This window comes from Lissotriton vulgaris, chromosome 9 (assembly GCF_964263255.1).
Source record: "Lissotriton vulgaris chromosome 9, aLisVul1.2, whole genome shotgun sequence".
In the NCBI taxonomy this organism is placed as follows: domain Eukaryota; kingdom Metazoa; phylum Chordata; class Amphibia; order Caudata; family Salamandridae; genus Lissotriton; species Lissotriton vulgaris.
In genome coordinates, this window is record NC_141697.1 from 487,586,945 (window position 1) to 487,875,302 (window position 288,358).

Sequence of the window (288,358 nt, forward strand, 5' to 3'; positions counted from 1 at the left end):
ATTGCCTGAAAATAAAACAGACTTGAATAATAATAAGACTCAGTGACTGTATGAGTCACTGTATCGCAAACTGTATACTTGTAATAGTGATTTTATAACACACTAAGTAGGAGTTACTATTTATTTATTTATTTATAATTACATTTGTTAAGCGCGCAGCTACCCGGAGGTTTCCCGGCGCTAAGGCAGACTAAATGGTAAGAGAAAATGGGAGAAATAATAGACGATAGAGTTAAGTGTTGAAAAGCCAGGTTTTAATTCCCTTACGGAAAGTGAGGAAGCAGAATTCGGAGCGCAACAGTTGAGGTAGGGCGTTCCATAAGGAAGGGGCCAGCAGGGAAAACGAGCGTCCACCCATTTTGGCTCTGTTGATGCGTGGAATCATGAACTTATTCTGCGTGGAAGACCTGAGTGTCCGGGGGGGAATATATTGCTGCACTAGGGCAGACAGATAGTGAGGGGCCTTACCAGTCATGATTTTATGCATATAGCAGAGTGCTTTAAACTTAACTCTGTTCTCAATGCGCAACCAGTGCAATTTCCGCATATGGGGAGTAACCGAGGATCTAGCAGGAAGGTGACAGATCAGGCGAACTGCCATATTCTGCATCACCTGGTACTTCCTGGTAACCTCCTTGGCGGCGCCCAAGAGAAGGATGTTCCCATAGTCCAGGCGGGAGATGACAAGAGCCTGGACTACGGTCCTCAAGGTGTCCGCAGGCAGCATCCACGTGATTTTTCTCAGCCACCTGATGATGGTGGTACAGGTGGCGGAGACTTTCACAGCGTGTTGCTTGAAGGTTAGCTGGTTATCGAAAAGAACCCCAAGATTGCGAGCAGACTCTGATGGAGTGGGTAGAGGACCCATCTCCGATGGCCAATGGTGTGGGCCCCAGAGTGAAGTGTCTGGGCCAAACAGGAGAAGTTCTGTCTTGTCCCCATTTAATTTTAGCTTGTGCTTCAGCATCCAATCCGATATTTGTTTCAGCCCGGTTTGAAGAGAGGACGAGGGGAGATTTTTATTGGTGGAGAGGGAGTAGATGACTTGAGTGTCATCAGCGTACGAGTAAATTGTGAGGCCCGCCTGTTCCGCTAAAAAAGCAAGCGGCCTCACATACAGGTTAAAGAAAAGGGGACTAAGAATGGACCCTTGGGGAACACCGTGAGTGGAGGGAAGAATAGAAGAGACAGAAGTAGAGGAAAAGACTTGGAACGTGCGGTCAGAAAGAAAATTAGCAATCCAGGCCAGGGCGGGACCACCGACACCAACCACCTCCAACGTGGATAATAAGATGGAATGGGAGACGGTGTCGAAGGCGGCACTCAAGTCAAGCAGAATGAGTGCCACAGTCTCCCCATTATCCACTTGGCGTCTGATGGTCTCTGACACGCCAAGGAGGGTGGTTTCCGTGGAAAAACCCGCCCGGAACCCGGATTGTGAGCCATGAAGAAAATTGGAAGATTCAACAAAGGAGTTGAGCAAAGAATTAACATGTTTCTCCAAAATCTTGGAAAAGCATGAGAGCAAAGAAATAGGGCGAAAATTGGAGGGGTTGTTTGGGTCTGCGTTCGCCTTTTTTAATAGTGGGACCACCATTGCGTGTTTCCATTCGTTTGGAACAATCGCTTCTGTCAGAGAAGCGTTCAAGACATCTAGAATAACGTGGAGGGATGCTGGGTCCAGAGAGCGCAGAACTTGCGGGGGCATGGGGTCCAGGGGGGAGCCAGATTTGATGTCTTGAAGATACTTATTTAGAAGCGCAGGGGAAATAGGATCCCAAGCAAGAAGTGGGGAGAAAGTGGGCAGTGGGCCGGGAATGATATCAGGCGGAAAGTTACATAGGTCTTGAACGGAGTGAGTGGGGGAGGCAGGAGTAGAATTAAAAATGGCATAAATCTTATCAATTTTTGCAAGAAAAAAATTGGCTAAGGCATTACACTGAGCAGTGTCTAGACAGGGATCCTTAGGAACCGAGGAAGCCCCCGAGAGCTCCTTGACTATTTTGAACAGGGCTTTAGGTCTATTTTGCGCTGTGAGAATGGTGCTGTTCGCAAAGTCAGCTCTGGCGGTATCACAGGCCGCATGATAAGTTTTGAGGGCAGACTTGTATTCAATTTTATGGGAAGGGTCATAGTTGGAACGCCATATGCGCTCCAATTTTTTACAGTTGGATTTTTCAGCCCGGAGGGAGTCGTTAAACCAGGGAGCAGGGGGATGATGAATTTGAGATTTGTTATTTTGGGTCGGAAGACAGGAATCCAGGGCGGTGGTTAACCATGATGTAACAGCAGCGAGCTCTTTGATAGTAATCTTGGGGACCGTAGGTTTGGAGTTGACGAGAAGAGAGTTTAATTTATTTAAATCAAGACGTTTCCAGTTTCTACTGGCTTTGTGAGGAAGGTCGGGCCTAGAGGAGTCAGCCACAGACGTTTTGATAGCAAAATTAACAATAAAATGATCAGACCAGAGGACAGGAGTAGAAGAGAGATAGGAAATGCCAGTTAGGTTAGAAAAGATGGGATCTAAAAGATTGCCGGCCTTATGAGTAGGGTCGGAGTTGTGAAGATGTAAGTCTAGTGCTTCAAGATCCTGTCGGAGACGTTTAGCAGTAGCACAAGAGGACGAGTTGAAGTGAATATTTAGATCACCAAGAATCGTGAAGTTGGTAGACTGTACTAAGAATGGGGCAACAAGATCAGGGAATGCAGCAGCCCAGCTGCTAGCAGAGCCTGGCGGACGGTAAATCAGGGTGCCCGTTAATGTGAATTGAGGAGAGAGAGTGAGTTTGAACAGACCGGCTTCGCAATTGGGAAAGTCAAGGTCTTCCCACTTGCAGGAGAATTCTCTCTTGAAGATGATAGCAATTCCCCCACCATCTTTGAGTACTCGATTTCGCCCAACATAGGTGTAATTATTGGGGAGAGCCATGGCTATATCAGGGCCAGAGCTATCATTTAACCAAGTTTCGGTGATAAACATGGCAGCGGGGCTAGCATTCTCCAAGAGGTCAAAGATGTCTCTCTTATGTTTTGAGAGAGACCGGCAGTTGATACTGATGAAGCTCAAGGCAGGGGAGGAATTGTGGAGGGGGGGAGTGGGGGTACACCTAGGGACCGAAAAATTCCAAAACGTGGATGACCTGCTATCTGTGCATGATTTGAGGGAGTCCAAAGTGAGAGAACAGTGAGGGCAGGAAATGGGCGCATTTTGGCAGTTCAGGACAGAGTGCGAGGGGCAAAATGACCCCCGCAACTGCAGTAGAGCAGTACGTGAATAGGACGTAGGAGTGTAGACAGGGGGGTTGGGCCCTGGGCCCGTGCTGGCGCGGACGGGCACAGACGGGCAGGACTTTGGCACGACTTCGGCGCGAAGTCGGCGCTCCCGCTGCGCTCGTCCGCTGCGCTTCCGCCATTGTGTCATTAAATACACTGGGGGAGAAATCCACTAGACCGCTGACCTGCCAATTGGACAGCAGGGCGGAAGTGGGGATGGAGGGCGGAAGTGAGTGCGCTCGTGAGGCCACCGCCGCTGCAAACGGCACAAGCCGTGGCGGATCGGTGCCGGGAGCGAGGAGCAGAAGAATTAACAGGAACAGTAAAAAAACGTTGCGCCAAAGGTGGCGATTAAAACACACACGAAGCGCCAAAGGTGGCGATCAATTAGACACGTTGCGCCGAGAGCGGCGATCAGGTAAGGCAAATGTGCAAGTTTAAAATATCACCAGAAGCAAGGAGGGCAAAGCGCTGAAAAGCGCTACTACAAATGTAGGAATAGCGTTTAAAAACAAGGTCTAGATTCTCCAGTCGCACACGAGGCTATTACAGCCTCTTCTTACCAGCAGTAAGCCCCGAGTTGCCGAGTGTGCTGGGTTTAAGTACAGCCTTCCTATTCCAGCCACTAGACCGCTGACCTGCCAATTGGACAGCAGGGCGGAAGTGGGGATGGAGGGCGGAAGTGAGTGCGCTCGTGAGGCCACCGCCGCTGCAAACGGCACAAGCCGTGGCGGATCGGTGCCGGGAGCGAGGAGCAGAAGAATTAACAGGAACAGTAAAAAAACGTTGCGCCAAAGGTGGCGATTAAAACACACACGAAGCGCCAAAGGTGGCGATCAATTAGACACGTTGCGCCGAGAGCGGCGATCAGGTAAGGCAAATGTGCAAGTTTAAAATATCACCAGAAGCAAGGAGGGCAAAGCGCTGAAAAGCGCTACTACAAATGTAGGAATAGCGTTTAAAAACAAGGTCTAGATTCTCCAGTCGCACACGAGGCTATTACAGCCTCTTCTTACCAGCAGTAAGTACTATCTATATGAATAAATAGAGTGGTGTTTGTATAAGTGTGTAGCTTAGTAAATGTAAGTATGATCAAGTGTTTGCATGAGTAGGATGACTACATACGTGAATAGGATGTGTGCTGGTGTGTAATGTCGATGTAGGTGTATAAGTATATTTAATAGTGTTCTATTGATCTTTGTTAGCATGTATGAGTGAATCTATATGTAAGTTTTAAGATGTGTGTGTAGATGTAGGATTCACTGAGTGGGTTTTTAGAAACTTGTATTGGTGTGTCAATGGTTTCAAATATGGTATTCCATATTTTATAATGAGTGTTGAAAGGTGTATGATGAGATGTATCAGATTGTCACGTGGATGATGTAATCAGTGATGTAATTTGCGATGTCCTCAGTGATGTCACTGACCATGTCATGAATAATGTATTATGTGACATCAGCAGTGGATTGCGGGCGTGCGAGTTATACTATTACAACTAACTATAACGGAGGAATTTCAATGGTTTTGTACGAGTGAAATGTCTAGCTAACTATAACACCCCTAACACCTATGGTTTTTTCAGTGAATTTCTAAGGTTTTTTAAATGCTTATTCCTAACTATAACATGTCTGAAACCTATGTTTTTTCAGTGAATTTCAAAGGATTTTTAAATGCTAATTCCTAACTAGAACATGTCTGAAGCCTATGGTTTTTTCGGTGAATTTCAAAGGATTTTTAAATGACAACTTTTAAATGTATAAATTGTTATTTTTATTTTTTTGATGCTGATTCACTACATTTTTTAAACTATTTTTTAATATATTTTTTTAAATTACATAATTACATTCTACATTACATTACAAAATATACTTTCTCAGAAGGAATTACTTTAGTTTAAATACTTTGGAAATAGGCAATTGACTTTTAAGTACAGTAGTTACAGTTGTTGCAATGGGCAACACTATTTCAAACACAATGCAACATTGAGCTCAATAGGAATTTCTAGTTAAATGCAATTAGTTACTTTATGGATTACTTTTCTAACCACAGTACTGGATCCTAGATTCAGTCCTGGGACATCTCCTGTAAACAGTTGAGTAAAAGCGTTTTGGTTACAGTAGTGATTTTTATGGAATATTACTGTATTTTAAAAGTTGACACTTAGAAACTTTTTCACATATAATCACCAATGTTATCCTATGGGAGTAAATTCACTTAGCAGGTAAGTAGTGTTATAGTTACTTTTTCTAACTCAATGGGGGATCCCGGATCCAGCACTGGTGAATCTCCTGTAAACAGTTGGAAGAATGCTTTTAAGTCACACAGACTATGTTTAAGGAATATTTGTAGTTTGTGAAAATAGACACTTGGAAACTTTTCTGGTGAAAACCATACAATGGATTCCTATGGAAGGAAATACAAGTTACTTTTCAGGGTCAGTGCTGGGCTAAAAGATGCAGCACTGAGTTCTCTCCTGATAACAGTTGAGTAAATCGGAATTCGTTGTTCAGATGATTTTAGGTGAATATTTTAAAGTTCCAAAAATCCACACTTGGAAGAATTTCCAAGTGAAACCAGTCAATGTTAGCCTATGGAAGGAAATTCAAGTTACTGGTAAGTACAGTTAGAATTATTTTTCAGGATCAGTACTGGGCTCAAAGATGCAGCAGTGAGGTCTCTCCTGATAACAGGTGAGTAAATTTGAATCCGTAGTTCGGCTGATTTTACTTCGGTCCAGTATATATAGAGCCACTTTCTTGCACCATCCTCTCCCTTCACCACTGTGCAAGCACGCCCTGTGGCATGTTTTAAGTTGGGGAAATAATTCCCCTTCAATCCTGAGGGTCCCTAGGGTCCAACTAGCCCACTAGGTACATCCAGTAAGCGCCACAGAGCTGCGTAGCAGAGAGATGTAAAAAGCGGCACAGCCTACACCACCTCTCTGCAACGTAGCGCAGTGGCGCTTACTGGAAGCACTTGGTGGGCTATTTGGCCCCCAGTGTCCCTCAGGATTGAAGGGGAATGTTTTCCCCAACTTAAAACGCACCGCAGGGCGTGTTTGCACACGTCACCTCAGGCCCGTCCCCTCCCTTCTCCACTGTGTAAACGCACCCTGTGGCCGTTCTAAGTTGGGAGATTAAGTCCCCTTGAATCCTGAGAGTCCCTAGGCTCCAACTAGCCCACCAGGTGTAAAAAAAAGGGGGTGGCCTCAGAACACCTCTCTGTAACACAGCCCTCTGGTGCATACTGGAGGTTCCTGGTGGGCTAGTTGGCCCCCAGGAACCCCCAGTATTCAAGGGGACTTTGTTCCCCATCTGCAAACACGCTAGGGGTGCATTTGCAGAGTGGTGCAAGGAGGGGGCCTGGCCTCCTGTGCAAACCCGTTTATTTATTTATTTTTTTAATTTAAGAAGGGGGGCTGTGTGGCCCCCCTTCTTTTTTGAATTTATTGGCCCCAGGGCATGCCCCCAATTTTTTTTTAAGTAGAAATCGGGAAGAGGGCCGCGTGTCCCCCTCCCGAGGCCATAATTTGCCCCGGGGACCCCATCCCCCAGGATATGGCCCTTTCTTTTTATTATTATCTTTTGGAGGGGGCTGCCTTGCCCCCATCCTGTGGCCACTTTTGGCCCCGGGGCCGGCCTTTTTTTTTTTTAATTTGTGGAGGGGGGCCGCATGGCCCCCTACCCGGGCCACTAATAGGCCGTGGTGGGGGGTCCCCAATCCCCCCATGGTCCCAGCGGGAGCCGACATTGCTTTTCCACATGGGGAGCAGCTAACATGCTGCTCCCCCTGTGGAAAAGCAATCTGCTTTGCTATTTGGAAGAGAGAGCAGGCTTCCGCCCTGTCATTGCAAACTACAGTGTCCCGGGGTGGGCACTGCAGGAGCCGGCCCTGGGGGGTGGCGGTCAACAGGGGCCCGAGGGCTCCAAGAGAGGGGTCCCGGGGCCCCCTTCCACCTTTTTCAAAGTCCTGGGGGGTGGTGGTTCCCGGGGCTGGAAAGTCAGTCACAGACCCCCCCCCCCAATTTACATATTTAGAACCTGGGTGAGGTGGCGGTCCCCGGGGCGTGTGGAGGGGCTTCAGCCCCCCCACACTGGGTATTTTATTTTTTAAAAAGCCGCGGGGTGGCGGTCCACGAGGCTGAGGGGGGCCTGAGAGCCCCCCCACAACAAACTAGAAAAAGCGCAGGGGGTGGCGGTCCCCGGGGCTGGGGGGGGCTGAGAGCCCCCCACCTAATTTCAATTTGCCCCGGGGGTAGCGGACCCCCACCTAATTTCAAGAAGCCCCCGGGGTGGTGATCCCCGGGGCTGGGGGGGCCTGAGAGCCCCCCACACAACTGAAAGATGCCCCGGGAGGTGGCGGTCCCCGGGGCTGGGGGCCTGAGAGGCCCCACAAACATAATTAAAAAAAGCCCCAGGGGTGGCAGTCTCCAGGGCTGGGGGGCCCCTCTGTGCCCCCTTTACATAAATATTGTCCCCAAGATTTGGCCCCCCAGGGGCCAATTACCAAAGAAGTGGGGGAGACGGCGCTTTGTTTTTTTTTTTTAAATCGTCAGGATCCGCGCATCCTGTGTGGATTTTGCAGATTTAAAAATAAATAATTGTTTTGTGCCTTGGGGGTCCTTTTGGGACCCCCTGAACAGGCCTAGGGGTCAGGGTGTTTCTACCCTGCCCCCTTTTCGCGTTTTGCGTGTTTTTTATTTAGGTTTCTTGTGCCTCGGTTCTACCGAGGAACAAGATGGCTGCCAACAATTCCTGGTTTGAAGTGTTGACAGCCAATTAGAATACAGCTTGTGCACGGCAGGGTCCGCGGATCCTCAGAGGCCATAGATATACATGTACTTTTAATTGTAATTTTCTCAGGAACTACTGAACGGATTTACACGATTTAAGCAAAAGGCACGAGTCTGAACTGAGGACTACCTCTTTGCCAAATTTGGTGTAATTCCGTTCAGCAGTTCGGGCTGTAACCGCGATGAACGAGGTTCCTATGGAAAATTGCATGGGGAAAACACGTTTTGGGACCTCCCTTTTTTCTCGCGCCTGCTTCACAAATCACCCAGAGACTTTCAGGATAGGAGCGGACCGGAGCGCCCCATTAGTTTTGAAAGTTTCGCGAAGATTCGTCAACCGGCACCAAAGTTATTCCAAATAGAATGTTGCGGATTTCCTATGGAAAATAGGTCCTAACTATAACTACCTACTGGCGACCGCCAGTAAGATATATATATATATATATATATATATATAGTGATGTCACTGACCATGTCATAAATGATGCAATATGTGACATTATCAGCAGTGGATTGCGGGTGCGCGAAATATAGTTAGTACAACTTACTATATAGGAGCAATTTCAATGGTTTTGTATGAGTGAAATGTCCAGCTAACTATAACACCCCTAAAACTTATAGTTTTTTGAGTGAATTTTAAAGGTTTATTAAATGCTAATTCCTAACTATATAAGGCCTGAAACCTATGGTTTTTTCAGTGAATTTCAAAGGTTTTTTAAATGCTAATTCCTAACTATATAAGGCCTGAAACCTATGGTTTTTTCAGTGAATTTGCAAGGTTTTTTAAATGCTAATTCCTAACTATATAAGGCCTGAAACCTATGTTTTGTTCAGTGAATTTCAAAGGTTTTTATAATGCTAATTCCTAACTATATAAGACCTGAAAGCCCACCAGGAATCTCCAGTATGCGCCAGGGGACTGCATTGCAGAGAGGTGTAATGAAGCCACGCCCCTTTTTACACCTCTCTGCAACGCAGCCCCCGTGCATGTTTGAAGAGGGGGAACTAATTCCCCTTGCATACTGGGGGCCAACTAGCCCACCTGGAACCTCCAGTATGCGTGAGGAGGCTGCATTGCAGAGGTGTAATGAGGCTATGCCCCTTGTTACACCTCTCTGCAACGCAGCCCCCTGCCGCGTTTGCAGAGGGGAAATAAATTCCCCTTACATACTGGGGGTCCCGGGGGGCCAACTAGCCCACCTGGAGCCTCCAGTATGCGCCAGGGGGCTGCATTGCAGAGTGGTGTAATGAGGCCACACCCTTTTTTACACCTCTGTGCAACGCAGCCCCCGTGCATGTTTGAAGAGGGGGAACCAATTCCCCTTGCATACTAGGGGTCCCTGGGGGCCAACTAGCCGACCTGGAACCTCCAGTATGCGCCAGGGGGCTGCATTGCCCAGAGGTGTAATGAGGCTATGCCCCTTTTTACGCCTCTTTGGAACGCAGGCCACTGGTGCGTTTGCAGAGGGGGGACTAATTCCCCTTGCATACAGGGGGTCCCTGGGTCATATCTGCCCAAACGCCGATATTCCGAACGATTGAAAATGACTTTTCTTGAGAAACATTTGAAAATGACTTTTCTTGAGAAACATTTGGATTTGGATTATCGTGTCCTATTCTTTGGAAGTTTTGAAAGACTGACTTTAAGGATGCTATAAATTACTCAAGTCTGCCCGAATTGTGTGGGTAAAATTGATACCTAGTCACTTTGAATAAGAATGTACTTACGTCTCGTCTAACATTTGGAAGAAATATCTAGTTATATGACAACAGGATACCGACATAACTTGAAGGAAATAAGAACACCCTGAAGAAGTTCTGTTGTACAGAAGGAAACGTGTCGGCTGGCTGTGGTACATAAACTTAAGGAAAATAAAAGCATTTGAATATACACCAAGATTCAGCGCTTCAATAAGGGCTCTAAGTGATATGATTTGATTGGACTTTTTGTGCAAGTGGTGCTGTGCCAAACTTTGGAATATTCTCCACTATTCTCTACTACTTAATCTCTACTACTCCACTACTCTCTAATACTCACTCTACTACTCATTCTCTACTACTCTCTCTCTACTACTCACTCTCTACTACTCACTCCCTACTACTCACTCTCTACTACTCACTCTCTACTACTCACTCTTTACTACTCACTCTCTACTTCTCATTCTCTACTACTCACTCTCTACTACTCACTATACTACTCACTCTATTCTCTCTCTCTGCTACTCACTCTCTACTACTCACTCTCTACTGCTCTCTACTACTCACTCTACTACTTACTCTCTACCACTCACTCTACTATTCACTCTACTACTCTCTACTACTCCCTCTCTGCTACTCTCTCTACTGTTCTCTACTACTCTCTACTACTCACTTTCTACTCTCTATTACTCACTCTCTACTCTCTACCTCTCTCTACTTCTCTCTCTACTAGTCTCTACCTTTCTACCTCTCTACCTCTACCTCTCTCTACACGCACAGATATACATATATGCATATATATGCATATGCATATATATATATATATATACATATACAAACATATATAATCTGCATATCTATATAAATGCATGCATACATATACATATATGCATACATATGCATGTTATTTACATGAAAGTTTTAAAAACCGTAATAAAAGCAAAGCTAAAAAGCCACCTCATTACAAACCGAATGGCTTTAACTTAAACGAGGGCGAGATCTATTGCATTATCAGTGCTTGTTTACTTTGGTTCCATCAAGAAGGCATTCAGATGTGTCACACATTTGCCATAAATTCTGAATGTTAGCACTCTAGTTGATCATTAGATCACTGTAGTAAAGCTACTGCTCACCAGGGAAGTCTGCTGCTGGTATTCAAAGTGCATGTCAGAATTGTTTTAATGAAATAGAAGAGGATTTGAGAAGTCACTCAAAATGTGCCCTAATTTTTCTTTTTGAAGCACTAATCATACTTTCTATGGCAAAATGAACCCCCTCATTTTGTTCCTTTTTAAATGAAATGTTTTCAGACCTACCACTTCATTCCAATCAAGATGGCTTCTGGTGTGCCATACTTTTGTCATAAATAAGACTGTTAGCGCTCTAGTTGTTCTTTAGAACACTCTGGGACATTCTGTCATTGGGCTACACTTGGGCTACATCTGGGTGATATTTGGGCTACATTTGGGATCTTTTGCCTCTGGTGGCCATCTTGGGAGACTGCATGTTAGAATGAAATTGAAGAGGATTTGAGAAGTCACTCAAAATGTGCCCTAATTTTTCTTTCTGCAGAACTAATCATACTTTCTATGGCAAATATATACCCCCTCATTTTGTTCCTTTTTAAATTAAATGGTTTAAGAGTTACCACTTTATTCCAATAAAGATGGCTTCAGGTGTGCCATACCTTTGTAATAAGTAGGACTGTTAGTGCTCTAGTTGTTCTTTAGAACACTCTAGGAGGCTGCAGTAGAACACAAAGGAATCAACTGACAGTCTCTGTCCTTGTTGGATGTACATGTTTTACTGAGAATGTCAGACTGCATTCTCACATGACTGAGAAAGATAATGTGAATTTACAGAAAATATGCTTTCAGTTTAGCTTAGATCCCCTTCCAAACCACTGTGGGAAAAGCATGAGATAATAGCTTTCTTTTTTCACATGGTAAAATCACCTTAGAACACACCACAATTCCTAAAATGAGTATGGTACCATCAACAAATGATTTATAATGTAACTAAATTCCTAAAACCCTCTATTAACTACAATGTTTTTTAATGAGGTGATATTATGTATATTGGTCCCAAGATGGCTGCCAACACTTCTTGGATGAAGTGCTGACAGCCAATCAGATTTCACCATGAGATGTGTGGTTAGGCTCCGCCCAGATATATATGTGTTTTTGAAGTTAATTTTCATAAAAACTACTGGAGCAATTTTCACCAAATATAGCAAAGGCACTTCTGCGTACCAGTCCCTACAATTTTGCCAAGTTTGGTGTAATTCCGTTCAGCGGTTCGGGCTGTAGACTTGTCGGAACGTCCTATGGAAATTAACATGGGAAAAACATGTTTTGGGACCCTCCTCCTTTCTCAGCCCCCACTTCACGAATCCCCCCGAAACTTTCAGGGAAGGAGCGCAGCGGAGCTGGCCAAAATGTTGGAAAATTACAAGCAAATTCCTCAACCGGCGCCAAAGTTATTCCCAATAGAATGTTGCGGATTTCCTATGGTAGCCAATCCTAACTATATATACCTACTGGCTACCGCCAGTAGGTAATATATTATATATATAGGAAGTAATAAATATAATCCGAACTCTATGTAAACTTATTTGCTCAATTCTAAGCAGCTCATCATTGGTGACTATGGTTGATGGTGGAGCCAAACTTACATAAGAGGTCCTGCTACAAGGAGACACCTAAAACATGTGATCGAGAATGTGCAATCTCACTCGCAACAATGAGGAGTATATAGGAGACCAGTGATGAAGACTAGCAGTCCAACTATACAAGAGAGATCTGGAGGGAAACCCCAGTTTAAAAGAATCTAACTATTGCAAGTGGCAAGGATACTGCCAAAGTGTATTAACACAGTCAACAGGAAAGAGGCAATAATGGAGTAAATGTGAACACAAGGGATGCTATTAAGTCAGGCTGTAAAGAGTAGTGGTAAAAAATGACCAAAATACGTGCAGCTAACCCGGTGTATTCAAGGTACAGTCTAATCAGGTACTTGACTATTGTTGGACAGTCTATACCCAATACAGAAAGTGTGCGACAAGAAGGGACAATATTTGAGTGATAGGTGCAATTTGATTGCCATGCTTGAGCAACAAGAACTGCCCTTCTCCTCCTTCAATAGCTCCGTCAGCTGGATGCTAAAAAAGGGGATCAGATTTTTTCTTATGAAGCAGAGATGAAGGCTTTTCTGAGGCTCGGTGATACATTGTTGACCAAATCAAAAGTACCCAATTCACTTTGTCTTTCCATAATAGTCATCTTGCACATTAGCACGATCACAGAAAGCTCTATGATTCGGTAAGCTTACAGGAGTTCCATAAATCTTGTGGTCTTGTGAGTGATCCAATGATAACACTGAATGCCATGGGTCCTCTAAGTAAGGGCCTCAAAGTTACTCACGAAGCTTGGTGGTGTCCCACATCCATATCCGTATGATTACTGCCCTTGACTACACGCTTCAGTGGAGAAGTCTTTTGAGTTAAATGGTCCAAATGCTCTTATCAAGGATAATTATCTTCGCACTCTCCTTCAAGACAAGTTTGGATTGTGTCGCACAGCTTTTAAGGTTATCAAAAAAATAAATAAAATAACAAGTAGAAAAGCATGTGTTGTACTGTGATATCCAAGGATTCACATGAAAATGTTTGGGTTATAGTCCGATCAGGTCTCCCACAAAATAAGCAGGATCCAGTCTGGAATGATCATCAACATAGGTTTTGTAGCACTGCCTACCAACTTTCAGCTTCAGTTTTGCTTTTGCTAGGAGGTTTTGGTGCTTTGCTATGGGCTGAAACTATGGTTATTTTATGGATGCCCACACTGGTCATTTTTGGAGTAAAAAGTGTTGTAGTGAGAAAACCAATAATCAGTCAAAAAAGGAACGGGTAGCTTTAATTACAAGCAAGCTCTGACAGCACATCATGGTCATCAAGCTGTAAGAGCTGTTGGATCAAACAATTTCAACTTTCCCATGGGCAATAACTAGTTGAAAGTCTTGCATATAAGTCCATGAGTGAACAGAAAACAGCACAAAATAAACAAAATGGCGATATGGTTGTGTTATTATTGGTCCACATGGCAAAGCTGTCAGTGGTAAAAAGTAAATCAATGCACTTAGATTTTAGCTGGGAGGTGTGTCCCTATGTGAATTGTTCTGAAGCCCTTGCATTTGGATAGTTACACAAAAGATTCATATGACATGGACGCGGAAGAACTGGTAAGGTTGCAAATTTATTTTTTACTTTCGCCAGGGTAGCGCCCAAGCTTGGGTGGATATAATTACTTCATTATCTTACTCTTGTAAGTTAGAAGTTTGAGGAACATGTTTCTTCATGATATAATAATCTATCTTTAATCTGGAACATGAAATCAGTTTTATCGAGAACTGCTACAAATCGAAGTGATGGCAAGTTCAAAGGCTGGTTTGGGAAAGCATTTGGTTTTTCTATTCCTGTACTTTCCTACTTCCGCCGTTACTTTGGATTAAACAAGGAGCTCAAATCCACTTGAACTGCCAAGCAATAACACTCTTCTAGATTTTAGGATTTTTCAGTTCATGTGGCTGGTGACTCTCCTAACAGTTTGATTAGCATCCAGAAGATACTGCCACCATTTGCAAGTAGACTCCTATCATAAGTCGAGTAAATCCCCTTTGCTAATGACCATTTGTTGGGCAAGAAGAGAAGTGGATGGCTGGACAACTGCAAACGTTACGTTGGGATAGATAGTCCCCTCTTCCCCCAATAAAGATTTGGAAGTCTGATCAAACTTTGTTTCCTATTCACTATTTTTTGGGATGGTCATTTTAAAATTGCTTATTAATGTATGCCACATCTGTTTTGTTATCCATCTCCAGTCAGGAAGGGGTAAGGGTTCTAAATCCCAGGAATTCCTTGCTTCAAGTATAGAAGAGGCATTTCCCAATTGTGCGATACAAAATGTGTCTGCTCGGTTGGTTTAGGCAGGTTACTCTTATTTCTCCTCAGTGTCTGAAAATCAGGCTGTCATTTATTTTTACCATGCAAGAATGTCAGAGCAGGTTTGTAAGAAAATGAAATACTGTGTGGGATTTGCAGAGTTCTAATGGCATGACTGTATTCATGCAAACCACATTTGGTTTGAAAACCAGTGTGATACCAGTCACCCTTCTAATTTGCTAAAGTTAAACTCTATGCAGATGCAACTTAGAATAAATGGCTGTGTTCTTTATCTAATTAATTGGGAGAAAATTCGGGTTAAAGAATACAGACTATTATGATAACTATTTTTACTCGTAAAAATCGATACATTGAGGCATAGCGGCTGACTCCGGAGCGCGGGAATCACAGCTCAATCCCCGGCGGCAGCTTAGCATCATGTAACTCTGGGCAATAGCTCACCTAATCTCCCCAGCACCTTGAAACCTTGATGGGTGATAGGTTTGAACTTTACAAATATGGATTACATTACACATTTGCTAATTCACAGAAAGGAACACAGCAACTTTATAAACCAAAGTTGCTGCTCTGCATTGCATTGCATGAAATGAAGACAGTGTCACATCTACAAAGATATGGTGATGCTGCTGTTATCCCCTGTACTGGCACACTTTAGGCTACCTTGTGCCACGCACAGACCATTGCCCCATATAATGCAATACTATGCTTAGACATAATGTAAAAATGATATAATGTTATATACGTGCGCTGTACATTACAACACAAATGCAAACTTCGAAACGTTGTGAGAAAAAAAAACATTACACCTGCCTCAAGAACAAGTACATTTTGGTGGAAAGCGTGTCCACCTTTTTTGTAGACTAGGCTTTGTGTGAAAAACAGTGGGTGTTGGCATGGGAACACTCAATTGGGAGCCCATGGACACCCACTTAATGCAAAGTAGCGTAAATTTGCACTGCAAACTAAATCCCAATTCCAGACTAAGTTGGTTTGCTTCACTTTTTGTGACACAGCACGTGCTCAAATCCTGAATGTATCTACCCCACAGCCTTAGTTTCATGGCATTGTGAAAAGAAGGAGAAGCAGGTATGATGGTATGGAGACTAACAGATGATAAAGCAATTGAACATGTTTTGCCTAAAGTACTTTAAAAAAAAAAGTTACTTTTCCTTTCAACTAGGGCATAAATGTAGAATGATGGAACCCCAGAATCTGGCTGAAAATCTATCCAGCAGATAAAAATGTGATGTAGTAGGATATTGAGTAGTGTTCGACCCAGCTGTTTCTGGCTGGCTGAGACGCACAAAACCATACAAAATCCACCGTACTAGATAGGAGGAGTACGATACACTTGTCCGATAACCTGTTCTCACCCTTGAGTAGGTTGGCACAGAGCAGTCAGGCTTATCGTCAGGGTCAAAGTGTAAAGAATTGGCACAACACCACCCTCGCAACACACAGAGTACACTAAAAGTAGACTCCACACCGTGAATATAAAACACCGGTCTTTGTATTACACACACATTGAAATCAAAGCGACATACACATTAGATATATACTTTACAGTTATATGCAACTACTCCAGCACAACGATACACGTTGCACTCACTGGCAACACTTTGATTAGATTGTCGGGCCACCTAAAGCGTAAGGAAACAGTTTCTTGGTTTTGTCCCTTGAAATTAGGCGTTCAGGTACCCAGCGTCACCATCACAAGTGTGGGATCACTATCCCCCCCGTAGGCAAAAGACTGCGACACTGGAAGTAGGCATGCTGCCCAAATGGAGAAATGTTTCCCCTCGGACGGCAGAGGAGTGTGCTGCAGTTGCACGAGGCAGCCAGCTGTGAGTGCACACAAGGCACAGCGACACCCCTCGGGTCCAGTCATGATATTCTTAACAACAGAGTACCCTGTGGCGTGGGTCCAGGGGGAAGGAGGGAGGGGGACATACGGCCAGCGACCTTGGACAGAGGCCGCAATGTCGGGCACTTTCGTTCTCCCGATCTGGAGGTTGGAGACAATCTAGGCTTCCAGCTCCGGTCCCACGGACTTGGCAAATGTCTTCCAACACCCCTTGGACACCACACGCTACAGATTGCGAGCTAGCACAGGCTTGTGGTTGCAAGCACGGGTTCCTCAGACTCAGCAACTTCCCCAGCACTCCTCAAAATTCCCACACTCCCGCACCTCCGGTGGGCCGCTGGTCTTTACGAGCACACTCCTCTGCACAGTGTGATTACTGCATACGTCTGGACAGTCATTGTCCCAACTGACGATCACTTATACCCGTTTCTGCCATACTGAGCACGGTCCTTACAATCTTGTGGAAACAATATCCTTTCTATCCCTGGGGTCTCGTGGATAGGAGGCCAGCCAACCAGCCCTTGGTAAGAGGTTAGGGACCTGGGCCATGACAGCTGGCAATCCGCTGAAGGCCAGCAACATCTAGGCAAAAACCATCAAGTGATCGTCCCCTTCCTAGAGCATGACAAGCCCCAGGCCACCACAAGTCTGTGTATAATCCAGTTGCAGTTCCTCCTGCCCCAATAGGTGCTCTTGTCAATGTCCCAGCATTGAACTAGCGTAGTATAGTTCCAATCCAAAAAACGTCTCTAACTGCTGAGGGCAGAGCCCCAGTAGTTACAACCACAATGACCTTTGAAGATGAGATCAGTTCAAAAGGCCACATTTGAAATGCACAGGCCCCCTCTAAATTGTGTCCTGTCTGGCATCCCAACTTGGGAGGCTTGATCAATAACTTTAGTGGGGCCAAGATGCAGTCCCCTGGAATGCCGGTGTCAATTCCGGCCCCTCATGTACGTCCCAGGAAGGCTCCTCAGTCAGATGTCTGCAGTTTTCCTTGAGCCCCTAGTTTATGGCCTTCTATTACGAACACACAGATGTAGTTGTCCCCTCCAGTACTTAGATGTGGATTGAAGACAGGCACACAGAGCCATGAGCACAGAAATGCCTACTTTCCCAAAGCAGCATTTCCACATTAGTAATGTCGAATCCACTCGCACGGCCAGAGAGGATTTGCCATTTTTAACTCATCGATATCACGCACTATACTACTACACTTCTGCATGTAGGAAATATTGCTCAATATACTTTCCTCCATGTCAATAAATGCGAGAAGCAGGCCATGTAGCGCACCCATGCCCTGACTTTCTGGCACTGCACCTTGCCCCCAGGGAGTACCCAGAGGTAGCAAGAGACATGTAGAACCCTGGCAAGTAGCTTTTTAAATGCCAAGCCAAGTAACAGTAACCTGCACACAAAGGCCCCGCCAGGGCAAACCTGTGGTACGTTTTAAGTGCTACCTCAGTGGGTGGCACAACCTGTGCTGCAAGCCCACGGGGCAGCATTTGAGTTACATTCCCTAGGCATATGTCTTACCCCTACACACGGGACTAACAGCTAACTCAAATAAGTCAATCATTTATACACCAATCACCAGTATGTATATAACAAGAACAGCGCTTTGGCACCGAAAGGTAGAGACAAAGCGCTCAAAGTCCTACAGCTGGCACGTAGATCTGCAGAAAACCAGGAGGGACAAAAAGCATAAAGTCGAGAAAAAGCACCCTAGAAAGGGCCATTTCTGAGGCAGAAACTTCAGTTGAACAATATCAGTTTTTAAGAAGTCAGTCATGCAAACATGAAAAGAGTAAGGTGGCTTTTACTCTATTATCAGTACAGTAACATTTAGAGGGACGATAATTAATAATGAAACATCAACAACATTGTCCTCCTCTAGTCCCAGTTAATACGTTGTTTTTTTTTTTTAGAGTGTCTGTGAAACCTGGACCACCTCTAGCACTGAATAACAAGTTACACCAGAAGTCGTACAGGATGAAGCAGGCAAAATGACTATCCGCAGACTGATGAATTGATGCAGTAGAGCCTGGTTAAAGTATGGACAGGTGCCTACGTGGGTGCAGATGTCCGAAACCAGACACCCAGGCTAGATCAGCAGGCTTGGCCTTCGTTCTGGTGGAATGAGCCCGAAGGCCCTCTGGAGGATCTTATTTGGCCAGGGCATAAGATAGTTTGATGTAGATGACAATTCACTAGGACACTGTCCGTTTCTGGACCACTTGTCCTTTATTTGGACCAGAGAAGACAGCAATTTATCATCCACCCAGTACTCATTAGAACTATCAATGTAGAAACTAAGGGCACGCTGTGGCAAAAAAAAAACGGTGAAGCCTCTCTGCCTTATTTGATGGATGCCCCACATGGAAAGGCGACACCATGTGCAGCAAAAAGATGCATATATCCTAAGCAGCAGTTTGGCAGGTACAAGTAGTTTATGGAGGCTCAACAGACAAGACATGTAGCTTGCTGACATGCAGAAGTTGTGCGCATGCTTCACAGTTAAGAGTCTACAGTTAGAATTGTGTAAATGCTCAAAAAGAGCACATGCTGACATTAGAACTACATGGAGTTCCTACTGTGGCTTATAGTAGGTGGCCGGGAAACGTGAAAACCCTTTGAGAAAAAGGCATCACAGTCAATGATTTGAATCATGAGGCCTGATAAAGCCAAAGATAGGAGGCAGAAAGGTCCGAGAAGTAACCCTTAGCAGTGCCGGCACAAGGCAAAGAGAACACAAAGTCTATCTGACATTATAGCCTGTAGAGAGTCAACCTACATCTCCTCACACAAAGCAACAATCTTGAACAAGTGAATCTAATAAACTGATTTTGTAGAAGGGCAGTGATGCACCAAAATGACATCAACCACATCAGAGGAGATGAGCTGGTTCTTAATCTCCTCACATGCAGGTGTATATTGTAGAAGTTCAGATATGGTAGTCTGCCTTGCTGCTGGGACAGTGGTTCCTACTGAAACGAATGCTAAAGAGCGCAGATGCTCAGGGTCAGCTGTTTGGAGCATCAGACCATTCTGGTCCAATTCGTTGCCATCAAAATCAGCTGTTCTCTGTTCCACCTTTCTTTATGACCCGGGAGATCCACAGCAGAGAGGGAAGCATGTATATGAAGCCAGAGTCCGTCAAAGACAGAAAGCATCTGTCTGAGGCGGAAAGTCCAAAGTGCAAAAGGCTGGAGAATGAGAATGTTGTTAGGTAGCAAATAGGTCTACACATACCGTATGCATCACTGCCCAAAGTTGGGAAAGTGCTATGAAGTGGCAGCCGAAACTCCATACAGGGTGCACAAGAATGGCTTGTCGTATGCACGTTTGGTGTCCATCATCCACCGCCGGAGGCCCTTAGCTGCTTCATTGGAGATGTGGATCCCATCCAAAAGGTATCGCTAGTGCTAAGCTATCGCACATGTAATAAAAAGTTACCATTGGCTTACTGTGAAAAAACAGAATAAAGTTCAAGGCTTTGTGCATTGCTTATAAAGCAACCCGCAACCAAGGACCTCGCTTTCTTTTAAATGCCCTATCATTTCATGTCCCCAATAGACCACTACGGTCTGCCAATGCCTTCTTGATGTCCGTGCCTAGAACTAGAACGGCTTCCTGGGGTGACAGATGTTTCGTGGTGTCTACCACAAAACTAAGGAACTCATTGGACCTGGAGATGCGATCCTCCGAATCCTTGATGATTTTTCGTAGAAAAATAAAAACATGGTTATTCAATCAATAACTCCCCGCTGCTCGCCTTCTAGAGTCTTAGTATACTGTTACTAGCGCCGAAACGCCCTTCGGCATTTGTGCGCTTTATAAGTTTCATAAACAAATAAATAAATAAGCCAACTACAGGCACAGATCCAATTAGAGGGCCCACATATTCGGACAGGTGGGAAGCACCAGCAGGATGCACATTTCTAAGAGCTAAGTAGTTTACAAAATTTACAACTTTACTTGAACACACTATTCTGCACAAAAAATTTATATTTGTTAGCAACAAGACAACCAGAGCATTTGTAAACAATGTTTGACTGATACTGCAAAACACAAATTGTAGAAGTGGAGGAAAAGTTAGAAACACAAGTGGAATCCAATGCCTAGGCAGAGTTGAGTAATAGGTTTGTCCGAGGAGGTACAAGAACACTAGGAGCCATTATTTTAAACAAAATCGCTTATATCTCAATAGAAGGGCAATCACCGCGATCCTCATCACTGAAGAATATGTGAACGTTCAAGAATGCTTTTTTATAGCTAGTACAAGGGAATTCATGGGGTTTCAGATTCCAGGATTTAGACAGTGAAATATTAGAATAGAAGGTCTTGTGAAAAAAGAATGAACACAAAAAAATACAGATTAGAACAACTGTTGTATATATACAGAATATTAGAAATACAACTACATTTAAGAAATTATTATGAAAAAGAGCAGCATTTGAACTTAGCATAGACTGGGGCATTTACTACAGCATGCTGAACGTACTCAAGTGTAAATTAACTGTTTTGATTATTACATGGTGGCTGATGTTTCTCACTCTAAATCTTTCTAAATCATTTGTAACATTCTGGTAAAAGAAAACATATGCCTCGTTTCTAGTAGCATTGGAACCTCGGCTGCCCCTTTCCTTAGGCATGCTACCACAAAGCATTCAACAATGTTTCCATAGTTAAGCCTGGAAACCTGAAACAATGACATTTTCCACGGATAATCCCAGCAAATCGTTGTACATTCTATTTTCACATATGCATACATACGTCTGCATCAGGTCATGGAAAATCTACTAAGCAAGGTGTAATGCACTTGCTACCTTTAACTTCCTTTTTGTCTCTGTGGGGAAAATATTTTTTCCTATGGAGAACTCTCTTCTTCTGCACCCCTCCCATATACAGAGGTGTTATGAATACCCATAAATATGCAAGGTTCTGAGTGCCTACAAAATCAAATACTATTCATGGCATGGAATACCAACTTCCTGAAGTGTGCTTGCTCACATGAAACTATATGTGACTAAATCCCTTTTAAACTGCAAAGCCTTGTGCAAATGTGAGCCAAGCGTCACATGAAAGGAATCAGATACGTAACATTCGACAGCTCCTTGCAGAGTTCATCTCGTTGTGAAATGTAATTACGCAGCTAAGTGAGGCACAGTGTGGTGAAGCGATGTCTCCAAGATACACACTGTGGGTGGCCAGACTGTGGGCAATTTCCTTGTTACTCAAATGCACCCTGCCCAAGACTATCCAGTGACACAACAGGAAAGCTTACCTGCATCCCTTGAATAAAACAAATGATTGAATGTCTTGCACTACTGACCAAATTTACAAAAAAGACCAAATCCAAATAACATTGTTTACTCACAGCAACCGATTACTCAACAGTGATTGCTTCTTTTCAAATCTTGAAGTATTTGATCAACAATATGGCAGAATAGTTTATTGCAATCTATAGATGCTCATCAATATAATAAATTAGAGTTGCCATTGTAAAAGAAAACGGTCAAAGCAAAAGTCTTCTCTGCCTTAAGCGAGGTTTATGTGCTCATATCGGTTGCAGTTTGTGTGATACTGCATCAGCAATAAATTATCTTTACGCTCAGGGCATATTAGTTTGTCTGCCACACAATATTTCAAATCATTGGTGCTGCACATGTTTCTAATAAACCCTTCCTTGTCTGGCTGTATTTTATCATCTTTAACGATAATGTGTTCCAGCAGGGTGGCACTTCTGTGTAGTGTACATCACTGTCTCTGCTGATTGAAGAGCAAGAATGACGGTGTAGCTGGTGCCGAGAGGAACCATCTAACTCCTTCTGTAGCACGTCGCATCATTTCGGATTGAAAGCAGACATCTGGAATTTGTTGAAGGCTTAGTTCTTAATCTGAACTCCATATTCAGCACCTGGCATAGGAGGACATCCTAGAAGTCTATGCTCTGTTAACGTTTTTTCAGTGCCTTCCCCTGGCGCTTTTTCTTCTTCACACATGGAGCTTCTGAAAACAAAGTGTTTTAAAGTGAAATTTTCTAATTTTTAAACATATCACACAACCCATTTTGCTTTCAAGAGACAACAAATAAGAACACAAGTACAGATTCACTCTACATCTTAGTTCGAACAAAACTAGAGTAATATTAACCAAATAAACCTATTTTTTCTCACCTATGTGCCAAACGCCAATCATGCTTTTAACATCGAATTAGGAGTGATGTTCTGAACCAGGATTTATTTCTGTATACAGACTTATTACGTTTAAAGTGTAAATACGAATCGAGCATCTGTTTCCTGTACCAACTTATCTTCAAGACGAGAGTCACTTGTAAACTAGCTAATTTACCTTCTAGGCCCTCATTATGAGGAACCCACTAATTCTGGTATCGAAAAATACGTCCATGTGGCCTATAAGCATGCTCTTGTAATCACTACTGAATTGCAGACTTCTATCAACATGCATTTAACGGTTCTAGTATTATATAGATTTTTTAAATATTTTTTAAAAACTTTATTGAAATTTTCATAAATGAAACACGCAAAAAGAAACAAAAAAGAAATAAATCAGAGACAATGCGCAGGTGAGATCTTAATTAAAAGAAAAGGAGGTACCCTAATACTCAGAAAAGGGACGGGGTGGCACTAGAGAGAACAAAAAAAGCCCCTAATCAGTAAAATAGTACATATATGGATTATGTGCTGAAAAACGGACTACAAGGTAAAATAAACATATTTAGTTGCAATCCATTTTCAATAAATTTTCAGAGTGCAGAAGGTATCAATAAAGTTCTAAACATGAGAAGAATAAAGTACAGGAAAGCAATATTCAGACGAATATATCAAAATAATATTTATTTAAAAATCACTACAATATGTAATATATAGGTTTAAAAACATCTCATTATATAAGTACAATAATGTTGGTTCTTATGGATACATTTATACATCACAAGAAAACTACAAAACAGTGGACGTGTTGTTTCGGTGAGATGTAACTCCTTCACCTTCTTCAGAACAGAGTTTTCAAAACACAATTTAAATAGCAGAAGACAATTCATTAAAATAGAGTAAAAAAGAAATCTGCTTAATTTAAAAAGGAGCTATATTTGTGAACAGGTTTACAAAACATTGCTTCATGTACACTGATACACACAGACCATGTTTGGAATAAGCCGGTTAGATCAATACAATCAACTTAAAATTATAACAACACACTCTGCTCCAATTTAAACAACACATGATCCATAGAATGTATAAGGGGAAGAGAGGATATTGCTGAAACCTACCTAATTCAAAATTAACTATAACAAGGCTTTTAAGTCACTCGAATATAACGGAAGGAAGACTCATCCGTAAAGTTTAAAAAGGAATGACCTAAAAAAAACAAAGTTTGTCTTTAAAAAAAGTTTTTTTTTTTTTTAAAGTATTTACAGATGACTTCCTTCAATGCATACTGGGGCATACCTTTGTGTTTTAGTAAATAATCCTTCAATTTTCGTTAGTTAGAGCCCCCGATGAATGTGACATAAATGTCGTTTTAAAATAAAAGACCTTTGAAATTTAAAAAGAAAATACAGGGTCAGTTTATTAATTTTAATAACCTCTTTTATTCCCCAAGGGGCACGTCCAAGAGTGAGTTTGCTTACCATTCAAAAGCTGGACAATACACAGCATAACCAGTGTGCCATGTGGTTGGCTACATTTGTTAGGGATCGCCATTTCCAATAATTGACGATACTATGATGGATAAACAAGACAGATGTGTTTTGTTATCAAAATTACTAATCAATAGTACAGCAACTGTTGGTATTGTTAGAATTCGTCTGAACATTCAATTACCTGGTCATTCTGCTTGATGATGATGAAGCAGTAAGGGTTTAAAACCTGCAATCTCAAGATAGAGGCGCCATGGTTTCACTCCATAAAATAATGTGATCTATCTGAACACTCGCCCTACTTATTGCCATCTCTTCAGAATGTGTTCCTGTTCTTATACCCTATAGTATTATTCCTATGGAAACTATCAGTACATAAAAAATATCATATAGGTTTGGGCCCGCTATTAAGATTTATGGTCTGATAGAAAGGTTATTGTGACTGATTACATTCAATTAAATTCCAAAATTTAACGGTACTGTTTTACCAATTTCGTAAAAACGCGACTTTAAGCATCATAAAGGAGTGCCGCATCAGGAAATTAACACTCCTTTAAATATGGGCATTTGAACCCAACATGCCCATATTTAAAGGAGTGTTATAATCCTTTTTTATTTTCAAACGTCTTTTTATTTTAAAACGACAATTATGTCACATTCATGGTGGCTCTAACGAACGAAAAGCTAAGGATTATTTACCAACACAAAGGTATGCCCCAGTATGCATTGACTTCAAGCATAGAAGGAAGTCATCTGTAAGGAAAATGCTACTTACCAGTGTGCATCTGTTCTTGGCATGTAGAGCTGCAGAGTTGCACACTGTGTATAGATCGCCATCTGGTGTTGGGCCTGGATGTTTGCACTTTGTTATTGTCCTGGAAAAGTCTTTGGAAGTCTTGAGATAGGGGACTCCTCCTGTGGACCATAGTGCGCATGGGCATCGGCTCCATCTTCAGATAGTTTTTTCGCCAGTAAGGGAAATGATGGAGTTTGTGAGAAACAGAAAAGGTGCCCATGTATGCTGTATCTAAATAAGATAATACTGGAACAGATAGAGGTAGCCGGGGAGGCGGGTGGGCGTGTGTAACTCTGCAGCTCTACATGCCAAGAACAGATGCATACTGGTAAGTAGCATTTTCCGTTCAAGGCATATGAGCTGCAGATTACACACTGTGCATAGATTGTATAGCAGCACACCACCTTAGCGGCGACCACCAGTATCTGTTGCAGTTGTTTGAACTAATGTTTTGAGTACAGCCTGGCCCACAGTAGCTTGTTGCTTTGCTTGCACATCTACACAATAATATTTTGTGAAGAATGTGTGTGCTGTAGACCATGTAGCTGCTATGCAGATGTCATCTAAGGGAATGTTCCCCCAGAAAGCAATTGAAGCCCCTATTTTTCTTGTGGAGTGGGCTTTCGGTGGAATAGTAAAGGTACATTTTGCTTTTTGATAGCAAATTTGAATGCATTTTACAATCCTCCTTGCAATTCCAGATTTTGATATAGGATTGCCTTTATGTGATGGAGAGAAGGATACAAAAAGGTGTTTAGTTTTACAAAAAGGTTTTGTCCTGTCAATATAATACACAAGTGCTCTTTTAACATCTAGGGTGTGAAGAGCCCTTTCTGCGACTGTTTGTGGTTGCAATAAAAAAAATTGGCAACTCTACAGACTGGTTGAGATGAAAAGGAGAAATGACTTTTGGTAGGAATTTTGGGTTTGTCCTAAGAACCACTTTATTATGATGTATTTGTAAAAATGGTTCTTGAATGGTAAGTGGTTGAAGCTCACTGACTCTTAAGAGAAGTAATGGCAACTATGAAAGCGACTTTCCATGTAAGGAATTGTAATTCACACTTGTGCATAATTTCGAAAGGGAGGACCCATGAGTCCTGTGAGGACAATATTTAAGTTCCACACAGGTGAGGGTGGTACTCTAGGTGGAATGAATCTTTTAAGTCCCTCCCTGAAGGCTTTGATGGTTGGTACTCTAAATAATGGCACATGGTGTCTATTTTGCAAGTAAGCTGCTATAACAGCAAGGTGCAACCTAATAGATGTGTATGCTAGGTTAGACCTTTGGAGATATAGCAGGTAACATAAGATGTGCTGGATTGACACATCTAAGGGATTGATGTTGTTATTGTTACAGTATATAACAAATCTTTTCCACTTGGCTGCATAGCAAGCTCTAGTGGTTGGGCATCTAGCTTCTTTGATAATATTCATGCAATCAGGAGGAAGGTTAAAGTAACTAAACTCTAAGATTTCAGGAGCCAGATCGCTAGGTTGAGTTGTGCTGGATCTGGATGTTTGATCTCTCCATGGCTCTGGGTTAAGAGGTGTGGAGAGAGGTGTCGTTTTTGGTGGGGGACACCTGAGAGTTCCAGTAATGTGGTGTACCATGGTTGTCTGGCCCATGTTGGAGCAACAAGGATGAGCGTCAGTGAGTGTTGCTGTAGTTTGCGCACCACCAGTGAAATGAGTGGGAGAGGCGGAAAAGCGTACGCAAATCTGCCTGACCAATTTGTCTATATTGCATTGCCTTTGGACAATGGGTGTGGATACCTGGCGACGAAGTTTGGGCATTTTGCGTTTTCGTGGGTTGCAAAGAGATCTATCTCTGGGAGCCCCCACAGCTGGAAGAATCGTTGAAGAACTTGCTGATGCAGTTCCCATTCGCGAATCTGTTGTATTTGACGACTCAGCAGGTCTGCTATGCAGTTTTGGACTCCTTGAACATATTGGGCTAGGAGAAAAATGTTTTGAGCGATCGCCCATCTCCATATGTTCTGTGCTAGGTGGGAGAGTTGGAGAGAGTGTGTCCCGCCTTGTTTTCGTATATAGTACACTGCTGTCATATTGTCTGTGCGGACTAGGACAGCTTTGCCCAGAATGTGTTTCTGGAAGGATTTTAATGCTAGGAATATGGCTAGCAATTCCAGATGATTGATGTGGAGCAACCTTTGTTGGGGTGTCCACGTGCCCTGTATGGTGTGATGCAACAGATGATCTCCCCAGCCGGAGAGTGATGCATCTGCTGTTAGCACTATCTGTGGAACTGGCTCGATGAACGTTTGCCCTTTGGAAAGGTTTTTGGTGTTCCACCACTGCAGAGAGCAATGAGTGCGACCGTCCACCAACACCAGATCTGTCAGCTGACCTTGAGCACGGTTCCACTGGCGTGCTAGACATTCTTGTAGGGGACGCATCTGGGACATTCTTGTAGGGGACGCATCTGGAATCTTGCGTGAAGGACTATGAAAATGCAAGATGCCATCAACCCTATAAGCTGCATGAACACTCGAGCTGGGAAAGAGTGTTGAGGTTGAAACTTTGTGAGAAGGCTTTGTATGCTTGATATCCTGGCTGGATTGGGATATGCAAGTGCCTTTAAGGTATTTAATGTTGCCCCTAGGCATTGCTGTATGTGGGATGGTTGCAAGTGAGATTTTAGATGGTTTATGGTAAACCCCAAGTTGTGAAGCAGCTGGATTGTGGCGTGAGTGTGTTGTACGCACTGGTTGTATAACTTGGCTTTTATGAGCCAGTCGTCTAGGTAGGGGTACACATGAATATGTTGCCACCTTAGATGAGCTGCAACTACTGCTAGACACTTGGTGAAAACTCTGAGTGCTGTTGTGACTCCGAATGTGAGTACCTTGAACTGGTAATGCGGACCGTCCACTACAAACCTGAGATACTTTCTGTGAGAGGTGTGAATGGGAATATGAAAGTAGGCATCCTTGATATCTAGAGTAGCAAGGAAATCACCTTATGCCAGTAGAGGGAGAACCTGTTGAAGCGTGACCATGTGAAAGTGGTCTGATTGTATGTATAGGTTTAGGGTTCTGAGGTCTAGGATGGGTCTTAGAGAGCCGTCCTTTTTAGGAATGAGGAAGTACAGGGAGTAAAGCCCTGTGTTTTGTTGATGCAGTGGTACGTTTACTATTGCATGTTTTTGCAGAAGGGAGATGACCTCTTGTTTGAGCCGTGATAAATGATCTAGTGACATTTGACGCTGCCTGGGTGGTATGTTTGGGGGAGTAGAGGTGAGTTCTAGACAGTAGCCGGATTGAACAATTTGCCTTACCCACCTGTCAGAGGTGATGTTGTTTCAGACACGAAGGAACCTTTGTTTTCTACCCCCGACAGGATTTGAATGTTCCGAGGGAAGTCATTGGGTAGGGTTGGAGGCCGACCTGGTGTTTTTGGTTTTGTCTCTTCCCTTATTGTTATTGCCTCTGTAACCACCTCTTTGGTAACCTCTGGTAAAGGTAGACTGGGGTGGGAGCTTTGTAAGAAGTGGTAGGGTTGTCAGAGGAGTAGCCTCTGGAGGTGCCTTTATAAAATGAGCGACAAAAAGAACGTCTGGGAGCTTGTGATTGAAAGGCTCCCATAGATTTGGCTGTGTCTGACTTTTTTATTTTTTCTAATGAGGAATCTACATTAGGGCCAAATAAATGCTCTTGGTCAAAAGGCTGATTTAAAATAGCAGTTTGTACCTCTGGCTTACAACCTGAAATGCGTAGCCACGCATGTCTACGCAAAAGTACACTTGTATTGACTGCTCTAGAGGCGGTATCAGCAACATCGAGAGTGCAACAAATGGAGGTGTTAGTAATTATTTTACCCTCTTGTATAAGATAATTTGCCCTGTTTTTATATTTATCTGGTAGGTGTTGCAGTAGGGTCTCTAGTTCATCATAATGTGCCCTATCATACCTGGCTAACAGAGCTTGAGTGTTGGCGATACGCCAAATATTAGCTGCCTGTGACGCTGTTCTTTTCCCTGAGGCGTCTAAGAGCTTGGATTCTTTATCAGGGGGTGGAGCATCTCCTGATGTTTGGGAGTTGGCCCTTTTTCTGGCAGTAGAGACTACTAGTGAGTCCAATGGTACGGGGCCTTTAATGTAGGGAGGGTCCCCAGGAGCAGCTTTATACTTTTTGTCGATCCTGGGGTTAATAACTCTAGCCCGCAAAGGATCTTTGAATACTTCCGGTGCATGCGTAATTACCCCTTTTAGTATTGGTAAAATAGCGATGGACCTTTGTGAGGTGTCAAGTGTCCATAAGGAAATCCTCTTCTATAGGGTCTGTATGTAAGCTAACCCCGTGGTACTGAGCAGCTCTTTGAAGTAGCTGGTTAAAGCCTGTTGTGTCCTCGGGAGGGGAAGGCCTAGAAGGGTATATGTCCTCCTGTGGAACATTAGGAACATCAGGAGTATTATAATCACCCCAGGGATCAGGGGAAGAAGGTGGACTATGATCCCTTAATGGTTCCTCATGTGCCCAGTATCCTTCCTCAGAAGTATCATCAGCATTCCCTGGTGGAGATGGTGTAGGAGAATGATGTGGTGGGGGAGGTGGAGGAGAAGGTGGAGGAGGAGGTGAAGGAGGTGGTGGAGGAGGTGGTGGAGAAGGGACCCTGAGGGGAGATGTAGCAATATCCCTCTTTTTAGGTGGTGGGGCTGGTGCAGGTGTATCCAAAGGTCTCTTCCTCGAGCTGAGGGTGAGTTGACCAGTTTTGGGGTCCTTGAGAAGAGTCTTTTGTTTTGGATCCGGTATAAAAAGCTCTTGTGGTGAAGGCTGCTCTCTCTGCACCGTCTTTTTTGGTTCAGTAGACTTATGAGGCACCGATTCCGGAACGGTTTTGTGATGCTTTACCGGCTCTATGGTTGTTTTTGGAGCTGGTTGCTTCTTCGGTACCGAGGGTTTTTCGGCTCCGAAGGATGTGGATCCGTAGTTTTATGGGTTGGCTTTTTACTCGCCTCAGGGCTTTTCAGAGTAGATGGTACTGTGCCTGTGGGTTTTGGTACTGAATGCTTGGATGGTTCAGTGCTGGTTGATTTCGATGCCGAGTGCTTAGATGATGAAGCAGTGATCGGCATGGAGGATGAAAACGGTTTCTTTTTCAGTGCCAGTGTTTCGGTACAGACAGCAGGCTAACTCGAGCCTGAGTTGCCTGATAGGCTTCTTTGCATGGGAAGCTGTGTCGTGTGTACCAGAGTCCGAAGGAGAAGGTGTGACCAAAGCCTTTTTTGATGTTTTACGGAGGGGGTCGGGCTCGACGATCTTACTTACGACCCGCTGCGTAGGAGTGATTTCTTCGATGTCGAATTCCTCTGCTTCGGATTCGCTGCGAGGATTTGTTCAACTCTCTCCTGTTCCGGTACATAGACGCCCTCCTGTAAGATGTCGTTGGGGATTGGAGTCGAGGAGCAAGCCATTTTCCTTTGAGCTCGACGATCTCGAATGGTCTTCTTGGAGCGGAAGGAGGCACAAGCTTCACAGTCTCTGGCCTCGTACTCCGTTGAAAGGCAGAGGTTACACACCTCATGCAGATCGGTGTGGGGAAACTTCGACCCACATTGAGGACACTTCTTAAATGGAGTCCTTTCCATGAGCCAGATAACGAGGCCCAAGTAGGCCCAAGTAGGCCCAAAGGCCCTCGTCGACGATTGGAATCGAGGACTTCAAATTTGTTGAGATGCGCGTCGACTAGAATCGCGATCGGGACAATACCGTCAAAAGGGTGAAGGATTGCGCGCCAAAAGTAGAATCGGTAACGGTTCCGAACTGGAGCGATACAAGTACATCCGAACCCGATGGTGGAAAAAACAATCTGAAGATGGAGCCGATGCCCATGCGCACTATGGTCCACAGGAGGAGACACCTATCTCATGACTTCCAAAGACTTTTCCAGGACAATAACAAAGTGCAAACATCCGAGCCCAACACCAGATGGCGAATGAGAGTCTTTCTTCCGCTATATTCGAGTGACTTAAAAACCTCGTTATAGTTAATTTTGAATTAGGTAGGTTGCAGCAATATCCTCTCTTCCTCTTATACATTCTATGGATCATGTGTTGTATTAATTTTAAGTTGATTGTATTAATCTAACAGGCTTATTCCAAACAAGCTGTGTGTATTAGTGTACTTGAAGCATAGTTTTGTAAAACTGTTTACAAATATAGCTCCTTTTTAAATTAAGCAGATTTCTATTCTACTCTATTTTAATGAACGGTCTTCTGCTATTTAGATTGTGTTTTGAAAACTCTGTCCTTAAGAAGGTGAAGGAGTTACATCTCACTGAAACGCCGCTTCAACCATTTTGTAGTTTACTTGTGATGTATAAATATGTATCCATAAGAACCAGCAATATTATACTACTGTTTTTAAACCAATAAATAAAGTATTATCATAATTTTTAAATACATTTTCTTTTAATATATTAGTCTGAATATTGCTTTCATATACTTTATTCTTCTCATGTTTTGAACTTTATTGATACCTTCTGCACACTGAAAAATTATTGGAAATTGATTGCAACTAAATGTGTTTGTTGTACCTTGTAGTCTGTTACTCAACACATGATCCATATATTTACTATTTTACTGATTAGGGACTTTTTGTTCTCTTAGGTGAGATCTTAAGCATATCTGACATTATGACAGTTCATGAAAGGATCTTGTCACTCCTTTACGTTACAGTACATACTTGCTGTGGTTCTCGTTCAGCCTTGTTATCCTTAGACATCATATCAGTAACTAGCAACACAGAAAGACATTTCCTAGTACACTTAACATTGCATCATGGTACCACTGCAGTTCAAGCAGTTGCGCCTAGGATAAGTCCCTGGAGCGCCTACTGGGCCTGTTACAGCCACTGCAGCCATTTATTCTGTCCCACCATGACCTACTCATGAGCTGGGTCTTCTTCGCTCCTGGCATCATTTTCCTTAGCTACCAAATAAATTCTGTACAGTTCCCAAACGTTCTTCGGGCAACTGCGCGGAGGAAGGAGTTCACTATAGTTTTCAGTCTGCGTGCTGCAGTATAACATGTCGCTAGACCAGGAGGTGACAGTAGGGGCCGGGCCACCGGACCAGCACATCGATATCCTTCGTTTAGCTATAAGCAGCCCCATATCGACCAGTCTTCTAATAGATTTTGGCAAGTGTAGGGAATAACCCAGTAGGGCCAGCATGGGGTCCGGCATCAGTATTACCTCAGTGCAAATCCAGACTCAAAAGTCTGCTATTTCCGGACACAGCGATGAGAGGTGGAAAAAATCCGCCAGGCTAGCGCCACATCGCTCGCAGTCAAAGGCGTCTCGCAACCCTTACCTATGCAATCTCTCGGGGTGTAGTACAGTCTGTTGAGGAATTTGAAGTGAATTAACCTTTGGCGGCCATTTAGGGAGATATGTTTCGTGCTCTCACAGCAGTACTTTCATTTTGCATCATCTATTTCTTTCCCTCAATCGGTCTGCCACGCCAGTCGGGCCTTAGTGTAATGGTTAGCTCCATAGCCCTAAGCCAGTTTATACAATTTGGAGACAATATGTACCAGCAATTACGTTTTAATCAGAAATGTGAGAGCAGCCACATCTGGCAGCCCGGCCAAGTCGTTGCCCAGTATTTCCTTTAGTGATTGCCTCATCCTATGGAATTGGAATCTGTGCAGCTGCAAGTCCTGCTGGTTTTGCACTTCCACTTTGTCTCAAGTTTTCGCTGTACCCTCTGCAAACATGTCACCAATCTTGATGATGTTCATGTGGTTTAATGCCCGGGTCACACCCTTGTCTGTACATGCTGATAGCCAATGACACCACTCTAGAGGAGCAAGCGGAGAGTATAATATTGCTCCAGCTTGTAGCTTCAGGAGGTGGTGCCAAGCGTGTACTGTTGAATTGATTGAATCCAAGATCCCGGTTCTACGGTCCGATGGAGCAAATAGTATTGCAGGCAGGGGAAGTGGCTCTGTCCCCACCCTCTCGATGTGTATGTGTGGTGCGTCTGCGGGCCCATGCATTCATTAGTGGGCGTGTGCACTTTGCGCAACCACACGGTATAGATTAAGGTCTGGGGCGCCTAAACCCACCCTAGGATATGGAAGCGTGAGAGCTTCTCACCTGACAGGGCGTGTACACCAGCCCATGTGAGTCTGAGTAGGAGAGATGTAAGCGTTCTGAAGAGGGAGCTAGGGAGTACCATCGGGATATTAGTGAACTGAAACAGGAATCTGGGTAGTACAATCATCTTCATGATTAAAACCCTGCCCGCCAGCGATTATGCCAATCGGATCCAGCGCTCTATGTCAGTTTCCAGTTTGCTGATGGCGCCCCCCATAGTTTTCCCTAATGACCACCTCCGAGTCTGTATGGACCTGTATCCCGAGATCTCACCGAGTTCGTCGTCCACTGTAGAGGGAAATCAGGGGCAAATCTTTCCGTGCTGGTGTAAGCGGGAACATAATCGATTTGGTCCAATTTACTTTAAAGCCAGACACTGCACCAAACTTAACTTTGTGCAATACTGGGGACAGATTTTGTTCCGGGTCCCTAATGTAGAGCAGCAAACGTGGATAGGACTAGATCATATCCCCGGAAGCGAATACCCCTCTGGCTGTGGTATTCCCGCATCGGGCAGGCCAGTGGCTCCGCTACGAGCGTGTAGAATGTGGGGTAAAGCGGACACCCCTGCCTTGTGCTTCTACCGATACGTATCATTTCCGTGACCATGTCACAGATTTTGATTCGGGCTGTTGGGCTATGGTAAAGTACTCCAAGCATTTGCAAAGAGACGTGGTTCATAATTGTCCATTTGACAGAGTCGAATGCCTTTTCCATATCCAGGAAAACTGCGATTGCCCACACATCTTGCCTAATATGCTGGATCGCGCCAAACACTGTGCGCAGGTTATAGGTCATATTTCTGCTAGGCATGAACTCAGCTTGCTTCGGTGCTACCAGCAGCGGAACAAGTGGGGTCAAGCGATTCGCAAGTATTTTAACATATAGCTTTGTGTCGACATTTAGCAATGACAAAGGGCGGTGCGATGCACATTCCGCCGGTGGTTTCTATGGCTTCAGTACGGCAAGGATTAGGGCCTCCCTCATGGTAGGTGGCCTCTGGAATAGCGTGCTCAGGTGTGGAATAAGTATGACTTTGAATTCCTTTTAAATGGATACCATTAATCAGTCAGGACTCGGAGCGCTGCCAGCCCTCATTTCCGCCAATGCAGCTATAATCTCCTCTTTCTCCAGTGGACGCATGAGGTATTCCTAGTGCGTGTTCGACAGACAGGGAAGTTTTATGTGTGCAAGGTAATCTAGTATCTCTTCGTCAAGTCCCTTAGTTCTGGAGGCGTACAGTGTGGCAGAATACTGTTTCAACCGGTCTACTATTAATGTTGGGTCACTGACTGGTTTTCCCTGCTCATCATTGATCTCTACCACCACTGTTTCCCTGCGTTTTTTTATTGGAGAAGCCAGAACAGAGCCTGGCCTCTCACCCTCTCCCTAAGTGCGGGCCGGTGCGTATTTGCCTACATGCTTCAGTTCGGAGTCTGCCATTTTGTGGTATTCTTTCAGCAATTTCAGCCTTTGTTCAAGCGCCTTCAGCTTACCCTGTAGGTCCGATAATCGTTGTCTTAGTGTCCGAAGTACGCCAGAATGCTTGGCCATAGCCATCCCTCGAATAGACTTTAAAAGTTTCCCATGCAACCGAGAAAGTATCCACCGACCATTTATTGTGTTTGAAGAAAGTTTCAATCGGTTCTGCGAGTTCCGATTCAAAAACGGGGTCTAATAATGAGTATGAGGGGAATCTCCAAGTGAAGGGTGGAATATGCTTACATGGGCTCTCCAAGGTCAACAGTACTGGAGAATGGTCTGAGAAGGTGCGCGGTAGCACCACACAGTCTTGAATCTGAGTGTACATGTTGCCAGTGGCCATTCAGTAGTCAATTCTAGTATGTAAGTTGTGATACGCAGAGTAGTGTGTGTATCCCCCTTTACCAGGAGTGCTCTTTCTCCAGACATCGTGTAGATCTAACTGCGTCAACGCAATTGCGATTACTCAGGCCGCTGCTTTGGGGCGCCTTTCCGGGCCTTCCAACCTGTCTAGTTGTGGGTCTAATACGCAGTTGAAGTCCCCACCCCATAACCCCACGCCATAACGGAGGACCGGCCCCGTAATTCTGCATCTCTCCGATTAGCACTGCGTAGAATTTGGGGTGATCGTAATTCGGGTAGTATATATTGATTATAAGCAGACCTAACCCCTTCCCTCTGCATCTTGAGATGACATATCTCCCCTCTGAGTCTGTTTCAAGTGGTTCCAGTTGCAGCTCTGCCTTCGGGTTAACCCAACTGATCACGCCTCCGGCATGAGACGTGAACCTGACCACATGTACGTTGCCCTGCAATCCCCTGCAGTGGAGCATGCAATTGTTGAGTGCGAAGTGTGATTCCTGCATGAGGGCTATATCAATGATGTGCCTGGTGAGATAGGCTATTACGTTCCTCAACTTTCTGTAATCATTCAGGCCCCGGACATTCCAGGTCAAAGCATTAAAATTACCAATTGACGACTGCGCCATACATAGTGGAGGAGTACCATGTTTCGGACCTTCCCAGTGCTTGGATGTTTCTACGTGTTATGTAGCAAAGTAGTCGCTGTAAATACTGTACTGTGTTCATTGCTTCATGAATATAGCCTGTATTATGTCTCTGACCCCGCCTCCCCCCCACGCCATGCAAACCCCAAACCGCTGGCGTTACTCCCCTAACAAACTATTAACATCTGCAACATTATCAAAATAATCTGCATCTTTCAATAAACAAAAAAAAAGAAAATAATCCAGGTTGTGTGTTACAGGCGTGGGCAGATGTTGCCCGAGGCCTGGCTCTTCTCATGCGCTCTAGGTATTTCACCTGGTCCTGCCGCCATCTAGCGTTTTTTGTGCATCATGCTAACATTTCAGCACTAGCGTATCAGAGCATGAAACCGTATTTGCAGTCTAAGCTCAGCTAGGTGCGCCTTACCAACATTTAAACATTGTTGCAATTCGGCTCAGTGCCCCCTGGGGTGCTGTGCATACTATCTCGCCTCTCTACATTAGCGGCAGTTCCTGCTTGAAATCAAGTCATTAAGACATTTCCCTCCTCCCCATCAATAAAGCTCTTATCGGTCCAAAATGTTGTTTCCTTGGTCATTCTTGGTCTTCTAAGTCGCTTCCAGCAGCCTCTCCGTGGATCAGCAGGGAGGTTTGTTGAGGTCTGTCCATTGCCCAGTCCTTCAGAGCTTTGTGCAAGGTTTTTGGGTCTGTGAAAATGCCAGAGCGCCTTAGTCTATTCACTCGTAGTCTTGCTGGATACAACATGGCGTAGTCCAAATGTTGTTCCCGCAGTAGCTTCTTTAGTGGTGCAAATTGCTGTCGCGCCTCTTGTAACTGAACTGTAAAGTCTGGATAGAGCGATATAGCGGAGCCCTTATACTGCAATGATTTTTTCTCTCGCGACGCTTTTAGTGCCGCATCTCTGTAATTTAATAGTTTGGCGATAATATGCCTCGGCGGCGCCCCAGGGGGAGGCTTCGGGCCCAAAGTGCAATGCGTATGTTCTACTATGAACATCGGTGAGAATGTACTGCGACCCAGCAGTGTTTCCAATAACTTCTCTATGGATAGTTCCATGTTGCCCACATATGTTGACTTCGAAAGGCCCGTAATTCTAATGTTGCTTCTGCGACAGCGAGCTTCAAGGTCTTCTGCTTTATCTTGTGGAGTTAATAACAGTTTTATCATCTGCTTTTGTTCAGAGTTTAACTGTGTTTGAGCTTCTTCGACCTCCGAGACCCTTCGCTCCGCCATATCTTGCCTCTCCGCCTGCTTGTCCATCCGTTCAGTCAAGCAGTCCATTCATAGTGCCAACGAGTCAAGTTTGCCATTGATGGTTGACAAGCTCTGTTGTAGGCTTTTTTGCATTGCAGCCAGTATGGTGCGGATATCACCTTCCGCAGGCTCTGGTTCTCCGGATTGCATGTTCATGACTTCTTCGGGGTTATGCTCTCGTAGCCTGGAAATCTGCTGCTCAAAGTGGACTTTAGGTTGTGGCTTGTCCACCTTTCCCATGGCCGCTGTGATCCTCTGTTTGCTTCCTATCTTATCTTGAGTCAATATACTAGGATGGGCCAGCGCGTCCTATTTGCGTGTCTTCCCACAAGCTGTATTTGATGATTCCTCAAGAGGCAGGGCCCGGGCCCATCAATGGTGGCCAGGCGAACCAGTTTCTCCTGTTGGTGGGGGTGGAGGGGGGGGGGGGGGCACCGCAGTCCTCCTCCCTATTCTGCCCAATGGTGTAGTTATCCGGGTTGTCCCAGACCTCGCCAGGGGCCAGGGTACCCCTGCTCCGAGATGGGTTCCTCCAAATGTCTACTTGGTCGGGGGTCAGCTTTTGCAGCAGGGACGCTGCACTACTACAAGCAGTTATCCAATGCAGTCCCAGACAATTATGGCAATGGTCACCAGCCACCTGCCGCTCCACTCATAGGTCCCAGCAATAGGGATGCTCCAGTTAGGTCCACAAGCCGCTGCTCCTATTTATTGGTGTTTCGGGGAAGGGCCTTGTGTGACCGGTCCGCACATCGGACCGGGGTTGCCTCATGCGCTCACCTTCCTGCTGCCATCCCCGAACTCAGCCCCTACCCGATCCCAGGTGATTTTCTGCCGTGGTGGCCTGCTCTGCCTGGTCGCCTGAATGTTCAGGTTCTGTGGGGTGTAAGTGCAGCGCTTAGGGGTGGATGAGTGTCCCGGGGGCGGAAAGCTGTGGACCCCGTCGGCCGCCCGGCAGGCGAGCAGAGGCGCGAAACGTCCTTATCTGCGTCTGGGTACTCCGTTCTAGGGCAGCACGGCTGCCGTCTGGTCACAGCTGCCAACATATAGGCCTCCTCACCTCAGCCCCGCTGTGGGGATCCCTCCAGAGTTTGCAGTCGTGAAGGCTTCCAAAGTGGCCACGCTCGGCCTCTATGCACTACGATGGGCCTTATTGCAGCCGCTGGGCAGGCCAAATGATAAAGGGGGGGCGGGGGGTTCAGTCACGAGGGGCCATCAGCAGGCAAACTCTTCTCTGCGCTCCATTCACCTGCCCTTGTGGTCTCTCCTAGTACCGGCGCCGTCCCACCACCGCCAGATCCTCAGGTCGGCTGTGAGCTTCTCACGTCTCTCCCTAGCAAGGGCCTCTAGGACCGGTTAGGCCAGGCTGGAGTGTGGCAGCGTCTCCGCAGTCCTCCCAGTCTTCCCGCGACTCACTGCGTCACTGGGTATGTGCTGTATTGTTTTTAGGTGGGGGAAGGCGCCATCCCCGCAGGAAATCGGCATGTGTCTTCTACGCTGGTGCTCTTGAAGGGAAGGGAGTGCCTCGGTATCCCCGGGCGATCCTCCGCCCACAACCCGGATCAGGCGCCTGCGATCTCTCGCTGGGGCTGCACGCCTACTGTCCACTACGGCCCTTGCAGTTGGTCGCGGCGAGATCTGCTCAGTTCTTTGTGGTCCCGGCGCTCTCCGATGTTGTTGCTGATTCAATCTTGGACTATTATTCTGCACAAATGCACAATAAGTGAAGGATTGTTAAATGGCTTGGCGGAGCTCTCAGTCTATGCGGCCATATTGGTCTCGAGCAAGCTCCGCCCCCTCTAGTATTGTATAGAACTAAGTAATGCTCCCTTTCACTATACTAGGCAAAGACCAAATAAAGTATACCACACTAGGCGAGAATAGTATCATGTATGCTAATTGTTTTACCTCCAATATGGAAAACAGAATTTAGGCAGGGTCCTGAGGCTAGGGATCACTACCATTTCCTCTTTGTGTCCTGATAAAAGCCATAAACCCGCAGTGTCTGGGATTTAGGGCTGAAACATAATTATATTAAAAATCACTAATACATGAATGTAAAGAAATACAATTTCCAGACCATCCGCTACTCAAGTTTAATCTTGTCAGCATCATCCCAAATAGATTATTAGGGTCTGGGGTAGACACAACCTTAATTATGCAAGCATGGCAGTAGATCTGATCCCACCAAAAGATTTCAAGAGCTCCCAGTAATAAATGTTCTGGGATGAGATAAATCATCCTATGATGAAGGGGGCGTGGCTTAGGAGCCGATGGGACAGGCTGCGTGAGCACTGAGCTCCACGCCCGATCCCCCAAATTCTCCTGCTAACGGCGTCTCCCGGACCTCCGGGTGGACCCACTCGAGCAGGGTGAGGTCGGTGACGGCGGCGGCCGAGATTTGACCCGGGACCAGACCTGGAGGGATGACGGAGGCGGCTGGCCTGTGAAGGGTTGCGGACCGCCGGAATACCTAAGATGGCGCCAGACCCCGCGGCCGTTCCCGGGATCCTAAGATGGCGCTGGCGGCTGGAGGAGAGGCCAGGCATCAGCGGCAGAAGACGCGCTAGACATCGGAGCGCGAGGCCCCGGGGACGATCGCAGAGGCGCTGCTGGGTGGCATTGCGCTCCGGACCGCGGAGAGTAGAGGCTGAGCTCGCCGAGGCCGCAGAACGACCAGGACCAATGGCTGGGCCCTCCGAGGTTGCGGAGAGCCCCGAGCAGAGTCGGAGCTGTGTGGGGGGTGCGCCCCACTTGGAGATCGGACGGCGCCCTTCTGACCTGACTGGAGAGGTCAGGGCGTGACTGGACCCTGACTGGGGAACTGCAGCAGGGGGGCCACCACTCTGAGTGGGAGATTAGAGGAGGCTGGGGTTTGCTTCTTCCCTTAAGAGCCGCCCATTTGCCACGAGGACTGCGGACTGGGGGCAGGGTCGCCCAGGAGGACCTGGAGACTGGCGGAGGGGCTGATGAAGAAGGCTGAGAGAGGTCCTGGGGCTGCGCTGCTTGAACAGTGCTGACTGGATTGGAGGCGCCCCTCCCACCCCCCCAGCGCGGAGCCAAAGAGTGAGAGTGCAGGCGGGGCCCTGGCAGCAAACCACTGGGTACTGGACGCACTGGAGTTGGGCTGCACAGAAACTGCGACAGGGTGGCTGACCGGACTCGGAGTTGCGGCCTGAGTGCAGCAAGGCGGTGCTGAGGGGCGATTCTGGGCCTGCTTGCTAGTGTGGGGCCGCGAGGAATCGGGCCGCCTTGGCCTGGAAAAGCACTGGGGAGAACCCTATGGGACCAGAGGTGAGCTGCATAATCTGACGCCCAACACGACGGGAGCGGAAAGTCGACGCATTGCCCTTATTGGATTATACCTTAAGATAGCGGCCTCTCCCGGTGTTGCTGCTCAAGCAGGGAATAGGAGCACCGTAGCGCAGGATTAGAGCGCATCAATAGACGCAGTCATGGGCAAGCCTCGGGGACGGAAGGAGGGGGACCCGGCGCCATCGGATGCCGAATCCCCGTCGCAGGAGAATAGGAGTGAGCAGGAACTGCTGCAAGATTCAGGGATTCAACTACAACTCAATAGAATATTGACGGCTATAGCGGATACCCGAGCAGGACATTGCGCAGGTTGCAACGGGATTGGGCCTACTGCGAGCGGACCACTCGAAACTTGCTGACCGAGTGAAGCAGACCGAAGCTACACTTCAAGAGATTGTCCCTGCACAGACTGCACTAACTGCGTCAATGGCGGGCGTCCTGGATCGCATCACGATACTGGAAAGGCGGGCTGAGGATGCGGAAGGCAGGAATAGACGCAATAACATCCGCGTGGTGGGCCTGCCAGAGACAATTGAGGGATCAGACATGGTGGCCTACTTGGAGACTTGGCTCCGGACTGTTGTGGCCCCTGAGGGACTGTCTAATTTCTATACCATTGAGCGGGCGCATCGAGTCCCGGCTAGGCCGCCGTTTCAAGGGTGCCCTCCGCGACCGGTGGTGGCGCGGTTGCTGCCGGCCCCCTGCGGAAGCCATCGACCTCGCAGACGGCCATAGAGCGCAAGGGAGCCCTGGATGCGGTGTCGGCGATCTCTGGAGAGCTGCTGAAGACCACACCAGATGCATCTGAACTTGGCAGCGATAAGGGCCAATCGGAGGGGGAGTCCTCGGCGACGGATGATCAGGGACTGCCAGCAGACACCCCTAGAACGGCAGATGGACTACTAGATGAGTAGATATTGGGCTGTCTGCGGGGATGGGGGGGTCTGCTCTGGAATGCAGTGTAGCAGTGACTGCCTTGCTATGATTGGAGGTAGTAGTGGTGACCTGGAAACGAGGGTCGTTGAGAGCAGGAGTCGAGAGTGACTGGGGTTGGGGTGGTGGCAGGAGTCTGCCGGGAGGATTCCGGGGGGACCTGGGAAGCATTGCATCTTGGGAGATCTGGGGGGCGGCCACCGGGTGTGTTATTGGAACTACTGCAGGTCGTATCCTAGGCTCTATCCAACCCCCACCGGATGGTACTATTTAGTTTGCCTTAACCTTGCATGGGGAGGGCAGTTGGGGTAGTTTGGATGGTATTCACTATGTCGGTGCCTGTTCTTGGGGGGGTGGGAGATGCATTGGGTGGGGTGGGTGAGTTTGGGGTTAGATCTGGTTTGTTGGGGGGGGGAAATGCCTGCTGATGAGCTTAACTGAAGACATGGTATCACTGAGTGTTGTGTATTTGTATAATGGTGGACTTCCTGGCAGCCGGAGGGAGGGGGGCTGCCTGGGGCGCTTTTGCATTACAGTTACGGGCTAGTCTCCTGATGTGAAATGTATAACCTGGAACGTTCGGGGATTGCACTCCATGCAGCGTAGATATAGGGTACACTCCTATTTGGCCCGCAGGGGCGCGCAGGTGGCCTTCTTGCAAGAGACACATCTGACTAAATCTGAAGGGCTTGCTTTGCAGCGTAGGTGGCACTGTCAGCTTTATCACACCACTTACTCGGCCTTCGCACGGGGGCACTGATCTGGATTAGGGCGGGGTCCCATTTCAACTGTTAGATCAACTGATAGATCCTGATGGCCGCTTTGTTGCGGTTATGGGCCGACTATATGGCCGTGAGGTGACCCTCTGCAGTGTTTATGCTCCGAATGTAGAACAGGCATCTTTCTTCAAGACTTTGTCTTCGGTCCTCGACGATTATTTCACGGTGCCGGTATTGATGGGGGGAGACTTCAACTCAGTGACTGATGTATCAATAGATCGGTCCCACCCTCCGCTACCCACAGCCCTGAAATAATAAGTTGGCTGGGGCTCGAGCCCACTGGCAGGAAAGTTGGGGACTTCTTGACATATGGCGAGCGCAGCATCCAACTGATCGGGATTATTCCTATTATTCGGCCTTGCATGACCTACATGTTCGATTTGACGCCATATTGGGTAGCCCTGGCTGGCATCACTGGCGGCTAACAGTGAGTATTTGACGCGCACCATATCAGACCACAATCCGCTACTGGTGAACTTTCGTTGGACGGCGGAGCGTCCCAGGATCCCACACTGGAGGTTGTGTCCCGAGATGTTGGAGGATCAGGTCTTTCGCGCGGAGCTGGGGGATGGGGTGGAACACTACTTTGCGGAGAACGCGGGCACTGCTACGACGGTGGCCCTAGACTGGGACGCCTTCAAGGTGGTGGTACGCGGGATCTATATCGCCAAATGGGTGGGAGTTAAGAAGCTGCTTCTGCAGGAAATTGAGACGGCTGAGCTGGCCCAGCGTAATGCCGAGAGAGCTCACTCTGATGGCTTGGGGATGCGCAACTGGGTTCTGTCCCGGAAGGAGGGGCGGTAGCGGCTGGAGTATAGCGGTTGCGGTGCTTTGACCAGAAGGCTTTCATGGCACACGCGCACGCGGAGCGGGACAAGGTGGGCACGTTACTGGCCTGGCTTGCGGACCCTGCCCCTAGGTGTGTGCCCATTCTGGCGTTGGCCTCCCCCTCGGGAAGGCTGGAATATGAGCAGCATCGCATCAACGATCAATTTTGATCCTTTTATGCGACTCTCTACACCAGCCAGCTGCAGACTGGTGAGGTGGAGGCTCAAACATTTCTGGAGGGCCTGGAATTACCGGTAGTCGAGGAGGAGGAGACAGAGGCTCTTGGACTGGATATTACATTGGCTGAGATTTGCTGCGCCATTAAGCAATTAGCACGCAACAAAACACCTGGCAGTGATGGCTTGCCTATCGAATTCTATTTGACATATTGACCTCCTGGCTCCCAGATTATTGGCGATGTACCAAGAGGCTAGGAAGACTGGGATACTGCCGGCTTGTACGAGGGAGGTCATCATTATACCGCTCCTCAAGCCAGGGAAGCAGCCGACTGACCCTGCTGCGTATAGGCCTCTCTCTATGGTTACTGACTATAAAATATTGAGCCGTATACTTGCCACCACGCTTCTCCCCTTGATGACACAGCTGATGCATTCAGACCAAGCTGGCTTTATCCCAACGCACAATACCACCAGTAGCACACGTAGATTGATAGGAATTTTGGACGGGGGTTGTGGAGGAGAGGGACAAGCAATGGTGCTTTCGGTTGACATTCCCAAGGCATTTGACAGCCTGGAATGGCCCTATCTGTTCTCAGTTATGACGGCATTCGGACTTGGTGCTGGATATGTCTGTTGGACTAAAATCTTGTACTCCTCGGCAACGACTAGGGTCCGCGTGGGCAGGGCTATTTCCTCTTCCTACCCAGTGGGGCGGGGCACTAGGCAGGGCTGCCCACTTTCCCCACTGCTGTTTGCTCTTGCAATAGAGCCACTGGCAGCGCGCGCTAGAATCGGAGGGGCGTATCGGGGCCTCCGGCTCAGGGGTCGTGAGCACTATATTTCGCTCTATGCGGATGACCTCCTAATGTTTCTGGAAGACGCGGGGGAAGCCCTGAATGGGGCGCGCAATCTCCTTGACCGTTTCGGGGACATTTCGGACCTGCGGGTTAACTGGGCAAAGACTTGTTTTCCCGGTGTCTAGTACATGCAACCCGCCAGTATTACCACCCGACCTGACGTGGGAGCCGAGATGCCTCCCTTATTTAGGGACACAGGTGTATCATACACAGGAGGACCTGCTTGAAGGCAACATTGGGAGAGCGATTAGGGGCTTGAGGAGTAGCATGCGGTTTTGGGGGACCCTTCCATTGTCGGTGGCGGGTCATGTCGCGTTCCTGAAGATGGTGGCGCTTCCTAGACTGTTATATTTCTTCCGAACCCTACCGATTCAAATACCGGCAGCTTTCTTTCGACAACTCTGCTCGGCGGTGGGTAGCTTCATTTGGGGAGAGGGAAGGCGCAGAGTTGCGCTGGACACTTTGATGCGGCCGCGAGCTGAGGGAGGCCTGACTGCACCAGATTTTGAACTATACTACCTGGCTGAGCAACTCCAGGTTCTTACTCAGGCAGTAGCGCTGGAGTTTAGAGGTCCGGGGGGGGGGGGACTGTGCCAGAAGTGCCGAGGCATGTTCTGTCTTTTGTGATCCTGCAGCAGCGTCTGAGGATTGCTGAATTATCGATGGTGTAGAGTGCCCTCCGGCATTGTTGGAAACGATTCCACAGCAGAATTGGGGTGCAGCGTCCCTACGCCGCCGAGATACCGTTGGGCATGTGTACGGCATTACCACATGGTGGCGATTGGTCCGGCCTGGCGGAGTGGGAGGAGCTGGGCCTGCAGATGGTGGGTGATCTGTATGCAGACGGCACACTATTGCCCTATAGCGCATTACAGGAGATCTTCGGCCTTCCGCTGGGTCACTTTCTGATGCACGCGGCCTTGATTGCAGCCCTACAAAAACATTGGGGAGCTGGCCTCTCAGAACCTCCAACAAGCAGAGCTTGTCAATATGTGGTGATGGCTGCGGGTATGTATAAGGCGGTTACCTGTCTATATAAACGAATGTTAGGGGAAGGGCTTAACCCGTTAGAAAAACTGCTGGAGCACTGGGCGACTTCTTAAACAAGGATATCCCGGATGCGGCCTGGTCATAGATACAAAAGAGCGTGGAAGAGTACCAGGAACGCGAGGTTCCAGTTGATACAATTCTTTGTGCTGCATAGGGCATATCTCACGCCGGCAAATATTAATCAGTATTTTAGTACCGATACAGCGATATGCCGCCGGTGCCAATCTCAGGGTGCGGACCTGAGCCATATGTTGTGGGACTGCCCTCAGCTGGGAACATACTGGGAGGAAGTAGCAAGGTCGCTCTGTAGGGTAATTGCGCGGCAGGTCGATATGGATAAAGGTGCGTGCCTATTACACTGGTTCCCGCACACTAGTAAAAACAAAATAACTAGCAAGTTTAAGGACTTGGGTCTCATCCTGGCTAAAAGAGATATTACATCAAATTGGAAGGCAGTAGCTGGCCCTAGTTTTGTTAGATGGAAAGCAGCGCTACTTATGTGGGCGGGCAGAGAGAGCTCAAAATTGTCTTGTTTGTGTTTTGAAACAATAAAAAGATTTATAATAAAAGAAATCATCCTATGATGAAGCATGCCACTTAATGTAGGTGAGAATGTTTTATCTTCCTAAGAGACTCAGGAAACTTTACTTGAGAACTTCACTAAGTACACAAGATGCACCATCCATCTTTTTTTCCTTTCTCTATTTTACTGCTGCCCCTTCTATTGTGGTTGTTTATCAAAGAACTTTTGTCCTTGCTCCCAACAGGGCCAGGTTATGGCTCCTTGTGCGAGACCAAATGCCCCACCTATAAGCATCTTTTAAGTCTAATACACAAATAGTTGTTTTGATGTGGGGGAAATTAATTTCCATCCTCCCCAGTGTCATTTCCATAAGGCCGACTCTGATCAGAGTCAGTCCCAAAAAGCTGATGGAGTACCCGATACGGCTACGTAGCAAAGGTAATGTTCTATCCAAGTTAGACTGACTAGAGACCATGGGTGCCAAAGTAGAATAGCTTGGTTTGGCGTCGGACACTACCATTGGTGAAAAGTCCTCTTCTGGCAGTGGTGGTACTGGTGATGATGTAGAAGAGACTGGCACAGAACTTGGTATCAGAATGGAAGGTCAGAGCGGAACCCGAGGTAGGTTCAAGGAACACAGCCAGCGCAGAACATGGATCCGCTACGATAACCTGAATGGAGGCTCCTGCAGTTCTTCCGAAAGCACAACATGGTTTCCCTAAAGGTATGAATTTACTGCAACAACGCCGACAGCCTTCGAAATTTGAGGTGTATAAAGAGGAGCTGCAGATTCTGCTCCTTTGTGAGATATCGTGGCACATTAACTTACTCATGACTTTCCTGGAGTCCGAGAGGCGAGATGGGGTGATTTGTGCTCGACTTCATCTCAATTTTTGACTTGGATTTAGTCTTAATCAAAGACTTCCCCATGACTAGGACATGTCATGGGAATAGCTTTGGAAGTAAGCAAGAAGCCTGCACTCTTAACTTTAAGCGGGAGTGGCACTTGCACAGTTTCTTCTGGTTTTTCGCCATGAACAGCTTCTCTTTGGGACTGTGGATCGCCTTGAGGTTCATGAGGGCGCACTCCCTGCATGACTTCAAGCCCTGCCCTGCACTCAAACAACAAAGGCACAACCCTAATTTGGGTCTGTCACAAAAGTCCCGGCAAGGTTTAAATCCCTGAGTCTTTGGAGGGGACATGACTCCCTTGAACTCTGAGTCAGATTTGTTTTTAGGGAAAAGATCCATGTCTGAAAGTGCAGACAGAAAAGAAGTAATATTGGTGTGCAGAGGTAGCGCTATAAGCAGCTCCATTCATTGCTGCATTGCTGTTTAAATATTCCAGATTCAGTCTGGCACCTGGGGATATTCTAAAAGGTGAGGATTCTGAGGTCTGAAGTATCCATAAGAAAAGAGCATACCATAGAATAGCAATATGTGTACACACACAATAGATTCCTCCAGTTTGTCAGTAAAGAAATATCTCCAATTTAACAAGGGCTTGTTCAAGAACACAGACAAAATAAAGTGGCACAATGAGGAATGGTTGTTTCTCATGCAACAGGTTGTTGATTCAGAATCACCTGTTGAAGCTATTTTGAACGTCAAATCATTCCAGTTTGTCTGAGGTAAAGGACAACATGTTAGGTGACCTGGTTTAAGGGCTCCGAGGTGGACGACAGGATGACCGAATTTCCAATGCACAGAGGCCTGCTTGAACTGGTTTAACTTTCTAAAGCTAAAAACAATTACAGAAAGTTTTAAACCTAGTCAGGCACTCGGCACAGCCCAAATACCAGTGTCCATTATACATCTTCACCCTGAATGGTGGACAACAAATCAAAAACCACTTTCATCTAGGTAAATGAGAGAGGGCTGGTAGCAGACTCTTGGAGTGGTGAAAATATGATAATCTACTATAAGATTTGAGAACGATCTCATCCAGACTTGTAAAGGTACAATTTTCTATCCTACTGCAAATGTTTCTGTCAAACTGATGCCAAGGCAACGTGAGAATGGACTAGCTCAGGAGTTGATTGTTCCTTAGGAACAGGGTGGATTTAGACCAGGTCTCCGCACAACAGAGCTGTATTGTCGCCTTTTTGCTTTTTGGTACGGAAATCCACTACAACTACAGAACAGTTATGCCAATGCTCTATGGAATTACTTGCTGCATTTGACTGGTGCACAATGAGGCATAATATTTATGCTTTATGTGTTGCCAAACTACTAGAGCACTCAGGAAATTGTGTTCATGTGCAAGTTGAAATAAATGGCGAATGCATCTGGAAGTTTATTGTGCAAAATGACCTAAAGAAAGGCTGTGCACTTTGTGCATCTTTGTATAATTTTCATCTGATTTACGCTTTTCCTCCTACGGTGAGTAATCAGCAGTTCGTTGGGCAATTCTTTATCATACTTTCATAATACTTAAACTTCAGAAGGATGATCTTGTGGTATTAGAATGACTGTAAATGTACAAAATAAAAAATATAAACTGCCGATTTTGAAAGAAGTGTGGAAAGTTTGCAGTTTTAAAGAATGTGACACATTTTACTGTGTTTAAAAGGGAAAGGATTAACTGTTTTATAAATTGTTTAAAGGGGCTGATGATTATATCTAATGGACTAAACAGCTTAAAGTTAAATAAAATAACAGCAATGTAATATTATTAAAAACATGTAAATATATGAATATATATATACCTGCATTACATTCATTTCTCAAACCCGGATATTTCATTAAATACCTTAAACTGTCAATACAAGTGCAGTTGATAACCTACTCAATTGGCAAGATCTTTATGTTTCAAGCAAGATGCACTAGCGACAGGGGTTAAAAACTGTTTTTCTTCAAACCACAGGTCCCGGATAATTTGGAAGAAAAAAAACGCAGATTTAGCTTAAGTTTAAAAGAAAAAAGATATTTGGATTTTTAATAATTACCTAAGAGGATGTGCTTCAATTCTTTCACATGCCCTTCTCTAATTTGCAAGAAGACATACAATGCTGAGCATGCAAGACTTTTGCTTGATGAAGCAGTAGCTCTCTTTCTACCCAGTTGAGGTACATTTGCCATTGCTTCTTCGATAAGGGGTTTAGTCTATTAACAAATTATATCAGTAGAAGAAAGAAGGGAACTGTTCATGAGACGAACATGTGGAAGTTTGAAAATGTAGGAAGATTTTTTAAACTATCCTATATTAAGTAACAGAATCACATAAGCAGGAGATGTTAGGGAGCCTGATGCAGTGACAACTTGAAAAATAGAACTGGTTTCCAGAGGAGTTATCCCTCCACATCAACAGCCCATTACTTCTGGTATGTCTATATACAGAAAAGATCTTAACTAGGGAAAAGATCAAAAGATAGAGTCTTCTCAGGTCAGACAACATATTTGAACAAGCATTTACAATGCAATGGTTTTGCCTTTGTTAAAGTTTGAGCTACTGGCATTGCTCTTGACAATATTGTTATTTATGTTTTTTTAACATAAATAAATGGCATTGTCATTTACAATGCCACTAGCTTTATCTTTCGCAAATGACACACACAAACACCCACAGAGAGCCCCCCAACACACACTCAGAGGCCTCCCCACACACACACCCACACAGAGCCCCCCACACACAAAGCCCCCTCACACACCCACAGAGCCTCCCTACACACTGCGAGCCCCCCACACACTGCGAACCCCCCACACACTGCGAACCCCCCCACACACTGTGAGCCCCCCCACACACTGCGAGCCCCCCCCACACACTGCGAGCCCCCCCCACACACTGCAAGCCCCCCCAACACACTGCGAGCCCCCCCAACACACTGCGAGCCCCCCAAACACACTGCGAGCCCCCCAACACACTGCGAGCCCCCCCCCCACACACTGCGAGCCCCCCCACACACTGCGAGCCCCCCCACACACTGCGAGCCCCCCAACACTTTGCGAGCCCCCCAACACACTGCGAGCCCCCCAACACACTGCGAGCCCCCCACACACTGCGAGCCCCCACACACACTGCTAGCCCCCCAACGCACTGCAAGCCCCCACACACACTGCAAGCCCGAGCCCAAGCGTAGTTACAGGCAAATAGAAGGGGGTCACGTAAATGAAAAGGACGAGAGTTCGTAATGATACAAGAATAATAATAATAACAAATCACTGTTGAAGTGAAGGAGAGGTTATTGGCTGATGCGTCTGTTTCTGCCCACCACAAAGACAGACTACATTTTAACACCATCCCTGTGACTGTTCCACGCGCAAGAAGAAGCTGGGCCACGAATCAACATTAGTCTGCACAGATGAGGCAGTTTCATAAACACAAGGCTGTACATCATTTACATACAAGCAAATCAGCAAAATAGTGTGTTTGCTTTTCAAAACAATAAATTATTTGCGTACTCTGCACATTTGCACAGATTAGGTCAGTCTTACTCGGCTGTAGTGGCTCCCGAGATCTCCGTGTCTGCACACAGTTATTTCAGGGTGGAGGTTTCCAAATGTACAGTCCAACCTTATGTTTCACAAGCGGCTAAAGACAGGATTACAGCACGGAATACTAATGTGACCCGTGCCTTCAATGCGCACAGATGAGTTACAAAGCCGCAATCCTACACCAATTAGAAAAGCATTACACCTTCAACAAATCTCACGTGTACTGTCACCTTGGACTCCTGTATTTTTACACTTTAAATTCTGAACTTAAACACACAACAAACCAGTAGAGCAAATAATTAGAATGATATACATGTGGAAAACCAGTGGACTAGACCCCGATATAAGGCGTTCCTGCTTGTGGGCCATAACAGCTGTTCTTTTCCCTCCCTTCAGTTATAGGCCGGAGCCACAGGTGAGAGTATACAACAAGGGAGGTAGTAAACTGCTATAGCAATAACACTATCAGCAACACACTACCCAAACAAAAATACCGATTTTTTAGGGGGCAAAGACAAGGACAGTGAGCGGGAGGGGGCAAAGACACGGACAGCAGGCAGGAGGGGACAAAGACACGGACAGCGGGCGGGAGGGGGCAATGACAAAGACACGGACAGCAGGCAGGAGGGGGCAAAGACACGGGGAGGGGGCGGGAGGGAGCAAAGACACGGACAGCGGGCAGGAGTGGGCAAAGACACGGGGAGGGGGCGGGAGGGGGCAAAGACACGGACAGCAGGCAGGAGGGGGCAAAGACACGGACAGCGGGCAGGAGGGGGCAAAGACACGGACAGCAGGCAGGAGGGGGCAAAGACACGGACAGCAGGCAGGAGGGGGCAATGACAAAGACACGGACAGCGGGCAGGAGTGGGCAAAGACACGGGGAGGGAGTGGGAGGGGGCAAAGACACGGGGAGGGGGCGGGAGGGGGCAAAGACACGGACAGCAGGCAGGAGGGGGCAAAGACACGGACAGCAGGCAGGAGGGGGCAAAGACACGGACAGCAGGCAGGAGGGGGCAAAGAGACGGACAGCAGGCAGGAGGGGGCAAAGACACGGACAGCAGGCAGGAGGGGGCAAAGACGCGGACAGCGAGCGGGAGGGGGCAAAGACACGGACACGGACAGCAGGCGGCAAAGACACGGGGAGGGGGCGGGAGGGGGCAAAGACACGGACAGCAGGCAGGAGGGGGCAAAGACACGGACAGCAGGCAGGAGGGGGCAAAGACACGGACAGCCGGCGGGAGGGGGCAAAGACACGGACAGCAGGCAGGAGGGGGCAAAGACACGGACAGCAGGCAGGAGGGGGCAAAGACACGGACAGCAGGCAGGAGGGGGCAAAGACACGGACAGCGAGCGGGAGGGGGCAAAGACACGGACACGGACAGCAGGCGGCAAAGACACGGGGAGGGGCGGGAGGGGGCAAAGACACGGACAGCAGGCAGGAGGGGGCAAAGACACGGACAGCAGGCAGGAGGGGGCAAAGACACAGACAGCAGGCAGGAGGGGGCAAAGACACGGACAGCGGGCAGGAGGGGGCAATGACAAAGACACGGACAGCGGGCAGGAGGGGGCAAAGACACGGGGAGGGGGCGGGAGGGGGCAAAGACACGGGGAGGGGGCGGGAGGGGGCAAAGACACGGACAGCGGGCGGGAGGGGCAAAGACACGGACAGCAGGCAGGAGGGGGCAAAGACACGGACAGCAGGCAGGAGGGGGCAAAGACACGGACAGCAGGCAGGAGGGGGCAAAGACACGGACAGCAGGCAGGAGGGGGCAAAGACATGGGCAGCAGGCAGGAGGGGGCAAAGACACGGACAGCGAGCGGGAGGGGGCAAAGACACGGACACGGACAGCAAGCGGCATAGACACGGGGAGGGGCGGGAGGGGGCAAAGACACGGACAGCAGGCAGGAGGGGGCAAAGACACGGACAGCAGGCAGGAGGGGGCAAAGGCACGGATAGCAGGCAGGAGGGGGCAAAGAGACGGACAGCAGGCAGGAGGGGGCAAAGACACGGACAGCAGGCAGGAGGGGGCAAAGACACGGACAGCAGGCAGGAGGGGGCAAAGACACGGACAGCGAGCGGAAGGGGACACGGACACGGACACGGACAGCAGGCGGCAAAGACACGGGGAGGGGGTGGGAGGGGGCAAAGACACGGACAGCAGGCAGGAGGGGGCAAAGACACGGACAGCAGGCAGGAGGGGGCAAAGACACGGACAGCAGGCAGGAGGGGGCAAAGACACGGACAGCAGGCAGGAGGGGGCAAAGACACGACAGCGAGCGGGAGGGGGCAAAGACACGGACACAGACAGCAGGCGGCAAAGACACGGGGAGGGGGCGGGAGGGGGCAAAGACACGGACAGCAGGCAGGAGGGGGCAAAGACACGGACAGCAGGCAGGAGGGGGCAAAGACACGGACAGCAGGCAGGAGGGGGCAAAGACACGGACAGCGGGCAGGAGGGGGCAATGACAAAGACACGGACAGCAGGCAGGAGGGGGCAAAGACACGGGGAGGGGGCGGGAGGGGGCAAAGACACGGGGAGGGGGCGGGAGTGGGCAAAGAGACGGACAGCGGGCGGGAGGGGGCAAAGACACGGACAGCAGGCAGGAGGGGGCAAAGACACGGACAGCAGGCAGGAGGGGGCAAAGAGACGGACAGCAGGCAGGAGGGGGCAAAGACACGGACAGCAGGCAGGAGGGGGCAAAGACGCGGACAGCGAGCGGGAGGGGGCAAAGACACGGACACGGACAGCAGGCGGCAAAGACACGGGGAGGGGGCGGGAGGGGGCAAAGACACGGACAGCAGGCAGGAGGGGGCAAAGACACGGACAGCAGGCAGGAGGGGGCAAAGACACGGACAGCCGGCGGGAGGGGGCAAAGACACGGACAGCAGGCAGGAGGGGGCAAAGACACGGACAGCAGGCAGGAGGGGGCAAAGACACAGACAGCAGGCAGGAGGGGGCAATGACAAAGACACGGACAGCGGGCAGGAGGGGGCAAAGACACGGGGAGGGGGCGGGAGGGGGCAAAGACACGGGGAGGGGGCAGGAGGGGGCAAAGACACGGACAGCGGGCGGGAGGGGGCAAAGACACGGACAGCAGGCAGGAGGGGGCAAAGACACGGACAGCAGGCAGGAGGGGGCAAAGACACGGACAGCAGGCAGGAGGGGGCAAAGACACGGACAGCGAGCGGGAGGGGGCAAAGACACGGACATGGACAGCAGGCGGCAAAGACACGGGGAGGGGCGGGAGGGGGCAAAGACACGGACAGCAGGCAGGAGGGGGCAAAGACACGGACAGCAGGCAGGAGGGGGCAAAGACACAGACAGCAGGCAGGAGGGGGCAAAGACACGGACAGCGGGCAGGAGGGGGCAATGACAAAGACACGGACAGCGGGCAGGAGGGGGCAAAGACACGGGGAGGGGGCGGGAGAGGGCAAAGACACGGGGAGGGGGCGGGAGAGGGCAAAGACACGGGGAGGGGGCGGGAGGGGGCAAAGACACGGACAGCGGGCGGGAGGGGCAAAGACACGGACAGCAGGCAGGAGGGGGCAAAGACACGGACAGCAGGCAGGAGGGGGCAAAGACACGGACAGCAGGCAGGAGGGGGCAAAGACATGGGCAGCAGGCAGGAGGGGGCAAAGACACGGACAGCGAGCGGGAGGGGGCAAAGACACGGACACGGACAGCAAGCGGCAAAGACACGGGGAGGGGCGGGAGGGGGCAAAGACACGGACAGCAGGCAGGAGGGGGCAAAGACACGGACAGCAGGCAGGAGGGGGCAAAGGCACGGATAGCAGGCAGGAGGGGGCAAAGAGACGGACAGCAGGCAGGAGGGGGCAAAGACACGGACAGCAGGCAGGAGGGGGCAAAGACACGGACAGCAGGCAGGAGGGGGCAAAGACACGGACAGCGAGCGAAAGGGGACACGGACACGGACACGGACAGCAGGCGGCAAAGACACGGGGAGGGGGTGGGAGGGGGCAAAGACACGGACAGCAGGCAGGAGGGGGCAAAGACACGGACAGCAGGCAGGAGGGGGCAAAGACACGGACAGCAGGCAGGAGGGGGCAAAGACACAGACAGCAGGCAGGAGGGGGCAAAGACACGACAGCGAGCGGGAGGGGGCAAAGACACGGACACAGACAGCAGGCGGCAAAGACACGGGGAGGGGGCGGGAGGGGGCAAAGACACGGACAGCAGGCAGGAGGGGGCAAAGACACGGACAGCAGGCAGGAGGGGGCAAAGACACGGACAGCAGGCAGGAGGGGGCAAAGACACGGACAGCGGGCAGGAGGGGGCAATGACAAAGACACGGACAGCGGGCAGGAGGGGGCAAAGACACGGGGAGGGGGCGGGAGGGGGCAAAGACACGGGGAGGGGGCGGGAGAGGGCAAAGAGACGGACAGCGGGCGGGAGGGGGCAAAGACACGGACAGCAGGCAGGAGGGGGCAAAGACACGGACAGCAGGCAGGAGGGGGCAAAGGCACGGACAGCAGGCAGGAGGGGGCAAAGGCACGGACAGCAGGCAGGAGGGGGCAAAGACACGGACAGCGAGCGGGAGGGGGCAAAGACACGGACAGCAGGCGGCAAAGACACGGGGAGGGGGCGGGAGGGGGCTGAGACACGGACAGCAGGCAGATGGGGGCAAAGACACGGACAGCAGGCAGGAGGGGGCAAAGACATGGACAGCAGGCAGGAGGGGGCAAAGACACGGACAGCAGGCAGGAGGGGGCAAAGACACGGACAGCGAGCGGGAGGGGGCAAAGACACGGACACGGACAGCAGGCGGCAAAGACACGGGGGGGGGGTGGGAGGGGGCAAAGACACGGACAGCGAGCGAGAGGGGGCAAAGACACGGACAGCGGGCGGGAGGGGGGAGTCTCACTCTCACTGCCCATGAGAGCCCCGAGTCTCACTCTCACAGCCCACGAGTCTCATTCCCCCTGCCCACCAGTCCCTGAGTCGCACTCTCACTGCCCGCCAGGAACCGAGTCTCACTCTCACTGCCTACCTCTGTGTCATTTAGGTGTCTGCGCTCTCTACTTACCACAGCAGTGGCCCCAGTCTCACCTTCGTCGCACTGCCCCTCTCTAGTCTCACTCGCTCCTTGAGTGAATCCAGCTGTTGAGCAGCGACTTCAGACGTATTCATTCACTCACTCATACCCGTAGTATTCCCTCTCCCCACAGCAGTGAGTCCCTCCCTCCCGGTACTCACACGAAGACCTGAAGAGCAGGGCTCGGACGCCCACTTTCAGCAGCAGCTCCCGTATCTCCGGTCCCTCGGCCAGCGCTCGCAGCTGCCCTGCTCTCCCAGCCCTCCCGGCCCCATGCGCAGCCCGCGCAGGCAGGAGGGGGCAAAGCGGGATAAACTGTGGTACAGTTTCAGACTAGGAGCGCTCTAGTGTGCAGGCATGCATTTTTATTATCAGACTGGGAGAGAGAACTTTAACGAAAAAACATTTGGCCCGGGAGAGCCGTGGCGTGCGGCATATGGGAGCGCTGAAAGAGATTTGTCACAAACCAGCGGTAGGGGGGCGGGAACGGGGCCGCTGAGACACAGAGAGCGAGGCAGCGGTAGGGGGGCGGGAACGGGAGCCCGAGGCAGCGGTTAAAAGCACACAAAAAAAGCAAGCACTCACCTGGACTTCTTCCGGGTGCCTTCAATGGCAGACCAGATTCGGGGGCGTTCTCGGCTTTTGGCTGACGTAGCGTGACGTCGCCAAAAGCCAAAAATTCTCGGGAACGCCCCCGAATCTGGTCCGGCATTGACGGACAGGCCCATCGTCCAATGGCTAGGCTCCATTTATGGAGCTAGCCAATAAATGACGGGAGCCGTTCAAAACTACACTACAATACTCATTAGGTTTTCACCTGCGCGAAAAAGCTGCGCAGAGCGCAGCTTTCGCCAGACAAAACCTAAAAATGGCACATCGATCTCGCCACCAACAACTTGCCACATTATAGCCTTAATCAGCAGATGTCAACTCTCTCCAGATGACTGGAAATTTAGATGATTATAATCGGATTGTATTTCCACTGGACTTAGTTTCTAGATGGAAAGCAAAGAACGAAATGTGCAATACTTAGTTATGTAGCCTTACCACAACCGGGACTTTCCATTTCTGTAAATAGGAAAATCTGTCTTTGACAATTGACACTTATTTCTGTGTAAGATTATACTCGTGGGGAGCCATCTCATTCAATGTGCCGATGGGGCTGTATGTTTTAATACATCTTAAACCATTCCGAAATTTTTAAAAAGGCAGCATGTTGGTGTATACAAACCAAAACAAAATGTCTCGTGATGGGTCTGAGCTGAGGATTCTTAGTGAGTTGGGCAGCCAGTAGGGAATGATTATAAAAAAAAATTGGGGGGTGAGGGGGCGTGGCTTGATGCCGATGTAGCTGGTCGGGTACCTCGGAGCTCCGCCATGGCTACCCCTCAAAGCAAGTCTTCCTGATGTCATATTGAGGCCCCCGGCAACTCCAGATTAAGCGGAGCACTGGGTGCCTCTCTGGGAGTGATCTCGGAGCGCAGAAGTGCGGCAACTAGGAGAAATTGACGTTTATTCCACCTGAGCCCACCCGCGGCAGCAAGGAACAAATGGTGGCTGAGGTTGGCGGCGGAAATTGCGGCTCCTGAACAGCACGAGGCCCCCAACAACTACTGGAATCTAGCGACAGCGGGGGTGAGGGTGCCGGGACTCACCTGCGCCATATGTTGTGAGTTCGCAGCGGCGGCGACCTCGGGCGAACATTTTCTCGCCGAATGTGCACTGTTGCCTGACCTTAAAACAGCGGAGGAGGCGGCGAGAGCTGTGCCGAGGGGCGCCCAGTAACCCCTGGACGGAACCCACACTTCTCGGCGGGAACCGGGGGTAAGCCTTTATTGCCCACGATCCCGAGAGCCAGCACCACTGCCTGGGTATCGGTGCTGGCTAGGAGAACTGCTGATCAATAGCGCTGGAGGGCAGTTGCATGAGGCGCCTGTGGGCTGAAGGTAAGCGGAACTGGCACGGTGCGGGGAGTGCAACTAAGAGCCGCTGAGCCAGCCGTGGGGCTGCCGAGAGACTGGAGGAGCGGCGCGGCAGACTGCAATATAACTGATTGAGTATTGACGACGCTGTACTGGGAGTCACACACTGGTGCAAGGAGGGGCAAGAATACGTGCGGAGACTGAGAGCTGGATGTTTCCCTGGGGAAGTTCTCTGGGGATTACAGCGTGGCACCCTGAAGGTATTGATCTGTCTCCCCAGAATTCGGCTGCGACGAGGAGGCATGTAATGGCGGGCATGACTGGCGGCAGAGAGAGTCGCCCCTAAGGTGCGCGAGGGCCCTGGTGCTTGCTCAGCTTGGACGGCAGAGGGGTGGGGACAAGTTGAGCATTACCTGTGCGCTACTCGGCAGGCAAGCGGCGACAGCGAAGAAGACCCTGGAAAGCCTGGCTGAGAGACCCCTTGACTGGTGACGCTGGAAGACGGACACACGTGGACTGGTGTGGATATGCAGTGGGATCGGGTAAGAGGCGAGACAGACCACAGCATTGTAGGCGACATACCAGAGACACTGCGCAGGGTCCCGCTGTTTGATGCCCAACAGTCCCACAGCACGAATCTTCTTGGAGGGGTGCTGGTCCACAGCTGGCAGGAGGAGGCCGGACTGCGATCGCTCGTCTGCACAACCTTACTACATGCACCTGTGGTGGGGAAAGTAAAGGACCCGAAGAGTTACTGCAGGAGCGAGAATCTTGCCCTTAGAGACCTGCATTGGTGAGAGAGAGCACATCATAATACCGTGTAGGACGTACGGATCTGGCCGTGGTGGACAGGTGGTTGACAGAGCGACGCAAGGCAAGGTTGGAGCGGTGTCTGCGGCTATGGTCTCCAGAAAGGTAACGCTGTCTTGCTGATGAGGAGTGGGACTTTGGACTCTCCTGATACCTCTGGCGGCAGTCGCGAATGGTGGTCGCAATGGGTAGGGTGTCAAAGAAAAAAGGGTTTGAAGTGCGGAGATTGGACGCATCGGAGCAGCTCACGGAAGACAGGACACTGACACTGGGAGACGGAGACTGGGGCAGCCTGGGGACCCTACACTGGGAGAAATCATGCAGGCCATCGTGGCCTCGCAGCAGGCACTGGAGAAGAGGATGGATGCCATTGGATCGGATCTCACCCTACTGAAGGACGATCACCAGAAGCTCAAAGAACGAGTGGCGACCAACGAAACCACCATGAAAGATATCCCGGATACCGTGGCCGCTCTGCAGCACTCTCTGCAGGCTGTGACGCAAAGAGTCAAAGTGCTGGAAGTTAGAGCGGAGGACAGCGAGGGGCGCTCGCAGCGCAATAATCTCCGCATAGTGGTAGTCCCGGAGCGCGAAGAGGGGGCGGATGCGGTCCGGTACCTAGATACATGGCTGAGAACAGAGGTAGTGCCGGCAGGTCTCTCCACGTTTTATGCACTGGAGCAAGCACACACAGTCCCGGCCCATCCGCCTAAACCTGGAGCACCACCTCGACTGATGGTGGGAGACTGTTGCACTATCGTGACCGAGACTTCATTCTACAGAGGGCCCGAGAGCAACAGAACTTGTAGATTGGGAACAGTAAAGTGCTGATATTTCTGGACTACACCAGGGAGGTCCAACGCCAAATATCATCCTTTCTGGCTGTTGAACGAAAGTTGCGTCAACTATGCCATGCTGTTTCCGGCCCGCTTGTGGGTGACAGCTTATGAGGAAACGCACTTCTTGTTTACACCGCAGGCGGCGTTAGATTGGCTGGAGGGCCGCGGAGGCGCAGCTACGCACTCGCCCCGAGGACGACAGGTTGGCACACCGCTGAAGCAGAAGCCTGCCTCCCCAGTGGATCGGCATCGGGAACGAGACAGTGCGGTTCAAGCAGTGGCGGCCATTAGCCTGGGCGAGATCAGTCCGACCAGTAACAACACTGACATTGAGAAAAGCGGAACGGAGAGTCCGAGATCAGGTAGCGCCCAGGGACTGTCAGACATGGAACTGCCTGACGTCACTACGCTGACAGCGTGGGAGTTGGGTGAAGTTTGAAGTTTTGGAGGGACGGGGGAGGGTCAGACATGTCGCTAGGGGTCTCTTAGAAGCAAGCGTGCAAGAGTTGGATCCATGGCCACCCCCATATGACTTAAAGTTCTGTCTTGGAATGTAAGGGGGATGCACACTATGGGTCAGCGGCACAAAATATATGCCTACCTAGTTCGGAGAGGAGTGCAAATTGCACTACTACAAGAAACCCACCTGACGAAGGGGAAGGGGGTGGCACTGCAGCGTAATTGGAGGGGGCAGGTGTCCACACTACCTATTCAGCTTATGCCAGGGGAACCTTAATACAGGTGTGGGCAGGGGTGCCATTCAAGTGTGTTAGGCAGGTGATTGACACAGACGGCAGATTCACAGTGGTAACGGGGCGGCTTGATGGGCGTGACATTACGCTAGAAAGCATATACGCTCCCAATGTTGACCAGTCTGCCTTCCTTGCACAGCTATCACAGAAACTAGCGGGGGAGCTAACAGGTCCTGTACTTCTGGGGGGGGGGGGGGGCTTTAATTGCCTGACTGACATAGACCTGGATTGCTCCCATCCTCCGCTTCCTGACGCCCCCACTCATAGGGTTGCAGATGCTAGACGAGACTGGCAGCCGCGTTGGGGGCTGATAGACAACTGGAGGGCTCACTACCCTGGGGACCGAGACTACTCTTATTTTTCAGCAGTACATGAGCTGCACGTCCGGCTGGATGCAATACTGTGTTCTCCTGATGTCCACATGACGATTACGATGAGTGAGTACCTGGCTAGGACAATCTCTGACCATAACCCTCTCTTGGTGTCCCTGAATTGTGTTCGCCTTATTCAGGGACATGTCTTCCGAACGACCATAGGTACTGCCAAAGAGGAATATTTTCAGCATAACATTAATGCATCCTCTAATTTGCATAACAAGTGGGACGCATTCAAAGTAGTGTCACGCGGGTGGTACATCGCGGAGGGAGTTCGTAGAACGCTAGTGAGTGAAGTGCAGCTGGCAGAGCAGCGACTCAGGGAGAAAGAAAGGGAGAGACGTGGGCGGGAGGACACACAGGAAGCCATATGTGACAAGAGCGCATGATGAAAAGGATAAATCTAGGGCGCTGTTAGCTTGGTTGGCAAATCCGCCGCGCAGAGGTACACCAATCCTGGAATTATGGGACGATGGGGGGACACAACACTATGGACAGCAAGCCATTAACATGCAGTTCCTGAAATACTATACTACTTTATACCGCAGCAGATTAGACCCCAGAGAGCTGGAAGAAGGGGACTTCCTAGATATAGACCTGCCTCGGCTTGAGGAGGCGGACGCAGAGAGCCTGGGCCGTCCAGTGGAGCTGAGAGGGGTCAGGGGGGCTATAAAGCATATGGCCAAGAACAAAACACCGGGTACTGATGGGTTACCATCTGAGTTCTACGTTACATACGTGGATCTGCTGGCCCCACAACTGGCGACTCTTTACGATCGGTCGAAACAATATGGATTTTTACCTGGCTCGACAAGGGAGGCAGTGATCGTGTCCCTCTTCAAGCCGGGCAAGCCAGAGTGGGTCCAAACAGCATATGGCCCCCCTGGCAATGTTAAATATTGACTACAAGATCTTGAGAAGTATTTTGGCTAGCCGCCTGATGGCACACATGACCACTCTGTTGCATGGAGACCAGGCCGGGTTCATTCCTACCTGGAACACGGCCATGAATATACAGCAGAATCGGCGGCAGAAGGAGAGGAGGCATGTGTATTATCAATAGACATTAAAAAAGCCTTTGATAGCTTAGCGTGGCCATACCGGTTTAGGGTCCTGAGGGTGTTTGGTTTAGGCGAAGGGTTTGTGGCCTGGACGAAGATTCAGTATAATCACTCGACAGCCAGGGGGACGAGACAGGGCTGCCCGCTGTCTCCCCTCCTGTTCGCCCTGGCAATGTAGCCCCTCCCCCGTATACGGACAGGGAGGCACTACAGGGGCTTGGAGGGGATGGGCCAGATGCACTACATTGCCCTATATGCTGATGAATTGTTAATGTTCCTTGCCAATGCTGCGGACTAGTTACGGGGTGCTCGGGAATTACTGGAGAGCCTGGGACGAATGGCAGGACTCAAAGTCAATTGGACTAAGACCTGTATCTTTCCGGTACGTGGGGCGGAGGCGATCCTCCTGAGGGGCTAGATGTGCGTTGGGAAGGCAGATGTCTACCTTATCTAGGGGTCAGAATTTATCATGAGGCTGCTGATTTATTTGAGGGTAACGTGGGGCGGGCTCGGAGAACTACCAAGAGTAAGGAATATGCTACTTACCAGTATGCATCTGTTCTTGGCATGTAGGGCTGCTGACATTCATATCTGTGCGTAGATCGCCGCCTAGTGTTGGGTCCGGATGATTGCACATAGTTGTCCTGGAAGAGTCTTCGAAGTATCACGAGATAGGTGGCTCCTCCCCCGGACTACAGTGCGCATGGGCATCCTCTCCATCCTTAGATTGTTTTTCGCCATTGTGGCAGGGATGGAGTAGGATACAGTAAGTGATGTCCATGCTATAGAATAATTCTGAGTGCTACACTGCGACAGGCACCGGGGAGGAGGAAGGGCGATATGAATGTCAGCAGCCCTACATGCCAAGAATAGATGCATACTGGTAAGTAGCATATTCCGTTCAAGGCATGTGGGCTGCTGAATTCATATCTGTGCATAGAATGTATAGCAGTCTCCCCCCTAGCGGTGGTTGCCTGTGCCACCTGCAGAAGCTTGAAAAAGAGTCTTAAGTACAGCCTGTCCTACAACTGCTTGCTGTTTGGAGTGTACATCTACGCAATAGTGTTTGGTAAATGTATGTATGGTAGTCCATGTGGCTGCTCTACATATGTCTTCTAGAGGAATGTTTCCCAGGAAAGCCATGGATGCACCTAACTTGCGTGTGGAGTGCGCTCTTGGGGGAACTGTTAATGTGCGTTTAGCTTTGTGATAACAAATTTGTATGCGCTTAACAATCCATCTGCCTATACCTGATTTTGAAATGGGGTTGCCTTTGTGCTGTGGTGAAAAGGCAACAAACAGTTGCTTAGTTTTCCTGAAAGGTTTTGTTCTGTCTATATAGTACAGGAGAGCTCTTTTAACATCCAGGGTATGTAGAGCTCTTTCTGCCACTGAATCTGGATTTGGGAAGAACACTGACAGTTCGATAGTCTGATTGATGTGAAACTGGGATACCACCTTTGGCATAAATTTAGGGTTTGTACGTAGCACTACCCTATTTGCATGAATTTGTATGAATGGCTCCTGAATAGTTAGGGCGTGTAGCTCACTAACTCTCCTAAGTGATGTAATCGCCACTAAGAAAGCCACTTTCCACGTTAGGAATTGAATCTCACACGAGTGTAGAGGTTCAAAAGGTGGTCCAATCAGTCTGGTTAGAACCACGTTGAGGTTCCAGACAGGTGAAGGTGGGTGTCTTGGAGGAATCACTAGTTTGAGTCCCTCCATAAAAGCTTTAATAGCAGGTACTCTGAAGAGTGAAAGGTGTTGCCTGTTCTGAAGATAAATGTATACGTATGGAACTGTAGGCTAGATTGCATCTATGTAAGTGTAACAGGTAACATATGATGCTTTGAGTAGATGCATCTAGCGGATTTATGTCATTATTGGTACAATAGATGACAAAACGTTTCCACTTCGCCGCATAGCATGCTCTGGTTGTAGGTCTTCTTGCCTCTTTGATAATATTCATACAGTCAGGAGGCAAGTTTAGGTAACCAAACTCTATGACTTCAGGAGCCAGATCGCAAGGTTCAACTGTTGCGGATCTGGGTGCTGAATGTCTCCATGGCTCTGCGTTAAAAGACTGGGTGTTAATCGCAGCCTTTGATGAGGCACCACGGAAAGTTCTAGGAACGTGGTGTACCATGGTTGCCTCGCCCACGTTGGAGCAACTAGGATGAGTGTCATGGGGTGTTGTCGCAGTTTGCGTGCCACTAGTGGTATGAGCGGGGCTGGGGGAAAAGCGTACGCAAACCGCATTGCCCTGAGACTGCGGATGTGGAAACCTGGCGGCGAAGCTTTGGCATTTTGCGTTTTCCCTTGTGGCGAACAGGTCTATCTCTGGGTGACCCCACTGCTGGAAGTACGGTTGTAGAACTGAGGGATGTATCTCCCACTAGTGCATCTGGTGGCTGTGTCTGCTGAGCAGATCCGCCATCTGGTTGTCCCTGCCTGGGAGGTGTTCCGCCATGAGAAAGATGTTTCTCTGAATGGCCCACTTCCACATGCTTTGCGCTAGGTGTGACAACTGTGGAGAGTGTGTCCCTCCCTGCTTCTGTATGTAGTACATGGCAGTCATGTTGTCCGTCCGGATCAACACGACTTTGTTGCACAAATGTACCTTGAACGCCTTCATTGCCATGAAGATTGCCATCAGTTCCAACAGGTTGATGTGCATCTTCTTTTGCTGTGTCGTCCATAGTCCCTGTATGTGTAATGGAGGACATGGCGCTCCCCAGCCCAGGAGAGATGCGTCCGTCGTCAGCACTATTTGTGGTACAGGCTCTTGGAACGGTCGTCCATTGCAAAGGTTTTGTGGGTTCCACCAATGCAGAGAGTTGTATGCGCGACCGGTCACCAACACTAGGTCTTTTAATTGTCCTTGAGCCTGGTTCCACTGCCGTGCTAAGCACTCCTGAAGCGGACGCATGTGTAGTCTCGCTTGAGGGACTATGAAGATGCAGGAGGCCATCATGCCTATCAACTGCATAAACACCCGTGCTGGGAGCGACTGTTGGGGTCTGAATTTCTGTATCAGTAATTGAATACTGTTGATTCTTGCTGAGTTTGGCTGTGCCTTTGCTACCAGAGTGTCTATCGTCGCTCCTAGGTACTGTTGTACGTGAGCGGGTTGGAGATGAGACTTTGCGTAGTTTAATGAGAATCCGAGGCTGTGCAGGAGGGGAATAGTGAGAGACATGTGGCTGGCACATTGCTGGACTGACTGCTTGGATGAGCCAGTCGTCCAGATAGGGGTAGACATGGACACGGTTTCTTCTCAGGTGCGCCGCTACCGTCGCTAGGCACTTGGTAAACACCCTGGGGGCTGTTGTCACCCCGAAAGGTAGTACCTTGAACTGGTAGTGCTGATTTTGTATGGTCAACCTGAGATACTTCCTGTGTGCAGGATGTATTGGTATGTGGAAGTATGCGTCTTTTAGGTCTAGTGTTGCGAAGAAGTCTCCCTGAGTGAGCAATGGCAGAACCTGTTGAAAAGTGAGCATGTGAAAATGTTCTGATAAGATGGATTGGTTTAGGGGCCTGAGATCCAGTATTGGCCTGAGAGACCCGTCATTTTTGGGTATTAAGAAGTACAGCGAGTATACCCCTGTACCCTGTTCCTGTATGGGGACGAGTTCTATGGCCCCTTTTTGCAGCATGCTGATAACTTCTTGCTGCAATAAGTCTATGTGCTCTGCGGACATAGGACGGTGTCTTGGGGGTATGTTGGGTGGAGTGGAAGTTAGCTCTAGACAATAGCCATACTGAATAAGTTGTCTCACCCACCTGTCTGTGGTAATGCTCTCCCAGACTGGAAGGTACTGTTGTAATCGCCCCCCGACCGGTGTTACATGGTCCGGGGGCAGTGACAAGGCGTCACTGTTTAGTATTGGCGGAGGATCTGGTGTTGTTATTCCCTCGTCCTCTGCTGCTGTTGCCACGGTATCCACCTCTATTGTTCTTATTATAGGTGGTCTGCGTGCTCCGTTTATTGTATGGAATCTGTTGTGATGCCTGGCCTCGTGTAGCGACCCTGTTACTGGAGCGACGAAAGGAACCCCCTCTGAACTGTTGGGACTGCAAGGCACCCATAGACTTGGCTGTCTCTGTGTCTTTTTTAATCTTTTCTAAGATTGTGTCCACATCAGGACCAAATAAAAAAATCAGGGTTTACAAGCTGATTCAATAATGTGGTTTGAATTTCAGGTTTGAACCCAGAGATGCGCAACCAAGCAGGTCTCCTGAGCATGACACTTGTGTTAATGGCCCTGGCTGCATTGTCTGCTGCGTCTAGCGCACATTTAATGGATGCGTTGGATAGGAGTTTCCCCTGGATTAGCAATTCTGCTCCCTCCTTGTAGGCCTCAGGCAAATGTTGCAGCAGTTGCTCTAGAGTGTCATAATACGCCCTATCGTATCTGGCTAATAGGGCCTGTGTATTAGAAATTCTCCAGATATTAGCTGCTTGAGCAGCCACCCTTTTACCAGAAGCTTCTAATACTTTAGATTCCTTGCCTGGAGGCGGAGCCTCACCCGTAGTTTGTGAGTTGGCGCGCTTACGAGCATTTGAGACCACCAAAGAGTCTAATGGCAGCTGTCCCTTAATATATGTAGGGTCCACAGGCGCCGGTCTGTATTTTCTTTCAATTCTGGGGTTAATAACCCTTGCTCTAGTGGTTTCTTTGAAAATGTCCCGGCGTGTTTAAGGACACCTTTTAGCATTGGCAAAGTTTTAACAGATTTCTCTGAAGTGGAGAAAGTGTCAAACAGGAAGTCCTCTTCAACTGGGTCAGCATGCATGTCCACATCATGATTTTGTGCTGCCCTTTCAATCAAAGCGTTGAACGCAGCTGTATCTTCTGTTGGTGAAGTTTTAACGGGGTAAGAAGGAGTATCCGGAATAGTTTGTGACTCCCCCTGGTCAGCAGGGTCTGTCCAGGCTTGAGTCTGGTCATCCTGATCCGTGTCCGTAGGCTAATTATATTGCTCATCATCGTCATACCCCATATCCTCAGTAGTGGGTGTGGGTGAGTATGCAGAAGTGCCCTGGCCATGGTACCTCACAGTCTCAAAAAGGACAGGTGATGTTGAAGAATCCCTTTTCTTCTTGAGTGGAATTTTGTATGATTCCAGAGGATTTTCTGACCTGATCTTCCTTTGATAAATAGTAAGTCTACCAGATTCGGAGTCGATATGTAGCTTCGACTGGTCATCATATGAGGGCTCTTGGTACATAACGTCCTCTTCTAGAGGATGACTCCTTTTTCCCAATGACACCTTTTTGGGTGTTTCGACCCCAGGTTTTGGATCGAGCGCCTTAGGGCGTGCAGTCGGGGGCAGTCCGAATTTTATCTGTGGCATAGTGTCTTTAGACAGACTGACCTTCTTTGGGGCCGGCGTCGATGGAGGCCCGACCGATTTTGCCGTTTCGCCAATAAGTTTTTGGCCCTGCGTCGACTTCGGTGCTTGTGGCGTTGGAGGCGCGCTCTTCTGCCTCGACTCAACGTGCTCCTTTGAGGCGCTTTTGGATTTTGACTAGAGGCCTTTGACGAGCTGGGGCCTGTCGACTTGATGCTTCGGATCGAGAAGCTTCCGAGACTCGAGTCTTTTGTTTGTGTCGCTGTCTGTCGACGTCTACTTCTTCGGTTCGGCGTGCTTGGTTTTAATGGTGGACTTTAGCGCACCGATCTTCGGTTCGACACTCTTTACTTTTGACCCCGCAGGGTCGTCAACACTTTCTTTCTTGGTCGACTCCGATGGGTTCGAGCTTTTCGATCCGAGGACTGTTTTCAGCAGTTTCGGTTTTGTTTTGGACTCGATGGCTTTTGGTTTCGTTTTAAGTAGTTGGACCGATGGCTCATGTGATATATTCTTGACGCGGGGCTATAGAATGTTTTTCATGATCTTGGCTAATGCCTTCTGGCGATGCCTCGACCTGAGCCCTTGGAAGTTTTTGAGTGTCTGTATAGGGGCCCCGTATCCACTGTTGGGCCTGGTTCATCGCTTGAGTCGTCATCAACGGCTCCGATGGGGGATACGGCATCCCTTACCTCGACGACGTTTTCATCTTCGACGTTCTCTTCGTCGTCTTCATAATAGTTGGAGTCATGCTCCGAACCGGGATCCGACTGCTGTTCTGGATCCTCAGTCTCGCCGACCTCATCGTCCTCTTCGTCGAAGATATTCACCGGGTCGGGCGCTGGCTTCGACATAGTTTGCCTCGCTGCACGTCGGAGTCTAAGTGTTTTCTTCGACCTGAATGGAGCACAAGCTAGACAGTTTCCTCATTGTGCTCTGGTGATAAGCACTTGTTGCACACCGGGTGTACATCGATGTGCGGGTACTTAGAGTTACAAAGGGTGCATTTTTTGAACTGGCTCCGTTCCATCGACGATCGGCCTCCGGTGTCGAAAAGGCCACGCGGCTCTCTTCGACGTCCTGCTCAGGAATAACTGGAACAAGAACTCGGCACCGATCGAAACAATACCGACGACCCCGAAGGCCTTTTGGCCTTTAGAAAAGTTTCCGAACTTGAGTAAAGAAAAGTAGATCCGAACCCAATGGCGGAAAAAAACAATCTAAGGATGGAGAGGATGCCCATGCGCACTGTAGTCCGGGGGAGAAGCCACCTATCTCCTGATACTTCGAAGACTCTTCCAGGACAACAATGTGCAATCATCCGGACCCAACACTAGGCGGCGATCTATGCACAGATATGAATTCAGCAGCCCACATGCCTCTAACTCTTGATTTCTGGGGGTCTCTGCCTTTTGTCGGTTGCGGGACGAGTGGCATTGCTAAAAATGATAACCCTGCCTCGTCTGCTTTATTACTTTGGCACACTCCCACTATGGGTGCCTGGTAAATATTTTGCCCAGCTATTCTCAATGGTTACGAGTTTCCTGTGGGGCTCAGGGAGGTGTAGAGTGGCTCTGAATACTATGATGCGCCCTAGACGGGAGGGGGGCTTTGAAGTGCCTGATTTCGAGGCATATTATCATGCGGCTCAATTCCAGTGGTTCGCACAGTGGCTGGCGGGGAAGCTGGGAGTGGAAGAGGACCAGAGAGGTAGAGACTTGAGACTTCGCCACTTGACCAGGATTTTGCTCCAGCTTCCGATGCGCGAAAGAGAGGTGCCCAGAGTTTTATGGGTGCTGCGGCAATGCTGGAATAGAGCCCTACGTCGAAATAAAGCAGGCCCGGCGTGGGCGCCAGAGATTCTGGTGTGGCTCTGTAAGGAGCTGCCTCATGGGGGGGACTGGCAGAGACTGCGAGAGTGGGAGGAAGTAGGGATCTCCACCACTGGGGATCTGTACAAGGATGGTGCCCTCCTACCATTTCAGGACCTCATTGAGAGACATGAACTGCCTGCCCAGGATTTTCTCTTGCATGCGGCATTGACGGTTGCTGTGCATCGGCATTGGAAAAAGGGAATGGCGGAACCACAGACTTTCCTCCCTTGCCAGTATGTGGTCACTTCCGCAGATAAGATTAAAGCGGTAACTTGCCTGTATAGGAGACTGACACAGGGGTCCGGGGCTCCCTTAGAAGGGCTGCGCACTAAATGGGAGACAGATCTGGGGCTAACAATAGAGGCAAAGCCATGGGAGATGCTGCTGGAACGAGCATGGAAATGCTCCCGGAATGCGAGATTCCAGCTAATACAATTCTATGTGTTTCATCGGGCGTACCTCACCCCTCACAAAATCGAGTTTTACGGCTCTCGCGCGCTTGCTCACGCTGCAGACTGAAAAATGCAGCGTTCATACACATGTTCTGGGATTGCCCGATACTCCGCAGGTTCTGGGAGGAGGTCCTGACAAAGCTGAAAGAGGTGGCGGAACGAGAGCTACAGTTAACTCCAGGTGTTTGCTTGTTGCATTGGTTCCCCCACACTACCTGTAACAAAACCACCAGCAAGTTTCTGGATTTGGGCTTCGTTCTAGCTAAAAGGGAAATTACTAGCCATTGAAAGGCAATTACTGCCCCAAACGCTGTGGGCTGGCTGCGGGAGCTCATCAAATGGCGGACTGCGAGGGGACTCTCCGGCTTCAGATGGCTCGGAGAACAGACAATGATAAATTACTGGATACGGCGAGGGCCTGGGTGGCGATGGTGGATCTTCTTAAAACCCCGACTGACAACGACGGCTGATCTCCCCGAGACTGAAGGACCCCCTTCTCTACATGGGTACGCAACCACAGATGTAAGGGTGGGGCCGACAAGCGGGGGAACGATTACTTTAGATGCACCCTACTGGCTGGGGCACTGATTACTGCCATAGGGAATCCAACGAAGTGCCCGGAGTGCATATTGTGCAATGAGTGTGCTGTTAGGGAGAGCGACATGTCTGAGGGGAGGGGTTAATAAAGGGACCAGGGAAGGGGGGGGGAATAGGTTGGGGCGGGGGGAATGCGGCTTTAGTTGCCTGATCAGGTGAGTTGGCGAAGACAATGTAAGCATGCTCCTAGGGTAGCATGGATGGGACCTTACGGCGGCGACACAAGGGGATATGGATAAGTCTGCTGCACCAGCTGAACAACTCTCCTTGTGCAGATGAAGATGAAGAGGCGGACGCTCTGACACGATGCAGGACTATGAGTTGTTGCCAGCCCATAGGGTTGATAGCTTACGCACCTATGTATGTTATTCGTGAGAACATGAGAAGGATGTATTTGTGAGCATTGAGAAAAATGAATAAAATCTGTTTAAAAAAAAATAATAATACCATTTTTTCATGAAGGCACAAAAAAAGAAAGGCAGTACTACAGAATGAAACATCAATGAATTAACTAATTTGCTTCCATACCTTTCTCACTGGAAGTATCTTCTTCTATAATTACTGGCATACTCACACTCCCACGGATGTCCGTTTCATCTGAAACTGTACAGTGGACAAAGTTAGTTGTTAAAGATTTAATTGCTAAGCATTTGCTCTTGACTCTAGACTGCAAAGGTGACTGACAGCACATTTTTGCATACAGCATGAGAAAAGGTTTCATGGACGTAACTAGTTGTCTCCACTGTTAGTATCTTTGCCACATTGAAATGGCAGCCATTACGGGGACATCAAAGCACTTTCACAAAATGTATTCAGTCTTTAGATGTATTGGGGAGTATCCATTAAGTCTTGATAAATTATCATGTTAATTATTTCCACAATCCAACTATAGCGCACATTACACACAACACTGCTTGATCCATTACTGGTAGCTCTGATAATTGGGACCCGGTTCATGGGCCTTGCGAACAACAGCAAGAAAATATGTACCTACAGGTTTAACAAATATGGTACCCCACTATTGGTAAAATGTCTAGAAAATAAACTTCCCATATGATTTAACTTAGTTCTCATTTGGAGCTTATAGTGACAATCAAATGAATGATGTCAAAATAAGTCTTATAATCCAACCGAATTTCATCAAACATTGTGGAATCCCGCTGTTGGTGATTGTTGATGTATTGAATCATTCCAAAAGGAAATGCTCAATTTTGACAAGGTCGTATAGATGCTACCAACAATGGAGAAATGTTACAACAAGTAATACCAGGTAACTTATTTTTAGGTCTGGCTTAACTGCATAGCTGTATGCAAAGATGCATTTTTACCAATTCTTTAAAAAAATACAGAGAGGGGTTTGGCTCCTTCCACTGGAATAATAGTACCTTAACGTACTACGATTTGCTGTTTAGCCTTTCAGAAGGAGCTTGCTTCAATTGGAATGCACAAAGGACTATTTTATATCAAATGTAAATCATTCATCATGCGGTTTGTCATATTCAATTATTTATCAGAAAGCAACTGAATCCCGGACTCCTGAACCAAAAAAAACTACATTAAAAAGCAACACAATACAGGGTTAAGAAGAAATGCCAAATAGATAACAAAACAGTATCTGCCCAGAACTATCATTGAGATCAAGGGGTGAATTACAGGGACAGAATTGATGTTTCAAGTACCACCGATTCAAACAGTTGTAGTTGATGTAGGTCTAAATGTTCCAAATAGCTTTAACAATATTTTTTAATAGAAAATGACCCATCTCTCCATTTGTGCTGGTATTTGTGTGCACCTTGTTAAAAATGAGGGAGCAGCTTTATTCACACTTCAATCCAACCAGTCCCTAATTTCTGGCAGCTGTCCTTAAAGGGACAGGCATCCACCTGGTCGGATGTGCATCGGTCCTATGAGGATCTGGCCGCAGCTGCCGGAAAAAGGAATTATTCTGCCTGTGCAGACCAACTCCGTCCCATGCCCACTTGTATGGGAATTGTGCAGGCTGATGGGAGAAAAGAATATTCTTCTACCTAGCCAAGCCTTGTTCTAATGTATGCCTGCTGCTGCAGATACAGACAGGAAAATAAGTATGCACTGAGCCTGCCCCACTTTATGCCTGCAGAGGTTTCTCTTACAAGATTAGGACGAGCAACTTCTCTGCTATATCCCTATTATCCGTAGTCATCGAAATTGGCAATCAGTTATGTCAGTTATATTTCATTCACGCAATGTTATCTAGGAGCTAAGGAAGTAGTAAGAAGCAGCTAAGCTATCAGCACAGGAAGTTGTAAATAAACTTCAAATGTGGGCTGGTGATGGAGGCTGCAAGAAGGTGCAGATGATAGTGACAAATGGCACTTATGAATGAATGAACGGATGGGAGATTTGTAGAGTGTGTATCTACTCCGAGGAGTGTTCCTGTGCTAATGGGAGGAGCCCCGTAGTACGCCTCTCGAAAAAAGAAAAAACACCAGCCTTACTGCCCCACAGAGAAAAAACAAGTTTTACGTTTTCTGCGGAATATAATCTTAAGGGGGAATCGGACGAAGTTTCTGGGGCAGCCCGTTTCAAGCTTTAGCAGCTCGAACAAAGAAAGCTGTGCCACCTCGTTGAAGGCAGAACGCAGTGCTCTGATGGGGAAATACTGGACAAATCTCTTTGCAAGATAGCCAGGGTTGCTAAGTGCACTGCCACATGAACCAGAAGCAGGACTCTAAATAGGATCCTTTTCCTAAAGGGCAGCCAATGGAGGCTTTCAGGGCCAACCAGATCGAAGAACATCTAGGTAATACAAAAGAAGCCTAGCCACCACATTTTGGACCAACTGCAGGCAATTCACCAGCGCCTCCCCAACTCCTAAAGAGGGTGTAGGCGAAGTCATGGCGTGAGGTGATCAGCGTGTGAATCACCACTCTCCTAGCCTCCAGAGGAAGGACGGGAAGGAATTTCTTCACAGTGCAATGGCCCACCATAGTAGAGATCTGCAGCGACATGGAAAAGGTGGTGTCCTGCTTCATCCCTTTTAACCACTGAAGATTGATGGGGTGGGATCAGCAATGCAGGGGACCTAAGATCTTCTCACCAGTTGGAGTCATGTGACCTAAATGGGATAATTTTCTTTATCAATCATAAACAACTTATTTTAGGTTCAACTAAATGATATTTATTCAAGGATGGAGATTCACAGCTTGGATGGAGTGAAATCTGCAATTTATTATAACAGCCGGCATGTATTTCACTCTGACATATTGCCCTCAAACATTCTCAATGAAAGTAAAGAAAATGTGTATTTGCCATTAGCATGCAATTGCCATTAATCACATTCCAGAAATGAGACTGTGTGCTATTTCCACAACTTCCTACTAGTAAACACCATGTACCCTGAACCTTATGATTGGCGTTTATGTACTGACACCAAGATTGACTGATTAGCATATGGCTGGGTTTCATCTGACATGGTATAGTGGGCAAAACAACAAAGGGTTGGAATATTACCCCAAGCGATTACCTGTGGTTAGATTTATTGCAAGCATCCTCTCATCACCTTTTTGTGTGTTTGATGTAACGCCCTAAGTGGCCAAGGATATGGCTAGACGTGGGTCCATTGCTCTCTGTGCCATTGGAACTAAACTACACCTGACTGAGGAGCCCAAATCAGGGTGAAACCAGACTTGGGTTGCTTGTGTTCCTATTCAGAGAGGACCTAGCTTGCCAGTTCAGTCTGGACTGTTCCTATTGGTGAAGGGTCAAGACTGATCATTTGCAAATGGTTGAGTCTAAAGGTATGGTGAGCAAAAGAACAATGGGTTGGAATAATACCCCATGCAATTGCAAGTAGTCTGACTTTTTTGTAAACATCCTGCCATCACCTCTTGTGTGTTTGACATAATTTACTGCCAAGTCCTCTTTACTTAACTATGGAGTGGTATTTTGTTTTAACCAAACACTACTTTCTGTGACAAAATTTTCTGCCTCATAAATGCGTAAGAGAATCACCTTTATGCATAATTTCTATAATGTAGAACCTACCAATGCCACTCCAAATCTGTTATTGATTAAGGAGTCCACACCCACCCAGTTTAAAATCTGGACAGAAGATGAAAAAACTAGGAGCTGGGAGAGTGATTGGTGATGCAAAGAATGGGACGATTGGAGCCTGAAAAATAGTTTTTACTTGCATGTTTTAGATAAGCTTGTTGACCCATTTTTGAACTTCTGGAACCTTACCACTTTTGGAATCATATACAAGATCAAAGACCGCAGAAACAATTTCAAGGAACTGGGACTCGTACAGATGATAAAGACTAACATGTAGACATAATAGAGGCCTAAAGGAAATTGCCACAATTAATCAAGGTGCCTAAAAGGTGTTGATGAAATGATGCCTTGCGCCACGTGCGTGCTCTTTCCAATATTTCAGTATTGTAATTAAAGATTCTGCACACACCTATTAACCAAATATAATGAAGGTAGTCCAATTTGATATTTTTGGTTGCCAGTGGTTGGTTCATGTTCACCCAGACTAATACCTTAACTACCTTAAAATGATCTTAACGCTCTGCTGTGTTCCACATATACTTTTTAGTTAGAAAGAACACAATGTATAGTTTAAACTCCAGAGTTACCTTGGGTTTCAGATAAGTGTCTAAACCGTGGGTGTAGTCTCTTTCTGCTTCTTTCTTCCATTGTTAATTTTTTCTTTCCTTGGTCAGATCCAGATTCAGAAGACTCCACTTTTACCTGGCGATGCCTTCTTGACTTTGGGGCCTGAAATATCAAACGAGGGAACATGAGACATTAGAATAAAGTTTGTCAGTTTATTTCTTAAGCTAAGAAATGCTTGCTATCAGTTTAAGTCTTTTTGCAACCTAGACCTCTTTCACAACAATATTTCTAGAAGACAACCGGTGCCTCATGTACAGTTAAAAAATAGTATTCACTTTCAACTTGTGTTTAATTTATTATTCCAAAAAATCCAACCAATTCTGTAAACTTTTATTTTACGTCTTTAGAGCAAAAAGCCATACATAAAATATTTATATGATTATACACTTGCTGAATCGTTTCTATCTATAGGATTGGGGTGTGAAATCAAAGCAGACAATGTATATACCTTTAGACGAACCTGGGCTCTTCAGCACCGCCATATGAATCTGCTACAGTTATCTTTAAAGCAATCGGACTGTTGCACCTCCGTTGAATTAACGACATGACTGCTAGGCTGATTCCTCTCCTGTGCTGGAAATTGTTAAATTCCATGGTTCATGACGAGCTCAGCTCATCATGAGCACACGACCAGGGTGCTGCATGACGAGCTGAGCTCGTCATGAGCAGCGAAGGGGTTAATTTCCAAAACCCTCCGTTGACTAACAACTCAAACATTCCATTTCCTATGATACCCATATTGGATTCAAGCAATCACTGGTCCTGTCCAGGCAGAATATGCCACTACACCCGTGACACAGATTTTAGAGGATTTAAAATTTAAAACACAAGAATACCAGGTTTGTCTCTGTTCTTAAGATCACACAAAAGGCCTCTACCAGTTGCCTCTAGAATCTCCTTCAAAGTCCTCCGTAGTGCAAACTGTGCTCAACCAGCATTTCTGCAAAGAAAACCACACTGCTACTGAGTCCAACTAGGCATCCTTTTCAAGCGCCAAATAATGACTGGTGCTCCCAATTACATCAAAGCTCGCACAGTAGGATGATCTTTTTTGATGCAATCTGCCAAATTTGAGACTTCACTACCAGCAGGCGTTCTAAAAATATACAACCAGCTCTCGTTTCAAAGAGATACTAAGACGCCTTATGTTCTCCCGAATTGAAACTACATCTAAGCTGTGTGCTTGTGCTCTGCCAGTATCCCTAAACTGTAATTCCTTATACTGTAATATCGATGCATCTTTGAAGCCTGATGGGCAAGTGCTTCTCCCATTAGCACATGTAACTATTGCAGGAAGACAGTAACACAGCTTTGGCCCTCCATGGGCAGCCCACTGTACAAATTATAACAATGAAGACAATCTAATGTAAAAAAAATAATTTCTTTACTTACGAAGCAAATGTGGAAAAGGAATCACAAGAGAATGTACACCGTTTGCTGACAAGAATTCGTTTATGCAGACCCTTCCACACGTATTTATGAAATGCAATTTCGCCAGAAAATAATAGACCTGAGCTGCAACCCCCATTTTATATATAAAACGAGAATTGGAAAACACACAAATGCCCAGCATTTGTATGTGATTTTTGATATCGGCATTCAGACCAAATTGTGGCAGATAGGGAAACTGAGGTCAAAGCGAAGATGACTTGCTCAGATCACACTTTGTGGTCAAGTAGGAAAGAAACATTTGTAACACAGGCCTTGTCCAAACATAGCTTCCTTAAAGGCTAGATAAACCACATTTCCTCTTTAACAAGCATATATGGGACATCATTGCTGGCTTTTGAACGTCAATGCTTCTACTGGTTATTATCAAAACAATACATTTAGTGAAATGAGTGAGCAAACCATGAGAATAATTGGTGCACAACTTAAATATTGGGTTCAGGAGAACCTGAGGACCTACATTTAGAACTAAGAAGAACTGACTGTCACCTCTGGAGACAAGATGTTACAGTTTGGGGTCTCACACATGAATCGTGTGAATACCAACCGCAAACCAGTACAGAGGTGTGTATTTGCACCATTTGGAATGAACAATATATTTGTGGTAGATTCTTATTTTCGGTCAAACTCCATGTCAGTTCTGCGTATGATTAGGCCGCAACAAAGGCTTTAAGGGGAGTAATTCATAGTACATGTCACTTCTAAAATGAGCAATGCACAAAACAGAAGCTTCTTGTTTAAGCATAATCAAGCATGGGCCACGTGTAACAAAAGGCAACAAAGCTGCAATTTGAATAATGTTAAAAAAAGTTCGTTTGGAAAAGTGTCAAAAGTGAAATACCTAGATTCCCACGAAGCAGAATGAACCAAAGAAGATAAAGCTACAATCATGTCAACAGTGAAATACCTGGATTCCCGCCAAGTGAATGAACTAAAGAGAACATACAACTCTACAGTAATCAATGAATGGGGGGGGGGGTCACAGTTTTTTATATTTAAAAAAAACTCAGCGCTAACTCAAAAGGTTCAGGTGTTCAGTGAAATAAAACAGTGAGGTGAGGACATGTGTGACTAAACAAACAGAGTAGAGAATTGGCTTCAAACATACTTGATCCTTCTAGCCATTGAACTAAAACTGTTCACAGGTGAGCAAGAATTAATTTCCTGCCAAGGAGTCTCCTTGTTGATGACGTTTGATCCCACAGATTGCTAGGACCATCATTAGGCCAATACATGATAGAGCCAGAAAGCATCAATTTACAATGAGAGGAATGCCAGCCATTCTCACCGGAGAGTAATTACTGAATGAAAGAGGATGCTTGCATTATGTCCAGTAAAGAAATAGTTGCGGAGGAGGATTGACCGTTTCAGCAGGTCAATATGTGATTTCTGACGGAGGAAGCCTTTATAATTGGTAAAACTGTGATCTAGGTTGATGCACCCTTGGTGGGTATTGAGCTATCAAACTCACCTCCCACCCACCTTGCTGCAGCTTCATTTCACCCTCTCCCCAAAAAGGGTTGGTTTTCTAGCGTAGCAAGTGTATGCGGTTGGAACCACCAGTAATTGTGCAAGGATCCAGTGTTTGATGATTCCTATTTGATGGGGACTCCAAATACTGAACTGCCCCTTTCTGTAGTAGTATTCTTGATTGAATTGCTGATACCATTCGTCAGAAAGATAAGAGTATAATTTCACCTTAGATTAATTGTGTACATCCATGGGTATCGGTTGATCATTTTTGCAAGATTAAAATTCTTGAACTGTCTTTTCAAGATTATAGAATCCTGCTTTTGCACTGGGTATAGCGATAATCTGTGGGGTTTTCTTTTCAACCCGGCTATTTGTCTAGAACAAATGTTAGATAAGTAACCAAACCAATGTATAAACTTACTTTCTAGGAAAATAATGAATTTATACTCTTAATACACATCTGCAAAAAAAGAACCGTAATGTCACTATATTAAACTAAATGACTTGTAGGCTATACACTTTATGGGGGGCTACGGCAAAATTAATCAAAATGCCCATTCACTTTTGGTGAGACAGACAGTATCCAGTTGGCAAAAAAATCTTAGATGTAGACACGCTGAGGTGAGTTACTGGGGTCCAGACCCTGTCCATCTGGAGCCATCGCTGGATGAACAAGTTACTTACCTTCCCTTTTGAATATTCCCCAGGCCTCAGATTAGATTTGGAATTTGTTACCAGACCAACTAGAGCAGTACCTTCTAGGAGGTGGTATGAATAGGCTCAAACCAAAAAGTTCTGAAGGACTGACTAGGTAAAATGCCCTTCCCAGCTGACCTGGCTGTCTAGACATTGCGCCATGAGCATAGGCAGTGTCACTCACGTAGCAGCCAGACATATGTCCTGGACATACACTGTGCGCAGCAATGCAGTGGTAGCAGTCTTGGTTCTGGCAAAAAGAGCCTGCAAACCTCCAGGGGGCAGCCTTTGGGCGAGTGCATAGCAGATCTCAATGGACAGTATGATACAGCTTAAGATGGTCACAGCCTTGCCTTTCTTATCTCCAGAAAATCTGTTAAATAGCTAGTTGACTACATGGTGTTCTTTAGTGTGATAAATTTAGAAGCGGCGAGCCCTTTTCAGATCCAGACAGTGAAGTCTCTCCTCCTTTGAGGGGTGAGGCAGAGCAAAGAATGCCAGAAAGGTGAAGTTTGGGGCAACACGAAAGTGAAGTGCAAGCTCGTAGAACCAGATTATATGGGTAGATCATGGGGTAGGACAGGTTATTAGACAGCGAATGCAACTCACTCACCCGTCGAGCCAATGTTATGGCAACAAGAAATATTGCCTTGAAGGTAAGGAGCCAGAGAGAACAACTGTGGAGAGGCTCAATAGGAGCGCACATGAGGAACAAATTGATGTACCATTTGGCTACAATAAATGGAAAAAGGGCAAATAGGTTGTAACCATTTGAGGAAACGAATCACAACTGGTGATCTGAATAATGAGGGCTGGTCTGGCAACCGTAAAAAGGCCAAAAGATCTGAAACATACAATTTAACAGTATCCGAAGCAAACCCTTGCTGGGTTAGGGACAACCAAAACAGAACTTTGGACAGTTTATCTGCTGAGAAGAGCACCAAGTCCCTAACTTATTTCAACAGCAGGTGTATAAAGATTTGGTTGAGGGACGCCTGGCTGCCGAGAGGACATCAACATCTTCGGCAGGTAGGTTGAAAGTATTCAACTGTTACCGCTCAATTTCTAAAGCCACACACATGGGCATCCTGATTGAAAGAACGATGCTCATGCCCAGGACTTCTGGATAACATACTCTCCATGCCAAAATCTTTGACGCTAGAATGAATTGAGCCCGGTTGGTCGTAATCTTCCTCAGAACTTGGGCCAGAGGAGGTATAGGAAGGAAGGCATACAGTAGCCCAGAGTTTCACTCAATATGGAACGAGTCTCCGAGCAAAAGACACCCTGGAAACTCCAACAAGCAATAGTGATTAGACTGCGGTTCTAGATGGTGGCGAAAAGATTGAGCCAACATTCTCCCCATTCTTGGAAAAGACCCTGCACCTCCTCTGGGTGTAACTGCCATTCATGACACACAAGGTGTTGAGGGCTTAGTTCATCCACTCTGCCATTCAGGGAACTTACCAGGTGGATGTCATGCGTTCCCTACGATTAGGAAACGTCCCTCTGGGCACAGCTGTAATGGATCACGCTTGCGATGTTAAAATTTTGATTCCGGTATAAGTGAACCACTTCAACACTGTAGTTAATGTTAAGTCAATTCTTTAATCGTGCCATAAAGGTTTTTAACTTCTTTCAACATTGAAGTACCATCCTATTTTTTTTGCTCTGCACAAATAACATTGGTTTTGTGCAGAGCACAGTAACAAAATAGTCAGGTCAGATTTCCTTTGACATTAATCCACAGCTTCAAGGTGGGTGGCGGGATCCTCACAGCTGCAGTTGGCAGTCCACAGCAAAATATCCAGTTCCATATAATATAGTTCACTGCAGCAGCACAGTTGTTCTTGGTCCATAGGACCTTCTGCACTCTCCAGGAGTGAACGGCGTCCTTGTGTAACTGATCCACTGGCTTTCAAACAGGCAGATGCAGCGTCCTCTCTTTCCTAGAAAGTGTGCACTCTAAAACTGAAAGAGAGCAGTTCCCCTGAAGTAAGTGTTCTTATCTGGCAGGAGAAGCACCTCTAGGAGTCAGCAAGAGAATAATGTCATTAGTCCTTGGAGCAACTTTCTTGTGCCAGTGTTTCAAGGCCTCTGACGAGCACTTAACAATTCTGCAGTGCAGCAGGCAGGAAACTCTTTTCCTCAACAGTTCCTGGCAGTTTACCGTTTAGAGTGAGCCAAGGATAGTATAACTCGTCTGCAATTGGTGAAGACCTCTAATTAACAGGACTAAAGTTCTAGAGCTGCTCCCTTACAATGTTTAGAAGCAACGTTACTCAGTTCCTTGTTGTAGGAATATGATTGCAAGTTAATTCTATCTCAGTTAACTTTATTTAAAGAAATCTGAAATGGTGATTTTTTTTCTTTCCATGTACTGAATTCTCAAAACTATGCACATTACATTTGCAAATGTCAAAAACAAACGTTTATTTCCTCAAGTTCAACATACACGCTATCCTAGTGAGAAATTCAAATTTACGGTACCATAACGTTATATTTAACAGAAATAAAAATAATTGATCTAAAGGTTATTTTTTTAAAACACATTTTTAAAGTTTAAAAAATGAAGCTCTCAGACGTACCTGGACAGCTGTGGAATAGGACTTTGATTTGATTGCTGCTAACGTCTTTGCTCTTTCCCAGCTCTGAAAAGAAATATAAAGAAACATTAGTTACAGAAAGGGCTTTTTTCTGCACAAATGAGTATTCATGACCCTCTTGTTTACCTATTTTCTCACTTGCTAAAGGGCAACTTTTATTTCACAAACTTCTTTTAATTGGTCTATTTCTCCAGCGCCTAACTTACTGAATAATATTGAATTGTTTCCGTTGAAGAACGATACTAGACTAATGTATGCAATGATAATGCTCAGCAAAGAAGCCATCAAGAGTTTCCTGTATACCATTTACAAAAATGTGTTCAACTTACTTAAAAAGATGAAAAGAACAAATAAATTCACCTTTGGTAATGGTCTTTCTGCTGGATACTCTATTATTTGCAGGTAAAGCTGCAGATTTCACACCTTTTGAATATTCCCCAGGTGTCAGACTGGATCCAGAAACTTTTCAGTTTTACCTTGGCGCATCGTCATGTGGTACCATGCGGCTTTTTGCTGACCTCTTTCCGGAAAGGATGTGTGAGCCCCAAAGAGGTGTCCATATCGTCCTCTGAAGTTAGCCGCTTTCAAGGGCTGTCTGTGCCCACAGACCCAAAGAGTTCCAATCAATGGATATAGTCAAATCACAGAATGTGAAGGACTGGAGGGTCGGTTAGAAATCTGTAGCTAGATGGGGTCTCTACCAGAAAGAGCATAACCAAAGCTAAGTAACTAGTTCTTCTGATAGGCTTCTAGCTGCAGATTCCTCACCTTCTGGATACCAAAGCAGTACATAATGAACGTGGGTGTGTGAATAGACTCAAACTAAAAAGTCGTCCAGGACAGAGTCCTACCAGTAAACATGGCTGTCCAGACAATAGTACTTCATGAACACATGGAGTTGCTTAGCATAAGTCATGGGGAGGGAATCAACTTGTCCTGATCTTCTTGAGTATTCAGGGCAGTAGTGGTATCATCCAAAAGGCATAGAGAGTCCCGAGTTCCACTCGAGGCGGGATTAATCTCAGAGTGAGAGATTCCTTGGAAACCCCAATGCGCAGAAGTGCTCGCATTGCGCGTTTTTACATCGGTTAACAAATCTAGCCATGGATCTCCCCATTCGTGTAAGAGACCTCTCACCACATCCAGGTGCAACTGTCCCTCTTGATCTGCTGGGAGCCATCAGCTGGACTTGCCTGCCCTGGTTTTCAAAGATCCTGCAAGGTGGTTCACCTCCAGGGAATTTTCTAGGCAGTCCAGGCACCTCCAGAGGCTTAACGTCTCTTAGCACAGGGTCTGTGCCACCACCCTGACCAGTTTGTTGATGTACCACATGGCGTTGGTATTGTCCCCGAGCACCTGAATTAGCCTCTCCATGATGGACGAAAGAAAGGCTTTAGCGCCAAGAGGGCCCTCAGCTCCAGAAGGTGGATCTGGAGCCCGGACTCCACTAGAGATCAGAAGCCTCTGAGCCCCACCTCTCCCAGGTGGCAGACCCAGGCCAAAAGAGATGCATTGGTCACTACTGTCAACTCGGGGTGGGGAAGGGAAAGGGGTCTGCCCCTGACCCAATCATGGTCCAGCAACCACCACTGTAGATTCTTTGCTATCTTCTCTGAAATCTGAACGAGGTTCCATTGATGTTGGGCCCACTTAGACTTCAGATCCCACTGCAGATCCTGCACATGCCACCTGGTGTGCTTGATCAGCAGCATGCAGAGGCCAGGAGTTAAGTAGCCTCTGAGCGGAAATCACTGAAATCCAGGACTGAGGCTGAAAGATTAGAATCATAGTCTGAATGTCCTGGACTCTTTTTCCTCAAGGACAAGGCACAAATACGAACCATGTCCCGAATGGTTCAAACGCAGGGAAGCTTCTGACGAGTCAGGTGCGACTTTGGCACCTTGACAGGGAGCCCCAAAGATGAGGTTCACAGTAGTCTAGAGTCGGTAGACTACCTAGGAAGAGCCTGCCTTCAACAGTCAGTCGTCATGGTGAGGTTGGGGAAGATTGTCACCCCTAAACTCCAAAGATGTGCTGCCACAACCATCACTTTTGTGAACACCCGAGCGACAAAAGTGAGAACAAATGGGAGCACAGCACACTGATAATGGTCCTGTCCCACCACAAAGTGCAGGTAATGCAAATGGGCCGTCAGGACTGGTAGATGGAAAGAGGTGTCCTGCAGGTTCTAGGCTACCACCCAGTATCCAGGATCGATGGCAGACAAGACCTGGGCCAAAGTGAACATTTTGAATTTCTCCTTCTAGAGGAAGGCATTGAGATTACTCAGGTCTAAAATGGTCCACAGGTCTCCATCTTTCTTGGGCATCACAAAGTAGGAGGAATATCAACAACAACCTACTTCAGGCCCCCATGCGATTGTCTCTTAGGCCAAAAGGACTGCCACAAAATGGAAGGATAGTCCTCTGTCAGTCACTGGGAGAAGGAGGTGCAACGGGAAGAAAGGAAGGGTATAGCATAACCTGTATTAACGATCTGTTGTACCCCTGGGTAGAATTGGTGGATTCTGCCTCCAACAGGGGGCAATGCTCCAGTAAGGTCATGCTAACGATCTTTGGCAGTTGAGGCTTTGGGGGTGGGGGGAATCAACAGACTGAGCGGCCAAATTGACCTTGGCTGTGGGAGTGGTGGGCACCATTGTCTTGACCTCAAAACTGCTGGGTTCTCTGTGGGGGCGGAACAGGCTGGTGATAGGGGGGACTTTGACCAAAGCCACAAAAGGTACATTGGAACTGTGGGTGGGGCAGGTGGGTCCAAAGAGCGTGCAGTAGTCCTGCTCTCCTTAAATTGTTCTAAAGCGGAATCAGCCTTGTCCCCGAACTGATGAGGCCCATCAATGGATATGTCCGTTAGGGAGGACTATACATTGCCTAAGAACCAAGTCGATCACAGCCATGAATGACGGCGATTGGCAATGGTCGTGCCTATGGCCTGCCTGATGGAATCAGTGACAGCCAAGCCACAACGAATTGTGTACGTGGACAAATCCACCAGTCTTTCGGGCGGAGGGTGCTGTTAAAGAAAAGCAGAGTCACCTGGAGTAGGGTTATGGTGTCTGGCAATTTGTTTATTGATTGGGAGGGGCGGAGCAAGGTTTGGCTCACGCCCCCAATATGGTATCAGTCAGTACCTCAGTAAATGGAAAGGAGGGGTTCAGAAGATGTTTGCCTCGGTTGGAGGAACCCTGTCAAAACATTGGTCTTAACCTCCATGGTGGGGGATTGGAGGTCAAGGACCATGGTCGCCCTACAGATCAAGATGGTGCAAGAAGCAGTTTCCTCCTGGCAGTGCCTGTGGACAAGAAGATGGCAGTTTGAGGGGAGGTAGGCTAGCCTCCTGTAGGTCCTCGTACCAATTACCTTCCTGGTAGAGTTGAGCGAACTGATATCCCATATCGTAGTCATTGTCTGAGTCTATCTCAAAACGGAAATGTAAAGTGTGCGGTTTCCCTTAAGGGGGTGACAAATCAATGGGGGGAGGGGGAAGAGGCACCTTGGGTGGAATCAGACGCAACTTTGATCGGTGTTGAAGAGAGCAACCGGGACCACCTCCTCCGGTATCCATGGAGTCAGTAAGAGTCAAAGAGCTCATGCCAGTATCGGTTGTCGTGCCAGAAGAGGGAAGTGGAGCAGGAGGCAAGATGGGCTCAGATGGCCCAACTGGCACCCAGGGCGAACCCGCCAATGGCGTTACAGAAGGAAGGCCTCTCGGTTCCTTACAGCCCAAAGGCACGCCAGAAGGTGTCAGTAAGGATGCGAAGAGCCGGTGCATGGCTGACAGATCCAGAATCTCAGGCAGTGCCGGAACCAATTGTGGGACCGAGAGATGTCCCACGGCCCTGCTCAGACGAATGAGTGGTGCAAGGGTGCAGAATTCTCCTTTCATTTCTTGTGCTTCTTTTTAGACTTACCGGATGATTTCGACCGTGACTAAGACTGACCTCTCAAGAGGCTTCAACAACTTCAGGAGCGAGAATGGGACAGAACTTTGGACGTGCACCGTTGTTATAGCCCCGGTTAGGCCCATGTAGCGAAGCAGATTTCTTACATTGTCCTCAAAATAACATTTCACATATTTTGCGTGCACAACAATGTTGGATTAGTTCCCCTGAAACAAATCTAGCTTCACACAGCATTATCACAATGCCGTGAACATAATGTACAAGGTCTCTTTTCGCACTATCTACAAATGTCATCTCTATCTTCATCCATGGGGGACAGAGCTATCAACATAACATCACTAATCTAGACACACATCGCCAGGCTGCTTTTAATTATAAAAGATAAGCATCTCAATAGATTGGTAGAGGAGGCACTTCAGCTGACCCAAGGGACCTTGCATGCTGAGACTTCACCACGCAGCGGTCTAACTTCTTGTGTGGGGAGTCCAGTTCATGACCAAGACTGGGTCCTTCACTCTCTTCCATCAGGAAATGGGGTTGGACCGTCCCCTGGGTGATTCTTGGCTAAACACCCACACACACTCTAGGTACATTTAGAGAAGGGTTTGCATAGTAGGGGTACGCTAGATTACTGCCTTGTTTTACATGCCTGCATATATAGACTGCTTTTGAGCTATATCAAATATTTACACTTTTGGTGCTTGTAATCACTTTTATCTGCATTCCAGCACATGTATTTTATACAAGAATAACGTTGGTTCTATAAAACTTATTGAAAACGTCCCACTGTGTATTATCTGTATACTTCTCTGAGAATCAGTGAGCAAGAGGGATTGAGAGAAAGGTTCTGTACTGTTCCCATGATCCCTGAGGGGTCAGGGTTGTCATGTTCAGTGGTTGCCAGAAACCATCTGCTCACGGACAGGGCTAGGGGGCTTATGGTGGTACTGTGAGCTAGCTGGTCTATAGACCAACTAATTCTGCAGGGCTGCCTGGAATCAGCCTAGGCACCAAGCCCCTAGTATATGTTGTCCAATAAACGTGCAGATCCTATGGATTAGTAGAAACTAAAAGACACCGTGACTTGGAGCAGTTGCACGGTCAGATTTTATTTGTGGCTTGCAACAGCTTCACCTAGCGATCCCTGATAGCCTACAGGTTCATCGGCATGCAGTCGCTACAGGCCTTGAAGTCGTGGCCCGACTATAGACACAAGTGGCAGATCTGTTACAGATATTTATTTGAGACAGTCCCTACAGGACTTGAAACCTGTCATTTTTGGAGGAGACATCCCATGCACACTGGAAAACATTTTGAAAAAATGTCTAAGAGATACGCGAAACGAGCTCCGGATCTACATCAGGTGGCATGGAAAGAAAGGAACTGACATCAGCGTTTAAGGGTGGTGCATATATGGGCTCCACACTCATTTGCATAGCAAAATGCTGTCAGTGTGGCGCCACCTAACGGCACACCGAGGTACTACAAAAAAGTTTATGGATCCAGTCTAATGCCTGGGGGATATTCAAAAGCTGAGTAATCTGTGGCTAGGTGTCTATCAGAAAAGTTAAAATAGCTCCCCTATGCCAACAGTTAAAGTGTTAGCTTTGTCTCTGCCTTGGGTTTCACCCAGATGTGACATCATGGAGCCATCTAAGGTGCTTCCCTGGTGCACCAAAGTCAATCCACCATCCTTTTTTCCCCACACCCTCGAAGGCAGAGGCGTCAAGACTGAAGGATTCACAGTGTACCAAAACCAACTTAGAACGTATTAGCAGCTGCGTGACAAAGAGGAGGCATGCTGGAACTTTTTCAAAGGTAAATAACGTTTGATGAATACTTCTTCCTGCAGATTCCTCACATCTTGAATCAATGCACAAGGAGAACCTTCTAGTTGGTGGGTCTGAGGTGATTATCAAACCAAGCCATTCTACAACACATTTCTGGCAAATGGACGTCTGTTAAGCCAGGGGTCTACAACAAGTAGCTCGGGAGGTACTGGTAACTCACAAGTACCCTGGAAGTAGCTCTCTGAATTGCAGCCAAGTACGTAATTCAGAGGGTTTAACTATTTCAAAGATGGTAGTACTATGCATCTCTGTATCCCTGGAATTGCCAAGCTGACCAACTAAGTACTCTGCTATTCTGTTAGAGGTTTAATACTTCATTGGTATTTTAAATCTAATGAGGTCAGATGGAAGCAGCATCCCTTATCGCATACATGAACCCTCAACCAACGAAGTGGCATGCTTCCTCATCGTGCCATGTTTCTTGCTGGGTGGGCGCTGTAGTGTCCAGAGGGCTCGAACAAGGGGGCTCTTTGCCAGAGATCTTTTTCCTTACCCAAAACTGGCTTGGAAAAGCAGTTGAGTAATGCCCTGCATCTGGCCTGGGAGAGAGAGGAGAAAATATGGGGTAGATTGGGGTAGATTGGGAATGGTTGAAATTAAAATTGGCTAAAAGTTATCAAAAAGAAATTGTGTATTCAGGCCAGGAACTGATGCCAAAATTAAAAATAAACGTGGAACCCACAAGAATATCAATGAATCCCTGGTTCAAGAACGGTCAACATGTTTCTTGCCTCAAACTACCGCTGATGGGGAGTGCCGTAGTAAAGCGAAAGTATAGCTCCCTGGAATTGTTTGCTCTGTGCCCCCCCCCCCCCCACACTGCGGATCTAGGTCGACACAGCTTGGCGGGAGGTAGTAAGAGCTGGGATTGCAGGCACTGCTCTTTCAAATCTAGTGTGGGGAGGGAGGTGGAGGAGAAAAAACCTCATCTGAACTGCTGTCTGCTGAATTGCCGGTCACTTAGGAAGCACAGACTGGAGGTCTACGACCAGCTCTTAGATGGTCAGGTAGACGTAATGTTTCTCTCTGAGACCTGGCTGGACGAGGAGTCAGCGCCAGAGATCTTAGAGGCACTACTTAGGGGCTATGCGATCACTAGGATAGAGAGAGTTTCCGTCAGAGGGGGCGGAGTGGCAATCATTTTCAAACATCACATCCAATGCACCCTTGAGTCTATCGCTATTGCGGATAGCGAGGCGGGGATCTTTATGATTAAGGTGGACCTGAACTATATTGTGAAAGGGATTCTGATCTACAGACCTCCTGGTCCCCCTACTCGCTTTTTCTCTAGTTTGATGGATTACCTTACTCAACCGGCACTACGGTATGATAAACTCTTAGTGCTGGGTGATCTCAATTTGCATTTTGATGATGCTTGTTGTACGGTGGCGGATGAACTATGACTGGAAATGGCCACTCTACAACTTCGGTTAATATCGGACTCCCCTACCCATCTCAGGGGCCATCTGCTGGACCCTCTTTTTACAAATTGGGAGAATATAGTGGTTTATCCCCCTGTCCCTGTTGTATGGACAGACCATTTCCTGGTCCCTTTTGCTATGAGACTGCCGGGGCCAAAGACACAGGAGAAAGTGAAAAGGGGCATAGTGTGTCGGAGGTGGGCAGGCTTCTCGCAGGGAAAGTTTAGCACCGCCCTTTCACTTGGGGGCCTACCTGGTGGCACGGATGCGGAAAGTGTGTGCATAAACTTGGACAGGCGGATTACGGAGGCCCGGGACAGCACCGACCCTGGTCACAAAAAATACCAGGTAGAGCACAAAAATCTGCTCCTTGGTATACAGCCGCCTTGAGAACGGCGAAAGCAGCTTGCAAACGCCTGGAAAGGAGGTGGAGGAAATACTTCTCTGACCAGGGGAGGAGGGAGTATAAAGAGGCGGTATACACCTGTTACAACGCATTTGTTACAACGCACTACCATTACAACGCATCTTTTACAACGCATACCATTACAACGCATTGCGCTGGGGGGCGCTCTAGGATAGGGAATAAGTATAATTTACTATCCAACACCTTCCCTAGGGTCCACGGGGACTGGAGTTAGAATAGTAAATTATACTTACCACTATCCAGCACCTCAAAGCGCTATGCGTTGTAATGGTATGCATTGTAATGGTCGCGTTGTAATAGTAGGTAGTTGTAACGGTATGCGTTGTAACATGGTACATCCTAAAGAGGCACTGAAGAGCTACCATGGGCTCATTAGAAGAGCAAAGGCAGTATACTATCTGGAGAGAATTGGGTCGGCGGGCAACTCTACACGGGAACTGTTTAGGGTTTAAAAGGAGATATCTTCCTTAGCTATGTCAGCTGCGCCATCTGTGGGCTCAGAAGAGCTATGCAATCGTGTGGCAGACTTTTTCCTCAGACAAAGTGGAGATAATATATTCCACCTTACCTGACTCTGCCCGAGTTGGAGATGAGGTGGCGGAGGAGATAGAGTATGCCTGGGAGGGCGAAGGTTTGAAGAGTTTTACCATGCCCCCCCCCCCCCCCCCAGAACAGCTAATTAAAATTTGTATTAGTATTAAATCGGGTTCTACCAGAGACCCGACCCCCCCAAAGTGCTGAGAGGGAGCTTGGATAATCTGGAGCCATATATCAGACATCTGGTGGAGACCTCATTAAGTATGCACAGTACCAAGATGCTAGAAGGAAGCTGTGGTCCTACAAATGCCCAAGAAACCTCATATTGGCCCAGATCAACTGGATAATCTACGTCCCATCTCTCTTTTACCGTACTTCGCCAAGGTCGCAGAGAAAGTGGTAAATATGCAGCTGACGGTGCATATTGGGAAATTCAATCTCCTGCATCCCATTCAGTCTGGTTTCCGAGCCTGCTAATCGACGGAATCTGCCTTGCTCTTCGCCACTGAAACCATCAGGCAATATGTGGATGCGGGTCAGACGGCGGCCTTGATCCTGTTGGATTTAAGTGCTGCCTTTGACACTGTTGTCCACCACACTCTGGTGCAGTGTTTGAGGAAAGGAGGTGTGTCTGGCAGTGCCCTGAGCTGGATGAATTTTTTTTTGTCTGGGAGCAGCTTTCAGGTAAGGCAGGGCTCCCATTATTCGAAAATCATCAAATTAAGACGGGGGTACCGCAGGGTTTGACCCGGAGCCCGACCCTGTTCAATCTCTATGTGGCTCCTCTAGCAGAGATTGCTGATGGGTTTGGGATCAGTGTCGTGTCCTATGCCGATGACACGCAGCTGGTGGTCTCCCTTACACAGGCACAGGACACGGCAGCCTCCAATTTTTTGGCATGCCTGCAAGAACTGGCCACATGGATGGCTAACAACTGCCTGAAGTTGAATGGCAATAAGATAGAGGTGCTTGTAGTGGGGAGAGCCCTGTCGGTGTGGTCATCGGCCTGGTGGCCCCAGAGTTTGGGGACTACCCCTTTCCCCTGCGCTCAGGCAAAGAATCTGGGGGTGTGGCTGGAGACAAGGCTCTCCTTTGAGTACCAAAGCAGGCGGGTGGCAGGCGCCTGTTTTGGAGTCCTGAGGGTCCTTCGCAAAACTCTGCATATGCTGCCTACTGCAGCCAGGAAGACCATGGTCCATGCCCTGGTGACATCGCGCCTGGATTATGGCAATATTCTTTACCTGGGTGCTACGACGAAGAGTATGCTCAGACTCCAGGGGGTGCAGAACGCAGCAGCGCATTTGGTTCTTTTTGCGCCTGAGGAGGGCCTCCGCGAAGACAGCGCGGGCTGCACTCCACTGGTTGCCGATAAGGGAGAGAGTCCTGTTTAAGGCACTATGTGTATGCTATCGTATTATGCAGGGGAGGGCTCCCTTCTATCTGTCTGAGCTACTTACCCCCTATGCCCCCAGCATGCCAATTGAGATCAGGTGGGGTGGGTTTGGTGTGTGTTCCCGCTATTAAGAGAGCTAGGCTGGGTGGACGCTCCTTCCGCCTGCTGGCTGCCCAGCACTGGAACAGACTCCCCTTGTGTCTCCGGATGGAGACCCGGGAGAGCATTTTTAGGAAAAATCTGAAAACGTATCTCTTCCCCCGGGATAGTTACGAGAGGGGAGGTTCCGCGTGTAGAAATTTTTGCAGTTGCACCACAGCGCGGGGACACACTGGCCGAGTATAACCATGCGCTTTATATTAAAGATTTGCTCTGTATGACATTAGATATTTACTCTGCATGGCTCGTTATCACAGGTGAACGGGTCCCTAGAATGCTAGTGAGTGGCTTCTGGAGCTTGTAATTCGCTTCTTCAGAAAGCATGGTGGAAAGCCTATCCACTCACCGGCATCCTGAAACTCAGCAATCAGAACTTAAAGGAACAGCACTCCCAATGATCATACTGAGGCAAGAAACAGGTTGACCTTTCTTGAAATGTTGGAGACCCTTTGTGTAGGCAGTATTGGCAGATAAATTAGTGGACCATTGCCCATGTCGTAGCACGCAAATATCTGATCGGAAACATCTAGAGACAGTGCTAAAGCAGCGGCCTTAGCCTTGCGGAATAGACCATGATGCTGCAAGGAGACAAATTCTACACAAGGGCATACTCAATTTTGATGCAAAGATGATCTTGTGGGAAACTATCCGCTTCGAATCACCATTCCCTCATTAAAGCCAGCATAGACCAGGAAGAGTTGGTCATCATGTACCTAAGAACCCTATGAGGATCCAGTGTAGCCTTACCTCCTCTTGGGTGGGATGAGCAGGTGGGTAAGAACATCTGCAGGGGGACAGATTAATCCTCCTGAAATGGAGTGACCACTTTGGAAATGAATGAAGCCTTAGTGCTCTGGTCCAGCCTGGCTGGGAAATATTAAGTGAAGGAAGGCTGGACAGACAGAACATAAATACTGACATGCTGAAATGGAAGTAATGGCAATGAGAAGTACAGCTTTCTAAGTGAGTAGCCTGAAAGGGCAGTAATGTAGCGGCTTGACGGCCAAACATCAGGAAAGAGAAGCACCAAATTAAGGTTCAACTGTGGCATAATGAAAGAGGAAGTGAAAACAAATGGGGAAAAAATCTTCAGAAATGTCATAATAGATGGCCTAAATAAGAAAGGTGATCTGGTAAACAAATAAAGGTCAAATAATCAACAAATAACCTTTAAAAGCATCCACAACAATATTAGCCAGAAGCTCCAAAAGATTGAGGTGGGAACTCTAATTACCACCCCTCCGTAAATGAACCCCTTCCTGCCCACCCAAGGACGTTGCAAGACTGTAACAACCTTGAAGTATGGGTGGGGAGGGGAGAGTGGCCTGAGGTAGATCAGGGTTGTGGGTTGTGTTCCACGAGGTTCCACTGCAGGGCCAGCATATGCCATCTGGAGTTCCGGAGATGGAAGGGTGCACGTGGCTAGGAATGCAAGAAGCCACGGTCGTCCTCACAGAGAACCACATTTGATTATGAAAAATCTGAATCTTCCCCTGAATGTCCCGGGCTTTCTATAGTGGTGAAAAGGCCTTGAATGCCAAATTGTCCAGGACTGCTTCAATGAGGGGACTCTTATGTGTAGGGTATAGTTTGGAACTTTGCTGGTTGATGGAAAACAGCAAAGACGTGAGGAGTTCAGAAGTCGTCTGGAGGTGGCCTACGACTGACTGCAGTGAGCCTGCTTCGGGTACCAGCCACTGAGGTACGAGGGCAGTGACCACCTCCAACATTTACATGAAAATTTGAGTGGCAGAGGTAAGGCCAAGGGGTGCATGGCAAATTGGAAGTGTATCCAAGGATAAGCTGATCATCAATCTGGTGCTTGCAGGTCCAGTTTATATTTAAACAAAGGTCTCGCTGAGGGGCCATGAGATGCAATCCCTTTTTGAAGTGGTGAGGAGGCATGTGTGTTGGCAGATTGATTAACTGACCCATGTGAAATGGGGTGATAATATTCAGCAAAAAATAAGTCTTGGTCCCAAGAACCAGTCAGTCAGAAAAATTGGGTTTAAAGAGGACAAACAGAAAAAGCTTCCAGTTTGTTACAACGCCGAGCTAAGGTAATGAAGACTAATATTACAGTGTTAAAGTGAGCAACCACAATGGACAACATGGATAGGCTCAGAGGGTGAACCTAACAAGAAAGTGAGCACCAAGTTAAGGAGGCGTGACAAGTGGAGAAGGGGTAAAGAAATGTGGCAAAGGCTTAAGTACTTAACCAAATATGGTTGATCTGGTAAACAAAGACAACTCAAAAAGCCTTTAACAATGCCCATAGTAAATCCTTGCTTGGCAAAGGTAAGTGGAAAATGCAACACATAAGACAAATGTGCCTTGAGGAAGTTAACATCAGCCTCAGAGCACCAAAATACAAAATGGGAGCAAAGCTGCTGGTCAAGTGTGCCAGCTTCAAAGACCAACGTACAGAATACACTGATTTGTAGAGGGGCGACAAGCTGTCAATCATATCCATCGTCGTAACAGGTGATAAGGTGAGCAAGTTATTAGCCTGGCTCGACAAAAGGGATAGAGCCAAAAAATGAGATTGTGGGTCAGGAAGGGAGTAGATCACATGATAGAGCCGGGATCGCGGAAGCGTTCACTGATCACTTCAAATGGGTCTATGCCTCCACACAGGATCCCACCTACGAGGCAGCAAGAGAACTCTTGGACACCCTGGGACTCCCGGTTCTTGACCCTCAAGCTGTGGAGGACTTGGATTCCGTCTTGACCGCTGAGGAGGTATCCAGGGCGATCGGGGCTCTACAGTCCAGGAAAGCCAGGGGCTCCGTGGGCCTCCCTATTGAACTCTACAAAACAAATGCTACCACCATTGCCCCAAACCTCACATGGATGCACAAGGAAAGTGTGCACAGAGGGATTTTGCCCGCCACACAGAGACTGGCCAACACAGTTGTTATTCATAAAAAGGGTAAGCCCCCAAGCGCTGTGACTCATACAGGCCAATCTCCCTCCTGAACCCAGAAGTAAAACATTTATCTAAAATCCTCGCACGCAACCTCTCGCTGCATCCCCACACATTGGTCCACCTGGACCAATCCGGTTTTATGCCAGCCAGAAACACCGCTCTCAATCTTCGACGCCTCCACGGGCCGAAGAGGCTGAAATGCCAGAAACCGGTCCCCGGTAGCTTGTCTCCTTTCTGGTAAAGAATTGGCTTGGTAGTTTAGTCTGCCCTGTTCCCATGATGCACTGGGCCAGGGACAGACTGATTTGCATATAGCCAGATTCTGAGCTGGGATGGGGCAGTGAGATAAATAACGGTGATGGATCAAGCCCTGATCTTTGGACTGGGTAAGAGTGGTCTGCTCAATTCAGACACTCTGTTCATCACCACCCCCTTTTGTAAATCCACGGGGTTCTAGGCAGGGCGGCCATCTTGGCATCCAGAAGCATAATCACTGCATCGAGACGATGCAGTGATTATGCTTCTGGATGCCAAGATGGCGTTCGACATTATCAAATTGCCTTTTTTTACTTGCACTCATGAAAGATATGATTTCGGGAAGCGATTTTTATCCTGGGTGCGCCTTATTAGTACGGAACCGCTGCCCCGCAATACAGTCAACGGGCGTCGGTCGGGAACATTTACACTGCAGAAGGGAATGAGGCAGGGATGTCCCCTTTCCCCCTTGTTTTTTGATTTGGCCCTAGAGCCCCAGGCAATTTGGATCGGGGGGACCCGCTTATTAGGGGCCTTAATTGGTCAGCGGATTGGGTGGATAAAATCACCCTTTACGCGGACGATATCCTGCTTTATTTGGCCATACCCTACTTCTCCATTCACAGTGTCCTACATATATTTGGTCTTTTTTGGAAATACTCTGGTTACACCATTAACTGGGATGAGTCTCTTGTCTATGTTCTAAGCTGGGCTCCCCCAACCCTGCCTAAGGATTGCAGGGATAAAATAGCCACGGATGGATTTCTATATTTGGGAATCTACACTACGACCGACTCTGAAAAGTTTTTTATGACCATAATTTGGCTCCCCGCTTCACTGCTTTCGGCCAGACGTTCGTCACTGGAAGACCCTGCCCCTTACCCTACTGGGTAGAGCTGCTCTTTATACAATGATGGCACTTCTGCACTTTATCTATGCCCTACAGAACACACCTTATTTGGTCCTGGCACAAATTGTCGTCGCAATTGAAGCAGAGTACGTTCCTTGCTTTGGGAGAATGGTGCCCCTAGAATAGCTTTGACTAAACTTACATAAAGCTGGTACGATAGAGGTATCCGCCTGCCCGCAATTAAAAGCTATTATTGGGCCTCCCAGCTGGCTGTCAATCACTGGGTGCACCGTCCGGGGACAGACCCCGCCTACAGGATTGATAGACATAACATGCTCCCCAGCAATTATCTCAGAGCAATCTATGGTGGGAAGGACCAGGCACCAAAATACACCTCGACTTCTACCACAATTGCTATATGGCATGCCACAACAACCGCGTTGGGGTGGAAGTCTAGAATCACATGGGTTACACCGTTGCTTGACACATACCAACTGGGAATGCTGTTGAAGCACCCCGGTTTCGACAAGTGGGATACGATCGGTCTCTCTAGGGTGGGCGATCTGTGGGTAAGAGGTGGAGTGGTCCCCTCTAGCAATCTCCAGAGAGATTACCAATTACAGAGTGGGGAACCCTTTCGATATATCCAAGCCCGAAATGAGCTACAAAATGAGATACCAAGGGCATGGAACTACCTGCTTCCCCGCCCCTAGAGGATAGACTTCTAGATGACTACCTGCAGGAAAAAGATATCTCCCTGACACATCGCAAAATACTTAATACACCGGACACATTAGGGAAAGTTCAAACACGATGGGTGGAGTACGTTGGAGACATTGAACTCATTCAACTTAAACTCCTACACAGGGCTTACTACACCAGTTCAGCGCTGGTTAAAATGGGGGCTCTGGGCTCCCCTGCCTGCCCCAGGGAATGTGGCCAAATTGGTATGTACCAGCACCAATGGTGGGTATGCCTGATTCTTCAGCCTTACTGGGGAATGGTCATGTCAGCACTGTTCACGACCAGTCACAAAACCATTGATGTTTTGCCCCGCTTAGGTCTCCTTAATATCTGGGAAGCGACTGAACTGTCTAGAGCTGAGAGCGTTTGGGTCTCCCTCGGCTGTATGGTAGCGAAACGCAACATAGCGAGAACCTGGAAGGGCTTACTTAAACCCAGGTTTTGTGATTGGGAGTCCGATATGGACTGGTGTATGCAGGCGAAGAGGGTGGTAATGGCCGAAAATTTGGAAGGCATGGAATGTGTCCAGGGGACTGATTTGCACCCCCTTTGACAATACCTCCCCGCATCTGGCAGATCTTGTGATGGAATGTCAATATTATTTTGAATTGTAGGTGCCACTACCTCGAAGGATTAATCTAATGTACCATCTTGTCAAATACTGTACCAATAAACCCAAGTATGAAAATCTGGTAATGCACTGCGTTCCCCTTTTGTTTTTACCTTCCCTGTTTTGCTTTATTCAATAAAAAGTTTGGGAAAAAAGATATTCTCCAATGTTGTCTTGTCCAGAGACGGAGTAGCAGCTAAAGTTGCTGGGTGCAACTTGGCAGGAGTGAAGAAATACTGCTGGGGAGAAGCTTTATTTGGGCAAGTATGACTCTGCAATGATCACTCGTAAGGTGAGCAATCTGTGGGAGGGTGTATCCATCGGAAGAGTATGATCTAATGCTTTATTTGGCTATGTGCTGTTTACCAACCCTCTAGCTTGTTGCCATATTAGTGGAATGCAGTTGTAAAGGTTTGATAGTTATATGAAAGAGATTTCAAAACTGTCAGCTGGTCTGTCAAGCTTAGAAACCTCATCCTTTGTTACCAGTTCAATTTAATAAACCTCACTATACCATCAACCAGCCAGTGACTCTTCAATTCTCGCATGTTCCACAATGAGTCCTTGGTTGCACATGGATTGACCTTCAAAACTTCATTGTCTCACCTCAGTAGGTCAAGCAGTTAAGGCTTGCCATAAAAGAGGCTGTGATTGGTAATCAAAACCATAATTAAGTATGCATTATAAATGAACATCCAATCAAAGTTGAGACTTTAAAAAACATACATTTTCAAATCCTTTAGCATTATAGTACTGGAAAGTTATTATAGAATGTTCGACACTTTAAGATTCTAGCTTAATTGTTCAAGATATAGTGGGAATTTACCAGTAGGCAGGTCTGTCTTTTTCCAGTTTCTTAGTTAAGAAATGTCAATTTATGCTAGGGTGTAACCTGGCTGGCCCTACAAAGGTTAAATTACCGGATTTCTGGAACTGGTTGCAAATTATGTGGGTACAGTTCAGTACAGCCTTTTAAAACTGAAGGATTGGAGCTTTAACATGTTCTTCTGATGAATAAATGCCATTCTTGTGTATAGCCCCAAAGGAAAAACACCTGAAACCTCACAGAGCACACCTTGCAACTTTGTGTAGTTCCTTCTCTTCCCAGGTATATCTCATACAGCAGAATCAAACCCTTCTCATGGATTACCAGAGGTGCCACGAGGTTAATATGTACTGAGATGTGACCAGCAGGGGGGTTTTCTGTCACTATGAGAAAACCCAACTACCATCTAAGAGAGGTAAAGTGCCTTTGCAAAGCATGCTTTGTTTTACGTAAAAAAGTGTCAATTCACTAAAAGACACTTTGTGTGATCCTGTGCAGCTCCAGCTAATAAAGTTAAAAATTCCGTGAACTGGCCATGCATGCAGCACAACCCTTTAGGCATGTGCCCAAGCATTATTGGAGCTGCAGTCACGCCATATGGCTCAATTACTTTCAATCAATCTTCCATCAACTAGCAAGTGCTGCATTGCTGCGTGACCTATTTGTCACCTAACCAACTGGTTAATCAGTGGTTATGAAGCCTTGTCCAGGGTAGGAAGGCCGTTAAATTGGGACACATAAACACCCAGTATTTAGAGGAATTAAAATGGCAAAAGAGAGTTATTAAGGACTTTATTATTAACCTTATATTTATGGATGTATTAAAATTTCATGATGGGTGGAATTGCAGGTTATGGACTGGGAGGGTTATGTATTGGACAGAGACTTGTGTAAGTAGTGCTTTCATTTTTGTACCTTGCCCTTTCCATGTATATTTTTGTTATCATTAATAACTTCTTGGAGGAGAGCAGAATAGAAAAATGCAAAAGAAAGTTTAATGTAGAAGAGCAGATAGATGCAATGATATGCGATGGACCTTTTGAAATTGCACTTTCTGACTGACCACATGTCTTATTACAGGCAACTGTTTTGAAACAAGAAGCATAGACATTTTTCAGATTTTCCAAACTTATATTAAGATGGGCAACCTTATGCCAGGTTGGGCAAACATGAAACATGCCAGGAGAGCAATAGGCTTAGTTTTAAGTTCAGGAATATTTCATGAAGGCCTTTTCAGAGTATAGGACAAATAGGCTTTTAAATGGACAACTTATCTTCTTTTTGTAGAAGCAGAACCCCCCCCAACCACCTTTGAGGAATGCATGCTCGTCTTCTCCCTACAACTCATATCAGGTTTTACACCCAAACACTTTATATGGTGCCCAGCTGCCATAAAAAGAATAGATAGGCACGAGTTGTTCAAGACAAACTGTCAGAAAGAAGAGAAAAACAGTTCAGCGACAAATGCCTTTGGCAAGCATGTGGTATCTTCATCTGGAGTTAAAGGTGCCACAAGACATTAAGTAGAAAGAGAGATAAAGGGGTCGAGGACAGAGCCTTGAAGTCACTTTATTGGCAGAGAGGAAGGTTCAAAGCATCCAGACACTGAATAGGTTTGGTGGACTAGGTAGGGTGAAAACCAAGAGATTACTGCACCAATAAATCCCCAAGAATGACTGTGCTCACAAGATGTTGTTGTGATCCACTATGTGAAAGGAAACAGAGAGGTATAGAATGTTGAGGGCAGAGGAAGGATGTCAGTAGTAGGTAGAGGTTTCAAGTTCAAAACCTGAGCCAGAGCATTCACAGTTGAGCACAGTCCAAGGCTGTCCAATCGAAAGACTGCTGGAGAGGTGGCATGCAAGTGTGTTAACCAAATAAGGAGAGGAAGGCGTCAGAATTATAGTTGGAAGCAATAGAGTGATTAGTGGGGGCATTTTAAGTATGTTAAGATCTTTAACAGATTAAGTCAGATAAGCTAGTAACCAGTCCCGTAGGCAAGAGGAAGAGTAGTGATAAATGAAGTTTTAATGATTTGAAAGGGCAAAGGGTTCAGAGAGGGCATAAGAGGTGATGGCAGTGTGAACAATATAGATGACTTCAGAAGGGGAGATGGAAGGTGGAGAGGAAGGAACGAGGTGGGGAAAGACCGAGAAGAACGTGTGGAGTGAAGGAGAGGGATTCTTGACAGTTTGCTCCCAAGTCAAACATAAAATAGGTATTTCCAGTTAGCATGTAGCAACCAATCACTGTTATACCATAAAATATGTGTTTGAATAGCTAAGCGGACAGAATTTATATACTTGAGAAGCACTCTGAAATGGGGCAAGCTGTTGCTGGTTGAAAATGTTGGGACTGAAATTTGTCACTAAAATAGTGGCTACAAGTGGAAAAGTCACACTATTTTTGCAGTTAATATTTGGCAAAGAGAGAAAATTCATAGAACAATGGATTACATGTGTTCACATCAAGTAAGAGGAGCAATCTTAGCATTTACACCAGTTGACAATCCCCAACATCTGGCAACCTGATCACATTATTGCAGGCAATACAGTAGCAGGTGACATATTCTTGAACATCTAAAAGCAAAAAGAAAATTCTTACTTCTGACTCTTGAGAAGTACTTCCTTGGTCCTCCTGTTCTTCTCCACTTTTCTTCATTTTAAAATTCTGTTTCAGCAAAAGCAAACAAAGAATTGAATTAGGCACAGAAGAAAATAGTTACAACTGAAGGCCAAAAGCATTATACAATATGGAAGTGGAATGGCAGTCGAGACATAATGAATGAAGCACAATCAGATTTCATTATAAAACGTAAGCATTGACCATTCGATTTGTTTCTCTCGCCAATGAGCTCAGTGTCTGCAGCATAGGATGCTCTCTCCATCCCCCAAAACAGGGCTCACCGTTGTATACAATTGTAAGGACAGCTGTCTCTGCACTTCCCGGACCTCGACCTCATCCACAATCAGAGGGTGTCCCTCGCTCTCGCATCGATGCCCATGCTTACCAGCACTAAACATAGGAAACCGATATTCCTCACCTGGCAAGGTACCTCAGACTCTGATGGCAGTGGACCCTCTCAAGCAGGATGGGTGGATACCCATGCCACCTCACTGCAGATCTACTTTGACTCACCATGGGCAAGGGTGGAACATAATTGGGAAAAATGTTAAGAGTTATCCTTATCTGCCTAGGTCCGGGATGTGCTTGCACCAACCTTCACCTCTCGAACTCACATTGGCCTAAACTGACAGGGCTCTCCATCCATCACTCAGGAGTTCCCTCTGACCAAAGTGGGTAGGCCTTTTCCTCTCTGAACTTGGAGAAGTAGCACAAACAGGGACCCTGCCCCCCAACCTGTGGCCCAGCTTCCTAGGAGAGGTTCCCTCCATCCACAACCACTAGTGTGCCATCTTCCCCACATTATTAGTTCTCCCTCTTTTTCGCACCCCAGAGCTTCCTCGTCTTTATCTCCATTCAGCCCACCCTAAAGCGGTCTACCACATAGTCAGATTTTCTAAGAATCAAATCAAGCGCTCTGTCTACACTGGTACTGGGATACATTCAGATCTCACTCTGACCCACAAAGGAAAGGTCTCCTACAACACCAGTCCAGAACTTACTCGGACTTGCACTGAATCGCACACCAGGCCCGGACTGGCCATAGCGGGCACCGGGCGTTTCCCCGGTAGGCCGCTAGGGTGGGGCTGGTTTTTGGCCCCTGGGGGGCCGTTTTTGTTACCGGGGGTCGACTATACTGGCCCCCTGTAACAAAATCGGCCGAAACTGGTGCTCACAAACTGCTCAGCTGCACTCCCCTAACTCCAGGGGGGGTCAGCTGAGCAGTTTGCCAGGGCCGGTTTCTGTTCCCAGTCCGGCCCTGTCGCACAAGCATTCCTCACACCTCAGCTCCTACAAACAAGACAGGTTTGCATTTGACAGACAGATGTGACACACTGGCCATCATTCAGATTTCGAACAATCCCTGGGGTCCTCTTGCCAGTGTACTGGAAATGTGCAAATTAATTGGAGGTGACCTTTGATGATTTTTGTGCTACTACCCAACAGTGTTATGTCCTATTGTTTAGCAGGATTATCATGCTTCTAAACATGCAAACCATTTGGTGCCAATGAGAACAAACATTTTTTTAATCTCTACTCCAGGGATGGCAGTCTACTTAATAGAATTATGCCACTGTGTATTTATAGCTAGGTATGGGGTGTGGGGGGTATTTGTTTCACTAATAAGTTTGGCAGAGTTTGGCAAACCTTTACAAAACAGAAGTTCTTCCACCTCAGTTGCTTCTTGTAAAGTTTCGGGGTGATCTGTAAAACAGGGGCTGATAAAATGGGGGGAGGAGTTCAAATGCTTTCCCCCATGCAATTCTAATTAGCCAACAATACAGAAAAAAATTGGCTGAACGGAATTACACCAAATTTGGTAGAAAGTTAGATCTTTCGCCAGAACCAGCGCTTTTTCTGATTTGATATAAATCTGCACAGCAGTTTCAGAGAAATTAAGATTAAACATTTATTTCTGTTGCTGTGCAAGTCCTGTAAGAAAAAAATGGACAGAGAATAACACCAAAATAATCTATATCCACCTATATAAAACAGATAGATTTTAAAACACAGACTTTGAGCTGTGCAAATCTTTTTCCATCGAGTGCTCACTCATGACACTATGAAGCCTTTTTACGTGGGAAAGCTCCTACTACACAGTCTGTGCTCAGTGTTCAGACTGTGCGTAGATTGCATACCCTTCAAAGACCTAAGCCCCATTAGGCAGTCTGACACCATATTACGCATAATCAGCACTCAGCGCGCAGACTCTTCGTAGAGCCTACTCCCCTTAAGAGACACAGCTCCTAATATGTTGCAATCCCCTACTATGCAGAGTATGCACTCCATGTACACATGGTGCATACATCTCACTCACTCCAGAAAGCAAGCCACATTAGGTGGGCATGCCCATACTACACATAGTCAGTGATTACAACAGAGACTATGGTTAGAGCTCACTCCCTCCAGAGACCCAAGCCTCACAAGTTGGGCAAGCCCTACTACGCAAAGGCTGTGTTCAGTGCTCGTAGAGTTAAAACACTCCAAACACACGTGCTAATAGGTCAGCCAGGCCTACTGTGAACTGTTAGCACTGAGAGTGCAGACTGTGTGTAGAGTTCACTCCCTCTATGCACAGAAGCTCCCTCAGATGGGTAAGCCCAGACTACTTCACAGCCTGTACCCTGTGCTGATCTTCATGGGGAGCCCGCTCCCGCAAGACACCCATGCTCAAATAGGTGAAAGAACCCCTACTAAAGAGAGTCAGCGCTCTCTGTGCAGCTCTTCACAGAGAGCTCTCTCCCTCCACATACTCAAGCCTCATTGTGTAGAGAAGACCTACTAGGCATAGTTAGGTATGATAATATTTTATTTTAAGTTGAAAAAACAAAGGTTAAAGTGATTTCATAGTAAGGAGTAGTAATAATGTATTGCTTCATGTTAAAAGAACCAGAGAAACTCAAAGGTTAAAACTGATATTATAGTCAGATCAGGTAATATCTTACTTGAAGTTACAAAAAAAACTCAGAAATACACAGACAATCAATCCAAAGGTTAAAGTGAGATTTTAGTTCGGTGGAAAAAAGAAAAAAAATAAACAGTGAAATTCACCCGTTGTAGTTTACTGAGTTAACCGTTAACTTACACCCCCACCATGCACTGCATATGACAACACGTTCTATATAAGGAAAATGCTACTTACCAGAATGCATCTGTTCTTGGTATGTAGAACTGCAGAGTTGTACACTATGCATTAGATCGCCACCTGGCTTTGGGCTCGGATGATGGCAGGTTGCTGTCTTTGTGGAAGAAGTCTTTGTACTCACGAGATAGGCGACTCGTCTCTTGGACAATACTGTGCATGGGCATCGGCTCCATCCTTAGATTGTTTTTCGCCATGATGGGAAATTAAGAAGTTCGTAGAAGTAAAGAAAAAAGGATGTCCATGCGTGTGCATCTAAGTAAGATGAAAACAACTGGAACGGATACAAGTCCCGGGGAGGCGGGAGGGCGTGTACAATTCTGCAGCTCTACATGCCAAGAACAGATGCATACTGGTAAGTAGCATTTTCTGCTCGAGGCATATGAGCTGCAGATTGTACACTATGCATTGATTGTGCAGCAGTGTCTCCCCTAGCGTGGTCACCTGTATCCGCTGCAGTAGTTTGAAAGAGTTCTAAGGACAGATTGGCATACTGCAGCTTGCTGCTTGGCTTGCATGTCAACACAATAGTGTTTTGTGAAGGTGTGAGGCGTTGACCATGTTGCTGCCTTGCATATGTCCTGTAGGGGTATGTTTCCTAAGAAAGCCATAGAGGCTCCTAGTTTGCGAGTGGAGTGCGTTCTAGGGGGAACTGTTAATGTACGTTTAGCCTTAATATAGCATATTTGTATGCACTTTACAATCCACCTTGCAATCCCACCTTTGGAGATGGGGTTGCCTTTGTGTGGAGGAGAGAAAGATACAAACAGTTGTTTTGTCTTCCGAAAGTATTTAGTTCTATCAATATAGTATAAGAGAGCCCTCTTAACATCTAATGTCTGGGTTTTGGAAAAACACAGGTAACTCTACGAATTGATTTAGGTGAAAAGGAGTGATGACTTTTTGAAGAAATTTTGGATTAGAACGAAGAACCACTTTGTTAGGATGTATTTGAAAAAATGGTTCTTGTATAGTGAAAGATTGTATCTCACTTACTCTTCTGAGAGAAGTAATGGCAACAAGGAAAGCTGTTTTCCATGTTAGGAATTGCAGTTCACATGTATGTAGAGGCTCGAAAGGGGGCCCCATGAGTCTTGTAAGGACAAGATTCAGGTTCCAAACAGGAGAAGGTGGCAATCTGGGTGGGATAATTCTTTTTAGACAGATATTGCCTGTTTTGTAAATAGGCTGCAATTGCTGCCAGGTGCAGGTGTATGGAAGAATATGCCAAGTTAGACCTTTGCAAATGTAAAAGGTAGCAAATGATATTTTGGATGGAAGCATCCAGGGGTTCAATGTGGTTATTGTTGCAATAAATGGCAAATCTTTTCCATTTAGCGGCATAACATGCTCTGGTAGTAGGTCTCCTAGCTTCTCTAATGATGTTCATACAGTCTGGTGGTATGTTTAGATAACCAAACTCTAAGACTTCAGGAGCCAGATCGCCAAATTCAGTTGGTTTGGGTCTGGGTGTCTGATTTCTCCATGGTTCTGTGTTAACAGGGAGGGTGTGAGCCGAAGCTTTTGATGTGGAATCAGAGAGAGATCTAGTAGTGTGGTGAACCATGGTTGGCGTGCCCATATGGGAGCTACTAGGTTCAATGTGAGAGACTGTTTCCTGAGCTTGCGCACTACTAATGGAATGAGTGGGAGAGGTGGAAAAGCGTACTCAAATCTGCCTGACGAGTTCAACCATATCGCATTGCCTTCGGACAGTGGGTGTGGAAACCTGGCGGCGAAGGCTGGGCATTTTGCATTTTCGTGGGTGGCAAACAGATCTATTTGTGGGTGCCCCCACCTTTGGAAGAATGGTTGAAGAACTTGCAGATGTAGTTCCCATTCGTGAATCTGTTGTGACTGCAGACTTAACAGATCTGCTATCTGATTGTGAACTCCTGGAAGGTGTTCCGCTAACAGATGTATGTTTTGAGGAATGGCCCATCTCCAAATGTTCTGAGCAAGCTGGGACAGTTGCAGAGAGTGTGTCCTCCCTGTTTTTGTATATAGTACATGGCTGTCATATTGTCCGTCCAGATTAAGACAGCTTTGTTTTGCACTTGAAGTTGAAAAGTTTTGAGAGCTAAGAATATTGCCAGCAGCTCTAGATGGTTGATATGGAACAGTTTCTGTTGATTGGTCCATTGACCTTGAGTTGTGTGATGTAAGAGATGGGCTCCTCACCCTGTGAGGGTTGCGTCTGTTGTGAGCACTACTTGTGGAACAGGCTCGAGGAACGGACGCCCCTTTGTCAAGTTTTTGGTGTTCCACCACTGCAGAGAGCGATGCGCGCGGCTGTCCAACACCAGGTCTTTGAGCTGACCTTGAGCTTGGTTCCACTGTTGTGCTAGGCACTCTTGTAGTGAACGCATTTGCAATCTTGCGTGTGGTACTATGAAGATGCAAGAAGCCTTCATGCCTATTAGTTTCATGAACACTCTGGCTTGCAGAGATTGTTGATGTTGAAAAGTGTTGACTAAGGCTTGAATGCTTTGTATCCTGGCTGGACTGGGATACGCTAGGGCTGTAGACGTGTTTAGTGTAGCCCCTAGATACTGGTGTACATGCGAAGGCTGCAGGTGCGACTTGGTGTAGTTTATTGTAAACCCTAAGTCGTGTAACGCTGTACATGTACAGGAATTTATATAGCGCAAATCACCAACCGGTCTCTAAGCGCTTGCTTAGGGAACCCCTCCTGGTATTCCCCTGTAAGATAACCCCAGCAGGGTATCCGCAAGGTGAAAGCCAGGCATCCCGCCGCGAGGGGCCGTTGTGGAGATTAAGCAAGCTATTGCCCAGAGTCGCAGAGTGTGAACCCGTGAATCGAGTGGGCACCGGAGCGAGAATTGTCGAGTACATGGACATTTTAGGACTCAAGACCCCGCCGAGCCGGGAATTGAACCCTGGTCCCGGGCTGACCTCTGCTTCCAGGTCTGCCTCCTCTAACCAGTGAGCCACACTTCTCCTTTGAACTGTTTGGTGTGTGTGTTGGACACACTGATCGAATGACTTGGCTTTTATGAGCCAGTTGTCTAGATAAGGGAAAACATGTATTCGCTGCCTTCTGAGGTGTGCTGCTACCACTGCCAGGCACTTTGTGAATACACGTGGTGCTGTTGCCACTCCGAATGGAAGGACTTTGAACTGATAGTGTTGTCCTTCCAGTACAAACCCGAGATACTTTCTGTGAGCAGGATGTATGGGGATATGGAAGTAGGCGTCCTTTAAATCTAGCGTTATAAGGAAGTCGCCTTGTTGCAGCAGTGGAAGCACTTGTAGAGTTATCATATGAAAATTATCTGATAGTATATAATGGTTGAGGGGCCTGAGGTCTAGAATTGGCCTTAGTGTTCCGTCCTTCTTGGGAATTAGAAAATACAGCGAGTAAACCCCTGTTCCTTATTCTTCTAAAGGAACTATTTTAATAGCATCTTTTTGTAGCAGTGAAAGAACCTCCTGTTGAAGCAGAGTCAGATGGTCTGTAGACATTGGACGCTGCCTGGGAGGAATGGTTGGAGGGGTTGCTGTAAGTTCTAGGCAGTAGCCATGTTGGATAATCTGTCTTACCCACCTGTCTGGTGTAATGGAGTTCCAGACAGGCAGGAACTGTGTTAATCTGCCCCCTACAGGAGTGGAATGCTGTGGGGGGAGCAGAGGGAAGTCACAGTTTTGTGGCGGAAGAGGATCGGTTGTTGTCGTTACCGCAACCTCTTCCTTTGTTATTATTGCTTCTGTATCCTCCTCTAAAGTATCCCTTGTTAGAGGACGTTTGTGATTTGAAAGATTTTGTAGTGTCTGCTGCAGTTTGTTTGGAGCCTCCTCTGTAGAAGGAGCGACGAAAGGAGCTTCTAGCTGGTGTAGACTGTAAAGCCACCAAACACTTTGCGGTGTCGGTATCTTTCTTCATTTTTTCCAGTGTAGTGTCTACTTCTGGGCCAAATGACTGGTTCTGGTTAAATGGTTGGTTTAAAATGGTGGTTTGCACTTCTTGTTTAAACCCTGAAATGCATACCCACGCTGGTCTCCTAAGTATGACACTGGTATTTACAGCCCTGGATGCTGTGTCTGCGGCATCTAGCGCGCATTTTATAGAGGCATTGGAGATTAGCTTGCCTTCCTGTATAAGGTCTTTTGCTTGATCCTTGTACTGATCTGGTAGGTGCTCAAGTAGTTTTTCTAATTGGTCATTATGAGCCCTATCGTAGCGAGAGAGAAGAGCTTGTGTATTTGCTATATGCCAAATGTTTGTAGCTTGTGCACTTATTCTTTTACCTGACGCATCAATCACTTTTGATTCCTTGTCAGGTGGGGGTGCTTCTCCAGAAGTCTGAGAATTTGCCCTTTTTCTAGAAATGGCCCCAACTAATGAGTCTAGTGGTATGTGGTCTTTAATGTAGACTGGATCTGTAGGTGCTGGTCTATATTTTTTCTGGATTCTAGGGTTTAATATCCTAGTGCGTACAGGGTCTTTAAAGACCTCTGGAGCGTGTCTGATGACCCCCTTTATCATAGGAAGAATTTGAGCAGACCGCTGAGACTGCTCAAAGGTATCTAGGAGAAAATCTTCCTCAATGTCATCGGAATGCATAGGGACCCCATGGTAAACAGCAGCTCTGTTTAACAGATGACCAAACCCAATGGTATCTTCTGGAGGGGATGGTTTTGATGGTTATGACTGTGGGTCAGGAATGTCAGACACATTTGGGTTTGAAAAGTCCCATATAGGCACAATTTTTGGGTTTGAAAAGTCCCATATACCCTCATCTACATGGTATGAATGAGGTTCTTGCATGTCCTCCCCTCCACCCAAATTGTATTCATCATCATTCTGCTGTGAGGAATGTGATGATAATGGGGAATGTACAGGAGATATTTGAGGTGATATGCGAGGGGGAACAGGAGAAGAAGGAAGAGAAGTTATAGGAGAGGAAGGGTGCATAGGAGATGTTGCACAGTCCTGTTTCTTAGCAGGAACCACTGGTGTGGGTAGGGCATCTGCTGGTCTCTTCTTGTGAGGTGTAGCACCTACATGACCTGTCTTTGGGTCGATGTAGATCTTCTTTTGTCGAGGATCTGGTCGAAAAAGTTCCTCTTGCTCTACAACCTTCTTGGGCGTCGATTTTTTCGGTACCAGTTGAGGTTGTCATGTGTCTTTAGCCTTGACAGGTGTTATAATGTCCTGTGGCGTAGTTTTCAGTGCCAAAGGTGTCGTTTTCGGCTTCGTTGGCATGTTCGAGGATTTGGGTACATCACCAGTGTGTGATGAAGGGGAGGGGTCCCTGTTCGGGCGCCAGATTATGTGGTAAATAAAATTACCGGACTATTTTTCTATACATTAAATGACAATAAAGGATAGCTCAGTAAATGAGAGGCAGAGTCCGTGGTATCTGAGTCATACGGGCTTTAATTAGGGTTCTCGAGAACCGAGACATCGAGTTCCATCACCACTAAGGTTCAGGAAGGGACATTCAACATTTTATTAACATCTTACATTATATATAGTAAAACAGTATAATTGAAATGAATATAGTAGGCGTAACAAGTGAAAAGAGAGAGATAAGAACACATGTGCGTAACAGGAGGCGTGTAAGAGGGCGTACACGTAGGCGTGTATTGGAAACGTCACAGAAGTGTCATAAGTGAGTGGATGCATAGAGAAAATTCTGCAGGGTCAGCAGAAACCTTTGGCATGGGTGCGTGCGCAACTGAGCATGACGTAGTATAGTCGTGTAACTGGGGAAAGCTGGGGGCTTGACTTTAGCTCTAGTAGAAGAGTCTGGTGTCTGGGATGTCAGAACGACCTGTACCTATAGCATATCTGGTATCTTATGTTTGGAGGATGTATTGTCTGAAGCAAAAGGTCTCTCGAGCAGAGGCCGTTCAATACTAAATGCTAGTGCGTGCATACGTGTCTTGGTGCAATGCGCGGGGCCATGGGCCTACCATGGTAATGGGTTCTGTAAATCACTTGCAAGGAGGACAGGAAGGCCGGGCCCTTTGCTCTGCAGCCAGGAATATGTTTACCTATTTCACTAGACTGGAATATGTTTTCGAGGAGGCTGAGCAGATAACTTTAGGCAAAATACTGTCTTGGCAGGCAGCCCAGGCTGAGCCGGGCACCGCTTCGCTGGGCAGAAAGTAAGGTAGAGGTCAGGGATGCATACCTAAACTGCAGTTTCAGAGACAGAAGAGACTCGGAGTCTCAATTAAGGGCCTGGCTCGACTGAGCCGGAAAACGTGGAAAAAGTGTGCTTCACGTTATTAAAAAGTGCACCATGTAAAGACGTTGGCACCATAGGCCTAAAAGCCAAATTAACGTGGTTTTCATGGAGGACTGGATAACTGACATGTTAACGTTGGACGCAAATGCATATGCGTTTTCGTGGCATGCACGGAAAAGAAATTACACGACATACATGGAACATGGGTGCATGGATAGGGTGCGAGTGGGGGACACATCGATTACCTAAAAATTTCTATTTCCTCATTCCCTCCTTGGCCCCTACTACACCCTTTAGGATATGTCTATCTTCATGAGACTATCTATCTGTTCGTATAGCATCATTTGTTCATCTTTTTTTATTCGGGAACGTGCACTTGGACGGGGAATACAAGCTGTGGCGCACAAGCCGCAAATCGCTGGCCCACATTGCAGACAGAGACAACAACTGAACACTATGAGCAGTATTATTCCTAGGAATGACAATATCTTCCATCCCCAGGCGGATATCACACTCCAAAACCAACCGGACCAAGTCCAGGTGGCTGGGTTCCGGTGCATCTGGTGAGCTATATTATGGAGCCTTGTAATCGCTTTATATACTGACGGTGCGTTATTAGGAATGAAAATACAACAACTGGATCCGATGACTCTACAAGCCCCGCCCCTATCGGCCAGGATGACGTCAAGGACAAGGCGATTTTGAAGAACGACAAGTCTCATAGCAGACTGCTCTTCGGTCAGGTTACCTAAAGCAAAAGTAGTTTCGTTCACTACTGCTCCTAAAGTTCTGGTCAATCTTCGTATTATCTTACTATTTTGGACGGGACCTATGAACCAGAAGTATCCTTTAATATAATCCTTACACTGATCCCATGCTGACTCAGAATAATCGATAACAGGAGGGATGCCTCTCTTATGTCTTACATGTACAAGATGTGGATTTCGATGATAATCAGGTGGGGCTAGGAAAACAGGTGGCAATAGGAACGCGATATAACACGTTCCATCCCAATCTAATGGCAGACGTACATAGGCTGTCTGACCACATATAAAATAAGAATGGCGGGAGGCTTTGAATGTAGACTTTCCTTTATCACTGAATTCGACCACAGTATTACAATCTCTGTGTCCTAGATGTACTGAACCATTCTTTCTGACGCATAATTCGCCTTTCACTGGCAAAACGGAAATAAACAGCAAGTCCGAATTAGTCTCGGATTGTACGTTCAGAATCATGAGGTTAAGTGTAAAATTACCTAATCCATATACTTCATTTTCTAGATCGGTCCCTGTCCTTTGGGGAAGACCTTCCTTGTCTGGGAAACATATTTTATTCATAACTGTATTAAGGTTCCCCCATATCCAATTGCCTTGGGAAACTGTGGACTTACTGTCTAGGGAGGACATTAAAGTAAACCATGCACCACACAAACCATTATGTGTAAACGGGTAAGGAAAGAGGGGCAAAGCTCCCTTGTATTTCTGATAGGGAGGGAGTCGGCCACATACCCAGCAATTGGTGGCATTGCTGGTCTGGTGAGAATGGTGTAACATACGGATAAAAGTATTGTTGCGCATTGCTAATCGATAAGACAGCTCGTGAGAGGGCAGGTCACTGAAAGTATGCTCTACAGTGTCATTAGAGGAAGTATGTACACGTGAACCAAGAGGAAAGAAAACATGTAGCATTAAACTTATGCATATGATCGTAAGACTCAGAAGAAACATGAAAATTAAAGTAATGACGCATCTGCTATGCAGATTTTTGCAATATTTTTCTCTCTTTTCGATTCGCCTATCTCTCTGACTACTTGGGTCTATCTTATACATGTCAGAAACCTGTCTAACCGCTTCACCCGAGGGGGACTTAAACAATTAAACGCTGTCTGACTTACTAGACCTCAACTTGGCTCGGTACTCCTGTTGTGGAGTTTTCTCTAACAGGGGGAGTTTAGAGTCTGTAGCGGGGCAGTCCTTGGGGAAAGTCTTTGGACACAGTCCATAACATCTCTTAACGTGGCTGGAGTGTAGCCACCCCTTCCTGCCTTCGATCTTCACAGCGGTCCTCGTGGTCATCAACACCAATTTGGGTTCCTTCCTCCTGGGCTCCAGAGGGCTCGATCGGTCAAAGTTGCGGACCAACACCAGGTCTCCTGGAACGATTTCATGCGGTTTCACCTGGGTGTTGTCCGGGAAGGCAGCCGCGACCTGTGAACGACAAGATAGTAGTGCAGACATCAAGGAAGCCAGGTAATCTGTCAGCATAGTACTTTCAACATCTGTGATTTTTCGGGGCATAGGCGTACCCCACATATTTGGGGGATGTCCAAAGACTACTTCATACGGGGACAATCCGGTCCTGGAATGGGCTACCATTCGCATGTAAAAGAGGGCAACCGGCAAGGCTACCATCCAATCTACACCTTTTTCTGCACAGACCTTCCCTATCCGTGTTTTCAGGGTTTGATTATGTCTCTCAACGAGACCGGCGGCTTCGGGGTGTCGTACGCAGTGGAATTTCCACTGGTATCCTAACAGGAGTGATACCTGTTTCATGAGTTCGGACGAGAATGGCTGTCCATTATCAGAGTACACGACACGGGGCAAGCTGTATCGCGGGAAAAATTCACGGACCAGCTGTTTGGCAGTGGTTACAGCAGTGTAATCTGGGACGGGGTATGCTTCTGTCCATCGGGAAAGGGCACATACAACTACGAGGACATACTTGAATCCTCGGCATCTGTCCATCTGGATATAATCCATCTGGAGGACTTCAAAAGGATGGTCAGGAGGATGAAATCCACCTTGTTCCACGGGAATACCTTTGCCTGGATTGAACTGACAACAGATCATGCAGGTATGCACTTTCAGTTTCGCTGCTGCACGTAAATGCTTGTTGAACCAAAGATTCTGAATGCTGTCTAACATGGCTTTCTCTCCTAAGTGTGCTGGACTATGTGCTGTATTAATGATAACTTGAACCATAGAGTCGGGGAGGAACCATGTGGCCCTTCCCTTCGTCATCCATCCCTGATCTGTCTGGATCCCTCCTTGTTCAGTCCATGTCTTGATTTCATCTGGGGTTGCATGTGTCTGTATGTCGAGTACATCTAGTGTGGGATCCTTAACTGTCATGCAATGTGTCAAAGTTGTTACTTCAGTCTTTGTCGTATCAGTCGGAATGTCAGTTGGAGTCTGAGCTGTGAGTTTAGCTGTTCGATCTGCCAGGTCGTTACCCTGGGAAATAGTGTCGGTGACTTTAGTATGTGCTTTGCACTTCATGATGGCTATGGCTGTAGGCAAATGTATTGCTTCTAACAGGGCTTGAATGAGGGGACCGTGTTGTATCTTGGCACCGTGAGAAGTTAAAAAACCTCTTTCTTGCCAGAGAACACCGAAGTCGTGAACGACTCCGAATGCGTACTGTGAGTCTGTGTATATGTTTACTTTCTTGTTCTTGGCTAGTATACAGGCTTGGGTCAGAGCGATGAGCTCTGCTGCTTGAGCAGACAGTGTGTCAATACAATGTGTTTCTATGACTTCAGTTTCAGTGGTCACTGCATATGCGGCTACTAACTCTCCTGTACTTGTTCTCATACATGAACCATCCACGTAAAGTGTCAGGTCTGGGTCGGGCACTGCAATATCCGTCAAGTCTTGTCTGGGCTTTGTCACGGTATTAATGACTTCCACGCAGTCATGTGGTGCTGGATCTGCTGTAATCGAGGGTAACAGTGTGGCAGGGTTGAGTATGTTGCAACGTCTGATTTCTATGTGTGGTTGGAACAGTGTCAGTTCATAACCTGTCAGTCGTGCTATGGTCAAGTGCTGAGTCTGGGTTCGGTTTAGGAGAACTTCCACGGAGTGTGGAACTTGTACTGTCAGAGGATGTCCTAACACTATCGAGTTGCTTTGTCTGATAGCTAGAGCTGTTGCTGCAACTGATTTTAGGCTCGCAGGCAGAGCCTCGGCTACTGGATCCAATGTACTAGAAAAATAAGCACAAGGTTTGTGTTTCCCTGCTTGATCTTGTGTGAGAACAGATAATGCTGTGCCATTGCGTTCAGTGACAAAAAGTGTAAAAGGTTTGCTGTAACATGGTGTCGCTAAAACAGGTGCTTGACATAAAGCTTTCTTCAATTCATCAAAAGCTAGTGTATGTTCCTGAGTCCAGGGGAGGACAGTCGTAGTCGCTGCCTCCTGTGTTGTCAACTGTATGAGTGGTTTGGCTAGGTATGCATACTGAGGAATCCATTGTCTGCAGTACGAAGTGAGGCCAATGAAGGCCCATACTTCCTTTTGTGTCCTGGGTTGTGGCAGATGTGCAATTAACTGGATACGATCAGGCGTCAACTGTCTACCCCTCTTGGACAGCAAGTGTCCAATGTATACCACTTGCTGGGCACAGAATTGTAGCTTTGAAGGGGACACTTTATGCCCCTTTTTGGCCAGAAAATACAAGACTGTCAGTGATGCGCGTTCGCAGTCACGTTCGGTCCGTGCTGTGATTAACAGATCATCAACATATTGAAGTAAGGCAGTGTCAGTAGGCATGTGAATACAGTCTAGTTGTCGTTTTAATGCTTGGCTGTAAATACTAGGACTTTCTGTGAACCCTTGAGGTGCACGTGCAAATTTGAAGCTTCGGCCATCTAAACAGAATCCGAAAAGGTACTGGCTTTACGGATGAATGGGGACACTAAAGAAGGCGTTCTTAAGATCGATAACAGTGAAGAACGCTGCTTCGGAATCAATGGCAGTCAATAGGGAAGAAATATCTGGGACCACTGGGTACTGGGGTATTATGCATTTATTTAACTCTCGAAGGTCGATCACCAATCTGTAGACTGGTGGTGCACGCGGGTCAGTTCGTTTAAGAATCGGGATGATTGGAGAATTACATACATTGGAGTCAGTTTCTACAACTACTCCTTGTGCAATGAGCTCGTCAATAATTTTCAGTAAGGCTGTTACAGCCTCAGGTGGCAACTTGTATTGTCGGATTCGGGGCAGTACAACACCTTGTTTGAGAGTGACACGATATGGTGTAATGTGCATACAACCTACATCAGTTGGACCTTGAGCCCATAAATGCTGTGGTACATTCTGCAATCTTGGATCAAAATCTCTCAACACATAATGTCCTTTAAAATCACGTAAAAACAATCTCACTCCTTCTGGAGAACAACATATCACTGCTCCTAGTGCTTTCAACGTTTTCATACCAAGCAAGTTTTCAGGACATGATTTTGTAAGTAACAAGTCTGTAGTACGAGACAATGGACCAACTACTAAGGAAACTGGCTTTGACACTTCGTTAACAATAGGCTTTCCTGAAAATCCAAGGGAAACATTCTGTGAGCCTGAGAGGGGTGCCCCTGGAACCTCGTCATGACTGATGGTAGTTCTGCTCGCCCCTGTGTCAATCAAAAATTTTCTGTCTTTCCCTAATACCTGACTATGTACATAGGGACCCTCTTGATCTACAGGAACCTCGATAAGGGGCAAGCCAACCTCCCTCTCTAGGCTGTTTCATGAATACTGCTGATAATCGGGGTAATCTGACTGTGCATACTGGTACATTTGCTGTGTAACATGTTGCGTGGCAGCAATGGGTTGGGGCTGGGGTACCGCTACTGTCTGTTGTTGTGCATTCTGTGGAGGTTGCGTGTTCTGTGGAATATTCTGTGGAACGTGTTCTGGTCTAGGTGGACGCGGTCTTTCTTTCGTCCTGCCTGTAGCAATATTGTATTTTAGAACGGTACATTTGTTTATGTAGTGACCTGGCTGTTTACAGTAATTGCAATTCCCTTTAACAGGAGCTGCAGGATGACTAGTCTGTGTCGTACCCCTCTTCTGACCATCTGCTGGGACGGACTGGGCAACTAGTACTTTCATTTTCGTATCTTTCATACATCTCTGTTCATGTTCGTGTTCTTCTCTGATTCGGTTCTGGTGGTACTGTAACATTTGTTGCATTTGGGAAGGGGTATTAGCTTGCCATGTACTTTCAACTTTCAATACTCTGTTTTTAACCTGTGGTAAGGAATTCTCAACTAATTTGGTCACAAAAAGATGTGGATAAGATTCACTACTTGTTTTCAGGCCGCTATTAATAATGAAACATTTCTCGAATCTGGAATAAAAATCACTAGTGTCTTCGTCTTGTTTCTGTTTGCAGGCTGAGATTGCATCCCAGTCTTCCTTTTTAACTGTCAATAACCTAGGCAAAAACTGTACTAATAATCCTGGTAATGCCTTAGCTTTGTCCCCAAGACCTGTACCTGGGACTCGCCCATCTTCTTCGGTTTCTAATTCTGCCCAAATGATCTTTTTATCTCCCACCTCCCATTCTTTTTCTTTAAGTTTTTCGTAAATGCCGGCTGGCAACAATACCTTTAACATTTTAAGAATATCGGGATACGTATAATCCCCCATGAGTAGCATGTCTTTTAATTCACGGTGGAACCCTGCTGGATCTTTATCATGACACGGCACTAATTTTTTCATTTCCAATAATTCCATTTGAGTCAAGGGGGTGTATACGAATACCCGTTCTAGCTCACCTCCTGTGGTCCGAACGGGATGAACTTCTCGTAAGGGATTCTGTCTGTCTATGTAAAATGGTTTTCTTACTGGGGGTGGAACAGGAACGAAATGTGGAGTCAGGAAAGTTCTGTATTTATGTCGTTGTTCTAGAATGATATTAATTAAATCAGTACCTAGGCCTCTCCATCTTTTTAGAAGTAATTCTTCCAATATATTATATAGGGGACCTGGATCAGAATGCTGACTTTCATACAGTGTAATGAGGTGTTGGATCATGTACATACCAGCTAATCGCTGTTCGTCTGGGGAAAGACTCAAAAATGTTTGCGCTACTATGTCATCTTTATATACACTAGTATTGCCAGCCCATTGGACTGCTGACCGGGCCAGTTCCTGTTCAGGCATGGTACTAAGTTCACTGTAACCTATTCGTTCTTTCAGTATTTTATCGGTGGCTTGGAATAAATGTTCAAGAGAACATTGTTCTGGTATGGGAGAAAGAAAACGTTTCTGGTTTTCTAGACGTATGGGTTTGTCAAATGGTCTGTCGAAAGGTCTCGCTCTTCCTACGTACGCTATTCTGCCTTGTGTTCTTGTTTCTATATCATCGTCTTCTGAGACGTCATCGGCTTTCTCGGTTTCTCTCGCTGCTTTTTCCCTTTCGTGTATGTCTAGAATTTCTTTACGAATCTTTCTGTACATGGCTTCTATACAACCTTCCTTACTATGTTTTCCATCGGCTATGTTGTCACTCCATTTAATCAGAAGTTTCATTTCGTCTTTGTCTTTACCTGGCTGGTCTTGTTCCCTAATTAGACAATTTATCAAAAACTGTAAAATCATGCATTGAGTCTCCACCTTTTGATGTGCCATGGCCTCGTGAATACTTTCTGGTCTCTCCCCTGTTCTAATAAAGTGATATATGTTGTCTAAATGTTTAGTCATTTCTGGTAAAATAGTCAAATAGTTTGTAACACGTCGCATACGTAATGAATATAATATCATCTCTTCTTCGCCTGGTACTGGATCATATCTACAATCTGTAATGTACTGTCTAAGGGCTGCGTATGTAGCTACTTTCGGTGTGCGTTGTAATGCTGCTTCTCTGAGTGTGATTCGTTTTAATGGAGGCGGGGTGACTGGGAGACCTCCTACTGCTCCCCATGGAAGGGGATCGTTGACTATTACTGGCTGTGCAGTCACTGGTGGCAGTGTAGGCGGTAATATAGGTGCAGGTAATACAGGTGGGCCCTGAGTTGCAGGCGCATTAAAAGGATTGGTAGGACCAGTGGCCTGAACAGTGGCAGATGAGACAGTGGGAGGAGGAGTCGTGTCATCAACAGGAACGTGAACAGGATTGGGAGGATGAGCATTTGGAGGAGGATTTCTGTTCGCATATTCTGGGACCGTGTCATCTAAATAAGAGGAAAGGAAAATTTCTGCGGCGGTCTGTTTATGACGTAATTTAGTCGGGACCAATGGTGGCGGTATGTTACGGGATACTTCCGGGGTCGCCCTGGGCAGGCCCTCGGCAAGAACAGGATACATACCTGTAATAAGGGCGTTTCTTTGTCTGTCCAATTGTTCTGTTATGACTCGTTCACCTTCTTCTAGTAACTCTCTTTCTTTAGTTTTTTCAGATTCTTCTCTACTTTTCTCTGCTTTTCTGATTTCTTTCTCTGTTCTTCTATGCGCTTCTTTGCGCCACAATTCTATGGCATCTTTCTGGGATTGTCTGGCTTTCTTTTTCCATAGTGCTTCTTCTACTCTCATGATGCATTCAGCATCCCATGTCCCTGAGACAGGCTATCTATACTTCTCTTCCAGATCCCTAGTATAATCCACCCACAAGTCTAAGTACAGTATGGCATCTAAACCGTGTTTGTGGTAGATAAAATGTCCTGGAGTGTCCCTAGGCGGGACCGGAACTGCTTCTTCGAGTATCCCTTTCCTAGTTCCTATCTGACGTAATTTCGAGAACAGCGGCATTTTTTAATTGACTTGAACGTGAACACAGTAAACACAGTAATGAATAGCAAACAATCATTCATACCACGACATTAATCACATTTAACATTTCAGACTGATATTACCTGGTACATAAAACACAAATCCTGAAAATCTCGAGAAACAATACTAGAATACTGGATTACTAGATGCACTGCTAAAACAGTACAGACAATACCGGTCCCATGAAGAGACACGTCTTACCGTATTCACCTAAGTGAACACGTCTGGGCCAGGTCTGTGTACCCAGACCTGTCTTGACCGGGCACAAATTAATGAACCTGTTTAGATGCGTTCCCAACAACGGTACTCACCGGGAAGCAAAACTGAAGGCCTCGGAAACTGGACTGGACTGGACTGCTACGACGTCTATGCTGCTACTACGCTTGCGCTTCGGAACAGGTGGGCTTCCGGATACCTCGGACCTTGCTCTCTCGACTTGGGGCTCTGGTCGGGACTCTCCGCATTCCTCACCGCCTCGTCTGGATGCCGGACCGCAGTCTCCGTCTCCTCCGTGGGCCTGAGAGAGATAGCAGGAAAACCCGCAGGTGTGCACAGGATTTCGTCACAGCTGTAGAAGGGTCAGGGGGCTGCGTACATCACCGGCGTGTGATGAAGGGGAGGGGTCCCTGTTCGGGCGCCAGATTATGTGGTAAATAAAATTACCAGACTATTTTTCTATACATTAAATGACAATAAAGGATAGCTCAGTAAATGAGAGGCAGAGTCCGTGGTATCTGAGTCATACGGGCTTTAATTAGGGTTCTCGAGAACCGGGACATCGAGTTCCATCACCACTAGGTTCAGGAAGGGACATTCAACATTTTATTAACATCTTACATTATATATAGTAAAACAGTATAATTGAAATGAATATAGTAGGCGTAACAAGTGAAAAGAGAGAGATAAGAACACATGTGCGTAACAGGAGGCGTGTAAGAGGGCGTACACGTAGGCGTGTATTGGAAACGTCACAGAAGTGTCATAAGTGGGTGGATGCATAGAGAAAATTCTGCAGGGTCAGCAGAAACCTTTGGCATGGGTGCGTGCGCAACTGAGCATGACGTAGTATAGTCGTGTAACTGGGGAAAGCTGGGGGCTTGACTTTAGCTCTAGTAGAAGAGTCTGGTGTCTGGGATGTCAGAACGACCTGTACCTATAGCATATCTGGTATCTTATGTTTGGAGGATGTATTGTCTGAAGCAAAAGGTCTCTCGAGCAGAGGCCGTTCAATACTAAATGCTAGTGCGTGCATACGTGTCTTGGTGCAATGCGCGGGGCCATGGGCCTACCATGGTAATGGGTTCTGTAAATCACTTGCAAGGAGGACAGGAAGGCCGGGCCCTTTGCTCTGCAGCCAGGAATATGTTTACCTATTTCACTAGACTGGAATGTGTTTTCGAGGAGGCTGAGCAGATAACTGTAGGCAAAATACTGTCTTGGCAGGCAGGCCAGGCTGAGCCGGGCACCGCTTCGCTGGGCAGAAAGTAAGGTAGAGGTCAGGGATGCATACCTAAACTGCAGTTTCAGAGACAGAAGAGACTCGGAGTCTCAATTAAGGGCCTGGCTCGACTGAGCCAGAAAACGTGGAAAAAGTGTGCTTCGCGTTATTAAAAAGTGCACCATGTAAAGACGTTGGCACCATAGGCCTAAAAGCCAAATTAACGTGGTTTTCATGGAGGACTGGATAACTGACATGTTAACGTTGGACGCAAATGCATATGGCGTTTTCGTGGCATGCACGGAAAAGAAATTACACGACATACATGGAACATGGGTGCATGGATAGGGTGCGAGTGGGGGACACATCGATTACCTAAAAATTTCTATTTCCTCAAACTGAGCCATTAGAAACTGGACTGTGCAGCTGGGTAACCGTCAGTGGCCAAGATCGGAGTTACACTTTGATGTCAAGGAAGTACGTTCATCATAAAACAAGCATTGGCATAGCCAATAGGTCTCGCCTTTGGGACCTTATAAGACTTATAGCCGGAGATACATGTGATCAAAAATTATATGAGAGGTGAAAGAACGGGATGTCTTCATTCCACTGAGGTCTGGGCAATCGGGGAGAATATGGGCAGTACAATGTGTGAAAACAAAAGGATTATAAATATGTTGATATGGCACTTCGAGTGGAACTAAGCCTCCGCGGGTCCGTCCAGAATGGGTTTTTACTCCCACGGAGGCATGTCAAGGTAATAAAAGTGAAACTCAAAGGGCAAAATGCTTCAGAGACAGGAAACCACTTGAATGTTTAATTTCTTCCTGGTTATAAATGTGTAGCACCATCTGGGCTCCAGGGAGGAGTGGCAATGAGTTGGCTTCCGTAACTGGTGGGACAATGTGGGGGGCTGCACCAACCCTGGCAGGGTGGGTGTTCAGGGGAGAGACGTCATCTGTGTGAGGGCACAAGTGCTGGTGCAAGAGAGAGTGTGAAAGCAGTGGGAGAGCAGAAGGGTCTGTATGCCAAGGATAGACACCAAGAAAGCAGATTTTAGGAAAGGGAGATAATGTAGACGGTGTGGGAGGACTTTTGTATGTGTGCACAAGCGTATGTGTATGCAGGAAGCGCAGAGGGAGTCAAGGGGAAATCTAGGAGGGTTGTGAGAAAGTAGGGAAGTAGCGTGGCGACTTGCTGGGGTAGCGGGTGTTTCAATACTAAAGGGAACAATGAAGCAAAAAAGTAGAAAGAGAAGAATGAAAAGAGGATGGAATAAATGGGAAAAAAAAAGGAACCAGAAGGTAACGAATGAAGAGTTGGTTCATCCGCATAATGATCATGCCTTGATTCCTAGCAATGCAGGGCTGTGAATAGAATAGATGCACTAGTACTGCAGTAGGGTAGGGACAGTGGGTGGCGCGCTTGCACTTAACTTGCCTACAACCCAGGGCCAGGTAGCTTTAGACAAGATTCTTGCTCCTCCTTTCATCCGGACGAGGGTGGCTTCTGCTGCGCCCATCTCAGGCTGGCTGTGTGGTCCCTCACTCGCCCTGGAGTTGCGGGCTCGGACAGCTCCCTTCACTCTATGCCGGTGATCGCTGCTTCGTTGCCTTGGTGATCTTGATGAGCTCCATTTCCTACGCGAGAAACGGAATGGTGTTGATTTCTTGTTTTTGTTGCTGGGATGAGGCACGTGTGAACTCAAGGTGCAGTGATTAGGGTTAGGAGGAAAGCACGCCAGGGGGAGCGGTGTGGGGGCAGGGGGCACTAATTTAGGCTGCTAAGGAAGCGGCAGAGATGGGCCTAGTTACAGTGTCAAAGGGGGAGGGGGAGGCGACTAGTCCTTCCAAGATAGGAAATTTTTTCAGATCAGGAGGAAGAGGTGGGGCTGGCCGTGACCCGTTGGCTGGTCGCTTAAATCTTGTCTGTGCAAGGTGGGGAGCGGGCTTCGGATGGAAAAGGGGTGTCTGCAGCCCTTTAATCAATCGTGGGCAGCGAGTCCAGCATGCAGGCGGAGCATGTGCGTGAATGTGGGTAATTTCCGTATTTAATGTTTGTTATGCAGAACGCTCCCTCCCGTGCCCCCTCGGTGCTGCTTTACTTTCAGGCAAGACTTCGCAATGTAAAGGTCCAGCAATATGTAGAGGAGATGGAGGGGTCTCTAAGAGGGAATAATGTTTTTTTTTTTAAAAGGTAAATGGTCGTTTAAAGACTTGTTAAGTACTCTGGTACATGTGGCTTTATGTAACGCAATTCGTGCTCATGTAAAGGCAGGCATGTGATTTAACCGCCCATAGATACTGTTAGGTTACTAATTAACCCAGCGCGGTCGCGAAAGTGAAAGCGACCGCGCAGGGTCAATTAGTAACCTGATCCTGGAATGCAGCTGGCACACTGGGCACCGCTGCTCGCTCCCGAGACCCATAGGCCATGGGAGTGAATGTTTACAGAAAAAGCTGGGGCATACCCCACCTTTGCCCATTTGTGTGCTTTTATTTTTGAAAGCCACACGCAAAGGCCAATGGAGTGTGTGAGGGGAGTCTGACCCACACGGAGAAGTCTCTTGGAAGTCTGGAGAGATTCCAAGAGGCCCTCCCCTAGAGCAGCACATGGGCGCTGCGCTATGCTCGACCTAACAAAACTATGTCTTTAACTGTTTGTGGGCATCTGCTCTACCTCAAGAAGGTGTTTGTAACTTTCTTATTTCTTTGTTAGATTTACCTGCCCTACCTTTCAAGTTTGCAAATAGAGACCTTCTCACTTGTAAAATAATTGCTCTAATTGCGATTACTTTGTCGTATAGTGTCTCAAGCTCCAAACATTCCATCACCTCCTAGAGTAAGGTCTTTGCTGCTAACTTGTTCCCTTGGAGTGCCCAGTGTACAAAAGGAGTAAGTTACTTCTCCACATAGAGTGCAATAGTGTCAAAAGGTCCTGGGACACCAATTTTAAACAGAAGTACCAACCACCAGTATTGGCTTGAAACCACCAACTGCCTGAGCTCAGAGAACAGGCCATACACTTGTTGAGCTTGAAGCTGGATGGTTTCTTTAGGTAGGATTAAACAACAATATACAACACAATACAATTAAATTAAGTGTCTCTGTGCCGTGGCTGAAGTTGCTCTGTGGGACCACCTTAGCATTTTCTGCCTAATAATTTGGACCCAATCTGGTTTATCAGTGTGCTGATCAGATATAGAGAGTGGTCATCAGTCATGTAACTCATTTCTAGTATGACCAGTGCTGTCTGCCTGTATGATATAGCAACAAGTGAGAGTTCTAGCTGGTCTTTGAGGCTACCCTTTCATTTCAGTGTCTTCTCATGAGTATCCAGTTAAAATGAGGAAAGAACACAAGCATTTGGGACTGGGCAGAGCGCAAGGTAACTCTTCCACTCAACTCATGCACAGTGGGGGAAGGAATATGGGCAGACAGTATTTGAGTAGCATGGGGAACACAGGTAGACAGAGATTGGTTCGTGTAAAAAAAAAAAATTTAGAGAGCATACTGCACACAGGCTCAAGGTCTGAGGAGCTAGGAGCATGTTCACCGACTAGTATACAAAAAAGTGATTGATGGAATGCTTGAATTCATCTGAGCCTTAGGCAATTATTCAGGGTTGCGTCCCAGTCCATTGTTGTTCTGCACACAATCCCACCTCAGTTTAGGCGAACCCATATGCAAATCCGTCTTGACCCAGCAGCAATGGGAATTGTCCAACCCTATCTGCCTGGCGCCGTTCTCCCTTAATTGGAACACGAGCAATCCCAGACTAGTTTTGCCCATATTACTGTTCATCAGTCTGGTATAGCTTGGTTCTAGTGGCACAATATGCATTGGACCAAGGTCTGGGCATACCAGTCCCACTTAAGGAATCACACTGAAATACACAAAAAAAGTTATTGATGGAGTGCATCCAGCTACTGGAAACTACTCAGGCTGCATCCCAGTCAAGTGTAATTCTGTTAACCAACCAGGGCACATGGACATACTTCGAAATCTGGGACATGTACTGATATTGAGACGAAATGGTGGAAACACGGAGGAGCATCACAAAACTGTGCACACTTTGATAGACATAGTTAGTCTCCAGTGCTTTCAAACAGTCACCTTTTACAGGCATTAAAGTCCAACACTTAGAGGTTAATGAATTCAGAGACGCTTCAATGTTTGTGGCGGTGTGGGGCGGACTGCTGCTGCTTTCTCTCAAGGTCCCACAAGACCCAGGGCCACGCCTGCTGCCCAGTCTATGCTACACCTGCGACCAGGAGCTTTAAAAACTGCTTGCGCTTCGCGGGAGACGCTTTTGTTGTTTGTGGCGGTGAGAGGCGGACTGCTGCTGCTTTCTCTCAAGGTCCCACAAGACCCAGGGGCCACGCCTGCTGCCCAGCCTATGTTACACCTGCGGCCAGGAGCTTTAAAAACTGCTTGCGCCTCGCGCTTCGCGGGAGACGCTTTTGTTGTTTGTGGCGGTGTGAGGCGGACTGCTGCTGCTTTCTCAGGACTCAAGGTCCCACAAGACCCAGGGGCCACGCCTGCTGCCCTGTCTACGTCCCACCCACCCGATGAGTCAATTTAACTGGTTACGCTATCCGTTTCGCGGAACGCACGCCGGGCGAAGCTTGGGCCAAGGGCGGGCCCGTCTGAGCCCGTCCGAGGCTGGGCTGGGCCATATCCCTTGGTCATCGCTTTTCTTGAATTTTATTTCAGGAGAGGTTGTAGACACTGAGTAGTTGGCTCTGACCAGTACCAATTAGCGTATCCCTTATTTGGCAAAGGACCTTACTCAGGCTATATTAGTGCCTGGTTGACTGTTTTTCAATTTCTGCTGTTTCTTTGTTTTAATTCTTCAATAAGCTTGAGTTGGTGGCTATGAGAACTAGATACTCTTGCCCATTTAAAACATTTTTTTTCCTTGCATTGTATTTTCTATAGAGTCTAAGTTCTCTGATCCTAAGTATATGCTACCATAAAAGTTATAGCGCTATAGGTGGGTACCCAAGTTTATTTTGGTGCTACTGTTATAAGTAGTATTTTGTTAATTACGCCACTCCAGATATGTCGAAACTTAAAGGTAATAAAAATAATGTCGAACCCGTGGGTTCTACTATTGATACATACCTTGTGAAAGTGGTGAGCGCCACTAGTGTTGAAATCGATAGGGCCGAACGCAGACTCTCTCTAGGCTTAGGTAGCTTGCCAGCCCCTGTAAGTTTAATACACCCCCCTGAGCCTAGCGCGGAGCCAAGTAATTCCTCCAGCCTAGGTACAATACACACTGTTGAGACAGCTCCTGTTCTTAAGTCCCCAGAGCCCAGAGATGTTCTTTGTTTGTCGTCCACCAATGAGGTGCCCGCACCAAGAAAGAAAAGGGGATGTAGGAAGCCACAGCTTAAACAGGGGACGATAAGTATAAATAAAGGTACTAAAATAACCCCTGTCGCCTGTGCAGGAGAGCAACCAGTTAGCACTGGAATGTTATACGATATACAGGTTATTCAGATCATTAATGTCCTGGTTGGCAAAACTGAAGTATATTTAAAACCATTACATGAAAAAATTGACATAATAAGTGGGGAAGTTGCCAGGCTAAGCGGGGGATTGAATATCCATAATGAGCAACTTAAAGCAACTACCAACAGACAGACAGAATGTCCCCAAATTATAAGTGATCCCCGAACAGCAGTAATAACAGAAGTGGTACCTGGCACCGTCAGGCCGGCGAGGGCCATTACCAATTTTAATGTACACGATCTGGCTATGGGGGACAATTTACTCCCTCCAGGCCCTACAAAGTTATTGGTAGGGAGCAATCATACAGGTGATGCACGTACTCTAGACACTGGAAGAAAGGAGAGTATATTGGAGATTTAAACCCGGACAGAGAGAGAATCAGTGGAAGGGAAACGTAGTAGTACAATTGATCTACCCCCAGATTGCTCACTGTATGTGGCAGTCTTGGTGAATGGCCCCCCCCCCTCAGCCCGACACCAATGGAAACACATGCATCACTTAAAAATAAAACGGTGCATTGGCCTAATCACAACTGTGGCTTCCCGGTGAATCATGCCGATCGGATCCTCACTACAAGAAGGGTTAACTGGATAGGTCCTTTTAAAGACAAATATACGGGGTGATTGTGTCATTATTAACTTTAAGAACCCACATTATGCTAGGATTTCCCTGAACAGAGTAGCAGCCTTGCCAGCTAATGAACAAGGTACCTCATTACTCCCACTTGGTTTCTTCTATAGCCATTTAAAGCAGGTACTCCCTAGAGGGGTAACCCAGGATCGCCAAAAAACCAGCTGGGTTTTACTGTTTCAGCCATATTTTGATTTACCTGTATTTAAATCGATTTCAACCCCTCAGTACTCTTGAGGAGAATGATTGACAGGATTTAGACTGCCACACTATTAACATGGCTGACAGCAGGGGGATTGACGAACCGGGGGATGAAAGCATAGTGGGACAGGGACCTGTGTCAGTCAGTCAGTCAGTCAAAGCATTTTATTTCGATTATTAAAAATCATAAAAAGACAATCATGAACATATATACATAAATACAAATATACAAATATATACACAGTTAAATACAGTGTAAGTAGGATGTACATAGATCACAATACGTTCAGATGTCCGTTTACATAAAAACACACTTTCATTAAAAATCAAACTAAAAACATTATTTACACTACAGATAATTCCTAAGGACATAATATACATTTCATCACTTAAAACAACTGGGAAGCCTGTTCTCGTCATATTTATATCCAAAGTGCTAAGTGCCAGGAAGACAAGGGAAGACTAAAGATTTCTTTTTCCGAACAGCAGCCACCAGAAAGCTCGCAACACAAAACATGACCCGAGGACAGCTTAACATTTGTAAATATAAGAGAGCTGGTCTGACTCGTATAAAGCCAGCCTCTTTCAACAATGGTAACAAGTATTTGTCTCTCATTTCTTTATAAAAGTCACAAAACATGACAAAATGTAGCGTATCCTGATTTGAAAAGTTGTCACATTTACAAGGGTTACAGGCTTCCGGCTTGCCCCAGGATGGAAAATCACCCAGAGTTAAATATATCATATCAAAACGAAACCTCATTAGGAGCTGTCTATGAAAGGGGCGATTCACAATAATCAGATAAGGTTCAGTTGATGGCGATGTTGATAGTAAAAAATTTGCCCTTACAGAAACTTTCTTAAGCTCCTGCTCCTCTCTTTCCATACTGAGCATGTTCAGGAAGTGTACCTTTATCCACCCAACGTCCTCTTTAGTAATACAGTTGGGGGTGGTATAGATCTCAGGGCGTCCTAGTTGCGTAAACATTGTTTTAAGATACGATAACCAAGGGATAGAAATAGCCCTGTCTAGTGCAATACAGTCCGTCAGGATTTGGTGGTTTAATTATATTTCCTGATTAAGCCAGGTCTTAGCCCAGCAAATGAGAGGTGCCAATCTGAGCTGGTCCGTCACATATCCTACTCCCAGCTCAGTATGCACTGAGTAAGTAGGAGAGGAATGTGGAAGACCCAGGGACCTGTGGATTTGGATAACTTACAGAGAGTTACAGAGGTGCTAACTCAGCACCTACCGAGGGCTAACTCAGCACCTACCGAGGGAGTTCAGGCTTACTCCGGAGGAAGAGCCAGTGCCCCTGTCCGATACATTAAGAAATTTAGGGGTCCTGCTCGACAAAAACATACAAATGGAGTCACAGGCCAATAGGATAGCTGGCCTGTGCTTTGGTCTCTTGCGGATGCTGCGTCGACTCCTCCCAATTCTTCCAGATGATAAGCGGTCGTTGGTGGTGAGAAGCATTGTGCTGAGCAGGCTGGACTATTGTAACTCTCTGTATCTAGGGGCCCCCTCAGTTTGTCATCAACAGGCTGCAGAGAGTACAGTCGGCAGCAGCCAAGTTGGCTCTAAAGAGGAATCGCAGTGCCTCGTCGTCCCAGGCTTACGGGACCTGCACTAGTTGCCGGTTAAAGAGAGGTAAGTCTCTATGCATGGTATTCAAAGCGACACATGACCTGGGCCCAGTCCCACTGCAGGGTTGTTTCTCCTGGTACCGGCCACAGAGACCGCTCCGTTCGGCTGGTGCTGGTCTGCTGAAAGTCCCAAGATTCAAGCGGACCAGGCTGGGGGGCAGGGCTTTCCGGGTGGTTGCGGCACGCTTGTGGAATGAGCTTCCTTTGAGTATCAGACGGAGTGAGTCCCTCATGAGTTTCAGAGGTAGCCTGAAAACTTGGCTCTTCCCGACCTGCTAGGGTTTCCCCGTGCTCACGTCCTTCCATCTGAGGATGATGGTGTAAAATCTAAAGCGCCAGGATACCTGTAGGGTGACAGCATGCGCTATATAACGAATATGCTACTTACCAGTATGCATCTGTTCTTGGCATGTAGGGCTGCTGACATTCATATCTGTGCATAGATCTCCTCCCCTGGACTACAGTGCGCATGGGCATCGACTCCATCCTCAGATTGTTTTTAGCCATTGTGGCCAAGATGGAGTGAAACTAAGTGAATGATGACCATGCTAGAAGTATATGAGAATTCTGCAGCTGCTACAGGCGCCGGGGAGGAGGGCGGGCGATATGAATGTCAGCAGTCCTACATGCCAAGAACAGATGCATACTGGTAAGTAGCATATTGGGTTTGAGGCATGTGGGCTGCTGAATTTATATCTGTGCATAGAATACATAGCAGTCCCTCCATTAACGGCGGCCTCCCGTGCCAGCTGTAGCAGTTTGGAAAGTGTTTTTAGAACAGCCTGCCCTACAGCTGCCTGCTGTTTAGAGTGCACATCAACACAATAATGTTTTGTGAATGTGTGTGTGGTAGACCATGTGGCTGCTCTACATATGTCTTCCAAAGGAATATTTCCAAGGAAAGCCATGGAGGCCCCCAACTTCCTGGTGGAGTGGGCCCGTGGTGGAATGGTGAGAGTACGCTTGGCTTTCAGATAGCAGATCTGAATACATTTAACGATCCACCTGGCTATACCAGCTTTGGAAATTGCGTTACCTTTGTGTTGTGGCACAAAGGCAACAAAGAGTTGTTTAGTTTTCCTAAAATCCTTGGTCCTATCAATGTAATACATCAGGGCCCTTTTGACGTCAAGCGTGTGGAGCATTCTCTCCGCCAATGACTCAGGATTTTGGAAGACCACAGGTAGTTCAAAAGTCTGGTTAATATGGAATTGAGACACTACCTTAGGAAGGAATTTAGGGTTAGTGCGAAGCACCACCCTGTTGGAATGAATTTGAATAAATGGCTCTTGGATAGTTAGTGCCTGGAGTTCACTAACTCGTCGCAGCGAGGTAATCGCTGTAAGGAAAGCCACTTTCCATGTCAAGAAGTGAATCTCGCAGGAATGCAGTGGTTCAAAAGGGGGACCCATCAGCCGGGTGAGGACCACATTGAGGTTCCACTCAGGAGCTGGCGGAGTGCGCGGAGGAATGACCCGTTTGAGTCCTTCCAGAAAGGCTTTGATGGCAGGCACCCTGAAAAGTGAGAGGTGCTGCCTGTTTTGGAGATAAGCAGCCATTGCGGATAAATGTATGCGAATGGAAGCATAGGTTAGATTACATTTGTACAGATGGAAAAGATAAGAAATGATGTTCCGAATAGATGCATCCAGCGGGTCAATGTTGTGGCCTGCACAATAAATGACAAACCGCTTCCACTTTGCCGCATAGCATGCTCGAGTGGTGGGCTTCCTTGCCTCCCGGATGATGTCCATACAGTCCGGAGGTAAGTTGAGGTAGCCAAACTCTAAGACCTCAGGAACCAGATCGCCAGGTTGAGCTGTTGCGGATCTGGGTGCTGAATGTCGCCATGGCTCTGCGTCAAAAGCATGGGTGTGAGGCGCAGCCTTTGATGCGGTACCACGGACAGTTCCAGAAACGTGGTGTACCATGGTTGGCGAGCCCACGTTGGAGCAACCAGGAGGAGAGTCATCGAGTGCTGCCTGAGCTTGCGTGCCACCAGCGGTATCAGAGGTGCTGGGGGAAAAGCGTACGCAAATTTGCCTGACCAGTTCATCCATATCGCATTGCCCTGCGACTGTGGATGTGGAAACCTGGCGGCGAAGCGTTGGCATTTTGCGTTCTCCTTTGTGGCGAACAGGTCTATCTCTGGATGACCCCACCTTTGGAAGTACGGGTGGAGTACTGATGGATGTATCTCCCACTCGTGCATTTGGTGGCTGTACCTGATGAGCAGGTCCGCCATCTGATTGTCCTTGCCCGGGAGGTGTTCTGCCATGAGGCAGATGTTTCTCTGAATGGCCCACTTCCACATGCTCTGAGCCAGATGAGACAGCTGTGGAGAGTAAGTTCCTCCCTGCTTCTGAATGTAGTACATGGCCGTCATGTTGTCCGTCCGGATCAACACAACCTTGTTGCACAGATGTACTTTGAAGGTCTTTAGTGCCATGAAGATTGCCATCAGTTCCAGAACATTGATGTGCATCTTCCGTTGCTGTAGCCTCCATAGACCCTGCACAGTGTAATGGAGTACATGAGCTCCCCATCCCTGGAGAGAAGCGTCCGTCGTCAGGATGATCTGTGGCACAGGCTCTTGGAACGGTCGTCCCTTGCAAAGGTTTTGTGGATTCCACCAATGCAGAGAGTTGTACGCCCGACCGCTCACCAACACTAGGTCTTTCAACTGTCCGTGAGCCTGAGTGCACTGACGTTGTAAGCACTCCTGAAGCGGATGCATATGTAATTTGCGTGCGGGACTATGGAGATGCAGGAGCCCATCATGCCTATCAACTGCATGAACACTCGCTCTGGAAGCGAGTGTTGGGGTCTGAATCGTTGTATCAGCGAGTGAATGCGGTTGACCCTCATTGAATTTGGCTGTGCTGTGGCTGCCAGAGTGTTTATTGTCGCACCCATATACTGCCGTATGTGGGCGGGTTGCAGGTGGGACTTTAGGTAATTCAGTGAGAATCCCAGATCGTGAAGAACGTGAATGGTGTGCGACACGTGGGCGGCGCACTGCTGGGCTGACTTTGCTTGAATGAGCCAGTCGTCCAGATAAGGGTAGACGTGAATGTTTTGTCTCCTGAGGTGCGCTGCCACTGTCGCCAGGCACTTTGTAAACACCCTGGGTGCCGTGGTGACCCCGAAAGGCAAAACCTTGAACTGGTAATGTTTGTCTTGGATGGTGAACCGGAGGTATTTTCTGTGTGACGGGTGCAGCGTAATGTGAAAATACGCATTTTTCAGGTCTAAAGTTGCGAGGTAATCCCCCTGACTGAGCAACGGGAGTACTTGCTGCAGGGTCAACATATGAAAATGCTCCAATAGAATGTACTGATTGAGGGGTCTGAGGTCCAGTATGGGCCTGAGGGACCCGTCCTTTTTTGGTATCAAGAAGTACAGTGAGTAAACTCCTGTGCCTCTTTCTTGTACAGGCACGAGCTCTATTGCCCCTTTTTGCAGCATGGCGATGACCTCCTGCTGCAATAAGTGCAAGTGCTCGCTGGACATAGGACGGTGTCTTGGTGGGAAGTTGGGTGGAGTGGATGTTAACTCCAGACAATAACCGTACTGTATGAGCTGTGTGACCCGCCTGTCTGTGGTGATGGATTTCCAGACCGGCAGGAACTGCTGAAGTCTCCCCCCGACCGGTGTTGCGTGGTCGGGGGGCAGTGACAAGGCATCACTGTTTGTTGGTGGCAGAGGATCTGGAGTTGTTGTTTCCACGACCCCTGCCCTTGGCGCTGTTACCACGATATCCACCTCGACTTTGTTTGGTGTATGTGGACTGTGTGTTGCCTTTGTAGAACTGCGTGGTTTGGGAGAGCTGGCCTCTGGAAACGCCTCTAGTGCTTGAGCGACGAAAAGACCCACCCCTGAATTGCTGGGACTGTAAGGCCCCCATGGACTTAGCAGTTTCAGTGTCCTTCTTAATCTTTTCCAAGGTGGTGTCCACCTCTGGGCCAAACAGATGATCTGGGTTTACCGTTTGAATAAGAATGGTGGTTTGTATCTCTGGCTTAAACCCTGAGATCCTAAGCCAGGCATGTCGTCTCAACATGACACTAGTGTTGACAGCCCTGGCCGCGGTGTCAGCCGCGTCTAATGCACATTTTATTGAAGCATTGGATATTAGCTTCCCCTCTTGAATGAGCATCTCAGCTGCCTCCTTGTATTCGTCTGGCAGGTGCTGCAACCGGGTCTCCAGTGTGTCATAGTGTGCCCTGTCATACCTAGCCAGAAGCGCTTGCGTATTGAAAATGCGCCAGATATTGGCCGCCTGGGCTGCCACCCTTTTCCCTGATGCCTCAAACACCTTAGATTCTTTGTCTGGGGGAGGAGCATCATCCGTTGTTTGAGAATTAGCCCTCTTCCGGGCATTGGAAACGACAAGAGAGTCCAAAGGAAACTGTCCCTTGATGCAAGTAGGATCAGTAGGCGCTGGTTTATACTTCTTCTCGATCCTAGGGTTTATCACCCTGGCTCTAGTAGGCTCCTTAAAAATCTCCCCAGCATGTTTAAAGACACCCTTCAACATAGGCAGAGTTTTAACAGTTCTTTCTGAGACTGAAAAGGTGTCAAAAAGAAAATCCACGTCAATGGGGTCAGCATGGAGCTGGACGTCATGGTTTGTAGCTGCCCGTTCAATGAGGGCATTGAATGCTGCTGAATCCTCTGTAGGTGATGTCTTCACAGAATAAAGTTGAGTGTCAGTGGCAGAATGAGGATCACCTGGGTCAGCACCAGCAGCCCAGGGTTCATTGGTATCATCAGGGTCGGTGTAGACAAGATAGCTGTACTCATCCTCATCATCGCCCTCCCCAGCGTCCACGTCAGAGCAAGTGGGTGACCCAGTATGGCCACGCGGCGAAAGTGGTTCCACAAGTAAATGTAAATGTGTTTCGATTTATATAGCGCGCTTTAACCCAGGGGCCTCAAGGCACTTGCTTAGGGAACCCGTCCTGGTATTCCCCTGTGAGATCCCCGGCCGGGTATTCACAAGGTGAAAGCCAGGCATCCCGCCGCGAGGGGCCGTAGTGGAGATTAAGCAAGCTATTGCCCAGAGTCGCAGAGTGTGACCCCGTGAGTCGAGTAGGCACCAGAGCGAGAATTGTCGACTCTGTGGAATTTTTGAGCCCGAGACCCGCCGAGGCGGGGAATCGAACCCTGGTCCACGGCCGACCTCAGCTTCTGGGTCTGCCGCCTCTGACCACTGAGCCACGCTTCTCCACGACAGGAGTCGAAGCAGAGTCCTTCTTTCTCTTTAATGGAATTTTGTAGGATTCCATAGGCCGTTCTGGGGCAATTTTCCGCTTGTGGAGGGAAAGTCTGCCCGTTTAGGCATCAATAAAGTGTTCTTGATGTTCTTCTTATGAAGATTGCCGATGTTTTAAGGTGGGAACCACCGTTGTAGACTTCCGCACCGAGGACACCTTCTCGGGCACGCTGGCGACCATTCGAGGGGTGAAAGCCTTCGGCGCCACCTTTGGCGGCAACGTGAAGTGAATGGGCGTCGACGCCTTGGGAATTTTCTCGACCGGCTCCGAAGGTGGAGGATCTTTTGGTCCGACAGCCGAGGCCTTCTCCTTGATACGTTGTAGGGAGTCCGTCACTTGCTTGGTAAAAGCAGCGGACGGTTACGTCGATCCGACGGGAGTCTTTGAGCCAGCACCAGGCGTGGACTCGTGGGCTGCGCCGCCTTTGGCATTGTCTTGGGGACGCGGAGTCTTGAGAACTTTCGGATCACCGGGTTCTTTGTTGGTGTCGACCGTCTTCGGCGCCGATTTCCTCGACTCGACCACCTTGACCTTTGATTTCGGCGTGGCAGACTTCGTCTCGACGCCCTTGACTTGTGGCTTCGGATCAACAACACCCTTTTGCTTCTTCGGCGTCGAGGGCTCCAAGGCCTTGGACCCGACCAAAGTAATGCGCACCTTCGGCTTCGAGGGGGGCACCAGCGCAGTTGCTTGCGTCGAGACTGTTGGTTTCACTTTCGGTTTCGATTTCGCAGGGTGTGGCTCAATAGTAATGTCCGTAGCCTAGCCCGAAGGCGGGCCGTAGAATCCATCATAAGATCTTGGGTAAGGCCTAGTGGCGATCCCTCGACCTGAGCCTTATGAAGCGGTACAGCCCCAGTGTCAGTGTGAGGTAGCTCATCGCTCGAGCTATCCTCCATGGCCCCAAAGGCCCCGTCGTCGTCTCCTACCTCGTCGACGACTTCATCAGCTTCGAACATTTCAGCGTCCGCGTCGCAGTCGTCTTCGACGTCCGACGCGGGATTCGACAGGTTGTCACCGACTTCCCGGTCAGCTTCCTCCTAGACATCCCCGACATCGAAAATGTCTACAGGCGCCGGTGCAGTGTGCTGGGCCTCCTGACGCGCAGCGTGTCGATGCTTAAGCGTCTTCTTGGACCTGAAACGGGAACAAGCCATGCAACTGGCTTCATCATGGTCCGGCGACAGACACTTGTTGCACACCGGGTGGACGTCGATGTGGGGATACTTCGAGGTGCAGACGGGACATCTCTTGAACGGACTTAGGTCCGTGATGAGTAGTCGATAGGGTCTCTAGCGTCGATTGGGCCCTCCGCGCCAAAAGCACGCGGGTGGATGGAATCCGGCTCGGAGCCGAGCTGGAAGAAAGTAGGCACCGAACGCAAGACTATACCGACGAAGAAAACTAAAGACCTTTTGGTCTTACGAAAGTTTTTTATCGATTCCGACTAGAGGGAACCAATATACATCCGAACCCAATGGCGGAAAATAACTATCTGAGGAAGGAGTCGATGACCATGCGCATTGTGGTACAGAGCGGCGATCTATGCAGAGATATGAATTCAGCAGCCCACATGCCTCGAATGTACCACATATAATACAATACAATACCTATCCGTCTGGGGAAAGACACCTTAACCAAGAGCATGGGGTGAACCATGAAGGTAACACTGGCCAATCCGTAGAACCAGAAATTGTATGTCAAGTTAGAGGGCTCTCTATAGCTACTTGGAATATAGCCGGGCTGACTCAAAAGAGGGAAATGTTAGGCTGGATGGTTTTCTTAAGTCTCATGATATTATTTGTCTCCAAGAGATCTGGTGTACAGAAATTGTTAGTTTCGAGGGGGTTGTTTCTTACAACCTATTAGCTCAGGGCTCCGTGTCCGCCAGAGCAAAGGGGTGTCTTTTAATTCTTCTGCTAACTAATCTGCCTATAGAAGTAAAAAGGCACATTAACATCGGGTCCCATTCACAGATTCTCTGGTTAGATCAAAAACATGCCCAGGATGTTCTTTTAATTAATTTTTATAATAACCTATTTGACAGTTCACGGTCTAAAGTTGTCAATGAACTGGAGAATGCTATTGTCAAGTAAAGTTAAGAAGAGGATGTTATTTTCGAAATAATCTGGGTTGGTGATTTTAATACATCTATATGTTCATTCTACTACAAGGGTCTGTGGGGTAAGAAATGATATAGGAGATGATGGTATTCACTTCCCCCACAATCTGTATGGTGAATCACTTAATATGTTTGTGGAGAACTTTGATTTGGATATCATGCAATGTGCAAGAGATGGATTGGGGAATTTGGTCCCCACCTTTACAGGCAGAAATGCGAACTCAATTATTGATCATGTCCTGGTATCAACTAATATCATCCCCAAGTATACCACCCCCAGGATTGAAGAATCTTTACTTAGTGATCATAACTGTATTATTATGACAGTTGTAATATGGGAAAATAGGTCTGTAAATACACCAGTAATTGTGGCTAATATCGAACCGCATAGACCTAATGGTACAAGAATAAAATGGAAAGGGGTGAACCCGGAAAAGGTGTTAAAAAACATTGTTACTGAATGTTTTATGGAGATTAACGATAATTTGTATGTTAATAGTGAGCCAGCACTGATTTTAATGAATTTCAGTAAAATTAATAATACTATTGATTAAAATTTTACTAAGACCTCTAACAGGGAATTTACCCAGAACAAGGGTTGGTTTGACCACGCTTGCACCTACTCACTTTCCCAGCTAAAACAAGCATTGACGAGTAGATCTAGGGATCTGATGCTTGTAAATAAATTAAGACTAGATTATAAATCCATACTTTAACTGAGGAAGAGAGAGCTACAACAGGAGGCTTGGGATAGGCCGCGGATACTTCAGACTGCCAATTGTTCTGGGCTACAGTTAACTCCCCCTTTTTTAAAGATGAGGCGATTCCTGAATTGATGTCCCATGTTAGCAGTGAGGCGTGGGTCGCCCATTTCTCTTGCATCTTTAAATCAGGTAACCTTATTAGTGATAATTCAAATAATCCTAGTACCTGGCCTATTGTACCGCTAAATATAACCCTAGAAGAGGTGGAACAAGGTATTAAAACTAGTAAGGGAGGAAAGCCCCAGGGCCCGGATGGGGTCCCAATCGATGTTTATAAAGCTGTACCAGCTTTATGGAGCCATTTACTAAACATGGTTTTTATTGCTACGGTAAGCGACTGAGTTCCTCCTACATGGGGACAATCAATTATTATTCCCCTTTTCAAGCAGGGGGTTAAATCGGATGCCAAAAATTATCGCCCAATTTCCCTTCTAGATTCCTCCATTAAAATTATGAGTAGGATTTTGTTTGTTAGATTAGAAGAATGGGCGGAGGATAACGGGATTTTAGCAAAAACACAGTATGGTTTCAGGAAAGGGCGAGGAATGCTTGAACAGTGTATTAACCTAGATTTATTATTCGGAAAATACACATGTGCCAAGCAAGGATCCCTTTTCCTATGCTTCGCCGACCTCAGCAGCGCTTTTGACTTAGTGGGCCATTCCATCTTATGGCGAACCCTTTTGGAGCTTGGGGCCCCTGAGCCTATAATCTATTTTTTGGCTAGGCTCTATGAAAGATTGTTAACATCTGTACGGTATGGGCACAGGGGATAATGTACTCCTAAATTCAAGGTTGGATGTGGCATTCGAAAGGGCTGCGTTCTTGCTCCTCCGTTTTTTACACTTTATCTGTGAGGTTGACGCAGCGCTCAAATATTAGTAAAATCAGATGAACCACAGGCGAATGGCGAAGATGTGCCAGTACTGCTTTACGCTGACGACGCCGTGCTTTTATCAAGGACCCCAATCGGCCTTTAGAGGCTGATAGATAGGTTCGCTGATTTTATCACTATGAGGAAGTCGCAGATTAATAAGAGTAAAACATACACTATGGTATGCGGCCGGAGCCGAAAAAAAGACTAATTCGTTTTTTATAGATGGGCAGAAAATCCAAACGGTGGACAAATTTTGTTATTTAGGGATTACATTTGCCAGAGACGGAACATGGTCCCAAGAGAAGCTGAATGTCCGGGCAAAAATGGCAAAAAGTGTCCACAGTGTTTTTAGATTTGCAGCGAAGCTGGGTGACCGACGAATCAGAGATAGGACTCATATTTATCAGTCAAGATGTACCTCTATTGCACTTTATGGTGCGGGGTCTAGGGTCATTACTCTGATAGTAGTTTACAAATAGTGGAAAATATGTTCCTCAAAAAATTGCTCTGTTTACCATCCTCAGCGTCTACAGAACTAGGGAAGTTGGAATTAGCTACCTGTCAGACATAATAGCATTTAGGCCCTTACTGATCTGGAGATCCATATGGCGAAAGGAAGAGACTGCTTTTAATAGAACAATAATTAAAGATTGTCTCAGATTGGATAATTGTCTTAAGATTCCCTGGCTCAAATATATTATATATAGTTTTAAGGAGGTTCTTAAACTAAACATTTTGGATGACCCTAATGCCGTAGCAGAGCTGCCCAAAACAGAAATGAGAAATTTGTTTTTGTTGTTTTTGTTATATAGAAAAAAGAGGCGCCCGAGTAACAACGGGCATTTACCAACTTGCCAATTTTACAATTGCTATTCGGTTTAGGAGGGTTTCCCAACATACCCGAGTCAGGTAACTAGAATCTCACATAGATATGTTCTTACTAGATTGAGATTTGGGATTGTCCATCATTTGGTAGCATTCCCACGAGTAAAACAGCACCCGGCTTCTCCATGCCCTTGTGATGGCCACTCTAAAGAAAGCACTCTGCACTTTCTCCTTATATGAGATTTGCACATGAATTTTCGTATCGCATTTTTAAAACCATTGTTTTTTAAATATTGCACTTTCCCTATGGACGCAGCCATGAGGTTGCTTTTTACAATGCAGGAACCTGATATATGTTTTTTTACTGCAACTTTTATTTTTAAATCTATCAATGCAAGGAAGAGTATGATGTTTTAATTGTCTTGAAATTCTACTGAATTTTAACCATGTATTGCACTGTGATGTTTTCAAATGTATATTGATGTATTACGTGCTTTTAAGGTTGTTCTTTCTACGAACCGAATAAAGCTTATGGAAATTGAATTCAGCATATGACCAACATAGAAAATAGATACCTGCACAAGAAGTTAGTGAGAACTAATTATAAACTACAGCACAGTAAACACAAAGTTGCATCAATTTGCGCAGGTCTTCGAGTTTTGAAGTCGAAAGGGGGATGCAGGTGCTACATAATGCACCCTACCTCCCTCCCTCAAGTCCAGGTACAAGTCTTTCTTTTCAACCAATTAAATGCAACAGAAGAATTGCGACTAACCTTTTTATCCTGTGACTTTCGCTGATGGTCGAGCACAATATTTTTCAAATCTAATGCAAATTCATCCTTTATCAAACTCAGAGCCTTATCTGGCTGATATTTATTAGTAGAAATCACACATTTCATTTTGTGATAGTGTTCCTGTACGTTCAGAATTTCCTGTGGAGAGAAAAGATTGTGAGGCAGAATATTTTTTTGAAGCTTTCAGAATTGAAAAGGGAGGGCGGCTAAAAATGAACATCTTCCTTCTACCAAAGTTAACTTGAGAATCAACCAGTAAACGATTAAAGGACTGTGTGCATGGGCCAGAAAGAAGAATTTAACTCCAAAAGTTACACATTTGTGTACGTTACAATGTTTAGATCAAAACACTTGGAGAACAATTAGCACAAAATCTTGAAGTGGGTTTGGGGAATAGCACTCGTAAGGTTTGCTGCAGAGGAATCTTTGGGAGTCTAGCTATCAGTCACTCACCACTGCCATGACATCAGGCACTGAAGACATCAAATTAAGAAGCAGGGTATATTTTTCCGTTAAAAGACAAATACTCAAACACTTTAGAAGCACGAGTTTGGTGAATTGCTTTAAGATGTGATTGTCTTACTGTTTCTTTAGAAAGAAAGCCTTGTTTTACTTATACACTCTTCCTTGGAAACCATAGTCTTTGTTCTGCTATGTAGCATCCTACTGAACATAAACTGGTGGTCTCAAAAGATCCAGTGAGCAGAGAATATAACCTAAAAAAACACTTCAAAGTCAAAAGGTCTTGCCTTCTAGCTTTGCCAGTGCAGACCCTTAAGACTTTCCAGTGCTCTTTGCCAATGCTATCCGTACGGAGATTTTGCGCAGAAAACAAAGTCCTCCTACAACACACCCTCTATGGAGTCTCTTATCAAAGTAGCTGAAATAAATGTTGAGTTTTAATGGGAATGGGAGGCTGGACCAAGACTCAATGTTAAACCATAGATAATTGTATTTTTAAATCTTGACCATCAGTTGGAATATATATATTCTTGTACTGTGATGCATCATGCTTCTGCTTAAACCAGTCACCTTTTATTAACCTTTTGCTTAAAGCACTAAGCACAATCCAAAAATACCCGGAACCAGGTGCAATAACAAAAGTGCATAACAAAGGCTCCAAGGAGAATAACAATGGCATTTCGACCCAATTAGATAAACAGGTCATCATCAGGACATGAGCAGTTTAAGTGAGTGAGGAGGAGGAAAGAGGGCACTCAAACTCTGGATAACTTCTGATTGTAATGAGAGTATTGAACCAAAGGCCTGAGAAAGTAGGGCTAAGGAATGATCACCTGTAAGTTGCCAAAGTCAGATTCTGTTGGGTTTCCTCATCAGTCAGAGTGCCATGAAGAACTGAGGAAATCAGGATTGCATTTCAATCAAAAATTATCCGGAGTGTGAGTAACCTATTCCTCATCAACGCTCCTGGGAACGGATACATCTATAGCATGAATATATACGAAACTATATTTCCCTACCAACATTACTGAAACGTTCCAATGTCATTTCTGTTCTTCATCAACACTGTATTGTCTGAATTGATATTCACTTTGTGAATACAGAGCACATATACGACCCATTTTTTTAGTGTTATGAGAAGATAATACTTTTTTTAACTACTAAATGGGCCTATTATTTTATCTATTATTACCGAATGTTACTTTTCCAGTCACTTTGGTTAGCTATCGTTGATTGACTGATTGGTTGGGAATAACAGATGTAAACTGTTGTGTTCTACTAGGAACCATTGTTATACACTTCTACTTTTAGAAATGTTTCATTTTCTTGTCCTAACCATTTGTGCCTGCAGCCTATGTCCTGGGTTACCAGAATGAGTGTAGGTGGCCTTTGTGTATTCCTCCCAGAAAGAGAGACAAAGGGGGACTAGGTATTGGCTGGATGGGAGGGGGTGAAGCTGTTCCCTGTCAAACTTACATTTTAAAGGGGCTGCCTTCAGCACATTCAAAAAGAACTTGACACTAGTCTATTGTCACTATAGACCTGTTGGAGGCTATGCAGGGAAGGAGTAATTTTACAGATGTAGAAAGGCCTAGAACAGAGCTTTCCAAACTCTGTGTCGCAACACGGTACTGTGTCACCTGCCATGGGTGGGTGTGTCGCACGATGACGCCGGTACTGTACATGTTAGTGAGTTCACAGTACGCAGACATAGGCTGAGAAAGGAGAGGGAGACCGTTAAGCGAACGTGTGCAGCACATGCGCAGTCCGGTCCGAAGAGCAGCCTCCGCTACCCATTCCTGGCATGAGTGTTTGCCCAGGGATGAGGAGGAACAGGTGGTCGCTGGCCTCCGCTGTCTGAGTGTCAAGGTCTATAAGAAAAATCTTACCACCAAACTTGCACAGGAGCACAAGTTGATTTTTCTCTCCCTCCCCCCTCCCCCCCACCCAGAGTCCCTCTAAAAGATACCCAAGAGCCCATTATAAAACTTGACTCAAGAACCTTCTAGGGGGAAGGAGGGAATGAATAAAATAAGAAACAACAGAAGAGACTGCTCTGGAACTGTTCTTTCTGCTTTTCTTGCTTAGTCCGACCCGCAGACTAACTTCTGGGAAACCTTAAATTATATCTTTTTTTGAAATTTTTTATTGACAAACAAGCCAGGACAGTTTAAAATTTTATTTTGCAAAAAAACAATGCAGACAAAGAGTAAAACATAAGAAATAAAACAAACTCTAAATATTTCCCATAGTCTTTGTTTAGCCAAAGTTAAGCCCCAAAAAACAAATAATAATCCTTAAACTGTAGGAAAAGCCTGCGTATCACCCTAGCGACCATAGTCTGTTAACAGTAAATAACTTACAAAAAATTATCCCAAATCTTATCAAATTTCACCTTTGCTTAAATTCCTCTAATCTTGGCAAGTGACCCTTCCATGGTGTGAATTTCATTGACAAGAGCCCACCATTCCATCGTGTGAGGTGGATTCACAGAGATCCAGGCTCTAGCTATAACCAGTCTCGCGCAGGACAGTAGAATATTTAACAAATCTTTATTAAGACTATTAGTAGCGTGTATGGCCAATAAAACTGAGGCTGCAGTCAATGAAGAGTTAATCACTCGTTTAAGTAAAATATTTTCTATTGCTGGCCAGTACTTGATTAGTGATGGACATGAATAGAGCATGTGTTCGAGGTCTGCTGCCACCAGACCGCATTTAGGGCATTTAGTACGATCACTAATTGTGCTGTTTTGCGACCATTTGGAAATTCTTTGTGGAGTGTGATATAAATGACATATAGTTTTGTAGGATTGAAGCTTTAAGCTTGACGATTGTACCACTCTATTGACATTACCAAGTGCAGCTAAAATATTCTGGGCTGTTACATTAAATCCTAATCTAGAAGTCCATTTTAGAGCCATTTTAGGACAATCGTCTATTCTGTATTGGCTAAGGCACTTGTATCCCACACTAATTAATGATTTCCTATTCTCCGAATATAAACAAGTTCAGATATCCGAGTCGCTCAATTCTTTTAGACTCATCTTGCGTATAAAGAAATCCTTTATTTGGATATATTTAAAGCGCGTAGTATCAGGAAATTTATACAAAAGTTTCAATGTTTCAAAATGCAAGAAACCTGCTGTGCCATACAAGTCTCCTAAAGACTTAATACCGAAATTGGCCCAATCACGCCCTGCTTTATTACTAAAAATACCAGGAAGCCCAGCGTTATCCCACAATGGCAAATCAATATGAAAAAAGAAGTTCTGCAAATAGTCAATATCAAATCCCAGATACGTACGGCATCCTTCGCCGTCTTAAATTTTACGCGTTTAAAGTAATTCGGGTCTTGCACTCTTGCCAAGAATTGTTTCTCCTCTTTTCCAAGCATAAATTGTTGAAAAAAATGTTGATTATTTACTACGTATAGACTACGGAGCCGTCCCAAAAAAGTCGCAAAAAAATAAGTTCTGAAGTGAGGAAAATTAAGGCCGCCCTTATCCAATTGAAGCTTTAATATCGAAATCGATCTTCTAGGCTTTCTATAGCCCCATATGAAGCTACTGAGGATGCGGTCTAATTTTTAAAAAAACAAGTTATGGACACAAAAAGGAATAGACCTGAAAAGATATAAAAATTTCGGTAAAATGTTCATTGTAATTAAATTAATTCGCCCTAGGAGATTAAGCGGGATCGTAAGCCATTTCAGGAGGGTGCCCACTTCTTTTAATAGAGTATCATAATTAAGCATATTTATATCTTCAATCTTAGAAGATATCTTCACCCCTAAATATACCGCGGACTGGCACATTCCCTGCACTGGAGAGGGAGATTGATAGTTCATTATAACTTGAGTTTTGTTTAGGTTTAGTTTATAGCCGGAGATGCGGCCGAAATTATTAGCTTCTTCAGTAATCCCTTCCATGGCATCCAGGACATTAGTCGTGAAAACCGCTAAATCGTCAGCATAAGCTGTGATTTTAAGAGTTTTATCTTCATGCTGAAAAGGTATGATCTTAGATTGAGTCTGAAGGGCATTAATAAATGGCTCCATTGAAAGAGCAAAGAGCAGGGGTGATAATGGGCACCCCTGCCGTGTACCCCTTAAGATTGAAAAGTTAGAGGACATTATCCCTGCGTAACTTATTTTACCGTTAGGGTCCTTGTACAAAGCCTGTATACTTCTCAGGTATCGACCCTTCAGACCAAATTGCTTCATAACCCCCCACAAATAATCCCACCCCACTCGGTCAAACGCCTTTTCCGTGTCTAAAAGTATCATACCGAGTGGAGTGAGATTAGTTGCAGCCACATCAAAAGCAGTTATGGCCATGTTAACATGGGTGGTCGTATCCCTCCCTACAACAAAGCCATGTTGTTGAGGGTTAACAAGCCTCGGCATATGTGGAGCCAACCGTGTTGCAAGGAGTTTAGAATATGCTTTTGCGTCAGCGTTTATCAAGGAAACGGGTCTATAAGACCCACAATCCGTTGATGGTTTATGTTTTTTAAGAAAAAACATAATTTTTGCTGTCTTCCAAGAATCAGGAGCTTTCCCTGTGTCTCCAATATGGTTAATAACTAAGCAGAGAAGTGGTAGTAGTTCATCCGCACATATTTTATAAACTTCAATGGGGAGAGTGTCTTCCCCTGCGGCCTTATTAGAGGGGAGAGAATTGATGGCAAGGCGCAGCTCCGTTAGTGTAACCTCTTCCTCCAATCGATCAATACATTCTTGTTCTAAATATTCTCCTATAGGCAGGTTCTCTTTGAGATATATTTGCATATGGCCATCACTTGAGCATCTCTCGGGGGTGTACAGCTTTCCATGGTATGAAACAAACTGATCCAATATTCGTGTCGATTGACTATACAAAATGTCGTGGGGACCCTTAATAGATTTAATTAGTGTTGCCGCGCGATCATCTGCAACTTTATAAGCGAGGACCTTCCCTACCTTATCACCGCATTCATATTGAGACAGTTTAAATTTGTGTATTTTAAAACTATCTCTCCCTAAACGAACTTTTTAATACTGTTCGTAGAGTGACTAATCTAGTTTCTAATTGAGCAATATGTTGCGGGCTTTGCCCAGCTGATCTAAGTGCATCGGCAAGTTCTTTAGCAAGTTTAAAAATATTCAAAGTAGCTATCTTTATGTCTCTCTTGCACTCTGCATTTTGTTTCAATATGAACTGTTGGGTGAGTTATCTGATTGAGGCCTTACAGGCATCCCATTCCGATAGGAGTGAGGCTGTATTGGTGTTTATTTCGATAAATTCTTTAATGTGCTCTTTAAGTCGTACTACAAAATCTAGATCAGCTAATAAGTATCTGGGAAACGAAAAAGATCTAAGTTCCGCTGCCCTTTGAACTATGTTAAACAAGAAAATTATAGGGTTGTGATCTGACGTTACTCTTGGACAGATCTCCATGCGCCCTGATTCAATAGTTTGGTCGGAGGCCCAGGCCAGATCGATGCGTGAGCACACTTTATGAGGTGGGGAGAAGTACGTGTAGCCAGCTATAGACGGATGTAGATTCCTCCAAACATCTTTAACATTATGTATACGTGCTAATTCCAAAATCGCAGCCCTAGTTTTCCGCATACGTCGGAATAAGCCTTTCTTAGTTACGTTCTGATCATAGTTCAAAACACAGTTAAAATCCCCATTAGTATCAGTTCACCCTCCCAAGCAAGCAATTCTATGTTCAACCAATCAAAAATACGTGGTTCGTCAGTGTTGGGCCCATAAATAGCACAAAAAACATATCTAGAATACTCCAACTCAATTAGGGCGATAGCCCATCATCCTCTATTATCTGATAATGTTTTAATGACTTCCCCGCGTAGTTGCCTCTTCTTCAAAATCAGTACGCCCCGTATAGGGGCATTTAACTTAGTACATACCACCATATCGTAGCCAAGTTGACCCAATAATTTCTTATCCTTATAACAGATATGTGTTTCAGTTAACAGGACCAGGTGTGGATTGTATTTTTTCAGCTCCTCACAAACCAAACGCCTTTTATTTTTATTATTGAGGCCCGCGACATTCCAGGCTAAACATCTAATTTGAAACATTGCAAATATTTAATAAATTTGGGCACTCGGCCCAATTCTGTAATTCCGCCTTTATAGCCCGTCTGCAGTATACACAATTAATCATCCTGAAGCTTGTTTTGTCTTTTTCTACTTTTACCCCCCCATCCACATGACCCCCCACCCTCCCCAGACCGATACCCCCTCCCCACCTCCCCCCCCCCCCCCCGAGTTCCTGAAGGGAAAACCCCCCTCTATCACCCGCTGCCGCTGCAGGGCAGCCAGCTATTGGTGCAGCTGTCTAAAGATCCCACTCCGTCTTGTTTAAAAGACTTGGATCGGCCTGATATAAATATTCAAGCCATTAGAATTTCCCCTACCCTAAATTCATTTTATGCATTTCCTGTTATAAGTGCTATTGTTTAGCGCTAATTTTTTATAGAACCAGCTCAGCTTCTTTAGCCTCAGTAATATGTGCGACTAGCTTTGATGACTTTAAGACAAGCCGGTTCCTGAAGAAATACCTGAGCCCCTGCTGACTTAAAGGGATCTATTAGTTGTCGCAGCTTCCAGCGCTTATCCATAGTAGGCTTACTAAGGTCTGACCTAACAAAAAACGTTATATCTTCTGTCACCACAGGGGAGTTGGGTCTTGCTTTCATGGAGACTGCCTGTCTAAGCAAAAAATTCCCCCCCAAAAAAAAATCAGAAAAGGGCGAGGGAATTTACTTTCTTTGTTTCTGTTGACTAATGGCAGTCTATGAACTCTTTGTAATTGTGAGTCCCAATCCCAGTCGGCCAGATCGGGAAAGGCGCGCTGGAATAGTTTGACTATGTAAGCATGAGGGTCCGAGCCCGCTAATCCCTTGGGAATACCAAAAAGTCTGAGGTTCTGCCTCCGATGTCTACTTGGAACCCAGAATAGATAGATATATAGCCGACCCTAGGTTGCGAAAGAGGAAAGGGAAACCCGACGCTGATTTGTGGGCAATTAAACACGGAATGTTCACGGAGCACTAGGGCATGGGTCCTACTCTGAAAACTACTCTTGTGAAGTGCGCATCAGTTATTTACTGCGCGCTTCATCTAGACTTGAACACCTGTGTGTGAACCATACAACTATACCATAACATTGTTGTCTGAGTCAGCGGCCATCTTGGAATTCCGCTAATGACTCAGTATCCTCCAACTGTTATTCAAGGGGTGATTTCTCTTATGAATCCAGGGTGGTTTGGCTCTTATGGCAGATATCACCTGGATTGCCTGACTTGGGGTTCTGACACTGAGCCCCGTGGCGCAGTGACGCCCGGGCGCTACCGCCACCATGAGCATCGAGCCCCAATGGTGCGGAGATGCCCGGGCACTACCACCACCATGAGCACCATGGCATTGAGATCCCAGCTGGCCTGACCGACCTGCTGCAGGGCTACACCGTGGAGGTGCTGCACCAGCGGCCACCGGACCTGGTGGAGTTTGCTGTGCAGTACTACAGCTGCACAGCAAAAGCTTGAAAATGCTTGATGACGAAATGAGTTTCTTTATCTAATATTCCACCAAATATTGACAATCTGTGTTTATCTTATCAACCTCATTCATCTCATTAAAATAGTAAGTGTTGTTGGTTTTGGCACAAAATTCATGCCAACTTTGAGGCATAGGAGCCCATGCAGTCCAACGACGGGGAAGATGAGGATGCCGACTCAGGCTTCAAAAGTAAGGTGGGCCGGGTGTGTGGGCTGCGAGAGACCCCTTCCCTCCCCTACAGCATGTCAATGCCTTATTGACACGTCCGGCTGTGCCTGCACGCCTCTGCTTTCCTGTCACTACTCCTTCCCCTCATCCACTCCCAGCAGGGATACCCCCTCCTGTCAGAAGCTACCTCTCCTGCCCATCTGTCTGACCCACCCCTGTCTATAATGAGACTTGGAAATCTGACCCACCACCCGTCACTGCCCGGGTCAGTCCCCGTCTGTCTCTCCTGTGAGTCACATTCCTCACCCCCTCATGTCAGTCAGTCTTCTCCAGTCTCTTCTCTCCTCTTGCCTTCAAAATCCCTCACCCCCAGATGTCATTCCTTCCTGCCACATCTCTGATTTCTCCCCTTATGTTCGTGTTCCTGTCTAGCATCCTACTCATGTCTCCCGAATTCCTGACCCTCTCTCCTGTCACTACTCCTGCCTGACAGACTGCCCCATCCTTACCTGACAGGATCTGCTTCCCTTTCATCAAGTCATGACAGGCATACTCTTCCTTCGATCCCCTTCCCTCTTTCTTCAGTCCTTTCCCATCTGATCGTTGCTGCTCAGCTCCAGCTTGTCTTTCACACAGTGGTTCACTCGGTTAAGTTCCTCTTGCCTGACTATGCCTCCTGTCTGACGGCCTTTGCCACCTGTCAGACTGCCTTTCCTATTGACCTGGAGACCCTGCGCCCTCTGCTGCCTTTCATTGAGCTGTAGCAGGCAGATTCTGCTTCCCTTCTTTTCTTCTTTCTCTTCCTGGCAGAGCGTACTGCACTCCTACCAGGCAGGCTGTGTCCCGCCTCTTATTTGTCAGTAGTACACCCTGCCACCCTTAAACTCTCAAACACCTACACTACCAACACTTGCATTGGAAAAGTGGCGTGCCAGTATTTTTTTTAGCACAACTGAAATACTTCCACAGGCAGAGTACCACTTCCCAGTAGTCAGCAGTATGTATTCTGCCATAATGAGCACCTGTTCTTCTAGCTTTTATGCAAACACGGTCTTTTCACCTTTTGACAAAGATTGATGACTAGCCTTGTCCAAACCAAGCAAATTGCTTCCCTGAGTCTGTCCGAGCCAGTGTCAATGCAGTTATTACTTATGTCCCACCTTATGCTGAGAGCTCTCATTTCACATGATTATCTACTACTCAAATCAATGTAGATAAAATGTTACAAAAAAGAATGAGGACTGTAGTGTAAGAATCACATGTCTTCCATACTGGTAAGCGGTATAATATATGTTAAACTTCGTATCTCATGCGCTTCCTATCTCTAGATTTCCACATTTCTTCCTTTTCCTGGAAGCCCCATAGTTTCCAGGATGCAGCAGAACTTGCCACAGAAACAGCCACACCACAGAAACAGGCACGAGAGACAATAGCACCAGAGATAGCAGGCTTCAGTCACACACAGGCATGAGAGACTGCATGTGCTAGTCTAGTATCAGTTTAACCCAGAACTGGTAACCTATTCAGGATTTGCTGTGGGACATTCCAGAGATCACTAAGAAAGGGCAAGATAAGGCACACAAAAACACAAAATGGATAAGTTTATAATTAAGAAGCAAAAAGCTGGTGAAGATGGCGTTTGGAAAGAAGAAAATGTTGCAGCTATTGAGGAAAGTACCCAAGAAACAACTCAACGGTCTGTCTCAGTACGTAAGAAGTGTAAAGGAAAAATCGTAATTTCACGTGCAGGACAGCCACCATACAAGCGGGCAGTCCCAATCACCACCTCTATGGCGGGCGAACTCAAGTCCGCCCGCCATTGTAATGACCCCTTATGATTGGAACAGAAATCCATTTCTTTGAACTGCAACTGGGAACTTTTCACTTGTTGAAGGAGAATTCGCTGAAATAAAAAATGACACTGAAACGTGGATTCTTGAAAATGCTTGATGACGAAATGCAAGTGTCTTTATCTAATATTCCACCAAATATTGACCAGTTGTGTTCATCCTATCAACCTCATACATCTCATTAAAATAGTATGTGTTGTTGGTTTTATTCAAATGTTTTAAATCTTGTACTAGGAGAGACAAAATAGTAATTTGAAAAAGGGAAGTGAAAGAAGGCAATTTAATTTTTTTTTCTCCAAAACTGCTGAGTGCCAGCTGAAGTGTGATATCAGCCTTCTGATTGTTGACCATTTAACATTGTTCGGAGAGAAAGTTCATCATTACTTTCCAAATGATGAATTCTAAAGACTATGATTGGAACAGAAATCCATTTCTTTCAACTGCGACTGGGAACTTTTCACTTATTGAAGAAGAAGAATTAGCTGAAATAAAAAATTACACTGAAACGTGGAAGCTTGAAAATGCTTGATGACGAAATGAGTGTCTTTATCTAATATTCCACCAAATATTGACAATCTGTGTTTATCTTATCAACCTCATTCATCTCATTAAAATAGTAAGTGTTGTTGGTTTTGTTTAAATGGTTTAAGTCTTGTACATATTTCCCTACTGTAACTCATAAAGGACAACATGTTTCGGAAATGTATGTGTGTTATGTTACTAATCATATATTTCTAAAAATATTAATGAAAGGTTTTTGTGTCCCCATACATTGTTATTTACAATTTCTAATCTATGACAAATGTATTTGTCCTGATCTCTTATATGCAGATAATGTAACCTCCGGTTTGCTAGTAAAACTGAATTATCGTGTTGTGAAATGATGCATGTCTAAAAATGCAGTTAATTGAACCTCCGGTTTGCTAGGATAACTGAATTACTGTGTCTCGGAATGATGCATGTATAAAAAGTGGGTCACCAACATGAAAAGTTTGGATAGCACTGGCCCAAAAGCTTTGCCCTATTTGAAGGCTGGCACCAGGAATAATTATTGAGACAAACTCTTTAGTTCACTCCTGGACCTGCTGTGGACCCCCAGAAGGACTGCCTTGTACTTGCTTCCCTGATGCTTGCGGCCCGCTTTGTGTCATAGAGAACTTCCCTGCAGCTACCAGGAGAACAGCCATGCTGCTTGAAGCCAGTCTTGTACCCCTCAGAGGACTGCCCTGCTTTATGAGGCATGCCTTGCTGTTTGATCCCAGGACTGCGAGAATGACACCAAGGGCTAGTTTGCTGGCCTCCAGTGTAATCTACAGGGACATAAGCCCCAGAAACCTTGAACTCTGACTTGTCCTCTGCTGGAATGAGTCCTGACCCATTATGTGGTGCCCACCCAGTGTGGGACTCTTGGAAGTAGTGCTAAAGATGTAACTTCAGCCATAAATCTGATGCTTGGGACCAAGAAAACTTAACAGCAAAAAGTGTACCAACAGGAGACCAGGACGTACCTGCTCACTGATCCGCCAGATGTGCATTGCCTTTTGGCCGGATTCTGTGGTAGCTCCCACTACGTTCTTCGCAGTAGCAAATCCTGTTTGGTGGCTCAGTTCAGAAGGGGTAAAGAGCCTTGTGGAGCCCTCGTCAGCTAGAGCCTACAGCTTTGTCCCTCTGGAGATCTTCAACTTTCAAAAAAGTGGAAAATCCCAAATGTAGAAACCTTTACCAGGACTTCCTCCAGTAGCTACCAGAATACGCCTCCTCGTACACCATAAGCTGCCTTGCCCGCTGAACTTTGCCTTTTCATGAACTCTTCTTTGAAATTTCCTCAAAGTCCAAAGTTAACACAAGACCAGTCCCAATCCACCTTATGTATCCGAACCACTTTTCAATCACGGTCAGACTTAACTTTTGATTTTGCCCTGATATCGCGTGCCCAGGTATCTGCAGTTGGTGCTTCATTTGGTACTATTTTTCCACTTTAAACGTTAAAAATTCAGCATTCCGGTTTTACTGATGTTTTTTACGGTATGAAGACCTCACTGTCCTGCCAAACGCTGCACCAAAGGCATACTGTGGGTTGTACCAAGGGTCTCAGCAGTGAACACAATTTACTGAACGGTCTCTCTGTCCAACTTCTGGGAGCCTAGTGAATACACGGATTCCTTTTTAAAATACCATTGCTGCCTATGGTACAGTGAATATAGATCTCGAAAGCATTAACAAAATATGAACACACTTAAAATAAGTGGTCCAGGAAACGGCCAAACAATGTTAAGTGCACACATGTTTTCACTGTGTATATGCCACTCATTTTTACTGGAACCCACATACTCAGTTGCTTTGATATAGGTACTGCATATTGACCTAAAGTGACTGTAGTTCAAAAGAAAGAACTGTTTTCAGATTGTGGTATGGGGCAAACTGGCTCTACCTGTTCGAATGCTCCCTATATCACTCCCTTGTTTCGTGCACTGGGTGCGGTCAGTCACGGCTGGTGTTGGGGCAAAGTGGCGGTGTGGGTGGACAAAACAAAAAACAATTAAAAAAACACTAACCTGAATCCCTCTGCATTACCACTCTTCTGGTTGCACTGCAGGCACAGGCTCCCAGATCGCCCTGGTGTCAATCCTGACACTACTCTCACAACAGGAGAGCAGCATCAGGATTGGCCAGAGTGCCCTCAATTTACGCTCCCAGGGAGAATGGGAGCCTGTGCCAGCTCCCCCGAACCTGGCAATGCAGCTCGAGCTGGAGAGAATTTAAATGCACAGGACGGTTTTGGCTGAGACAGCTGGCCAAACCGCCATGCGCACGGAGAATATTACACCTAGCACTCCCACTGTGCCTGTAATTTCCTTGCCCCATCTAAAAACTCCACGGCATGGAGAAAAATAAAACGATAATAAACGTGTTTTTTTAGCTAAAAAAATGTAAAAAAGTTCTTTTCTATCAGTCAAGGTGTACTAATATGCAATTTGAATAAATGGAAAGCAGCCTTCGCCGGAGATGAAGTATGGCAGCAAAGATTATAAGAGTGGGGCGTTACAGATCAGCTGCATCAGGAGCAGAGCAATCTACCAGAGTGAAAATGAAAGCGAAAGGATGAAGCATTGCTTGAAGAAGTTTACAAGGGACTAGTTTATGTAGTGGTGGTTAAAACAGCCAATGATTAAGAAACATGGATTTCTTTAATTAATCATTGATTTATTAGTAGTTTTATGAAATATTGCGATTTGGAGAGGCACCTGATGGGTCAAATATACCTCTCAGGGTTGACAGTCATGAACAGGCGTGTGAATTGTGAGACTAACATAAGGACGCTGCCAAGAGACAGATTATCTCTGTTAATCACTAGTACAGCTCCTTACCAAAACGCTGACAGGTACTTCATGCAGAAGGACTTTACAAGGCTAGTAGTTATGTTCCCTTGCTGTCCCTACAAATAACAATTCTCAGAATACTGAAATACCGATGGTTATTATGGGAGGATGAAAGCTGCTCAAACAAGTCTTCTGGATTAGTATTACAGTAGCAAAAACTGGCCTTTCTTAATACAACCAACTGGGTGCACTCAGGATTTATTGTCTTCATGTCCTCATCAATTTTATGTTTAGTCATTAACCACTTCCAATGGTAAAAACAAATTCAACAGCATTGTTGGATTACTCCTGGACAATGGCTACTTTTCTGCATTCTAAGTCAGTAAGAAATTGGGTTGTTAGTTTACTGGGGTATAAACTCTGGTTAAGCAGCAATCACAATCCTTCTCAGGGTAAGGTGCAAGCAAACCCCAAATTAACCTGTGTTCGTCCCTTGGGAGCTTGGCAAGGAGCAGGCAGGCTTAACTGAGAGACAATGTTTTAAGTATTTGTGCAACACTTAACTGTAAAACAATGAAAACACAACAAAAGGAGCAGACAACAATTTAGAAGAAAAAAGAGTAGCTTTTAATAAATAAAATGAAACCAAAACAACAAAAATCCAATTAACAGAACTTTAGCTATTGAATTTTTCAGTTTTTAGTGAAAATAGTGCCAAAAAGCACCAAGCACCAACTAGGAATACCTGGTTATGCTGATTGGGACAAATTAACAAGTTCAGGCCAACTGTGATGGAGCGCGGGCTGGCTACAGGGGCCCAGTTAGGCCTTTGAGGAGAGTACCTTAAATCCTGCTTGCAGATCATTGCGTGCATCCATGTCGAAGATGCGCTGCGCAGCTGAAGCGATAGGTCGGTTCGGAGATGTGGTGAGGTAGCGGCACGGGCCCTGTTGCATTGTCACCAAGTATCCAATCAACAGGGCTGCGGTGCAAAGTAAGGCGTTGAGGATATGGTGCGCAGCTGGCGATGCGTCGGTTCCAAAGAACTGTGGGGCTCCAATGCAGAATTCATCATAGTCGTCGAGGCTGCCGTTAGTGAGAGATGTGAGGACATGGGCAGTGGATGGACCTCACCGTCAGGGTGATGAGTCAGTTCTGGGGACTTCAAAGTCGATGTGGGTGTTTGCGACTAGTTCAATCCACACAAAAGCAGAGATGCATTAATTCTGCTCGGGGATGCCCTGCTCAGTAGAGAAGATGCATCAGTTCCGCTGGCAAGCACCTTTAGGCCCAGTTCCAGGGGGGCCAGGACTTGATGGCACCACTTGGCAGGGTAGCCTCGCAGATGGCAAAGTCTAGGATCAAGGTGGTTGGAAACCTTGTATGTCCCTGAGGCTTCAAATTAGGAGGACATCCATCTAGCCCTTGGGAGTCACTCTGGGTTCAAGAGATGCAGGTTCAGTCCTTCTCACCCAGGGAAGAGGGCAACAGGCAGCACAGCAAGGTAGCAGCTACTTCACAGCGGTAAAATGATAGTCCTTCTTCTTGTTAGAGTATCCACAGGTCCACCAGTGTACTGAAGTGGTGGTATCGGACTTCCTTTTTTTATACATAGAATTGGGCAGAAGATTCTAGAGGCATTCTTTTGAAGTGCTCAGATACCCTGCCTTCCCTGCCCTGTCTAAAGACTAACTACTGGGGGTATGCAGCCCTTTGTGTGGTGACAATTAGGTGTAAGGGAGGTTGGGCCCAGCTCCTCCCTCCCATTGTGCCGTTGATGGCCCACTCAGTCACACCTAAGCTTCCATTGTGTGTGCTGTCTAGCAGGAATACACATAGCCCAAAGGCCAACTGCACCCAGTCATGTGACCAGAGAGAGGCTGCAGGCACCAGATGGCTATAGCAAGACAATGCTAACTTTCTAAAAGTGGCATTTTCAGAATTGGAATTTATAATCTGACTTAACCATAAATTTGGATTTTAAATTGTGATTCGAGAAACACCAAACTTGACCCAGTTATATCTTCCCATTTGGAAATTACACTTCTAAAATGTAATCGGGTAATCCCAATGTTAATCTATGGAAGAGATAGGCATTGCAATAGTAAATAATGAATTTAGGAGTTTTTCACTACCAAGACATGTAAAATTTTAAATTACAAGTCCAACTTTTTAAATACATTACACACTGGGTTGTCCAGGTCCTACCCTTGGGGTGACATATGTATTGAAAAGGAAGGTTTAGCTAGCAAAATGTTTATTTTGGCAGGTCAAAATGGCAGTTTAAAGTGCACACAGAGGCTCTGCAATTACAGGTCTGAGACATGTTTAAAGGGCTACTTAGTGGGTGGCACAATATGTGCTGTAGGCTCACTAGTAGCGATAAATTTACAGGCCCTAGGCACTTACAATACCACTTTGCTAGGAACTTGTAACTAAACTAAATGCTGGTTATGTGCCAATATTACCTTGGGTAGAGAGAGCACATGCACTTTGACAATGGTTAGCAGTGGTAAAGTGCTCAGAGTCCTAAAGCCAGCGAAAACGAGGTCAGAAAATTAGACAAGGAAGGCAAAAAGATGGGGGGTGGGGGGCATCCTAAGGCTGGCAGATCTAACATGGGTGGTAAAATACCTTACAAAGTTACCATAATACTTTATAGTTGTACTCCGATATCTGAAACCATTTTAACACTGGCATATAAATCTTTACAAAGATACATTGAACTGGATAACATTATTCCTTTTTTTCCAGTTAGCAAACGTCACCTTATCTGGGACAGATGACATATGAACCCTGTTAGATCTGGGGGTCTCTAGTTGGCAGAGGTAGGTACCAATGTCCAAAAACGGATCCTTGCTTCTAGTCAGGATAAGGGGGATACACTCTTTAGATAACCCTTGCTCACCCATTGGTAGCTTGGCACGAGCAGACAGGCATATCAAAGGCAATGTGTAAAGTATTTATACCAACACTCACAGTAACACAGGGAAAACACCACAAATGGACTCCACACCAGTTTAGAAAAAAATAAAGTATCTTTCTCTAAACTGCACAAGACCAAAACGACAAAAATCCAACATACACAGTTCAACAATATGATTTTCTAAGAGTTCTAAGGTTTGCGTTAAAATAATCCACAGATGCGTCCCGTTTAGCCCAAAGTACCTGTAGATGCGACATAAGTTCCAAATGGAAGATGCAGCTTTGAAAAACAAGCGATGCGTCACTCCTGAAACCCTAGGGAGGCGATGACACAGCCCGCAGGACGCAGCGGGCGCGTTGCGACAAATTTGGTCTGTATGGGGAGGGATGCGATACCCTGTATGGATTCCGCTGTGCAGGTTTAGTAGGAAGCGTCTCGCACAGGCACGATGTGAAGATCTTCTGGACGGCGACGATCTCAGGTGCGGCGGCCATGCGCAGCATCGATCTTCTCCTTTCGCTGCCACTCGATGCGACTGCTCTGCGACAATGTTCGCAGCGACGTGATGCGGTCCGCAAGCAAGCAGTGCAGCGATCTCACCCAGCGACGACCGGCTCTGCGACGATACTCAAAGCGACAGTAATCTTCCCGCACCGGAGCATTGCGTTCCGCAAGTGAACGAAGCATCTGTTCTTGCAGCGGCAACAGGAGCTGCGACGATCTCTATCTTCGCGGCGGCAGGAATTTCCTCGCACTGTCGGGGGTGCGCTTCGCAAGCGAGCAATGCGTGAAAACTGCAGGCACAACTTCCAGAGGCCCCACAATTGGATCAAGCACTCTAGGAAGGGCAGACCTCATACAGCAGAGTTCAGGGGGAAGCTGGGGGTGAAGTCCTTTTGTTCCTGGGACTTCTTAACAGGGAGCCAGCTCTTCTCAGGCCTTTGGAGATCTCTTCAAGTAAGGGGACAAAGCAACAGCAAAGTCCTTCCCCTCTCCTTGGCAGCAAAACAACTGCAGGTCAGCCCACAAGTACACAGCAGAACAGGCCTTCCTCTTCAGTCTTCCAGCTTTCTCCTTGGCAGAGGTTCATTCCTGATTCCAGGATGATCTAATTTTCTGTAGTTTGGGTAGCCTTTTTTATACCAGTCTTTTTTTTGTTCTCTAGAGGCAGAGGGGCCTTGGCTTGGTCAGAACAAGTTCAGGTCAGTTCCTGAGCACTTTGTTTTTCTGTCTTCTCCTTTCATTTCAGAGAAAGGGTCAGGGTTGTCAGCCGCCCAGCAGGAGGTGGAGCCAGCATTGTGGAAGGCAGGCACAGCCATATTCAGGCCCAGGTGCTACCCCCTCCCACCACTCAAGATGCAGATGCAGTCATTCAGCCTAGGGCTGACTCATCCAACCTCCTGGGAGCTTCCCAGCCCCTGTCGCTCACAAACCATACAGTCAATTCACAAACAGGCCAAGGCACACAGAAAGGTTAGACAAGAGAACAGTCACTTTCTAAAAGTGCTGTTCTCAAACACAGGATTTAAAAAACATTCTTCCTAAAAGATGTGTTATTAAATTCAGAGTTCGGAGATATCAGACTTTAATTTTCTATCTTGCTCCTATGGGAAGATATGCAGGTAAACATTATACTCCGCATTCCCCATTATAGCCTACGGGCAAGATGGCCCTCTCAATAGGAAAAACGAAAATGGCTGTAATTCACTACCAGATCATGTCACACACACCAGTACATGCTCTTCCTTTCATATACACTGCACCCTGCCCAGGGAGGTACCTAGGGCCTTCTGTTAGGGTGTCCAATGTGTACAGAAAGATAAGGGTTAGGCCTGGCTAGTGTGGACACTGGCCAGGTCAGCATGGCAGTTAGCAGCTGCACACAGGCACTGCGGTGGCAGGCCTGAGACACCATTTTAGGGCTACTCATGTGCGTAGCACAATCAATGCTACAGGCTCACCAGTAGCATTTGAATCACCTGCCCTGGCACACTCAGTGCACTTTACTAGGGACTTCCTGGGAATACAAATATGCCAATCATGGATAACCAATCACAATAACAATTTACTCAGGGAGCACCTTCGCTTTGACACTGAACAGCAGTGGCAAAGTGCCCAAAGCATCTAAACCAGCAAAAACGAAATCCAGCACAGCGTCAAAAATACAGGAGGTAGAGGCAAAATGTCAGGGGAAACCACGCCAAAGATGCCAGGTCTAACAAACCCCTACTCTTTCTAATACCTGTTTTAAGACTGTACAAATCCAGAATTTGTGGACGGTTGTCAAAGGTAGAAACAAGATCTTTCTTTTCTGACCCATTGGTGTTTTACATACACATTTACTAGTATACACATTTACTAGTATTTATGTCCTCTGTTGCGTATTGGTAACACACAATATAATGGCCATACAATGCTGGTTTCCCAGTTTGATGGTAAGGGTTTACAAAATAATAAGTCATACCTCTAACATATCAGATGTTATAAGCTCAGACACTCTGTCTTTTGACTCTTTAAATTCTTCTTTACCTGGCTCCTTAACTAGCTTTCTGTTTGCCCGGTATGTTAGCTGCAACACAAGAAAAAAGTAGGTAAATATTTGGTGAGGAAAACTGGATTGATGCAATTTTTCAGCTTACGGTGTAAAACAGTTTTCATTAGCACATCACGAACAATAGTGTACAGGATTAAGACACAGACAGCAACCCCCATTAAAACTTAAATTCATGAAGGCCAAACACCTAAGGGTAATGCCCACCTAATAAAGTAATTTTACATGTAACTATTGCTACAATATTGTCAACATTACTAAATATCAATACGACACCAAACTGCATGATTAAATTCAGTTTTTACGTATATTTTTTTTCTACACATCCCACATTCTTTGTTCCTTTAGTCGGGCAAATATATTTGCTGCGACTCCCTTGCTGAAGCACACAGGCTTTGCCCAAAATGAATACACATTTTTACCTTGAGGCATTTTGCTTTCGGGTAACTTGAAACCATTTGTAAAATGCTTTGCCTTACCTAATCGTAATTGTACCCTCGACATTATTCCATTTCAGCCCATGAAAGCACTGCCACCTCTAGAATTTTGCACATTTTCTACATCTTAAACATTATACGTCCCTCTTAAATCTATATTTATGACCCTTCATTGTCCATCCCCATCTCTGAGAGCTTTGCACTTAACAATACAGACTTCCAACTGCTATTTGCAGGTATCCCATCATGCTTTACCTGTTTTCTCCCTAAAATAACAGTATATCCAACAACTTCATATATCTCTTGCACACCCTTGACCAGTTAATTAACGTATTATGAATGACATGGTGCCAGATGATGGAGCAAGGTTTCATAGGTAACGAAACTTGCTTGAATTCAACCCTCTCGAAATAACATGTAATAAGTTAACCAACACATTTGTGAGTACTAATAATGCACAACACAACATTTCTGTATCTAAGGGAAGCTTTCCTATGTGCTTTTACTAACAAGTAACTTGAGTGTCTTAATATGACCGCTGAAAATGCAGGAACTCTTTTGCGCATGCATCTAGGTAGTATGACGTCCTTTGCTTTTGGTGGGAATTCTTTGCACCCGCGCAGCAGTGCCAGAAATGGCCGCTTTGAATCTCACATGATAATGCATATGCTTAAGCCTAAACTAAACCTTTTATGTTTTGCTTAACTGCTAATGCAATAGATAAAATAAATTAATGGGATTAGAGTAGGAATAAGTGGTATACAGTGCATTCAATTATTTTCGTATTCCAACGTGTTTCTCTTTGACTTTATTGGTAGCTTGTATTAGGGCCTGAAGGGTGTCTGTATTCTCCATCTTGGATTTGCGGTGCATGCGCATTCGAACTCTGAAAACCTTGAAGTCCTGGCACTGACACTCTGCCAAGTCCCATCTTACGAATGATGCACCTGGGAACCTCACCTCCTGACCCGGAGAAAGGAATAAAATAAAATGTTTTACATTGTATATGAAATTAAATGAAATAATGCTGGGTGGATTAAAAGCATGGGAAATACATTTATGGGTGGGAACGTAGAATAATTAAGTCAACGAAAATGACTTCATACTAGTTGGTGTGATGACCTCTCCACGTCTTTCTGACCAATCAAATAAAGGGAATACACCAATTTGCAACATTGGTGGGGTACATACCCTGGAAATTAGTATAACTAAGATAGACTCAGTCAGTTAGGTTGTCTGACTTGTCACAGACCTGTCACTGACCCAACGTATGGTGAAGGAGAATCGCGAGCAGAGGGCTGGTCGAGCACCCTGACAGAAGAATCAGGAATTTGCTGAGGGAGAAGAATCCATCTACCCAGTCGGGGTCCCAGAGTAGCATCAGAGAGGGGTGTAATGCTGGTGTTGCACTTAGAAGAGCTTACCTGTCCTTTCCTGCACCAATCCTGACCTGTTGGCTCCTGTCTAGTCGGGAGCCCTTTCTTTCCAGCCCGTGGCCGGGGTTTTCCTCGCACCATTCTAGGTAAATATAAATCTGTGTGTTATGTCCTTGTACTGTATTCCCTTTTTCACCTTTCCCAGGTACCAATGTCTAGAATTTGAACTTAGTTTCCTAAGATTTTTGCTTTGCTCATTTTTTTTTTATAATTGATTGACTGTTAATTAGTATGTACTGGTATTTGACTCACAAAATATTACATAGATAAAGGTTTTAAAACTTTCCCAGGCCTGTGGTTATTCCATGACATTAAATTGTTTAGTTATACCTATTATTCTAACTTCCTGATCCAGTTCCCTCAATAATAGCAGTGACAAGAAATTGGTAAGTTATGGTTTACAGGTATATGCGACTATAAGGTAAAATAATTCCTGATTGGCAGCAGCAAGTAATAAATTACTGGCTTATAGTGTGTATGTTATGGGCCCAGGTGAGTATGTTGTGATATGAGTAAACTAAGCTGGTAATCCTGTGCCATCACAGTACCACCAAAGAGCAATCTACCTTCTAATAAGGCCACTTATTTCAGATATCTTAATTTGTCACCTCCAGTGTTCCTACTATCAATAAAACAAAACCTCATTTAACCACCTCCTTTCCACAGAACCTGGATTACTTCATATGTAGGTAACCTTTTTTCTTTGGCTACAACAGCTCTAATGCACCAATGTTTTACCTTTGTGTTATGTCTGTGTTCATTTCTTTTAGAAATACCTGTGCTGTTGCCCACATCATTTTGATGTTTGTTATTCTTGCCAACTGAACAAAGTGTTATTGTAATACATCGGCCTTGCTTGATGGCTAAACAAATATTTGTATTGACTGAACATGAAGTATGAATCCATGACGAAAGGTACTGTCTTGAAGACCTGTTTTTGAATTTCTGGACCACCTAAATGATCTTGGAAGTTGGTGGGTCAGCCAGGACAGCGGTGGAGGAATCATCTAAACAATAGTAAAAGGGGAATTAGAAGGGTAGGATTATGCATTCTAGCTCTTAGTGAAGCACATACTTCTCCAATAAAGTGTGAGACAACGGTCAGGGAGTAAAGAATTTAAGGGAGTAAAGAATTTAAGGGAAGAAAGAATATCAGGGTCCCAGAACAACTTCACTTTAAAATGCATTCTAAAGGATTCTCTAGGGCATCTTCATCACTTGGTTTTGTCAATGGAAAACTGTGCCTTCTCTGGTCTAGTTGATAAAGAAAAAAAACAGGAGTATTGTTTTAAGAATGTTTCGGAGTCTGAGATGGTTGGGCTTTTCTCTGAGTTTACTTGGGAGTGCATCACAAATCTTTGCTAACACCATTTCCGGGGCTTGGCTCCCCTGTTTTAGTTCTTTTAAACAACTGGACGCTGATAGTGAAATGTGCACCGAAGAAAGGGCTTATTGATGCAGGCCTATGCATTCCTATGTTGTAAGCCACCTCTCCCTGCATTCATGGCCATTTATTTTAAATACCACCTTGGCTGAGCTCCACCTGTTGTTGTGTCGACACAACTGGTTCTCTTTGTAAACCTCGTTTTTCTTTTCTATGCCTCCCACTCTTTTTCATTCCTCTTGTACCGTATGTTTAAGGCCTCTTCACTTTTTATGTGTATTACAACAGTGGGAAGAACTAGCAGCCCCACTACCTCCTGCCTAGTCTTTTTCTGAACGGAAAAGTCTATTATTTGAATTGAAGAATACACATGATTTTTTTTCTCTTTATGGTGGGATATAACGGGTTTTACATGTTTCCACCCACAGATTAACAACAGCAAAGTCTACAATGTTCTTACTACTCCAACGCAGGCCAAGGGCAGTTTTTTGGAAGCCCAACACAAAGAATTCTAGTAGTTTACATCTGACAGAATGATGGATCTGATAAACAAAAGAAACTCCTCCCCTGGCTGTGAAGGTTCACCACACTGCCTTTGTTGACAAAGTGAAAGTTGCAAGACTTTCACTTTGTGTATCTTTCCACACAGATAGCCGTTGTTCAACACAACAAATGTATTTCTTTAATGTAAGTGAAGTGAAACAGTGAGGAATGCAGTGATTTGTGATGTAGGGTACTGTCAGATAGAATGGCTGGACAATCTACGAGTATCTGTCAGTGCAATTTAGACCAATTTACTTGACCTCTTCAAAATCGAACTAATGTCTTCTGCTGAGTGCAGACTGGGTCGAAATAGTTGAGTTTAGAGTAGATACATAGTATGGAACCTTGGGGCACCCCACGACCAACGTCATAGTAGGTTGTTGTGTAAAATGAAGACTGCCTATTGACGTTGGCCTTTCATGTCTAGCCAATTAAAGACTACCCTATATTTGCGCAACAGTATTCATTCAATCTTTTAAAAAAAAACGGTCAGAATTTCAACAGACCTTGTTTTTCAAGGAAAATCTGAAATTGTTCACGCAAATTGGATAAGTAAGACTGATGATTAAAGGCAAAATCAAAGAAATTTTATAGTTAGGGCTGTTATGTCACAAAATTGTGGTAAAGAACACAGACCACTATTTTGGTTACTAAAGTATGCTACGGTAAGCATACATTGGAAAGTACAAATTTATTTCCATATCTACTTACCTTGACAATATGTTGTTTGTCTATATTGTAATGTTGATGTCATTGCAGAGAGAAGCTTAAACTGTGATATTATGAGAGCACACCATACCGAGCATGACTGGGTATGGTGACATAGGTTTTTCCACTAGCAAAGTTACCCCTCGGAGTTCAAAATCCAGAAAAACCATGCTCATTTCAAGAGGGATTGATGGTTACATGATTTGAGACGTTGCAGTGGCCTGCCGATGTCTTTACTATGGTATGGGGCATGAGCCAAGGAGGGAGGGCGACTTCCTTAACTTAAAGGGATTTAAAGGCTTTTGATTGTTTTCGTAAAGTAATAATGAATGGGCTTAAGATTTAAGAGTGCGCTGATCCTTAATACCAGACAATCCACAACCTTATGCTACCAAAAATGGCACCCTCCCTGCACATTAGTGACATTTGATTTGCCCATCAAACCTACTTTACGCACAAGAAAATAAAACCAACAACACTCTAACTTAATGTGCATAAACTAATTATGCCCATCACGTCCAGGATAATGCTAAGAAATACTTTAAAAGAACGCCAAGGCATTGCATAGGTACGACTTTCTCCTACATTAGACCAAGTTACCACTATTAGTGCCCTTGCTAACAGTAAGTGCCAATTCATTTCATTTACAATTCTTTGGAGGTGTAGCCTTTAACTAAAAAGAGAAAAAAAACATTGACAATTACTTACTATTTTTGGCATCGCAGTGTAGTGAAATGCTTTCTTGACTCTTAGGTTCCTGAGGATGTAAGCAGCATCAAAGTGCTGAGCATTAATCAGCTCCTCTTGAAACTTCAGGACTTCATTCCAATCTTTTAGGGCTATTCTGATCTGTAAAAAGCAAAGGACACTCTCACCCGACATAGCGAACTAATTTACAAGACTGGTCAATAGCGCTTTATAAACATTACATCAGTTGTTCACAACTTATCGGTACATTGATGGTCTTTGTTAGAGTTTAACGCATACGCCTAGACCAACTGTTGACACCATGTGGATGGTCCTGGGTCCAATTTTCCTGAGATTACAGTGCCCAATTAGAGCAGGTGGGACCCACCAGCACTCCTTTTTGGGGACTAGGATTTTTTTAATTTATCAGACGCAGAACAAAAGAAAGAAATGGGAAAAGAAGCAGGAAGAGAATGACTGAAAAAACTGTGAGGAGGGCTGCAATGGAACATGCAAGAGTGAGATAAAGGAGCAGGGAGTGTAGGGTGGTGAACGAAAGAGGGTTAAGGTGGAATCAATATTAGACACCTTTATACAGAAACCCTGACATTAAGCAGCGCCATCTTTGGGCTTCCAGGAAAAACTTTGGCCACTAGCACTTCATTTACAGATTAGGCACTGGCAGTATATATACATACACACAACAGGTAGTCAGATTTTAAATGGGAGATATAAAGATTTCTATCTACGATCTGGGTATTCTGACACCAGCCCCTTCACAACGGGCTTCACGTGGTGAAGGCAGAGATAAGGGACCTGTGATGGGGAATTAATCAAAGCACCACCACCTCATCCCTCTTCCTCATCACAGACCTAACTGCATGATGGAAATACCTAAGTGTTTAGTCATACCACCTGAAGCCGAACATTTACCCAAAGCACAATCATGCGTCGATTTGATTTAAAAAAATTGCACTGTGTGATGTTAATACTGTGAACCCACCTTGAAAGACCATTCTTTAAAAACAATTTGTGGCCCCTGTAGCCCCGGTCCACCGCAAGCGCTACGCTTGTTTGTGTGGAGGGTGCAGGGCGGTACCTTCTTCCGGCTTCCAGGCTGGGGCAGGCACTGATTGGGCAAACGGATGTGTAGAGGCGGAGCTGAACAATAGCCTGTCCTCTTCATAAACCAGACACGCCCTATGACGCGCAGCGAATACGCGCAGCGAATACGCGCAGCAACCGCGCCAAAGCCGCGCCAGAGACATGCCTAAGATCTACCCGTCTGGGCACGTCCGGGACAGTACGGGGCATGGGGCAGGGAACTATTCTTCGACAGCCCGCCCGACCTCAGGTATGAGCTCCACGCAATTAAGGGCCTTACGCCCTGCAGCACATCGTGATTGCATTGTGCTTTCACCATCTGGCTGCACACACTGTACAAATTGTAATGTTTACATCACTAATACCCAACCACACCCTGATCCGGAAACCTGGACACAACCACCATCCAAACGCTCAAAGCACACCTTTTGCAAATACTCTTTTTTTAGCGTAAACTGCAGATCCCTACCACAACATAAACTCGACATCCTCACCTTTCTACTAGACGAAGCACATAGTGCTCTCTTCCTCACGGAAACATGGCTACATGAAAGCTCCGGGCCGGATGTAGCAACTGCCCTCCCAGCTAACTACGCCATCGTAAGAAGAGACAGGCAGGGCCAAGTAGGTGGAGGTATTGCAATAATATTTCGTAAAGTTTTTACCTGCAACATGCTCCCAGTAAATATTCCCGACTGTGAAGCCGCTTCTTTTCGAATCACCCTTAACCCCAACTTCACTTTCTCTGGCCTCCTAATATATAGACCTCCTGGAAATGCCAACACATGGACAGCCAATCTAGCAAACTATATCACCCCTTTTTTGCTAGACTACAAGAATTTCACACTCCTAGGGGATTTAAATTTGCATCTTGAGGACTCAACAAACGTGGCATGTTGTAACTTAATTGACGACCTAACTGCTCTCAACCTGACATTACTCAATTCAGGACCCACGCATAAGGCAGGAAACCTATTAGACCCCATCTTTACCAATATCCCAAAATTAAAATGGACTCAAACCAGCCCCATATGTTGGTCAGAACACCATCTCCTCAGCTTTTGCCTCAATCGAACATACTCCCCTCAAAATACAGTATGGCCAGCAAACTCCATGAGAAATTGGAAACTCCTTGACATAGAAAAACAGAATCAGACATTAACAAATAGCACCCCTACTCATGACCAGAATGTGGAAAGTCTAGCCGAAGCCACTAACCTGTGGCTAGAAAACGCAGCCAATAAATGCCTCCCTCAAACTCAGGCAAAAAGAAACTCTCATCGCCCCCCAGCTCCCTGGTTCAATGAACTTCTTAAAACTGAAAAATCAAAATGTAAAGCCCTAGAAAGGCAATGGTGCAAAGAATACAATCAAGAAAAAAAGATAATATACCACAAGACCAGAAATGCGTACCACTCTTTCTGCATCAAGGCTCGTGCCCTTTATGTGCCCAACACCATAAACAATGCTGCAAACAAAGCAAAAACCCTAGTCAATACAGTAAAGGACCTAGCAGGTGCTCAAACAACTGCTATGTCCCGTCCTTTAAATAAAAAAAGAATGTCAAGACCTTGCTGCCTTTTTTAATGAAAAAATAGAAAAAAACATCCTTAACATCAGCTCCAGGCGCAATGATAAGTGCCCACAGGATGATGTCCCTGTGTTACCGGACAAATTTAACACCCTAGAGAAATGGCCCCCAATAACCGTGGACTCCCTAAATTCCTCCTTGAAATCGATTTCATCAGGTTCCCCTCGTGATCCACTACCCGTGAGTATCCTAAAACAGCTTGACACCACCCCCCTGACTATCATAGCAGACACGCTAAATTCATCCCTCAATTTCTCCACAGTCCCGTCAAGTTGGAAACACGCAATGGTAAACCCACTTCTGAAAAAACCCTCAGCGGACCCCACTGTCCTAACAAACTATCGGCCAATATCTCTGATACCAGCTTTCTCCAAACTCATGGTAAGGCACATACACTCTGCTCTCACCCTCTTCGCCGAGGAAAACGACCTCCTCCATCCTTCACAATCAGGTTTCAGAGCAGGATACTCTACTGAGACTGCTCTGCTGGGCGTCACGGAAAACATTAGGAAACTTCTGGATGACGGGCAAACAGTCCCACTCATTCTATTAGACTTGAGTGCGGCGTTTGATACCATCTCTCACAAAATTCTCCTGGCCACACTAGAGAGAAACGGCATCCGCAGTGACGCTCTGAAGTGGATTGAGTCTTTTCTAACTGAGAGAACCTTCCAGATCAAATCCAGCCTTGCCTGCTCAGACACGTTTTACGCCCCACATGGAGTACCGCAGGGCTCCATTCTGAGCCCGCTGTTTTTTAATCTGTATCTCAGACCACTGGCCGATATAGCGGACTGCCTAGGACTAACCCTAATGACCTACGCAGATGACTCCCAAATCATTTTCTCACTATCAGAGTCAAATCCCTCAGCTCCTTCTCTCCTCAAAATTGGACTCCAGAAAATTTTCAACTGGATGACCACCAACCAGTTGAAATTAAACGGTGATAAAACCGAAATCCTTCTACTGGGAAAAAACAAGGAGCTCTGGAATTCTTCCCATTGGCCTCCTCAGTTGGGAAATCTCCCCACTCCAGCAACCCAGGTAAGAAATTTAGGAGTCATCATTGATGATGTTGCTCCCCAGTGTCCCTGGCGACATTTGGTATCGTTGTGCTTCGCTTCTATTCTAAACTGCCTAATAATTTTGCCTGCAGTCTGCCTAGGTTGCCGCTTTGCTTTGTATGCACTTTTAAATTGCCATTGTAACTTTCCCTCTGATTGCGCGTTTTCCTCAAGCGCTCTGCTGTGCTCACCCCTCCGCTGCCATTTTGTTTGTTGTTGTCGTCCTCTGTAGCCCGCCCCGCCTCCCAGCTGAGCCGCCCTCGCCCCTCCCCCTCCACTATCCATATATGACAGTTGCTCCCGTGCGCAGCGATCGCGCCCCAGTCGCGCTGAAGGTGCGCCAAAGGTAAGCCCGTCTACGCCCGTCCGCACCTGGACCGCGCCCAGCGCCAGACCCCCTGGTCCCCGTACGGCCCACCCCTCCCGCATTACTTACGATGCCACCACCCTCCTAGCCCTTAACCCTGGCCGCTCCCCCAACTGCGTCCAAGCCGCTCCTGGACACACCCATGGACCCTTTTCCTGCTACTCCTGCAAGTTCGACGGCACCAAGAACAACTCCTCATCCACGAACACACAACAGATATCCGATCCCAACCACCTACAATGCGTCCTGCTCAACACCCGCTCGGTCCACAGACACGCCATTGACCTCTGGAATCTACTCGACACCATCTCTCCGGACGTCGCCTTCCTAACAGAAACATGGATGAATGCCTCTTGAGCCCCAGACATCACCATCGCCATCCCGGAAGGCTATAAGATCATTCGCAAGGACCGTACCGGCCACACAGGAGGTGGCATCACTATCGTCCATAAGAAATCCATCCGCATCTCAACCAGCTCAGACGTCAATCTCGCCAACACTGAACACCTTCACTTCCAGATCCACATCGACCCCAAGACCACACTCAGAGGCACCCTCCTTTACAGGCCACCAGGACCCCGCGCACAATTTAGTGAGGACATCACGGACTTCATCACTCCACACGCGCTCCCCTCCGAGGACTACATCCTTTTGGGAGACCTCAACTTCCACCTTGATAAGAACAACGACCGCAACACCACCACCCTGTTGGATAACCTCGCAAACCTTGGACTTAAACAACTTGTCACTACCCCCACCCACATCGCAGGTCACACACTCGACCCTATCTTCACCTCCAGCAAGCATGTCTCCTTCAGCCACACCACTGCTCTCCTTTGGACTGACCACAGCTGCGTTCACTTCACCTACAACAAGCCCACATCCAACAACCACCCCCAACCCACTCTGCAAAGAAACTGGAACAAAATCACCATCGACCAGATCTCCTCATCGCTTCTTCAAAAGCCCCCCGCCCACTCCTCAAACCCAGACCAAGCAGCCACCAACCTCACCCAATGGTTATCCAACAGCGCCGACATCCTAGCACCACTGAAAAAACAACAAATCAAACTAGGCAGCAAGAAGGCCTCCTGGTTCAACGATGATCTTAAGAAATCCAAGAAACTCTGTCGCTCCCTCGAGAAGGCCTGGAAAAAAGACCCAACCACCAGCACCAAGGACGCCTTCAAAAACGCCACCCGCATTCACCACCAACTAATCCGAAATGCCAAGAAAGCAGCCTTCAAGGACAGTCTAGATAACAACGCCCACAACAGCAAGGAACTATTCAACATCGTCAAGGAATTTACCAACCCCTCAGCCAACTCCAACGACATCACCCCCTCTCAAGCCCTCTGCAACTCCCTAGCCTCATTCTTCCACAACAAAATTGCAGACATCCACAACAGCTTCGACAACCAACCAGAAGACCAAGCCGCCCAATCCCCTGCAGATCCCCCACCCCCCCTGAACATCCTCAATGACTGGAAACCAATTTCCACTGAGGACACCATCCGTCTGATGAACTCTATCCACTCAGGATCCCCCACAGACCCCTGCCCTCACCACATCTTTAACAAAGCAGACTCCATTATCGCACCGCACCTCCGAGACGTCATCAACTGCTCCCTCAACTCCGCAATCTTCCCGGAAAGCTGGAAACATGCCGAACTCAGCGCCCTCCTGAAGAAACCCACAGCTGACCCCACCGAACTCAAAAACTATCGCCCTATCTCACTCCTTCCATTCCCGGCCAAAGTCATGGAGAAAGCTGTCAACAACCAGCTCGCCGCATTCCTCGAAACCAACAAATCCCTCGACTCCTCACAGTCCGGCTTCCGAGCCAAGCACAGCACCGAAACCGCCCTCATCGCAGGAACAGACGACATTCGAACTCTACTGGACAATGGAGACACAGTCGCCCTCATCCTCCTCGACCTCTCCGCAGCCTTCGACACAGTCTGCCATAGCACCCTTCTACAGCGCCTCAAAAACATTGGAATCCAAGGAAAAGCACTGGAATGGATCACCTCGTTCCTCTCCGGAAGAACCCAGAGAGTCCGCCTCCCACCATTCAAGTCAGAGGCCACTGAAGTCATCTGCGGCGTACCCCAAGGGTCCTCACTCAGTCCCACCCTCTTCAACGTTTACATGAGCCCCCTCGCGGCCATCGCACGCCAACACAACCTCAACATCATCTCCTACGCCGACGACACTCAACTGATCCTATCACTCACCAGAGACCCTAACACGGCCAAAACCAACCTACACGAAGGAATGAAAGAAGTAGCCGAATGGATGAAGCACAGCCGTCTGAAACTGAACTCAGACAAAACAGAAGTCCTCATCTTAGGTACCTCCCCCTCCGCCTGGGACGACTCTTGGTGGCCAGAGGCCCTTGGAAAAGCACCCATCCCGACGGACCACGCACGGAATCTGGGCGTCATCCTTGATTCCTCACTTTCGATGAACAGACAAGTCAACGCCGTTTCTTCATCTTGCTTCAACATTCTTCGCATGCTCAAAAAAACATTTCGCTGGATCCCTACCGAAACTAGAAAAACAGTCACCCACGCTCTGGTCACGAGCCGACTGGACTACGGAAACACCCTCTACGCCGGCACCACCGCAAAACTCCAAAAAAAACTACAACGCATCCAGAACGCCTCAGCCAGGCTCATACTAGACATCCCACGTAAAGAACACATCTCTGATCACCTGAAAAACCTCCACTGGCTCCCCGTCAATAAGAGGATCACTTTCCGACTCCTAACCCACGCACACAAAGCACTCTACGAAATCGGACCCGAATGCCTCAACACACGACTATCCTTCTACACCCCCTCCCGCCAGCTACGATCCTCCAACCAAGCCCTTGCTAATGTACCTCGCATCAACAAAACCACCATGGGAGGTAGATCCTTCTCCTACCTAGCAGCTAAAACTTGGAACTCACTTCCCACTCACCTTCACCTTACTCAGAACCACCTAGCATTCAGAAAGCAACTCAAAACGTGGATATTCGACAAGTAACTCCCCACCCTTCTACAAGCGCCTTGAGACCCTCTGGGTATGTAGCGCGCTATACAAATCTTTTGACTTGACTTGACTACCTGAGCTCAAACCAGGCAGTCATCAAGCGACTCCAACGAATCCAAAATTCAGCCGCAAGACTCCTGTGTAGAATACCAAAAACCGCAAGAGTATCAAAATACCTGAATGATCTACATTGGCTCAGGATAGAACACCGTATCAGTTTCAAAACCCTGAGCTATATGTTTAAGATCAAATGTAAAACAGCACCAACCTATCTGCAAATGTTAGCTGCCCCCTACCTACCAACAAGAAACCTGCGCTCCCAAACTGCAGCAAAATTCGCTGTTCCCAGGTTTAGATTGCAAAGAACTGGCGGAAGATCGTTTTCTGTCAGAGGGCCTATCCTGTGGAACACACTTCCCCTACATATCCGGAAAGAGGAAAACTACGCCAGCTTCCGGAAAAATGTAAAAACCTGGCTTTTCCAGAAACAACTGTGCTAAAGCCATGCCCAGCATATACCTTTGTTCTTCCTTATGCCAAAGGCGCCGGGAAACCCTTTTTGGGTAGCTGCGCGCCATACAAATGTAAAAAATAAATAAATGTGACACACCTCAGGATAAGGGAAAACATATGAAAGATTATTTAAAATCAGAAGAACAACAGACCTCAAGTGAGAAGCAGCTAGCCACAACTCCAATCACTGGCATGAAAGTAGTGTAATGGGGAATAATCCTGTAGGATCATAATGGACTGCCAAATAGAGAAGTGCAAAATCCAAACAAGGCACAACCAAATCTTGTATAGAAAAAAAAGTCAACATATCTTACATCAGGAAAGAAGCATCAATGTGACAAGTCAGCTGGTTGTAGCAACTGGGAACTTCTTGATAAATGATATAAACATGAAATTACAGGTCGGTCAAGAAGGTAAACAATGTCGACTGGCACACTAACAGGCAAGCACACGAGAATGCTGGACCTAACAAGAATACAAAACCACACAACCAGAGACATTCGAGGAGCAATGGCAGCTTGTCTCGAAATATGTGCAATTGAAATTTGCAATTCAGCCAAAGCCTACCAATTACTGGCCATGTGTAAATCAGAACGAGGCCAAGCAGAGGTATGAGCAGGGATTCAATGTTGCAGTAGGCAACTCTCCAGACAAAAGTGAGACCAAGCAGGGATATGGGCAGAAAGGCTATGTCTCTGCAATAGGAAGCTAGCCTGACAAAAAACAGTAGGACCAGTAGACATTATCAGCAGTAAGGTCATCTCTTTGAAACCAGCACCTCCACTGAGATCAGGGAGGTCAATCAGAGATTTGGGCAGAGAGCCACTGTCTTTTTAGAGGACAATTCCCCAAGACAATAATTGGGCTAATAAATGGACCAGATCTTTATAAAACTCCAAGTCTATCCGCATTTAAAAATAGTTTTTGTATTCCAATCTCATCCATTGAGTGATGGAAAAACTGCACCAATAGTCATTTCTGCCGGTCCAGCGGAACAAGACAATTTAGAAATCCCTCAATCTTAGTCAGTTCAGATTTTGAGAACATTTGGGCATTGAGCTACAACCAAACCATAAGGTCTAATGGCCCCACGTGTCCTCAGCTCCTTCATTAATAACTGGTATTTAATAAGACTATTAGATTCAGTTGTGAATAGGAAAAATAAAGTGTCTGGATCACACATTAAACATCTCTGTTCTTCAAACCATATGATGCGACCCTCTACAGCCATAAACTTTATGAATGCTTATGTTGACACCCACATCCATGGCCAATGGACATGCAAGGCAAAGCTTCCCTCAGTGCAGAGATTATCATCCGTTAAAGGGATTTAATCTGGGGTAAACATCATCTCAATTAGGCAGCAGGGTTTCCCAATACCTCTGCACCAAGAACAATACAATGGCATTTATGTGTCACCAGAATTAACCCTTTAAGTGCTGCGCCCATTCAGCGGCCGACGGCACCACTACCTCGGGAGTGCTGCCGTCGGCCGTTGAACGTTCGAATTGCACCTGCGCAATGGAACGTCCAGCACTGGAGCTGGACGTTCCATAGCTGCTAAGGTGTTAAGCATCTGACATGACACTAATATAATGAAGTCCATCTAATCTCAATTCTGAGGGTTTGGAATATTTTGAAATCAGCACCTTTTGGAATTAAAACGAAAAGGGGGGAGCGCAGGAGGCAGTTTTAAATAAATTATGTCCTGAAAATCAAATCACCACTTTATAATGATTATTAAGTGAGTTTCATTTAAGCCAGCATACCTGCTGGTGTGAGTAATAGGGTAAAGTCTAAGTGTATCGTGGAAATCCATCTCTAGCCATATCATTGGTGTTTTACGTGACTGGAGAGGCAGATGCCCCATCAGCTCGGTTGCCCTCATATTGAAAGACAAGCGCTGTCTTTATATTTCAAGATAAACCCATTGAAACAGTTGTGAATATAAGTGACCACACATTGAAGGAATTTTTAAGTGACCACATCTGTGATGGTTAAAACTAAATGTGGGCACATTATTAAGTTTCAGGGCACTGGTACAACCACAGAGCAATAGAGATATAATGTACCAACTCTAGAGGCAGATTTAATTTAATGTATGACCCTCAGCAGAACAGTAGAGTATGTGATCACAGGGGAGTCCGGCACACACATTTCCATGTGTTTAATTTAATACTCTGGACTAGAGCTTGGGCTTACACTTCTGCTGTGTGACCTCACAATGGAATACAGATTAATGCATAATTAGCAAACTTTTGTCTTCAAGCCGAGTTACAACAGCGCTGCCTTCTTTATAAGATGAATAAAGGCTGAAAGGAAGGGAAATAAAATATCAATGTACAATAAGACTTTGTGGCCCAGAGGCTCCATCTTAAATTCCATTGTATGACTTTTGACAAAGGAGAAAGATTATATATTTCAGGGGATCAATAGCGGAGAAACACAATAATGTACAAGGGAACAGGAAAGGGATATAGCTCTCAATACTTCGTCTAAAGATGAAGAATGTGGCTAAGGTCAATCTGTTGGCACTATAGAGAATAAGGGGTCGACAATAGCACTTTGTTCAACTGTATCAAAGGGTGGTTGAAGCCACAGCCTTCAAGCATGGCATATGTTAAGTACCAAGGGACATGGCTGAATAGTTTCACAAGGAAAATCACCTTTGCATGTCCTGGATTCGCTTATCCGCTACTAAACTTACCAACCCAGAGCATGCCAGGAGGCATGTCTGCAGAGTAGTGAAGGGAGGGTGCGGGCCTCTGGCTGGCTTAGTTTTTCTTTAAGAAGTGGGCTATGTAGCTCCCCCCTCCCCTTGATCTTTTTTGGGCCCTGTGGACCCTATCCCCCAGGGCCAGACCCATTTTTTTCTTTAAATAAAAATAAAAGAGGAGGCCGCGTGGCCCCCCTTCCCAGGCAGATTTCAGCCCCATGGACCCCTTCCCCGGGACATGGCCACATCATTTGGGGGGGGAGGGGAGCTCAAGGCCCCCGCAGTCCCTGAAAGCTCCCCACCTCCTGCAGGAGCCGGCATTGCTTTTGGACAGAGGGAGCTGTTAACATGCAGCTCCTTCAGCCTAAAAGCAATTCCGATTTGCTTCATGGAAGCAAGAGCATTTTCAATGCTGTCGCTTTAATGAAGCTAAGCAGAGTTTGCTATCAAACAAAGAGTCCTGTTTAAAACCCTCTGCATCACACACCAGATAGTACATGGCCAGGGCCCCAATATTCTGCAGGGACTCTGTATGCCCTATGTTCCTTCGCGAGCACTGCGCCATTTGCTGTGTGTACCATGTGTCTGCTGATGCAGAGCAGGGGGTTGCTCCTTCAAAGCCCAGCCCCCTGCACTATGGAACTCTATCCCTCCGCCTGCCCGCAGCACCCACGACCACTGGGCCTACAGGAAATTTATTAAAACTTGGCTTTTTTCCTCCATCTAGCCTCACCCCCTCTGCCTACTTGTCCGCTAGCGCTGGGACGCCCTGTTGCTGGGGCAGCCATGCGCTTTACAAATACCCCCCCCCCCCTAACATGAAGAAAAGGACAGTAAGGAACCACTTTCGAAGTCAATCTTTAATTACTATTGGGTCTGAGCAATGGCAGGACAGGAAACCCTGTTTAAATCCCTGGCCCTTACCAATAATCCTAAAGAGTGGATGGACCCTGACTTCTGTCACAGGATGGAGGGGGAGAGGTTTGGGCAGGGTCCCAATCTCAGTAGCAGGGCGCAGTTGGGTATGCAAATGGCTCTCCTCTGAAGATAGGAGGCTTCAATAGTCACATGTAGATTGGCTCTGTCAGGGCTGATGGGCTGGAGCAGAGTCACCCTTGCGAGAATGCCTGGATGATAACTTAGTCAAATGATTCTGCCAGTCCTGGAGAAGTGAAGGCTGCAGCTGGTTCACACTGCAGCAGGGGAGCACTATTAGTCGTGACTGGGACGGATCCTGCAGTACTGTTGCCATGAGCTGGGTGGGCAATTCCTTTGCTGTTGCTATGGTAAAAGAAGGGAAATCCCTGATAAACTGTAGTCGAGAAAATAATTTCCCTTCCCACCACATCATGGTTTAATTTTTAATTGATGACGCAACACTTCAAGACGTTCAAGTCGGTGAGGAAATGAACATATGCACATGGTTCTAACTTTGTGTGCATACTCATATGCACTATCACTGATGGAAGAGAAAATAGCTGGGAACAACAGGCTGGACTTCTAAGAATCCCTTATGAAAACCAGTGGCCCAGGCCTAGGCCCAGCTTGTCCATTTCAAAGGCTGGCCCTGCCTCTTCATTATGGACATTAACCAAAAGCAACACCCCTCTGCTCAATTTCTTTGATCAATGAACTATTTAATCTACTTGAGAGCCCGTACGGAATATTATATACTTTCTTTTTTAAGGCTATGTATTTCATGGAAAACAGATCTAGTTCCAATAGGATGATCATTGCAGCAGGAGCTTCTTAACTAAGAGGCCTGTGTTTGTGGGGGCGAGGAGAGTTGAAGAATTGGGGAATGGGTGGAGTCTGCCTGAGAAGGCATTAGGAAAACAAAAGATGGAGGGGACATTTTATGGAACAGCGCACTATGCAACTGATTTACATTGCATTAGGCACAAATGCGCAATTGCATGCATGAGAACTACACATCTACAAACAAGGTGAAAATCCCAGAATCACACAGTTTCTTGATTAAGTCGCAAAGATTCCAGGATTTGGTGACCTTAGCTTAGATCTCCAGCTTTTAAAGTAAGCATCTCCGCATTAAATGAGATGGGAAGAGTGCTCTTGGTAAAGATTTGTGAAGATTGCTCTGTTAGGATGGTCAGTTCCAAAACATATTTGCTTAGTGTTTTTGTTTATTGCCTATACTCCTTTCATAGTTTATGCAATTTACAAAAGATTTCTTCTACTGAAGACTGAATTACAGTTGTTACAGTGAGCACAAGCGCAAGTTTATTTGTGAATCAGAAGCCGCTTCTCAGAAGAAGACTTTCATAACTGTAGTGTAGACAATAGTCTTTCCCTGTACTTGGAAGCAGAGTGAAAAAGCATTTTCACGTGGTGTGATCCATCAACTAGAATCTACTTAGGGAAACAAAAGGATCATTCTTAAATGCTCTTAGAGATACCGGAGCAAAACAATAATGAAGGGCACGTGCACTAAGTGAATTCCACCAACGCCTCAGAGGCAAATGTGTCCGGAGACCCTACTGGGCCGACTCCTAGACTGCTCCACCACACAGCCGCGGCTCAACCTGTCCCACTTTGTCATTCTCTAGCAAAGTTTTGGCAAAGGGAGATGGTTTCACAAACTAGAACTACTGGTTTTCCACTCATATTTTAGCCATGCTGTGCAGCATTGTGGCTGCTGTGCCGCATGGTAATTAATAAAAAAGATTGTGATGCAGCAACAAACAAAATGTCATGGGTGTTTATACTTTTTATTTACTGATCCGAAAATGTATTTATAAATTTAAAATTGCTCAAAAAAATTAAAAGGGTGACATGGTTGGAGGAGTGTTGGTTCAGTAACATGATGGGTGGGGGAGAGAAACAACAGAAGCGAAAGAGAGCAACATGGCCCGCGGAGAAGCATATATATAGGGGAGAGAGTACAATAAGAGTGTAGTTGGGGGAGAGAAGCACATGGGCAAGAGAGTAACGTGGAGGGGGGACAAAAGCACACGTGGGCAAGTTCTGGAAAACACATGTACTCTCATGGAGAGCTTAAACAAAAAAAAAAAAGCAGTTCCCTAAAAGCATGCAAAAGAAGCACAAAGGCCAGCCAATCAAAAAGATGCTGAAGACGCAATGTTCCCTGGTAGGGCCAATCACAAGATTAACAAGCTGCAACATGAATAAGAAGCAGCCAAATGGGAGTGACAGTAAGGCCAACTAATGGTAAGCAATAGGCAGGCTGCAAGCCTCTATGTTTTATTGGTAAGCCCAAAATAGGTCTTGCAGAACTAGACAGCGTTTGCTGTCCGATAGGCCTAACAAAGGGGGAAACGGAAAGACAAACGCTGGAATAATGGCAAAGACCTATGCAGTCATTACTGGCCCGAGCCACTCGGTTTTCTTCAGTGGTGCTCTCAGCATTGCAATGTTCTCATATTAGGGTGAGGTAAACTACTAGCACTCAAGAAATCATCACTTTACTAATGAAGATATTGAGCATTCAGATCAATAAGCATTTACAGATATTGAAATAACAGGTTTTTTCAATTATGCGTCTCATTGCCTAAAATATTCTCTATAAGGAAATATGCAATTCTGTGGCTTTTTTCACATAATTATGGGCTTGCCGTGTAATCCATCATCTGCTGCATAATCTGCAGATTTTTACAAACGCCATTTGTTTCCAGCTCAAGCGGATCAAAAGTTACTAAAAACATAGGGAAGTGCTCATGCACAGTAGAAGACCCTTCTCAAAGTCGGACTTACTATCTTTCAGTTGCTTATTTCTGTATTTGGTTGTTAAAGTGGTACTGTCAAGGCGAGATCTTTCCTCAGACAATATTACCATATGTAAAAATTACAAAATAATAGTTATTTTATGAAAAAATGCGCTGCATGGTCTGCATTTTCTTGACGTATAATTTATTCAACCCTGCCACATAAGTTAGTGCTCCCCTGCCGTATAATTTCAGTGGCCCTGTCTGTGAGACCAAAAAAAAATTCTTACCTTTTGTTTCGGCTCGCAAACCTGCGTGTTATAGAGGCTGTAAAGAAGATACAAAGCGCCAACTCGAATCTGGAAGGTGTAAGGTGGATAGAAGTACTGTGAGGCCGTAGCTAAGGCTTCCCTGGTGAATTTGTTCAGCTCCAGCTTTCCCAATTTGCCACTAGATAAACAGGATGAAAAGCAAAGACGGGTCACCGAAAGTATACCACAAGGTCTTGACACGAGAAGGGGTAATACATAAACTTAGAAAGGGAAATGCAGGGACCCACATTTTTAGGATTTCCTAGAAACACCTGCTACTCTAGAGGATGTTAAGAATGTACCATGTTGCACGTACCCCATATCGCCGGCATAACCACATAAACGCTGTATAAGCATAGATGCAAAGTATTAAGGATCTCCTTAAGCCCCGGCAGGATGTCACAGAAAGGGGGTGTCTGTATTTGTTCTTGGGCGAATAAACAATCCATAGCCCTGGGATGGGGGCAGCAAGGGACAGAAAATGCGAACAAATGTGCAAAGAACCCACCATAAACCACTCCAAACAGAACGCCAGGGCGCAAATAACGCCTTATTATAGGGAAAAGGATCTGAAAATAACACGTTGGTGTGGAATGGATCTTAGTCTGGGAGGACTGCTGTGGTTAATGTTAAGAAAGCAGACACCTTTGATTGGTGTAGTGAACATTTATAAAGCAGACTGCAATTGACCAGCTAAAAAGTGATATTTTTGCATAAAACGTATTTGCGTACATTATGTAATGAAAAGATTATTACATGCTCTTAAGTGATTGAGATTTTGGAACGTACACTTTAAGAAGATAATCTAAATAAATAACAAATGAACGAAAGGTACTACATCAACTATTGTTAGACAAGTGAGTGCCAGGGTTCTGGGGCAACTGGAGGCAAATGACAAATTGGGAACCAATAAAATTATTTGAGGGGGGCTTTTTAGTATGGGTGACGGGGCCTGTTTTTAAAGTCATTGAAGATGTCTCATAGTGATAGGTTGATAAATTGTTACCACACACTACAGACTAGAATAAAGTTCTTTCTCATAACTCTGGCTGGATTGCGTCATTATGATAGAATGTAGGATTATATCTTTGACTATCTTTAGAACAGATAGATGACTGACCCCTGACTTTGTTGAGAAATGGAGGCAGTGCTAAATATTGGGAGTGTGAGATTGCTGTGTTTAAAGATTCCTCAAGGTAGGAAATTTGGCAGAAAAAATGTTTCAGAAATCCTGCAATGTTATTTAGACTAGGCAGGATAATCCTGCAATGTTATTTAGACTAGGCAGGATTTCAACTTGGTCGTTAAATTTTACAATCTGTAAAAATTATTTTGATTTTTCTGCATGTTCTTGGTCCTACCTTGTGAAATACATATATATTTGTGATAATAAAGTTCATATCGTCTTTTCTGGTGGCTTTAGGACCAATAACTCTATAGTATATATGTTTGAAGGCCATATTTTTTCCATTCATTAGAGATGTTTCCTTTTGACAAAAAAATCATTACAGAACAATAGATTTTTATGTCTGTGGAAACTTTTCCAGAGCCCTGGGGCAGACGGGGGTTATCAGGGTAAGTCTGTGTCAAATAGTATCATATACCACCGGTATTTTGGGGCGAAACCTTGATACTGGGCCCTTTTAGCTGTTCCTTATAGTTTACTTCTCCTTTTCTGTTCTTTCCTTCTCATTTCGCGCCAGGATACTCCGGCAGTAATTGAGCGCGTAACAAAACAGCATAATAATAATAATAAAACTGACAACAGAGTAAACCCCTTTTGAGCTTTGCATCCTCAGGGTACGGGAGGCGAGCAGTTAAATGCTTACTTGAGGAGGTGGTATGGGTCAACAAACCAACCAATACAATTTACTATTGGAATACCCAGTCAGTGCTTCGACTTTAAAAGAGTAAGTATTATACTTAAATCACACAAAGCATTATCTGTGCATAACTGGCTCGGAAATAGGAACTACAAAAACGTATCAGATATTTATAATTACCCTACTGTGATCAAAGCAGGAAGTAACATTGGTTATTCTCGTGTGACAACCAAGTACAAATATTTCTTGTGCCACAGTCCTTAACTAGTCTCAGCCTCACCCCGCCTTTATGTAGGTGGGGGGAGGGACTAGATCCTCCAGTATTTTTGATTGTATTTTGGGTAGACCAAGTGTTGCAGCCGGGTTTGCATTAGTGCTACTTGGTTTTGCGCCACTCAGCTTACGTTGGGGAATTTCAGACATGATTGAGATCCAAACTATCCTCCGACCATGGAAGTACACAGCTTAGTCAATGCAACAGCACTTCTGAGCCTCACCCTCGTGAAATGACGCGAATTCCTACTGGATGGCCTGACCCTCGTGAAATGATGCAAATTCCTAATGGATGCACAGCAGGTGTGCTCTCTTTGACCCACTTCAGCTACGTTCCGACCCCTATTTCTGAGCCGCATATCCCTGGTGCAAGCACACCTTCTATGTCCTTCCTAAGCAGTGGGTCTGCTCGATCCCTAAAAACAGCTAATACTGGCAGTCTTGATAGAAATTACCAAGGTTCTGTATCTGAAGCTTTCATGGGGAGTTGGCGTGGAAATACCAACCCAGATGCACAGAGGATTTTTCATCAAGGGAGATCCCTGATTCTTAACAGACCAATTTGGCACCCAGCTTGTGTCATATAATTATACTAAAGTGGCAGACAGAAGTTGTGTATTCTGGTGCCACAGTTCTGAGACCACTTCTGGGTTGTTCTGCCTTTTAGATTATTTGACTCAAATAGTCCAGCCAAGGTCCTTGTTACTAGGTTTGAGCAGGAAGATGGGGTGAAGTTGGGGAAAACCAAAACAAGGGCACAAAGGCAATAGTGTTGTGTTAAGAGGCTGGTTTTGTACTTCTCTGAGACCATCATTAGCTGACCTAACAAAATTGTACAAGTCACAACACCACCCAAACCTATTTGGTCACTGTCTGTTTTGTCTTCTATGTCAGAAACTGAAAGACATTTTCCACTCTTTTGCCCTTACTATAAAAAAGCTTAGAAGCATATATTTTGAGGTACCGATAGACTATAAAAAAATTCAGGGTTTGCAATCTTTACAATTTTTAAATACTGGTCATTGGCCTCACTAAAACGCCCTTTGGGTCTTACATCGATTTATCAGTAGGATAGAGGAATGTTTGCGGTCATCAGTGCTTGTGCCACGTCCTTTTATTTTAGGGGAATTATACACCAGATTTATCAAGCCATTGAGTTTCTGTTAATTTTAGTATTGGTTGTTTTAGCTTGATTTGAATGAGGCTTTTTACGCGTTTTACTGAATTTTCTAAATGTTATTATTTTAGGGATTATAAAACCTCCAAAATAAACATGATGAAGACAAACATGATGACGGTAGGTCTACATCACCAAAGCTTCTGTATTTTTGCTGTGTCCCACTACAAAATTTATATTGGAAGCAGAAATTCGAAACAACTGTTATTCCAGGATTACACAGTGCATTACTGAAAGGCACACCTTTGATTCGGTTCGTCACTAGGAGGAACAACAAGCATATAAACCTAGTTTCACAATCTGAATCTTTTGTAAAGTCTTGTTTTTTTTATTTGATATTAGATTTCCACATATCAAACATACAAATACTATATTGTATTTATTACACATATTTAATCTCTTAATTTCAGGTTCCGCTGTCAGCAGTCGGATGCTCGGGCGGCAGTCACTGCTGCCAGGTTCACACACTGAAAATCTATAGCAAGTAAATGGCCACTTTCACTATCTCGCACTGAGTTTTCTTGCACGTTTCAGGTTTTTAAATATTCACTCCCTCCCACCTCCATAGTCTTCGACTTGAGCCTTGGCTGTGTTCAGAGTAAGCAGTGCACTGCGGATCAGACAGCTCTACTAGCAGCGAGAGGTTTGTGTGAAGTAAGAGGGTGGCGCCCATCTTCTGTCACCTGTTAACAATCGCATTACCCGCGGCTTCCTCGGGTCCAGCGCTATGCACTGGCTGTGTGTCCTTCTAGGGACGCTGTACACACTCACTCTTGTCCACCGGGATACGGCACTTGTTGCACTGTCCTAATTACCAGTACCACCTTCAAATTTACAAAAATTACTTGCAGGTTGTCTAGGGCAGAGGTTGCATGGGGAATTCAAGCGCAGCCCTCTGGGCAACACGAAAAAATGGGTGGATTCTGAAAGAAAACTTCTTTGAGGTAACCGGACTCGGAAGAAAGATGGAAGCCCTGGGGCCGTCATGGGAAGGATGAACGCCTGGCTAGCTCCGGGGGGGGATTTGTTCCCTGGACACGGTTGACAGACGCACAGCGGCGTCAAGAAGGAGTCCTTGTCTGCCAGAGACAGCTTCGGAAGGTTTGGGCAGACTTCCAGAAGCAGAAGGTATTAAAAATGCTAAAATGTCCTTAACTTAAAACCACTTATACTGTCTAACCAGTATTTATCTGTGCTTTTTACGTAAACTAATTAACTGCAAAACATAACACTTATTACAGAAGAACCATCATTCTCACGAACACGATTCATCAGCTAACATTAGTTAAAACTAGACAGCTGCGCAGTGAAAGCGATCGTTATTGTTAAAAAAAAAAAAAAAAAAAAAAAAAAACACACGCCCGTGAGTGCTGCGCGCCCCACAGCGAAACATGTGGTTTAAATTATTGCGCCCGTGTCTAGGTACGATAATTGAAACCACCTGGCCTTTGGTGCGCGTAATAGACACCAATAGCCCATGGGCGGAGCAATGTGCCCGCCTTTGGCCTATTACGTGCTGGCTTTGTAAAAAACACGCACGCAAAGGCCAATAACATGCCCCAAAACGAAAAGCACAGGCTTGTGCGTGTGCCATTCCTAGGTCAGCTTCTGAAACCCCATTTTTACCTACTAAATGTCTGCGCGAGACCTAAAAATGACTAAATTATGAAGCAATACTATTAGAAAATGTGCCGCCTTGTGCAGCATAATTTGTCTTTCTTGCCTCATAATTTACTAAAACCTTGTTCATCATTTGTCTCTCTCCTGCTGTATAATGCCAATGGTCCTGGTTATACGTATTCAGAAATCTATGTAATTCCAGAACCAAGACAAATTCTAGATTTGGTTGCATCTTTTTGAATATCGCATTGGTCTTAGTGATCACCTACTTTACTACATGTCTTCAGTTGTTAGGATTTCCATTAATGCTTCCAAGTGATATTGACTTTTTAATTAACTGATTAAACATAACGGACATTAACCAGTTGGGAACTATTCTTCCATCAGATCTGTATAGCATAGGCTATGTTGCTCTTTTTAATAAGATATACTCTTTGCTTGCATCCATCATTAGTACCTCCCAAATGTTCATCAGCATAGAATTCAGTTCTACATTACAAATTGTATTACCCCCTCTTTTTACAGCATCACCGTCCTTCTCTTCAATCCCAATGAATGCCTAGCTCTGTGTGAATAGCTTGTAACAGAAGACTTTCCTTGATATTCTTGAAATGCTTTAATGTCTTCCCTTCAGACAAATATAAACAAACTAGATCGACAATAGGATGGCAACTGAGCTGTTGCTTCCCAGGGACTCTGTAAACCAAACCATATCTTGTTACATGAGAAGCGCCTTTCACCAATAACTTATATGTGGTCTGGGATTCGGCTTCTGAAATGCAAATCTTTCCAAACATTTATATTTAAGGACTAGTTCCATATACATTTCATTTAGATGCCAAAAAGATCTATTTCTATTTAAATGTGTAAAAAAATGACCTTACTTTTTCTAGATTAATATTTAGATATTGGTAAGAGGCACAATCAGGCACTGGCGATGGCTCATCTTAAACCAATGGGGGTAGAATTCATAATGATAACTTCATCCACATTGAAAGGCAACTAATCTTGAGACATAAGACTAGAGAAACTTTATAGAAATAATATGGCATCAGTAAAGCATGCAGGTAGAAAAAAAATGGGCTAACAAACAGCTTTGTTCTAGACCAATTTGCGTGCACATTTTTAAACAAGCTATGTTCCCCCAAAAAATCAACACCCTAGTCTCTGTTCCCAAACAAACCTCTTAGCAAACCAGCAGGAACATAGGCTGAGGCAGCTTATGCCACAAAGTTGTAATATTTAATTTAGCATTATCAAAAGCCAATCAGTTTTTGTAAATCATCGATAAATGTCGCGTAGGCCAACTGGGGAGTATATTCCCCTAAATAATTTTCAATTCTGCAGTATTATAAAGACCTAGAGGACATAAATCTGCCTGCTCAAACTGTATTCTATATTGATTTTGCGGCCTAACGAAGATTATCTAGAACTAAGGCTCCAAAACATTTCCCATTTGCATTTACAAATGCAATCTGCTGGTAGGTGATACTTGGAACCTTTTTTATGCATGTACAAGGAATATTTACTTTTCAAAAGATTTTTTGCATTTTTAAACAAGTAGCAAATACAAGATACAAAAATATCAGTTCAAGCTTCTGGGGGTTGTTTTACCACCATGATAGGGAGTCCATGAAAACCCTTGGCCCTTGTCTTTCTTGCCCTTCTAACAAACAAGTAGTCGATTTGGAAGATGGAGGCTCACAACTTACATAGTAAATGTTTAAACTCCTTGGAAAATATATCCAGGCCATTCTGTGCATAAAGTCTCATAATATGTTACCCAATCAACTTCTGCAATAGAAAGTGTCAATTAATGAGCTTTGGGGACCAATAGATTTTAGAGTTACATTACAATATCCCCCTGCTTTTATTTGTGACCATGGCTCATGTCAGCAACAACCAAAATAGTGGCTCTTTCTTTTATGTTATTCTGACTCATATTTAGAAGCATCACCTATAACGTGGACTCTTTTTCTTGTTATAATTAGTCAGTAAGGAACTTAGTTTGAATAATTTTAGTTACATGTTCAAACAAGGTTCTTTCTTCCCTTAATTTACAAGGAGTGTTGTCAGAACTACCAGCCTTTGATATTGATTTGTATTATCTGACAAAGTTGTAGGGTACAAAGAATTCACAGTATCTAGTGGTATGCGTTCATACTGTGCAACAGTTATCACCATCACAATAAATGCAAGTTCCATATACCATTTTTGCAGGTTGTTTGTGTATATTAGAAATAGCGAATTGGGCTAAAAGACTAGCATTACATTTGGTGATTAACAGCTTTGTTACTCTCAGTTTTGAGATTATACAACTCATATTGGCCAAATCCAGTAATATTAATTTATTACATCCATCAGATTTGTTCAGCTTACATGCAGTTGTTGGAATACCTTTCCGTCTTACCAGAGATTAGTTTGCATTTAATCACTAAGCTGGAATAACCCCACATATTCACCTCTATTTACAAACAAACATTTTTCCTTGAAACACTCACCCAAAATGCAAAGTCATCAACTTACCCTGGGGTTAAATAAATATAACAGAATGAAATTTGACTAATAATTACAGGCTCTAAGTTTAGGGAAAAATTCATTTGAACACAAAATGTAAAAAGGAGTAGTTGGGCCTGCAGCAAAATACCATTTTAGAATATTACTCATTAAAGAAGCCCCTGCTTGAACAACCATGACAGATCCCTGAAGTATATTTATATAACACAGAATAGTCTGAAACTTATAACAATTCCAACTTCCCCAAGCCCTCTTGCCGCCCTCCTCCTTATTTTTCGCCCTCCTATTGTTAATTTTCCCTCTCCTCTGTCCCGCCAGGTGTCTCCCCTGCCAGTCCTCTCGCTCCCAGCTTTCCAGCCGCAGTGCACCTGCAGCCCTGCTCCCTACTCAGCACCCGCTCCCGCCTCCCTACTTCTCGACCCAACCCCTCCCCTTCTTAATGGCGGCCGCAGCACAGTCGCGCAGCAGACGCGCCGCTGGAAAGCCCGTCTGCGACCCGACAGCAGCCAGCGCCAGTAACCCTGGATGTCTGACCATCTACCGCTACAACACTACCACCCTCCTCGCAGTCAACCCTGGAAGACTCCGAGATTGCCAACAGGCCTCGCCGAACAAGACCCACAGCCAGCTCGCCTGTCTCCACTGCCGCCAGACCTTCACCACACCCCGGCCTTCAACATCCCAGACGCCAGCACTGGTGACACCGTAAGATGCATCCTCCTCAACGTGTGCTCCTTATACAAGCAAGCCATGGAAATCTGGAACCTACTCAACTCTCTTTCTCGCTCAACATCGCCTTCTTCATGGAGACCTGGACCAATGCCTCCTCTGCCCCCGACATCAACACCGCCAATCCCGGATGGATACAAGATCCAGAGGAAGGACCACCCCAACCACCCGGGTGGGGGCCTCGCCATCCCCCCACAAGAGCAACCTCTGCCTCACCACCTCCAGCGAAACCTTCTCTGTCGAACACCTGCAGTTCCAGATCCAGACCAGCCCCAATGCCATGCTCCGAGGAACCCTCATCTACAGACCCCCCCGGACACCCTTCGCCACCGCCATCACCGATTTTACCGCACCCCACGCCATTGCCTCAATGAACTACATACTCATTGGAGACCTGAACTTTCACCTCGACAACCCCAACTCCACCATCCTTTATGACAACCTCACCAACATCGGACTCAAACAACTCATCACCACACAGACCCACAGAGCAGGACACACCCTCGCCCCATCTTCACCACAGGAAACAGCGTCCACTTCAGCCACACAACGCGACTGCCGTGGACCACCACTGTGTACACTTCACTGTCGACAAACCCAAGGCACCTAAACCAGCCACACGCCCACAACGAAGGAACTGGAGCAAGGTCACTGACGAGCAACTCAACTCCACCCTCACCCGAGACAACCACACCTGGGCAACCGGCGCAAACATCGCAGCCAGAGGACTCCACCCCTGGATCTCCAACTGCACAGATGAGCTCGGCCAGCTACGCAACCCTGACAAACAGTGCCCCAGGAAAGCCGCCTTGGTCCCCACCGATCTCCAAGAAGCCAGACGCACCTGCAGATGCTTGGAGAAGAACTGGAGAAACACCAAGACACCCGAAAACTACTCCACCTACAAAGACGCCATGACAGACTACCACACCCAAATCAGAACCACCAAAAGGAATTTCATCCACAACAAAATCCTCGTCAACTCCAAGGAACTCTTCATTGTCATTCAAGAATTCACCAACCCAATGCAGCGAAGCCACAGACATCACCCTGTCACAAGACATCTGCAACAAACTTGGAACCTACTTCCACCTCAAGATCAAAAACCTCTACGACAACTTCATCAACCATCCACCAGACGCCACAGCCGGCCCCCTGCCCCAAGAGACACCAGCCAGCCCACCACCTCCGACTGGACATAGATCACGACCAAAGACACTGCCTCAACCATGAAAGCCATCTACTTGGGAGCTCCCACCGACCCCAACCCTCCTCACATCTATAACAGAGCCTCGGCCGCCATCGCGCCCGAGCTACAACATGCCATCAACTTCAAAACGGGCACCTTCCCAGATGACTGGAAGCGCGCAGAAGTCAGGCCCCTGCTCGAGAAGCCCACAGCTGACCCCACTGACCTAAAGAACTACCGGCCCATCCCGCTCCTCCCCTTCGCAGCCAAAGACGCAGAGAAAACAGTCAACAGGGAGCTGACACGATTCATCAAAGAGAACACTGTCCTCGATCCGTCCCAATTGGATTCCGAAGCAACCACAGCACGAGACCGCGCTACTCGCCGCCACAGACGACATCCGCACCCTCCTGGACCAAGGACACTGCCTATCCGTCATCCTACTCGACCTATCAGCGGCCTTCAACACGGACTCCGACCCCACACTAGTCGCCAGACTACATGACACCGGCATATAGGGAACAGCCCTGGACTGGATCCGATCATTCCTCACCGGAAGAAGCCAAAGGATCAGACTGCCACCCTTACTCTCCGATCCCACGAAATCATCTGCGGAGTCCCACAGGGGTCCTCACTGATCCCGACCCTCTCAAAATCTACATGCCCCCCTCGCAACCATCGTCCGACAACACTGCCTCAACATCGTATCCTACGCCGACGACACCCAGCTCATCCTCTCCCTCACTAAAGACCCCACCAAAGCCAAACTCAACTTCCAGAAAGGAATGCAAGACGTTGCAGTCTGGATGACCAACCGTTGGCTGAAGCTCAACGCAGAGAAAACAGCAAGTCCTTGGACCCACCCTTTCAGCATGGGAAAACACCTGGTGGCCGACCGTCCTCGGAAACCCACCTACCCCCTCAGACCATGCCAAAAACCTCAGCATCGTACTCGACTCATCACTCACCATAAACCAACAGGTCAACGCTGTCACATCCAGCTGCTTCAACACCCTCCGCAAGACCTTCAAATGGATTCTCCCCCCCTCCCAAGTCAAGAAACAGTCACCCACGTACTCATCACCAGCAGGCTGGACTGTAAAAATGCACTCTACGCCGGCATCAACAAGCCCCTACTCCGCAAACTCCAGAAAGTACAGACCACCGCCGCCAGATTCATCCTCCGCATCCCCCGGCAGGCACACATCAGCCAACACCTAAGAAGACTCCACTGGTCCCTGTGGAGAAAAGAGTCACCTTCAAAATCCTCACTCACGCCTACAAATGCCTACACAACAACGGACCCAAATACCTCAATGACAGAATCAACTTCCATGTACCCAAAAGAAATCTCTGATCGACCAACCTCGCACTAGCTGAAACCCTGCGCATCTACAGAGCAGAAGTTCCTTCTTTCACATTGCAGCCAAGACCTGGAACGAGCTATCGGCAGACATCAGACACGCCCCTTCCCTGGACACCTTCAGGAAGATCCTCAAGACCTGGCTCTTTGGCTAAACAAATCTGCAGACCCCCCCCCCCCACCCCTCAGTGCCTTGAGACCCTCACAGGTGAGTAGCGATTTCTCAATATTAGGAAAACAGAAAACGGAAGTAAAAACTACCCCCAGATTCAAATGAATACCTTGCAGGTTATAGGCGGCACAGAGCAGTACATGAATAACCCAAAATAGCTATTTTACGCTATCTGCAACTTGTGAACTCCAGGGCACACAAGATACACACTGTAGTAGGCTACCCCATACAAGATAGTTTCATAGGACTAATCACAGCATTCATGGCCCCTGAGTCCCAAACAAAGGAAGAGGGGTATCTGGTCGACGACCTGCTCACTGCCGCGGTGAAAACAATCCTCACAAACTGGAAGGACACCGGGAAGGCCTCTTTCAAAAGCTGGCTCTACTGAGTCACTTTCCTTAGAGGGGCAGACAACATAACAGCAAACCACTCACCAAACCACACATCAAGAGGGGAGATGTGGAGCGCCCTGGACAAACACCTAGTTCCTTTCAAACCTCCTTGAACAATACGCACAGATACAAGACTAAATCCAGGCAAAGGCCAAACAAACTACAGCACCTGTCCTTCCACCTTCTCTACCTCCTTTCTCTCTTCCTTACTATTCCGGCTATCTCTCTCTACACAAGGGTAATACTCCTGCTCGCCAAAGCTTGCATAGTCAAAACGACCATGCTTTGGTCTCATACTACGCCTAATGTAACCCCAAAGGCGTCGACGGAACTGCTATTTTACCCTCGCTGTACTGAATGTATGTATATATGAAAATCTCTCAATAAAATTTGGTTGAAATATCCTTCGCCCTGGTGAGCAGTCACGGACCATGCTTTGGTCTCATACTACGCCTAATGTAACCCCAAAGGCGTCGACGGAACTGCTATTTTACCCTCGCTGTACTGAATGTATGTATATATGAAAATCTCTCAATAAAATTTGGTTGAAATAAAAAAATTAAAAAGAGGAGATCAGCTCCCCTCAAGTGCACAAGTAACTCTCTTTCCAAGGTGGGAAAGAAATTGGAACATCCCCGGAATTGGTGGGACTGTGTAGAAGGGGTTTGTTCAGAGGAGAATTGGAGATGGATATATGTCTCCACCTAGTTAAAATTCCAAATTCATAATTTTTTCCCAATAGTGGAACATCCTGCTTAGTGGAAATGTGCGAATCTGGGCAGATTAAAAAAAAGTCTGCATTAAAAAAAAAAAGTTTTTTCAGCATTTGTGAAGTTATGGGCAAGTTGCAAATGTATATATGTCGGCCACAAATCAAGCACATTTTTTTGTTGTTGAGAAAAAAGCCCTATAAAAATTCTTTCAGGATTTACGATGGACTCGGAGCCCTAAAATGCAGTGACGTCATCACACTTTTAAAAGTAAATGTAAATGTGGATTCTTACTGTTGTCACACCAGTGTCCTCCTGTGTCACTCGGTATCGTTGCTGCACTGCTTTGCTGATATCTGCCTAACTATTGCCGCCTGCTGTGTGCCTGGTTGCCGCTCTGATTATTTAGCACTTTTGTTTTCAAAATCGCCGCTTTTTCTGTCTCTGCGCGTTTCCGCTGTGTATCGTTGCTGCACTGCTTTGTTGATATCTGCCTAATTATTGCTGCCTGCTGTGTGCCTGGTTGCCGCTCTGATTATTTAGCACTTTTGTTTTAAAAACCGCCGCTTTTTCTGTTTCTGCGCGTTTCCGCTGTGCTCCCCCCCCCGGCCTCCATTTTGTATGTGTTGTTGTTGTGGTCATCTGTAGCCCGCCCCGCCTCCCAGCTGAGACGCCCTCCCACTGACCAGAACAGCGCTCCACCACCGGAAAGCGCCGTGACTCGCTCCTCTCCCTTGGGCTGAGTTGTCGCTCCCCAGTGTCCTCCTGTGTCACTCAGTATCGTTGCTGCACTGCTTTGCTGATATCTGCCTAATTATTGCCGCCTGCTGTGTGCCTGGTTGCCGCTCTGATTATTTAGCACTTTTGTTTTAAAAATCGCCGCTTTTTCTGTCTCTGCGCGTTTCCGCTGTGTATCGTTGCTGCACTGCTTTGTTGATATCTGCCTAATTATTGCTGCCTGCTGTGTGCCTGGTTGCCGCTCTGATTATTTAGCACTTTTGTTTTAAAAACCGCCGCTTTTTCTGTTTCTGCGCGTTTCCGCTGTGCTCCCCCCTCCGCCTCCATTTTGTGTGTGTTGCTGTTGTGGTCATCTGTAGCCAGCCCCGCCTCCCAGCTGAGACGCCCTCGCCCCTCCACCATCCATATATGACAGTTCTTCCCTCGCGCAGCGACCGCGCCCCATTCGCGCCAAAGGTAAGCCCGTCTACGCCCGTCCGCGCATGGACCGCGCCCAGCGCCAGACCCCCTGGCCCTCACATTGCCCAGCCCTCCCGCATTACCTACGATGCCTCCACCCTCCTAGCCCTTAACCCCGGCCGCTCCACCAACTGCGTCCTAGCCGCTCCTGGACACACCCATGGACCTTTCTCTTGCTACTCCTGCAAATTCATCGGCACCGACAACATCTCCGCTGCGACCACACCACAGATTCCCGACCCCAACCACCTACAATGCATCTTGCTCAACACCCGATCGGTCCACAGGCACGCCATTGACCTATGGAATCTACTAGACACCACCTCTCCCGACGTCGCCTTCCTAACGGAAACATGGATGAACGCTTCCTCCGCCCCAGACATCACCATTGCCATCCCTGAAGACTATAAGATCATTCGCAAGGACCGTACCGGCCACACAGGAGGAGGAATCGCTATCGTCCATAAGAAATCAATCCGCATCTCAACCAGCTCTGACGCCAACCTCGCCAACTCCGAACACCTTCACTTCCAGATCCACATCGACCCCAAGACCACACTCAGAGGCACCCTCCTCTACAGACCACCAGGACCCCGCACAAAATTCAGTGAAGACGTCACGGACTTCATCACTCCACACGCACTCCCCTCCAAAGACTACATCCTTCTGGGAGACCTCAACTTTCACCTTGAAAAGATCAACGACCGCAACACCACCACCCTCTTGGACAACCTCGCCAACCTCGGACTTAAACAACTGGTCACTTCCCCCACCCACATCGCAGGTCACACACTCGACCCCATCTTCACCTCCAGCAATCATGTCTCCTTCAGCCACACTACGGATCTCCTCTGGACTGACCACAGCTGCGTTCACTTCACCTACAATAAGCCAAAACCCATCAACCACCTCCAACCAACTCTGCAAAGAAACTGGAACAAAATCACCATCGACCAGATCTCCTCATCGCTCCTCCTAAACACCCCAGCCCACTCTTCTAACCCAGACCAAGCCGCCGCCAACTTCACCCTATGGTTATCCAACACCGCCGACACCTTAGCACCACTGAAAAAACGTCAAAGCAAACCTGGCAGCAAGAAGGCCTCATGGTTCAACGATGATCTTAAGAAGTCCAAGAAACTCTGCCGCTCCCTTGAAAAGGCCTGGAAAAAAGACCCAACCACTAGCACCAAGGACGCCTTCAAAAACGCCACCCGCACACACCACCAACTAATCCGAAAGGCCAAGAAAACAGCATTCAAGGATCGACTTGACAACAACGCCCACAACAGCAAGGAACTTTTCAACATCGTCAAGGAATTTACCAATCCCTCGGCCAACTCCAACGACATCACCCCCTCTCAAGCCCTCTGCGACTCCCTAGCCTCATTCTTCCACAACAAAATTGCAGACATCCACAACAGCTTCGACAACCAACCCGGAGACCAACCCACCCAACCATATGCTGAACATTCTCCCCCCTTGAACACCCTCAGCGACTGGAACCCAATCTCCACTGAGGACACCATCCACCTGATGAACTCCATCCACTCAGGATCCCCCACAGACCCATGTCCTCACCACATCTTCAACAAAGCAGACTCCGTCATGGCACCGCACCTCCGAGAGGTCATCAACTGCTCCTTCAACTCCGCCACCTTCCCGGAAAGCTGGAAACACGCTGAACTCACCGCCCTTCTGAAAAAACCCACAGCGGACCCCACTGAACTCAAAAATTACCGCCCCATTTCGCTCCTTCCATTCCCGGCCAAAGTAATCGAGAAAGCTGTCAACACCAGCTCGCCGCTTTCCTCGAAGCCAACAAATCCCTCGACCCCTCACAATCTGGCTTCCGAGCAAAACACAGCACTGAGACCGCCCTCATCGCAGCAACAGACGACATTCGAACTCTACTGGACAATGGAGACACAGTCGCCCTCATCCTCCTCGACCTCTCTGCAGCCTTCGACACAGTCTGCCACAGCACCCTTTTACAACGCCTCAGAAACATCGGAATACAAGGAAAAGCACTTGAATGGATCACCTCGTTCCTCACCGGAAGAACCCAGAGAGTCCGCCTTCCACCATTCAAGTCCGAGGCCACTGAAGTCATCTGTGGCGTACCACAAGGATCCTCACTCAATCCCACCCTCTTCAACGTATACATGAGCCCCCTCGCGGCCATCGCCCGCCAACACAACCTCAACACCATCTCTTACGCGGATGACACTCAACTGATCCTTTCTCTCACCAATGACCCCAGCACCGCCAAAACTAACCTACACGAAGGAATGAAAGAAGTTGCCGAATGGATGAAACACAGTCGTCTGAAACTGAACTCAGATAAAACAGAAGTCCTCATCTTAGGTACATCCCCCTCTGCATGGGACGACTCTTGGTGGCCGGAAGCCCTTGGAAAAGCACCCATCCCGACAGACCACGCACGGAACCTAGGCGTTATCCTGGATTCTTCACTCTCAATGAACAGACAAGTCAGCGCCGTATCCTCATCCTGCTTCAACATTCTCCGCATGCTCAAAAAAACATTTCGCTGGATCCCCACCGAAACCAGAAAAACAGTCACCCATGCTCTGGTCACGAGCCGACTGGACTACGGAAACACCCTCTACGCAGGTACTACCGCTAAACTCCAGAAGAAACTCCAACGAATCCAAAACGCCTCAGCCAGGATCATATTAGACATCCCGCGCAACGAACACATCTCTGGCCACCTGAAAGACCTCCACTGGCTACCCGTCAATAAGAGGATCACTTTCCGACTGCTAACCCACGCACACAAATCACTCTACGACATCGGACCAGAATGCCTCAACTCACGACTGTCCTTCTACACCCCCCCCCGCCAACTACGTTCTTCCAGCCGCCAAGCCCTCGCCACTGTACCTCGCATCAACAAGTCCACCATGGGAGGCAGATCCTTCTCATACCTGGCTGCTAAAACATGGAACTCACTCCCCACTTACCTTCGCATTACCCAGAACCACCTAGCATTCAGAAAGCAACTTAAAGCGTGGATATTTGACAAGTAATCCTCCTCCCCTCCCTAAGCGCCTTGAGACCCTCTGGGTATGTAGTGCGCTATATAAATTCTTTGACTTGACTTGACTTGCTTTGATGGTCTTGTTTATTCAACCGAATAAATAATTTCGAATTCAAATAAAATAAAATAAAAAAGGATGTCTACAACAAACTCATCTACCTACTGAGCTACATAACACAACATACACGCTGTGGCCTGCAGGTACACAAGAGCAGCAGGAACATAGTCCCTCGTATTCTGAGATATGTGACCAGTTTTACATACTGACACTTGCTGGATACACACAGATGTCCCCAACAAGTGCCCTAATTCCTTCAAATTTCCTGAAACGTAGAGGCCGTATAGGTGACCACTACAGAACTAGGTTGTGCCACACTACGCTTTCTGGTTCAATTAAAACAACTGGTGAAGGAGGCATCACTTACTAAAATATGGTTGAGAACTTCATATCCCTCCAGAGAGAAGAGAAAACCTCGAATCGCACACTGTCAGTGTCCTGGAACTGGCTTAGCAGGGTCTCGCAGTCTGCCTTCAAACCTGGGGTGTTGGAGGTCAGGTGCTGTGGCAAATGGTAAGTGGAGGTCACTTTTCTTCGAATGGCTTTGCCCACAGCCGAGGGCGGCATGGTCTACCGCGAAATAAGGGAAACAGGTATGCGCCAAAGACACGGACGAGTCAGTCTGAGGGTAACAAGCCTACACCAAGACGGGAACGCCTCCGACCTCAGCAGTGGGTTAACGATGACAGCCAAGAACAAGCCGTGCGGGCACAAATTAAAACGGCTTCACCCACGTCTGTCGACGGCTCCGGTCCTTTGCTTTGATAAGCGAAACACCCATCCTAAGGGTCCCGTAAGTAAACATGCGCGCCTCCGTGCAAGACGGAAACGTGCAGAGCCGCAAATGACTCCGCCCCTTAGCTGGCGTCCAGTGATACACAGCTACGAAACAAAAGCCACACCCCCAAACAAAGGAGTAATTTCTAAGCATACTGCGCCTGCGTGATTTTAGTTAAACCTGACCTGCACATGCGTTAAGGGATCTTTACTGTGTTGCCGAACAGCTCTAGACAATAAACATAGAGTATTTAAATCCGGTAAAAAAAAAATAGCAGAGAAGGACGGTGGAGCGAAGAATACGTGCGGAGAGGGACATTAAGATTAACAAGTGGTCTGTTCCCTTTTCTACGTTTCGTTGAAAAACAGAGTGAAAACAGTCTGTGAGCGTAGAGATGCCAGAAGAATATTGTTAGGCAGCCTATCACCTTGCTTGTTTCTGGGGTTTTATTCTGTATCATTTCTCTATAATAGGCATTCTGAAAAATATATAATTTCATAGCTGCCAACGTTTCAGATTGCTATGTGTGACACTTTCATAATTTAAGTGTAATTATGAGTGACAGTTCAACGACTATGAGTGACACTTTCTCGTTAGCAAAATCAAGCAATGAAGACGTGGGAATCATATAAATATCAGAAATTACACCTGATAGAGCGAGGTGAAGAAACAACATTTTGTATACCCCTCATGAAGTCATTTCCTCATAACCAACTTTTATTAATTGTGTGGTTTGAAATACTAATCAACGTAGTATAGAATGCACACACAAATACACGTGGGAATATTAATCTACTTGCATGGAAAACTATAACTGACTAATTTAGTAATGTTGTCATGGTGTTTATTAATGCAAAGCTTTAAATTAATCAAAAGCGGCATTAATGTGCTTTCTGTTTATGTGTTTTGTGGCAAAAATATGGAGACAGTTGAGTATATCATGAATATGTGTTGCTTATTTGCTAGGTAACAACTAATAGGGAAAACCTTAGTATGGGGGGGAAGTAAACAGAAGGGCTATATTTCAATAATTAGCATTTATTTGTGTTTGTTTCTATGATAGTTCCCATTCTGGCTCGTGAGGCCTACCTAAAAATGGAGGATTTCGATTACTGTGACAGTGAAAGATACAGCACACGCGCGGCTAGAGCCGAGATTGAATGTGAGCTGCCTGTGCCTGAGCTAGAGCAGTTCAAGGACGGCTTGCCCTGAAATTCCAGATGACTGCCAACAGAATGTGGACATCTGAATTTCAGAATGTGGGAAAGGAACCACATATAACAAGTTGAGGATGTGACCAAGCTGGACACTTTTAAAAAAATGAACTCTTTAATTTCCGCTGATGCTACAGAAATTGAATATTAGAATGATGACGTGATGCTCATCCATCCTCAAATTGTCCAATCAGGACTTGAGTCTGTACTGATAGTTACTTTTGTAGACAGATAAAGTTAGTGAAATAGGGTATAAAAAGACGTGACTTTTCTTAAGAAAAAACTCTCTTTTCGATTTCCTCCTGAGATGCTGTTGGAATGCTGATTTTTTTCTGAGATGTAATACTTTTAATACATTTTCTGTTTTCTTTGAATGAGAATTGAGTTTTAGATGAGCATGTTAGTTAGGGAGTTAGGAGAAAATGAGCTTTGGGAACTATCTGTCTTTTGCTAATACTTGCGACCTGAAAACTAAATAATAATGTCTATTTCTGAATCTTTGAAATAAAAAAATCTTTGAAATAAATGAATATAACTGTTTGAGATAAAACGTTACTCTTTTAAGGTTTTTTAAAAATAATGAAATAAATAAAGCAAATTAACTGTTAGACATGCTAAATTTTGTAAAATTGTAAACTTTTGTAAAATTTTGTAAAATGTAATAAAAATTACATAAATGGAGAATTAAGCTGGTCTTGTATTTTCCTTAGCCTAATTTTTTACTAGCAGATCCATTGACCATAATGGTGGTGTCTCTGAATAAAATTGTGTTAATAAAAACCTGCAAACTGCAGGTGTATATAGTATACATATATGGTATAAATATTTAGTTTTGATTTAGACACTCTGCTATGATCCAGCAGCTCTCCTTTGAGTCCCACCGATCCATGAAGTAGGATGAAAGTGTTTTTGAGAGTAACTCGCAGTGTCATGGGCCCCACTGATGAGTAATGTATGATTTGGTACTTCAGGGAAAGGTGATATGGTTTTAGAAAAAATTTCTGGAGTAGCGCTGCATCAGTAATTAGCTTGGTAGCAGAGCATTGGTTGCTATAGAATTAGCTAGGATTTTGTGTAAAGTGATATATAAGGGTTTTGATGAACAGAATTATGACTAACATCTGTTGAATTTGTATTACGTTATATGTAGTCCTGAAAAGGCTTCCGAGGATTGCGTGAAGCTATTCACTCTGTCTGCAGGCAGAGGAAGTGTGGCAAGTGAAGTCGCACATCGCATAGTCTGTATCAAAAGGTAATATCATCATGTATTACAGTGGTATCGTCGTATATCACAGTGGTGTTGTCGTACATCACAAGTTTAGGGACCTTTATGTGTGAAAGGATAAATGCATAGCAAGGATAGTCTATAAAAGCTTAGCCTTCAAGTACAGGGATCATTGTGTATCCTGATTTAAAACTTACTGCTGGGAGAGTAGTAGAGCTTAACCCGAGCTTGTGAGAAGGGTAAAGGTAGAGGTAAGCGCTACTTTATCGGCGAGTGTAAAATTCTGTCAGGGATTGGTCCTTGTGAGCAAGACAGAGTAAGGGCTGATTGGTGCATCACAAAAAGCAGCAAAACTATTGGTTAAGCACTAAGGAGACGTATCTTGTTCTAATTGGTACGCTAGTGTAAACTCCTCTGTGATAGGTTGGTGTTACGGAATAGCAACAGAGGAGTACGCAATCTTTTGAAAGACTGGGAATTATCAGGAAAATTGATTATTATTACGGAGAAGAAAAGGAGAAACCTTCATGGTTTAAGAAATTGAAAAATTTGTTTAAAAAGGACAAGGCGATAGTAACAAGAGAGGGAAAATTACTTCCTCCGCCAAAAACGCCTGCTTCCTATATGTTGCAAAACTTGAGAGATAGGATGATGGAACTTGAACCAAGACCTAGACCGACTCAATTTGAAGCTCTAGTTGAATGGGAAGATGAGATGCATGAAATGGAGCGAGAAAGGTCAGAAAGACATCTCAGACCAAGAGGTAGAATGCGTGGATTATGGGTAGAGGCACATGAGAGTAGATTGCGCAGATGGAGAAATGCTGACATGTGTGATGGAATGTATCCAGTCAGATTAGTGGATGAATATGAAGGGTGGAAATGTACAGACAAGAGGAAAAATGTGGAAACAGGGAAAGAAGGTTATGGTTATGGTGATAGTGAGTCAGAGGATACTGTGCTGGAAGAAATATTAAATAGGAGACCGCCACCATACCAACCGGCTTCTTTATGGACCAAACCTAATTCTCCACCAGTAGAAGATAGAATTAATGAAACCCCAAGACAATTTTCAAATTTTAGAGATATACCAGAAAGAGTAGAAATGAGATATAATCCAAATGCCCCAATGACAGAAACAAGACTTACCGGTACTCCTGAGCAAAATAATGAAAGAAGAAGTGCAAATAGAGTAGAAAAATGAGTTGAAGAACAACCGAATACTTCTGAATATATACGATCTACAAATGAATTGACAGAAAAGACACAAGAGCTTACCAAAAACATAGAAGCAGTAATAGTTCCAGTAACGATAGGGCCTGTAATCCCAGTGTTTGAAAACCAAAGATTAAAAGAGCCACGTTTGACAATCCCTTTACAACAAAGTTTGCAAAAGGTAAAAGAAAATATTTATCCAGATTTGTCAGAAATTAGGCGAACAAGTAATGTAAATCTGCCCGACTTAACTTTTAATCAGAGTTTACCCTATAAGTATGCAACCGGACCAGAATCTGATTCTGCTACCCTGAAAAGAGCATAGAGAAAATAGATTTAACACAGACTCCTTTAGGACCATCAGAACAAGAATTAATTGATTGGCGTAAAACTTTGAAACTAAAGAACATGAATCTAAAGTACTAGATGTGGCAAGATTAAAAATCGATATGGAAGAATTAATTATTGGAACAATTGGAAAGCGCGGATTAAAAACGTATCAAGATGATGAACTTATTTACATGTGTAAAAGTATAACATGGAAAGCAAAGTCTATACATGATCAATTAGAAGGATTAGCGAGTGAATTTGAAATAGAATTCGCAAAGAATAAAATGTTGCAGAAATCCTACAGAGTAGACTTTTCATAAAAAGACATTGAAAATATGAATACTGCAGGAAGGTTGACTCAAATAAAAGAATTAATTGTACTACTAAGAAGTTGGGGGAATGTGAATAAGTGGAGAATAAAATGGGCAAAGAAGAAAGAAGAGGCCAGTGATAAATCTACATTAGCGTTCCCTGTGAGAGAAAAAGAGACAGTAGCAAATGAATTCCCTATGAGAGAAATACCTGGAGGAGGATATGTACATGTTCCTTGGAGTAGACAGGATATATTATCATTTACAAATGATTTTCCCAGTTTGAGAGAAAAGCCAGTAGAATGGTATCGACAGGTAGATCGATTTGTGAAAGTTTCAAAAGTACTATGGGTTGATCTGGATGGATTGTTTGACATAGTTGTACCAGCAGATCTGTGGAATGAGTGCAAGATAACTGTAAATTGGCCGAAAGAGGAATATACTCGAGACAAAGTAACAGGTGCTCCGTCTCCTGAAGTGATGGGTAAATATGAACAAGTAATAGTGTTCTTGAAGAATAAAATTCCACCAAAAGAAACAGATTGGGTTAAAATAGACAGAACTATACAGGAATCGAAACAATCTGGAAATGCATTTTATGAAAGACTGTTGTTGGTGTTTAAACAATACAGTGGATATGAGGAACTGAGTGAAAAAGACATGAGTCATTTTGTGTATCGATTTGTATATGGTTTAAAACCGGAAATTGTAGACATGATTAGACATAGTTTAATAGGATGGCAATTGAGTACAGTAGATGAAGTGCTGAGACAGGCTAAATACTGTAGTGATGAAATTGAAGCTAAACAAAAGAAACTAAAGGAAAAAGCCATGTGGGCACAAGTGAAGGTAGCAGAATACCAAGTTGCACATTGGAGAATAAAAATACCAAGGACAATTGAAAGGAAATTTCAACAAGACAAAATTGGTAGGAAATATAGAAGAGCTTAAGAAAAAGTTCTCCTTGTCATAATTACGACAGGATAGGGCATTGGAAGAAAGAGTGTAAGTATCCACCAAGAGTTAATCCCGATAATACATAATTGAATCCACAGGTGCAACATGTGGTAATTCAGCAACCACCGCAGCAGCAGCAGATAGTTACTCAGCAAAGTCAGGTGCCACAACCGCCACTTCCACACAGTGTAAATCTGCAGAGATACAGTGCAGAGACAGGATTCAGCGGAGGCAAGCAGGTAAACCGATTGCCCAGAGTGAATGTGAGTCCTCAGTATTGGTTATAAGAGGAAGGCGGAGTGAGTCGGATGAAAGTTTCTGACGGGGCCTGAGAGAGGGAGAAGAGTGTGTGATTGGAGCCACTCTTGAGGTAGATCAGTCTGGTCCATTTGTGAACGGAAAGGTGAATGATGTAGAAATAACTTTCCTAGTGGACACTGGTGCTACCCGTTCTACTTTTATGTCAGTGGAAGTCCAAAATCTTCCTATCGCGGGAGAGCAAATCCAAGTTGTAGGTGTAGCTAATAGACAGATTAAAACCTCCTTAACAAAACCAGTTCAAGTAGAAATTGGAAATTTAAAATACATGCACCGATTTGTGGTGTGTTATAGTAGCCCCGTAAATTTGTTAGGCCGAGATATTTTGTGCAAAATGAACTGCGCCATATACTGTTCACCAGATGGCATAGAACTGCAAACCCCAGATGAAGATAGTTTGTATAAAATGACCATGCTAACGATTGAGGCAGAGCAAAATAAGTTGTTTCCTGTGTTTGATCGAGAAAAGATACCAGATGAATTGAAAAGGGTAGTGAAAGAGAAGGTGTGGGATTTCATAGGAGAAGATATTGGATTAATGAAAGACGTAGATCCTGTAAAATTCTCTATAAAAGAAGGTGTGAGTTACCCGAACATTCCCCAATACAAAATGACAGCAGAAATAATTGAAGGAATAACTCCAGTAATAAACAAAATGATTGATCAAGGCATACTGAAAGAGATAGAAAGTAGTCCTTGTAATTCACCGATAATGGGATTGAAAAAGCCAATTGGAACATTTAGGATTGTACAAGACCTAAGAAAGGTTAATAAAATAGTTGTCCCATGTTGTCCAATTGTACCAAATCCAGCAGTGATTTTATATCAAGTTCCGCACTGGATGAGTATCACGGTGCACACCTTCTTTTCTTCCAATTTTGGTATTTTAATCTTTTTTGTTATCTTCTGTCGCGTGCAACTCCCCGGAAAACGCGGACAGCCCTGCCACGTTGTTTGAATGATCCACACAATAAGTCTTTTGTTTTCTTCTTCTTTATTTTAATCACAATAATCCACGTTTTGTTTCATTCTTCTTACTTTTACATCTTTTCGCTCTGTCACAAGAGGGAACGCTTACAATTTAGCTGTATTCTAAATGAGGCAGAAATGCTAATCCAAGCCTTCTTCTGCGCCACAATAGCACATGTAAGTTTTGTTCATGTCCATAAAATTCATATACCCAATGCATTTCGGGCCTTTTTGTTTGGCGCTTCGTCAGGGGTTATCTGTTTGCAAAATGCCTACGTTCTCGTATCAGGACCAGGTGACAGGGAGGCCGATACCCACTCGAAAGCGCTATTCCGAAAATCTGGAAAGAATAGGACGCGAGCTGGTAGAATGGAATGAAACAGATATGAATGCCTCTACCTACATAAGACAAGTTGGAAATTTATCCACATTATACTACAAAAGTTACATGTTGTAAAGCTGAAAAGATATACGGTGGTCACCCCTGATACAGCACTGACCACACATATGAATTTTAATATCCAGGTGGAATAAGTATTGCTAAATTCCATCCAATGAAGAAAAGTCCATGAGGCAGATTAATGATTGAAAAAACTGCATCCTCATGATATCTCATATGTCCCGAATCCCTCAATTTCTGAGAGATTTTTTTAAAAAAACCCCGTCCTGAAGAAGGTGTTATCATCGACACAAGACACCGAAACGCTGCGTCGACTTTTGGTTTTTAAAATGTGTATTCGATTGTATAATTTTCTCTTAAATGCAAACTAAAATTGTATTGTTTTTAATAAACTGTTGTTTTTTACACTGGTGAAGATTATAGTCTCTTAACTAATGTGGTGAATTGTAGACAGGGTTCCTACACTGACTGTTGGCCTCTATTTGAGTTATTGTATGTTGATTCTAGTAATATAATTTTGTCTCTGACAGCGTAGATACCCCCCAAGTCCTTTGGCTGGGTTATCTTACGCCCTAGGGTATACCCCCACCATCTAGGGACGTTTTGCTTGTTTTTCCAAACCAAGACCAGACATTAGAGATGAGCCATTGCCTGAATCCGATTACTTAATGTTTGTTGATGGTTCATGTCTGAGAACAAATGAAGGTGTTTTGAGTGCTGCTTATGCAGTTTGCACAGTGGCAGATGTACTGGAAGCATCTTGTCTGAAAGGAATTCGTTCTGCTCAAATAGCAGAATTGATTGCTTTGATTTGAGCATGTGAATTGGGAAAGGAAATAAAGGTTACCATAGTGACTGACAGTCAGTATGGATTTGGGGTTGTCCATGACTACGGACAACTGTGGTCCCAAAGAGGTTATTTAACTTCTGCAGGATCCCCCATCCGTAATGCCGAATTTGTGAAGATGTTGATCGAGGCCATACAATTGCCTGATAAAATTGCACTTGTTAAATGCGCTGCCCACAAGAAAGGGGATGATTATATCACCCGAGGTAACAGGTATGTCGATTCAATTGCAAAATATTATGCCAAAAATCTTGCATCCATAAATCGGGACAGAAAAGAAGAACATGTTTCAAGTCCTTTAATGCTAACCACAGTAGTTGAGACATGGCAGGAAGGGTGCACAGACATAATATCGACTCCAAAATATCGACTGGACATAATATCGACTTTTAAATATAGACTGGACAAAATATCGACAGGACAGAATATAGATGACCAAAATATCGTTTTTAAGGTAAGTGATATAATATCGACTGTTAAAAATATAGATAGTAAAAAATATCGATTTTTTTAATAATATCTACTTTTTTATAGTGTATTTTTATGGTATAATATGTGTGAAAAGTGTGTATTTATGTTATAATTAATTTTTATTAATGATTTTTGTTTTTATAGTTATTGTGTAATTTAATTCTGTAGCGGGTTGTGGGTTTATAGGGGAATAGGGTGGGAAGTATTTTAATTATAATAAATTAAATATTGAAATTTATTTGTTGATAGTAAATTTAAATTCATAGTTAATTAATTTATAATAGTTAAATAATTACATTTTAATTGGTAATTAATTTTAATTATTGATTAATTGGTAATTATGTAAATTTGACGAAATTATTTTTGTAGCTTGTTGTGAGTTTATAGGGGAATTGGGTGGGAAGTGATTACATTATAAATAATTAATTACATTTATTTATATTTATTTAATTTCAAATAATTGTTAAATACTTTTTCATTATTAAATAATTAATTGTAAATATTTTTATTAATTTGTATTAATAGGTGATCAATAGAAATAATTATTGTTAATTAGTAAATTTAATATATTAATTATTATATTGTATACACATATTATTTGTTTTTAATTAATTATTAATAGATATTCAATAATACATTTTTTAATTATTTATGAAGTATTTACTTTCCCTAATGTTGTATTCTCTGGAGTGGGAATAGTAATTTTAACCCCTACGCTATCCAACTTTTTCCCTACTGTTGCACCCACTGGAGTGGGAATAGTAATTTTAACCCCTACGCTATCCAACACTTTCCCTACTGTTGCACCCACTGGAGTGGGAATAGTAATTTTAACCTCTACGCTATCCAACGCTTTCCCTACTGTTGCACCCACTGGAGTGGGAATAGTAATTTTTACCCCTACGCTATCCAACGCTTTCCCTACTGTTGCACCCACTGGAGTGGGAATAGTAATTTTTACCCCTACGCTATCCAACGCTTTCCCTACTGTTGCACTCTTTGGAGTGGGAATAGTAATTTTAACCCCTACGCTATCCAACGCTTTCCCTACTGTTGCACCCACTGGAGTGGGAATAGTAATTTAAACCCCTACGCTATCCAACCCTTTCCCTACTGTTGCACTCACTGGAGTGGGAATAGAAATTTTAACCCCTACGCTATCCAACGCTTTCCCTACTGTTGCACCCACTGGAGTGGGAATAGTAATTTAAACCCCTACGCTATCCAACACTTTCCCTACTGTTGCACTCACTGGAGTGGGAATAGTAATTTTAACCCCTACGCTATCCAATGCTTTCCCTACGCTTGCACTCTTTGGAGTGGGAATAGTATTTTTTACACTTCTGCTATCGTACGGTAATATAATAGTATCTTATTTAATTATAGTATGTTACTATATATATATTTTTAACAAATATGATTGTAAAAATTTATTTTTATTAATTTCATTTATTATTTAATTATTATAAGTTAATTTAAGTATTTTTAAGTATATTTTAGTAATTAAATTTTAATATTAATTTAATTTAACACTGTTTTTAATAAAGTCGATATTTTTTAAAACTATATTTTTGTAAACGATATTTTGTACTCGATATTTTTGTACTTACCTGTTTGTAGATACAAACTCGATATTCTGTCTGTCGATATTTTGTCCACGATATTTTTGCAAGTCGATATTTTGTAACTCGATATTATTTCAGTGATCCGGCAGGAAGTAAGACAAATGCAGGAAGAAGCTGATAAGGAAGGGAAAAACGTCTGGTTAAAAGAAGGATGTAGGCAAAGAGAAGAAGATGAAATTTGGGTTTACAAAGATGAAAGACCAGTAATGCTTGATAGCATGATTTCAAATATGGTCCGAATTCAAAGTCAAGCTCATGTTGGAAGGGATGCAATGCTTTGTCTATTAAGACAAACGTGGTACAACCCTAAGTTTAGGATGATTGCTGAAAGTCTGTGTCAGAGATGCCTTGCATGTCAACAGTTTAATCCAAACAGAAAAACAATTGTGAGTCTGGGAACCATAGGATGGGAGGGAGGTCCATTCACACGAATGCAGTTGGATTTCATAGAGCTTACACCTTGTAATAGACTCAGATATGTTTTGGTGATCATTTGTCTGTTCTCTCGGTGGGTAGAGGCTTTCCCCACTAGGAGAAATGATGGACTAACTGTTGCTTAATTGCTTTTACGTGAAATCATACCAAGGTACGGATATCCAGTAACGATCTAAACTGATTGAGGAACGCACTTTCAAAACAAACTACTGCAGATGATATGTGAAGCACTGGACATTCATCAGAAATTGCATTGTGCTTACAGACCTGAGGCTTCAGGGGTAGTTGAACAAGTGAATGGGACAATAAAAAACAGAATTGCAAAAATGTGTTTGGCAACAGGACTGAAGTGGCCAGACGCCTTACAACTTGTTTTGATGACCTTAAGGAGTATCCCTGACAGAAAGACTGGATTGAGTCCACATGAGATTTTGATGGACAGAGTGATGAGACAAGCATTTGTGCCAGTTGATAAACTGTTAACTATTAATGATGACATCATACTGGATTACTGCAAAAACCTGTCTGACGTGGTGACTTCTGGGTTCCATCAGGTGGGAATTGAATCAAACACGAAAAAGAAACATCCAGCTCATGATCTAGTTCCTGGAGATTGGGTTCGGATAAAGGTACAATGCAGAAGAAAATGTTTGGTGCCTTGCTGGCAGAGACCAAGACAAGTTATACTGGTCAGCACCACTGCAGTTAAATGTGCTGGAGTAAAGAGATGGGTGCATGCAAGTCACACCATCCGTGTGCCTGAACCTGAGGATCCAAACGAGGAAGGTGAAAGTAGAACTGATTCTGATTCTGAAGGTGAACCAGAGAAAAATCCAGATTCTGAAGCTCGACAAGAACGTCGACATCTGGAAGTATCAGATGCTAGTTCTGCGTCTGAAGTAGAAGGAGAAATTGTTGAAATACCAAATTCTGAAGATCAATCTGAAAAATCAAGATTTGGTAGAGACTGACACCAGTAAGAACACTGATCAATGTGAAGATAAAACTGGTGATCAAGAAAATACTGAAGAACAGTCTGAAAGCAGGAACCAGAATCCTGACACTGGAAAAGAGGAAATAACTCACGATAAGGATGAGATTCCAAGTACTCCTAACAGAGTGAAAGAGAAAGACATTATAAAGTTTGTCATAAATGAAACTGTCGAAGAGACTGAAAGCGAAACTGACGACAGTGCAGATGAAACTCCATTGAGAAAGAGCTCAAGAAAAAGGACTTGGAGAGTGGACCATAACACCACGGAGCCTAAAACGAAAAGAGTTTGTAAAGGAGATAATTGGCCTAAAGAGAATGATGGACTGAGATTTAAACTGGTTAACAAAGCAAGAAAACCAGAAGATCAAGTAAATTAAATAACCAGTCAAAAGGAGTCGTTGGGAAAAAAGAATAGAAGTTGTTCAAAGGCCAAAAAGAGTGAGAAGACCAAACCAAAAATAGTCATATATTATTTTACCTCCGATTGAAGAAGTGAACAGTAGCCAAGAGAACTTATACTGTCCAAAGTCAATTAGGAAAAGTGAGTAAAGAACTGAATTACAGAGAAAGTGATAATTGGTCAAAGGTACAAGGTAAATACAAAATCTGAAACCCTGACATAAAGAGAGCTTGTAAGTGAAAGGTGAAAGCCTATACATTACAAAGGTTTAAGAGAATTGTAAAAACAGATTGTTAAAAAAAGGCTAACAATGAGCACAAAACGAATTATCATTCCTTTCCATGACAATCTAGTAAAGCTTAAACCAAATGTAACTTTGAATGGACAGAGTGTTGAATCAAAGTCTGATAAACCACCTGTATATAAGCCAGAAATTCACAAAGATAAATCCAGAAGTGATTGCACAAGAAACACATTTTCAAGACTGTTATCTGAGTATGTTAGGACCATGGATTCCAGTGATTGTTATGTGTGTGTGAAATTGCCAGCATCAGTCTCAGAGGGGGTGACATATCATCACCTTCCACTAACATATGGTGTCACATGTAGTGTAATTGCAAGCTTGTTTTATCAAACAGGGAAATTAGAATATTACTATTCAAATTTGATGATGTATTTGCGAAATTGAAAGTCAATAATGCAATAAACAAAGTAAAGCCTGCTAAAATAATGGGAGAATTTTTCTTAGAAATAGACAAATTGAGTCACGAATATACATTCAGAAATAATTTGACTAGTAAGATGAGAAATGAGGAAAAAGCATTTTTAGATATGGTTGAAGAGAGAAGAAATGCTTATAAACGTAGTGAAAGAATGAACCATGCTAAATCCACATATTGGACATTTGAAGATGAAAATCTTGATGATAGAAATGTGTATGTGGCCATAAGTATAGACACTCCATTATTAGGGAAATTCTGTATTAGAAGAGACAACCCTGTGTATTACAATTATTTTGTGGGAGCAAGTCAATGTGAAGCCACTTATCGAATAATAGAGGGTTGGGGATTTAAAGGAGGTAAAGATCCAGTTTTCCCTGGCATACACTTTATATGTGGGAACAAAGCTTATTATAGATTACCAGACCATTGGTATGGGACGTGCTACGTGGGTCTGGTCTTTCCTAAAATCTTTCATGTAGATAGAGGTACTAATGGAATACATGAGATAGGTAAACCTTTAAGTCGTAGAAAAAGAGAGAGTGTAATTGAAATAATAGGTGATATTTTTGGAGCCCTGATACCAGCAGTGGGAATATCTTTTAATGCAAACCGAATTCAAAGATTATCATCGATAGTAGATTGTTTGTCAACAGACACCGCAGGTGGATTGTTAATGGTAAATAATGAAATGGTTGCTATGAGAGCTATGGTGATGCAAAATCGTCTTGCTCTTGATATAATTTTGGCAAAAGAAGGAGGAGTTAGTGGAATTTTGAAGGTACAACACTGTTGTACCTACTTTCCAGACAAAAGTCAAAATATTGAAAAGTACATTACAAACATTACAGAATTTCATAAGGAAATTGAACCACTGGAGGTTGATGGTGTTCTTGAACGACTTGGTAAAAGTCTTTCAGCAGTTAAACATTGGTGTCTTGAAATAGGTAGTTCAATTATAGGTAAGATACTAATACCAGTAACAATAATAGTATTAGTGATTTTGATGTTAAGATTATGTTGTATATATAGAAAAAGAAGGAATGTTAGAAAATCAATAAAGAAAGCAATTCAAGAAAAATGAGAAAGAGAAAACTGTGATATAGAAATGGAGGAATTTCAAGAAAAGGTCTTTAAAGAAACCATAGAAGAAGATACTAGAGTATAAACCATACTAATTTGAAGAACTTGAAACATGTTAGGAAAACAATTTGCAAAGTTTTGGGAGATTGTGAAGCGGCCCCGTCCCCTACCTCGCTCCGTGCCTTTTTAGGCCTTTTGGGGTATTATCGGAGATTCATCCCCAATTTTTCCCAAATTGCTGTTCCCCTGACCGATCTCCTAAAGAAAACCTCAAAAACAGAAGATGCACTAAAACATCCGACTCCCATGATGCTACAAGCATTCAATAGACTCAAACAGTCCTTAGTTTCTGAACCAGTAGTCATTAGCCCCAACTACTCACAACCATTCATTCTTCAGACAGACGCATCAGAACAGGGTTTGGGGGCTGTCCTGTCCCAGAAGGACCAGAACGGGGAGGAAAGACCTATCCTCTACCTAAGCAGGAAGCTATTTCCCAGAGAGACGAACTACGTGGTTGTAGAAAAGGAGGTTCTTGCCATCAAGTGGGCGGTGGAAAGCCTCTGCTATTACTTGGATGGTCGAGAGTTTATTCTGTACACGGACCATGCCCCGCTTGAATGAATGGCCCCAAATAAGGGACACAACAACCGCGTCCTCCGCTGGTTTTTATCCCTGCAACCCCATAGATTTAAGACATTACACCGAAAAGGGGTGGATCAGGGAAAAGCGGATTACCTCTCACTGTACCCACCCCCTCCAACCAGTACAAGAAAGACAGCTAGGGGAAGGGAATGTGAAGCAGCCCGTCCCCTACCTCGCTGACGCGGCGTCGTCACGTGAGAGCCCCGGTCACAGAGTCAAACCCGACAGCGTCTATGGCAACCCAGGCTCCACCCCTCTATCTTCCCTTTCAGGAACCAATGGGAGCCAACGGAAGACCGGAAGCACCCTGCAACGACTCCGAAAGTCCCTCCCACAACCTAGTGCCGGAATCCGGAAAAGCCAGCTTCCGGAACAGAGGGGCGTTCGATGCGGCGGACTTGTGGCAGGAGACAGCGAGCGGAGAACCCGAGAAGGCGACTGGAGAGGACGAGAAGGACGGAAAAAGCGAGAGGAAGACCGGAGAAGAAGAAGACGACGTCTGGACCGAGGACTGGTGGAGTCCCCAGGAGGTGGCTGAAGAGCGGCCGCAACTCGCGGAAGAGTTGCGGCGGGGCATGTGAGTACCCTGTCTCCGTGTCCAGTCACAGACGTGTGTGTATAGTTGTAAAAAGTAGACACCCCCTTTTTGGCTCACATTCCACACTGTATATAGTCCTTGTACAGCAAATAAATCTGCACACGATCACTGTATAAAAAAACCCTCACCTAACCTTCACCCCTTTGCCTTTCTCCCTTCCCGCTCTTCATCTCTCCGCTCCTAGTCCCCTCCCTTACCTCCCGCAAGATCGCTTTAACCTTCTGCTCCCCCTGGTGTTGGTGGAAAGCCCCGATCAGTCCAGGTCGCAGGACCAACAGCCCTCTTCTTTTCTCTCCTTCCAACTCCCTCCGAGGACACCCTCTGGACCAGTCCACGACCAGGAGCCCTCATCGAGAAGACCCATCCTGCAAAGCCCAGAACGAGAGGTCATCCTTCCGAAGTCCAGACAAGCCAAGCCCCAAGGACCCTTCCCTTCCTTCACCGCCCTTTGGTTTACCCACTATCTGGCCTCCAACTCTGTAAAACAATAAACAAAGGCAAATCATAGCTCACTGTATCTGGCCTCCTCGCCTGTTATTCCGGTCCGCCCTAAGCCCACGATCACAGTGATATTTGGTGATAAGATCACCAAAGGAGGGAGTTGATAGACGAGGTGAAGAAACAAAATGTATTATAGCCCTCGTGAAGTCATTTCCTCATAACTGTAACTTTTATTAATTGTGTGGTTTGAAATACTAATCAACGTAGTATAGAATGCACACACAAATACACGTGGGAACATTAATCTGCTTGCATGGAAAACTATCATTTACTAATTTAGTAATGTTGTCATGGTGTTTATTAATGCAAAGCTTTAGATTAATCAAAAGCGGCATAAATATGCTTTATGTTTATGTATTTTGTGGCAAAACCTGGAGACAGGTGAGTATACCATGCATATGTGTTGCTTATTTGCTAGGTAACAACTAATAGGGAAAACCTTAGTATGGGGGGAAGTAAACAGAAGGGCTATATTTCAATAATTAACATTTATTTGTATTTGTTTCTATGATAGTTCCCATTCTGGCTCGTGAGGCCTACCTTAAAATGGAGGCATTCGATTACTGTGACAGTGAAAGATTCAGCGCACACGCGGCTAGAGCCGAGATTGAATGTGAGCTGCCTGTGCCTGAGCGAGCATTAATTCTAATGGGGTGGCCCAGTGACCCTAAGAACCTGGCTTCTAAGTATTATAGAAAAACAATGGTTCTGTTGGGAAATATGTCAATTTCTTTGTCAGATTCAATTATTTTCAACACTTTTTGTGAATTTCACAATATTATTATTGGAAATACGTTTTTAAACTTTTTCAAAGGGAAATAAACACGTTTTTTGAAAAGGAAAAACACACACCAACATTTTTGAATTTCACAAGAATTTTCTTATTTTGAAAATCAGGCTTGAGTAAATCATAAATAAAATTGGAACAAGGGTTGTCCAAAACATAAGTAACATAGGTATCGCAATTACAATGAAGTGCTCAAGTGAGTGATAGTGACAAGTGATGATCTGACTGTGTAGTGACACAATAACATATAAAGACATAAATTTGCATCAGTCCATAATTCAAAATCAATTGTTCCAACAAATACGCATATTTTTCTTTTTGGTTGAAACTTGGTATGGACGGATTGGAAACACAACGTTGATGTTTCGACCATATTGGGTGGTGCAGACTTTCTCGCAACCGTATCAGGTCTTCATCAGGACTAACAAATAACGGGGGACAACCTGATGATTTGAAGGTTTTCCTGCTTTTATTACTTCTGAGCAGGGAGGGTGTCAGCCGACACCCTCAACGAGGGATGAGTTGAGGGTGGTATCTTCTGCAATATATGCTGTTGATTTCTCCACCAGCCGGTGAAGAAATGGTGAGGGTAGGGGTTTTATAAGTGCCGCAAAAGCACTCACTTCCGAGTAGAGCAGCTACCGTCTGTCTCCTTCTCGAGGCGGCGGCTGAGCGAGAGCGTTTCAAGGACGGCTTGCCCTGGAAGTCCAGATGACTCCCAACAGAATGTGAACATCTGAATTTCAGAACGTGGGAAAGGAACCACATATAACAAGTTGAGGATGTGGCCAAGCTGGACATTTTTAAAACAATGAACTCTTTAATTTCCACTGATGCTACAGAAATTGGATATTAGAATGATGAGGTGATGCTCATCCACCCTCAAATTGTCCACTCAGGACTTGAGTCTGTACTGATAGTTACTTTTGTAGATAGATAAAGTTAGTGAGATAGGGTATAAAAAGACGTGACTTTTCTTAAGAAAAAACTCTTTTCGATTTCCTCCTGAGATGTTGTCGGAATGCTGATTTTTTCTGAGATGTAAGACCTTGAATACATTTTTTATTTTCTTTGAATGAGAATTGAGTTTAAGATGAGGATGTTTGTTAGGGAGTTAGGAGAAAATGAACTTTGGGAAATATCTGTCTTTTGCTAATACTTGCGACCTGAAAACTCAATCAATCAATAAGCAGACATGTAGAGCGTGCTACTCACCCGCTAGGGTCTCAAGGCGCTGGGGGGAGGGGGAGTCGCTACTGCTCAAACAGCCAGGTCTTGAGTTGTTTCCTGAAGGAGAGATGATCCTGGGTCAGCCGTAGGTGGGTGGGGAGGTAGTTCCATGTCTTGGCCGCCAGGTAGGAGAAGGATCTTCCTCCGGCGGTGTATCTGCAAATTCGTGGGACGGTGGCGAGGGCGAGGCTGGCGGATCGGAGCTGGCGAGTGGGTGTGTAGAATGTGAGGCGGCTGTTGAGGTATTTGGGGCCCATGTCGTGGAGAGCCTTGTGTGCATGGGTGAGGATCTCATCAATCTATAGGGGTTAAGGGGGAAGGTAATAGGTAAGGCTGCCCCCCACTCACACAACAAGTAATCAACTAAAGCCTCACCTAATCGGAGACGCATCCACATATACGACCAAGAAACCGGGGTGCGATATCTTATTATCAATATAGATCCCCTGGATGTGTCAAATAACACTAGTCCTTTGGTCAAGATGCGTAAATGTTCACTGTAGGAAGGTACCTCCTGACTATGGTTGCCCCCAACTTTTTGCCCTGTGTTTTAGCTGGTTTTTGACATAGTCGACCTGGGGCCCTGCTAATCAGGACCCCAGGCCTACTGCTCTCGCTGTAAAATGGATTCCATGTACCCTAGGTACATTTCCAATTGGTACTGGACCACCTTATCAGACCCTGTAACTCAGGGCATAGGTGTACCCAGGGCTGCCAGGGGCTGCAGCATGTATTATGCCACCCCTGGCTGGCCTCCTAAATTTGACACAACTGGCTGCATGACAGCTGGGGCAAAGTCGTGTAATCACCCTTTGCTGTAGGTGTAGTATACCTATACCTAACCCTAAAATGGACACACAGATTCCTATCAGTCACTCCTATGGCAGGCCTTGACAATCCTGAAGGCAGAGTGCTTGGAATCGTGTGAGATGGTGCTCTGGCATGAGCTGAGCCTGTCTGCAGCTTGCGGAACCAAGTCCAAATAGCTGTTCCATGATATCGCATACCATATACTCTTAAGTGCATTATAATCCTCGCGGTTAAATGCTAACTTTGGTATTGCTTTATCAAAACATGTCGAGTAAGGTGTCATACGAATTGGAATACTAACCCCTCGCCAATTCTGGCGACGGGGTTAGCATTCCACCCTTCTAGAGGGACACGACATGTATGTAACTGTGAACCCCGGTTAAAGTTAACTGAAGCCTCAGCTCCACAAAATGGATGCTGCCACCACAGACACGAGTCTGACCTCCTGCTGCTGGGAGTCCTTCCAGCGAGGGAGGCTTGGACAAAGGGTTTCCTGTCCGGGGCGGTGCTAGCACCGTCCCAGACATGGTTTTGTGTATCCTGGGTAGGCAGGGCTTTTCAGGAAGGTGACTGCTGAGTGGCACCCCGGTGCTCACTACGCATAGGCCGGTCAGAACCAGTTCCAGGGGCACACCAGCCCCTGGCCTGGGGAAAGTCCGGCATGGCAGAGGGGTGTAACCACCCCCCTCCTAGTCCCACCCATAGGCAGGACCTAGTCACCGGGTCAGCCCCCTTTTTTAGTATAAAGATGGGAGCAGGCCCCCTGTTAAAATTAGATCATCTTTGGAATCAAGACACGACTTTCTTCGAAAGGACATCAAGATTTCTTCTTCAAGATTCTCCCTTGTGGCTAAGGAGTAGTCACCCTGCATCAAGCGGGCACCATCCTAAGAACACTGCGGTCTGCTGCAAGTCCTTCTTCACGAATCCGACGACCCAGCTCGACGAGACCCGGCTTCCCTGGCACCTCTGACCTCTACTCACCTCTACAGCAAAGCTGAGAACCGTGAGTGCGACGAGACCTCGAGGGACCGACGATCGCCAAGACTGCACGACTTCTTCGTAACAAGCCTACCGAGTCTTCCACTGGTGAGTGCTTTGGGGTCCGAGAAGCCCCAACCCTGCGCAGCACCAGCACCCAAGATCAGCCTCCCTGCATCTCCACGATCTGCGTGGGGCCCTTCTGCTGTTTGCTGTGCACCGCGTTGTTTGGCTACTAGCCGGCTGGCTTGTGGCCTTCTGAACGACGCCCGACGACATCACTGCTGCTGGTCTGGTTGCTCCAGACTGGCCCTTGCTTCCTTCTTCAAGAGAGGCACCCCGGACCCTCCTGGTCCACTCCAGACGCCATTTTAGGTCCACCGCGTGGGCTTGAATTTGCCAAGGCTTTGTTGCCCAATCCTGGGTCCAGCGACGCCGACAGCTTCTATCTTCGTGGGACAGCTCGCTCCTCCATCCTGGTCGCCGACAACGCCTCCTGGTCCGTGAGATCTCCGAGCACAGCGTCACCCACTCGCCTAGTCGAGGTGGCTACCATCCGGTGCCCTCCTGGTGCCCACTGACTACTGGCTAGTAGTCACGAACTTGGTCCCCTCTGCTTTCAGGTGTCATCATCCTTCGATCCAGGCTTGGATCCATCGAACTTTCTTCACTGGTCGCCTGCCAGCAACTTCTTTCTTCCAGGCTCCTGGTCCGTCAACGAGGATTCCCGACGTCCTTTGAGTCCTATGCAGCTGCAGCCCCTGGGCTAGGTAACTTCGGCATTTCGGTGCCCCAGCATAGCCTCAGTATCCAAGGGTCAGAATCCACTTTTGTTTTCTTCCTACCAGGTCGGGTTCGCCCGAGAACACTAACTTTGCAATTCCTAGCTACCATAGACTTTGTCCCGCATCTCGCGTGAGAGTGCACACACTGCACCCGAGTCCCCTGGGCCTCCTAGAAGTAATCTAACGATTCTATAGTCAAGTCCTAGCGATTCCAAAGCCTATTAGTACTGTACTTACCTGCTAGTGATTTCGCATTCCACTTTCTGAGTATATGGTTTTCCGTGCCCCTCGGGCATTTGTATATACTGTGCTAACTTAAGTATTTTTGTAAGAGTTTTGGTTTGTGCTTAGTACCCTGTCCTCATAAAGAGTACAGGGCTGTTGTGATTCTTAATAAATAACTGTTTATTTTCATAACACTTGTGTGGTGTCCTTTCACTTGGTGTTCAAGGGGTATATGTGGTATAACAGCTGGCTTAACACGCCCTCTCGAGTCTTTAGCCTTAGACTGCTCGTATCCACGCTACTAGGATAGCTGGTCTATAAGGTTGACTTACAACCAATCATCAATAAGGGTTGCTGGACTGATACATAGTGTTCACTAGAATAGTGAGCACTGCATATCAGGCCACCTTCTCACATTGGTGAGCAGCGGTTGGGATTTGAGCTTGCTGTTGTTTTACCAAACGTATCCTAAGAATATCTTGTTGAAAGATCACATAAGTACTGTTAGTACATATAACCAAGCTTAGAATACTCTGAGTTCTACTGAACCAGCTGTTGCAGCTCCTCAAGGCTTAGCACACCTTGGCTGCAACTCTTAGCAAGGGATCAGTAGGTAAACACATAGTGTAGGTAGGTGCATCACTTATACCACACTAGAATCAGCATGTCAGACAAAGGAGGAAACTCTGAGTATCCCCTTGTGTCAGTGGACCCTCCACAGGTCCTTACTTCAAAATATGCTGCTCTTAGCTTCCATGAGATGAGACAAGTGTGTACCCTCAGGAAGCTAAAACAGGGGTCTAACCCCACCACCTCCTTTCTGATTGGTCTCTTAGAGGCCTATGATGCCAGTAGGGCTGGTAACCCAGACCCTTCTAATCCAGAGGGGAGTTTGCCCTCCTTACAGGGACCCTTTGATAGCCAGGACCATCCCCTCCAGGAAGCAGATGATGATGAGGATGAGGATGAGGACCAGTTGTCAGGGGATGAGGCAGATAAGGGACAGGTAGAAGTCAATAGACTAACCAGGTCCAACTTAAGCAGACATGAGCTTGGTACTAGGGGACTCCTGGGCCCACTCTCAGGTCAGCTTAACATTGGGAATGGACGAGTTAGGTCTCTATCAAGAGGCTCTAACAGATCCCTTCGAACCAATGGCTCTCTCAACTCTTCTCACAGAGGGATGTCTTCCCCTAAGAGGAGAGTGTATGAAGCTGAAGAAAGGGCAATCAAACTGAGGATTGAAAGGGAAGAACTTGCCCTGGCCAAAGAGAAACTTGCCCTTGCTAGAGAGCAAGAATTGTGTGGGCTACAGCCCACTGGTGGCAGCAATAAACCTAGCAATAGGGAAAGGAGTTTTGATACAAAGCACCTGAATAAGATAGTGCCCCCCTTTAAAGAAGGGGATGACATCCACAAATGGATTACTGCTTTGGAGAGAGCCTGCACTGTGCAGGGTGTTCCCCAAAGTCAGTGGGCAGCTATCTTGTGGCTCTCCTTTGATGGTAAAGGTAGAGATAAGCTCCTCACCACAAGGGTGGAGGATGCTAACAATTACAAAATCTTGAAGAATACACTGGTTGATGGGTTTGGTTTAACCACTGAACAATACAGGATGCTGTTCAGAGACACCCAGAAAACTCAGTCTCAAGATTGGACTGACTTTGTTGATTGTGCCACTAAGGCTTTTGAAGGCTGGCTACTGGGTAGTAAGGTTACTGATTTTAAAGGATTGTACAATCTAATTATGAGGGAGCAAATCTTAAATAATTGTCAGAACCAGTTATTACATCAGCACCTGGTAGACTCTGATCTGACCTCTCCACAGGAATTGGGTAAGAGGGCAGACAAATGGGTCAAAACCAGGGTCAGGCCTAAAAACCAGGGTGGTGACCAGAAAAAGGAATCAACCAAGCCTCAAGAGAAGGGTGGGGATAAATCCACAGAGAAGACTTCCCAAGGGCCCCAAAACTCCAACAAGGGTGGTGGGTCCCAGAACACTCCTTCAGAACAGAAGAAACCTTATTGCCATACCTGTAAACAGGTGGGTCATTACAAAAGTGATGCCAGTTGCCCTAAAAATGGTAATAAGGGAAATATACCCCCGGGTAATACTCCTAAACCTCCTGTTACCACTAGTGGTAATCCCCCAGGTGGTGGGAGTGCCCCCAAGAATGTGGTGGGCATTACTCTGGGCCATCAGGAGGACTATGGCCTAGCCAGGTTCCCTGACCACACTCTTGTCTGTGAGACTGGCATGGGGTTTGCCAACTCCACTACTGGACCCCACATTTTGGGAAAGTATAGACAAGAAGTTTTAGTGATTGGTCAGAAAGTTGAGGCATTCAGAGACACAGGGGCCAGCCTCACCATGGTGAGTGACCATCTGGTCCCCTCTGCTCAACTGACCCCTGGTTTTACTTATCAGGTGACAGACATTCATGGAGTGAAGAGAAGGCATCCCATGGCAGTAGTCAAGCTCAGCTGGGGTAATGTCACAGGGCCCATGAGAGTGGCAGTGACAGATAACCTACCTGTAGATTGCTTACTGGGGAATGACCTGGAACTCTCAGCATGGGCTGAGGTGGAGCAAGAAACTCACTCCAGAATGATAGGCCTATCCAGACAGGTTAGTGGGGCAGTAATAGCTACAGCCCCAGTCCAAGCACCATTCCTCCCTGAAAAGGTTGGAAGGGCAGTGGTAGCCACTGCCCAGGCTCAGACAGACTTTCCAGAACAGGATAGGAGGGCTGTGACAGTCACAGCCCAAACACAGACTGAGTGCCCTCCTGAAAAGGTTGGCAAGGTTGAAATGGTCTCAGCCTCTACTCAAACAGATAGTGAGGTTGTGAAGCCTGAAACAATGGATCACTCCACTCAAACAGAGAGCATTGAGGAGGAAGAAGAGTCTTCCCCCTCCCAGACACTAGGTGAGAGCCAGCCTCCTCAGGGAACTGACTCTACCCCTGTTGAAGGAACTGCCCCAGAGGTAGTCAGGCCTAGCCTGACAGAACCTCTGATGTCAGTGGACCCTTCCCAGGTGGGACCCAGTCTGGAGCAGGTAACCTGCACCTCTCTACCCTGCCTCAGTCAGCCCAGGGCTGAAGAGACCAGGGAGGCCAGTGGTGGACCCAAAAGGGCCCCCTGTCCAAAAGAACCCCTTAATCAGCAGATTAGGATCACTGAAGCTGGTAAACCTAGCCAAGTGAAAATAGAACAGACTCCTGAGGGATCCCCCTTAAAAGTAGTTAGGGAACTCCCCCAGCTGGACACTGTTGGGCACAGCCAAACATGGGGCCTAAAAACCCCAGACCTGACCTGTCCCTCCAGTAAGCCAAACAGAGGGACTCAGCCTCCAGCTTTAGGTAGCCAGAGGCTGACCCTGAGAGCTCAGTGCATCTCAGCTAAAGAAAGGAAGGCACATATGATGGATGGTGATTGGAGGAAGTTGAGCCCAAAGGTAGAGGAGCCTCACTTCAGTACTCCATCCCAGCATCAGCCTACTTCTTTCCCAAGGCACACCAAAGGCAGAGATTCCCTATGGTGGAGACCCTCAGATACCCTTAGGGTGAGGGGTTGCCTAGTGGACCATGACACAGGGGGAAACCAAGCCAGAGCTGGTCCTTCCTTATATGGCCACTTAGGTAATAGAGGCTTACCTGGACAAGGATAGCCTTATCTCCTTTCGTTTGGGGGGGGTTGTGTAGGAAGGTACCTCCTGACTATGGTTGCCCCCAACTTTTTGCCCTGTGTTTTAGCTGGTTTTTGACATAGTCGACCTGGGGCCCTGCTAATCAGGACCCCAGGCCTACTGCTCTCGCTGTAAAATGGATTCCATGTACCCTAGGTACATTTCCAATTGGTACTGGACCACCTTATCAGACCCTGTAACTCAGGGCATAGGTGTACCCAGGGCTGCCAGGTGCTGCAGCATGTATTATGCCACCCCTGGCTGGCCTCCTAAATTTGACACAACTGGCTGCATGACAGCTGGGGCAAAGTCGTGTAATCACCCTTTGCTGTAGGTGTAGTATACCTATACCTAACCCTAAAATGGACACACAGATTCCTATCAGTCACTCCTATGGCAGGCCTTGACAATCCTGAAGGCAGAGTGCTTGGAATCGTGTGAGATGGTGCTCTGGCATGAGCTGAGCGTGTCTGCAGCTTGCGGAACCAAGTCCAAATAGCTGTTCCATGATATCGCATACCATATACTCTTAAGTGCATTATAATCCTCGCGGTTAAATGCTAACTTTGGTATTGCTTTATCAAAACATGTCGAGTAAGGTGTCATACGAATTGGAATACTAACCCCTCGCCAATTCTGGCGACGGGGTTAGCATTCCACCCTTCTAGAGGGACACGACATGTATGTAACTGTGAACCCCGGTTAAAGTTAACTGAAGCCTCAGCTCCACAAAATGGATGCTGCCACCACAGACACGAGTCTGACCTCCTGCTGCTGGGAGTCCTTCCAGCGAGGGAGGCTTGGACAAAGGGTTTCCTGTCCGGGGCGGTGCTAGCACCGTCCCAGACATGGTTTTGTGTATCCTGGGTAGGCAGGGCTTTTCAGGAAGGTGACTGCTGAGTGGCACCCCGGTGCTCACTACGCATAGGCCGGTCAGAACCAGTTCCAGGGGCACACCAGCCCCTGGCCTGGGGAAAGTCCGGCATGGCAGAGGGGTGTAACCACCCCCCTCCTAGTCCCACCCATAGGCAGGACCTAGTCACCGGGTCAGCCCCCTTTTTTAGTATAAAGATGGGAGCGGGCCCCCTGTTAAAATTAGATCATCTTTGGAATCAAGACACGACTTTCTTCGAAAGGACATCAAGATTTCTTCTTCAAGATTCTCCCTTGTGGCTAAGGAGTAGTCACCCTGCATCAAGCGGGCACCATCCTAAGAACACTGCGGTCTGCTGCAAGTCCTTCACGAATCCGACGACCCAGCTCGACGAGACCCGGCTTCCCTGGCACCTCTGACCTCTACTCACCTCTACAGCAAAGCTGAGAACCGTGAGTGCGACGAGACCTCGAGGGACCGACGATCGCCAAGACTGCACGACTTCTTCGTAACAAGCCCACCGAGTCTTCCACTGGTGAGTGCTTTGGGGTCCGAGAAGCCCCAACCCTGCGCAGCACCAGCACCCAAGATCAGCCTCCCTGCATCTCCACGATCTGCGTGGGGCCCTTCTGCTGTTTGCTGTGCACCGCGTTGTTTGGCTACTAGCCGGCTGGCTTGTGGCCTTCTGAACGACGCCCGACGACATCACTGCTGCTGGTCTGGTTGCTCCAGACTGGCCCTTGCTTCCTTCTTCAAGAGAGGCACCCCGGACCCTCCTGGTCCACTCCAGACGCCATTTTAGGTCCACCGCGTGGGCTTGAATTTGCCAAGGCTTTGTTGCCCAATCCTGGGTCCAGCGACGCCGACAGCTTCTATCTTCGTGGGACAGCTCGCTCCTCCATCCTGGTCGCCGACAACGCCTCCTGGTCCGTGAGATCTCCGAGCACAGCGTCACACACTCGCCTAGTCGAGGTGGCTACCATCCGGTGCCCTCCTGGTGCCCACTGACTACTGGCTAGTAGTCACGAACTTGGTCCCCTCTGCTTTCAGGTGTCATCATCCTTCGATCCAGGCTTGGATCCATCGAACTTTCTTCACTGGTCGCCTGCCAGCAACTTCTTTCTTCCAGGCTCCTGGTCCGTCAACGAGGATTCCCGACGTCCTTTGAGTCCTATGCAGCTGCAGCCCCTGGGCTAGGTAACTTCGGCATTTCGGTGCCCCAGCATAGCCTCAGTATCCAAGGGTCAGAATCCACTTTCGTTTTCTTCCTACAAGGTCGGGTTCGCCCGAGAACACTAACTTTGCAATTCCTAGCTACCATAGACTTTGTCCCGCATCTCGCGTGAGAGTGCACACACTGCACCCGAGTCCCCTGGGCCTCCTAGAAGTAATCTAACGATTCTATAGTCAAGTCCTAGCGATTCCAAAGCCTATTAGTACTGTACTTACCTGCTAGTGATTTCGCATTCCACTTTCTGAGTATATGGTTTTCCGTGCCCCTCGGGCATTTGTATATACTGTGCTAACTTAAGTATTTTTGTAAGAGTTTTGGTTTGTGCTTAGTACCCTGTCCTCATAAAGAGTACAGGGCTGTTGTGATTCTTAATAAATAACTGTTTATTTTCATAACACTTGTGTGGTGTCCTTTCACTTGGTGTTCAAGGGGTATATGTGGTATAACAGCTGGCTTAACACGCCCTCTCGAGTCTTTAGCCTTAGACTGCTCGTATCCACGCTACTAGGATAGCTGGTCTATAAGGTTGACTTACAACCAATCATCAATAAGGGTTGCTGGACTGATACATAGTGTTCACTAGAATAGTGAGCACTGCATATCAGGCCACCTTCTCACATTCACTGTAAAAACACACAGGTCCACACAGGTAATTGCTAGCCGGGAACCCCCTCGGGCGTTACTACCGTGAGGCACTCTCTCTATTTTCTACACCTTTTCTGGTTGTATTGAATGTGGACCTGTGTGTTTTTACAGTGAACATTTACGCATCTTGACCATAGGACTAGTGTTATTTGACACATTCAGGGGATCTATATTGATAATAAGATATCTCACCCCGATTTCTTGGTCGTATATGTGGATGCGTCTCCGATTAGGTGAGGCTTAAGTTAATTAATTGCATGGGTGAGGAGTCTGAACGTGATTCTCTTATTGACTGGGAGCCAGTGCAGGTCCTTCAGATGGGCAGAGATGTGGCTGTGACGAGGGATGTCCAGGATGAGTCGTGGCGAAGTGTTCTGTATGCGCTGGAGTCTTTTCTGGAGTTTGGCTGTGGTTCCAGCGTAGAGGGTGTTCCCGTAGTCCAGTCGGCTGGTGACGAGGGCCTAGGTGACTGTCTTCCTGGTTTCGGTGGGGATCCACCGGAAGATCTTTCGGAGCATGCGCAGGGTGTTAAAGCAGGATGACGCGACGGAGTTGACTTGCTTGGACATCGTGAGGGAGGAGTCCAGGATGAAGCCCTGGTTGCGAGCATGGTCTGTCGGCTTGGGGGCGGTGCCCAGGGCAGGGGGCCACCAGGAGTCATCCCAGGCCGAGGGAGATGGTCCCAGGATGAGGACTTCCCTCTTGTCTGAGTTCAGTTTCAGACAGCTGAGCTTCATCCACTCCGCAACGTCCTTCATTCCTTCTTGGAAGCTGGCTCTGGCGGCGGCGGGTTCGTTGGTGAGGGAGAGGATCAGCTGGGTGTCGTCGGCGTAGGGGATTGGTGTCACTACAACGCAGGCTATTACAACGCCTGCTGTTACAACGCGGTTTTTACATCGCATACCACTACAACGCATAGTGCTTTTAAGCGCTGGATAGTGATTTATTTAATTTACTATTCCAACTCCAGTCCCCGTGGATAGTAGGGAAGGAGTTGGATAGTAAATTAAATATATTCCCTATCCTAGAGCGCCCCCCAGCGCAATGCGTTGTAATGGTTTGCGTTGTAATGGTTGCGTTGTAATGGTAGTGCGTTGTAATAAATGCGTTGTAAGTGATGTTCCCCCGGCGTAGGAGATGATGTTTAGGTTGTGTTGGCGTGCGATGGCTGCAAGGGGCTCATGTAGACGTTGAAGAGGGTGGGGCTGAGCAAGGAACCTTGGGGAACGCCGCAGATGACTTAGGTGGCCGCGGATCGGAACCGGGGAAGGCGGATGTCTATGTTCTTCCGGCGAGGAACGAGACGATCCACTCCAAGGCCGTTCCTTGGATTCTGGTGTTGCTGAGGCGTTTTATCAGGGTGCGGTGACATACGGTGTCGAAGGCTGCTGAGAGGTTGAAAAAGGTCTATAGCCAAGTATTCAAATCTCATAAAAACAATATGATATTTCTTATGATAAGTTTCCAGTGTTTAAGTGAAAAAGTCATCCAACAGAACCAAATTAGAAACAGATTATTTCATTTATTTATTGTTGAAATTAGTTTCAAAAATATATATATCTTTTTTTGTAGTGTTTTTGTTATTTATAAAAAATCTTTTTTTTCCCTTCTTATTTTTGTATAACAGTTAATTATATCATTGATAAATCATATACATTCATTCTTCAAGTAGTTATAAACAGACAGTGAATAGAAAGAGACAAAAGATGTTAGCAATACGGCAAGGTGGATCACGACGCGCGTTTCGGCCAATATAGCCTTCCTCAGGTGGCCGTGTATTGCTCTGAAATTTTAGAAAAATATTACACGTAAGACTCAAACACTATAATACACTGGACAATATAATACATACAACTATTTACATTATCTCATTAATACCACGCAATTTATATACATTTTTTTAAAAACAAAGATACAAATATACAGTTATATATTATCCACAATAGGTGCATTTCATCATTACATCATAGCATCGTATGTACAAGTAAAGTTATTGTATTCATATTCAGGGGCATATATTCGACAGACCCATCCTGGATAACATTGCAGAATATTTTTATATCAATTCATTGTGGCACAACAATTCTATGTGGCACCACATTATCCTTTATATCAAGGTTTGTTAATTTGACATGGGTTTTCTCTTTACCATCTTTCACGCTTTATAGTAGGACAGATACAGTCGTTGGTCTTTTTAATAGTGGGGGTGATTGTGTTTACTCAACCAAAGTTCTTCAGATCTGGGTACTTACATTGTGATGGATTGTAAATGTATACAAGAATCACTTACTTGGAGGCTATTTTAGAGGTCTTCAAATAGCCACACTTTGCTAATGGTCGCGTTTTCTAGGTTTCTGTCTTAGATTGTATACCTATTGATGAGAGAATAAAAAGTTGCCATGTAGTGACTGGATGTTGAGTAATGTCAATTACAAAGAAGATGGACCGCTGGCCGTGAGGAATCTACCTATGATGTCACCAATCTGCCAGATTATATGTAAATAGCCGTCCCGAAAGTGAGTGTCCGGATGGAGTGCTGTGAATAAATATAGAGAGAGGGTACTTAAAGTGTAAATCTGATGAGGGTTACTTCACATAGTTAAATAATATTGGTCACTAGATTATACCTGTTTTATATTGTATACGCTTTCTGGAGAATCTTTTATTGTGGATAGCTTCTCTTTGTGTATAATTTGTTCGTTGAGATAACTTATTTTTGACAACAGTACGATAGTTTGTTCGTTGAGATTACTTTCTTTAACAGCGGTACTCTAGATATAATACCAGATAGGAAGCGTTAGGAGTTCACTGGATAATTTATAATACAATTTAGATACAACATGGCCAGGCTGATCTAGTTTATTGTTACTACCTAAAAACCATGGATATTCTCTAGGTTTCTAGAAAGATTCAGAGCGAGAATTCTATAGGTAATATACGATCTACTACCTAGTTCTATGATAAGTATTTCACAGTATAACGTTATCTAATGTTTAACAAGGTGGAAGGAGAAACATAACAAACGGTGCGACTCTCCTGGCTTTCCGGTTCTATTTAAAAATCTGCTGAGAGGTCCAGGAGGATGGGTGCAGCTGTTTCCCCGTTGTCGAGCAGGGACCTGATGTCGTCGGTAGCTGCGATGAGGGCGGTCTCGGTGTTGTGGTTTGCTTGGAAGCCGGACTGCGAGGGGTCGAGGGATCCGTTTGTCTCGAGGAAGGCGGAGAGTTGTTTGTTGACGGTCTTCTCAATGACTTTGGCAGGAAAAGGGAGGAGCGAGATGGGGCGGAAGTTCTTGAGGTCCGTTGGGTCCGCGGTGGGTTTCTTCAAGAGGGCGCTGGGCTCGGCATGTTTCCAGCTCTCCGGGAAGTTGGTGGATGCGACGAAGCTGTTAATGATGTCCCGGAGTTGGGGTGCGATTATGGCGTCAGCTTTGTTGAAGATGTGGTGTGGACAGGGGTCGGTGGGGGAGCCGGAGTGGATGGTGCTCATCGCGCGAGTGGTGTCTTCCGTGCTGATCGGGGTCCAGTTGCAGAGGGTGGTGGTGGTGGGGGGCGCTGGTTCGGTGGTTGGGTGCGTGGTCTGTACGCCGAAGCTGTTGTGTATGACGGCGATCTTGCGGTGAAAGAACGAGGCGAGTGAGTCGCAGAGGTCTTGCGAGGGTGTGATGTCGTTGTTGCAGGCGCTGGGGTTGGAGAGCTCTTAACGATGTTGAAGAGTTCCTTGATGTTGTGGGTGTTGTTGTCCAGACGTTCTTTGAATGTTGTCCTTTTGGAGGTGCGGATCAGTTGGTGGTGTTTGCGTGTGGCGTTCTTGAGCTGTCATGTTCTCCGATGTCTGGTCGTGGCGCCAGGCTTTCTCGAGGGTGCGGAAGGTTTTCTTGGAGTTTTTGAGGTCGTTGGAGAACCACGAAGCTTTCTTGCTGCCGGGTCCGTTGGGAGGGTTCTTCAGTGGCGCGAGGTCATCGGCGCAGTTGGTGAGCCACTGTGTGAGGTTGCGGGCTGCTTCGTTGGGGTCCCTCTTGTTGGTGGGAGGGTTCTGGCTGAGGGAGGTTGTGAGTTGGTCGGCAGTGATCTTGCTCCAGCTTCTGCGGGGAACCTGTTGCGGGTGGTGGTGGGTCGTGGTTCTCCTGAAGTTGAAGTGGACGCAGCTGGGATCTGTCCAGTGTAGTCCGGTGGAGTGGCTGAAGGAGATGTGCTTGCTAGAGGAGAAGATGGGGTCTAGTGTGTGAACGGCGTAGTGGGTGGGGGTGTTCACCAGTTGCTTGAGTTCGAGGTTGGCGGGGTTGTCCAGGAGGGCGGCGGTGTTGCTGTCATTGTTGTTCTCCAGGTGGAAGTTGAGGTCTCATAGGAGGATTTAGTCTGAGGAGGTAAGGGCGTGCTGGCTGATGAAGTCTGCGATGGCTACGCTGAATTGTGTGTATGGTCTCGGGGGTCTGTAGATGAGGGTGCCTCTGAGGGTGGTGTTGGGGTCGGTATGTATCTGAAAGTGGAGGTGCTCGGCGGCGGTGAGGGTGTCGTTGGAGTTGGTCGTGATATGGATGGTGTTTTTGTGGACGATGGCAATGCCTCCTCCGGTTTGGTTGACGCTGTCCCTCTGTGTGATCTTGTAGTCCTCCGGGATGGCTATGGCGATGTCGGGGGCTGAGGAGGCATTCATCCAGGTTTCTGTGAGGAAGGCGACGTCTGGTCGAGGAGGTTCCAGAGTTCAACGGCGTGTCTGTGGACAGAGCGAGTGTTGAGCAGGATGCACTTGAGGTGGGTGCTGTTAGTCTCTGGCTTGGCGAGTGCGGTGCTGTTTCGGAGGCAGGAGAATTTGCAGGCTTGGCAGGTGAAGGGTCCGTGGGTGTGTTTCGGGTTGGCCCGGTAGCAGGCGGGGGTCTGGCCGTCGTTGAGTGCGTTGAGGGTGGCGGCATCGTAGGTTCGTCGCGTGGGCTGGCCTCGGCGAGGCCAGGGGTCCTGGCGCTGGGCGCGTTCCAGGCGCGGACAGGCGCAGACGGGCTTGCCTTAGGCGCGCGTGCGCCCGCTGCGCACGTTCGCTGCGCACAACCGCTGCGCGGTCGCTTCATGGTCTCCATAAGTATGGAACCGGGAGGGAGGAGCAGCTGGGTGGCGGGAGCGGGGCGGCGAATAGGCTGGAGGGGGGCGGGCCGCAGGGAGGCAGCGGCGGGAAAGGAGGAAAATCTGGAGGTGGGCTGCTCAGCTTAAAACTAAATAATAATGCCTATTTTTGAATCTTTGAAATAAATGAATATAACTGTTTGAGATAAAACTTTACTCTTTTAAGGTTATTTTTTGAATAAAGAAATAAATAAAGCGGATTAACTATTAGACATGCTAAATTTTGCTTTTAATAAAAATTAGATAAATGAAGAATTAAGCAGATCTTGTATTTTCATTAGCCTATTTTTTTACTAGCAGATCCATTGACCTTAATGGTGGTGTGTCTGAATAAAATGTTGTGTTAATAAAAACCATGGTAAAATTCCTTTAGACTGCAGGTGTATATAGTATAAATATTTAGTTTTGATTTTGACACTCCGCTATGATCCAGCAGCTCTCCTTTGAGTCACACCGATCCATGAAGTAGGATAAAAGTGTTTTAGAGAGTAACTTGCAGTGTCATGGGCCCCACTGATGAGTAATGTATGATTTGGTACTTCAGGGAAAGGTGAAATGGTTTTAGAAAACATTTCTGGAGTAGCGCTGAATCACACCCATTTGGGTATATCTGCTAATGTTTCAGATTGCTTATGTGTGACATGTTCATAGATTCAGTGGATTTAAGAGTCCGTCAACACAAAATGTTTCACTTAGAGTGGCACTTTCTTGTAGCACAAATCATGGAATGAAGTCAATGGAAGTAGACAAATATTAGAAATCACAACCATCGAGGTCAGGAGGACGTGAGCAGGTGATCGATCCTCGAACACCAGCTTCCTCCTTTAAATCTGGGCTGTGCAACATGAGAATTCCTGACTGCCTTGGGGCCTGGCTGGCAGGCAGAAAATTAAACATTCTGCCACAACATGCGTGCGGAGCGGACATGGCTCCTCTGCAACTGTGTGTCCACGTGAGACCTGACGCAACCCGGGGAACAGTAGGAGCAAGCAGGGTTGGCGTCGCTAGTTTAAAGAACTTCTTTGACATAATAAAGAAAGCCTCCTATGCCAGAAAAAACAGACCCTGTAATTGAGGCATTTTGCGTTAGGAAGGTAGGTGCTGTGGTGTTTGGGCCCTAGGCCCACATGCTGGGTTAAATGAACCACACAGACACAGTAGTGCGATGCTGGAACTGGCCACAAGCATGTGCACCCAGGCCCTTTTATTAACAGGCTCGCGTCACTAGTGACGCCTGTGAGGGATGCATGTGGGGTGCATGTGTGCCCACTCCCATAGGGGAGTACCTATCAACTTTATGCCTGTCGAGACACTAGAACATGTCTCGCAGGACCTAACCTTCCTCCCAAATTTTAATAACACAAAAGCTCTATAGTTCAACCTGTAGCGATAAACAGTAATGAAATATACACCACAGGGTCCATCAGTTTATCGGGTCCGGCATCAGGACAACGGCAGACAAGGGCTGGTGAATTTGACTGTGGCAGGACACTCTTAACATCATTTAACCTGATCAGTTCAGGACACGACCTCTTGTTTGAAGATGTCATCGGCGCACTAGGAACGTGCTGGTGTAAACATGTAATTTAGTCCCACGTAACTTCCGTCCGCTGACCTGACGGCGGTATGTGGTGTGTAACAGTAGTTCATTAACTGGGTGTGTCAAGATCATGGTGGGAGTCCATTGTGAAAGTTCACTGGATTATTTCTGGATTGCCTGAAGTCTCTCTTAGGCTTTCTTGCTGTGTCTGCTGACGTGTCAGTGTGGCAATTTCTCTTCCTGCTCTCCCGCCTGGGGAGGCCTTTCGCCAGGCTTGCCACAGGACTGCTGGTAGGCTGCGATGGGGCTGCGTGTGTGCCAGCTGGGGGCCGCTGCAAACCACCGAGGAGCCAGTAGCTAGTCTCTCGCACAAACCTCAAGGGTATATGGTCTTGGTCAGGACATGCTCTCGCTGCCGCCGTTCAGGTTTGCAGGTAGCCTCTGAGTTTTCTTGCTGGCTAGTTTGGCAATAGTGAAGGATTCCAATCCATGTGTATTCAAGGTGGTGTCAGTAGACGCACTTGATGAGGACTGGACTGGTAGCAATGCCAGCCGTGTGGTGAATTGGGACAATGTCGGGTGATGACTTGCCTTGATGGTTGCTGGCGTTTAGTCTGGAGTCGATAACCTCAGGCAGGTAGTGGTCAGGTACCTCCATGTTCTCTGGGGAGGCACTTGCGTTCATGTACTTGGACTTCTTGGGCTGTTGGGACATTGATGTCAGAAAAGCACAACTTAAAAGTATCAGTTAGTTGCTAAGCATTTATATACATTGTTGTTGATAAAATTGAGAATACGGGTGGGAAATAAAGCTTGGGAGAACAAATTAATGGGTGGGAACTTAAAACAATGAACAAAAGAAAATTATTAAAACTTAGCATAGTGTGATGATCATCTCCTCAGCGTATCCAATCAGAAATAGGAGTTTCATAAAGTTGAAACATGTAGGGGTGGTACATGCCATTACGAAAGTATAATTGAGTTAGTTAGCACAGTGCGCAGTCGCAGCAAGACAATGCTGAGAGACCGAGATGCTGTACGAATGCTGATCGAATATCCAAAGAAGCAGACTTAGACTTTTAAAGCTAATAAAATGAGAAGAAGATCACGGAAGAATTGAGGAGGTACTAGAATTAGAAGAAGATCACGGAAGAATCGCGGAGGAAGTTAGTATCAGAGAGGTGTGAGACGCGGGCGTTGAATCCAGATAAGGTCATCTCTCCTGTCCTGAAGTCTCTGTCACCTTTTCTTTCCCAGAGGACCCATTAAACTCTTCGCCAGAGGGGTCTGATTTTCACACCATCCTAGGTAAATATATGTCTGTGTATTGTGTCAATGTACTTCTCTCTCTATCCTTTTTCCTGAGGTACTGTTGTTGTGATTATCTCATTGAAATAGAATACTACATTTTGGTAAAGAGACCTTCTGTCAGGCTCCTTCTTCTGACCTCTTCGGGGCTGTGCTGAATTACCTATAACATCCTAAACATAACTCCCCCAGAGCCTGAAGTTGTAAACACAGGCAACTAGGATAGTCCCGCAGGGGAAGGAAAGGAAGGGGACAGCAGGGAGGGAGATCTGAAACGAGAATGACAGACAATTCGAATACACCCCGTACCACTTTATGAGAACCCCTTCACTTCCTTTCCTATTCTCGTATGTACTGGTGTCACCCCTACCTGTAAAGGAAAATACGGTGGACCTGAAACCTAGGAGAAGAGATTTGGGGCGATGCCAGGGTGTTGTAACCAACTGCAAAGGAAGACACAATATATCATATAACTCTCATTCCCAATGGAAGCTGAACTAATGAACAACTATCATTCTGCATACCAAACAAGGTCTGTTTGTATTTCTGTGGTTGTAACAATCCCTCTGACTTGTAACCCCTACCTCGTTTCTCCTGTGTAGGTATGAAAAGAGTAACAAAAATAGCGTGAAGACAACTCATAAAGGTTCAGAAATCAAGAGTGTAATCATCTCAATGTGTTCAGCCAAACCTGTACAGCTCTTGTACTCCACAGGCGTCTAATGACTCTTAGACGACCATGCAATCACATATCAAATGTAAATAAGTCAGAAAGCAACTTGTGCACAAACGCTCTCTATTGGTTTTGAGGTAGCATAGACTTTCGCAAAGACCCGTGAACAAATGGGGCTTTAACAACATCCAATAGTGCCAAGTCTTTGTTTTCTCCCTGCAATCAGACGGCAAGGACTCATCTCTTCCAACAGGGAGAATGTTCACGAACTGCTAGGGATATGTAGAAATGCCACAATTTCCCACTTAAAGCGAGTCTCAATTTGGAGCGACTTAGTCAGTGTACCCGACCCAGAGCGGGGTACCAATATTCCCAAGGCCAAAGAGGAACCAATAAGGATCTTACCGGAATGGCTGCATACCAACCCACTCCGGCATCTGGCAAGAATAATCGGCGATGTCGGCGTCTTCGGCGAGCTGTTTACTTCCTGATTCTGCGTGCTTACGTCACGCACGCAACGTGTCCCATGGCTTGCTGGGTAATGTAGTTCTCTGCTTGTGCTGCTAACGCTGTATCGTAGCAGCGATCCGCGGAAGACAAGAATCCTGACAGTACATCCCCCCTCACAAGGGACACGGATCAGCAGCAGGTTTATCAGGATACGACCTATGGAAACGAGCAACCAACCAAGGAGCGTGCACGGACCTGGCAGGCTCCCAGGATTTCTCTTCGGGCCCATAACCCTTCCAGGAGATCAGATACATCAAACGCCCCCTCACCCACTTAGAGTCAAGTACCCACTGGACCTCATACTCCTGATCCTGATGCACCCAGATAGGCAAAGGAGCTCGACGGATTGGACAAAGAGAGGGTTTCAGGAGGGATACATGGAAGACTGGGTGAATCCTGAAGTGCGCGGGCAACCGCAGCCGAACCGCTACCGGGCCCACCAGCGGCCCTATGTATCTAGGGTTGAACACACTATGTCTTCTGAACCTAATGTGCTTTGTGGACAACCACACCAGATCTCCCTTCTTGTATGCAGGGCAAGGCCGACGACGTTTGTCCGCTTGCGCTTTGTATCTAACTTTGGCTTGTACGAGATTCTTACGTGTGGCAAGGAGTATCTTGCGAACGCGCAACAATCTCTCCTTGACGTCTGGCAGCCTGGCGCTGGTACTCGGGAGCAATAAGGGGTGGAATCTAGGATGATGCCCATAGGAACATAAAAAAGGGGTGTGAAGCGTGGAGGAATGCTGAGTGCTGTTATATGCAATTTCTGCCACCCACAACCAGTCCACCCACGAGTCGGAGTTGTCCTGAATGTAACATCGCAAGTATTGTTTCAAAGTCTGGTTCAGCCTCTCTGTCTGACCATCGGTCTGCGGATGGAAACTAGTGGATAAGGAGGAGGTGATTTTCAACTCAGAACACCAGGTCTTCCAAAAGCGAGCAGTAAACTGGGCCCCTCTATCCGACACTATCACCCTCGAGAGACCATGTAACCTGACTATGTTCACTAACAAGAGGTGAGCCAAAAGACCAGATGTAGGGACCTGGTTGCATGCTATAAAGTGACCCATCTTGGTAAGATAATCCACTACCACAATTATAGCGGTTTTTCCTTGGTCTTTGGGGAGTCCAACAATGAAGTCCACAGAGAACTTCTCCCACGGATTGTCCGGCGTGGGCATGGGTTGTATGAGTCCCTGCGGTTGTTGATGATCGGATTTCATTTGGGCGCACTTTGCACACTTCTTCACCCATTGACAAAAATCAGGCCAAATAGAAGGCCACCAGAACTGTCTCAGGGCCTTTTCAAGTGTTTTTACGTACCTCATATGGCCTGCACAAGGTGCATCATGGCACCAGGAAAACACAGTTTTACGTAAGGATTTTGTAGTTATCAGCACTTGTATGCCTCTCATGGGTACACCATGTCTCATTTTCCATTCCGGATGGTGTCGTAGCCAGGTTCTCCATGCACATGTTTGTGCGCTTTTTCTGATGCTCATCAAAAGGTCTTCTGTTTGGGTAGCACCCACCACCTGAGAGGGGTTTATGATGGCTCTAACCGGAGTGGCGGTATGGAGAGTTGGATTTTCTTGTCTTGTCAAAGCGTCTGCTTTTTTGTTTTTCACGCCGGGTCTAAAGGTGATGATGAACTGATATTCTTCGAAGAATCACATCCATCGAAGTTGTCTGGGGGTTAGATGACGGGCTGCTCGCATGAATTGTAAATTGCGATGGTCAGTATACACCGTTACCTGATGTTTTGCACCCAACAGCCAGTGTCTCCATTCCAAGAACCCATCGCGGATAGCCAGCAGTTCCTTCTCCGCGATCGTGTCGTTTGTTTTGCAGGGTTGAGTTTTCGAGACATAAACGCAATGGGATGCAACAATCCCGTACATTCTTCTCTTTGGGATAGCACTGCCCCTAGTGCTACCTCGGATGCATCAGCTTCCACCAGGAAAAGTTTCTCTGGGTTGGCATGAGTAAGAACTGGAGCGGTTGAGAAAGCGGTCTTCATCTGATCAAACGCTCCTTGTGCTTCCTGATCCCATATAAACGGAACGTTCTTCCGTGTGAGTCGGGTTAATGGTGTTACCATTGCCAAAAAGCCGCGTATAAAACGCCTGTAAATATTGGCGAACCCCAACAGGCATTGAATGTCCTTGACCGTACATGGACGGGCCACTCCTTCACTGCCCTGACTTTTCTTTCGCCCATAACCTGACCGGATGGTGTGAGCATCACCCCTAGGAATTCCACCGTGGTTACATGAAACTCACATTTGGTGATCTTGCAGTATAGATGATGCTTGACCAAAGCCTGTAATACCCGACTCACATGTTCTGTGTGTTCTTCGGTGGTATTCGAATAGACTAAAATGTCGTTGATGTAAACCACGACAAAATGATTGAGATACTCCCGTAATACCTCATTTAAGAAGTATTGAAAGGCGGCTGGGGCGTTGCAGAGCCCAAAGGGCATAAAAAGGTATTCAAAGAGCCCATACCACGTCTTAAATGCCGTTTTCCATTTGTCGCCTTGCCTTATATGTACAAGGTGATAGGCGCCTCTGAGGTCCAATTTGGTGTAGATTTTGGCAGCTCGTACTTGTTCTAACAGAACAGGGATTAAGGGCAAAGGGTATTGGTTCTTCACCGTAATTGAGTTAAGCGCTCTATAGTCAATACAACATCTCTTTTCCCTATTGGCTTTTGGGATAAAAACAATGGAGAGGCTGCCGGAGATCTTGATGGTCTTATGTATCCGATAGCAAGGTATTTGTCTAGGTTTTCTCGCAAAAACTCATTTTCAGGGACAGTGAGGGCATATATCCTTCTGTTAGGAACAACCGCTCCTTATATGAGGTTTTTCGGCAGTCATACGGCCGGTGAGGTGGGAGCACCTCGGCCTGAGTGTCGCTGAAAACGGACTCGAAAGCTTTGTAACAAGAAGGGAGTAACACTTCCTTTTCCGCGGCAGTGGCAATATACTGCATGGAGGCCAATGCCCGCGAGGGACTACAAGACTCGGTTGTACAATGTTCCTTGCAATAGTCTGATGTAAACCGTACAGAATTGGTTGTCCAGTGTATCATTGGCTCGTGTTTTTGTAGCCAAGGGAGCCCCGGAATAACTCCGTAGTGAGGAGCCTGAATAATGTTGAAGGACAGAGTCTCACAGTGATTACCATCGTGAGTAAGTTCGTATTCAGGGGTGTGGTATCTGATAGGACCGGCTTATAGCTCCTTTCCATCAACTGCATACACCTTTTCAGGGGAGCTCTTAATAAGAAGCACTCCGAGACTTTCGGCTTCCATGAAGTCCATAAAACAACCAGTTGCGCCTGAATCCACCATAGCGCTTAAGGGTTTTTCTTCAGTATCAACAAGCAATGACATGGTAAGAAACAAGTGATTCCTTTCTTGTTTACATTATGGCATTATGGAAGGGATAATAAGTTTGCTTGATGGTTCCCCTTCACCCACCTTCAAGCTTTTATGTTTTCCTGCCCCTTGTCTGTGGTACCTGCTGCTGCTTGTCCAGTCCTAAACCGTCCAGGCTTAGGCTTTACTGGGCAGTCTCGTAAGTAGTGCCCTTTTTTGCCACAATAAAAGCAAAGGTCTTGTTTTCTGCGATGGTATTTTTCACTCAACGTTAGCGAAGCTCGTACTGCTCCTATTTCCATAGGTTAAGGAGTGGCAGTGGGCAGTGGGCTTTTCACCTTGGCTGCCTCGATCACATGGCACAACTGATCTGCTTCCCTTCCCGCGGCCTCCCTTCCGCTCTTTCATTCTGTGATCCAATCGCAGAGTAAGTTCGATAAGAGCTGAACAGGTATGAGGTTGGGGGTCGATCTGCGCCAACACATCTTTTAACTCGTTGTTTAGTCCTTGGTATAAGATTGCCGATTGTTTTGCTTCGGGCCAATCAGTTTCCGCTACCAGTCGACGAAAGCTGTTGAGATATGTCACCAGTTCTGTGTTCCCTTGTTTTAGTTCCAGGAGCTCCTTATCGGCAGTGAAGGTTTCCGCCCTACGGTCGAACGTTTTCTCGAATTCAGATCAAAACTCATCCCAGTCGTAGAGCAGAGGGTCGTCGCGTCTCACCACAGGGACTGCCCACTGCGCTGCTTCTCCCCCTAAATTGGAAATCAGGAAGGCTACTTGAGCCTGGTTGGTGGAGAACATCTTTGGCTTGCACATAAAGTGTAATAGCACCTGAGTCATAAATACTTGAACTTTCTTATTCTCCCCATAGAATCTCTCAGGGGGTGCCAAGGGTATTTGGGCAGGCATCTCCACTACTACAGAGGTGGAAGGGGTAGCGTTCCCCCCAGCATCAAACGGATTTGCCTGTATTCTATCCAGCCTTGCCCTTAACTGCACTTTCTCTGCTCTGGAAGCTGCTACTTCCCTATTAGAAGCTGCTAGTTCGGTTTGCGCCAGTCCCGCCATTACGCCGTCCAGGGTAGCCATATTAATTTCAGCACAGTCAAGAAGAAAGAAGTAATCGTGGGCCGATTATTCTGTCAGGCTCTTTCTTCTGATCTCTTTGGGGCTGTGCTGAATTACCTATTACGTCCCCTACACAACTCTCCCAGAGCCTGAAGTTATAAACACAGGCAATTAGGATAGTTCCGCAGGGGAAGGAAAGGAAGGGGACAGCAGGGAGGGAGATCTGAAACGAGAATGACAGACAATTAGAATACACCGCCGTACCACTTTATGAGAACCCCCTCACTTCCTTTCCTATTCTCGTACGTACTGGTGTCACCCCTACCTGTAAAGGAAAATACGGTGGACCTGAAACCTGGGAGAAGAGATTCGGGCGATGCCAGGGTGTTGTAACCAACTGCAAAGGAAGACACAATATATCATATAACTCTCATTCCCAATGGAAGCTGAACTAATGAACAACTATCATTCTACATACCAAACAATGTCTGTTTGTATTTCTGCGGTTGTTACAATCCCTCTGACTTGTAACCCCTACCTCGTTTCTCCTGTGTAGGGGTGAAAAGAGTAACAAAAATAGCGTGAAGACAACTCATAAAGGTTCAGAAATCAAGAGTGTAATCATCTCAATGTGTTCAGCCGAACCTGTACAGCTCCTGTGCTCCACAGGCATATAACGATTCTTAGACGACCATGCAATCACATATCAAATGTAAACTTGTGCACAAATGCTCTCTATTGGTTTTGAGGTAGCATAGAGTTTCGCAAAGACCCGTGAACAAACGGGGCTTTAACAACATCCAATAGTGCCAAGTCTTTGTTTTCTCCCTGCAATGAGACGGCAAGGACTCGTCTCTTCCAACAGGGAGAATGTTCACGAACTGCTAGGGATACGTAGAAATGCCCCAATTTCCCGCTTAAAGCGAGTCTCAATTGGAGCGACTTAGTCAGTGTACCCGACCCAGAGCGGGGTACCAATAGTCCCCAGGCCAAAGAGGAACCAATAAGGATCTTACCGGAACGGCTGCATACCAACCCACTCCGGCATCTGGCAAGAATAATCGGTGATGTCGGCGTCTTCGGTGAGCTCTTTACTTCCTGATTCTGCATGCCTACGTCATGCACGCTACGTGTCCCATGGCTTGCTGGGTAATGTAGTTCTCTGCTTGCGCTGCTAACGCTGTATCGTAGGAGCGATCCGCGGACGACAAGAATCCTGACACCTTCCTCGGAAAGATGGAGTTAACACTGTAATTTGTTTGCTCATATGATATAATTAGATAAAACATTTAATATGTTCCAGAGTCTGTGGTATTTATTAAATAGGAGACAAATGAACCTATGTCATATCACCAATTACTATTCCAACTAAATAGGTCCATTGACTAAAGAAAAGCTTTATGATCAGTGAAAGATTAGAGAAATTATAGGTAACTGATCTAAATTAAAGCATTCATAAACATTGACTCCCAACGGTTTTAACCAGCCTATAAGAGTGAATGTGTATATGGGCCCAGATGAGTGTATGGTGATAGATTTTCGCAGGTTGGTAGCCTGCTGGATCAGTTTTCTGGTAGCAGAGGTATGGCTTTATTGATTAGTTTGGTGATTATTGGTTATCGGTTTATGTTTTTAACAATCCTGTTTGTATATTGTTTTATGTTGTCTGGAAATTCCCAGGAAGTGTATAGCAGGTGGTGAATGGAAGCCACACTGCAGTGTGGTTACTCGTCTGGATGTATGACATCACAACGCATGCTTTTACATCGCATGCTTTTACTTCGCAAGTATTACAACGCATGCCTTTACACCGCATAGTGTTGAGGGGTGCTGGATAGTGAATAGTTTAATTTACTATTCCAACTCCAGTGCCCGTGGATAGTAGGGAAGGTGTTGGATAGTAAATTAAATCTATTCCCTATCCTAGAGCTCCCCCCAGCGCAATGCGTTGCAATGGTTTGCGTTGTAAAAGTTGCGATGTAAAAGCACTGCGTGGTAAAAGTTGCGTTGTAAAGGATGTTTCCCTAATCGTCTGGTTTTGAAATAGTTTTGTGAATAAGTGAGAGTGATTGTTAGCAAAGAGTTTGCTTGTGAAACGTTGGGGTTATATCACCTTGAAAGGGTAAGACTAGAGGAGTAACAGGTTCTTCTGAGCTTGGGTGAAGAGTAAGCGGAAAGATTTTACTCGCAATGTATGAAGTGTAAGCAGAGTGTTTTACTCCTAGTAAAACAAATCAACCATTCTTTAGTTTCATGAAACAGACAGAGTAGTGAATGTTTTTATATTGTTATTAATTAAAATTTTGATGAAAGATTAAAGGAAAATACGTTTTCATATTACCTTGGGAAGGGAGGGTCAGCTGCCAGAGTTGCACTGACGTCACAGAGTGCTGCCCTATGATTGGTTGAAACAGCGGGAGTGCGATTTACAGAGGATTGTAAAGGAGGGCTCAGTAGTAAGGAGTGATACTGGTGTCACAATAGAGCCGCGCTAGTATTGGCTAAGCAAATTGTGTAAGCTTTAGCTTGATTGGATGAAAGTATAACAGCTGCATTAGGATTGGTAAAACCTGAATGTAAACAAAGGAACTAATTGGTTAACTAAATAAAAGCAGCAATAGTATTAGACAGTGGAGTTTGTATGTGGAAATATGATTCAACATTAATAGGGAATCGCCCAGATAGGAGATATTTAGGTTTCGTAAGAGAAGAATATATAAAAGGATCATCTCCAAAAATGTACAGAGAAAATAACAAGCATTTTCAATGCAATAGGTCTCGCATTTGTAAGAGTTTAATCTATTGGTATTGTAAATAACAATGCCTAATATTGATCTGTTTTGCGAATTAAACCATTAAAACATAAATAAAAGGCATTGTGATTTACAATGCCAATAGCTCAAAAACTTGTGAATGCGAGAACTATTCAAAGAAGCGGCACTGTCCAGGGCAGCTTGGAAAGTTAAAGCGCACATGTTGGCCTGAATGTTGCAGGAAAGCATGTTGATACGGAAGTGTTTGTCATCAGGGATGCCATGTACCAGTCCTGAACGGTCACTTAAACACACAATGCATTCTGGGAGCTGTAACTCTGGCTCACCAATGTACATGTTGGGCAATTGAATTCTTCTCTACTTGGCACTCTTATGTAACCTCTTTTACACAGCTAAAAACAATTTTTGAACAAAAATATATTTTATTTACATTCAGCAAAGGTATCAAAATCAATTTTCTCAGAGCTTAAGTCCCGTTCTGTAACATTGATTGGCACACAAGTGTTTATTTCATTCTGTTTTACATATGCCACAAAAATAGCAAGGTGGTATTTAAGTTGATTAGCATACGGGAGAATATAACCCATAATATGCTGGTCAACAAAGTAGATTAGATTAAAAATGCTGTATTTACTTACAATTACATTTTCAAATATCATCTTTACAAAGTAAAAAAGAAAACATAAATGCGTAGATAAAACCATGCTGCAGGCAGTTCCCATAAGTGTGATGAGCCCTTTTGTACAGAAGTTAAAAATGTCTGTTTTAATGTACTGGTACCTCCCCCAGCAAGTGCGACTGTGATCCTGAGCTCCCGAAATAGGCGCGCGGACGAGAGAGTATCAACTGCAGCTCCTTTATCAGGTTTTGCCCCACCCTGAGCTGTGCTATGAAACCGAGCGACTGAAAATCACGCTACATAAGACAACTATTAATAAATAAATAAAGCCTACTTCTCGAGACTACGGTTGCTACTATAACAGGGAAATATTTCCTGATTGATAACAATTTTAAGGGTGTTTTGTGATAACAGGGGACACCTTCCAGAAACAAGTATAACAAGCAAACAAATCCCCCGGCCCTCACTTACCACATGTCGTCTACCTCCAGCCCCCAAGCCCGTTGGTACTATGCTGCGGTAAATGGGCCACAGAAACGCTGGAGCATGCACACCGCAAGTCGGCCTGGAGCGCGCCTCGGAAGAGACGCGGGAGGACAGGAGCGTGACGCCGTGAGCGTGCACATTGGCGTTCCCGCTCGTTCACAGACTGGTGTCTGCTCGTGCACAGGTCTGTCTCCAGGTCTGTCTCCCTTGGAGGCAAACACGGCAGCTATAAGTCTCGTTGGCGGCAGCGCTTCGCGCTGCAACGCCAGCAAGACCTAAAAATGTCGCTTATGCAGAAAATCAAGAATTACTTCAAGAAAGTTAAACCCATTAAGACTAGAGAGGGAATTCTTATCCCACCACCTAAGACACCTGCCTCATTTATGATGATGGAAAGAGGATATCATACCTGTGTTTGGTTAGAATATTGGAATGAATATACTAAAAATGATGGAATATCAGCTTTCACTGAAATTGGAACGTTTAATGGGAGAATTCTTCAAGATTTAAGAACGCGGATGAAGGAATTAGAGCCCAGACCCAGATTACCTCAGTATGAAGCTTTATAAGAATGGGAAGCTGAGTCATTTGATCGAGTTAGATCAAGAAGTACTAGAAGTTATAGAGGATTTTACCCAAAACGAATGCATGAGTTGCGTGAAGATCAGATGAAACAATGGATACAAGCAATTGTTACAGAAGGACTGTATCCTGTATTAATGTTAGAGGAACAGTCAGGAGGCAAGTGTACCAGAACAACTAAGCATTTAACAATGACAGGTTGTGGGGAATCAGAAGATGAGTTTATGGAAGATATTATAACGAAGAATCCTCAGCCATACCAGGAGGAACCTTGTAGAGAAACACCATTGGTTCCTCAGATTATGCATGGCTCAGTAAATGGAAGGATACTCCAGGAAAAGGAAAGAGAAGCAATAAACAAAAATAGAGAATAATTAATACAGAAAATAGCCCAATTGAGTGTACACCCTGAAGCCTTGACCATAACAGTGACTATAGGTCCGGTTGTTCCATTGTATGGGGATAAGGGAAGTTGTGCAAAACCACCAGTTATGGCCACTCCTATAATAGAACCTAGAAAGGAGAACATAATAATTGAAGATCAAGTCAGTGAATGTGAATCAGTATTACTCTAATGGATTTGCCAATAAGATAACAGATAAATGAAACTCTGAAAAGAGTTACCCCAAGTTGTTCAAAAGAAATATGTTGGATAAAAATAGAATAACTCAAGAAATAAACGAGACTGTACATGCTTATTCTGAATGCCTGCTACAGGTGTTCAAGCAGTATAGTGAATTTGAGAATATCAGAGATAAAGGTATAGGACATTTTGTGTATTGTTTTGTATCTGGACTAAGAGCTGAAATTTCACAGATGATTCAGCAGCACATGTTGTGTTGGCAGGGAAAACCAATAGATGAAATACTTAAATATGCAAAAGTTTGCGGCTATGACATTGAAAATAGACGCAAAAAGTTAGAAGAAAAAGTAATGTGGGCACAAGTAAAATTGGCAGAACAACAAGAGATTATATTAAATAGTCAGATTAATGATCAAGCAAAAAGATATGGACAAAATAAAAATAATGGGGAAAAACCAAAAGGGAAAATAAGTAGAGAGGAAGCAAGAAGAAATTCCTTGTCATTGGTGCAAAAAATTGGGGCATTGGAAAAACGAGTGTAAAAATATTGAAATGAATAATGTCCCAAATCAAAATTTCAATCCACAGACGCAGAATGAGGTAATAATGAGTCAACTGCAACAGGTTGTTAATCAACAGAGTCAATTACCACCTGCCCCTATGCCAAATTTTACAAGCACAGCAAAGTACAGTGTGGATGCCGGATTTCCAGGTGAAAGTGGTAAGATACATTCTGTTACTTCACAATTTCTTTTGCAGAACAGTTGTTCTTTTGAAGATGAACAATGACGATGCCTGAGGGGGGAGGAAGAGGAGTGCGTACTTGGCGCATTCTTACCAGTAGATCAATCAGGTCCATATATTGATGGAAAGGTAGAAAGAAAAGATATTACCTTTTTGTTGGATACTAGTGCTACTCGCTCTACTGTGAGAACAGCAGACATCCCAAACCTACCCCTCTCGGGAGAAGCCATCAAAGTAGTAGGTGTTTCAAACAAACAGATTAGAACTCCAATCACAGAACCTAATGGAGGTGCGCATTGGTAATTTCAGGGAAATGCACAAATTTGTAGTGTGCTATTCTAGTCCAGTAAATTTGCTAGGAAGAGACTTATTGTGCAAGATGAATTGTACAATTTATTGCACACCGGATGGTGTAGCAATTTAGATCCCTGATGAAGATGGTACTTATAAAATAATGCTAGAAAAACAAGGTACAGAAGTAGATGAGATGTATTCAGTGATGACAAAAGATGACTTACCTGATGAATTGAAATTAACAGTAAATCCGGAAGTGTGCGACTTCTCTGGAAAAGAAGTAGGGTTAATGGCAGATGTAGATCCAGTGAAAGTGACTGTAAAAGAAGGTGCTGTCTACCCAAACACGAGACAATACAAAATGAGCCCTGAAATTAAAGCAGGTGTCATAGCCAAAATAGAATGAATGATTGAACAAGTCATTTTGAAAGAAATAATGAGCAGTCCATGTAACTCACCTATAATTGATATTAAGAAACAGAATTGGGAAATATCAGACAAGATTTAAGAAAAATTAATAAAATTGTGGTACCTTGTTGTCCTCTAGTGCTGAACCCAGCAGTGACCCTGTATCAAATACCATGGAATGCTGGATGGTTTACTGTAATTTATTTGAGTCATGCATTCTTCCCCATCCCATTACATCCAAATAGCCAGTATCTTTTTTCATTCAAATTTGAAAATCGTATTTTTGTGTAGAATAGGGTTCCTCAAAGGTACACAGAAAGCCCTTCATTATTTAATCATATTTTGAAAAAGTGTTTACAAAACACTAGTAATGCCCAGGAATTCAGTTTTAGTTCAATATATTGACGATTTGCTCGTTGCATCAAAGTCACGAGATGACTGTGTCATTGACTCCATTGCTTTATTAAATCATTTGGCTGATGGAGGACACAATTTATTTATTTATTTATTTATTTCGATTTATATAGCGCGTTATAACCCAGGGGTCTCTAAGCGCTTTATCAGGGTCCAAACATCGAGTACTGTGGAGGATAACTGTTCATAAAAAAGGTTACAGACTACCCCATGCTTGCTGGAAAAGCACTGTTTTTAGTTTCTTTCGGAAGGCCAACAAATTAGTCTCCTTCCGTAATTCGATTGGCAGCTTGTTCCAGGCTGTAGGGAGCAGATATGAAAAGGCACGTCCACCTACTGTGGCCAGTCTGCACCGTGGTTGAACAAGAAGAGAGGCGTCAGCTGATCGAAGTGTCCGTGCTGGACTATAGGGGATGAGGCGAGATTTCATGTACATTGGAGCCTTTCCGTACAGGGCTTTGTGAACAATGCACAATCCTTTAAACATCACCCTTTGCTTAACCGGCAACCAGTGCAGTTCTTGCATAAGGGGAGATGCATGCGTATTCCTAGGTTTTTTAAAGATAAGCCTGGCAGCGTCGTTCATAACAACCTGCAGCTTACGCAAAAGTTTTTGTGGCAGTCCTATATATAGCGAATTGCCATAGTCAAGCCTGGCCAAGATCGTGGCAGAGACTGCTCGCCTCAGAGTGGAAAAGGACAACAAAGGTGAAACTTTCCTCAGTTGTCGAAGGAGGCCGACGCAGGTCCCTACTACCGTCCTCACTTGTTTTTGCATAGACAGCCTGCCGTCAACCTGGATGCCCAAACTCTTGACCACAGTAGCTGGTTCTGGAGGTGACCCTAATTCTCTAGGCCAGAAATCCTCAATCCATGGGTTCCCTGCGATGGTGATTGGCAGTACCTCGGTCTTATCCGGATTGATTTTTAATGAATTCCTGGACATCCAGTTGGCTGTGTGCTTCAGGATGTTCTGCAGTCTTACGAGGCCACCCGGACCCTGATCGAGTTGGATCACTAATTGGGTGTCATCCGCATAGTTGTATACATAGCAGTCCATCTGATTAAGCAGTCTGATCAGGGGTTGTAAATAGATGTTAAAGAGTAGGGGCGACAGGGCAGACCCTTGTGGCACTCCGCAGGCGATCAATGTATTGGTGGAAAGGAGATCACCGAGCTGTACTCTCTGGAACCTCCCTTCAAGAAAGGAAGAGAGCCATGCGTGTGCTGTGCCCTCGATGCCGAAATCCATCATCCGCGACAATAGTTGTTTATGACAGACGGTATCAAATGCCGCAGAGAGGTCTAACAGCACTAGGGCGCTTGGAGTTTTCTTATCTGCCCTGTTCCTCAAATCATCCAGAATAGACAGCATAACGAGTTCCGTGCTGTGATTCGCACGGAACCCAGCTTGGTTTGGCTCAAATAAGTTGTTATTTTCCAGATGTTCCGACAGGATAGTGAGTACGTGTTGCTCTACCACCTTCGTCAGGAACGGCAGCTGAGATATGGGCCTGAAATTTTTTAGGCATTTCACATCCGCCCCAGCTTTTTTCAATAGGGGAATCAGCCGGGCTTCCTTAAAAAAAGACGGGACTTGGCCTGTTTGTAACGAAGTATTTAGTAAATTCAACATTTCGTCCTCTATACCTGGCAGTGCCAGTTTAAACACCTCTGGTGGACACGGGTCTGCCGAGGAGCCCGATTTAACCCGACTCAGAAGAGCTGGCAGCCTTTCCTTTGTAATCAAGGAAAAGGCTGTTAACAGACTAGTCACCGATGTCCTGTCAGGTATGTCCAGCAAGGGACAGTCAAACTCAGGGGTTGTGCCAATTTCCGCTACTAAGTCAGAGATTTTGTTGACAAAGAAATCTTGAAATTTTTGGCAGTCCTCTTGAATGAACTCCAAAGTTTGGAGTCACCAGAAAAATTACAATTTGTCGGACTAGAGTTAAATATTTGGGACATCAATTAGAAAGAGGAGTGAGAAGGGTGACACCTGAAAGAATAAACATAATAAAACAAATGCAGTTACCACAAACCCAGAGAGCAATAAGAATGTTTCTTGGAGTGGTAGGATATTGTAGACAATGGATTGTAGGTTTTTCTCTCCTGGCCAAACCACTAATACAAATGACAAGAAAGCAAGCAAAGGACCCAATCGTCTGGGATGATGAAAGCATGGAAGCTTTCGTGAAATTATGAAATTATTTTTGTTAAGCTCCTTCCCTAGGTATGCCAGACTATACAGAAGAATTTGTATTATTTTGTTGTGAACTACAGAATTGTGCTTTATCAGTATTAACTCAGAGACATGGTTTGATGCGACGTCCGGTAGCATATTTCTCTGCTACTCTGGACCCTGTAGCATCAGCATTACCTGGCTGCTTAAAAGCAGTAGCTGCTACATGCATGAGTCTTAAACAAAGTGAGTCCATTTTGATGGGACACTCCGTAAAGGTTTATGCCCCACATTTAGTGGAAATAATTTTAACTAGAACACAAACTCAGTACCTTACTCCAAGTTGAATGACTAAGTACGAAAGAATCGTTTTGGGCGCAGAAAATGTGACAGTAATTAGGTGTATTATCCTAAACCCGGCTACTCTATTGCCTGATGTACATGGGGAAGAAGTGAGAGATAAGGTTGACCATGACTGTCCAGATGTTACTGAATATTGTACCAAACCTTGCCCAGACATACAGGAAGAGCCCCTGAAGAAATGCGAAAACGAGCTGTTTGTAGATGGCTCATGCATAAGGCATGAGGAAGGATTACGTGCTGCTTATGCTGTATGTACATTGGCTGGAATAGTCGAAGTATCCTATTTACCGGGAGTCCAGTCTGCACAAGTAGCCAAATTGATGGCCTTGATTAAGGCATGTAAAATTGTGAAAAATTGGAGAGGAACCATTTACACTGCTAGTCAGTATGGTTAAGGGGTTGTGCAAGACTTAGGCCAACTTTGGATGGAGAGGGATTTCATGACTTCTTCATGATCAGACTCTTTAGACAAAATTGGTACAATCGGAAGTTTAGGACAGTCGCAGAGAGTCTTTGCCAGAGATGTTTAATTTGTCAACAGAATAACCCATGCAGGAAAACAGTAGTCAGTTGTGGAAAAATTGGAAAGGCAGCGGGACCATTTGTGAGGTTGCAGACTGATTTTATTCAGCTACCACCATGTAGAGGACTAAAGTACATTCTTGTCATAGTATGTTTATTCTCAGGATGGGTGGAGGCATATCCTACTAGAAGTAATGACAGCATAACAGTTACCAAATTAGGGTTGAGAGAACTGATTCCACGTTTCAGTTTTACAATACCTGTGGAATCAGATAGAGGATCTCACTTTAATGATGAAATAATTTGTTTGATCTGTGAAGCATTTAAAATGGAACACAAATTGCACTGTGCTTACCATCCAGAGGCGTCTTGGATGGTAGAACAATTGATGGACCTTGACTGCGGTAGGGTTCAACATCACAACATCACAATTAGTGGTAACATCACACCCTACACAGCATGTCTCACTGCCGTGAGTCCAGCATTTCACCATGATGCATGCTACGAATTAAGCATGCCAGTGTTTTACAGAACGTAGTTCTTTCCCGCTCTGTATTTCTCACCTCTTTTCTCTCACAATACCTCCATACACTGACATGAATCATGCAGTTTTTATCCTCCGGGCACATATCACTGTCACTGTTAATGCAGGCACCATATGATGTACTCTGGGCACAAATACTATAATACTAGTAATTTTTGCTTATTTTCTTCCTAATTTCCAGGAGGTCCATCAAAGGATACATTCTCTGTGCGACACTGTGCAGGTCGTATACCGGAGTCCTCCTACTTGAGAGGATCCCAGCAATCATATGAGCACTAAGGTCCTGACGAATTGCCCTTATGGCAAGAAACATGTCGACCGTATTCACATTAAGGGTTGAATAAGGATTGGTCCCATTGCCCATCACTCCTTAATACCCCTTTACTTTTAATAAAGCAGTGAGTCTGACTATTAAAATTATCTCTAATGGACTCTACTGACTTTTTTTAATACACACACACGCACGCTCACTATTGCACTTTTTTAGGCCCCTCACACGCATACACCCGTTGGCTCGGAATAAAAGATCTCCGCCAAAGTGCAGCCCCCCATGCTGCCCGACGGGCATTGCACCGCCAGCCTGCCGTAGGAGCAGGATACCAATGATGACGCTGGACGGCCACCGGTTGGGATGACAGTAGTTGTCCTGCCGGTAACCTGTGTGAGGTATCCCTATATTCCGAAAAGGGTCTACACCATGCATTTACCCTTTCATAATCAGTGAGAGAAAAGTTAACCTGAGCTAATCCATTGGCTCCCACCGGGGAACTCTGTACAATCTCTTTGTTTACTACTTCCTAGGACGAGTACATTGGACCCCACTAAAAATCGTCCACTTTTATTCCCCTTGTTTGATACCAACCTGAGGACAGTGCCACGTCCGGCTCAGAGGTGAGGTGAGGGCCTGTGCCGGCGGCCCGGGAGGCCCCTGCAAGCTGGGAGTAGAGCTACCCTTGCGCCATACGCCGCTGTAGACTGTGGGATGCGGTAGCTGGGGAAGCAAGAGGGCCGGCGGACAACAGCGCTGTTCCTCCCGAATCCTGGGGGCCTCCGGGGCGTGGACGCCCCCACTCTGGGGGATCCCCTGGGTCGGAGGGTGATTGCAGGAGGCTAGCTGAACGAAGCTCGTGACGCCCGAGTGGCCATATCAGCCTGAGTCTTAAACCTATTGGGCCGCATTTCAAGGAGCTGGGTGCCATCTTGGTGAAGGCGTGGGCGCCATCTTGACTCTCCTGTGCCCGGAACGCTTCAGAGGCCTGCGTGTGGAGGCCAGTGGGAGAACACGGACTGCGGAGTTGTCTGGCCCTGGCTGCGTGGAGGTGGCCTCAGTTGCTGGGACTGCTGTCATTTTGCCGTGGACCTCATCTGTGTGCGGAGGCACCTGACCAATAGCCACCTAGGTCTCCACAGGTACGCCATCACTGTGGGCTGCGAAGTGTGGTGGGCTGCTGCTGGGGCGCACGCGGGGTTGGCGCTGGCTGACAGAGACTGAGAATAGTCAGACCCAGCTGCCCCACCCGGACTGGGATTGCCCCCAGACTGGACAGTGGTGTTGGAGCGGCTAACAGCATTGGATGCTGCCTGGGATTGACTGAGTGGCTGCCCTTTTCCCCCCCTTTGTTGACAGCACCGAACTCACCTTTGGGGCCGATGATATCGCCTCGCCTGGCGCTGATCTCTAGTTGACTGCCCCAGGCCCGTACTAGGTGGCGCGCTCAGGGAGGACCCAGCACACTCGGACCCGGGAGTAGCCCACTTTATCTCCATATTGCGTCCCCGGGGCCTGCCTTCCCGGTAGTCACGGGGAGGGCACAGCAGTGAAATAAAGGCGTGGACCTGCTGGGGTGGGGCCCTTGCGGGATTGCAGGGGCGTGCCCCGCCGGACTGAGGGATGCCGGCTGATCATACCTTGAAGCACTAGCGAGGTGAGTGCGATCCATTTGGTGCTGGAGCCTTACTTGCAGGGATGCCTGGTCTGGTTCGGAGCCTCCTTGAACAGCCTCTGCCGGCATTGGACTACAGAGGCGCCTTCTCCACCGAGCCCTTGGTGGGGACTGGGGGTCGGACAGTTGGCCAGAGAGAGTGGATGCCGTCTGCACAGCAGCTTGCGATGGGCAGGCTCAGAGATAAAACTCTGCAGAAACAGCAAGTAGCAGATGGATCGGGCCCCTCGCATGGCCCGCAGGGAGATGGCCTGGGCCCAGCGGCGGCCCTTGCAGCCAAGATGGACTCTGTACTGGCGGCAGTGGAACGCATTGGCACCACGCTGGAGCTGACAAAGACATCTCTTGAGACCCGAATAGACAAGGTGAGTCACGGAGCAGCAACGGTCGTTCCAGGAGATGCAACCGGTGATGCAACAACACACCTTGGCGCTCCAGGATATCCTCGACAGGGTACATATGCTGGAAGACCATATGGAGGATGCGGAAGGCCGCTCCCGCCACAACAATGTTCGCGTGGTCGGGCTCCCGGAAGGCGAGGAAGGGAACCACCCGGAGAGCTTCACCGAATCCTGGCTGAGAGACCTCCTGCCTTTGGAGGTGTTGTTCCCGCACTTTGCAGTGGAACGAGCGCATAGAGTGCCGGCGCAGAAGCCTCGCCCGGGCGCCAGACCTCGCCTGTTTCTTTTCAAGTTACTCAACTATCGTGACTGGGATGTGGTGCTGCGTGAAACAAGAAAGCTGAACAATCTAACGGTGGGGAATAGCCGCGTGAGGTTCTTCCCTCACTACACGGCGACGGTGCAGAGACGAAGAAGCACCTATCTGGCGGTGAAGAAGCAGCTGCCAGAGCTGGTTCTGCAGTACTCTTTGTTGTTCCCCTCCCGGCTCAGGGTGATCACCAGAGATGGGGCCCGCTTCTTCGACGCGCCGGCTGACGTGTGGGACTGGTTGGAGGAAACTGGGCAATGGCAGGGTACGCGGCCTGATACCGCGGTGGAGGAAGGTGAATGGCAGGTGCAGAAGTCGAGGAGGCGTAGGAAGCGGGGTGCCCCCTGAGGCCAGAGCATGGGTCCAACAGCTCCCATCCTGTAGGAGAAGCAGCTTGAAAGGCAGGAGGCCCTCGAAGCGGTTGTGAGTATGGGAGCAATGCACGGCGGGAGCAGACAGAGCTCACAGGCGCAAAGCGACCCGGGCAACAGCGGCCCGTCATCCCATTCAACTGCGCTCTCTGATGACGCGGCGATGCCAGTGGTGACACCGCAGACGGCTGACCTCCTCATGTGATGTGCTCCGAGGTCAGCGGGAAGACAGAGACTTACTGTTAATTTGTTTACTGTTTGCAGTGCTTCCTTCTTTCCCATTGTTGCTAGGTGCCGGTTGAGATGCTGTTGTGGCGCGCTCGCCTTCCCTACTGTATAGCTGCATGTCTGTGGTCGCCTGCTGGGCCGCGGGGAGGTAGGGTGTAATTCCCGGGCTGAAACTAATAAACACTAACAGCTTACTGGTGCAGGGGGCCCCCCGGGGAAGACAAACAACACTAAAGAGAGGGTATAGGTATCAGGTGCTATGGGGCGCCTCCTGGGATCCCGTGAGGCAGGGGTTAGAGGCGTAGCACACTGCGATTGTTGGCAGCAAACAAACCCAGCCAGCGCCCATGCTGAGTTAAGCTCACTATGGTGAGGTGGATCTCGTTAATGTTTGGATGCAAACCCTGTTGGGGGCTTGCCCTTCTTGTTGAATCCTTTGTGACCATTTACATGTTTTTAATACAGCACATTGGTCTCCCTACCCCCGCTGGTGTACCCGGACCACCCGCGGGGCGCCCCCCGCTCTGGCGCAGGTCCCCATAGAGCTAACACATGACCCACACTAATATAGTGTCCTGGAACATCCGCGGTGTGCACACCCCCTCTCGTTGATACTCAGTATTTTCCTACCTGCAACGCCGCGGGGTGGGGATAGCGCTCCTCCAAGAACACATATGACACCAACAGAGATAGAAAAGTTGCGCAGGCGTTGGAGGGGACAGATAATTGGTACCACCTTCTCTGCACACGCGTGTGGCATGCTGATCTGGGTACTGGTTGGTGTTCCATCCATTTGTACAGACACGCGGGTGGACTCTGCGGGTAGGTACACACTAGCGCGGGGCGCCTGAACGGCCGGGAAATACTACTAGGCTCCCTCTACGCCCCGAACACAGAGCAGTCTGCTTACTTGGAGAGTCTGAATCATATTCTCCACCCGTACGCTGGGCTCCCCTGGCTGCTTGGGGGGGACTTCAATATGATACTGGACACACATTTGGACAGGTCCTTCCCTGCCCTGCGAGCTGCAACAGTAGCGCCCACTGGGCAAGCGTTCAGGGACTGGCTCGCGCAATGGGGGGTGTTTGACCTCTGGCGCGTAGAGCACCCCACAGACAGAGTCTACTCCTTCTACTCCCCAGTTCATGACTTGCACGTCTGCCTGGATTGAATAATTGGTACTCAGTCCCTGCTTCCGCTTCTTGCCGAGACAGAATACTTAGGGAGAACGCACTCCGATCATAACCCACTCCAGTTTAAGATCAGCTGGGAGGCAAACTGTCCCCCCGTGCCCACCGGGCGGCTGGAACCTGCTGCGCTTGAAGATGCTGAGTTCCGATCCTCATTAGGCACGCCCATCTTAGCCTACTTCGAGGAAAATGAGGGGACAGCGAGCAGCGCACTAGTGGAGTGGGAGGCGCACAAGGCGGCTATCCGTGGACACACTCTGGGGGCCACGTGGAATATACGGAGGAAATTGTTGATTTCCCTGACGAAACTAGAGCAGGAGCTCCTCCGCTATGAAAGGGAGGGCGAGGGGACGGGCGAGCACTCGGGTGCGCTTGGCGAACTACGTACGCGACATGCGTTGCTCCTGGAACAGTTGCGCTGCCATAACTATCCGGCACACACGGCGAGAACGCATGCCCATCGGATAGACCGGGACGGTTGCTGGCCTGGTTGGTGCAAAGTGAGGGACGACATGCCCCCATAGGCGCGCTGCGCAACGCGGAAGGGGTAATGGTATACACCCAGAGAGAAATTCATCGCGCCCTGACCGACCACTACAAGCAGCTCTATCAGTCTCGCGGCACAGGCCCCTGGCACGCGCTATACGCGTTTCTTGATGACCTCGACTTGCCCGAGGTAACGGAGAGCCACAGGGGCGAGCTCAATGCCCTACTCACTCTAGAAGAGGTGGGAGACGCAATTGGGGACATGGCGACTGGCAAGACCCCTAGGCCCGACGGCCTGCCTGCGGAATACTACAATGCGAATAGGGAGACTCTGGCGCCCCTACTCCTTCAGCTGTTTAACACGCCAATGGATGAAGGCTTGTTTCCCAGTCTATGCGGGAAGCGTTTCTAGTCTCCTTGCCTAAGCCAGACAGGGACCCCGCCGCTCTAGGCTCGTACAGGCCGCTGGCAATGCTGAATGCGGACTATAAAATCTTCGTGAAAATCTTAGCAGAGCGGCTAGTGGCAGTGGTCCCGCACCTAGTGCACCCTGACCAGAACGGGTCAGGGCAGGGTGTCTGTTAATTGACCTAGAGAAAGCCTTCGACTGCCTGGAGTGGGGATACCTCACCACGGTGCTCTCGCGCTACGATCGGGGCGAGGGCTTCTTGCAGGCGGTATAGTTCCTCTACATGAACCCTGAGGTTCGGGTGCGGCTGGGCCCATATATCTCTGAGCCAGTGGCGGTTCGCCGGGGCACTCGTCAGGGATGCCCCCTGTCCCCTCTGCTGTTTGCACTGGCAGTGGAGCCGCTGGCGGTGATATTGCGGTAGACACTGGGAGCGGGAATTCCACTAGGGAACGCGACACACCAGGTCTCGCTCTACGCAGATGACTTGCTGGTGTTCTTTAGGGACGTGGCGCACATACCGGAGAAGTTGGCCCAGGTACTGGAGCAGTTTGCAGTTGTTTCGGGGCTTAAAGTCAACGCGTGCAAGTCGTGCCTATATGCCTTCAACGCGGAGACGGAAGAGCCAGAGTACCGCCTTGGTACCGCGCGGGTCCAATGGTCCGGAGAAGTTGGCCCAGGTACTGGAGCAGTTTGCAGGTGTTTAGGGGCTTAAAGTCAACGCGGGCAAGTCGTGCCTATATGCCTTCAACGCGGAGACGGAAGAGCCAGAGTACCGCCTTGGTACCGCGCGGGTCCAATGGAAGGCTGACACCTTCCGGTATCTAGGGGTGCAGGTCTATCGACAAGCGACCGATCTGTTCAACGGCAATTTGGGTAGGACGGTGGCAGCACTTAGATCCCAGGTACGTATTTGGACCACTCTTCCGCTAACCAAGACGGTCAGGGCGGCCCTGGCCAAAATGATTATGCTCCCTAGACTCCTGTACTGCTTTGTCAACTTGCCCCTTTATGTGCCATCCTCGCTGAACAAGATACTGCGGGACTTCATATGGGAAACGTCCCGACACTACCTGGCGGCGCAGCTCCAGTGGCTCGCCCACTGGCTGGCAGACAGAGGTAGGGAAGACGCCGCCACAACAGAACCGTAGTACTCACTAGAGCGAATTTCCCAGCTCTTCCATCTGCTGGCGGCGCCCGCAAAACCTGCCCCGCTACTGCTGGCGGTAGCCTACAAGTGCTTCCACAGAGCCCTTTACATTACCCGAAAGGTCCTAACGTACGCGCCTGCAGTGCCATCAGAGGCTTTTCGGGGGGGGGGGGGGGGTCGGTGTCCCTGCGAGGCCCATGTTGGACCACTGGAAAGAAGCAGACATAGTGACATGGGGAGACCTATACCGTGATGGTGCGCTGGTACCATACGAAACGCTGGTAGAGGCTGATGGGCTTCCCCCGGGGGGTTCCTGTTACACCAGTCCCTAGTAGCTAAAATGACGGCCAAGTGGGGAGACATGGCATTGGAGCCAGAGACGCACTTAACCATACAGTACCTACATGTCATGGGGAGGGGTAGGCATTTGGTGCGCTGGTTTGCGGGGTCCTTGAGGGCGCATACAGGGATCAGTTTAACTCCCCTCAGGGCTAAATGGGAGCAGGAGATGGGTAGAGAGCTGTCTGATAAAGACTGGGACAAAGTACTGAAGAGCCCAGTGCGCATCCCCAGAAATCTGCGCTTTCGCCAAATACAGCATTATGTGATACACAGGGCCTACCTCACACCCGCGCTCAAAAATAGATACTTCCACTGAGTGGATGCGTCCTGCCCTAGGTGCAGGGAACTGGATGCGGGCCTCCTCCACCTCTTATGGAGCTGTCCCAGGCTGGCCTTCTACTGGGGCGCAATAGGCGAGTCGCTCCTTATATGCACGGGTCGCAACATACCTCTGGAGTGGCCGGAGTACATTCTGCACCAATTCAAGAGACCACCCAAAGACAGGGCATCCTCTCGCTTCTTGGACCTGGGGCTGGTGGTGGCCACGCACCTCCTTAAGAGGCGTTGAAAGGCGAGCGACCCGCCAAGTACGCAGGCGTGGAACTCTTCCCTCCAGGCGTGGGCCCGGGCGGAGTTGACGGCAATACGCAGGGAGGAAACGGTGGGACTCCAGAGGGAACCTATGGCGGAGCGGTGGGAATGCATGCTCGGTGCCTTGCAGTGAGACGGGGAGGTGGGAGTTGCACAAAACGCGGAGGATTGAGTGATGTTGCCAGAGAGTTAGGGTGTGCCGCGGGATGAGCTCCAGACTGACTACCCATTTGACTGGCAGCCTCGATCGCTGGGGTATGTGGGTTTCTAGTGTGTAATGTAATGTAATTGTGTCCGGTGGATGGGTGTGTATGGGGGGTTGTCCTTTTCGGGGGGGGCCATTAGGTATTGGAGTGTTTTCTTTCCCTTTTTTCCTGTAGCTGCAATCGTTTCTTCATATTTTCATTTACTGTTTGGTTTCAACTGTTATATATACAAGTCAATCTTGGGCGTACAACTGGTGCTGGGAGGATCCATCCTCACTCATACTGATGCACAGAGACTTAGCGTGTGGACAGCCATGGACTTATCATGGGCGATGGCCCGGACAGCACATGTTTGACTAGCTTTGGGTGGCTAATTCCTCAACTGATTGCGCATATAAATTTGTGCCCCGTGATTACCCGTCACAAAGCTTGTTGTAGAATACCCGATATTACCCTTTGCTGCGCTGCCAATGAGAAAATGTCCAATGCACTGTGAGTTTCTTACTGTACTGTTTACATTCTTTTTTTTTCGAAAAAACAAATGCCAACAAATGCCAATAAACAGATTTGACAAAAAAAAAAAAGGTTGAAGCAGGACCTGAACAGGATCAGATAGAAGAAGAAAAATACGTTCAGGCGAATGATGCCACAGAAATCAGCCCTGAACCAGAACAGATAGAGAGGGACTCAGAAGACAGAGAAAATCAAATTGTGCCACAACTTAACAACAATAAAAGGACTCTTGAGAGAGACGAGGGCAGTGAAAGTTCAGTACAAGTTAAAAGGGTTTGAAAAGGTGATAACTGGCCGAGTTATGTCAAAAGATTAAAATATCACCTAAAGACAATAGATGAAGAACCTGAACAAGTGAATAAAGTTACTAGTCAGTCAGGTCAGTCAATTGAGAAAAACAGGCGAAGAAGTCAAAGACTAAAAATACTGAATAACAAATTTAAAGGGCCTCAATGGACCTGTGTGATTCTTGAAGAATTTGAGAATCTAGATTTAAATCAAGAGAGTGAAGAAGAATTAAATGTGGAACAGATTGACAAAGGAGAATTGAGACCCCCTTGAACAATTAACAGAAAGCTAAAATTATGAAAATAAAGTGAAAGAAAGAAGAGGAATCTTCTTAAAATGGCTAGAGATAAAGTTGCTTAAAGACCGAAGCCAAAATGCTTAAAGAAATGTTGTAAATTATGTATATGTAGTATTTTATTAATGTTTGTAGTTTGGTTATTTTAAACAGTAGCAGTACCTTATTTGGTGAAATAGAAAAGAAAAATAATACTGACAGAAATGGAAAGTTAGCTATCATGAGAGGAGATAGACAAGTAGTAGAAGCATCAGATGCGTTAGAAATACATCGCACTGTAAAATATACTAACACTGCTTTAAATGTGTTCCCCAAGTTATTATTTCAGTATGTAGACACTATGGAAATTAGTGATTGTTGTGTATGTATGAAATTGCCAGCTTCAGTAGCAGAAGGTGTTACATATCACCGGTTACCGCTAACATATGGCATATCATGTAGTGTATTAACAAGTCTGTTTTGTAGAACAGGAATGTTACAATATTATTATTCAAATTTAGATGTGATATTTCCAGAAGTTCCTATTCGAAAGAATATGAATCTAGTACTTAGTAATCAAGCTGCAGTTTATGGGTGAATTTCTCCTAACACAAAAGACAATAGATATAGCACAAGCTCATAAGAATAATTTAACTTGCTCATTAAGAGAAGAAGAGAAATTATTTATGAATTTAGTAGAAGAAAGGAGACAGGATTTTCAGAAGAAAGCCATTAAACAGAAAAGCCAAATTCCACGTTGGGCTGAGAAGGAAGAAATGTATACACCTGGCAAGACTCATGCTGCGATGTATCTAGATTTCGAAAAGAAAGGAAAGATCTGTCCCCACTGATTAAAAGCTGATTATAATAATGTATTTATTGGTTCAAGTGAATGTGAACATAACTTCCTGATTCTTGGAGGTTTGTGACTAAAAGGGGGAACTGATCCAGTATTTCCTGGAATTTATTATGTATGTGGGGATAAAGCTTAGTTCATCCTACCCTCAAGATGGTATTGGAGTTGCTATTTTGGAATAGTATTCCTTAAAGTTTATCATGTGAAAAGAATCATTGGAAGCAATGAAAACAACAACGAACTAATCTGTTATAAGAGCCAGCTTTTCTGAAATAGTAGGTGACATATTTAGTGCACTGATACCTTCAGTGGGAGTAATTCTGAATTCACGAAGATTCTGTCAGTTATCAGCAGTAGTTGATCGCTTATCGACTGACACTGCAGGAGGGTTTCTCATGATCAATACTGAAATGGTTGAGCTCAGATCAATGGTTTTACAAAACGACTTGCCCTTGATATATTATTGGCAAAAGAGGGTGGAGTCTGTAAAATGCTGAAAGTGCAACATTGTTGCACATATATTCTGGATAAAAGTGTAGAAATTGGAGGATACATTAAAAATATTACAAAATTGGAAGAAGATTTGAAACTACTGGAAGTTGATAATGTAGGGAAGAAATTAACAAATAGCCTAACATCTATAGGGTCTTGGTTTGCTAACCTAGGTAAAGGAGTTATAGCTCACACAATACTACCTATACTTGGAATAACCATAATAATGACATGGTGCAAATGTTGTAGAAGGAGAAGGAGGTATGAAGTAAATAAACAGGGAAAGAAAAGGAAATATGAAGAAATCAAACTTGAAGAAATGAGAGGAGAACTGTATAAGAAAATGAAAAATTTGAAAGATAAAGATGAAGTGGAAAATGGAAAATGGAAAGACGGAGAAAGGAATTGAGAAGTGCTAAAGTTGGCATCTGGTTGGGTATGTGTAGTTTATGATGGCTTAAATGTTAAATGCCATCAGAGAAGGTATTGATGGAGCAAAGACTTGTATAAAAGAAACTTGCTCGGACGCAATCCTCTCATATAAACCTGTAACGTAGTATTAATAACCTTTATCCATAAAATACAAATAATCCAAGAAGGCCTGGATCTATCGGTGCCCTTGCGGAACCCCCTCCCTGTTCCTTTCTGCTATATCCCCTCTACCGCATCATTCTCAGATTTCACTCCGACGGTGGAGTCTGACGTTCTATCTATTTTGAAATCTCTGAAGTCAGGATCGCCCTCCGACCCGTGTCTGGCTAGAGTCCTAGCAGGAGTGGCCGATGTTGTTTGCACAGAGGTAATGACCATTGTCAACTGGTCACTTCAGGCGGCGACCATACCGGGACAGTGGAAACAAGCCAAGCTTCTACCTTTACTTAAGAAGCAGACAGCGGACCCCGCTGTCCCTGCCAACTATCGCCCTATTTCTTTACTACCGGCCCTGTCGAAGGTCTGCGAGAAAGGGGGGTTTTGCCACTTAGATGCCTTTGTGGAATCCTCGGGGGCTTTACATCCGGCCCAGTCAGGATTCAGAACATCTCATAGAACTGAGACAGCTCCGGTGGAAATGGCAGAGGCTATCAAGGAGTGCATGGATGGAGGCGGCAGAGCGGCTCTGAATTTATTGGACCTCTTTGCCGCCTTCGATACAGTTCCTCACCAGCTTCTCCTCTCTCGCCTTTCTGCCATTGGCATCTCGGGGGCTGGGCGTTCCAAGCTGGAGTACTTTTTGGACACTCGTACCCAGCAGGTCTGGATACCTCTTTTCTCATCCTCGGCCAGGGAGGTCAATACGGGAGTCCCCCTGGGCTCGACTTTGAGCCCTTTGCTCTTCAACATCTATCTGACTCCTTTGATCTCACTGGCTGAAGAGCTGGGGGCCAAAATGATGGCCTATGCTGATGACACCCAGCTTTTATTTACCTGGAACAGCCCTGATCTGCGCACAGACGTTGTGAAGAACTGCCTCTTTGCCGTGTTCACATGGCTCGCGCAGTCCAAGCTAAAATGCAATGAGGGGAAATCAGAAGTCCTCCTTTATGGCCAATTTCCGCCTAACTTTGTGGCGGCCCTGAGGCCCTCAGATTTTCCCCGGCCACTGTCGGAGGGAGGCCCGGTTCTCCGATTCTCTGATCACATCATGAGACTTACTGGTGTCTGTTTTGGCACACTTAAGTCACTCAGTCGTTTTTTCCCTCTGCTCCCTCAGCCAGACAAGGAAATGGTGGTCCGGGCACTTATCCTGTCCCGCTTAGATTACGCTAATGCGCTTTTTTGGAGCATTCTATGTTACTTAATGAACAAACTCCAACTGATTCAAAATGTGGCGGCCAGATTCTCCAAGAGAAACAGCATAAGGGCACGCCTCCGTGACCTCCACTGGCTACCGGTGGCCCAGAGGTTGCAGTTTAAGGCCCTTACCTTAGCACACAGAGCCCTGCAGGATTCAGGAACCTCCTATATTAGGAAACAAGTGTCCTTCTATACTCACAATCGCTTTTTGCTTTCTGCCTCGCACCGTCTGATGGCCCCCCCCCGCTTTCAACGTTCCAGACTTGGGGGCCTGTCACTCTCAGTCAAGGTAGCAGCACTCTGGAACAGTCTCCCAGCTGCCCTTCGCCATACGCAAGATCTCAGTGTTTTTAAGAAACTTCTGAAAACCCACCTCTTCAAACAGGCTTTCTTTTAAGGTTCCCTCTCTCACGCATGAGTCCGTATCGCGCTAGGATACTCCAGAGTAGTTGTGCGCGTTATAAGTCTCTAATAACATAACATAACAATAATGTATTGTGATACTAAAATGCTTCACATTTCATATATTTTTTAGTTAGATGAACCTTTCCTATGTGTTCTACTAACAAGTAACCAGAGTGTGACTTAAAATGGCTGCTAACGCGGGAAACTATTGCACATGCGTCGACTGCATCTACGCAGAATGACTTCTTTACGCATGGAGGGAAATTTCTGCTACTGCGTAAATGCATCTAAAATGGCTGCTTGGAAACTCATATGCTAAGCATCTGCTTTGCTGAAATTAAAATGAGTTATATATTAAATGCTAACGCAGGGAGAGTCTTTATAAGTAAATGGGATTAGAGTAGACATAGGTGGTATACAGTGAAATCATTTTATTTTCAAATTAATACTTTTTCTTTTGACCTCTGTATTAGTTTGTATTTGGGCCTCTGAATGATGCTAAAGTCTGCAACACACGTGGTTCCCCACGCAGGCGCAAAGATGACAAGTCAGAAACAGTGATGTGAAGTCTTGAAACTCGTCCAAGGCCATTCGCGGTGCATGTCCTGGGAACCAGCTGGACATCCTGAAGACTCAATGGACAACTGTAAATATGTATATATTGTTGTTGATAAAATTGAAAATATGGGTGGGAAATAAAGCTTAGGAGAACAAATTAATGGGTGGGAACTAAAAACAATGAACTAAAGAAAAGTATTAAAACTTAGCGTAGTGTGATGATCATTCCCCCAGCCTGTCCAATCAGAAATAGGAGTTTCATAAAGTTGAAATATTTAGTGGTATTACATGCCATTAGGAAAGTATAATTGAAGTAGTTAGTTAGCACAGTGCGCAGTTGCAGCAAGACAACGCTGAGCGACCGGGATGCTGCCCGAATGCTGATCGAATTGCTGACTTCTCTCTCTATCCTGTTGTTGTGATTGTTGTGATTATCTCATTGAAATAGAATACTAAATTTTGGTAAAGAGATCCTGCTTCCTCTGAAAGATGGAGGTAACACTGTATTTTTTTGCTCATATGATATAATTAGATAAACATTTAAAATGTTCCCAAGTCTGTGGTTATTTATTAAATAGGAGACAAATTAACCTATGTCATATCACCAATTACTATTCCAACTAAATAGATCCGTTGACTAAAGAAAAGCTTTATGATCAGTGAAAGATTAGAGAAATGATAGGTAACTGATCTAAATGAATGCATTCATAAACATTGACCCCCAGCGGTGTTAACCAGCCTATATGAGTGAATGTGTATATGGGCCCAGATGAGTGTATGGTGATAGATTTTCGCAGGTCGGTAGCCCGCTGGATCAGGGCCCTGCACTGAGGGGGCTATTTTTACGTCACTGCTAAAATCGTAATCATGTCTGAATGAAAACTTCTGGCACCTGTTCGGTGAATTTGTTCTTGGTGTTGATTTCCTCAATTAAACCAGTCCTGACGTTCTCACATATTGATAGATTGGACCTCAGAGGTACAGGGAGAGTATGATTTGCCCAAGGTCAAACGTTTTGGTTAAAGTAGGAGAATATAGTACTGCCTGCTCAAAAGTGAACTCTCCCAGAATAGTACACTTTAATGAAAAAAGTGACCTTTGTCTCCAACAGCGTACTATCCAATGTTGTTGGGCTCCAGTACAGTTTATTTATATCTCTCACTTCGTAGCAACTTCTTCTCTGATTTTCAGTATTAGCAATCTTTGTAAAAATGGTAAGAGAATAATAAATTAAAACAATTATTACACAGGATAGCAAAATTTAGCCAATTTCACGATTAAAAACATATTATCTGGTCAACAGTTCACAACTTTTCCACTAGACCGCAAATGTGTTTTCTATGGTCCTGACAGAAATGGGATTGCCACTATGTTTGGGGCCATGCACATATTTTTAATACAGTGCTTGTTATCAGCATATTTAGAGTGGTAAAGCTGGGATTAGATATCAAGTTACCTAGCTACATAGTTGCATCAAACCCTCTGAGAGTGTCTACCAACATCAGCAAGTTGCTCTCCTTGGTGGAGGCCCTGTCAATGTATTTTTGTTGTTGACCTTTCTACCAATGTTTGCAATTAAAGGAACAAAGGTAAAAGTATATTTTGAGAACTTTTCTTTATGTTCTGAGGCCCTATGGATTAACAAACAGTATCCTTGGGGGGTACACTTTCCAACTGGATAAAGTTTGCACATTGACTTCTCCAAGGGTAGCAAGTAGCAAATAGTTAAGGCTATGGAGGTGATGGAACAAGGACTCGTAGAAAAGAGACTTACTCGTAAGCAATCTTCTCGTTTAACTTTCTAACATGGTATTAATTACGTATTGTGTAAAACTAATATGCACAACATAAAAATAAGGGTCAGAGAAGCTTGCTTATGTGTTTAATAACGTAAGTAACTCGAGCGAAGTTCTAAAATGGCTGCTAACGGGAAATCTTTATTGTGCATGTGTCAACCGCATCTACGCAGTATGACAAGCTGTCGCTTGGAGGGAAATTCTTGCGCATGAGCTGAAAATACTAATATGGCGGCTTGAAAGCTCGCATGCATGGCATCTGCTTTGCTGAAATTAAACCAAGCTATTTTACTAATGCTAATGCTGGGAAACCATTAATAAATAAATGGGATTAGAGTAGAGATGGGTGGTATACAGTGAAACCATTTATTCTTGGTCTTTCTGACTTTTTTATTAGTACGCGCTTGGGCCGCTCGTGTGTGTCCAGAGTTTGTTAGACATGTGACCTCTGCGCAAACCTGTTGAATTTGAGCCGGAAGAATAACGATACACTTGAATGCGATCCAAGGACACAAAAGTTACATACCCTGGGAACAAGCACTGAAGACCTCTAGATGAATGGATGTTCATGACAAATTAAAACAAATGTTTTTAATGACATGTGAATAAGGGTGGGTATAAAGTTTTGGAATAAAAATGAGGGGGTTGGATCTATGAACAATGGGTTGATAGACTAAAATGTCATATAAGCAAGGTGTAATGATCTTCCCCCCGTGCATGTCCAATCAGAATTAGTATTTTTACTATATTGAAACATTAATGGGTGGCACATGAATATCAAAGGGTATAATTGAGCTAGTCTTAGTTAGTTAGTCAGACCGAGATTTGCTGAATGCTGCAGAGCTGGGGATGCTGTCGGAGTAACAAGAGATTCTGATGAAGGCTCAAATGCAGAACCATCTATCGTAAATTAATTGATTTAGAAGATGATCGAGAAAGAATCTCAAAGAGGAAGAGAGTGTCAGAGAGGGGTGCTACGCAAGCGTCGGTGTTAGAGAGGTAATCTATCCTGCCCTGAATCCTGTCCTGAAGCCTTTGTCACCTGATCTATCCCAGGGGACCCTTACCAGCCCTTTTGCCAGGGGGTTGGTTTTCACACCATCCTAGGTAATTATTATTTCCGTGAATGTGTAGATGTTCTTTTCTCCTCTACTTTCTGAGCATAAGTCATTGCAAAAGTACAAAGTATGTGTTTGATGATTGATTAATTGAATCTTCTCTCCTATGAGTGACGACGAATGTACTGTACTTGAAAGTGGTTCACATGAGAATAATTTAGATAAAGATTAAACATTTTCCCAACTCAGGGATGTTTTAATGAAAAGACTAAGTTGACATCTCCATTACAACATCCCTGAGCTCCTCCTTCTCAGAGAGGGGATTGTAGCTCGCACTGCGACTAGGTTCTCAGTGCGAGGAGGTCTCCGATAATCAAGCATGTCACCCACGGGTGGGTGAGGGGAATCGTCCTAAGAAAGGGACACTCCAGTACCCTAACAATATGCTCTTAGACCCAGGGATCCTGTTTTGTTTTTTCAAATTCCATGTCCAGTCTGAGATACATCTTTTAAAAAGAATAAAGGCCTGATTTACAGCAGGGTGCCATGGCGTGAAACTGAGTAAATGGATGAAATCCAATATATGTCCTCTGCACCTCATAGTCCATCGCCAACAATCCCTTGATGTCTTTGAGGGCAAAAAAATTCTCCCTACACATTACATTCTGAGTGAAGTGATAATTCACTGTTGGCCATGCGAGACAGCATGGTCCTCCAGATCATCTAGTCACTCATTGGTTCTGCAGTGTTTGCCCTTATCACACCATTACATGCACATGGTGTGCGCTCATGGTTGTGGTAATAATGGCTGATGTAGGTGGAGAGTTTAGATAAGTTCAATGAATGAGAGCGGTCCCACAGTCTTCTGTGTCATTTAACAGGGGACATAATTGCTCAGTAATATTGTGATTTTTTTTTAATTGTTCAGTTATATTGGAAATGCAAACGACTAAAGTACTCATAGCATATTATTACCCTCCTGTCAACACAGGCCTCAAACGTTTCAATTTGAGGAGCGCACAACAATGTCAAGTAATGAGAAACACTGAAATTATCAGTTAGCCTTTGGATCCTCACCATTAGAAATGTTTCAAATACTCCTCATGGATTACTGGCCAGTGCTGGTACAGAGAGGGAATTATCCAGTGTTTCAATCAAGCAGCTATTTATGAGCTGGAACTAAGTTAGAATGTCTAACTGTCCTAATTTCTTTCTGTTTTGAAATTAAGGTGTTTGTCTCACGTCCCACAGTGAGCAAGTGGCGATTCTAAATGTTCTTAGTTTTGGTCATTCTGGAGGCCCAAGTAGGCTGACATGCTTGAGAAGATCTGAGGATTGTTAGTACGCGCAGAGCATCTTCTCATTCATGGGGAGGAGAGATCAAAGGATGGACTGGAAAGCATCAAGCTTCCAGGTGAGATGTCACAGCCCAGACACTGTGAGCAGGAGCTGTGCAGAGGAGCCTGTGAAAGGAGAGCATGTGTTTACAGAGTAATTGGTTGGGAAGAGCAGCAGCACACAAGGCTTCCCATAAGTTTATCTTTAGAAATGCTAAAGCTTGTACATTACCTGTCAACAATTCCACATTTAACTATGATTAGGAGCTTGACTTTGGAATATGCCCTGGGTGCACAGTTTATTATTAAGTCTGTTTGTTTTTAGGTTCTCATATAATGACAGATAAGGGTAGACAATTGGATAGGGTGAATATGATATCCCCGAGACCAAACAATTTGTCTAAGTACATGAACCAGGTTTCCAACACAGTTGCTCGTTTAAAAACATTTAACATTTGGAAAGTAGACCATGCATCTGAAGGCTGTCTCTCTCAGGGTAATAATTAAAGCATTTTGGATTCCTCTTCAATATTCTAATCATGTGCTTCCTGTCAGCATTTAGCCTAATTCCAAATTCTTCCATACTTTGTAAAAAAGCATTGGAGTAAAGGAATTTATTTTACAAGATGATTTCCCGAAGCAAACACACAATATGGGTGCATGGAGCTGCCAGGATTAAAAACCCGGATTAGATAGTATCAAACTTCCATGGCTAAAATATACTGCTCACTAAAGTTTCTGAAAATGTCAAATCACCCACCATTTCACAGAGTCCTGAAAACCCATATGTTTGCACCGTAAGTACTAATCTGGTTGTTCACCAGGTCAAGCAAATGGGCACCTTTGTGTTACCAGGCACTATATGAAGTCAATATTTAATCAAGGCAGAAGGTGATTGTAAAGCCTTTTCTTTGTATCATGAGGTCTAAGGTGACTTACTATACAGTAACCTTGGTGGATAGTGTCTTTTACCATTGGTGAAGCATGGTGTGAAATGCTAGGGAATTCCGAGTCATAAAAATAAGTTTCTCCCTTTGTACGGTTGATTCTCCAAGGGTAGAAACAGCTTGCATTCAAGACTAACTGTAGGTGGACTGCAAATCAGATAAGCAGATACAGTATTATACAATCATCACACTTGATAAACATAATGGCCAGTCAGGTTTATATAATTTTCAAGAGACTATAGCTTAAACATTGGATCTAACTGGAATCATGCAAATAAACTTAAACAGCATACATGGTGGGTGTGGTATCCTAATGCTAGGCAACAAAAACTAGTTATAAGGCCCCTGATAGCCCGGATGAATGCTTGCCATGTAGTACAGCCACCATGAAGTTCCAATACTACATCAACACAGGTTTCTGCATTTCATATGTATACAATTGGTCTACCTGTCTTTGGAATTTACCCCCAGATTCATCATTGTCATGTTTTGCTAGTCCTTAAAAGCGATTAATAAGGAATCGCTATTAAGGACTTGCAAAACGGGGATTCATGTAGGAATCGCTAAATAAATTGCGATTCCTACACATTCCTTATTTGCGATTAGTAAATTGCTAATAGCAAATAAGGAATAACTCCCCATTCATTCCTATGGGCCTAAAGACCCATAGGAATGAATGGGGAGTTATTACTTATTTGCGATTAGCAATTTGCTAATCGCAAATAAGGATGCAATTTCAAGGGTGCCAGGGGTGTCCAAAGGACACCCTGTAGCACCCCTGAAATGAAAATGTAGACTGATGTTGCGCACACACATGTCCAAAGGACATGTGTGTGTGTGTAACATACAACTGAGAAAAATGCACAAAAGTGAATTTTTCTCAGTTTTCGCTATTTACCACGAAGTCAGACTTCGCGGTAAATAGCGGCCAAAAATAGCGATTTCACAATTTTTAAATGCTTCTTGAATTGCATTTAAGGAATCTCTAATTGAGATTCCTTAAATGCAATTATTCGCAAATATGCGATTTCTAGAATTGCGATTTTTGCATTTGGGATGATGAATCCCAGTTGCAAAAATAGCGCTCGCAAAGGGCCAGATTCTCAGAATCTGGCCCTTTGCGAGCCGTTTTCGGCTTGATGAATCTGGCCGATAATGCCTAACCCCACCAATGTGATCTTGTAAAACTGCAGTCCAATCCGTTATTCTGGGTACCTCTTTCACTCGTTCCTACTGCCTTCTTGATTTTATTTTCCGTAACTAAGAGTCATACACATGCATGTCCATTTCTCAGTATTTAACTGTTTTATAAAACTGCTATTGAATTAGATTCCTGGCATACCTATATGTTCATTCTTATTAAAGATTGCATGCATTTAGCATAGATGATGACTCCTAGACACATCTTTGTTTTTATTTTGCATTGTGCCTATTTTGACCCTTGAATAAGGTTTTCAGACCCCAAAAAAGGATAAAGATTTGGTGTCTAGTAGGGGTATATTGTAAGCATCCGATTCAAATTCTAAACAGATATGCTATGTATCAATGTTTTGTGACTGAAATTCAGTCGCAAAACGTAAAAAGGTATTGAGATCTCAAAGGTGGTGGTATCCCATTCGCAAATGGGGGGGTCCTTATGTGATATGTTTTTTTTAATTCCTGGGGAAGAGGCAAAGGTCCCCGGACCGCTGCTAACTCTAAACCTAAAAAAAAACTACATTTACCTTTCTAAACAGAGCCTCTTTTCCTTTAGGAAAATGGGCTGTGTTTAACAATGTTTGCTCTATTTTAAATCGATCATAATCATGGTGGTCTGCTTACCTCAGAAGGTCTGGCCTCCAGTCACAAATTGAAACCTAATTAATTAATACTCATGATGTGGGTCAGATTGCCCTATTAGTAGAGGTCAATTCATAAAATTATTTACTGGTCACAAAAATTGTGGTTGCAATTTGCAACCACTATTTACGACTGGTTATTCATAAATTAGGTTAAATGACAAATACTCTCACAATGGTTGTATATCTTTCAATAAGCCAGAAACTCATTTAAGTAGCGGTAGGACCTCAGGAGGCCTGCTGACATAGATTTCGATAACATTTAATGTTGTGGCAACTGTTGGACTTGGCCCTTCTTGCATCCCTAAACCTTCAGGGTGAGTCAGCACTAGGCTGAATGGGACATCTGCATTGGGAGTAGTGGGAGGAGTAATCCCCTGACCCTGAATAGGTCCGTGCCTAGCCTGTACAATGCTGGCTCCACCCCCTGTGGTGTGTCTGATCACCTAGCCCCCACCTGACAAAGGGGAAGAGGAGCCTGGTAAACAGAGTGCCCCAATTTTCCCCTGAATCGGTTTTTGCTGGTTCCCCCAAGCCCTGTACTGCAGACAAAGGGGAACATGAGAATAAATGTCAGGGCTGTGACCCCAGGAATTTTGTGCTGTTCCTGGACCTTTGGGGGCTTGCTGCTGCTGGGGCCCAGGAGGAACCGCCACGTGGGCTTGCTTCCCTGCTGGAGGGCCCTGTGTGCTGACCTCCCTGGGCCCAGCTTTGCCCCCTTCCCCTCTAAGGACTTCTGCTGCATCTAGCGCCTTGTGGGCACTATATTTTAATTAGCCAAGCTATGCCCCATGCACCTGAGGACTTTAGCGCCTGAGGAGAGCTCACCCTTTATTTTTTAGGAGGAGAAGAGCGTGAGGGCCTTGCAGCGCCACGCTGCAACTTGTTTAGGGGGAATCCCGATGTGGGGATCCCACCCCATTGATGCCGTGGAGCGGGTGCCCACCCCGCATTCTTGGCATACCGAGCGGGAGCCAACCCACTAATTGTATGTTTAAATTGCGTGTGCCCACCCCTCTTATACTTATATTTTTGCGGGTGCCCATCCCACATCAGTGCCTATTTTAAGAAGCGGGTGCCCATCCCGCATTGCTGCCGAGTGAAGGTGCCGCCGGGCTGCTGCCAACGCGGCCCGGAAGTCAGGCACCACTGCCTGGTTGTGGGCAGTGCTGCAGCAGGCCAATTGTAGCGCGGCCAGAAGAGTGCTGATGGAAGGAGGGTGGGAGCCTACCCCGCCTCCGTGACCGCGAGAGGCAGGCGAGTTGTCCCCTGTTGGGAGGCAGCCGGAATGAGAGAGGAGTTCAGTAGAGACTTCCCCCAGCAGAGAGCCCGGTGAGTGGGGATGGCTGGGGTGAGCGAGATCGAGGCACAGTGCCGGTGCCTATTTCCTGAATGGCTCCTCCTGATAGAGGGCAGCTCCAATGTTGAGGGCACTTCTGTCTTCACTCCCAAACCCGGGAGTGTGTCGGGGCACATTGTCGATGCTCTCCCCATGTGGTTGCTTCGCTAGACTGGGGCCCCAGCGTGCCAGGGCCGCCTGATTTATTTTCGACAGCAGCCCCACCTGATAAGAGGGCAGCTCCAACGATTGGGGGCATTTTTGCTGTAGAGTCCCTATGTGGGATCCTGAGGGCAACCGAAGTGCCAGTGCCTGATTCTTTGTTTCCTCAGTTGCGCCGCGTAGCGGGCAACTGCCACATTTTGGCCATGTTTGTTTAGAAAGTCCCTGTGGGAACCCAGAGGGGCCCGGAAGGCACAGTGAGAGCCAGTGCCCACAGATCTTCACAGTTGCACAGCAATTAGCGGCAGCTGCAACGTTTAGGCCAGAACAGTTGCGCACTGTTGATGTTGCTGCATTGGCAGCATAAGCCCTGACATTATGGACATAGGGCATTTGAGCCCTCTGAGAAGGCCCGTGGGCCGGGGGGACAGTGTTAGGTTGATAGGGCGCCAGGCCCTAATGTGATTTATGCGCTAAATGTGTTTTGTGCACCCTGATTTATGCCTCTAAGGTGATTTATGATTAGGAGGTTATGGTCTAATATATTTAGGCTTATGAGGTTGGCACATAATGTATTTTACGCCTGATGTGATACTGATTGCATAATATGATTTATGTTGCAGGATATAATGCGGAGTACAGTGTTTTGCCAGTAATTGCTGGTTGTGTTCTACAGTTATTATTTGTGCTTGTGATGGTTCTGAAAGTGGCCCAATTGGCCCTGTCATGTGTATATAATCCCCTGTAAATATTGCCTAGTGCCAGTTGGCACAGTGTATATTGTGTGATTACTATTCTAATGTGTTTATGATAATACAAGGGCTATTTATATATATAACCTTGTGTTGAGTTCCTTTTTTGGTGTGCCTAGTATGTTGCTGCTGTGTGTGTACCTTGTGTTGAGTTCCTTTTGTGGTGTGCCTAGTATGCTGCTGCTGTGTGTGTGTTGCGCAAATGCTTTACACATTGCCTCTGGGATAAGCCTGACTGCTCGTGCCAACCTACCAAAGGGGTGAGCATGGGTTACCTTCAGCGTGTAACTCCCTTGCCCTGACTAAAGTGGTGCTTTCTGCCTGGCTTAGGCGCAAGCCCTAGCCAACCAGAAATCCCATTTCTAACAGTAACTAAATGGGAAGCTAAAACACCATGGGCTCTTGTGGTCTTAATTCATTATAATGATATCCTTATTATGTACAATCATATGGTTGCAGTTATTGCCTGTGAAAAGGCTAGAAAGGGATACTTTTGAGGCAGAATTGGATCTTTTGAAAGCAGATTTGTAATTTGGGAAGTCTAAATACCAAAGTGCATATTGACTCCTGATGTGGGATATGATTGTAAAATAATGGAGGATCTGATGACAGCATATGCTAGGTCCAAGAATTAATCCCTTTAGTGACTTCGACTGTTGAGGCCCAAAAGATGGGGGAAGCTTTTAACTGACTTACCAGGAGGTGAAATATTTTAAAATGAAAAGGACGGGTCCCCAATTGATTCTGTGTCTATTTCACTGGAACTCTTGCTCTTTTGTAAAAAATGATCATCTGAGTGATCACCTTTTTAGCTCATTAACCTTGCTGGGTTATTTTGTGTCAAACAAATGATATATTCTGGAGTTACCAGTGAAATTACCTAACATTCCCACTATGTGATATTTTGTAACTACCCTCAACATACATTACGAACTCCAGAACTTGATTGAGACTGAATCAGTGAATGAGCACATGAATCTTCTGTGATGGTATGAGCAATTAATAATACAAGTTGCAATTGCAAAACACTTTAATAAACTTTATAATAAAGGCCAAATTGTTTGTACCAGAAGTTATATTTATCACAGGGCCTGCAACCTCCTGGTTCGACAAAAAGAGTAAAGCTTTAAAAAGAGCAAAAACCAAGCCTGCCCACCCTTAAGAAGTGAAAATAATGGTTTAAATATTAGCTCATTTAAGGAGAAAAAAACAGCAGTGCTTTCAGACAAAGAAAAGTTGGCTTCTCCAACTAAAATTGGGAAGACATATTAAACATTATTCAGTTTTGGGTTCCTCTCCAACTTAGGCTTAAAATAAGTACGGGTATGCAAACATTGAATTGTTCAGTAGAATGTATCTTGCAAATCTCACTTTGTCCAATAACTTACACTCTGGTTATGGGACCTTGGAGCCCCTCAGGCAAACAAGTTCTGATAGAAGTGAATAGAAGCACATAGAGGTGGTAGAGGTAGAAGCTATCATCAAACAATTAAGGGCGAGATGTATGAAGCACTTCTGCAGTTGCAAACTGCCTGATTTACAGAATCAGACTGTTTCCGATACAAAAATGCCTTGTTCTTATGTACAAACCACAAATTGTGATTCAGGAACACGTTATCAAATAACAATATGGGTTTGCAATCCAATACTGATTTGGTATTTGGAAAGGACATGTTTAGGACATCCCTTTCAAAATCCAAATCCCAGTGGTATGTATTAATGTTTTGGGACCAGGGATCAGATGTACAACCCTTTTTTGCGGCCGCAAACGGGAGAACCTCCTTTCGTGGCCGCAAAAAAGGGTAATAGCATGTACAAATGCTATTTTGCGAGTCACTGACTCGCAAAATAGCATTTGCGACTCTCGCTATTAGGAATGGACGTTCCTTCCTTATAGCGAGTCAACATGCTATGTACTAGAGTTTTGCAACCGCATTTGCGGACGCAATCCACTCACAGTTTACCACCTACTTCAAGTAGGTGGTAAACTAATCGCAAAGGGAAAGGGGTCCCCAGAGGACCCCTTCCCTTTTGTAGTATGTTGGAAAATATTGAAGAAGAGCAGGCAGTGGTCCCAGAGACCACTGCCTGCCCTTGAAAAAATTAAACTGAAAAGTTTAATTTTTCTTTTTTAAAAGCATCCTGTTTGCCTTTACGGAAAACGAAAAACAGCTTTATTAAAAAAATAGTCCCAGACATGGTGGTCTGCTGAGCCCAGCAGGCCACCATCCCTGGGAGGGCCTGTCATTCCCAATGGGCTCGCAAATTGCTAGAGGCTCATTAATATTCATGAGCCTCGCAATGTGCGACCCCATTGGGAATCGCAAACAGTGTTAAACACACTGTTGTACTTGCAAAATAGCACCTCACAAATTGCGAGTCGCAAATGACTCACAATTTACGATACATCATTTTGCAGGTCGTATATCTGGCCCTAAATCCTTGTTGCAAATCTTTAATCTCACAGGAGGTGATAAGCCATTCACAAATGGGAAGGAGACTTTACTCTTGTGAATGTTGACAAAAATAGATTTTTTTTTTAGAGCAGGCAGTGGAACCATGAATAAACAAATCCAGTTTTCCTTTAAGGTAAGCAGGTAAATGTGTTGCATTAAAACGAATGCTTTATTTGAAACCAATCACAAAAATGGTAGGCTGCTTACCTCAGTAGGCCACCATCCACGTGAGGCTACGATTCCTAGTGGGTCACAATTTGCAACCAACCTCGTTAATATACAAGAGGTAGGCCACATTGCAACACACTAGGAAGCAGTAGTATTCAAACTAGCCTATTAGAACATAGGTCAGTTCGCAAATTACCACACTGGTTGCAAATTGCGACCAATATTTCACAACCAGTTCTTGCAACATCCGTCCCTCAGGGCCTGAATTACATCTTGGCGGTTGGGCCGACCATCCTCCATAACGGAGGTTTCAATCTGTCCACCGAGTTGATGGAGCTTCTCCTACCTGATTTATATATTGACTAGGAGAGCTGCCTCAGCCTTCAGACACGTATTACTGTTCGACCTATGGTTGTCTTCTATCGACGGCTCACAATTGTCTGCCATTGGACAATACGCTGTCAGTTTTGGAGAAGCTGTATACTGCCTGCCAAATTTATATATGTCAATCATATTGGCAGCCTCACATCAGTGTACGGATGGAATAATTACATTGCTGACATGTTTTGACTTGCTGTATCTATCTGCCTTGAAGATGTATGCATACGCCACACTTGCGAGATGAATGGGCAGAGTAATCACACCTGCACAGCACACTATAAATAAGACACAGTAAGGTTGATCATTTCCATATCAGTTTTCTTAAGATAAAATACCTATTCATTGGCCCTGATTCAAACATTTTTAACACCAAATTGGCATCTCAAAAACTTCCATGATGTGATTTAAAAGATCACTTCTGTCGAATCCCCCTCCACTCAAAATATCAAAGGGCTTTTCACAACCGATAAACCATTGATCAAGGAATGACCTGCCGCAATAGCTAACCTGTAACAATTAACAGTTCTGTATGAAAAACCTTTTGTAAACAAATCTGCAAAAAATTTGCAACCTCTACTTCATCAGCTTCTATGGATTCAGCTCCCTTTCCAAGCAACAATGTACCCAGATTTTCTATGCCCCCCTATATCTTTTCCTTGTTCCTGGTGCCCATGATTCATGGAATAACTCTGAAGCTTCTCTTGAAAGACCTCCAGATCTTCCTGATCTCCTGATATCCTCCAAACTAGAAGGCTGAGCATGCCCAATTTCACCAAAGGATTTGGCTCTCCTCCTGCATCTTTCAAAATTTTCTCACAAGACAGAATTAAATAAGGTTCCTCCATTGCCAATTCCACCACTGATGGGAACAAAATTGGAGTCACCCAAAAAGGTGTCACTAAAACTATCTAGCACTATTCTTTTCTCACCTGAACCAGTATCCTCTGAATCATTTCAAAGGGTGGAAAAACGGGAATCAGTGCGTATAGTTAATAAAATGTATTATAAGTTAGCAGTCAAGTTAACATACACAAATCTCGCCACCGTGCTGTAAAGGTACAGAATAACAACCGGGAAACCCAATCTCCTAAAGAAGTTTAGGCATACCAGTATTAAGCAAACAAGAAATTCAGTCACAGCAATACAAAAGATCAATAACAAGATTTGGTGCTCAGAGAAGAGTTTTTGGTTCTCTCTGCTATACATGAGTAAAATCTAAAATTGTCTAAGTTCATGTCGATGTTAAGAGGAGGTTGTATCTCACGAGTATGGAAAAGAAGGCTTAGTACAAGTCAATGACAGAAAACCATTCAACCTCACATGAACAAAATCACAGTTGGATGTGGTACCACAGGACAACAAGGAACACCGATGGAGTTGACCTTTCACAGGTCTTAAAAAATGACGTACTTGATTTTTGGTTTCTGCAATCCCATAATGGGCGAGTTGCATAGATTTGCCATAATCTTTTTCAGAATGCCTTGTTCAATCATTGAGTCAATCACAGGAGTAATCCCAGCAATCGTTTCAGGGGTCAGATTGTATTGTGGGATTCTCTGATACTCTGCATTAGGCTTCACTGTAATGCGAACTGGTTCAACACCTTTGATGAATCTTATGTCTGTCCCTGAAAGGTCCCAAACTTCAGGTAACACTGTGTCTCGCAGTTCTGGGGCAAATTGTCTTTTGTCAACATGCAATACAATACAATCTCTAATCTCTGACTGACAAGTTTAAAGACAATGTCTTCATCATGAGTCTGGAACTCAATACCATATAAGGTACAGTAAATAGAACAATTCAACTTGCACAAGATATCTTGTCCAAACAGATTTACAGGACTTGAGTCACACCACAAATTGGCGACTCCTTTAAAATGGACCCTATTTTGACCGGTACCAATTCTGAAACTGGATTCTTTTTCCCAAGAGGGGTAGGCTGGGAACCTCTTCTGTTCTCACAATAGAGCAGGTAGCACCAGTGTCTATCAAGAATGACATGGGGTTACCATTTACAGCACCATTCACAAATGGCCCACTCTAGTCTACCCCTATGTTTGCCCAAAGTACACAATCCTCGTCCCCTCTCAGGCCCTGTCACTGCGACAGGTCTGACCTATAATCCCTGTCTGTTTGTATCATAGAGTGCTGTTGAGATGTACCTTGATTCACAAAAGGATTGTTCTTTCCATTAGAAACCTGGTTTGTGTTTTATCTTTGAACAGTCACATTTTGTTGTGGCACTGGGGCATGTGGAACCTGTTTTACTTAAGCTTGGGGTACATTACATTTCAGACTCTCTGTCTCTGTACTTGCTGTGTTTGATCCACATTATTTCCTTGAGAATGCACAAATCCCCCATTCTGAACCTGATTCTGATTAGCCATGTTACCAGCATTAGATGGACATTCACTCTTCCAATGCTCCAACCTGATGCAAAAATGGAACAGATTCGACTTTTTTAAAGGTGCCTCATCAATCTCTGTATGCGGGTCAATCGGGACAGCACTACCACTACCTTGCGGTTGAAATCCATTTCCCCCTTCCATCATAGGAACGCCATGTTGATACACTCCATGCATGGGACCAACATTCCACAACAAACTGTTGATTCTGACCTCGTTGTGCAGACTTCATTTGTACTACAATTTTTTCCCTTCAATTTCTTGTGTTTCATTTCCAGACCGTTGCTGCAGGATTTAGAATATCTCAATTTTTCAATAATGGGCTTGCCCTGCGGGCAAATCAAATGCTGCTAAATCATGGAACTAACCTCAGGCTTCAATCCATTCACAAATCTGTAAACCAAATGTCCCATGTATTTTGTCTTAATAGTCTCTGTCCCACTAAACAACTTAAATGCCTGCAACAATCTCTCATATTTAGCATGTATCGATTCTTTTGACTCGAGTTGTTCTGTCAGTCTTGGCCCAATCAATCTCTTTAGGAACTATTTTCAACTTCAAAAATGTAATCACCTGTTTAGACTTTTTCATTACTACTGGGGACAGAGCATGTGATAGAGGATGCTTGGGTTAATCCACAGCAACTTTGCATTCAACCTGCAAGTCACCTGGAACCATATTTTCAAATAAGGTATTCAAATGATCCCACAGAACTTGGATATCTTTACAAACCAATCAACCTGTCTTAACTATTCCACTGGGTTCTCTCGGTTTCTGAAATTCATTTGTAAATCACGCAAGATCAGTCCTGCTCCACGGTATGTGGATATAACCTCCACCAGGTACTTCTCTCGTAGGAAGCATGTGTATATCCTCCTCCTTTGTGTAATGACTTACAAGTGTAACATCACATCAATACTTTGCATCTAACTTGATGATATGTATGAGATGTTTGTGTTTTTTATACCTCATCTCAGTTACACTACAGAATTGTGTACAACACCAGCGTGAGACCACTGATGCCCTTAGTTTTTGTGAAACTATGGGCCACAACATCACTGAAGCAGCCTCCAGACATGAAGAGCAGATGAGCCAGGTCATAGGGCTCCTCTAAGAAAACAATCAGCTTCTGGGGAGCAAAACCAGCTGCAAAGATAGATATCTGAATCTCCATGAGGTCATTGTGCTATCTTGTTCTCCCTTTCAGGGGTGGAGCAGGATGGGTTTAAGAACATATGCAGGGCAATTAGAGAGTCGCCTACCCGTTCCTGTGGACCTTCTACATCAGCCAACACTCCACCAGGCTTCTTCACATAAATGGAGGCCTTGCTATCCTGAATTGTGTGAGCTACAGAAGATGACAGTGTGATGTGCCATATTGCATAAAAGTGTATGATCCATTTCAATATTTAATTTTAAACTTACCAACACAATTTACAAATTACAGGATGGTTAATTTCCAAAATTGCAATGGTCTCCTTCTAATTAAAAACATATAAAAGATACACCTTGCATATACAAGGTATGCAACTCTTTTAGCTAAAAAACATATAAAAACACAAAGACCATGTATAATCACCTTCGGTATACATATTATGAAACTCCAACCTTCATGATCTCCTACATTCATCTTTAACCTGTATGGAAATACTAGTAAAACATTTATTTAGGTACATTAACTTATCCTCATTTTATCTATTCTCAGGCCATTTCCTTCTTTCTCACCACTGTCTTCTTCATTTTGCAATTCATCAACATCACCCTAGGCATCTTGATTGTAGTAATCATCTGGGATGAAATATTGTGTGTTATACAACATAACATTGTTATATGGCACACTTTATCAGATGATTAGGGGAAATCTCTGCAAGACTTATCCAGACAAAGACATTTTGCTTTCAGGACCCCAAACGCCCACTCCACAGGCCTCCTAGTTCTACCATGTGCTTAACTGAAGCGACGTCCCCTGGTGTTGTTGGATTTCTCATAGGTGGTAACAACCACGTCAGTTAGGATACGAAGAGTCTCCTTGAAAATTTAAAACACATGGTTAGTAAGATTTGCAATTCACATTATAAACTTTGGACAAGAATGTTTGAAATTTGTTTTAAACATTGTAACATTTTACTTACCAACAGGCCAGGACTTCACATTTCCAAGATGTGCCATTTGCTATGTATGCTGCTATAGCATAGCACAAATGAATCATGGGTAACTCCAGTAAAGCGCACACGCACGTTTTAGATGTAAAGATCTTAATCGCACATAACTTGCACATTTATAGAACTGCAATGTTTCCTGTTGCAGGTGACTTGTTCTCTGTTGTGAGGTGGAGTTAAAGCAATGCGTGTTCTATCAATGGCACCAACCACATGGGGTATGCCACCCAATGCTCTAAAGTCCCCCTTTATATTGTTGATTGCTTCGACATTCATAGGAAATTTAATACAATAGTTCCTGTAGCTCATCATCACGGCCAGGAACTACTGAAACTTGCTTGTGACATCCTGTTACAGTCTCCTAAGGTATATTGAAAAGAACGAGCAGCAACAAAATATATTACTGCCATAGTTTTGACAAGTGATGTAATATGCGTTGGATTTTGATCAAGAGGCAGATTGACAGCAATCCAATATGGTTTGGCAGTTCAGTCTATATTTCTTTTATTATGTCTCTTCTTGCATGATGATAAGGCCTGGAAATGGATGGAAAGCTCTTGGCTGCTGTCTTCTCACTGTGCCAGGGTCCATCTCTAATGGTTGGAGGATGTGTCTAAAATGTTTTTTTAAATGTATATTATGTATCTTGAAATGTATATTATGTTCATATATCACAATATGGAAATAAAAAATGTAATTGTTTGCAAAAATAAGTAGATGTCATGTTCCCCAGCTCAATTTGTGATGTTCTTTGCCGTCCCAGGTTTCATATATTACTATCTGTGACTTGTAGTCTACACTTATAATGGAATAATCAAGACTACTACTGACAGAATGCAACAAAGAAATATGCACTGGAAATTAACATCATGCATGTACGAGGAAAACTTGAAACATTTGTATAAAATATAATTTTTTACATTTTAAATAAAAATTCCATCAAGAGAGGGTTTTTTAAAACTGCTTGCAACAAGGTGATGGGTGGAATACTTGAATTAATCTCAGCCACTGGCAATCACTCAGGCCGCAACCCAATCAATCCTGAGTTGCTTGTGTTCCGGTTCAGTCAGGACCTGGCTTGACAGTTCGAGTTATACTGTTCTGATTAGAGCAGGGTCAAGGCTGATTTGAATATATATCTGGGTCCAAACTGAGGTGACATGGTGTGCAAAATACTGATGGATTGGGATGCACCCCTGAGTAACTACCAGTGGCTAAGATTAATGCAAGCATTCCATCCATTACGTTTTTGTATACTTTAATGTGTCGCCCTAAGTGGGATGGGTGTGCCCAGACATGGATCCCGTGCACACTGTGTCACTGAAACCAAGGTGTATCCAGCTGATGAGCTCATAACTAGGGCAAAACCGCTCCTGAATTGCTTGCGTTCGGGATCAGGGAGAACCTGGCTTGGCAGTTTGGGCTGGACTGTTCCAACTGGAGCAGGGCCAAGACTGATTTGCATCTAGCTTAGTCCAAACTAAAGTGACATGGTTGGCAAAATAATAAATACTTTAACAGCTTCAACTGTGCAATTCAAAGCGCCCTAAAATACTCCTTATAATGTACAGATTATGTTGCCCAAAGGGGACCTTGTTCAACATACCAGAGCTAAACACAACGTAATACTCCACTATAAAAAATATTTTAAAAATTGTTTTAAAAAGCTACTGAACTCTCTCCGGAGGTCCAAGATGGCGGATTAACACCGCCAAAGCGGAGGAGCGCTGAACGGGTCCGGGCTTACGCTTCCGCTGTGTATGCTGTGTTTGACCTCACCTTCTAAAAGCGACTACTTTTTGGATTAACGGCTTCTTCTTTACATCGACTCAACATAGCGGGTTATGCCGCTGGTTTTGACAGCGATTACACTTACTCAAGGAACTAGAGCGGGGCTCCCCCGTGTCCTACAACACCTTATAGCGGATTGGGTGTAGGTGCAAGTGCTGGTGTCGAGACTGCAGAACGCTGCTAATCAGAGCTTACCTGAATGCTGAATGCTGAAACTACGGCTGATTGAGAGCCGAGTATGGAGCTTGCTGCGCTCCGCTCGATTACCGCATCTGACCCCTGAGTCCACGAGGGGTTGGTCGGCGATTAGCTGGGTCGGTCTGTGGGTCTATTGGCGGTTCTCCTCCTCGTCGATGATGACAGGTTATCCAAGGATGGCGCTGAAACTCTCAGCAAGGAATACTCGGACCACGGCATGAACTGGGAAACAAACGCCAGCGCCAGTGATGTTAACGACTACTAATCCCAACAATCCAGTTTCTATGGGGATCCTGCTAATAATCTACCGACTTCTGTGCTGGATGCGAACAAACAACTTTCTGGTAGGCAAGAGAAGCCGGGTATAACTGTGGGTGGCTCAAAAGCTGAAACAATGTTTTCAAGTGTGGGAGCTCAGTCAATATTGCTTGAGTCTACATGCAACAATGTTATTGTAAGGAACCAGGACACTGCTACAGTTTCAACGGTTGAAGTTAATACTGGCTTAATTACTGGTTCTCCTGTCCTGACTAATCAAGATGTTAGCTTAATAACTGATATCAGTATAACCCCCACACAGTCTGAAATTCTTTGTATGGAAAATGTAATAATCAATCAAGTGCTGCCTATTAAGCTGCCTATTAACCTAAACGTTAATTCTGCTGAAATGGGAGTGCTAGGGGCTGAAGGAGGTGATAATGCTGATGGCATTGAGACAGATGAGGAATATTTTGACCTTTATGATCATGGGAACAACACACCATCAGGATTGACTAAAGATAAAGATAAAACTATTAACGTCAAAAAGCTTAGAGGCAAAACTAAGAATAAAGCCAAAAAGACTATTAGCAAATTTAAACCAAGCACTATGAAAGCTATTGCAGAAAAACAGTCCTATCAGACAATGGGTGCAAGCTAAGGGCGGTGTTAAACCAATTGCAATGAGACTCTCTGGTAATAGTCCTACTGATCTGGGTATGGTAACCAACGATGCTAATGCTTTTAAATTAATGTTGGAAGCACCTGGATCGATGGGTTCTAGCCAACGACCAATTGAAATACCCACAGCAGTTCAGAATGTAGAAATTGTGGCGGCTTTAATGGAAAGACAGGAACTATCTGGCTCTGGTAACAAACCTCTAGAAGAATCTCCCTCTCCTCCACTAACAATTTTGCAATCGCCTTCCTTAATACCGTTAACACCTATGGGCGATACCCCTACACTTTCATCTAACAACAATACCTCAATACAAGATCCAACTAGTATAGTAAGAGTAACAAAGGATGGCATCGAACCGGCTCCAATGGCAGAATCAACAAAAGAGAATAATTCAGAAGGCCCGGATCACTCGTCTATCTTATTAGCAGATTGGACCCCTCAAGGGGAGGTGTCTGCATCATCTCAGACGATATTACAGTTACTTAATGAACAGAAACAAGAAGCCAAGATTCATTACCAACAGATGAGGGAAGACAACAATAAGACTCAAGCTTCTTTGCAAGAACTGTCATGTAAATTGGGGGCTGTTTCCCAAGATGTGGAGGAACTACAGCAAAGAGCGGTTCTAACGGAGGAAAAATCACACCGTTCTGAGATTGCTGTGAATAAACATACTTCTCAACTTCTTCAGATGCAAGCCAAACTTGAAGATTTAGAAAATAGACAACGGAGACAGAACCTACGTGTTTTTGGTATTGCTGAGGGAGCTGACCCTAGGGCATTTATTGTCCAACTGTTTCAGAAGGCTTTTCCTGATTTATCAGATTGGGATTGGGACTCTCAGATTCAACGTGCCCATCGGCTACCCTTAGCTCAAAGGAATAAGAGTGGTAAATATCCTCGTCCTATTCTGATCTGTTTAGGTAACTATCTGCTCCGCCAAGCCATATCAATAAAAGCACGGCCAAATACTCCAGTTACCATTGACTCAGTTATATTTTTTGTTCGATCTGATTTAAGTAAACTTTCTCTGGAACAACGCTGGAAACTGAAACAATTTATTGATCCAATTAAGGAGTTGGGATGTCAAGCTTTTATGCAAGAACCAGCAAAACTGAAAGTACTTAGAAATGGTCGGTCTTACTTTTTCTTGGAAGAGAACGAGGTTGAATCTGCTATTGCTACTTGGAGATTGGAAAAATGAATTGGATATTGACTAATGCTATGTTCTTCCCATTGTTTTGTTCTATTGTTATACATTCCAATTTATTTCTAGACTGGTCTAACTTTTTGACTAGGTGGGAACAGATCATATTAGTTACTGATGACCATAAAACACGGCTTTTCTTTTGACTATTTTGAATGCCCGGATCCTATAGGCGGCTAAATCCGCTTGTTGGCTGCCAATATAGCGGCAGCCGAGTTAAGGGGGGACCTGCAGGTAACTACTGGGTGGGGGGAGGTTGGGGTAGAGTGTGGGATGGGGAAGGGGAAGATATGCTTTTTGGGGTAAAAAATGCATCAAAGGACACACAAATTACAAAAATAAGAGGAATTATAAGGCTGATTTGATTTGCTATAGAGGTCATATAGATAGGGACATACATAATTTGAAATGCATCAAATACATTTTTTAACTTGGAACGTGTCAGGTTTAAATAATAAAATAAAGCGGAGTCCTGTATATGAGGAGCAAAGATGTATAACCCTCAAATTGTGATTATTAATGAAACCCATATAGCTTATAAAGATAAACATTTGCTTAAGCAACTAGGATACGATATTATAGTTTACACTGACTTTAATGCTTCAATTCGGGTGGTAGCGATTTTAAAACACAAAGGATTAAAATGTGAGATACTTAAGACATTAACTGACAAAGCTGGCAGATGGGCCATGGCACAGATAAAGCTGGAAAGCCGAAAATATACAATATTTGGGGTTTATGCATCAAATCAAGACGAGCCTACACTTTTTGATCAGATTAATATGGAATTGCTTGTATGGGATGGGGAATGTTTAAATTCCAAATTAGCTGGCTATACATACTACTCCGCTGCTCATAAGGTATGCTCAAGTATAGATATGATATGGGTTTCAGACTTTATTCTTGGTAATTGTTCGATGGCTATATATCCAAGGGTAACCTTGGACCATAACCCGATCTCCTTAACATTTGAGCTTGCAACTGAAGAGTTTTCTCCTCATCTTTTCTCATTTCCAAGATATCTGTTCACCGACACTGTGTTTTTAACTCAACTCAAAGAGCATATAAAAGAATTCATCGACATAAATATACAATCTAGTTTACCCTTGATAGTTTGGGATTCTTGTAAAGCTAGTATACGTGGATTCACCCAACAATACATTTGGCGACAAAATAAAGAAATTTGTGATATTGAACTCCAAATATCAGATGCTATTTCTAATGCGGTTTCGAACTTAGATGCACTAAACTTTAAACTAATTGAACTTAAAGCTGCATTAAAAGCTGCATTAAAAGATCTTCTTACGGTTAAGAGTATTAGCAAATTAAAGAAATATCCCCGAGTAGCAGTTGCCAGTTAGCGCCAAGAAACCGCTAGGTGTACGAGCGCTATACAAATCCCTTCAAATTCAAATTCAAATTCAAATTAGATCAATATGAAAATGGTGATAAAATTGGTAAACTTCTGGCCTACAAAGTTGCTGAAGATCGATCCCAGAAAACGGTTAAAGAAATTAAAGGGGATAATAATCAAATATTTTGTGCCTCAAAATCAATATTACAACAATTTGCTTCCTTTTATCAAGCTCTATATACACCAGAAACTGAAATCTCAGATGATAGTATTAAGAATTACATAAAGTTAAACAAGGTTAAAAATTTAGAGCCGGAACAATCTGTTAAATTAGCGGCAGACATTACAGCAATAGAAATTGGGGATGCTATCAAATCTCTAGCAATGTGTAAAGCTGTAGGGGAGGATTTTATTCCTCAGGAACTATATAAACACTGTACTGAGGAATTGATACCATTATTTACAGATGTGATTCGCACTATAGGTAATGGGCAACAAGCACCCAAATCTTGGAATTTAACACAAATTATTTTCTTTTTAAAAAAGGGTAAAGCACCCCAAGAGAGAGGATCATATAGGCCAATTTCGCTTATCAACAGTGATGCCAAAATCTTTGCCAAAATATTGGCTACTAGGCTTGCGCCAGTCATGTCCCAGCTTGTCTCTCCCCAACAACATGGATTTATTCCAAAACGAGACACTACAGCGCATATCAATATGGCCATATCTGCTTTTGATGCTGCACGGATTCAACCCGCCCCACTCGGTATGATTCTATTAGATGCAGAAAAAGCATTTGACCGAGTGGGGTGGGGTTTTTATGGGCGGCTTTACAAGCATTTGGCATCAGCGGTCAACTTTTGAGATGGATTTAATCGCTATATGATAATCCCATGGGTAAGGTATCTTATATGGGGAAATGTTCTACTACGTTTCCAATTAAAAGGGGGACAAGACAGGGGTGTCCTTTATCACCCCTGCTTTTTGCTTTAGGTATGGAACCTTTCTTAATTGCACTTCAACGTCAGACTTTAATTTGTCCTTTTTTTAACGGTTTAAATAAACTTGATATAACTGTCTACGCGGATGACGTTGCAGTTTTCTCTTCGGATGTGCCTCAAGCCATGAATGGCATTATAATAGAAGCAGGTATATATGGATCAGTTTCTGGCTATAGACTTAACACCACCAAAACTCAAATTGTTATGAATTATCATCCACCTGCCCCCATCCCTGGAACTTGTTGCGCTGCAACTTATCTAGGCGTTAAAACATTAGTAGGTTTATATGGGGATGTAAAAAAGCCTGGCGCGCTGTTTCATCACTCAAACTCCCTTTCAATCAAGGGGGATTGGCGCTCCCGGCCTTTAAGCTCTATTATTGGTCGGCTTTTCTGACTCGGCTGCGTAGTCTAACAGTCACTGATAAATGTTTGTATTTTCATAGGTTCTTACTAGGACCGGATGCTAATATGTTTCTTTACAGGCTGAATGACCCTAACTACTTCAAAAGGGTTAAATTCAAGACAATACGCGATACCGTTAATATTTGGCGGTCTATTATGGTTAAGTGTAACGCTTCTCATCTACACTATAAAAAACAGTTATGGGGTAATCCTGGCTTTCCTTTAATTTTTCATGATCCAACTTGCCGATTACTCTTAGATTCTGGTATCAGATTCTTGGGAGATTTATATGATCATCAGGGATTTATGGCATTTGATAAAATGAAACATTGCTATAATTTATCTGAATTGGCAAGGTTTAAATGTTATCAGATTAAAGACTATTTAGTGAAGAAATTAGAACTTACCATGGTATTAGATTCTGAGGTATGGGACTGTATTTATAGAGAAGCAGACAAATCCATGATTAGCTTAGGATATAAGATTCTTTCTGGCTTCAACACTAGCAATGTCCTAAAATTAACTGAGAAATGGAATAGAAAATTGGCTTTGACTGTACCATTCGATCTAATTACTTCATCTCTTAAAAGCTTAAACTTGTCAGTTCAATCTTCTAGTCTAAAACTGCAAATGTTTAAAACTGTTTGTCAATTATACCATACTCCCGAGGGAATTCTTAAATTGACAACGAATAATGACTTTAGTGATCGCAAGAAATGCCCTAAATGTGATCTGAGTGGTGCTGATATTGTCCACATGTTTTTTTCTTGCCCGCATCTTAATGAGTATTGGGAGGGAATAATTAAGGTGGTTGCTGATAGACTTGGTCAACCTATTTCATTCTCATCTATTGATGTGTTGGTGGGTATATGTGGGGGTAATAGCGCACTCAGAGATCTGCTGAATATTCTAATTACATGTGCAAGACTTACTATTGCTAGAGCTTGGATTAAAAAAAAACACCAATAGTTATGGAATGGTGGAGCCTAGTTAAGGAAACATATAATATGGAGACTGCCCTTGCTGCCTCAAGGGGTCTACAGGCTAAACGAAAAATTGATAGAATTTGGGGTTTACTTATGTCTCAATAACTGTATTTGTCATTTTTTAAAAATCTTTTTTCTCCTTTTTTCTCTTCTTTATTCTAATTTTCTGTATGACCTCTTTATTGGTTATGATCGATGTAATGTTTAATGCTTGTTCATTGCTGTTACTGAAAAATTTCGTTTCTTGTAGATTTTTTAAATCATGGCTTTTCATTTTGTGTGTCCATTTGATGCAAATAATTTTTTTTTTTTAAAAGCTAAAAAATTTAAAACATACTTTTTCAGAGGGAGGGGCCAAAAAGCAGTTTTGGCTGTAGTGATGTTGTACTTTAGCAACACTGGTCTTAATAAACAACTTCATAATGGCTGTAGTGGGGGACATACGAATAGCACACGATTTAGATCCTGCACCGAGTTTCCACACAGGTCACAAAGTCTGTTCTCCCTGGCTAATCCCTCCCATACCCCTGTTATAATTCGCTGTTGGAGCAAATTCAACCTTAGCAACAGTATAGTTCTACGCACTCCATGGGGAAGGTTCCATACGACATAATGTTGGGGTTCTTTACACATACTACTCCCCACTATTGTGTCATTCCTAGAATTCCCTGAACACAGTACAGTATGTCTTTTGTCACTGACTTCATAAATATTTTTTTTATTAGAGTTTTCAAGACTTATTTTTGAAGAGGGATTGTGCCACTGTGCCCAATTTCAAATAAGTCTAAGGCTTTCTCATAATTTCTGAAGACAACACTTTTTCCTTTCAGGCAGGAAAAAATGTCCTGTCTTAGCGCAGCCTGTATAGAACTTACATCACTATTGAGTAAGGCATTATGCCACCTTGTCCATGCTGCCATGGCAAACACGTAAGTCGAGAGGAGCCCGAATTCGAGCCGGTAGCTGCTCAATTCAGGTTACAAATTTGTGCCAAATGTGCCCTTCCACCTTCTCAAAAAAGTCCCACTGCTGTTCATCCACTGATTAACAAGTGTAACTCACTACAGGCGGGTTTTTAATTTTGTAAACTAATCAAACATGCGTCTTTGCCCACAGCATTTACATAGCCAATGATGGAGCAAGGACTTGTATAAAAGAGACTTGCTCGGATGCAATCCTCTCATAAAACTCGTAACACTGTATTAATAAAGTATTCTATAAATTAACATACATTTCATTACATTTCAGCAAGACGAAGCTTGCATATGTGTTTTACTAACAGGTAACCCGAGCAAAACCTAAAATGGCTGCTAACGCTTGAAAATGTACTGTGCATGCATCAGCTGCATCTACGCAGAATGATGAGTCTTTGCTTGGAGGGAAATCTCTGCACCTGTGCAAATGCATCTAATATGACCACCTGGAAGTTCACATTCTAAGCATCTGCTTCGCTGAAACTAAAACAATCTATTTAAAAAGTGCTAATGCGAGGAGAAATGTTATAAGTAAATGGGGGTAGAGTAGAAATAGGTGATATACAGTGAAATCATTTTATTCTGAAATTAATATGTTTCTTTTTGACCTCTCTATTAGTTTGTATTTGGGCCTCCGAGTGATACAGAAGTCCATGTCACACGTGACTTTCTCACCGTTGTAGTAACAACCAGCCGGAAAACCATGATGTAGTACTTGAATTCCATCCAAGGCCATCGTTGATACATGGCCTGGGAACCTGATGAACATCCTGAAAGCTGATTTAAGACGGCCATCAAATGTATACATTTGTCTGATAAAGATGTGAATACGGATGGGAAATAAAGCTTAGGAATAAGAATTAATGGGCGGGAATATTAAACAAAGTACCAAAGTAAATTATTAAAACTTAGCATGGTGTGATGATCATCCCCCCCCTTGCTCGTCCAATCAGAATTAGGAGTTTCATAAAGTTGAAACATTAATGGGTGCTACATGAACAATGAAAGGTATAACTGAGGTAGCTTTAGTTAGTTAGCTAGCATTTGAGACTGGAATGCTGTCCAACACACGAAATGATGCTGAGATGCTCAGAGACCGGGATACTCTGAGAGCTGAATAAATGCTGAAGAAGAATCGATTTGAACTAAAATAATTAGATGAAGATCGCAGAAGAATCGAGAAGGAAGATAGTGTCAGAGAGGGGTGCGACGCAGGCACCGCATCTAGAAGAGGTAATCAATCCTGTCTTGAAACCAGTCCCGAAGTCTTTGTCTCCTGATCCTTTCCAAGGGACCCTCCCAGCTCCTTGGCCAAGGGGTCGGTTTCCACACCATTCTAAGTAATTATAACTCAGTGTAGTATGTTATTGTACTCTCTCTCTATCCTCTGTTTCCAGAGTACTGTCATTTTGATTCTGCGCACTCTCCTCACTGCAGTCCAGTGCTAAAGTGCAAGTGCTCCTATATAAAATGTATAATGGATTGGTGTTTCCATGATTGGTAAATTTGATTTATGTGTCAGTCCCTAGTAAAGTGCACTGTGTGTGCCAGGGCCTATAAATCAAATGCTGTTGGTGGGCTGCAGCACTGGATTGTGCCTCCCACGTAAACAGCCGAAAAGTGTAACTCTGGCCTGCCATCACAGAGCCTGTGTGCAGCCTGGGGCTGCCATGCCGAATTGGCTAGTGCACACACTCGCAAGTCCCTAACCCTTCTCTTTGCTACATGTGAGTCGCCCCTAAGGTAGGCCCAAGGTACCTCCATGGGCAGGGTGCATTGTATGTAAAAGGTAGGACATGCCCTGGTGTGTGTGGCAGGTCCTGATAGTGAATCACAGCCTACTTCATTTTTCACTATTGCAAGGCTACCTGTTCTCCGTAGGCCAGAATGGGCAGTTCGGTCATTACATCCTATGATCCTAACTGACTCAGAGAATATGGTCGAAATTCGAGTTTAGTATGCCTGAACTCAGAATGGTAAAATACATCTTTTAGTGAAGTTGGTTTTAACATTCTGTGTTTGAAAATACCACTTTTAGAAAGTAGGTATTTTCTGACCTCTGCCTCTGCTAGCGTGTGTAAATTCTGTCTGGTTTGTGAGAGCAGTGCGTCAAGGGGAGACAGGGTGATTCAGCCGGGCTGAATAGGCACATCAACACCTAGATGGGTGGGGTGAGAAGCGCCTAGGTCTGAATAGGGCTGAGCTCACCTTCCACAATGCTGGCTCCACCTCCTATGGTGCGTCTGAGGATCCTGGCCCACACTGACAAAGGAAGCAGGTGCACCCTGGCAGAAAGCACCTCGAACTGGTTTGAACTAGGTCCAGGCCCCTCTGCCTTCAGAAGATAAAGAATTTGCTGGTATAAATATTGGGGCCCAGACCCAAAGATTTTAGATTACTTCAAGCTCAAGGAACCTGCCAAGAAGAAGAGCTGAAAGAGCTGCCAGGAGGACAGCCCCTTTGCTGAGTTGTTGCTTTGTTGTGTTGGGCTGCAGTTGCTGCTTCTGCCTTGAGCAGTGAAAGGACTGGGCTGAACTTTCTCTACTTGTGCTGAGTATCTCCAAGGGCTTGAGGTAGAGCTTGCCCTCTGTTCACGAAGTCTCAGGAACATCAAAGACTTCAAGCCCGACACCGTCTCCGATGCTGCTGCCGACACCGTGTCCTGAAGGCATTGCAGAGAGCACCGCCCTGGTCTCACCGATGACGCCTGCTGATGCCGCCGAGCCGCTCCTCGCACCGCGACCTGTGGGCCCCGCTCTCCGCACCGCCTTGCTTCACGACAACGCCTTGGTATCTCTGACGATGCCGCTACAAACCGGACTTGATGCCACTGCTTGCACCGTGGTTCGTGGGTACCGCTCGTAAAGCTATACGACGCACCGCCCACATTCCGCACCACAGCCTTGGCCTACCGACACCGGTGCCATCAACTCCAGTTGTCAGCCGATGACAGCGCTTCATCGACAGAGACGCCGCTGCTGCACCGTGAGCTGCCAGCAACGTGACAAGCACCTCCTTCATCTCACACCTTGACCCAGGTCTTACCGATGATACCATCTGACACCGCCACCGAGCCGCTGCTTGCACCGTGACCTGAGGGCACGGCACGCCGCACCGCAGCACCCAACGCCTGCCAACGCCAGCGCTCCTGATTCCATCAGAGAGGAGATTGACCTGCAACGGGCGTGACAACGAGAGGTCATGGACGACCTGCATCTCCGAAAGGTACTGTTGGCGGGTCTTCCCGACGCCGCAGCTGACCAGCGACGCCGCGGCCAGCCAGAACTGTTTGGACTTGCTTGTTCAGGACACCGTGATAGCCCGGACTGCGCTATCAGCAACAAAAAACTGTGTTTTAAAGACATCTTGCAACACTACTATTTTATAAGCATTGTACTGTGGATTTTTATCGTAATTGGTCTTGTTTGAGTATATAAAAATATTGGATTTTTTCTAAACTCGTGTGATGACTGTTTGTAGTGCTTACACTGTGTTACTGCTGGTTATGTGCAAATGTTTTACACACTGCCTCTAAGATAAGCCTGACTGCTCATGGCAAGCTACCAAGAGGGTGAGCAGGGGTTATTTTAGGAGTGTAACTTCCTTATCCTGACTAGAATGGTGGTTTCAGCCTGACTTCGGTGCACACCTTAGCCAACCCCGAAATCCCATTTCTAACAATATATTATTTGCAAAAGAGGGCGGAGTCTGTAAAATGCTGAAAGCGCAACATTGTTGCACTTACATTCCCAATAAAAGTGAAGAAATTGGGGGGATACATTAAAAATATTTCGAAACTTGAGGAAGATTTGAAACCACTGGAAGTTGAAAGTGAGTGGAATAAAGTAATAAATAGTCTTACCTCAATAGGGACTTGGTTTACTAATATAGGCAAAGGTCTTGTAGGTCAAATAATACTACCTATACTTGGAATAATAATGTTAGTTCTAGCAATGATGACCTGGCGAAAATGTTGCAGAAAGAGAAGGAGCTATGAAGTAAATGAAGAAGGAATGAAAAGAATGTATGACAAAATTCAGTTAGAAGAAATGAAAGGAGAACTATATAAGAAAATGAAAAATTTTAAAGATAGAAATGAAGAAGGAACTGAAGACAGAAAATGGAATTGAGATGTGCTAAAGTTGGCATCTGATTTGGTGATGGGTAATTTTATGATGGCACAAATGCCTTCAGAGAGGGGATTGATGGAGCAAGGACTCGTATAAAAGAGATTTGCTTCGATGCAATCCTCTCATAAAACTTGTAATAAAGTATTTTGTAAATTAACATACATTTCATTACATTTTAGCAAGACGAAGCTTGCATACGTGTTTTACTAACAAGTAACCCGAGCAAACTTAAAATGGCTGCTAACGCTGGAAAATGCACTGCGCATGCGTCAGCTGCATCTACGCAAAATAACAAGTCTTTGCTTGGAGGGAAATCTGTGCACCTGCGCAAATGCATCTACTACGCGCTTACCTGTTCTGCACTATTGCCTTTTTCCAGCCGTGAGGGAAACGGCTTTTCCTCAATTGTGGGTGCGCCGCGAAGGGAGCGGTCCGCACAACCGGCAATTACACATCCTGATACCGCTGTGAGGGGAACAGCAATTGCGACAGCTACAACTCCCAGAGTTCCCGGTTTGGCGCTGGTCCGGTGACGCCACAGCAGCGACACATCTCGCCTCATTAAAGCGCTACCGCCCCACACAACACGGGACGCGCCCGGGCGAAGCCCCGGACAAGGGTGGGACCGTCTTAGGCCGTCAGAGGCAGAAGGAGGCTGGGCTGGGCCACCCTATTTGGCTTTATTGGACAAGGAGATGAAGGACTAGCAAGAAGTAAGGTAATGTGAGAACTCTGTAACCCTTTCTAACCGATATTACTCTGTTGCTCAGAGTCCTAATTCATCGTTCCAGGGCTTACTAGATTTAGTGTTTAGAATGAGCAAGCGGAGAGGGGTAGTCCGAACTTTGGATGATTTTATCATAAGGGCAGAGTCAGTACTTATGCATGAGATCCATGCAACAGAGAGAAGATGGTCTCTGGATCCTGCCTCGCTACAAACGCGCCTGTCACTTGGGGGTTCTGTTGATCCAATTACATCAGACACTTCAAGAATATCACCAGTGACATCAGGCCCTAGTACATTGAACTCACACACGCCATCTTTTTTACGCCCGGCTACCCTGAATTTAAGTGCACCAGCTACCAATACCCAAAGGAATTCCAGCAAGACAGCCAGAAGCCGGAGACTAGCTGCCTTATCAACTAAGGGAAAGAAAAATGCTGTCAAACAAACCCAGTCAAAGTCCAAGCAGAAAGTGAAAAATATTATTACAGGAGCCCTCTATAGCAGCAGCGAAGCGGCTGAGGTTCTTATAACAAACTCGGTAGCCACGCAGACCGACGATAGGTCATAAAATGGACGCAACGCAGGTGATATGGGCATTGTAATCTTGGACACTCTAATGGAAGGGTTTGAGACAAGATTGGATCAAATAATGGAGAACTTTGTTAAACAAGCATTTACAATGCAATGGTTTCGCCTTTGGAAAAGTTAGAGCTATTGGCATTGCTCACACACAGAGCCCCACACACAAATACACACACACAGAGCCGGACACACACACACAGAGCCAGACACATACACAGAGCCAGACACAGACACAGAGCCAGACACACACACAGAGCCAGACACACACACAGAGCCAGATACACACACACAGAGCCAGACACACACACACAGAGCCAGACACACACACACAGAGCCAGACACACACACACAGAGCCACACACAGACACACACACACAGAGTCAGACACACACACACACAGAGTCAGACACACACACACACACAGAGTCAGACACACACAGAGTCAGACACACACACACAGAGTCAGACACACACACACACAGAGTCAGACACACACACACACAGAGTCAGACACACACACACACAGAGTCAGACACACACACACAGAGTCAGACACACACACACAGAGCCAGACACACACACACACACACAGAGTCAGACACACACACACAGAGCCAGACGCCCACACAGAGCCAGACCCCCACACAGAGCCAGACGCCCACACAGAGCCAGACGCCCACACAGAGCCAGACGCCCACACAGAGCCAGACGCCCACACAGAGCCAGACGCCCACACAGAGCCAGACGCCCACAGAGAGCCAGACACCCACACAGAGCCAGACACCCACACAGAGCCAGACACCCACACAGAGCCAGACACCCACACAGAGCCAGACACCCACACACACAGAGCCCCAGAGCATAACTCCAAGAGCCGCACACAGTGAATTCCGGCACCACCCACGCCCCCTAGCACCTTTCTGCAGCTCACGGGACGCCGCCCGCACCCGGCCTGCATCCGCCTCTGCCACCATTAACTGGTGCTAGGCCGCGCCGCACTCACCACCTCCGGCGCTGGGTACACAGGGGCCCGCCTTCACTGCAGCCGCCGCAGTCACCAGCTCCAGACTCCCCCTGCTGGCAGGACCAGTGCACCTCACGTAGGCCCGGGCTCTTGATATGCTATTTATTCACTGCACAACGAGGCGCTCGTGTGGCTTCCAGAAGCAGTTACTTAGCCCACTACACACTTAGACCGCACGCCCGCAGGCTCTTGATCCCAGCTCCGACGGGTGGGGGAGGGGACATGGGGGTGGATGGGGGGGGGGTTACTGCTCACCTCAGGTTGTATCTTCACGCAATCTCGTACCCCCGATCCAGGCAAGTACTGGCACACCCTGTTGTGAGAGCGGCCTGCGCACATGCACGCTCGTGAGCCGGCTGCCTCTGTGCGCCCCGAGGTTGGGAAACATTTAAGAAATGCGCCCAGGGGCGAATTTCTTCGAAAAGACTGATTAATCTACCAATAGGTGCAGGCTTCACGGGCGCCAGAGAAAAGTGAAAAACAGCCAAATATTTGCGGCAGAGGCCGGCGGTGGACAAACGGGCGAGAGGTCGGACTCCCAAAGAAAAGATCCATCTGGGGTTGAGTCAACAGGCATTTCAAGTAGATTTGGTAATAGTGTCCAGGGCGAGAGGTCGGACTCCCAAAGAAAAGATCCATCTGGGGTTGAGTCAACAGGCATTTCAAGTAGATTTGGTAATAGTGTCCAGTTTTCTCTCTCCTGTAGAGGCATTACACTACATTACACTAATTACACTGCCACGCCCCTTTGAGAGACCCCTCATTTTTTGTAATTTCACTTAAAGCCCTGGTGCACAGTACATGTACAGATGCAAGAGCGCAAGCATATCACTCTGGTATCTTATCAACGGACTATCACTGATTGGGTGGGGGGGTGCAGCACAACTTCTAGATTCGGATAAAGAATGATAGTAAAA

General features: G+C 45.6%; 1 protein-coding gene across 1 annotated transcript; it reads right to left on the reverse strand.

Moving 5' to 3' along the window:
- Positions 1-20,961: 20,961 nt before the first annotated feature.
- Positions 20,962-191,964, reverse strand: SNAPC1 (small nuclear RNA activating complex polypeptide 1). Its single transcript, XM_086937944.1, has 10 exons — positions 191,469-191,964; positions 174,797-174,956; positions 160,451-160,591; positions 155,148-155,252; positions 136,365-136,523; positions 98,343-98,408; positions 79,798-79,860; positions 73,552-73,693; positions 69,458-69,532; positions 20,962-22,599 (listed from the first exon to the last, which is right to left on the reverse strand). The coding sequence occupies exons 1-10, from the start codon at positions 191,666-191,668 to the stop codon at positions 22,544-22,546; spliced, it is 1,167 nt and encodes a 388-aa protein (XP_086794070.1). The 5' UTR covers positions 191,669-191,964; the 3' UTR covers positions 20,962-22,543.
- Positions 191,965-288,358: the final 96,394 nt, after the last annotated feature.

Excerpts from the sequence above, each read along its gene's own strand:
- SNAPC1 (XM_086937944.1), bottom strand. The coding sequence starts at position 191,668 with ATGCCGCCCTCGGCTGTGGGCAAAGCCATTCGAAGAAAAGTGACCTCC. Across the intron at positions 98,409-136,364 it reads GAAAGTCACAGGATAAAAAG|AATTTTAAAATGAAGAAAAG; the intron begins GTTAGTCGCAAT and ends TTGCTGAAACAG. Across the intron at positions 69,533-73,551 it reads ACACTTATCTGAAACCCAAG|TTTCAGATGAAACGGACATC; the intron begins GTAACTCTGGAG and ends TCCACTGTACAG.